Below are 267,884 nucleotides of genomic sequence, written 5' to 3'. Positions count from 1 at the left end.
GCTTCCCCACCCTCCACTCTCTGCAGCCCCATCTGCCAACATCTGAGACCCATCATGGGGGCCACAAGGGGAGGGAGGGCTGTCAGGGGGCCTGTTGGTGGTAGAAGGACACCCTGGGAGCATCCCCCACAGCCCTTGGGGACACATGCAGGGATGGGATGCAGGTGACCTTGGCCTTAGCCCCTGGGCAGGAGAATCCCTTCCTGACCCCCAGTCCCTTGGGCCTTCCACCCCCAACGCCCCACAGGCCACCCAGGCTCCCCAGGCCCCCATGCCCCCCCAGCCCTCCTGACCCCCCATGTTCCCCAGTTCCCCTGACCTCCCTGACCCCTGACTCCCTGACACTCTGTGTTCCCCTATGTCCCCCTGACCCCCTATAGCCCCCTGTCCACCCAAGACCTCCAAGCCTCCCTGACCCCCAGGTCCCCGGGGCACCCCATCCCCAGCTCCTGGCCCGCTGCCCGCCCCCCGCCACCCCCCACCTCTGCCTGCCGCCTTTGTTCTGAGCCAGCCTCCCCCGCGCACCAGAGCGTTTGATGCTCTGCTTTTTCCACCGTGGCTTCTATGTGCCTCCAGCGCGCAGCTGTGACAGTTTCTGTCTCCTGTCTCGGCTCCCCGAGGCCCCACACGCCCAGCGCTAATATATCAGTAACCTCATCTTTCCTGTTTGCAGTTTTCAGCAAAATGCCAAAACCGCCTCATTCTCCAGTCAGGGCTGAGCCCGGGGCCAGCACGAAGGGGAAGCCCCCAGAATCAGGAGGCTGTGGTGGAATTGGAACCCCCGTGCCCCCGCCCCAGCTGGCTGGACCTCTCAACACCTGGTCTGCCAAGCCCAGGGAAGGCCAGGCTCCAGGTCCAGGGGTGAGCCCCAAGTCCAGCTGGCACCTGACCCCTGCTGCCCACCTCCTCTGCCCAGTGCTGTTGAGTGATTCCTGATGCCTAGTGTCCACTGCCCACACCTGATGCCCATAGCCCTCAGCCCGTGCCTGCTGTCCATGTCTGTGTGTCCTGTGCCCACTGCCCACACCTGATGCCCATAGCCCTCAGCCCATGCTTGCTGTCCATGTCTGTGTATCCTGTGCCCACTGCCCACACCTGATGCCCATAGCCCTCAGCCCGTGCCTGCTGTCCATGTCTGTGTGTCCTGTGCCCACTGCCCACACCTGATGCCCATAGCCCTCAGCCCATGCCTGCTTTCCATGTCTGTGTATCCTGTGCCCACTGCCCACACCTGATGCCCATAGCCCTCAGCCCGTGCCTGCTGTCCATGTCTGTGTGTCCTGTGCCCACTGCCCACACCTGATGCCCATAGCCCTCAGCCCGTGCCTGCTGTCCATGTCTGTGTGTCCTGTGCCCACTGCCCACACCTGATGCCCATAGCCCTCAGCCCATGCCTGCTGTCCATGTCTGTGTGTCCTGTGCCCACTGCCCACACCTGATGCCCATAGCCATCAGCCCGTGCCTGCTGTCCATGTCTGTGTGTCCTGTGCCCACTGCCCACACCTGATGCCCATAGCCCTCAGCCCATGCCTGCTGTCCATGTCTGTGTGTCCTGTGCCCACTGCCCACACCTGATGCCCATAGCCCTCAGCCCATGCCTGCTGTCCATGTCTGTGTGTCCTGTGCCCACTGCCCACACCTGATGCCCATAGCCCTCAGACCATGCCTGCCATCTACCTAATGCCCACTGACTGGCCCCTGATGCCCAGTGTCCACTGCCCGCTGTTCACAGGGTGACCAGAGACTCTGCCTGCTGCAGTGAAGGTGGAAGGGCTCAGAGGCTATGCCCATGGGAGCTGGGGTAGGCAAGGTGGTCAGGGACTGAGCCCCCAGAGGATGAGTCCCCACTGACGGGGTGGCTGGGAGAGGGTAAGGGAGCAGACCCTGTACCCCACCCTGTCAGGAGAGGCAGCAGCCCATCCCCTCTATTTGCTGGTCTGTTCCTATCTCTCCCACTTTCCCTTCTCCAGCTGTGTCTATCTCTGTGTCTCTCTGTATATTTCTCTCTCCCTCCCTATCCCCCTCTTCTGTCTATATCTCTCTTCTCCTTCTGTGTCTGTCTGTCCTTGTCCATGTCCATCTCTCCCTTCTCCCCATCTCCATCACTCTGTCTTTCTCCCCATCTCTCTCCTAGTCCCTCTGCCTTTGTCTCTCTCCATCTCTGTCTCTATTTTCTTCTCTCTTTCTCTCTCTCTCTCTTTTTTTTTTTTTTTTTTTTTGCCTCCAGGATTATCGATGGAGCTTGGTGCCTTCACTACAAATCCACTGCTCCTCGAGGCCAGTTTTTTTCCATGCTGCTGTTGTTGCTGTTGTTGGATAGGACAGAGAGAGGAGGGGGGAGAGAGAGGAGGAAAGACAGACACCTGCAGACCTGCTTCACCACTTGCGAAGCAACCCCCTGCAGGTGGGAAGCTGGGGGCTCGAACCGGGATCCTTGCTTAGGTCCTTGCACTTTGTACTATTTGCATTTAAGCCAGTGAGCTGCCACCTGGCCACTCTCTGTCTCTTTTTCTGTCTTCTCTCTGTCTCTCTCTGTTTTTGTCTCTGTTTCCACCTCTGCCCTCTCCCTGCCATCTTTTCTCTCCCCTCTCTCCATCCATCACTCCAAGTCTCTCTCCCCACCCCTTCTCTCCCCAGCTCTGTCTCCCCACGTCTAGCTACCCGGCTGTCTCTAGCTGTCAGGCACCCTCTCCTGGCTTTCCACCCCTCCTCTCCAGGAGGAGGAAGAGAAGGCGGGGCGGGGCGGGCCCCCACCTGACCCTGTCAGTTTCCTTTCCTCTTCTCACTTCTCTTGCTTCTGCCTGGGGAGGCTGCCAGGCAGGCGTGGGCCTCGGGGAATGGGGGCCCCATGGGCACCCCGGCCACTGCTCTGGGCCGTGCTGCTGCTGGGCTGGTGGCCAGAAGGGCTCCTAGGTACGTGGGGTGGGTGGACGGATGATGTGGGAGAGGGATGAACAGGTGGGGTCAGGGTGGGTGGCGTGGAGTGGAGGTGGACATGGGGGTCGGGGGTGGATGATGTGGGGTCGGGGTGGACATGTGGTCGGGACAGGCCTTGAGTAGGGAGGGGACCCACAGTGAGGTCAGGTAGGGTGCTTCATTGCTCAGCGGCTGACACCCCCGACAGACGTGTCTCTCCACTGCACTCTGTGACCACTCTTCTTGGGCCTCTGGGAAGAGGGGCCTAGGGGGACCAGATGGCCAGAGCCCCAGAGTCTGCCACTGCAGGGAGGGAGACAGAAGCTCAGGTGTGAAGAGACAGATAGACAGGCAGATGCCACTCTTCGTGTGAGGGGACAGTCCTTTCTCTCTGGGTAGACATGGATGGACAGGCCGCTCTCAGGATGTGGGGATGGACAGACAGGTGCTGTTGTCTGTGTGAGGGGACAGACAGACAGACAGACGCTGCTCTCAGGGTAGACATGGATGGACAGACTGCTCTCAGGATGTGGGGATGGACAGACAGGTGCTGTTGTCTTTGTGAGGGGACAGACAGACAGACAGACGCTGCTCTCGGGGTAGAGATGGATGGACAGACTGCTCTCAGGATGTGGAGGTGGACAGACAAATGCTGTTGTCTGTGTGAGGGGACAGACAGACAGACGCTGCTCTCATGGCAGAGACAGATGGACAGACTGCTCTCAGGATGTGAAGGTGGACAGACAAATGCTGTTGTCTGTGTGATGGGACAGACAGACAGACAGACACTGCTCTCAGGGTAGACATGGATGGACAGACTGCTCTCAGGATGTGGGGATGGACAGACAGGTGCTGTTGTCTTTGTGAGGCGACAGACAGACAGACAGACAGACACTGCTCTCGGGGTAGAGATGGATGGACAGACTGCTCTCAGGATGTGGAGGTGGACAGACAAATGCTGTTGTCTGTGTGAGGGGACAGACAGACAGACGCTGCTCTCAGGGTAGAGACAGATAGACAGACTGCTCTCAGGATGTGGAGGTGGACAGACAAATGCTGTTGTCCGTGTGAGGGGGCAGACAGACAGACAGACAGACACTGCTCTCAGGGTAGAGACGGATGGACAGACTACTCTCAGGATGTGGGGGTAGACAGACAAATGCTGTTGTCTGTGTGAGGGGACAGACAGACAGACGCTGCTCTCAGGGTAGAGACGGATGGACAGAGTGCTCTCAGGATGTGGAGGTGGACAGACAAATGCTGTTGTCTGTGTGAGGGGACAGACAGACAGACGCTGCTCTCATGGCAGAGACAGATGGACAGACTGCTCTCAGGATGTGAAGGTGGACAGACAAATGCTGTTGTCTGTGTGAGGGGACAGACAGACAGACGCTGCTCTCAGGGTAGAGATGGATGGACAGACTGCTCTCAGGATGTGGAGGTGGACAGACAAATGCTGTTGTCTGTGTGAGGGGACAGACAGACAGACAGACAGACACTGCTCTCAGGGTAGACATGGATGGACAGAGTGCTCTCAGGATGTGGAGGTGGACAGACAAATGCTGTTGTCTGTGTGAGGGGACAGACAGACAGACAGACAGACACTGCTCTCAGGGTAGACATGGATGGACAGACTGCTCTCAGGATGTGGAGGTGGACAGACAAATGCTGTTGTCTGTGTGAGGGGACAGACAGACAGACGCTGCTCTCAGGGTAGAGACGGATGGACAGACTACTCTCAGGATGTGGGGGTAGACAGACAAATGCTGTTGTCTGTGTGAGGGGACAGACAGACAGATGCTGCTCTCATGGCAGAGACAGATGGACAGACTGCTCTCAGGATGTGGAGGTGGACAGACAAATGCTGTTGTCTGTGTGATGGGACAGACAGACAGACAGACAGACACTGCTCTCAGGGTAGAGACGGATGGACAGACTGCTCTCAGGATGTGGGGGTAGACAGACAAATGCTGTTGTCTGTGTGAGGGGACAGACAGACAGACGCTGCTCTCAGGGTAGAGACAGATGGACAGACTGCTCTCAGGATGTGAAGGTGGACAAATGCTGTTGTCTGTGTGAGGGGACAGACAGACAGACACTGCTCTCGGGGTAGAGATGGATGGACAGACTGCTCTCAGGATGTGGAGGTGGACAGACAAATGCTGTTGTCTGTGTGAGGGGACAGACAGACAGACGCTGCTCTCATGGCAGAGACAGATGGACAGACTGCTCTCAGGATGTGAAGGTGGACAGACAAATGCTGTTGTCTGTGTGAGGGGACAGACAGACATACAGACACTGCTCTCAGGGTAGACATGGATGGACAGACTGCTCTCAGGATGTGGAGGCGGACAGACAAATGCTGTTGTCTGTGTGAGGGGACAGACAGACAGACACTGCTCTCAGGGTAGAGACAGATGGACAGACTACTCTCAGGATGTGGGGGTAGACAGACAAATGCTGTTGTCTGTGTGAGGGGACAGACAGACAGATGCTGCTCTCAGGGTAGAGACAGATGGACAGACTGCTCTCAGGATGTGGAGGCGGACAGACAAATGCTGTTGTCTGTGTGATGGGACAGACAGACAGACAGACAGACACTGCTCTCAGGGTAGAGACGGATGGACAGACTGCTCTCAGGATGTGGGGGTAGACAGACAAATGCTGTTGTCTGTGTGAGGGGACAGACAGTCAGACAGACGCTGCTCTCAGGGTAGAGACGGATGGACAGAGTGCTCTCAGGATGTGGAGGTGGACAGACAAATGCTGTTGTCTGTGTGAGGGGACAGACAGACAGACGCTGCTCTCAGGGTAGAGATGGATGGACAGACTGCTCTCAGGATGTGGAGGTGGACAGACAAATGCTGTTGTCTGTGTGAGGGGACAGACAGACAGACAGACAGACACTGCTCTCAGGGTAGACATGGATGGACAGAGTGCTCTCAGGATGTGGAGGTGGACAGACAAATGCTGTTGTCTGTGTGAGGGGACAGACAGACAGACAGACAGACACAGCTCTCAGGGTAGACATGGATGGACAGACTGCTCTCAGGATGTGGAGGTGGACAGACAAATGCTGTTGTCTGTGTGAGGGGACAGACAGACAGACGCTGCTCTCAGGGTAGAGACGGATGGACAGACTACTCTCAGGATGTGGGGGTAGACAGACAAATGCTGTTGTCTGTGTGAGGGGACAGACAGACAGATGCTGCTCTCATGGCAGAGACAGATGGACAGACTGCTCTCAGGATGTGGAGGTGGACAGACAAATGCTGTTGTCTGTGTGATGGGACAGACAGACAGACAGACAGACACTGCTCTCAGGGTAGAGACGGATGGACAGACTGCTCTCAGGATGTGGGGGTAGACAGACAAATGCTGTTGTCTGTGTGAGGGGACAGACAGACAGACGCTGCTCTCAGGGTAGAGACGGATGGACAGACTGCTCTCAGGATGTGAAGGTGGACAAATGCTGTTGTCTGTGTGAGGGGACAGACAGACAGACACTGCTCTCGGGGTAGAGATGGATGGACAGACTGCTCTCAGGATGTGGAGGTGGACAGACAAATGCTGTTGTCTGTGTGAGGGGACAGACAGACAGACGCTGCTCTCATGGCAGAGACAGATGGACAGACTGCTCTCAGGATGTGAAGGTGGACAGACAAATGCTGTTGTCTGTGTGAGGGGACAGACAGACATACAGACACTGCTCTCAGGGTAGACATGGATGGACAGACTGCTCTCAGGATGTGGAGGCGGACAGACAAATGCTGTTGTCTGTGTGAGGGGACAGACAGACAGACACTGCTCTCAGGGTAGAGACAGATGGACAGACTACTCTCAGGATGTGGGGGTAGACAGACAAATGCTGTTGTCTGTGTGAGGGGACAGACAGACAGATGCTGCTCTCAGGGTAGAGACAGATGGACAGACTGCTCTCAGGATGTGGAGGCGGACAGACAAATGCTGTTGTCTGTGTGATGGGACAGACAGACAGACAGACAGACACTGCTCTCAGGGTAGAGACGGATGGACAGACTGCTCTCAGGATGTGGGGGTAGACAGACAAATGCTGTTGTCTGTGTGAGGGGACAGACAGTCAGACAGACGCTGCTCTCAGGGTAGAGACGGATGGACAGAGTGCTCTCAGGATGTGAGGGTGGACAGACAAATGCTGTTGTCTGTGTGAGGGGACAGACAGACAGACGCTGCTCTCAGGGTAGAGACAGATAGACAGACTGCTCTCAGGATGTGGAGGTAGACAGACAAATGCTGTTGTCTGTGTGAGGGGACAGACAGACAGACAGACAGACACTGCTCTCATGGCAGAGACAGATGGACAGACTGCTCTCAGGATGTGAAGGTGGACAGACAAATGCTGTTGTCTGTGTGAGGGGACAGACAGACAGACAGACACTGCTCTCAGGGTAGAGACAGATGGACAGACTGCTCTCAGGATGTGGAGGTGGACAGACAAATGCTGTTGTCTGTGTGAGGGGACAGACAGACAGACAGACCGACACTGCTCTCAGGGCAGAGACGGATGGACAGACTGCTCTCAGGATGTGGGGGCAGACAGACAGGTGCTGTTGTCTCTCAGAAGCACCCCATCCCCTACTCCCCACATTCTGTCCTCTGTGGGGGCCCTTGGTCAGAGCCATTGGGGAGGACGACTCTGCTGTCCTCACCCCCATGTGTCTAGTGGACACCTGCATGCAGTCAGGCAAGGCCGGGGAAGGTAGACATTCCTGTGGGGCAGGGACGAGGCTGACACCTCCCTGGGCTCATCCCTCTGTCCACACACCCCAAGTGCTCTCAGCCTCCACTCAGGGGCCTGCCTGGGATGGGTTTCCCTCACAGAAATCAGCTGCCCCTCAGCAAATCCACTCCGATAAGCTAGGGCACTCAGGATGGAGGGGAGGTCTCAGGAAGGAGGCAGAGACAGGAATGTTGTGAGGGAGACTGGCCAGGGTCCGAGAAAAGCCCCAGAACTCTCAGTCTCTTCCTTGAAGGGTCCAGTCATGGCATCCTCTTGAAAAGAATTCCAAGAGATTCCCGTGAAGATTTCCCATGTGCAAAGTTCTTATTTTTACTATCAGGATGTAAAGTACAGAAGTGATTTTTTTATTGGGGGGATTAATGGTTTAGTGTAAATACAGTTGTTGGCACATGTGTAAAATTTCTCAAGTTTCCTACAAAACACCTCCTCTCCCCCCCAGTCTAGGTCCTCCTCCACCATCAGCACCAGGATCTGAAAGCCCCCCCCCCCCCGCACCAGTCCTTTCCTCTGGTGCAATACACCAAACCCAGTCCACGTTCTGCTTAGTGTCTCCCTTTCTGTTCTTATTTCTCTCCTTCTGTCCATGAGTGAAATCATCTCATCTTCATCCTTCTCTTCCTGGCTGATCTCACTTCACATGATTCCTTCAAGCTCCATCCAAGATGAGGTGAAGGTGACTTCATCATTTTTAATAGCTGAGTAGTATTCCATTGTGTATCTAGACCACAGCTTGCTCAGCCACTCATCTGTTGTTGGACACCTGGGTTGCTTCCAGGTTTTGGCTATTACAAATTGTGCTGCTGTGAACACAGGTGCACACAGATCTTTTTAGGTGGATGTGTTTGGTTCCTTAGGATCTATTCCCCAGGAGAGGGGTAGCTGGGTCACAGAACAGATCCATTTCTAGCCTGTAGAAGTGATATTTAATGTGCAGAAATACAAAGACAGATCATGGGAACAGGAGCCTCCTCCCCAGAAAAAGTGGTCATCCTAGCCCTGCCCAGGCACCCTCTTCACACCCTTATCCTCATCCCACATGGGCCTGTTCTCATGGGTCCTCCTCAAGCACCTGCCTGTCCACAGCCTCCTAGGAGTAAGCAATACCTTCTCATTAGGGGGTTCAGGGGAGATTGGTCTGAGGGCCTGCAAACAACAGGGTTCCCCGGGGGCTTTGTGGGGATCTGAGGAAGTGTATGTGTCACCCAGGAGGGGAGGCTTTCCCAGGTGAGGGGATGGGACGCATTCACTGGGGTCTTGAACTGTCAGACCTGGCAGAGTGTGTTGGGACCACAGCTGCCCTCATCGACATCCTCAGGAAGGTGGGTCTCTGCGCCTCTGGGCTCTGGAGAGGGTGTGTTTGGGGTCCTGGTGAGAGAATTTGGAGGTTCTGATGAGGATCTCTGAGGACAGCCCTAGAGTGGCAGCCTGAGCCCCTGGGCCCAGAGGTCACATCACGCAGTCTGCACCCCCGCTACCCACTCCCCTCCTGAGCCTGGCATAGGCTCTCGTGGGCAGCACAGGGACCTGGCCTACTCCTCAGGGGGCACACACACTCAGGCCACTCTCTCCCCCACCCCAGCAGTGTCACCCCACAGGCCCTGCGGCACCCCCAACATCTCACAGTCGCGGCTCTCCGTGCCTGAGGGGGGCACCGTCCGCCTGAACTGTAGCTTCCCCTGCGAACCCGGGAACCTGCATCTCAACTGGTACCGCCTGGAGCCCGGTAACCAGACCAAGCTGGCCTCCTTCCCCAGGGACGCCAGCCCGCTGGACCCCCACTTCAATATCTCCCAGCTGCCTAACAGACCCACCTTCCTCATCAGCCTGGAGGGCGCCCGGCGCAACCACAGCGGTGTCTACCTCTGTGGGTTCATCCACCTATCCCCCAGGGTAATGGGGGTCACTGAGAGCCCCCGCATAGAGCTCACGGTAACAGGTGCGGCCTGGTGATGGGGAAGCCCCAGGAGGGGGCCTCAGGTGGGGTGGGTGGGGCAGGCGACTGACCCCCGAGGCCCATCCCCTGTCTTCCAGAGAGAGTGGAGGCAACACCCGCAGAGCACCCTTCACCCTCACCCACGCCCAGGCCAGCCGGCCACTCCCAGGCCCTTGTGGCTGGTGTGTCAAGTGTCCTGGGTGCCGTGTTGGTGCTGGTGCTGGCCTGGGTGCTGGTTGCCGTGCTCCCTGCTGCCCCTCGAGGTAAGGCCTCTCAGCCCGCTGCCCCTTCCTCCCTCTGCACCCTGCAAGGAGGACCCCAGGGAGCGGCTAAGAGGGTGTTTCAGGTCTGGTGTTCTGATCCCTTTTTCTGTGCCCTCAGTATCTAGGGAATTGAGTTCTGATCCCTATTACCATGAGGGAGTGAGTTCTGGGGCTGTTTTCTTTTCTTTCTTTCTTCTTTTCTTTATTTATTGGGGGGGAGGGGTTAATGGTTTACAGTCAACAGTAAATACAGTTGTTGGTCCATGTGTCACATTTCTCAGTTTCCTGCAAAACACTCTCAACCCCAGCCTAGGACCTCCTGCATCAGGCACCAGGCCTGGACCTCTCACCCCCCACCCAGATGAGTTCTTTACCAAACCCAGTCCCAGCTCTGCTTTGTATTTCTCCTTCCTATTTTTATTTCTCAGCTTCTCTGCTCTGTGTTTCCCCTTCTGTTCTTATTTCTCAACTTCAGTCCATGAGTGAGATCACCTCATCTTCATCCTTCTCTTTCTGCCTCATCTCACTTGATTTTTTTCTTCTTCTTCTTCTTCTTATTTATTTTTATTGTCACTAGGGTTATCTCTGGGGCTCAGTGCTGACACTACAAATCCACCATGCCCAGCAGACATTTTTCCTTTTTTTTTTCCCCTATTTTATTGAACAGGACAAAACTGAGAGTGGAGGGAGAGACAGAGAGACAACTGCAGACCTGCTTCACTGCTCATGAAGCTTCTCCCCTGCAGGTGGGGGTTGGGGGCTCAAACCCCATCCACTCAACCAGGTGTACCACTGATGCTGCTTTATGTCCTCAGCATCTGGGGGAGTGAGTTCTGACCCCATTCTCCTGGCGCCCCTGAGTATGACCACACTGAGACACACATGGCTGTTCAGGAGAGCTGCTCCCAGCGTCACCAGCTCTGTCTGCTGTGAGGGTGCCCCCATGGCACTGGGTTGTCACACAGGAGTACACATACACACAGCTGGCAGCCCAGGGGACCTGGGCAAAGCGGGACAGACACTATAGAGTGGGGGAGGGGTGGCCTGGGGTCCAGGACAGGGGACACTGGACCTGGGGACCCCTGACCACAAGTGTCCTTCTCCATAGGAATCTGTGTCACCAGGAGGCAGGACAGTGCCCAGGTGAGTCCACCCTCCATGACCATTGGCTGGGGGCCAGCCCCGGGGCAAGGATCTTGGGCAGCCATGCCTGTCTCCATGTGGGTGGTGGGGACACGGGAGGGGGGGGGAGTGGCACAGGGGGGAGGGGCCTGGGGCAGGTAGGAACAGAGGATACTGACCGTCTGGTCCCCCAGAAGGAAGCGCCCCCGAGCCCTGGCATGAACACTGTGGACTATGGGCAGCTGGACTTTGAGTGGAGAGAGAAGACGCCAGAACCCCCCACCCCCTGCGCCCCGGAGCCCACTGAGTATGCCACCATCGTCTTCCCAGGCCCCAGCTCCCTCAGCAGAGGGAGTGCAGGAGCCCCAGGCCCGAGCCCCGAGGATGGACAGTGTTCCCTGGATGGACGGCGCTCCTGGCCCCTTTGACCCCTCAGCTCATCCAGAAGGAGGGCACACAGGAGGGAGCTCTGCGGGGCTGCCCTGAGCAGGTGCTGTGCCCATAGGGCCTCCTCAGACTGGGTGCCAGGCTCAGGTCCTGCTGCAGATTCAAGTACACCTACAGACACCTCACGTACACCGGCAGGGCCCAGGCTCATGGGGTACACAGGAGGTGCCGGGCTGTGCTCCCCAGATACAGACACAGGAGAAACCGAGGCAGCCCAGGGCTGGGACTCAGCCACCCCTGCATGGAGGCCCCCCCCACGCCCAGGTGCCAGCCGTGGGGTCTCCTGCTGCTAGTGCCCCCTCTCAGTGCAATTAAGACCTGGCTGGCTGGGTCCTCACCGGATTCCTGCTGGGCTGGGTGTCTGCCCTGTGGGGCTTCTCAAGGCCCTGGTCCCGCGCATGGTGACTGAATTAAACAGTGACATGGTTCGGAAATGTCTCCTGCAGGGGCTCCCCCGCCCTGTGTCACCTCTCCTGGGACAGCAGGGAGAGTGGTGTCCACAGTGGCAGCCTGGTCCCCCTGGTCGCTGCCGGGTGAGCAGGTGGAGGACAGGCCCAAGTGGAGCTCAGCCCAGCTCTGCCCCCATGCCAGCCCCAGCTAGGTGGGCGGATGACACCCCACTCCCGAGTCAGCACTCTGGGCCCTTCCCGGCAGCCCGTCCTCCCGCCCGCTCACTGTTTCCGTCCCACTCCGGCTTGCCCCACCCGCCCACACCACAGCGCTGGCAGCCCCTGCAGGGGGGACGGGGGCATGGGACGAGGGTGTCCCCAGTTCCTCCTGGCCCTGAGCCAAACCAGACCCCCAAAGCCTGCCCTGACTCCCCCTCCTTCTCATCCTCCTCCCACGTCCACTCATTTCTCCCCACCCCCCTCCTCGACTCTGCCCACCTCTGCCCACCTCTCCCTCGCCCCTGCCCATCTCTCCCTCACCTCTGCCCACCTCTCCCTCACCTTTGCCCACCAGGTCCCAGCCTGCAGAGCTGGGCTGGGCAGGCACCACACCCTGGGCACGGGAAGGGCCGTCATGCCAGCTCTACCTAGAAACCCAAGGTCAGCTTGGTATCAGAGGGGATAGCCAGAGGAGCCCCTCTCTCACCACACAAGGTTGCTGTGGGGCCTTGAGGTACTGATGTGGGGGCCTCTGGGGAGGCTGCAGAGCTGCCTTAAGAGGTTGGTGTGGGGTCTGGGGTACTGATATGGGGACTTCAGGGACCTGCAGTGGGAACTCATGGAGCTGCTATGGGGGTTATTGGGGGGGGGGGAGGTCCATCTGGCTTCATAGGCACCTTGGGGTCTGGAAGGCCAGGGTAGGAATGTTGGGGGTTCAGTGGGCTCTTGTTTCCAGCCCTGAGGCATAGGGTTCAGTGTGACCTTCTGCGTGGAGGCCAGACCCCGACATGTCCTGGGAGTTGGGGTGCAGCCATCCCCTGCCCTCCTCCCCCAGGGCTGTGTCTGTGCCTCCGAGGGGCAGTGTGACCCCCTACCCGCCATGCACACTCTGGGGGGGCAATGCCAGCCACCCTCCCCCCCAGGACGGCCTCCAAGCCACCCTCCTCTGCTTCTAAGGCGTCTCCTGCTTCCCTCAGGAACAGATCGCTGAGCCCCAGGCCCTGAGACTGTGTGCACCCAGCAGAGTGCCCTGCACCATGGGCAGGGAAAGCGGCCCAGGAGCCTGCTAAGAGGGCAATGGTCCTCACCATGTGTGCCACTCAGCTTCAAGCCTGGTCCTTGACAACTAGAGGAAGCTCAGCACTGTGGCTCCTTACCCCCTCCCTCTTTATTTTTTTTTCCTAATTTTATTATTTATTTTGAAAAGCTGATTTTTTTTTTCGCCCGAGCATTGCTCGGCTCAGGCTTATGGTAGTGCAGGAGACTGAATGTTGGACCTTGGAACCTCAGGCATGAAAGTCTCTTTGCATAACCGTTATGCTGCCTTCCCCCTTATTTATTTATTTTGATAGCACAGACAGAAGCACAGGGAAGAGGAGATAGAGAGGGAGAGAAAAAAGGAGACACCTGCAGACCTGTTTCCACTGCTCATGAAGTTTCTCCCTTACAAGTGGGAGCCAGGGGTTTGAACCCAAGGCCCTTGTGTACGGTGATGTGTGCACTCAGCAGGAGGCACCACTGCTTGGTCCCTCCCGTCTCCCTCTCTCTGCCTGGCTATAGGTAGAAAAACTAAAAATAAATAAAAATAAAAATTTTCAGATATTTATTTATTCCCTTTTGTTGCCCTTGTTGTTTTATTGTAGTTATTATTGATGCCATTGTTGTTGTATAGGACAGAGAAAAATGGAGAGAGGAGAGGAAAACGGAGAGTGGGAGAGAAAGACAGACACCTGCAGACCTGCTTCACTGCCTGTGAAGTGACTCCCCTGCAGGTTGGAGCTGGGGGCTCGAACCAGGATCCTTACGGTTTAAGTCCTTGTGCTTCACGCCATGTGCACTTAACCCACTGTGCTACTGCCCGACTCCTTAAATAAATTTTTTAAAAGGCACCAAAGGTCTCCCAGAGATGCAGCACCAGGGGCTCAGTGGGTGACTCAAGGACCTGGGTTTGAGTCTTGGCGCCCACCACATGGGAGCACCTACAATGGAGAATATTCACTATCAGTGAGCTCTGCTGTAGTGTCTCCCCTCCTCTCTGTCTGTCTGTCTGTCTGTCTCTCAGCTTCTCACTCCCTTACATAAAGGAAAGAAGAGAAAAAATGACCACCAGGAGCTGTGGAGTCTACAAGCTCTGGGCCCCAGCAGCCATGACCCTAGGGGCAAAAAAAAAAAAAAAATCAAAGGCAGAGGGGCCAAGTGGTGGAGCACCTGGTTAAGTGCACAGATTACCACACACAAGGACCCAGGTTCAAGCCCCCAGTTCCCACCTGCAGGGGGAAGCTTCAAGCAGTGAAGCAGGGCTGCAGGTGTCTCTCTGCTTCTCTCTACCTCCCCCTCCCTCTCAATTTCTCTCTGTTCTATCAAAACTTTAAAAAAATAAATGAAAGGCAGCATCACCCTGCCTCCCCCTACATTTCATACCCCTCCCCTGGAAGGCTCAGGCCTGCCCACCCCACCCCAGCAGCATGGCTTGTGTGTGTTACTGCATGTGTGTGTGTGTGTGTGTGTGTGTGTGTGTGTGTGTGTGTGTGTGTGTGTGTGTGTGTGTGTGTGAGAGAGAGAGAGGGGGGGGGGAAGGAGAGACACCATAGCACTGCTTCACCATGCAGGGTGCATAAGGTGGTGCCAAGGCTCAAAGCCAGGCCCCAGAGCACAGCGGGCACAGGCTCCACTCGGTGCCCTATCTCCTAGCCCTCTCAGATTTGTCTTCATGGGTTTATTCGTTTGCTTGCAGACGAGATCTCGTGCCTGCAAGTTCTGTGTTCCAGCTGCTGCGTAAGGCAGCCCCTCTTGCCAGATTCTGCTTTTCCTGGCGTGTGATGCAGAGGTTCTGACCACAGCTTCACAAGCCCTGAACCCCTGCAGGAAAGTCAATGGCCCCGTGTACAGGACAGGAGGGAGCTGAGCCACTGGCACAGGATCTACCACCTCCCACAGGCCCTGCCACCCTCCTCAGCCCTAGGGGCTGCCACCCTCCTCTGCCCTAGGGGCTCCCACCCTCCTCTGCCCTAGGGGCTGCCACCCTCCTCTGCCCTAGGGGCTCCCACCCTCCTCTGCCCTAGGGGCTGCCACCCTCCTCTGCCCTAGGGGCTCCCACCCTCCTCTGCCCTAGGGGCTCCCACCCTCCTCAGCCCTAGGGGCTCCCACCCTCCTCAGCCCTAGGGGCTCCCACCCTCCTCAGCCCTAGGGGCTCCCACCCTCCTCAGCCCTAGGGGCTCCCACCCTCCTCTGCCTTCCCACACTTTCTTTCAGGGTGAGCCTTTGGCTGCACTTTCTGCTCTAACCTTGAAGGGAGGAGGCCCTAGGAGCTGCTACTGTGGACAGGGGGGCAAGTGGGGGTGGGGGGGCTCGGGCAGACTTCAAATCGAGGAATCTCTTCCTGAACAGGACTCCACACGCTTCTTTCATCTTCATCCATTTTAATCAGTTATTTCTTTTTTTGTTGGTTTGTTTTTATAAGAATCAGCCATCTTTTCTGTCTTCAGGTCTGTAGGCAGAATCACTCCTGAGCTCCCTGCCCTCTCCTCGGCCACCTTCTGTTCTAATGCGTGTAGCTGCCACCAAACACAGCAGGCACCAGGGAGGACAGGGCCTTCCATAAGGCGGGAGGGGGGGAAACCACAGGACCAAGATGGGGGGCAGTGTTTCCGGGAGGGCAAGGTGGGGCTCTGCTGACAGGGAAACCTGCTCGGTATACCACACCCTTTCTGTTCTGCAGGAACTGGACACCCCCAGAGCCACACATCCCAGGGCTCCTTCTGGCTGCCCCCACCCACCCCTGATGATCCCAGAGCTGTGGGTACTTGGGGGTGGGGTGTCAGGTCTGCAATGAGATGGAGGTTGGACAAGTGCCCTGGGGTTCTCATCCAGGGTTGAGACAGGAGCACCCCACTAAGCTGAGGATAGCCCCCCCGGAGCCTCCCAGGGTCATGCAGGGCATGGCCGTCAGGAGGGCTGGCAGTGGCCCCCAGGCTTGTCCCCACGGAGGGGCCCCACACCCTGCAGGACCTGGTGCAGAGAGAACAGGCAGAAGGAGATCTCCTCATAGGAGACCCTTGCCCCACTCTCAAACAGACAGGCAAAGGTCAGGGTGCCCTGGGGCCCGGGGTCCAGGCACGCCAGGTCGGAGTAGCCACTGGGGCCCTCGTAAATAACCCAGGGCTCCGTCCAGCTGTGGGGGTCCAGCGGGGAGCGACTCAGACAGACTCCCATGCGGAGCCGAGCCCTGCGGCCAGCAGGGTGAGAATACAGCAGCCACGTGGAGCCCCTCTCTGGCCCGAAAGCATCCCTGTCCCCCTCCTCATCCTCTTCCTCTGGGGCTCCCTGGACTGTAAGAAGCTGGCCTGGGACCTGGGGGGCAGGGATGCCCAGGATGCTGCCCTGGCAGCCACGGGCTGTCTCGGGCAGCGAGGCCACCAGCTGGCCAGGCAGGAAGGAGGCACCGCCATCGAGACTGAGTGCCTGCACACGGTAGCCCAGGGGGCTACGGGCACTGCAATACAGGATGCCGCCCACCGCCGCCAGCTGGCACTCGCCCGAGCGCAGGTTGGGCACCGGTGCCCCGCAGTGCCAAGAGCGGCCGTGGTCATCGCTGTAGAAGGCGAAGGCATGCGGGCTGGTCCTGCAGACGCGGCCGAAGCACTCGCGAGCGTCCACGCGGTAGGTGTAGGCGGGCACCAGCAGGCGGCCCGATGCCAGCTGCACCCCATGGCCCGGGCCCACCGCGAAGGTGGCCCAGCCTGCAGGGCACGGGGGACGCCTGGCAGGGGTGCTGTGGGCAGGGCTGGGGGCCCCAACAGCTCCCCTGCCCACACCACTGCACCCCACTTGGTCACCCCAATCCAAGTCTTCCCACGCTAGGGGCACGGCAGCTGGGGTCAGACTCCCAGCACCCACACAGGGGACCCCCGAGAGGCAGCCCAGTGGGGGAATGTGCCCACCTCCAGTGGAACCAACACACCCTCAGTCTACACCTGCAGGAGCCCCAACTCCAGAGGCCCCCCACCACCTCAGGGACCCCAACTCCTGAATCCCACCACCTCAGGGACCCCAACTCCAGAACCTCCTACCTCAGGGCCCCCAACTCCAAGGCCCCTGGGCCCCCTTACCCTGCTCAGCGCTGCCCACCGCCTCCTCCGTGAGGTCCCGGGCGTCCCCCCAGCTGCGGCCGCCATCCCGGCTGCTCACGCAGCAGAGGCGCGCGGCGTTGCGGCCCGCAGAGATCTGCGCCGCCTCGGGCGTGGTGCCCCGCACCGCGATGAAGAAAAGGAAGATGGTGGCGGTGTGAGCGTCCAGCACCGGGCAGGGGTTCATGGAGCGGTGCTCTGCCAGCGCCGCTGAGCCCAGCACCTGCAGGGCGCCCCACTGCGCCAGGGAGCCTCAGTTTACCGGGGGCTCCCCTGCACTGCACGTCACCCCACCCCACCCTGAGTCCTCCCTGCACTGAGCTCCTGCACCTGCACAGAGACCCCTCCCCTGCACAGAGCCTCTCCCCAGCACGGAGCCCCCACCCTGCACAGTCTCCCCCTGCACAGAGACCCCTCCCCTGCACAGAGCCCCCTCCCCAGCACGGAACCCCCACCCTACAAGTCTCCCCCTGCACAGAGACCCCTCCCCTGCACAGAGCCCCTCCCCTGCATGGAGCCCCCACCCTGCACAGTCTCCCCCTGCACAGAGACCCCTCCCCTGCACAGAGCCTCTCCCCAGCACGGAGCCCCCACCCTGCACAGTCTCCCCCTGCACAGAGACCCCTCCCCTGCACAGAGCCCCTCCCCTTCACGGAGCCCCACCCTGCACAGTCTGCCCCTGCACAGAGACCCCTCCCCTGCACAGAGCCTCTCCCCAGCACGGAGCCCCCACCCTGCACAGTCTCCCCCTGCACAGAGACCCCTCCCCTGCACAGAGCCCCTCCCCTTCACGGAGCCCCACCCTGCACAGTCTGCCCCTGCACAGAGACCCCTCCCCTGCACAGAGCCCCTCCCCTGCACAGAGCCCCTCCCCTGCACGGAGCCCCCACCCTGCACAGTCTGCCCCTGCACAGAGACCCCTCCCCTGCACAGAGCCCCTCCCCTGCATGGAGCCCCCACCCTGCACAGTCTCCCCCTGCACAGAGACCCCTCCCCTGCACAGAGCCTCTCCCCAGCACGGAGCCCCCACCCTGCACAGTCTCCCCCTGCACAGAGACCCCTCCCCTGCACAGAGCCCCTCCCCTTCACGGAGCCCCACCCTGCACAGTCTGCCCCTGCACAGAGACCCCTCCCCTGCACAGAGCCTCTCCCCAGCACGGAGCCCCCACCCTGCACAGTCTCCCCCTGCACAGAGACCCCTCCCCTGCACAGAGCCCCTCCCCTTCACGGAGCCCCACCCTGCACAGTCTGCCCCTGCACAGAGACCCCTCCCCTGCACAGAGCCCCTCCCCTGCACAGAGCCCCTCCCCTGCACGGAGCCCCCACCCTGCACAGTCTGCCCCTGCACAGAGACCCCTCCCCTGCACAGAGCCCCTCCCCTGCACGGAGCCCCCACCCTGCACAGTCTGCCCCTGCACAGAGACCCCTCCTCCGCACGGAGCCCCTCCCTGCTCCCCAGAGCCTCACCTGCACAGAGCCCCGGGCCAGCGTGCCCCTGCGCTGTACCAGGCGGTGGGCATGCGCGTCGTCGGGGCTGACCCGCTGCTCAGCGAAAGCCAGCAGGGTGGTCCCGGGGGGCAGCGCCAGCAGCGCGGGCACGCGGTAGGTCAGCCCGGTCCTCTCCCGCTGGAACAGCGCAGTCCGCGGGGGCACAGGCGGCGTCCCCATGCTCTGCGGGCGTCAGAGCTTCTCCCCTTCCTGTGTCCAGAGGGGCCTTTCTGAGGCTGCAGACCCAGCGCCGAAGCCTAGAACCAGTCACCACAGACCACCCCACACTCAGCCAAGAGGATGGCGGCAGTCCCAAGCTCTGGGGGAATGGTACCCCCAGACGGGCAATCTGCTACCAAAGCCCACGTGGACTCTCCTCACAGGAGAGAAGCACAGCCAGATGCACACAGGCACACACTGCACACACGTGCCGGTTCGACACACATGAGGGAACATGTCCTTTCAGGCTCTACATACATGCGCACACGTGTGTTCTCTACGTGTACTCTGTGTGCTCGACCAGCCATACCTGCACACATGAGCAGGCTCTACACATATGCGGGCACATGCATTCTCTACACACAGGCCCACATGCTCTGCACGCTCAACAGACATGTGTGCACACATGTACGTGCTCTGCACACGCGGGTGTGTGTTGTACACACAGGCACATGCGTGTATGTGCAGGAATTCCCTGCACATCACAGGCATACATGTGCCTACACATGCCTCACCCCACACACACAAGCTTCCTGGCCCCAGTTGCTGCCGGCACCCACCCCAGCCTGGAGGTCACTGGGGCCAAGGAGCAGGGGCCATGGCCAGGAGAGGTGGGGGTTCACCTGCCAATGCCGAGGAGTCTCCTGAGAGACAGTGTCTGAACCCTGCTTCCGAGGGGGGCGCTTTCTGGGGACAGAGAACGTGTGTTTTTTTTGTTTGTTTGTTTGTTTTACTGTTGTTGGATAGGACAGAGAGAAATGGAGAGAGGAGGGGAAGACAGAGAAGGGGAGAGAAAGACAGACACCTGCAGACCTGCTTCACCGCCTGTGAAGCGACGCCCCTGCAGGTGGGGAGCCGGGGGCTCGAACCGGGAAGAACGTGTGTTTTGTGGCTCAGCTTCCTGAATTCCTGGAGGATGGGGAGATCCAACACTGAGGCCTCCACCACAAGGTGACCCCGGGAAGCCAGCACCACCCCCACCTCAAAAGACCTGGGTGGTGTGGACAGAGGAGCAGAGGGGACCTCAGAGAGGGCCAGAAGACATCACCAGCCTCCCCTGAGTCCAGCCAGCCATCCAGGCAGAAAGGAGCCAGAGCAAGAGGCTGCCAGACGCCCATGGGGATGGATGTGGAGGGAAGGCTGATTGGGAGCACAGGGCAGCTCCGTGAGGCACTCGGAGGAGAGGTTGGGGTAGAGGGTAACAGGAGGCGGCAAGGGGCTTCCCTCAGACAGAGTTATAGAGGGGCTGAGGACCCCTCCAGGGTCTAGGAGCAGGAGAACCCCACAATTCAGTGATGATAGAAGAAGCACATCCTGGAGCACCCCAAACCCAGGTTACCCACCCACCCACATCCCATATTGTCCAGGGGTGAGGATGGTGCCCTCAACTACCTGCAGCCACTACACCCTCAGGTCTAGTGCTCCCACAGAGGTTGGCTGGGGTAGGGTGCCATGGGGAGCACACGGGGGCACAGGAAGGGCTATCTCAGATGTGCACAGTGACATGGAGCTGGCCTAGTCACCAGCCCTCAGTCCCCCTTGGACCCCAGATGCTGGAGCCCGTCTGACCCCTAGCCCTAAGCTCCTGAGCCCCCAGACACTGGAGCCCCTATCTCCAGACCCCAGAAAAGCTAACACCCAGTCCTCAAACCACTGAGCCATAGACAACCCCAGAGTCCCCCACACTTCAGGCACCCAGACCCTAGAACCCTAGCCCCCAGCCCTCAGATGATCTGGGCCCCCAGGCCCCTGAAGCCCCTCTCCCATGCCTCACCCCCAGCCCTCAGACTCTCAGAATCCCTGCCCCTTATCCCTCAAACCTCCTGGGCCCCAGGACCCCAGAGCTCCTAATACCCAGCCCTCAGATTCCCTGGGCCCCCAGACCCCAGAACCTTGCCCCCCAGATAGCAGATGCCCACCTACCAGTGCCTCCAGACCTCCTAAGCACAGCTGCTGTGTCTGGGACCCCTGGCCCCACACTCAGCCTTACTCAAAGGGGGACTGTGTAGAGTGGGGAGCAGGTGCCACGTCACACGTCCCCAAGCCATGGGCACAAGCAGGACATTCTCTCACACTGGGCTAGTGCCCAGGCCCAGGGGCACAAAGCTGGCAGCCAGAAGTGGGGGCAGGGGCTGCAGTCCAGCTGGCCTTCCTCTCCAAGTGCCAGAGGGGGGCAGGGGCACAAGAGGACAGGACTGCCAGGACCAGCACAGGGTACAGATGCTGTCCCAGGAGGCCTGTCACTAGGAGGGTCCACCCACACCCCACACAGGGAGCTGCCCTGGGGGCGTCACTTTACAGAGGGAAGCAGCCTGAGGGGGGTGAGGGCCTCCAGGAAGCCTGCCCTTGTAGCCTGAGAAGTGGGGGGGGTCTCATCCCCTCCTTCCTGGCTGCAGTTGGCCATGTGCCACCCCCAACTCAGCTCTAGGCCTCAGCAAAGCAGTGGGGGCCCTGCCAGCTCCCGGGGGCTGGAGGTGCCCCATCCAGAGCCAAGACTTTAGAACTGTCCCCCGCGGGCACTGCTAGCAAGCATGCAAGTACAGGTGAAGGTGACCCCAACATTTGGTGAGCATCCACCCCACCCTCCAACACCACCCCATCACTCCAGGACTCCACCAACCCCAACCCAGGGAGGGAGCAGGACTCCAGGCCACTGCTGACCCAGGGGACACAGGCCTCCCCCAGAAACTGCCCTGAGGTCATAGGGAGGGGATGCAAGTCCCCCTTCCCAGGACAGTCCTCACCCACAGGCCTGTCCCTGCACGGGCCCCAGTTCAGACCCGTGGGCCAGCACTCCAGAGAAGCCCCCCAGGTCCTGACAGTCAGCAGAAGCCACCCCCTCCACCACTGCCTGTGACCACAGCTGGTGACCGCACCCCGGGCCAGGCTCCAGGGGAGGTGGGTCCCCTGTGTGTCCAGTGGGGTCTCCCTGCCCCTGTGGCAGGGCTCCACACAGAGAAGTGCGGTGAATGTAGGATTTATACCCTGTCCCTGCTGGGTGTCCACACCCCAGGTCTACGGAGGTCCCCAGTGGAGGGGGGGATCCCCATTGTGAGAGGTCTCCTCCAGGGCTGCCAGCCACTGAGCAGCCACCAATCCCCTGGGGACAGGTTGGTCACTGTCCCAAGGCCAGGTGGACACAGCACTGTCACCTCAGTGGCCCGGCCCAGTGACCAAGGGTGGCATGGGGCCCATAATAAGACTGCATGTATGGGTACCCCACCACCACCCCAGTTCTGGGCAGTGAGATACCAGCTTATGCAAACATGAAGATGTCACAAGAGAACTCTATTTCCAGTTCCCCTTGAGAAGCCAGATTCCCAGGCTCCACTCCACGGCATCCTGGGAACAAGCACACTGGGCCCTGCTGCCCTGGGCCCAGAGGCCACTCCCAGTGGCTGTTCAATCAGGTGTGTGCAGTGCGGGTTCTGCTAGGGGTTTTCCATCAGTCTGAACAGCTGCCAGCTCAGTCTCCTGAGTCTCTTCCAGTCTCCAGTTTCTGCTGTGACTCAGCGTCGGTGGTGCCAGGGGGATTTTCTCTGCCCCTCCCTGCCCCTCCCTGCCAGCCTAGCATCCCCTCGTCCTAGGCACACGGAGCTGCAGTGGGGGGTGGGGGAGTTAGGCCCAGCTATGCACCATGCCCACAGAGTCAACTGGTCCCACCCTTATGCTGGAGCCTCTGGACAGGCTCCCTGACTCCAGTGATCTATGCCTGGACTCCACCAGGACTGACCTCCCCAACCCTAGCCACACCCTCTAGGGCCACTCACATGTCCACCTTCCTAGTGAGGAAAGTGGAAGCCCACCTCATCCAGAACACTGGAGCGTCCCTACTCAGGGGGTGCCAGACACTGACCCCTGTAGTCTTGCTCTGGCTAAACCACCCGATGAGGGTCTCCAGCCACTTGGACACCTGAGCTTCTCTGAACTAGACAGGGTCTGCCACATTGGTTCTGGGGTGGGAGAGACAAGGCAGGGATGGCACAGCACCTAGGCTTCACCCAGTGCCCATGCACCTCCCCTGTGGTGCCAGGGTTTGCACCTGAGCAGTTAGAGGGGAGGCAGGCACCCTGATCCCGGCTTCTTTCTTTCTTTCTTTCTTTCTTTCTTTCTTTCTTGCCTCCAGGGTTATTGCTGGGGCCCAGTGCCTGCACCATGAATCCATTGCTCCTGGAGGCCATCCCCCCCTTTTTGTTGTCCTTTTTGTTGTAGCCTTATTGTGGTTATTATTGTTGTTGTTGTTGTCTTTCGTTGTTGGACAGGACAAAGAGAAATTGAGAGAGGAGGGGAAAACAGAGAGGGGGAGAGAAAGACAGACACCTGCAGACCTGCTCCACCGCCTGTGAAGCGACTCCCTGCAGGTGGGGAGCCGGGGGCTCAACCGGGATCCTTACCCCGGACCTTGCGCTTTGCACCATATGCGCTTAACTCACTGCACTACCGCCCGACCCCCTGTTTTTTTTTTCCTTCAAGTTGAAACCTATTAACAATCTTGCAAGAACCAGCTTTCTTTTTTTAATATTTATTTATTCCCTTTTGTTGCCCTTGTTGTCTTATTGTTGTTATTATTGTTGTTGTCGTTGTTGGATAGGACATAAAGAAATGGAGAGAGGAGGGGAAGACAGAGAGGGGGAGAGAAAGACAGACACCTGCAGACCTGCTTCACCGCCTGTGAAGCGACTCCCCTGCAGGTGGGGAGCCGGGGGCTTGAACCAGGATCCTTATGCCGGTTCTTGCGCTTTGCACCGCGAGTGTTTAACCTGCTGCGCTACCGCCTGACACCCTGATCCCGGTTTCTAACTCACGTGAGCTGTTCTTGGGGTGATAGCAAGCCTCTCAAGCAGGAGCTGCCCTCCACACCCTCCCCTCCTTCAGCCCCAGCCCCCAGAAGTGCCACGGATGCTGCTCCCGTGTGTCCGTGGCCAGTACTAAAGCCCATGATCAGCACTGAAGCCTGTGACCAGCACTGAGGCCCACATCCTCCACTGAGACCCACAGCCAGTGCTGAGCCCCGTTGCCAGACCCAGCATTGAGTCCCCACATCCATCACTGAGTCCCGTGGCCATCAAATTCAGAGGCGCATAGCCCTGCTGCCAGGCCGCAGGCCTCTCGGTGGGCAGGGCCTCCCCTAGATGGCAAGGAGAGGGGAGCAAGGCCCCTTTTCTTGGGCCTGCAGGGGTGGGGGGGGCTCCCTACTCGTCTAGGAAGTTGATGTCCTTGGGGGGCTTGTGGGGGAACTGACGCGCATACAGGCGGGCAGTGTACTGCAGCTCCGGCATGGCCAGGCGCTCGCACAGGCGCAGGGTGGTGGGGTCCAGGTCGCGCCGCAGGCTGTAGCCCAGGATGTGCGCCCCGCCAGACTGGTAGGGGCGCAGCAAGGGGTCGGGCGCGCGCGTGGGCCCGGGGGGCTCCCCCTCCTGCAGGCAGCGCGCCCCCAGCTCGCGCCTCCGTGCGCGCAGCCGCTCCACGTCCGCTCGCAGCCGCCCGGGCCCCAGCTCGGCTCGCGCGCGCGCCCAGAAGCTGCGGTTGAAGTGCTGGTACAGGCGCCAGTCGAGCGCGCTCCAGCCCCGCGCGCGCTCCCGGGCGGCGGGCGACAGGCGGGCCACGGTGTGGGGGCTGCGCGCGTTCAGCCGGAAGGCCACCACGTCGTCCAGCTGCCAGCGCAGCAGGCGCCGCAGCAGCACCATGGACTCGTCGAAGTGCTCTGCGATGAGCACCAGCTGGAAGCGGCGCGCCACCTCGGCCAGGCGCGCGCGCACGTACCCCTCGTCGTCGGCCGGCGCGTCCGGGTCGAAGCCCAGGTCGAACCACATGTTGTTGCGCGCGTGCACGTTCTGCAGCGTCAGGCCCGGCTGGTAGAAGGTACGAGGCGCCTCCAAGAAGGCCTCCAGGCTGCCCGCCGCCCAGAAGGCCGGCACGGCGGCGCGGTAGTAGGCGAAGGATGACTCCAGCTGGGCCACCGGGTCCCTGACGATGGAGAAGTAGAAGGTGTCATTGGGCATGACCTTCTGCACCTGTTGAGAGACAGTGTGGCAGAGCGGTGAGTCTCCACAGAGCTCCGGAGCCCCGGGAGCAGCCCTGCGTGCCGCAACGTGTGCCTTGCATCTTACAACCCGCTGTGCCCCGGAACCGCCCTCTGTCCTGCAGCCTGCAGCCTGCAGCCTGCACCCTGCGCCCCAGAACCAGCAGCGTACCCCACAGATCTGGGCCCTGCACCCTGGAACCTGCGCTCTGCCAGCCAGCGCCTTCCCACCTTGTCCCTGATGAGCCTCCACCGCCAGGGTGACCTGGACACCTAGACTGACATCCACTTATACCCAAGAGCACCCCCCAAGCTCAGCATGAGGCAAGGCTGATGGGGAGAACCCCGGCGGCCATGGATTCCAGGAGCACCTTCAAGCCACCTGCCGCCCTGGGGTGAAGGGGGGTGGCCAGCAGGGTGTGAACACCCCGCCTGTGGGCCGGGTCTCTGCGCGGCTGCACAGACACGCACATGCGCAGCTTAGTCCGCTTTTCCCCAAGGCTCCCCCCACCACGTGACACCTGAAAACCCAAAGCCGCCCCCCCAGGGCTCCCCACTCCAGAGCGCCCTCTCTACTGTCCGCCCCCAACAGCTGGAAGAACGGGTGAGGGGGCAGAGCCCCTACCTCACCCCCGCCCTGGAGCCCCACAGACCCCACACACCTCAGGCAGGTGGAAGCGCAGGTGGTTGCACATGACGTTGAAGCGCGCCCCGCGCCCCGCGCCCCCCGCGCCCTCCACGTAGCGCGCCAGGAAGAGCCAGGGGTAGCCCAGGTGGAAGCTCGCGCCCGCGGGCAGCGCGACAGACAGGTTGTGCGTCTCGGCGAAGCGGAAGAGGACATTGAGCACGGTGCTGCTGGCCGTCTTGTGCGTCTTGAGGAACATGACGTTGGTGACCGGTGGGCCCTCCTCCCGGACCCCCAGCAGGCTGCGGAGATGGCAGGGGGCCCCAGGTCAGTGGGCACCCAGGCCAGAGGCCTCAGCCAGTGACCCCCCAACTCACCACTCCCAGCCCAGAGACCCCGACCTGTCCCCCAACCTAGAGATTCCTGACTGGACCCCCCAAACAGCTGTCCCCAACCAGAGACCCCAAATGCAGTCCCCCAAAATGACTGTCCCCCACTGGGAATCCCTGACCAGACCCCTCAAAACAATTGTCCCCAGCCCAGAGGCCCCCTACCAGTCCCCCAAACAGCTGTCCCCCACACAGAGACCCCTAGCCCAGTCATAAGCCCCCCTAGTGGCTGTACCAGCTGCCCCCCCCAACTTGGCTGACCCTCCGAGCCACAGCCTGTCTTACAAGAGGGCTGTGTGGACACAGCCCATGACAGGGGCCACCTAGTGTAGACTCAGCCCCACAGGCTGGTCAGAGACCAGGACAGGGGACTGTGGACACCAGGGAAATCCAGCATCCTATGGAAATCCAATGAGGGGAGAGCAGAGAGGGTCTGAGCTGCCAGACACCCCCAGGCTGTAGCTCTGGGCTGGCGGTGCAGCTGGAACCCACCCAGATGGCCCCACTCCCACTGCCAGTCTGTGTCCAGCACCCAGCACCCACACCCCACACACTGCAGCTCCACAGGGCCCAGTCCCCCCAAGACCCCCAGACTGGGGCAGGAGCCTGTGGTCCCGGAGAAGGGGCCCACTCCCTCTTCTGGAAGGGAGACAGGGTCCTGGGTGGCAGGGGGGGCATGTGAGGACTCACGGTGTGGGCAGCCAGCCATCCAAGCTCAGGAGGATGGCCAGTAGCATGGTCACGGCTACAGCCAGCAGGACCAGGACGGCTTGGAAGCACCTGCAGGCAGGCATCTGTCAGGCCAGTGCAGCAGGGGACACTGAGGCCCACCCCACTCCTGCTTCTGCCACAGCCCCTCCCCCTTCATGCTGCAGTGGGCATCCCGTGGCTGCAGTGGGCCATGTCTGGGGTGCAGGACACCCAGTCACGCACATGGAATCACCACAGCACCAAGGAAGTTCTGGAGTGTGGTGCATCTCACTCTCTGTCTCTCTTTGCATCTGAAAAGGCTAGCCTAGAGGAGTGACACCCAGCAACAACAGGAAAAATTCAGGGGGCGGGTACTAGTGTACCCAGTAGAGTGCACACGTTACTGTGCAAGTACCCCAGGTTCAAGCCCCCAGTCCCCAACTGCAGGAGGGACACTTCATGAGCAGATCAGTGTAGCAGATGTCTCTCTCTCCTCTCTTCTCTCCTCTTCTCTCTCTCTCTCTGCTTTGTCCTCTATCCAGGAAAATAAAATAAATAGCCACCAGGAATAGTGGAGTCACCATGCAGGCACTGAGCCCCAGCAAATACCCTGGCAGCAAAACCAGTCAGTCAGTCAGTGAGTTGTAAGCTGGCACTGCAGTGCTTGTCTGGAATGGAGGCAGCCTGATGCCCAGTGCACGGCTCCTCACAGCCCCAGCCTCAGACCAGCAGTGGCCTCTGGCTGCACAGGGACAGTAGGGGGTGGGGGCCTTGCTCCCGGACCCCAGCATCATTGTTCCTGCTGGTTGCACTGAGAGCAGAGGTGGGGACATGGGAGCCAGCTCTGGGTGGGGACATCTCTGTGGGGTGGCAGACACAGAACTTCATGTCCCTTCTCAGTAGTCATTCAGCGTACTGGATGCTGGGTTGACTCTGGGTTTTGGGTCCTGGGCTCTGAGTGATAGGCTCTGGGTAGTGGGTACTAGGTACAATGCTGTATATATGTGGAGGAGTGGGAGTCAGGTGGTAGCACAGTGGGTTAAGTGCAGGTGGCACAAAGTGCAATGACCGGTGTAAGGATCCTGATTGAAGCCCCCGGCTCCCCACCTGCAGGGGAGTCGCTTCACAGGCAGTGAAGCAAGTCTGCAAGGTGTCTGTCTTTCTCTCCCCCATCTCTGTCTTCCCTTCCTCTCTCCATTTCTCTCTGTCCTATCCAACAATGACAACATCAGTAACAACAACAATAGAACAACAAGGGCAACAAAAGGGAATAAATAAAAATATATATTTTTTAAAAATATGGAGGAGTCCCCATCCACAGCACTGCCTTACTAGCAGCCAGCTGCTGTGGGTTCCTCGGTGCTGGGGGGAGGGTTCTCACAGAGGGGAGTGGGCTTGATCCCCGTCAGCACACACCCTGCCCTACTCACCTCTGCATGCCCCCCAGTTGGGCCACCATGCTGTCCTGGGGTCCAGGCTACCCCAGACTCCTGCTGTCCTTCCTGCTGCTGTGGCCCAAGCTTCCAGCCTCTGAGAACCAGACCTGCCCACACCCTGCAGCTCAGATGTGAGACCCCGCCCAGCCCAGGTGCTAGCCCAGCTGCGGAGGGGGGGCCGTACAGAAAGTGACAGACAGCATCCCGATGGCAGATCACTCCTCTTAACACGTGTGCTGGCACCCAGTGTAGGGGCACCCAGCACAATGGGGCAGCCCATGGAGAAAGACACCCAGTGGAGCGGTTGGCAGACAGTAAACACTGCAGCACAGCCCAGGGTGGGTAACCCTCTGCTCCTGTAGGCAGACAGCCCTGTGAACACACCACTCCCCAGCTCAGGGCTCCCCATCCTTCCCTCCTTGAGGATGTGCACACCGCCTAGAGGTGCAGCCTGGAGCCTTAGGGTCAGGGTTGGGGACCATGGCTGACACCCCAGGTCCCCAACTTCAGATGGCCCAGTGGAAGGGACAGGCCTCAGGCTGAGCCTAGCCAGCAGGGTCTGGGGGCCAGGCAGGAGTCAGGGAAGGTGGGTCCTTGGAGGCTTGCCAACCTGGGTGTCCCTGTGAGGTAGCCGGCTCGATGAGAAGACAAGGGTGGGATGGACGTTGCCCAGAGCAACGTGTCCTCACCTCTGCGGCCCCTGAGCCTGAGGCACGGTGGACTCAGCCAACTGGGGGGGAGGAGTGGCCACCAGGCAAAGGGGTGGCCCAGGGAGACTCTGGGCTGAACCTCCCCCATGGTCCCCAGTGGACACCCCACAACTCCGAGCCCTCCGGCCAAGCCCACAGACATGGGTGGTGAGATGCAGGAAGCCTCTCTGAGGCAGCCTAGGACAGCCCTATAGCCCAGTTCCAGGGCCCTTTGCTCCCCAGTGCTGGCTGGCTGGCCTGGCTTCCCATCCCCCACCCCCTCCTACTAGAGCCCCCAGGTGGTCTCCTGGTCCTTACACAACCTGATCTCACATAGCAGGCTTAGAGGTGAGCTTAGCTTCCCCTAATCCCCACACAATGGCCCCCACCTGCAGCACTCAGAGCTTCCCACGCCTGTGCCCTCCCTCAGCCCCATGTGCCAGGGGGTGGGTTACAGGCCACCCGGCTTCAGGGTTGGCACCCCTGATCCCAAAAGGCACTTCTGGGCGTGCCCACCTGGTATATCCTATCACATGTTCCTGCCTGGGCTCCTGTCTCAGGACAGGTAGGTCCCAGGAACACAGTTGACCCCAAGGGTCAGGGCAACCCCCACCCAGATGACTCCATAGCTTCGGCCTGCAGGGTCTAAGCACCCAAATGACGTGTGTTCGACAGGACACCCACCAGAAGTCAGCTCCACGCCAGGCCCCCCGGTGCCAGCCAGAGCCCTGGCACTTCCTGTGCCAGGACATTCTGAGCCGAGAGCTTCCTGGAGCCCCTTTCCCAGCAGACAGGGGCTGCCCCCTCCTGCCCCTTTCCCTCCTACAAAGTATAAAAGCTCTCCACCCACCTGCCACAATCCCCTCTTCCCAGCCCCTCTCCAGACCTGCCACCCTCGACCCTCCCGTGTCCAGGGCTCAGAGGGCACACACCTGGGTGTGCATGCGTGTATACATGAAAGCTTGTGTCCACAAGTGTGCACCTGCGTGCAAGTCGGCATGTGCATGTGTGTGGATGTGCGTATGCACCAGTATGTTGTGTGCATGCACGTGTCTGTGTGTCTATCTACATGCTGCGGGGAGGGCGCGCCATGTGGCAGGCAGGTGGATAGGGCCACCCCAGGGAGGCTGCACAGTTGTCCCTGGCGACTCCACATTCTGCTGTCTGGATGTTTCAGCCCACCCTGCAGGAGACAGGGGCCCCTTCAACCCTGCTCCCCTCAATCTCCATCTGGTCACCCCCCACCCCTGCAGAGACCCCAGAGCTATGTCTCCAAGACCATCCACTTTGAGTCCAGTTAGCTAACAGTCACCAAATGGTGACAGCAGGCACATGGGAACCCACCCGCTGACACCAGGGCCTCCCAGCCCAGACCCATAGCAATGACACAGGTTCCAATACAGCAGGGGACAGCAGGGGACAAGGAGTGGAGTGGGGGTGGGGGTGAGTGAGATGCAGGGAGGGATGGAAAGGGTATATGTTGAGGGATGAGGGTGCATGTGATGGACAGAGAAGAGCGGGGCTGGAATGGGACAGGAGGCGACAGAGAATTAGGGGCAGGAGGGATGTGATGAGCATAAGCAGGGAGTGGGTTGGCCAGCCCAAGTCCTAGACAAGGCCATGTGGCACACAGGGGAGCTCAGAGTAGAGGTGAGCCCTGGGGGAGGTCAGGCTGGAGGTGAGCCCTGGGGGAGGGCAGGCTGGAGGTGAGCCCTGGGGGAGGGCAGGCTGGAGGTGAGCCCTGGGGGAGGGCAGGTGGTGAGCCCTGGGGGAGGTCAGGCTGGAGGTGAGCCCTGGGGGAGGGCAGGCTGGAGGTGAGCTCTGGGGGAGGGCAGGCTGGAGGTGAGCCCTGGGGGAGGGAAGGCTGGAGGTGAGCCCTGGGGGAGGGCAGGTGGAGGTGAGCCCTGGGGGAGGTCAGGCTGGAGGTGAGCCCTGGGGGAGGTCAGACTGGAGGTGAGCCCTGGGGGAGGGCAGGCTGGAGGTGAGCCCCATGGGTATCAGATGGAGGTGAGCCCCATGGATAATCAGGTGGAGGTGAGCCCCATGGGTAATCAGGTGGAGGTGAGCCCTGGGGGAGGGCAGGCTGGAGGTGAGCCCCATGGGTATCAGGTGGAGGTGAGCCCCATGGGTATCAGAGTGGAGGTGAGCCCCATGGGTAATCAGGTAGAGGTGAGCCCATGGGTAATCAGATGGGGGTGAGCCCCATGGGTAATCAGGTAGAGGTGAGCCCCATGGGTATCAGAGTGGAGGTGAGCCCATGGGTATCAGAGTGGAGGTGAGCCCCATGGGTATCAGAGTGGAGGTGAACCCCATGGGTATCAGAGTGGAGGTGAGCCCCATGGGTATCAGAGTGGAGGTGAGCCCCATGGGTAATCAGGTGGAGGTGAACCCCATGGGTATCAGAGTGGAGGTGAGCCCCATGGGTATCAGAGTGGAGGTGAGCCCCATGGGTATCAGAGTGGAGGTGAGCCCCATGGGTATCAGAGTGGAGGTGAGCCCCATGGGTAATCAGGTGGAGGTGAGCCCCATGGGTGTCAGAGTGGAGGTGAGCCCCATGGGTAATCAGGTGGAGGTGAGCCCCATGGGCATCAGGTGGAGGTGAGCCCCATGGGTAATCAGGTGGAGGTGAGCCCCATGGGTGTCAGAGTGGAGGTGAGCCCCATGGGTATCAGGTGGAGGTGAGCCCCATGGGTAATCAGAGTGGAGGTGAGCCCCATGGGTATCAGAGTGGAGGTGAGCCCCATGGGTAATCAGGTGGAGGTGAGCCCCAAGGGTAATCAGGTGGAGGCGAACCCCATGGGTAATCAGGTGGAGGTGAGCCCCAAGGGTAATCAGGTGGAGGTGAGCCCCATGGGTAATCAGGTGGAGGTGAGCCCCATGGGTATCAGAGTGGAGGTGAGCCCCATGGGTAATCAGGTGGAGGTGAGCCCCATGGGTATCAGAGTGGAGGTGAGCCCCATGGGTATCAGGTGGAGGTGCATCCCGTGAGTCCCCATTCATTGGGGAAACTGACGATCCTTCCTAGCCGACTGAATCCACATGGATCCCAGTCACTTTCAAAGCCAGCAACAAGCAGCTCCTGACAGCTTTCAACCTGACGCTATTGACTGGCTACGGAAGAAGGGCAAACGCTAGAAGAAGGTGGAGGTGAGCCCCATGGGTAATCAGGTGGAGGTGAGCCCCATGGTAATCAGGTGGAGGTGAGCCCCATGGGTAATCAGGTGGAGGTGAGCCCCATGGGTTATCAGGTGGAGGTGAGCCCCATGGGTATCAGGTGGAGGTGAGCCCCATGGGTATCAGAGTGGAGGTGAGCCCCATGGGTAATCAGGTGGAGGTGAGCCCCATGGGTATCAGGTGGAGGTGAGCCCCATGGGTGTCAGAGTGGAGGTGAGCCCCATGGGTATCAGGTGGAGGTGAGCCCCATGGGTGCAAGCGATGGTCCCTACCCACGCTAGCTCACAGAAGCAAATGTGGGTCATCCGTTTTTACTGATGTTGGAGGAAGAGCAGCACTGGGCACGGGTACTTCCCCCACCCACCCCCAGGGCTCCCTAGGGGCCCCCAGCGCCATATGTTAGGTGCTCTGGTTACAGAGCCTGAAAAGCACACCCAGGGGAATGCCCCTTCCCAGCCAACAGCACCAGCTGGACATGGAAACACTGTGTTGTCTCTACCTTGGGGTGAGGAAGGAACCAGGGTTTGCGTCTGAGGGCCCTGCCTCCCTGCTGTCCCGTGGGGACCCCAGTGCCATCAGCCCTCTTCCCCTCCTCAGTGTGGAACCCAGCAAAGGGCACTCCCCGCTGGCCAGGGCTCAGGCCCGGGTGGGCAGTGTCTTGTAGGGATTCAGGATACCCTTGGGGTCCAGCAGCCCCTTGAGCTGTCGCATGAGCTCCAGGGCGGCGGGTGGCTTGCTATAGCCAATCACATCCTTCTTCCGGAAGCCCAGGCCATGCTCAGCACTCACACTGCCCCTCCGGGCCGCCGTCCACTCATAGACGTAGGGCTCCAGGGCAGCACACAGTTCAGCGCTATAGGCCTCGGCCGTCACGTTCAGGTGCAGGTTGCCGTCCCCTGTGGGGACCGGGAGGGGATACAGCAGTTGGGCTATGCAGAGTCCAGACCTTGGACGGAAAAAGCCAGACCACGCTGAGGGCTGAGCACCACAGGGGCCAGCAGGAGGGGCTCCTTGGCAGACCTGAGGCAGCTTGGGGGGCACAAGAGCAGGATGGGCATCACCTACAGCTGCCCATGCCCTGCGGTGACGGTGCCCTGGGTCCAGGTCCCCACACAAGCAGAACTCAGACCCTCCTCAGACAGGTGCCAGGCTCTGCCCACTCCCAAAGCCCTGGTCCTATCCAGGTAGCAGGACCCCTGGCCACACCTGCTCCAGGGAGGGGACTCACTGCTGTGTCACCAGGAAGAGCAAGTCACAGAGGAGCCGGGCCCCAAGGAGGGACTGACACAGCCTGAGAGCAGGGCTGCAGGTGGAGGAGTAGCTGAGGGGCTGAGACCCCAACCCATGTGGAGGTCAGACAGGCCTGACCCTGACACCTGTGGGGTGGCCCTGAGGACCGCTCTGGCCTGATCTGGATGCCCAAGATGTTGGGAGACAGAGATAGAGCAAAGCAGAGGTGGGCAGGAAATGGGCACCGCTAGGGGGAGACACAGGAGATCGGGGCTCCCAGAGAGGGAACCTGCTGTGACATAAAATTATTCGTAAGTCGCAAGGACCGGTGTAGGGATCCTGGCTCAAGCCCCCGGCTCCCCACCTGCAGGGGAGTCACTTCAGAGGCGGTGAAGCAGGTCTGCAGGTGTCTGTCTTTCTCTCCCCCTCTCTGTCTTCCCCTCTTCTCTCCATTTCTCTCGGTCCTAGCCAACAACAACATCAATCATATAACTACAAGAATAAAAAAAAAAAAGGGCAACAAAAGAGAATAAAAAATAAATATTTAAAATAAAAAGAAATGGTCAAAAAAACTATTCATAAGTAAGGCTCTTGCCAGGCTGGCAAGATGGCAGCAGCCAGTGAACCCCCCAGGCTTAAGGCATTTACAGGCAAAAAAAAAAAAAAAGAAAGAAAGAAAGAAAAAACCAGCTTCCCACCATTCTGCAGGTCAACAGACAAGGCTCTACAGCTGGCTGTTGCGTAGAGGCCCTCTGACACCATGGGGCTCCTGATACCCCCTTCACCCTGCTTTCCACAGAGCCAGTGTTCACTGGGATCTCTGGAACCCAGTGCTTCCTGCCCAGCAGAGAGCAGGGCTCTCTCCTGGCTGACAGACCTCCCTCGGTCTCACCTGGGAGCCAGACAGCTCTTCACTGTCCACCCTTCTCCTAGGGATAACTTCTTTTTTTTAAATATTTATTTATTTATTTATTTATTTATTCCCTTTTGTTGCCCTTGTTTTTTTATTGTTGTAGTTATTATTGTTGTTGTCATTGTTGGATAGGACAGAAAGAAATGGAGAGAAGAAGGGAAGACAGAGAGGGGGAGAGAAAGACAGACATCTGCAGACCTGCCTCACTGCCTGGGAAGCGACTCCCCTGCAGGTGGGGAGCCGGGGGCTCGAAGCAGGATCCTTACGCCGGTCCTTGTGCTTTGCACCATGTGCGCTTAACCTGCTGCACTACCACCCGACTCCCAGGGATAATTTCTTAACTTGCTTGTTCCAATAAATGTTATAAGCCCTCTCTCCAGAACCCCCTGTGCATCGCCAGCTAGAAGAAGGCAGACTAGGTCTTCACCAATGTGACATTCCCCAGCAGGAAGCGTGGAACCCCAAAACCCTCACAGCATAGCACTGCTCACCCTGGAGACATCTGCACCCCTGTGCCTGCAATCAGTCACCCACCGCGGAGCCAGTGGGAGAGGGGCAGTGCACTCTTGGCCCCCACTGGCGAGAACAGAGACAAGTCTGCAAGACCCATGTTGCAGACAGAAGGCAGGACAGAGAGCAGGGGTGTCTGGGAGGCAGCTGGGGTGGGGGCAGGAGCCTGTGTGGTGGACACACACAGTGTGGCAGGTGGCCAGGCCTCCGCGGATGGACAGGAAACTTGAGCGGCACTCAGCTCTGGGTCCCTGTGGGAGATAGAAGCTGGGCCTTTGAGGCCCCAGCTCGCACTCCAAGTCCACTCAGACCTCAGCAGCGGTGGTAGGGACAAGAGAGAAAGACTAGCCTAGGTTGCAGATGCCAGCGGAGATGGGGTGTCGCTGTGCAGAGGGTGGCCCCCCCACCTCCACCAGGGCCGAGGAGGTGTGCCCGCCCTGCCCGGGACCAGCTCACCCAGGTGTCCATAGCCCACCACGTGGCGGGCACGGGGACCGAGGCGGGCGCGGAGGTCAGGCACCAGGTGGTAGAGCTGCTCCAGGGGCAGCGAGAGGTCGTATTTGTACACGTAGCCGTCCCGGCTCAGCGCTTCCGTGATGCGTTCCCGCAGGGCCCACAGCGCCTGGGGACACAGCACTGTGACGGGGTGACAGTGGGGACCCTCCACACACACCACAAGTGGCCAAGGCAGTGCCCCTGGGGCCCGGCCGCCATGAACCCTGCTCAGGCACCCTGCCTTCTGCCCCACTATCTACCCACTACCAGGCTGCCCTTTCCTTTAGGATCCACTCACTACTGGGCCCCCTGCCCCCAGAAGCCACCCACCACTTGTGCGCTCTGCCCCCAGCCTCCAGGATCCACTCTCCACCTGGATGCCCTGAATGGGCGGGGTGGGTGGTCTGCCCCTTCAGCCATGTAACCTCAGGACAGAGAACAGGACCCCCAAACCCCAGCAGGCAGACACAGGGGCCGCCGCAGTGAGAAGGGCAAAGCTGCCCAGACCACAAGCAGCTCTGGGAGACCCAGAGCTCAGCTGCACAGCCTGTCACTACTGACCCCCCCCCAGAAGGAGGTCCATGGGACCCTGACATGGTGACCCGCCCCCTGCTGGCCACTCTCCACTAGGCCCCTGCCCCCTAGGCCTGGATGGTGACAAAGACCCACCACCAGCCTCCCCATGGTGGAAGTGAGCGGGAACCCCAGGCTCCTCAACAGTGGGTCACTTCCTTTGCCAGCGAGATGCCCCTCAGAGCAAGATGCAGCACCCTACCCCCACCCCGGGTGCTGGGAGGAGGGTGGCCCGCACCTGGACCCGCCTCTGCTCTGTGGCCACCGTGCCGTCGGTCAGCAGCCCCGAGCTAAGCGCCTGCTCCAGGAAGGCCGTCAGCTTCTCGGAGTCATGGGCCACACTGGAGCCCGCCGTCTCCACCAGCACATAGAACGGGCTCCCTGCAGGGACACGGGGGCACCTGGGGACCACAGGGGAACGGCAAGCACCTGCAGGATGGGGCTTAAGCCCGGGGGGGCTGAGTGGTGTCCCTGGCAGGGAGCAGAGGCCACATGTGGGGACACTAGGACCCAGGTGTACTGGAGGGGGCATGGGGGGAATGGAAGCAGAGTCTGGAGGTCTCCACAGGCCTGGTCGCTGGACTGTGAGTAAGGCGTGTGGCAGGGCCTGGGGTCAGTACCTCGCACGGGGCAGCTGAGGCCCAGGTGCCGGCCCACTAGCTGCATGCACTCAGCGTCCAGGAACTCAAAGGCCGACAGGATCTCGCCCAGCTGGGCCTTGCAGAAGCGGAAGGTTTGCAGAACCTCCTGGAAGCCAGGGCAGCCTGCATGGCCTGGCATCAGACCTGCGGCCCCGTCCACCTGGCCACCCGAATCACCCTCATCACCCAGGCACCCCGGTCACCCAGCCACCATACCAGGCTACCCATCCCCGCGCATGGGGGGGTGTCTGCAGGCAGGACCAGAGCACCCAGGGGCAACTCTGCTCACTTGGCCTGGGGCTCCTGGTGGGCCCCCATAGCACCTGCCTGAGCCCTGGGCTGGAGCCAGGCACACACCCCATACCTATACCCACCCCACACTTAGACCCGACATACCCCACACTCACACTTAACCACCTGACTTCCCACACCTCACACCCACACCACACATCCACCTACACTCCGCCCCTACACCCCACACCCACACCCTATGCCCCCACTCTCCACACCTACACTCCGCCCCTACACCCCACCAGGCCAGCCTGGGCCCCAGCCGAGGACTCACCAAGGAAGGCCACATTCACAGCCTGGGGCCGGGGCACACAGGCGATGGACACGGCGGTGACCACGCCCAGGGTGCCCTCGGAGCCGATGAAGAGCTGCTTCAGGTCATAGCCTGTGTTGTCCTTTCGCAGCGAGCTCAAGCCGCTCAGCACCGAGCCATCAGCCAGCACCTGCCAGGCAGGTGGGAGGGTGGGGGGCTCAAGAGGGCAGCGTGGGAACAGTGCCTGCCACCTCACAGCATCAGGCCCTGAGTGTCTGGGAGTCCCTGAGCTCCTGCAGGGAAGAGTGACCCTGAGCTCCGGGAGATGGTGAGATCCTGGGGGATGGATGCCCCTGAGGCCCTGGGGGTGAAGGGCAGCCCACCAGAGTCCCCTGGAAGCAGCAGTGCTGGCTGGGGATGACTTGCTCCTCCAGGGGCAATGAGAAAGGGTCTTCCCCCTAACAGTGCCTGGGTCCTGCAGGGAGGGGCAGGGAGGGGCAGGCAGGGCAAGCCTTACCACTTCCAGGCCCAGGACTGTCCCCCGCAGGGACCCATAGCGCAGGAAGCGCAGGCCACCAGCATTGGTGGCCACGTTGCCCCCAATGTGGCAGCTGCCCTTGGCGCCCAGGTCCAGTGGCATGATGAATCCGCGTTCCTCCACGTGGCGGCCCAGCTGCTCCAACACACAGCCCGCCTGGCACACAAGGGTCCCTGCGGGAGCCACAGGACTAAGCCAGGATCAGCTGAGAAAAGGGCCTGGCCACAGACAGCTCAGTGGACAGGACTCTCAAGCTAGAGGTCTGAGTTCCATCCCTGGCATCTCACATACCAGAGGAATGGAGCTCCCTCCTCCCCTCCCCAATAAATAAATAAATAAATAAATAAATAAATATCAAGGGGGATGGGGAGACGGCATCATGGTTCTGCAAAAGACTCTCCTGCCTGAGGCTCTAAGGCCCAGGTTCAATCCCCAGCGCCACCATCAGCCAGAGCTGAGCAGGACTCTGGTCTCTCTCTCTGTCTCCCTCTCCATATCTCTCTCCCTCTGTCTCTCTCATAAAATTATTTTCTTTTTTTTATTCTTTATAAATATTATTAATTTACTTGTTATTGGATGGAGACAGAGAGAAATTGAGAGGGATGGGGAGATGAAGGGGAAGTGAGACAGAGAAACACCTGCAGCCCTGCTTCACCAGTCATGAAGCTTCCTCCTGCAGGTGGGGACCAGAGACTTGAACCTGGGACCTTGCACATTATAATGTGAGCACTTACCCAGGTGCACCACTGCCTGGCCCCCATAAAAAAAATTTAAGAGTTTAGAGGTGAGGTATGGAGTCAGCCTGGGTTTCACCCTCAGCACCCCCAAAACTAGAAAGGACCCCATACAAGGCACAGTGGGGAGCAAAGGGAATACAGAGCCTTGGGGGGGGGGTCTCTTAGGCAGGGGCCAGGCTTGGGAGCAGATGGGGGCAGAAACCGCTGCCCAGCCACCCACAGCATGGCAGAGGAGAAGCCTTCAAGTGGGTGGTGACCAGACCAGGACCTGGCCTCTGGGAGCCCGCACTGTGCAGAGGGGCGGGGGGGGGGGGGCAGGCCAGGCCAGGGAGCAGGACCCAGTCCCCCCCCCCCCCCGGCCCTGGCCCCGGCCGCGGGAGCAGCAAGCTTACCTGACACATCATGGAAGCTGAGAATGCGGTTCATGAGGGCGGTGGACAGGATGATCTCATCAAAGACGGGCACGCTGCCCCCCACCATGCCCGTGTTGCCCCCCTGCGGGCTCACAGCCAGGTTCCTCTGGTGGCAGTGCCTGCAGACAGCACAGGGCTGCATGAGGCCGGTCCCCTACCCATGCCCAGCCAGCCCCACTGTCACTGCTGTGAGCCTGAGCACGTACCAAGTAGGCATCTGATGACTTCAACTTGATGTGCACTTAACCCTGCACCCAACACCTTGAGGACTTGGAGTCCAGCAGCTATCCGTAAGTGCCTCTTTACAGGCAGGCAGGGATGGGTAGCAAAGGCCCCCAGGAAGCTGCCTCCTAACAGGCCCTGGAGAATCCATGACTCACTGAGACTGTGGTCCTTCAGATGCTGAGCTTACAGTCAGGATATCTGGAGATTCCGTCCCCACCTCCTGGATCCAAAAGTTGATTACCCAAATAGCCTACTGTCTGTCCTGCTTCCCACCCAGAATTCCTGATGTAGTGTAAAACTTGCTATAAGAAGGTGCTGGCCCTTCGAAAAAACCCTCCTCACTGCTGGTGGGAATGTCAGTGGTCCAGGCCCTGTGCAGAGCAGTCTGGAGACTCTCAGAAGGCCAGAAGTGGACCTGCCCTGTGCCCCTGCAATTCCTCTCCTGGGGATAGAGCCTAAGGCACCAACCACACCCATCCAGAGAGATCTGTGTCACCTGTGTTCATAGCAACACACTCTGTAACAGCCACAACCTGGGAGCAACCCCGGAGTCCAACAGCAGATGAGTGGCTGAGACAGCTGTGGTCTAGATACACAATGGAATACTACTCAACTGTGAAAAATAATGAGGTAACTTTCCTCATCTCATCTTAGAGTTTGAAGGAATCATGTTAAGTGAGATCAGTCAGAAAGAAAAGGATGGCAAGGACCTGCATAAAGATCCCGGTTCGAGCCCCCGGCTCCCCACCTGCAGGGGAGTCGCTTCACAGGTGGTGAAGCAGATCTGCAGGTGTCTTTCTCTCCCCCTCTCTGTCTTCACCACTCTCTCCATTTCTCTCTGTCCTATCCAACTACAATGACATTAATAACTACAACAATAAAACAACAAGAGCAACAAAAGGGAAAATAAATACTAAAAATTTTTTTTAAAGGTAAAAAAAAAGAGAGAGAAAGGAAGAAAAAAAAGGATGAATATGGATGACCTCACTCATGGACAGAAGTGGAGAAATAACAACAGAAGGGGAAACACAGAGCAGAACTTGGACTGCGTTTGGCATCCTGCACCAAAGTAAAGGACTCTCCTAAGGAAGAGTGTTCAGGTCCTGGTGCCTGGTGGTGGAGAAGGACCTAGGCTGGGGGCAAGAGTCTTTGCAGAAAAATGAAATTTTACACATGGACCGACAACTGTATTAACTGTAAGCCACTACCCTCCCCCAGTGGTTTTTTTTTTTTAAGTGCTGGCCCTTAATGGGGCCCTCCATCCGTTGTTCAAACCCCTTCACATTCACATTCAGGCCCGCTCAGAGCTCAGAGCTTCTGTCTTCCTGGGTCAGTCTCGGGGATCCTGCGCCATCTGCCATGACAATAAGACATGTCCCCCGTCCTGCACACTCCCTGCCCCCAGGAGCATGACAGTGTGGTCAAATGTCACTTGTGGTCCTGCAGGGTCATTGGGAACGCCTGCTGTCACTGAGGGTCACTGAGGGTCATCCTGGCTTCTCAGGGGAAAGGAGTTAAGTGTCAACCCAGGCAAAGCCAAGCCAGCGCCGAGAGAGGAAGCCGCTGCCTGGTGGGGTGGCACTCAGGGTTGGGCAGCCTGCAGAGTGCTCCCCAGACCTCAAGGCTCACTGTTCTTGGGGCGCACCCCTGCACAGGCCTGCCTCTGCATGCCCCTTGCCGAGCCCCAGCACCCAGACCCCATCTCAGGGGGCCAGGACCCCAGCCGGCCTCGTTCCTGTCCCCTGGGAGTCTGCGCCCAGACCGTGGAGGCCCTACCTGAGAATGCGGGAGACTTCCTCTGTGGTGCGGGGCCGGAGCAGCACCCGGCTACAGCCTGGGGCGGAGGGAAAGGAGAGTTGGGGGCTGGAGAGGGTGGGAATGCAGGACAATGGGAGACACAGGACTGTGGGGTATAGGCACCTGTGAGATGTGGCACCTGTGTCTGCATCCCCCCAAGAGCTCACCACTGAGCAGCCCACAGAGCCCCAATCCTGACGCCCTCAGCAGGCTGGACTTGGCACACCGCGGCCAGCCTTCCGCTCGCCGAGACCCCCCTGCAAGTCCTGCTCACCACGCACGGAGCGCAGCCAGTCCACGTTGACGGCTGCCAGCACCTCGGGGTCCGTGATCACCCTGCCGGGCAGCATGTGCTCAAAGGCAGCCAGGTCTTCCTCTGTCACCTCGGAGAAAGGCAGCCGCTGCACGGGGTAGCGCTCTGCGGTCAGCGCCACCTCGGGGGCCCCGGTGGGCAGGGAGGAGCTGCCCCTGAGGCTCGGGGGCCAAGGGACCAGCATCGAGGGGCTTCGTGCGCCTGCCCCTGACTTGCCGGCCACCAGGGCCCCTGGGGGACAAGCCACCTGCAGGGACAGCTGCATTGCCCACCTGGACACCCGCCACGGCAGCATGGCGTCACCTGGAGCGAAGAGGGGGCTCTGCAGCTCCACAGCACAGGGAGACACCCTGACATGGGACCCTGGGCATGGTGGGGCCTCTGGGGGAGAGGTGGGGACTAGGAGAGGTAGGAGTCCCAAGGGAGGGGTACCAGGAGAGGTGCCCAGGGACAGGAGAGGCCCCAGGGCAGTCCTGGGGGGGAGGTAAAGGTCCTGGGGAGAGGTGGGTCCCATGGGGAGAGGTAGGGGTCTCTGGGAGAGAAATGAGGTCCTGGAGGTAGGGTGCCCAGGGGAGAAGTGGGGGGGTCCCTGGAAGAAAGCTGGGGTCCCCAGGGGGAGATAAGGGTCCCTGGGAAAAGGAAGGGTCCCCGGGATAGAGGAGGGGACCCTGCAGAGAGGCGGGGCCCCCAGGGGTGAGGTGGGGGTCCCCGGGTTGGGTGGGGTCCTGGGGGCAGAGGAGGAGTCCCAGGCACCCTGGGATGTGAGTGGATGATTATTACTGAAAGAAGCTCCGAGACAGGAGCTCCAAGGAGGTTTTCCCTAGTTACTGTCTTCCTAGCACCAGCAGGAGTGGGGTTCAGGGTCACCACCCCTCCCGAGGGCATCTCCCTGCCGCCCACACCCCCAGGCGGCCACCCCTACCCTGCCCTTCCCTGAGACCCCTCCCTCACCGCCGTGTCCAGACAGCCCCACCTGGCCCACAGCTGCTGTGTGGACTTTCTGCCAAGGTCACAGGCAGGAGTCACAGGCGAGTGAGGGTCGCAAGTGGCAGTCACAGACACAGGGAGGAGCTGGGCCAGGCCCTACCCACCAGTACAGGGATGGGGGCAGGACACCTGGGGCAGGTGACAGGTACAAGGGGCGGGGACACGAGACAAGGGGCGGGGTGGGGGGGGAAAATAGGATGGAGGCACGTGACAGGTACAAGGGGCGGGGACACGGGACGGGGACACGTGACAAGGGGTGGGGGAGGGACAGGATGGAGCACGTGACAGGTACCCGGGCGGGGCGGGGACACGTGACAAGGGGTGGGGGAGGGACAGGATGGAGCACGTGACAGGTACCAGGGGCGGGGGACACACGGGGACACGTGACAAATGGTGGGGGAGGGACAGGATGGAGCACGTGACAGGTACCCGGGGCGGGGGCACCGGACGAAAGGGGGCCCCATTATATGTCCCCGGCGAACCCGACCAGGGCCTGGCTGTACCCGAGACCCACCCTCACCCGACGGGGACCCTCTCGGGGTCACTCCTTCGCTCCACCCCACACACGCGCCCGGTTCCCCCTGCCCCTGGGACCCCGACGGCCGCGCGCACGCACTCACGTCCGCGCCCCCGACCGGCCAGCACTCCGCCCTGGGGTGGGAACACGAACTGCGCCTGCGCCGTTTCTTCGGTGGCCCCGCCCACACCCAGGCCCCGCCCCCAGGCCCCAGCTCCTCCCTCTGCCCGGGCGGGACGGGGTCCCCAGCTGGGGTCGCTGTCCATTGCTCCTGCCGCCCTGTCTCTGCCTCCCCTCCCCGTCTGCAGCCTTCCCCAGGTTTGCTGACCCTCCCCCATCTATGGTGGGGACTCTTGGGCAGCAAGTGATGAGGATTCTACGGATGAGAAAGGATAGGGGTGGGTGCGGACCTGGGGTTAGGGTAGGCCAGGGGTCTGGAGGGGAGGCTGCGGGGGTTCCTGGGTGCGGGGAAGGCCAGGATCTGTGGACAGGAAGGTGAGAGATGGGCTGCCACAGGGGAGTGGGTGGGGTGCCCGCCTCCTGACCTGAAGTGGCAGCAGGTCGGAACCAGAGAGGATCCCACACGACGGGGCCTGGGGCCTCCTGAACCCCAGTGCCTGCATTCAAGACCACAGGCTGTGAGCCACTGTGCTTCCTTGGGGGGCAACTGACTCTTCAGGGCCTTTCTAAAGATGGGCTCAGTACTAAAGGAGTTCTTGACCCCTGGGTGCTTGTCTGCTGGGAGCCACCCGGTGACAAGAGGCCCTCCCTGAGAGCTCCAAGCAGTCGAGCTGAGCAGGTGCCAGGCCCCTCCAGGTGACCAGAAACCCCCTCCTCCGCCTCCCCTGCACACGCCTCTGCAGACAACACCCTCCATTTGTTCAAAAAAATATTTTATTTATTAAACAATATATCCATAATCTATAGCATGATCCAAAAATACAGATGTACATCTTTTACGTTATTCGATAAAAAGATTTACAAGACTCCGCTTTACAAAGGGGACACAGGACAGCTCCGTGGAAGAAGTCACTCAAGTTCAAGCTGCGCCGTCTTCCGGGTGAGACTTGCTCAGTCCCTCTCCACACAAGAAGTGACCATGGGCCGGAGGCCAGTGACTACGGGACGGCACGGCTCTGCGGGCTGAGGAGAGCTGCCCTTTGGTCAGTGTTATTGCTGGAAGTCGGCCCGAGCGGGTCCGCTCAGGAGGCCTCAAGCCCCCCGTGGGAGGGAGGGGTGGCAAGGACGGTCACATGGGACATTGGGGAGTCACAGGCTTCTGCTCGGTCTGCACCCACAGCTGTGGGGCTCAGATTCACAGTCAGCACGTCTGACAGCGGTCCAGCCGAGAGCTCACAGGACACAGGACGCACCACTGCCCCTCCTGGTCACCTCCTCCCTCCGGCTCAGCGGCTGGACCCTTAGCTCAGACTCAGCGGCAGGAAGGAGCCAGGAGGCCAGGCCAGCCCAGCCCCTCAGCCCCCAAGGACAGGTGTGCTCTACCACCACCTGCAGGCTCAGATCTGGGGAGGGCAGGGCAGGGGCTGGACAAGTGTCCCCCTGGGGCCCTTATGGGGCGTCACCCTTCTCTAACCACGGCCCAGTGAGTGTCCCTTCACCCCACCCCCACCCCCACTCCCCCAGCACCAGCCTGGGAGAGGCCACAGCCCAGGCACCCGCTGGCACCACCGTGTTGTCCTGGAGAAATTGTGACAAGGGGCCAAGAGGGACAGAAGCACAGAACATGCAGACACCATGTGTGACGGCAGAGCGGCACCACATCCAGACCACAGGAGGAGCACAGCAGTTCAGACTCGTGGGTACAGGGCAGAGGGGTCACCACATGGTGTCAGGTCCCCGAGTGTCCCTTGAGCCCCACAACCTTCCTCCACCACCATCACTGAGCCAGCCTGGACTGAGGAGCCGGGATCAGAATGCAGCCTTCAAAGCCCTAGCTCTCGCCCCACCTTCAGTGGCTGGTGAAGGGTGAAGCCCCTTCACTTTCTGGGGGAGTCTTGGCCTGCAGTGCAGGGAGGGAGTCCCCAGAGGGAAGCCAGGGATGCCTGCATACACCATCTCACCAGGCTGCCCAAGTGCCCCTCCCCCCCCCCAGGCTGCTGAGGTCACCGGAGGCTGGCCTGACCTCTGGGCCACTTCCAGGGACCCCCTGGGGCATGCTGTCCTCTATCCCCGTGGACACCGCAGCGTGAGGCCTCGTGCAGGCCGGTGACTCCTCTTCACAGTAATGGGGAGATGGGGGCACAGCGGGCTGACACTGTCTCTGCTGGTGCTGTGCCAGCCACGGAGTCCCCATGAGTGAGGCAGTCTGGGGGAGGCCCCTCAGAGGCCGTCCCTGGGGACACTGGGCAGGGCGCCATGCACAGGCCTGCGGGCGGCATGTCCAGCTACCAGGGTGGTGGCAGTGTCTAGGCTGGCGGTGTCCCGGCCGCCCCAGGGCCCCAGGGTGCAGGGCAGGCTGGGATAGATAGTCAGGGGCCGCTGCAGGCCCTGGATGGAGTCCGTCCGCTGTGCAGACAGGCCAAGGAGACCGTCACAACTGGCCATGGAGTCCTCAAATACCATTCCAGACAAGGTAGTTATAGAAACGAAGAGAAAGCATTGCGGCAACAGGAAGGAAGGCGTATGGTCACCTCCAGAGCTGGACGGCAGCCACCCCTTACTTCTTCTTCCTCCTCTCCTGAACGCAGCGGGGACAGAACCTGATGCAAGACATAGGGTCAGCCTCAGGGCTAGGGACATGGTGGCAGGCCCAGGCCCCTAGCTGTCTCCCGCCCTGTTGCCCCTGGGGAGGCGTTCACACCCCCTCACAGGAACCAGCAGGACCCCCACGGGCCAGAGGTAGCAAAGAGACCTGGCCCAGGGAAAACACCCTCTGCAGTCTGGGACCTTTAGTCGCTAGGTCCTTGTCGACCAGCAGCCTGAGTGACACAGGGACGTGCTCACTGGCCCCAAAGTGCCCCGTGAGCCTGTCCCACCCCGGCCCCACCCACCCAGTCTCAGGGATGCTGTGTCCATGTCCACACAGGCAGCAGCGTGCTCCTGTGGGATTCCCCAGCTTCGCTAGGGAGCAGACTGCCATCCCCACAGCCACTGAGTTCAATGAGGGCTTGGGGACCAGGACAGAGAAGTGGCCTGTCCTCCTGGACAGATAGCTTGAGGCAGAGCACAGCTGGCTCTGAGTCCTGGTCCCATGTCTGAAACCTGGTTCCTGAGTCCTGAAAATTAGCAGCCTAATTCTCCTGTGTCTGCCCTCCAAGCTCCCAGGGGACAGGGCCAGATGCCTGTCGACAAGTCCATCCCACCCCATTCCAGCACCCCAGGGTACCAACCATTTCCCCTTAGGCTTGGTGGTCAGGTCCACACAGGCGAAGTGAAACCACTCGATGGGGCACTGCAAGCAAAAAGGGGGGCTGTGGTCAGGGGCACCCAGGAGGCCGTGGGGCACCCACATGCCCACCCAGGGTGGCACTCACGTCAGGATTGTCACAGCCAATCATCTCCCCGTAGGACACCTGGTGGCACAGGCAGTAGGTGGGTTCATTGGGGTCCACGGGCATGTCCAGCACATCAGATGGGTGCACAGACAGGATGGTGTCGGTGAACTCAGACCTGGAGACACGGGAGTGAGCAGGGGAGGAGCACAGCCACAGGCAGAAGAGGGGGCAGGGCAGGACAGTGGGCAGCATGGGGACCACATGGACAGGACAGCGGGCAGGGGCAGGATCAGTGAAGCAGAGCTGCAGGTGTGTCTGTCTTTCCCATCTCCCCCTTCCCTCTCAATGTCTGTCTCTATTCAAAATAAAATAAAATAAAACAACTTTAGGTTCAAGATGAAGAACTTACATACTTAATAAGTGGAGTCACACAAGGAGGAAAAAAGTAAAGGAAAAGAAACCAACACACTAACACACAAACCAGGCCACAAGGTGACTCAGCAGCCAGAGTGAGCGCCACGGTTCCCTCAAGAGGCAGGACATACGGCGTCCCAGCCCCCACCGCCACCCCCAGGTCACCCCGTACCCACTGACCTGGGCTGCACCTGGCCTCAGGAACCCCTAAAGCTCTGGGAACAGGAGAAAGCAGGAGCCGCTCACCCGCCTTTGTGCTTCTTCTTCTTCGGGGTGTCCTCCTCGGAAGTCCTCCGGCCACGGCCCCGAGAGGCTCTCTTCTCTTTCTGACCACGGCCTTCTGAAAGGAAAGAGACCCCGCTAGCCGCCCAGGCCTGCAGGAACAGGGCAGCCCCTGTGCAGGGACGGTCACGGGACCCCCGGCCCCACATGCCAACCGCCAGCAGGAGAGAGAACAGGGAGGAGGAGGCAGACTTGCTTTTCAGCCCACGGCCCCCAGGACTCTCGAAGTCGCTGCCTTCCATCTTGTCCTTCAGGTCCGCCTCGAAGCGCGCCAGGTCAGCGTCCAGTCGGCGGATGTGCTTGTCCACCTGTGGGGAGGACACACCGGGTCACCTCAAGGGCAGTAGAGCCCCCACTCGAACCAAGTCTGCAGGACCAGGTGCTCCTCTGTGGCCCAAGTCTCAGTGTCTGTAGTAGCTGCTGACGCTGCCACGTTGGGCAGGGGGCACGTGAGATGGGCCCTGATGACATCATCTGAGGCAGGGGCAGGCAGAGGGTCTTCAGCAAAACAAACACACCCCGCCTGCCTCACCCGAGAACGGGGGTTCTGTAAACCTCCTAATCGCAGGCTAAGGTCCTGCAGGGCACACCACCATTCAGGACTTGAGGCAATGACTCTCGTGACCGGTGGGGGCCAGGGACCACCTATAGCTGCCAACCGTCCCCTCACTCATCACAGGACAATGGCCGGGCCACCAGGAGAGCCAGTGAGGCTGTGCCAGAGGAGACGGGGTGCAGTGCGCTCTGCAGCTCACCTAAGAGACAGAAGCGGCCTCGGCAAAAAAGGACCAAAGGGTGGGGCTGGGAGGCAGCGAAGTGGCCAGAGCTCCAGCCCCGCAACAGTGAGCGCCAGAGCAATGCTCTGCTTCTTGTTTTCTCTCTCCTATTAATCATTAAACCCTTTGGGAAAAGACACCAAAAGCCAGGAGACAGCTGGGGGGCTGGGGGAAGCACACACCTCACCAAGCCGGGGGCTCTGGGTTCAAACCCCAGAAACCACGTGGGAGCACTTGGATGGCAGAGGGCTGCCGTGGTGTTTCTCCTCTAAGTACCCAGGATAAAAACTGTGGCCTGGGGGTGGCTCAGTGGTTATCGCACACGAGAAGAGCCTTTGGTTCGTTCCCAGTGACACACAAAAATAAAATCAAAACGCAGGTGGGGAGACAGCGTAACGCTGCTGCACAAAGACGTTCGTGCCTGAGCCTCCTGTGTCCCAGGTTCAATCCCCAGCCAGAGCTGATGAAAGCTCTGGTCTATCTTTCTCTTTATATCTGTCCCTCATTAAAATATATAAAACATAAAAAACAAAAAAGAAAGAAAGAATGGAGGGAATGAAAGGGAATGGAAGGGGAAAAAATAAATAAATAAAAACAAGTGGACCCAGGAGGAGACATTAATGGTTAAAGTCTTGGACCTTCATCTGTGAAGCCCAGAGTTTGTTCCCGACATTGCGGTGCCAGAGTGATGCTGTGGTCTCTTTCTGTCTCTCTCTGTTTCACTCACACATAAACATAAGTAAATATATATATATACATACATACGTGTGTATATTTTCAAAGAAAAGTGGTTCCCCCAACCAAATACAGGAGTCAGCACAGCAAACGGGACGTGACGGGTGTCCGTGCAGGGGAGACCTTCCCACCGAGCATGGGGGGGGGGGGGGGGCACGCCTGCACCGGCCAGGCCCCGTAGGCCTCACCATCTCGTAGGTCTGCATGGCCAGCTGCACCTTGTCGTCGCTGTACTCCTTGCACTTGCTGTAGGCGCTCTGGATCTTCTGCAGGTGCTCCACGCGCTGGCTGGCCGATAGCGTCTTCACCGTGGAGATGTACTCGGCCGCCAGCAGGTCGATCTCCGCTTTCTTATCTAGGGGAAAGGCCTGAGAGTCGGTCTCTGCTCCCGAAACAGCACAGAGCCTGCTGGAGTGAATTCTGGGGCAGACCCCCGCTGAACCACCTGGAGGTCGTGCGGACAGCGAGCAGCCAGCACGCCTGATGTGCAACACACAAGCAGGACTGCAGGCAGGACACGGCACACCTCGGGGACCTGTGACACAGAGAGGGAGCAGGACCAAACAGGAAAGGACTGGGAGCCCTTCTGGCCAGATTTACCAGCTGGGACTGGGAGGGTAGGACCAGCAAGATGAGTGAGAGTGGGAGAGCACTCTGGCCGGCAGACAACCTGAAGAGTGTTTCGAAAGTCAAAAATTAGGCAATCACAACGCCCTAGAAAAAGAGTCCTCGTGGTCCGGGAGGTGGCATGGTGGATAAAGCACTGGGCTCTCAAGCATGAGGCCCTGAGATCAATCCCCGGCAGCACATGTACCAGAGTGATGTCTGGTTCTTTCTCTCTCTTCTCCTATCTTTCTCATGAATAAATAAATAAAATCTTAAAAAAAAAAAAAAGAAAAACAGAGTCCTCCACTAAGGGTCAGGTCAGCACAGTGCAGGGGCCATAGGAACACCACCGCCACCACCAGGGCCCAGGCGTGAGCAGTAAGGACAGAGGAGGAGTCTCCACTTCCCTCAGTCACAGAGCAAGCCTGAAACTAGACGGGGTGGGCAAAGAGACAGCAGAAGCTTCAAGACAGGACAGAAGGTGAGACGTGAGGACATATACCCACGGCCTGACATTCAGACTCTGCCCAAAGAAAAGAAAGTAACGCTTCAACTACAAGGAGGAATGAAGGCTGTAAGATTGTGATGTGAAAAAAAAAAAAAAAAAAAAAGATTGTGATGTGAAAAGATTCTAAGAATTCCAGAAGAGGGACAGGGAACTGGCCCCAACAGACTCTCATGCCTCAGCTTCCAAGTCCCCGGGCTCAATTCCCAGTATCAGCATAAGCCAGGGCTGAGCAAAATACCAGCAAAAAATAAAAAGAGGCTCAGATTGCTGTACTTAAGAACACAAAGTGTGGGGCCGGGTGGTGGCGCACCTGGTTGAACGCACATGTTACAATGCACAAGGACCCAGGTTCGAGTCCCCGGTCCCCACCTGTAGGGGGAAAGCTTTGCAAGTGGTGAATCAGGTCTGCAGGTGTCTCTCTGTCTCTCTCCCTCCCTATCACACACTTCCCTCTCGATTTCTGGCTGTCTCCAATAAATAAATAAAGATAATACAAAAATGTTAAATAAAAAAAAGAAAGAACACAAAGTGTGAAGTTTGGCTCCTGTAATATTATTAATTTTAAGACTGGGAAGTAGCTAACCCTATAGACTTGAGAACCCGGTTCAAGCCCCCAAGTACCCCATGGCAGCACTAAGCAGAGGAGAAGCCCCCCAAGCAGTGGCACTGCTGAGGTTTCTCACCTATCTAACCCTCACCCTCCATCTGAAAAACAAACACACAGCCAGCCAGCCAGCCAGCCAGCCAGCCAGCCAGGAGTGGTGGAACCACTCAGGGGAGCAGAAACAAAAGCTGGACCTGGAAGGGGCTGGCAGCAGAGCCCACACCCTGGCCCGGGGCTAGTCCTGGCACATTAGAAAAAGGCAGAATGGGGGTGGGGATAGACAGCATCATGGTTATGCAAAAAGACTCTCATGCCTGAGGCTCCAAAGTCCCAGGTTCAACCCCCACCCCCCACAGAGCAGTGCTCTGGCGAAAGGAAGGAAGGGAGGGAGGGGAAGAAAAAGAAGAGACCATAACCTGAGTTCCATATATTTAAAAAAGGAAGGAAGAAAAAGGCAGAATGAACAAGAGACAGTTCACCCAACTGACCCCCCTGGACCCGTGCATAAGGCTCTGGCTGGAGCTCCCAGCACCACATGGGGCACCAGGCACGGGACCCTTCATGAGCAGTGCTGCTGTTCGGTTTCTCTGCCTCTTCTCGCACTCATTTCCTTTGTCTCTTACCCTCTACACTGAAAGGGGGGGAGGGCAGAGAGTAGGAAGAAAGCACAGAGGCTCTGCAAGATTTTTTTTTTTTCCCTCCAGGGTTATTGCTGGGCTCGGTGCCTGCACCATGAATCCACCGCCCCTGGAGGCCACTTTTCCCCCTTTTTGCTGCCCTTGTTGTAGCCTCGTTGTGGTTACTATTATTGCCATTGTTGATGTTGTTGGTTGTTGGATAGGACAGAGAGAAATGGAGAGAGGAGGGGAAGACAGAGAGGGGGTTGAGAAAGATAGACACCTGCAGACCTGCTTCACAGCCTGTGAAGCGACTCCCCTGCAGGTGGGGAGCCGGGGGCTCGAACCAGGATCCTTACACTGGTCCCTGTGCTTTGCGCCGCCTGCGCTTAACCCACTGCGCCACCGCCCAAGTCCCAGCTCTGCAAGATTTTTATACCTGAGACTCCAAAGTCCCAGACTCGATCCCCAGCACCACCATCAGCTATAGCCAAGCTGTGCTTTGGTAAAAAAGTAAATAAATAAATAAATAAATGAGTCTGCCATGAGCAATGGAATCCTGTGGGCTCAGAGTTTCAGCAATTACCCTACTGGGGAAAAAAAAAAACAGAATAAAATAATCCTTAGTGGCCAGGAGGTGGCGCAGAAGACAAAACACTGAACTCCCAAGTGTGAAGAGGTCCTGAGTCCCATCCCTGGGGTGGCATGTGAACCACTGATTCTCTGGTGCCGCAGCCCCCGCCGCTTAAAAAAATTTTTTTTTTTAAAAACGGAAATAAGTTTTAGAAAAAGGAGTCCTGACAATGCACCACATCTGAGCATCTCAGCACGCCCTCTGCACCCGCCTGCTCCCCAAAGCTCCCTGGCCACGCCCACCGAGGCGCCCACCTTCCGTCCTCTGGTCCAGCTCTCGCATCAGCTGGAAGTTCCTCTGAAGCTCACAGGGAAGGTTCTCGATGCCTAAAACACAAAGGACAACCCTGTCAGCAGCAGGCAAGCTGTCTGCAAGCCCGACAGGCCTGCGCCAATGCCCCGCTGTCCTCAACGCAGCCAGGGTCTGGGAAGGAGGCAGGGGTCTGTTTGGGGCAACAGTCCACAGCTGTCGTGCAGATGGACTTTGAGTGATTCCAGCAGAGGCAGAGGGGGCCTGAGGGAGTTCCCACCCTTCATCCCCCAGGCAGCTCGCAGGAGCAGATATACCCCCCTCCCCCACCTCTCTTGGACCCCAAGGCTTGGCTGCCCACCACGACTCCATGCCAGGCTGGGGATTAGCTGAGAGCTGCCATGGCAGGGGCACCAGACAGGCCAGGGCAGGGACAACCAGGGAGAGGGAAAAGTTCCAGATGGCTCCAACTCAGCCTGAAGCAGAACAGACCCCAGGTGCTACAGTCTCCCAGCCTGCACTGCCATACCGTGCCCTCGCCCCATCACTGCCGCTGACTATCTAGAGGTGATATTCAGGGTCTGGAAGGTTGCACGGTGGCTAGAGCACTGGACCTGCAGCCACAGAGTTGCAAACTCAGTCCCCAGTGTGACCTATGCCAGACTGATGCCCTGCTTCTTATTCTCCTCCCCCCCAGCCACTAATGAATAAGCAGATCTTTAATTAAGATAACAGCAGGGAGTCGGGTGGTAGTGCAGCGGTTAAGCGAAAGGACCTGCATTAGGGTCCCGATTCGAGCCCCAGTCTCCCCACGTGCCGGGAAGTCGCTTCACAGGTGGTGAAGCAGGTCTGCAGGTGTCTGTCTTTCTCTCCCCCTCTGTCTTCCCTCCTCTCTCCATCTCTCTCTGTCCTATCTAACAACGACAACATCAACAACGACAATAACTACAACAACAGTGAGAAACAACAAAGGCAACAAAAAGGGAAAAAAATTTAAAAACTCACTAAACTAAAAAAAAAGAAAAAAGGAAAGGCAGGGCAGGAGTAGACAGCACAATGGCTATGCAAAAAGACTCCCAGGCCTGAGGCTCCAAAGTCTCAGATTCAATCCCCTGCAACACCATAAACCAGAGCTGAGTAGTGCTCTGGTAAAAAATAAAAATAAATTTAAAAAAAGGAAAGGAATAAAAATGGTCGCTGGGAGTGGTGGATTCATAGCGAAGGAAGCAAGCTCCAGTAAGAATCCCAGTGGCAAAATAATAATTTTTAAAAAAAAGTGGGACTGGGGAGTGAGCTTAATATTTCTACAAAAATATTTTCATGTTTGAGGCACCAGTGTTCTGGTTAAAAAAGAAGGGGGAGTCGGGTGGTAGTGCAGTGGGTTAAGCGCACGTGGTGCAAAGTGCAAAGACCCTCATAAGGATCCCAGTTCGAGCCCCCGGCTCCCCTCCAGCAGGGGTCGCTTCACAGCCGATGAAGGTCTGCAGGTGCCTGTCTTTCTCTCCCCCTCTGTTTTCCCCTCCTCTCTCCATTTCTCTCTGTCCTATCTAACAACAACGACATCAGTAACAACAATAATAACTACAACAACAATAAAAAGACAACAAGGGCAACAAAAGAAAAAATAAATGAATAAAAAAGGAAGAAAGAACATCAAAGATAAGCGAGAAAAAAAGTGACATCTGCCCTTACAAGCTGCTGCTGCTCACAGCTCCATGCATCCAGCTCCCCATAGCACCTGGGCCCCCACCTCAAAGTTCTGCGCCCACCTATTCCCAGGCCTTCTGGCTTACCCCACCCCACAGCTCCTGAGCTAGAAAGGTAACACACATACACACACACACACACACACCAGGACCCTGCTGGACAGAGCTACTCCTGCTTCCAGTTAGTCTCCTGGGAAGCTTGCAAGCCTCCCTGTGACAGAGTTCCGGGAAGTCTGAGTCAGGCAGCCTTCTGGGTCCAGCAGGTGCACACACCTGGCAGCTCAGGGTCAAGCCATCCTGGGGCCTAGCTCCATCTCCAGGAAGCAGCGAGTGAGGACCCTGTCACTGCAGGCTCCCCCTGGCCAGAACAGGATTGGGGGAACGAGCCCCTAGCAAGAGCTAAGCCCCGCCATCTCCCCTAGTGCCTGACCTCAGGCTGCTCGGGGGGCCCTGGATTCTCTCCCACCGACCCAGAGGTGGGGCTCACGACGTCCCCATGCGCGGCTTTCGGGAGCCAGTGCTCTAGGCTGGTGGAGGCACCCAGACCCTTATCCAGCGACACCCTAGCACTCCCCCACCCTTCCCCGTGGACAACCAGACTCCATTCAGTCCAGAGGCTCCCCCACCCTGCAGCTGAAAAAGCTGGGTGCCCAGGACCTGGACCGAAGCCAGAGGCCGCCAACCCTGAAGCCCCAGACCAGGGATCGAGACCAGAAGGCCCAGGTCCAGAAACCCTTGAATAGGAACCCCCAGATGCAGTTCGGGGTATGGGGACGCCACACCTGGGACGTGGGCGGGGCAGAACCCGGAGGAGAGGGGCCAGAGGAGGCGTGGCCGGCCGGCAGGAGGGCGTGGCCCGGCCTCTCCGGGGGCGTGGTCCCTCCTCTGGGCGTGGCCCCACACGGCCCCGCCCAGCCGTGACGCACCTGGAATTGGCGCGGCAATGACTCTGGGCCCCTGCCGCACTGCCCCCGCGCCCCACGCCCCTCCCCCGGCCCTGCGCCCCCGCGCCCCCGGTCCCTGGGCCCGGACGCAGATGCAGCGGGCGGCGGCGCGGCCTTACTGTCTAGGTAGTGCTCCAAGTACATGGCGGTCGCCATCTTCGCCGCCGCACTCAGTCTGCGCGCGCAGGGCGGGGCCGCACGTCCGGAGCTGCGAGCGCCCATTGGTCATCGCCGAGGGCGGGCGCTCGGTGGACACGCCCCTACTTCCTGTCTGAGGGCGGGGCTTTCGGTAGACCCGCCCCCTGGCTTCCGGGCGGCGCCTTGGACACGTGGGTGTGGGCCTCGGGTCCCGTGGTCAAGGTGTCTGAGCGTTCCTGGGCTTCGCGTAGGTGCTTGGGAGTGCGGGGGCGCCCCAGCACCTTGCACTCTCCCCGCCGTCAGGGCCCGGGCCCAATATGCCCGCCTTGAGTAATGTCAGTGCATTGCACCTGCTTTGCGTGACCTCTGCACCCCCCCCCTCCTCCACCCCAGCCGTGATCCCCAGAGCCCAACATCCCTTCCCTACACACGTGTCCGCCCCCGCCGACACCCGACCCCAGTATGCGTATATTGATGTTTGTTGCCATCAGGGTTAACACTAGATTCTTTTAAATTGTATTTATTTTTAATATTTATCTATTACATATTCCCTTTTGTTGCCCTTGTTTTATTGTTGTAGTTATTATTGTTATTGATGTTGTTGTTGTTGTTGGATAGGACAGAGAGAAATAGAGAGAGGAGGGGAAGACAGAGAGGGGGAGAGAAAGACACCTGCAGACCTGTTTTCACCGCCTGTGAAGCGACTCCCCTGCAGGTGGGGAGCCGGGGGTTGAACCGGGATCCTTATACTGGTCCTTGTGTTTCGCGCCATGTGCGCTTAACCCGCTAAGCTACCGCCCGACTCCCTGTTTTTAGTTTTTTAAAGATTTTATTTATTTTTTAAGATGTATTTCTTAAAGCCAGAAATCAAGAGAGACGAGGGCTATAGAGAGGGAGAGAGACATACAGACATCTGCATCCCTGCTTCACCCCTTGCAAAGCTTTCCCTCTGTAGGTGGGGACTGGGGTTTCGAACCCGGGTCCTTGCGCACTGTAATGTGTGTGCTTAACCAGGTGTGCCACCACCCAGCCCCCAAGATTTTATTTATTAATTAATGAAAAGATAGACAGAACCGTACATCACTCTGGTACATGTGCTGCTGGGTACTGGACTCAGGACCTCATGCTTGAGAGCCCAGTGTTTTATCCACTGTGCCACCTCCTAGACCACTGTTTGTATTTATTTCTTAATAACTGAGAGAGATAGAGACACCAGAGCCCTGCTCAGCTGTGTTTGATGGTGCTGGGGATTGAACCTGGGACCTCAGAACTCAGGCAGGAAAGTGGTTTGCAGAACCATTTTATTGTCTCTTTTCAGTCCCATCACTAAATCTTCATGACTACAACTCGATCACTCCTGGTGGCCATTTATTTTTTAATTTTTTGATCTTTATTTATTGGATAGAGACAGCCAGAAATTGAGAGGGAAGGGGGTGATAGGAAGACAGAGAGAGGCACCTGCAGCCCTGCTTCACCACTAGCAAAGCTTTCCCCTTGCAGGTGGGAACCGGGGGGGGGGGGGGTTCGAACCCGGGTCCTTGAGCACTGCACCATGTACCACCCAGCCCCTGTGGCCATTTTCTTCGCTTTATGGGGCTGAGGAATGGAGAGCCAGAAGATGTCACACGTAGCACCAGTCCGGGGCTCATGAAGCTCCCTTCAGCTCGTGTTTCCGTGTGCTGGTTCAGGGACTTGGACTTGAACCCAGGACCTTGTGCCTGCTGATGTGCATACTCTACTGAGTGAGCCACCACTTAGCCACCAACAAGTATTTTTTAAAAGAGCTCCTCCTATTGCTCCAATGCCTTGCCAGCATTTGGGGCTTCCATGCTCCAGGCTGGGGCCCCTCCAGTCGGGCAGCTCGCCGCCTCATCTGCAGGTGCTCACGTGTATGCTGGCCACCTGTGTTTCCTTCCGTGCGGTCCCAGATTCTTCTCCAACTCTGTGGTTGGGTTGTCGCTTTTGTTACTGCTGAGTCATTGTATCCACACTTCTACTGTTCCCATCTCTCACTTACTGCTTCCCGCGAGCCTCTAGCTGTGTTCTGCTCAGTCTTCCTCCTCCCTGTGCATGGTAATGTGTGTGCTCAACCAGATGTACCTCTGCCCCCCAACCCCTGAAAATAAATCTTAAAAGAAAAAAAAAAAGGCGGGGGTAGATAGCATAATGGTTATGCAAAGAGATTATCATTCCTGAGGTTCCTAAGTTGTCAACCACCAAAACCAGAGCTGATCTGTGTTCTGGTAAAAATAATAATAATCATAATATAAATCATAGTAATAATAGACACAATGAAGAGACAGGTATGTAACCAGCAAGCACCAGCAATCCTGCAAGTCTGGACTCCAGACAAAGAGCCTGGGACTTAACCTGGGACCTTGAAAGTCTTTTGCAGAACCATGATGCTGTCTCCCCAGCCCTATTTTAAAGATGTGTTTATGAATGAGAGGAAACCAGAGCATCAGTCTGGTGCATATGATGCCAAGCATCAAACAGGACCTCATGTGTGAGAGTCCAAATGTTCATACACTGTTCTACCTCCCCGGATGCAGGGATTTTTCCTTTAAAAGAAGTGACTGGAGGGAGTCGGGCAGTAGCGCAGTGGGTTAAGGGCATGCGGTGCAAAGCGCAAGGACTGGCTAAGGATCCTGGTTCCAGCCCCCAACTCCCCACCTGCAGGAGAGTCGCTTCACAAGTTGTGAAGCAGGTCTGCAGGTGTCTGTCTTTCTCTCCGCCCCCCCCCCGTCTACCCCTCCTCTTTCTATTTCTCTCTGTCCTATCCAACAATGACAACATCAAATAACAACAATAATAACTACAATTAAAAAAAAACAAGGGTAACAAAAGGGAATAAGTAAATGAATATTTTTTTTAAAGTGACTGGAGGGGCCAGGTGATGTTGCACCTGGTTGAGCGCACGTTACAATGCGCAAGGACCGCGTTTGAGTCCCCAGTCCCCACCTGCAGGAGGAAAGCTTCACGAGTGGTGCAGGGTTGCAGGTGTGTCATTGTCCCTTCCCTCTCAATTTCTCTCTGACTCAGTAGACTTGAAATGCAGGAAGTGAGGCAGTTTATTTGATTCTGCAGAACCACCATGTTGGGTACTGGCCAGAGATCACAGCGTGTTTATTCCCTAATGCTGGTTTAAAACTGTTCTGCTCTCCATGGGCTGGATACACAGATTCAGTGTTACCGCGGTTGACTAAAAGAGAGGGGGAAGGCGACACATGGGGGAGGAACAGGTTAAGGGCCTAGTTTGGGTCATGTTCTGTTCTGAAGACAGGACCCTCCTCTCTGTGTGAGATTTCTGAGCAGATGGGGGTCGAAGGTAAGCAGCAGCTCAGTTGTTTCTTTTTCTTTTTTTATTTCTTTAAACTTTTAAAAAATATTTATTTCCTTTTGTTGCCCTTGTTTTTTTAAATATTTACTTATTCCCTTTTGTTGCCCTTGTTTTATTGTTGTAGTTATTATTGCTATTATTGTTGTCGTCGTTGTTGGATAGGACAGAGAGAAATGGAGAGAGGAGGGGAAGACAGAGAGGGGGAGAGAAAGACAGACACCTGCAGACCTGCTTCACCGCCTGTGCAGCGACTCCCCTGCAGGTGGGGAGCCGGGGGCTCAAACCGGGATCCTTATGCCAGTGCTTGTGCTTTGTGCCACCTGCGCTTAACCCGCAGCGCTACCGCCCGACCCCCAGCTCAGTTGTTTCTACGGTGACTGTCAGTAGATCCTCAGGCTGGAATTTTTTCCTGTGTGTGTAACATTAAGGTAACCAACTTCTGATTTTATATGAAACAATCTTCACTTCTTTTATATATATATTTTTTATTTAGTTTATTATTTTAATGAGAAAGTGTAAATACAGAGGGAAAGAGAAAGAGATACCAGGACACTGCTCAGTTCTGACTTATGGTGGGGCTGGGGATTGAACCTGGGACCCCAGAGCCCCAGGCTTGAAAGGCTGTTGCATAACCGCTATGCTGTCTCCCCAGCCCAATCTTCACTTCTCCTAAGTTGCCACTGGCCTCCATCTGCCTGAAAGTTGCTGTCTTTAGGCGAAACGTGGTGCCTGGGCGGCAGGCCTGTCCGCGGTCACCTTCCAGCCACCAGCCGCAGGCGCGCTGACGCCGGCGCAGAGGCCACACCGCCGGGCCGGGCCGCAGCGACGACAGGCCCCGTGTGGCTCCAGGCTCCCGGCCGGCCGGCGGTGGAGGGCGCTGCCCCGGGCCCCGTGCGCACAGCCCGTGGCGGGGACACGGCTCCACTCTCCCCGCCGGGGACAGAGATGGGGACGCGGGAGGCAGGGCTCCACCCGGGGCGGGGAGAGACGGGGACCCGGCTCCCGGAAGGCGGCGAGAGAGCGGACGCAGACAAGGACCGGACCCCGACCCTGGGACGCAGCACGGTCCCGCCGGGTTCCCGGGGCTTCCTAGGTGTCGCCGACACCCTCAACCGGGCCGCCGCTGGCACACAGGCGCCACTCCCCGCGGCCACAGCGCAACTTGGTCGCCTCAGAGCGACGCCAAACCGATTCAGCCAATCCCAGCGCACGTCTTGACGTCATCTTAGAGCGCCGCCAGGGAGTTCCAGCCAATCGCATCGTGATCCGAGGACGCGGGCCCGTCACTCCAGCCAATCGCATCGCGTCCTCAGGACGCGGGCCCGTCGCTCCAGCCAATCGCAGGGCGGCGGCGGCGGCGGCGGCGGTCATGGCGGCGCGCGGAGCGCTGATCGTGCTGGAAGGTGTGGATCGCGCCGGCAAGACCACGCAGAGCCGCCGCCTGGTGAGCGCGCTCTGCTCCGCCGGCCACCGCGCAGAGCTGCTGCGCTTCCCGGGTGAGTGGGTGCAGGGCGCTTGGCGGCAGAGGATTGGGGAGCTTTGGAGGCGGGCAGCGGAGGGGAGGATTGGGCGCCAAAAGATGGGGCAGAGGCCTGCAGCAGGCCTGGGAGGTCCGCGAGAGGCAGAAGAGCTGGACGGACAGAGGCGGGAGTGCTGGGGCCAGGATGGAGGCCAGAGGGACGGGTGGATTGGGAACCCGTCCAGCAGTGCACGCGTGGTGGGTGAGAGCTGCTGTCAGGGCCCCTGCGCGCCCGCGGGGCATTCACCCCTAACAGAAGTTGGGGTTCAGCCGAGATGGGGGGGCTCGGGACGTTGCTAGCAGGGAAGCCCTCTGCCCCCCTCCATATTAACTGCTCCTGGGTGGCCACGCCTCCCGTGCTCACTTGTTTCTAATTTCTTTATTTATTGTTGGATAGAGACGGACAAATTGAGGAGGAGAGGTCGAGACAGAGAGACCCCTGCAGCCCTGCTTCACCAGGCGTGAAGCTTTTCCCCCCGCAGGTGGGGACCGGGGTCTTGAACCTGAGTCCCTTGCACGCTGTAATGTGAGCAGTTAAGCAGGTCCCCCACAGTTGTTTTTCTCCATTTCGGTCTGTGCTGCTTGGCGCAGATGCTGTGATGCGTCTGCCACATGTGCACCCGAAACGTCCCCACAACCAAGGAGCTGAGTGGTGCCACCTCGCACGAATCCCCAGCTGTTTTGGGGGTGGGGGTTGAACAGCAGTCTGGTCTCTGAGAGCTCTTATCAAGAGCCTTGTGCGTGCAGGATTTCACTGCTTCCGGGCTGCTTTTTTCATTCCAGTACAGTAGGGGACACCACAACACCCAGAGGAGCTTTCCAGAGCGGTGCCAGGGGTCACACTTGGCACACATGCACAGCATGAGAGGCACCCTGCCCTGCGAGCTGTCTCTGACTCTCTTAAGAAAGAGCGTGATTTGACGTGGGTGTGATGGGGGTGGGGCAGCTCACTGCTGGAGCAGGTGCTTTGCTGTGCGTAAGGACCTGGGGTCAAGTCCTGGCCACCAGGCCACCACCTGGGAGCAGCATGCAGTGGGGGTGCTTCATGAAGACTGGGGTGGGGCTGTGCGGTCTCTCCTCTCGATGGAAAAAGAAAAAGAAAAACATACTTCTGAAAGCAACTCCACCACTAGATAAAACCAGCGGGGGAACTGAATCAAAGCTCCCTTGATTCTGCTTATTCTAACCTTGAGCTGCTCACACCTCATAAATACTTTTTGAGACAAAACTAGAGTCTGACCTGAGTAGGGGCAGGAGTTTGGCCTCAACTGGACTCTGGTTCGTGGAAGCAAGCCTGACCTTACTCTTACTTGTTTCTTTTTTTCCACATTCTCTTTTCAGAACGATCAACTGAAATTGGCAAACTTCTGGGTTCTTACTTGGAGAAGAAGAAAGAGGTGGAGGACCACTCCGTGCACTTGCTTTTCTCTGCAAACCGCTGGGAGCACGTGTAATGCACCCTCCTCAGCCTCCTCTGGGCTCTGAGCGGCGGGGTGGGTGCTAGGGGCCAGACCTCGCTCATGCCCAGCACCTGAGGTCCCACAGGGTGCTGTTAGTGCTTCTCCTCCCTGCCCTCTCCTTTGACAAGTAGACTTGACTTGGCGTAGTTTCATTGTTTGTTTCTTTTCTTTTCTTTTTATCAGAGCACTGCTCAGCTCTGGCTTATGGTAGTGTTAGGGAATGACTTCTTTTATTTAGACCCGTGCACGAGGGTGAGAAGCGAGAGCACCGTTCAGTACATATGATGCCAAGAATCATATCTCAGCTGTGAGGGGCCAGCACTCTGCCTTCCAGATGAGCCTTTTCCCCAGCTGCAAGATTTAGAACTCTCTCCTGGAAGCCAGGGGATCTTCTTCTGCCACAGCTCAGCTGTCCTCTTACTTCCTGACTTGAAAATCATTTCAGAAAAAATGAGAAATGTGTCACTCTGGCCACAGCAATCCCGAGTCTAGGAACAGTCAGGGAAGAGCCTCCGTGTCCTTTGGGGGCCGTCTGGGTGTGCCCTGTATGGCCGTCCCAGTTGTCTGCTGCGTCAGTCACTTGTTGGTGTCCTGGTAAATGTCTGAAGGCGCCATGGTCTCAGAGCTTCCTCTGGCCACTGGGACAGCTGCCTTTGTTCGGAAGCCAGGAAACTCCTCTGGAAGCCGGCTTTTCCATGCGTGTGTGGCGCAGTCTCAGCAGCCTCGCCCTGGTTTTTAGGATCCCCCCAAGCCCCTGGGCACCACTGCCAGGCCCAGGCTGGTCTCATCTGCCCCTGGCCCAGTCCCCGACCCACCCTCTCCTTCCAGGCCGCTGATGAAGGAGAAGCTGCAGCAGGGCATCACGCTCGTGGTAGACAGATATGCCTTCTCAGGGGTCGCCTTCACCAGCGCCAAAGAGGTGAGTGCTGCCCACCTGCACCTCACCGGGCAGTGTCCCAGCCGAGTTTCCCATAGAACCAGTGTTCCACTGGGGCGTGAGTCGCCTCCCTCTTCCTGCACCCCACACCCCGCCCGCCGGGGGCCAGCCCCAGCAGGTCTCAGGGGTCCTGAAGGAGGAGGAGCATCAGTGTGCATGAGGAAGAACGAGAGACAAGTGAGCTGGTGCTGAATCAGGCTCAAGCAGGCGTCTCCGCCGTGCTCAGGTAGAACTTTATAGTCTCATAAGGCTTAGATCATCAAAACAAAAATCACCCAGTAAGAACAGTATGGGTAGGGAATATTTCCTGCTTCGTGGAACATTTACATTCCAGGGGTGTTTTTCCTCCCTAGAGATCACATCAGTTTTGTTTTGTTTTTAGTATTTATTTATTCCCTTTTATTTTTGTTGCCCTTGTTTTATTTCTGTAGTTATCATTGTTGTTGTTATTGATGTCGTTGTGTTGGATAGGACAGAGAGAAATGGAAAGAAGAGGGGAAGACAGGGAGGGGGTGAGAAAGACAGACATCTGCGTCACCGCCTGTGAAGCAATTCCTCTGCAGGTGGGGAGCCGGGGGCTAGAACTGGGATCCTTATGCTGGTCCTTGCGCTTTGCACCACGTGCACGTAATCCACTGCGCTACCACCCGACTCCCGATCACAGTTTCTGTGTCTTTTGTTATTCCTGTACCTGTGTGCTAGGCAGGTGTCCTATTGGTTAGGATTAAGATTCTACCTGTATGTTTATGCCATCCTCCTGCCTCTATGCAGCAGAAGCCGGGGTTCATAGACAGTTCAAGCTTGTTAGGTTTCTAGGGGCCTTAAACAAACTGAGCAGCCCATTTTCCATAAAATCTGTTCCATTGTTTGATCAAGGGGTTTTGTTTTGTTCCGTACCGGGAAGGCACCAAGGTGGTGCTGACCTGCCCAGCCGCTCCATAAAGTTATTCTTTATGGATTCTCTTTAAAGGATTCTCTAACTGGAATCCATCTTTCTTTGTGCTCACTCTTGTGACCTAGGCTCTTGTGCACTATTCCTGCATAAGGAAGTGGAAGCATAGCGGTGGGTGGTAGGTTAAAAGGCCCATTGTGTCTAGCCGGGTACCAGAACTTTCTATTTACTAATTATGCCATGTAAGGGGGCCCCTCCACTGTGGGAAGCACCAATCTTTCTCTATTTTAGGGGGACTACTAAAGGAAGTGGTGTGACAAGGGGAAAAACAAGTCTTTCTCTTGGAGCCTCCTGAAAAGTTCTGCATTACTGATATCACTTGTCCCTTTATGATCAACCTTACAGAGTGCAGTGCAGGTTTTGTCATTACTTTTATTATTGGTCAGGCTCTGAGCCTGGCCACAGGTAAATATTATTAAGACCACACAGAGCTTAATCCCAAGCCCTGTACATGGCAAAAGGCAAGATGGTTTCAGTTTGGCCTGGAGAGTCCAGCTGTGCTGAATTTCCTGCGAAGCTGGTACTGTGTCAAGCAGCTCACATGGCGGCGCCTGGAAACTGGCATTTCACAAGCATTTTATTAAAAATAAAATGAACTTGTCATCTCCAGAGCCGTGTGCTAACTCCCCAGAGACGGAGCGAGGGAAGGAGACTGTCCCCTGAAGCCTCCCCTCTGCTGTGCTGCCCTGCTGGGGCTCACGCCTAGGTCCTGCGCATGGAAAGCACTGCCCCACCTTGTGCCAGTTAACACTGATGTATCTGGAGGCCTGGCGGTGGCGCACCTGGTTGAGTGCGTATGTTGCTGTGTGCAGGGACCCGGTTTCGAGCCCCGCTCCTCACCAGCGGGAGGGGGTGCTTCACAAGGCCTGAAGCAGGTCTGCAGATGTTTCCCCTCCCCTCTCAACTGCCGTCCCGTCAAATAAATTGAAAGGGGAAAAAGAAGAAAAATGGCCACCGGGAGCAATGACTTCATAGTGCTGGCACCAAGCCCCAGGGTGGCAATAAAGTCAAGTAACAAACTGATTTGTGTTGGGATGGGAGTATCACTTTCACACATGCAATATTGGGGCTGGGACTCAGGATCTCATGCTGGAGGGTCCAGTGCTTCCCCCAGAACAACTTCATAGAAACAGTCGCATCCAGACAGAAGTTAGTCCCCCTGGAACGCCGCCCGCCTTCCAGGGTCCCGGGCTCTCCATAGCCGAGGTCGTCCCCAGAGGCTCAGATCTCTCGGCCATTGACTTTCCCTGCAGGCAGGGATTCCAGCAGACCCCCTCCACAGTGGCTCCTGCAGGCCCGGCCTGTTTGTTCCTCCAGCCCCCGTGGGTGTGGTCACTCACAGCTCATCAGAGCTGGACCACGGGAATGGCTGTGGGCTGAGCTCTGAGGGCCTCAGACCCTGGATTCTGCTCTCCCTCCAGGAGTGGGATGGTGTTTGCAGAGTGGACAGGGTGACGGCCGGGGGAGTGGTGACCTGGGTATCCGCCGGAGAACCTCCCCTGCCGGCCGAGGGCAAGGGCAGACGGGGGCGGTGCGTGGACCCCTGAGACCCCGGGAATCCGACCAGCGGGCCTCTCCCTCACGCCATCCACGAGCTGGAGGAGCTGACATGGCGTGCGTCCCCTCACGTAGCACGTGGCTTACCGTTGCAGAACTTCTCCCTGGACTGGTGCAAGCAGCCAGACGTGGGGCTCCCCAAACCGGACCTGGTGGTGTTCCTGCACCTGCATCTGGCGGAGGCTGCCGCGCGGGGCGAGTTTGGCCACGAGCGCTATGAGAACAGGCCCTTCCAGGAACGGGCACTGCAGCGCTTCCAGCAGCTCATGGGGGACCCCTCCCTCAACTGGCAGGTGAGGGCATGCACTCCATAACCCAGAGCTTCAGGTTCTCGTGCGGCAGGCCTGGTCACGCGGCTGCAGCCGTCTCAGGTGTCTCCCCAACGTCCCCGGCATGGACCGAGCGGCCTCAGCGCCTTGCCAGGCTCGGCTCAGTTCTCCGTCAGCTCCCTTTTCCCGGGAGCCATTTGCTGCTTCCCTCCAGACCAGCTCTGTTGGCTGACCACCTCTAGTCCAGCTTCCAGTGGTGCCTCTGCAGGAAAGATGGTTTACAGAACCACTATTCCCCCAGCTCCCACCTGAAAATCCCTTTAGCATCCTGTCCAGCACCTGGGAAGCACAACCAGGCTGGCTGTGAGTTGGGGGGGTGCTGCTCTTAGCCATGGGTGCAGGCGGAGGACTGCCCAGTGCTGTGATGCCACCTGCACTCGGGTGGCAGTGGCGGCCTTCCCAGAGCTCTGGAGACCGGTGGGAGCCGACCTGGCACTCCTGGGCACACCTGCACCCCGGGGGCTGCGGGAAGAGCACTCAGCCTGCTGGGAGTGTCAGGGTGATAACCGCCGTCCACAGGGATGCCTCGAACCCAAGCTCGGCTTCCCCACACAGCTTGCCACTTCTGGTGGGCATCTGGGCCGAGGCCCAGGGTGTGGCTGTGCAGACGCTGCCCCATGCCTGTGAGGAGCAGGGCTGGGTGCTGGTGCTGCGCCATGGTCGGGTCCCCCACCTGCCCGCCCAGAGCCCAGCTCCATCTCAGCCACACCGGGGACAGACCCAGCTACTGCCACTCCCTGTACCCCACACAGATGGTGGACGCCTCCCGGAGCATCGAAGATGTCCACAAGGAGATCTGCAAGCTGTCAGAGGAAACCATCCGGGCCACGGCGCAGACACCACTGGGGACACTGTGGCAGTGATGAGTACTGAAGGTACTGCTGGGGATGCAGGGCTGCAGGCCAGCCTCTGTCCCCTGGAGGACGTCCAAGACCCCTGACCCGAGAAAGTCACATGCTAATAAAGGTGTGATCTGGGCTGTGCTGGTGCCCTACATGCCGTCGGGCCCCACCATATCTGGTTGGCTGGGCATCCTGCCCACACCCGACCTCGGGATCCTAAAGGCCAGGGGAACACCCACCGTGCCCCACCCGGGCTCAGGAGGTGCAGTGGCGTGCGGACAGAGTGGGGTATTCCTTGTGAGGCAGTGGGGACAGGCTGGTGACAGGAGTGGCTGCTGCTGGGTGCTCAAGCAGGGAGCAGTCCCGGCTGCAGCTTGTTGAGTGGGTAAGGCCACTTGACAAGGGATAGCTACCACTCTGCATGTGGAGGGACTTTCCTGGCCCAGAGGGCCTATCTACTTGGTGACCACAGTGGCCAGCAGGCTGAAATGAAATGGGTGGGTTTGTCGGGGAGACGGCAGCCTGCAGTGGCCTGGGCTGATGCAGGACCTGCTGATGATCGGTGAGCCAGGGCTGCAGCCTGGCGCCGAAGACTCTACTGAGCACCTCGGCTGCAGCTGGGGAGGCTGGACGAGAACTCTGTGGCCTGGGCAAGATGGGGTTGTGTAGTTGGGGTGGGGGGCAAGAGGCAGAAATGGTCCAGCAGGGGCACATGAGCCACCCGCAGTCAGCGCTGGGGGCTGAGGCAGCTCTGCAAGGCATGTGCCTGGCCCAGGGTTTGAACTCCCGCACTGGATGGCGGGCCCTGGCTCACTGCTTACACCGAACTCCAGTCCAGACAGGAGCAGAAATGGTTCGGCTCATGGTGTGTTCTAGAACTTGGTGGCTGGATGGCACATGGCATATACCCAGAACATCTGCCGTCTGCCAGCAGGAACCTGCCGGGTCTCTGCTGAGCAGATAACTGGGCCCCAGAGAGCCACAAGCCCCAACAGAACCAGCAGTGAACAGAGGGTCCCTGCCCCCAGGTTCCTGAGGGCAGCTGTCGGCTCAGGCTCAGACTGGGTGCTTGAGGTGTGTGTTATGTTTCCACATACCTTAGCAGGGACTGGGAGGTGGGTCAGGTCACCCCACAGTCCCTCCTAGACTTTTGGGAGCAGCTAGCCAGGGGCCATGCATGGCTGAGTAGCAGGGCACACCTCCTTTCTGGGAACAGTGGCCTGGTGGTCTGTGGAGCCCCTACCCCCAGCTCCCCTGTGTGGGGTCAAACCAGAACCTTCCCTCTGCCCAGCCAGAACCATCCTGCCTCATTCCCACCCCCACCCCCACCCCCATCATGGGAGACGGAAGAAGGGACACACACCAGGCCTGTTTTCTACTGAAACTTATTATTTGCAGTTAAGAATTGCAAACTACGCTACTAAGAATGAACCTTCTTCCATAAGCCTTTTCCAGCACGTGAAAGTCCCAGCCATGTCCCACCTCCAGCCTGCTGGGAAGGGTGCAGAAGGGGAGAAATAACTTAGTGGGAGGTGGCCCTGGAGGGTGGGGGGGCAGCAAAAGGCCCCTCTGCGCCTGCTCAGGCTTCCTGCCCCCAGGACGCGTGCTGGCCGCGGGCAGTCACTGCTGAAAAGGTTCTGGAACCCCAGCTGACACAGTGGCTGGTGGACTCTTGCCGTACCACAAGGCCAGGGCCCTGCCCGACCCCGCTGCCCATCCAGGGGCGGCTGGGACCAGCAAGCCAGCAGCAGGCATGTCTGGGGACAGGGATCCCGTGAAGTGCGGCCTTCACCTGAAGCTGGCCATCTGTCCTCACTCAAGCGCCATCTTTGGGTTTCTGCCGCACCGTGGCAGCTTCCTCCCCAAGCCAGAGAACCCCGGGGTCCTGCTTCCTCCCGCCATCCTGAGGTAGCCCTTGGGCTGCGGACATGTCTTCTGAGTGTCTCTTCCACCTCTGACCTGAGGCTCGCCCAACAGAAACACGTGTCTGTGTGGAGGACGCGGAGCAGGACTTTAATCCCAAAGCAGACCCAGAGCACAGGGCTCAGAAGCGGACAGCGGCGGTGCGGGGCTGGCAGTGTGGGGCGCCCCTGGGACCAGCAGGCCCGCTCCCGGTAAGGCCCCGGTCCCGGCAGAGGGGCACTGGCGGGGGCAGCTGGATGGGTGCGATGGGATGGCCCGCCCGAGCACCCCGTGGCCAGGCTGGGTGCCCCCAGTGAGAGCCGTGGAGACCGTCCCAGGCCTGGGCCTTTCAAAGGGACAAGATCTCAAAGTCTTCATCTTCCGAATCAAAGAATCTTTCCAGCCGCTCTACGTCAGAAGAATCTGGAGAAATGAGGTCATGCCTCGTCAGACATAGGGTGGGGAGAAGGGGCAGCACCTGTGCGCCCGGCCACCCTGCCTGCTCTCCCACCCCGCCAGTACCCACTTGGGAGCTGGGACAGTGCTCCCTCCCCCTCAGTGACCACCACAGACATCCAGGCAGAAGGCTCCATCCTCTGGTCGCCATGGAGACCACAGCAGAGGGCTCCATCCCCCTCCTCTGACGCCGTCCTCAGGTCTCCCATTAGAGTGGGAGTGTGAACCGGGCATGCTGCGGTGGCAGAGGTCTGGTGACATTATGCTGCCACTTCAGTGGAAGTGAGGCCCTGAGCAAAGCAAGAATGGGCAAGGCTCTCGTGTCACCACAGAAAGCTGAGCACCCTGGCTCCCCAGAGCCTTGGGGACGGGAAGCGGTCCAGTGGTGGCACGGGGTGCCAGGAGGTGGCGCCACGTGCCTGGGAAGCAGCCTGACTCGTCCCCACTCGCAGACCTGCCTGCCCCTCCAAAGGGGCTCCCTGAGCAGTGGGAGGCCCCCAGCAGCTTCTGGAGGTGTGTCTAGCCTCGGCACCTGTGTGGCTCTGGTCCTCTCTGGAGAAACCTATTTTGTTGGCAAACAACTGCTTGTTTGTGGTCAGCATCACAAACTGGTGACACGGTCATGGGGAACCCAGAGATCAGGTGCCCCCCCCACACCCACACCCAGGGCAGGGCTGAGGCAGGGCTCCCAACAAGCCACAGCTTTCTCAGCTGGAGCCCAGCCTCCTGCCCGTGTGGGGCTCTCTGGAGAGCGCGCTGTGGGTGGAGCTTTCTTGTGGCATCCGTCCCTAACTGCCAGTCCTGCCACCAGGGGCTGCCCCTGGCACGGTGCTGCCCTGCACCGGAACCCTGCTGAGCCACCCTGGGAATGGACATCCGAGAAGAACTTAGCTCCTGCTTCTGATAACAGGAAAAGATCCCAGCACCCAGAAGTTTTGGGGTGTCTTCTCTGTGCCTTTCTCTCTCACTCAATGGACCAAACCCACCAAAGGCACCAGAATGCCTTTGAACCCCACAGCCCACTTTGAGCCTCTCAAATACACTGGGTTTCCAGAAAGGCCGTTACTTTCCAGACAATAACACCACACTGGGCACCGTGGCCCTGGGAGCACTAACACTCAGGAGGAAGCCTATTCTCACTGGCTCTGAGGCCACCAAGCCTCACTAGGAATCTAAAATGGCCTCTGCAAAATTAAAACAAAAAAATCAATTGTGCAAGGAGGCGTCGTGGTGGATGAAGAGCATGAGGTCCCGCATTTGGTTCTGGGGCATCATGTGAGCCAGAGCTCTGCTCTAGTGACGTGCTCCACCTTCCCACACACACGTCCCGTGAATAAATAAATCTTTAGCAGAGGGACACCAAGATCAAATGGGTTGTAACCCTCCCCCCATCTGTTCCGGCTCGGGGCCTCACCCATCCCCACTACCCCAGTCTCGCTCTGGTCCTGCTCCTCTGGCCTTGGGAGCTGAAGCTGTTGACTCCATGACTCAGACTCACCAGCCTGGTTTTCCTGACCTACAGCAAACAATGTGCAGGCTTGTGGCTAAGTCACATCAAACCGGGTGACGTTCTGGAAAGGATTCAGGCCAGCCAGCAAACAGTTCTTGGCAGGAGCCAGGGACTTTCTGAGAATTTAGTGGCCACTCCCAGCAGCCTGTCCCAGGCCTGCTGATGGGAGTACGGCTAGGCTGGATGCAGGCTGGTGGGCCCATTCCAGTCGCTATGGGCACAGTCTCCCAGGGCCCACTCACACATGCACACACATGTGAGTTGTGTCTCTCCCTGGTACACAGGCCACATCCAAGTGGAGGCAGTGCCCCCTTGCCGGGGACCCTCCTGAATGTCACTGCGGTGAGGGAGCCCTCAGCATCTCAGACTCCGTGTGGCCTCACTGTACCCGCCACACTCCAGGCCCTGGCTCAGCCGGCTGAGGGGGAGACCCTCGGAGCTCCTCACATCTCACAAGCCTCAGCCTCACCCTCTGAGACTCAGCTCCCCAGCCCCACTGCAATCACAGGACGCCCGGCACACCTCGCCCACACCTCACCCTGCTGCCTTTGATCCACACTGGATTACAGGGCCCCATGCCACGCTGCAAAAGCCCAATTGCTGCGTAGGCTGGCTCTGGCTGAGGGGACACCGAGGCCCACACCCTGGAGGCTGAAGGCACTTCAGAGGGACTCGGCCTTGCAGAGAGGCCTCCCCAGCGCCAGCGTCCAGACTACTCAGAAACACACAGCATCTGGTCACACGAATGCAAAGATGTTCCGTGAGCAAAGCAGACAGCTAACAAGCCGGTTCCGAGGCACAGGCAGAGGCTGTCAGGAGAACAGAGCAACAAAAGATGCCCAATATGCTTCTGCCACTCTCGCTTACTTTGACATGGCCCCAGCGTGGCTTCCGTCTGTGCCTGTTCCCTGCGCCCCAGGCTAGGACACCAGAGCAGGACCTGCCTGGCCACTGGATGCTCCGTGACCTTGGTTCTGATCAGTGATGCTCTGAAAGGTCTTGATCAAATTGGAGAAATGTGCAAATGGGCAGAGACGCTCAGGAACACGATTGGCAGAGCCCCACGCGCTTGCAGCCAGCAGACCCCAGCCCGGCACACAACCAGCCTGCCTCTGTGCCTGGCAGCAGCCTCTGAAAGCTAATAGAGGGGTGGGCTTTGGTGCTAGAGACTGTCTCCCACCAGATGACCACACTTCTCAGAGAGCTTCTGAAGCAGCCTGTTCGATTAGTAAAACAACTGGCTTCTGCCAGCTGTCAGTACCCAACAGACTGTGTGAGGAAAGGGGGAGGACAAGGACATCACACAGGTAGCCGTGAACTCACCGAGGGACAGGTTCAGGACATCGGGGCAGGCCAGGTGGGAAGGCTGCTGGTCCACTAGCTCAAACATGGGCAGGGCGCCCCCAAGCTGCGACAGCTGTCGGCAACAATGGCTGTTAGACAGGGCCCGACACCCCACCCCAATCCCAGAGCACACTGGGAGAGTACTGATGAGGTGAGCTCTCAGCCCACTGCTCAGGGGACCCCGACAGGCCCCAGAGCACAAAGTGGGGAGGGAGACAGGAGGGGAGGAGCAGCCTCTTCTGAGGTCACCTGCACTGCCTCCCTGTGTCCAGAAGTGGCCACGAGAGAGCAAGGGCAAGCGATGGGGGTCTGGACCCCATGCCTGAGACTTGGCCTTCCTTGAGCCCCTGTGGCGTGTGGGCCACGAGCTGTCACCAACCTTTCTGACCTGCTGGCACCAGTCATTAAAGTCATCCTCGGTCTGACAGAAGAAGCCCTGGAAGAGAAAGTGTCGGTGAGCAGGGGCGCGGCCACACCCAGCGACCACACTTGCACATGGTGGGTTCGCTTGCCAGGTCCTACCGGTGCCCAGACCACCATCACCACCCGTGCTCACTGCTCCAGTCACGAAGGGACACACGTGGCTCGTGGGCCTCCGTCCTCCGCACAGGCTCACCCACGGCTCGACCCTTCGCGCCCCCATCTGGGCTTATCCAGTTCATGGTGGCCGCAGGCATTTTTAAAGTCTGGGAGGGGAGCACTGGAGCGGGGCAGAGAGCTCTCTTCTGGATGGAACCCCAGGGAAGAGCTAGTAGGGCCAAGACCGGGCCTGGACCCCACGTCACTCAGCAGCTCAGTGAGCAGCACTGCTCTCCAGACCCAAGGCTCGTGTCTGAGAAGAGAGACTCCCAGTGAGGAAAGAACTAAATGTGGGACAGCACTGGGAGCTACCCAGAGCGGGCTGTGCCAATCCTGGGGACCATGAGGCTGAGAGAAGAGGAAGCCGCAGATGGGGAAGCAGCTCATGGGCCCTCTCCTCTAAGCTGTGCTTGGGGGCTTCTGCTGGTAAAGGTGAGGCTGGGCCCCAGCACAACGGCCTCTCCCGCCTCCAGCCCTCCGTGTGGCCTGTCCTGTGGGACTCCCCCGGCTCTGCCTCTGCCAGGCTGTCCGCTTTCTCGACCACCCTGTGAGCTGCTCGAGTGAGCGTGAGCCCGAAACACGCACGGCCCACTCGCCTTCTGCGCTGACTCTGCGCGAGCCTGCCTCAGCGCTGCTCCACTTGCTTGTGGGGGCTGGGGACAGACACCCAAGTGTGCAATCCACCAGGCGCACCCTCTCCCGGCCCCCAGGCGCACCCTCTCCCACACCCCTGCTCACTCGGGAAGGCCACCACTAAGGGGGGCGTGAGCAGTGATGCTAACTCTTCTCTGTCCTCCAAGTGCAAAGCCAGGTGAGCACAGAACCTAATCCCAAGTGTGGACAAAAATCACAGAAGGGAGCAGGAGGACAGCAAACTGTCAGGCATGAAGTCCTTCATGGTTCATTCGCCAGCACCGCCACAGGCAGAGCTGAGCAGGGCTCCGGGACGAGTCACCAAGGTCGGGAAGCATAAGGGGCAGCAGCCGCGAGCTCACGGCGTCCGCGGAGCCAGGGGCAGGAGACGCACCACAGCGATGGAAGGGTCCAGCTCCCTGATGCTCATCCGGCTTGGGGGGTGCTGGCAGTGGAAGCTCTCGTCAGGAACGAAGCAGCTGTCGGAGGGCTCCACCGCTGGCTGCGTGGTGTGCGGGTCCAGGTAGATGAGCTCCTCGCCTGGGAAGACATGGGCAGGGAAGACTCACGGCCCCGGGCCCTTCACCGGGGCAGCAGGGCGGGTGGGGCCACACCGACAGGACGCAGGGCCCTCCCCACTCACACTCACCCATGTAGCCTATGAAGTAGTGGGCGCTGTTGGGCTTCCCTCCAATCACGCCCAGGGACTGGGGCATCATGAAGCAGTGCTGTGGGAGAGGCGCAAGAGGCGCTGAACCCCTGCAGGGAACCCCACCCCGACACGGCAGAGGGAAGGGACACCCCCACCTCCACAGGGGCATCAGAGCAAAAAGGGGTTCTGGAGAGCTTAGTCGGCAGGGACCAGGAGCCTGGGCCGTGTGGGGAGCACAGCTCTGCAGGGCACTGGGGAGGCCGGCCTGAGGTGAGTGAGGGGCACTAGGCGAGGACCCCGGAGGCGGAGAGGTGACAGGAGGTGGGGAGCCCCTCCAGCTCCAGCCCCTGCTGAGAGCACTCCGGGCAGCCCACCTTGAGTGTCTCCACGTAGGCCTCATTGATGTCCGTCAGCCCCAGGCGCAGGGGGATGAGCAGCACCAAGGGCCTCCAGGGGGCCGGCCTCTTGGAGGGCTCAGCCGTGGCTCCAGCCTCCGCGCCAGCCGGGAAGCCGTTGCAGTGCTGGTCCGGGGCGTCAGGGAAGGCGGCGGCACCCACACACAGAGAGCTGCCCCTGCACAGCCTTCCTGAGGGAGGCGGGACGGGGCTTTGTGGCAGAGGCTCCCAGGGAAGACGTGGGAAGGGTGAGGAGTGCGCCCAAACACAGCGGTGGAGGATGCAGACAGGACCCTGCTGCGGCCTGTGCCTCAGCTGCCACCCCGAACACTGGTGCCCATGGTCCAGGGCGAGAGGCGGGTGCCACCAGGGAGTGATGTCTGCCCTCCCTCACCAAGTGCAGGGAGCCTCTCCCTGGTGTGGAGAGTGTGTTCCCAGCCCCCAAGCCCTGGTGTCTCCACTCCCTAAGAGAGGAGGCAGCGATGCTGGCAGAGGGCGGATTCTGGGCAGGACGGGAGGGTACAGGGGAGCCCAGGTCTAGTCACTGGGAGACGACAATGGCAGAACCGGGCAGAGACGAGCCTGCATGAAGTAAGGATGCCCTCACTGCACAAATCGCTCTTACTCTCACTACCTATGCCTGTGTCTGCATGGTTTTAATCGCCACTAGGGTTATCACTGAGGCTTGGTGCTGGCAGCCATTTTTTTTCCTTCGTCTGTAGGACAGGACAGAGAGAAACTGAGAGGAGTGGGAGGGAGAGAGACAGAGAGACCCCTGAAGACCTGCTGCACTGCTCGTGAGGCATTCCCCCCAGAGGTGGGGGGTGGGGGGGCTTGAACCCAGGTCCTTATGCGTGGTAATGTGTGCGCTCAGCTGGGTGGGCCACTTTCTGGCCTCCTCACTCTCACTCGTTTCAGGTGAGACGGGAAAGGCAGAGAGCTCTTCAGAAGAGCACAATGGTAAACACGACAGAGAGACTGCTCTGGTGGTAGGCGTGGCATGGTGACAGGTCAGCAAGAGGTGGGAAACAGTGCCCTAGGACTCACCACACCACACGTCAACTGCCACACCTCAGCAAAGACGCCACCACGCCAGATACCTGTGCAACACATGGGAACCAGCCTCCAGGTGCAAAGGAAACGAGGTGGCCCAAGGAAGCAGCGTGTCAGGGACAAGCTGGCTGCAGACAGAGCAACTCAGCAGACAAAGCAATCCAGGGTGGGCACAGACATTCTGCTGTATGGCCCAGCTCAAACACGTCAGGGGGCCAGCAGAGAGCTCACCCTGCAGGGTGCTTGTGTTACAAAGCATTTGAGCCCCAGGTGACCACCTGGGAGAGCCTTTGGACTAAGTTTCACAGTCCTAGAATAGTGCTACAGTGTCCTCCAATCTGTCAGTCTTCCTCCTCACCTTCTATCTAAAAGGGCTGCCAAGAGAACAGTCATGCAGCAGTAAGCCTGGTGGCAAAGAAAGAAAGAAAGAAAGAAAGAACGAACAGTGGCCCAAGAACAAAGAGAAGTCTATAGCTGGAAGGAAAGGGGACCTCTCACCAGAGGACAGCTCTGCAGCTCTGGCTGGGCCTCACGGCATCAACACACTGAGGTTCTCAACCTCAGTCCGGGACTGAGGCTCTGACTCAGCAGTGCTGGACTCCTTAAAGTGGTTGTTGTTGGGGGGGGGGGGTCCTGCAGAGCTGGCTAATAGTAGGAGAGGAGTTTAGTCTCCACTCCCTCTCCTCTGGGCAGGAGACGCCCAGAGACCTCGGAATTTCCTGAGTGACATCACTGACAGTATGATGAGCAGTGACCCTCTGGAAAGCCCCAGGTACCCCAAGATGGTGACGGGAGAGGGGCTGCAGACTGGTCAGTCACCAATGGCCAGTGAACTCATCAGTCATGTTCCTGAAGGAGCCCTGAGAGCCTCCAGCTGGGGAGCACTGGAGAAAGGAGCGTGTGGGCTCCAGGAGTGCCGTGTCCTCCTGTAGGCCTCGCCCTCTGCCCCCAGCTGGCCCTGGGTCAGTTCACAACAGCCTTTCTGGGACCTACTCTAGCATCAGCCCCAGAGACCATGCTGACGGGGTGGGGGCCGGAGCCTGTGGGTCTGAGGCTCCTTAGAGTCAGAGAGAGCACAGCTGGAGGACATGCAGCTGGTGTCAGAGCTGAGCCAATAAACCCGACTCCAGGGACCCAGAGCTCAGGCACACGCCTGAACTTCCAGGTAGCGGGACTCTGTCCCTCCTGCCTCTCTGCACTAGGTCACGTGGTTATAAGTCACATGCTAGGCCCCACTGCTCTTTCTTTTTCCCACCAGGGTTATCACTGGGGTTTGAGCGTTTGCACGACAACTCCACCCTCTAATGTTTTTGTTTGTTTTACTTTTTCTTTCTTAAAGTCAGAGAGAAATAGGGAGAGAGAGAAGAGGAAAAAGAGAGAGACACTACCAGACAGACACCTGGAACACTGCTCCACTACTCATAAGCTCCCCTTGCAAGTGGGGACTGGGGGCTGGAACCCAGGAACCCAGGTCCCCGAGCATGGTAACATGGGTACACCACTGCCCAGCCCCTCCAATGCCACGGGAAGCAGAGGTGTGACAGAGAGGTGTCCCTTCAGCTCTCCTGTGTCTCTGCGAGTTTCTGTGACTCTGGCCCCCCAACACACACACACTGTGCCTGCTCTGTTCACTGTGGGCCTGTGTCCTGGTTTGGAAGCCATCTTGGTGAGAAGCTGTGACCTCCTCACCACCTGGACCCTCCGTGCTGGAGGGAGGCCAGATAGGCTCAGGAAGGGAAGGAAGCCTAGGGCCGGCAAAGCCTCCCCAGGTGTGTGCGGTCGTGCTGAGGAACCAGGGCCCCGGTGGAGAGCGCAGAATGGCAGAAGGGCCTCTAGGCGGGTACTGCTGCTCTGGCACTCGGATGCCAGTGCTCCCCGCGGCCCAGGCGGGGAGGCCCGCCCCCACCCCCACCCCTGCTAGGACCCGCCTGAGCCACTCACGGATGTCCTCCATCACCACAGTGTTGTCCATGGCGATGTGCACAGCCAGTGCACTCCAGGTGTCGAAGACGGCAAGCTTCCTGTGGAGGACCATGCGTGAGCCTTTGCCTGCCAGGAGCTCCAGCCTCTGAGCAGCTGTGGCAACTTCCTCCCCGAGTCCAGGGCCTTTTGAGAGGCCCGCAGCCACCCTCCGCCTGAGCCACACAGAGAGGGAGCTAAGGAGAGCCTGTTCCTGCCGAGTGGGGCAGTCACCCCTCGGGCGCACGCCCCTGCCCAGTGCTCATGCTGACCGAGGACCGCACGGCAGGGCACAGTGATGCTCGGCACTGACAGTCCAGGGGGGCAGGGAGGCAGCAATGCCCAGGGTGGTGGTGGGGGTGAGGGAGTGCACGGGCACAGAGCCGGGTCCCGGGGGCTGAAGGCAGCACATACGTACTTGAGGACCTGGGCGACTGTGTTGGGCCCATACCACTGCCCGATGGACTTGCCCTCGCCGACACCCATTTGAGCTGCAGCAAACAGAGCAGATGAGGACATTCCTGTGGCCTGCGGCCTGCCCCACCCCCAGAGTCCAGTGGCATGTGCTTCTGGGGATACCACACTGGAGACCGGCGTGAGCACGCCCACTCCCGCCTCAGCATGAGCCCAGAGACACAGGGACACTTCCTCCAAAAGGCCCCTTCCCTGAGGACCAGGCTGGGTCCCTGAGCAGGGACAGGACTCTGGCCGGTGGCCTGAGGTGTGGTCCCACATCACAGATGAGAACAAGATGAGAGACGAGATGAGAACAAGATGCTCAGAACTAGGAGTCCCAGACCTTGAGGTGGGGGGAGGGACGGGCCTCGAGACTAGGGGCGCTGAGCAGCACATACTCAGGGGTGGACTGAGACCCTGCCCGCCCCGGCGCCAGGCACCCACCTATCTGGTGGATGGAGTAGTAGCTGTCCTTCCTGTCCACAAAAGCGTTGAGGACGCTGAAGTAGCTGTCTGGCTGCCTCTTCTGCTGCACCCACCTCCAGTCTGGGGAGCCAGAGGGGGCAATTTCCCACAGTGAGAGACAGACCTCACTGTGTGAAGCCAGATGGGGGAGCCAGGCCTTTCCTGAAGCCCAGTTCTCAGGGCTGCAAACCCAGTCCTGCCTACCGCCCAAGAGATCCACACCAAGAGTGGCCTTCACGGCCCCCAGATAAAGCCTAAAGGGAGCGCTTGGCAGCCTCTGAAGCATTTCTGCTTCTAGGTGGTGGAAACCAGAGGCTCTTCCTGGGGCCCCCACCCACACACCCCACTGGGCCCTGACTCACCTCGGCCCAGGTGCCGGCACACCAGAGCCTGGGCAAAGATCATCTGTCCACAGCGCAGCATGCAGCCCCAGCCAGTATCGGAGGTGGGGCCAGTGCCCCCTGTCACAGCAGACACACAGGCGTCACCATCAGGGGCGCCACCACACCCCTGGGGAGCGCCAGCACAGCACACTGAGGCTGCACTCTGACAAGGGGCCCCTCAGAATGGACAAGACACGCATGAGGTAGGCACCGAGAAATGGACCATCTGGGGACAGGAAACAGTGGCAGCCTCGGCAGTGACCCAGGAAGACACAGAGACACCCTGCCAACTGACAGAAGGCAGGGAGTCGGGCGGTAGCGTGGCAGGTTAAGCGCACGTGGCGCACATCACAAGGACCGGCGGAAGGATTCCGGTTCGAGCCCCTGGCTCCCCACCTGCAGGGGAGTCGCTTCACAGGTGGTGAAGCAGGTCTGTAGGTGTCTGTCTTTCTCTCCCCCTCTCTGTCTTCCCCTCCTCTCTCCATTTCTCTCTGTCCTATCTAACGATGACATCAATAACAACAACAACAGCTACAAGAACAATAAACAACAAGGGCAACAAAAGGGAAAATAAGTAAGTATTAAAAAAAAAAAAGGGAGTCGGGCAGTAGCACAGCAGGTTAAGCGCAGGTGGCGCTAAGCACAAGGACCAGTGTAAGGATCCCAGTTCGAGCCCCCGGCTCCCCACCTGCAGGGGAGTCGCTTCACAAGTGGTGAAGCAGGTCTGCAGGTGTCTGTCTTTCTCTCCCCCTCTCTGTCTTCCCCTCCTCTCTCCATTTCTCTCTGTCCTATCCAACAACAACGAGATCAACAACAACTACAATAAAACAACAAGGGCAACAAAAGGGAATAAATAAATAAATATTTTTAAAAAATAAAAAAATTAAAAAAAAAGAAGGCATGGAACTCAGTACCACAGCCAGCTGGCAGCACACAAAGCCATGGGTCCACAGGGTAGAATGGAACAGGGTAGGTAACGTGGTACATGGGTCCTGGCACCTGGCAGACAGACGCCCCTGCCCACCTGCAAGGCCAAAGCCTTGGGGGGCTTGGGGGCTGGTCAGGGCCAAGCTCGGCCAGCTTCTCCCTTCAGCTGGCTTCAGTGGGGCGGGTATGGGGGCAAGACCCAGGCATCTGAGGTACAGAAGCACCCCAGTGCCGCCCCCACCCCCACAAACAAGTCAGCACCGCTGTCTGGGGAAGGAAACGGACTGTAGGCAGCCTACCTCCTCCTGACGGCTCTGCCCACCAGGCCGCCCAGCCACCATCTATTCTTAGCCACCAGATGCCTGTCCTGCAGGACAGCGCCATCCCCACGGCACCAGGGCAAGGGGGCTCCTCAGCCCCAGGTTCCCTGACGGGCAGAGGTGACGCCCAAACCAGCCCCACCCTCGACCCAGCTCCAAGGGCAGCGCGGGGGAACCCCTTGTCGGGAACTGAACTATGGTGCGCTGCGACACCCGTCACACGTGCCTGTCTCTGCGTCCCAACAGCCAGGGCCAGAACTTCTGCTCGAGATGGGCCAGAGCAAGGGCCACCGGAAGCCCCTCCCCGGCCCAGGCCGGCACTCAAACCCAGCACCCCAGCAGCAGCAGCCTCACTGAGCGAGCACACCACCCCTTCTCCCACTCCGTCTGAGCCCAGAAACACCCCCGGCCTGGCTCAACCCCAGGGGAGCAGGGCTGTAGGGGACAGAGCCAGGTGACAAAGGCCTGCAGTCAGATGGGGGCGGTGAGCGTCCCTGCTCTGCCAAGATGGGCACCGCACACCTGGGGTACTCACCAATGGCGGGGAAGTTCTTCCTGTACGTGAACCACAGTCTGGAAGCCACATCAGACAAGATGGCGTCCTTTTCTAGAGAAGGTTCGAGAGAAGGAAGCGGGACATGAGCCCGGAGGCCCCGCCAGCGGGGGCAGACCGGCACTGTGGCAGGGCTCACCTGTGAAGATGCTGTATCTCCTCCCCAGGATCCAGACGGGCTCTGAGGTCTCTGGGAAATCTTCAAACTCAGCAAATCGGAGAGTGTCGTAGGTCAGAGTAGCTGTGGAACCAAAGACTCACTGACCCAGAGCTCACACACACACGCCACCACCCCCCACCCCGTTTATTTGTCGGTGCTGCCAGGAAGGACCTCACACGGAGGCACTGGCACCACTGGGCCCTGCCCCAGGTGGGCGTCTGCATCCTCTGAGGGAGAGGCAGGAGGATGACACCAGCACAGCCATCTCCCGCAGGGTGCAGACCCAGGGCCTCGTACCCGGACAGGTGCCAGCCCTGTTTCACACACAGAGCCCGAGGGGCTGAGCAGTGGCTCTGCTGGGAGGGACGGGCCTGCCACCGCACTTCCTGGGCCACCTGAACTCTAAGCTGAGACTAACAACCCAGGAAAGAAAACAACGTAATAAGCAAATAACCAGAACGGGCTGGTTAACCACCAGAGCACCGCTCAGCTCTGGCATATGCTGGGGATTGAACCTGCGACTTCAGAGCCTCAGGCAGGAGAGTCTTTTGCAGAACCGTCATGCTGTCTCCACAGCCCGATTAAGCACTTGTTTTGTGTGCCAAGCATGCCGGGGCCCTGGATTTGTCCCCTAGCACAATGACAGCAGCCGTCTGGTCTCTGCCATAAAATAAATGCCAAATGTTTACAGAAGCCCGAATGAAGCCACGTCCTTCCTCTATCTCGGTCTGCACGGGGGCTGCAGAGCAGGAGAGGGAGGCTGAGGGAGGCAGAGGGAGGTCTGAGGGCAGCGTCCCAAGGTGTGCAACTGTCATCTCAAGTATGTCCCCAGGACTCCCACCGCCCAGGACCAGCCACTGGCCATGGGGGGGTGCAGGACAACCTGAAGCTGCTGCTCCCCAAGACCCCGCCCAGCTCCGAATCACCTCCACCAGGAAGACCACAGTCTCCAAAGCCAAGGGCTCACAGGGCTTCTCAACACCTGAATGTGGTTTCTCCCAGTGGGGCGGCCCGCTAGAACCATTCACCGTTCAGCAAGAAACCCAGCATGGTGAAGGCCACACGGGCGTTGTGCCCGCTTCCTGAGGAGCTAGCCGGTGCCCTCACAAAGCTGCTGCTGGGGCGCCCCGGCACGCCCTGGGCAGAGCCATCTGGAGCTGGGGTCACACCTCCCTCGGCAGGGACGGTGTAGACTGGAGGCCCGCGCACGCATCTGGCTGTGGGCCCGCGCGAGGAGCGGTGAGATACCGGGCAGTGTGCACCAGGTCTGGGCTCCATCCCTGGCACCCCAGCGCCACACGGACGCTCTACTTCTGTCAGTAAGTAAGTCATTCTGCTAAAAAAAAAAGTGGAGAGGAAGCCCCTTTGGGTGTGGGGTGACCGAAGCCCTCCCCTAAGGCACACACACAAGGGCACACGGGGCACTCGGGCCGTGCCTGCCACACGGCCTGGGACCAGGACGGATAAAGGCTGAGCTGGCCGACGGCTTCAGGCCTGCCTGTTAGTTACTGCAGGAGCCGGCCAGCCTGGCCTGAGCTGCCGGGGCGGGGGGCCGCAGGGCAGCCCCTGGGGCTGTGTCTGCATGGCGAGTTCGCGGTCCCAGTGACTTTGATGATTTTCAAAAAAATATTTATTTATAGGGCAGGGGTAGATAGCATAATGGTTATGCAAACAGACTCCCATGCCTGAGGCTCCAAAGTCCCAGGTTCAATCCCCTGCCCCACCATAAACCAGAGCTGAGCACTGCTCTGGTAAAAAATAAATAAATAACTGAAATATTTACTCCCTTCTGTTGCCCTTGTTTATGTATTGTTGTTGTTATTGATGTTGTTGTTGGATAGGACAGAGAGAAATGGAGAGAAGAGGAGAAGACAGAGAGGAAAGACAGACACCTGCAGACCTGCTTCACTGCTTGTGAAGCGACCCCCCTGCAGGTGGGGAGCCGGGGCTCGAACCTCGCGCTTTGAATCACCTGCGTTAACCCGAGGCGCCACTGCCCGACTCCCTACTTTATTTTTGAGACAGAAAAACTGAGAATGAAGGGACAGATAGGGAAATAGACAAGTGCAGCACTGCTTCCTGCTCGTGAAGCGCACGCGCGCGCGCACGCGCGCGCACACACACACACACACACACACACACACACACACACGCACGCGCACACGCGCACACACGCAGCTAAGGACTGAGGTTTTGAACCTGGATGCTCGCGCATGGTGACATGAGCCCAACCCTTGCGCCAGCACCCAGCCCAACTGCGGCCCGCCAGGTCTACACAGATCAGCCCTTCTCTGACTCTGGGCTGTCACCGATGCAGCGGAGGCTGCAGCACTTACTCCCGGGACAAGCACTCGCTGTGGGTACACCCAGCCCTATGACGGCCACCCAACACCCGCTCAGGATGGAGGCAGGCAGGAGGAGAGGAAAGTCGGCTCTGTGTGGGCAGTGCCCGGGGCGGTGCGGCAGGCGGCTCACTGGCAAGCATGCTTTATTTATTCTATTTTTATTTATTTATTTATTTATTTTATTTTTTGCCTCCAGGGTTATTGCTGGAGCTCAGTGCCTGCACTACGAATCCACTGCTCCTGGAGGCTATTTTTTCTCTTTTGTTGCCCTTGTTTATTGCTGTTGTTGCTGGATAGGACAGAGAAAAATCGAGAGAAGAGGGGAAGACAGAGAGGAAGAGAGAAAGACACCTGCAGACCTGCTTCACCTCTTGTGAAGGGACCCCCCTGCAGGTGGAGAGCCGGGGGCTCGAACTGGGATCCTTACGCCAGTCCTTGCGCCATGTGCAATTAACCTGCTGCGTTGCTGCCCGGCCCCAGGCATGCTTTATAGGTGGCAGGCCAACTCCAGAGGCGCCAGGGAGTGAGGACTCATCACCACAGGGCCTGGACAAGCAGGACACCGAGGGGAGTGGTCAAACTCTTTACTGCAAGCCCCAGCGGGCAGACGCTTGCTTCCCGGGACCAAGCCAGCAGGATTCTGTGGCGGCAGCCCTGGGCCCTGGGAAGGCCCCCATCCAGATGCTGCCCTGCACCACTGCAACCTTCCAAGACGCTGGCAGCACCACTGCCATTTCCCGCCACTGAACAGACTTGCTGCACAGCTTAGGAGGCATCCCGGTGGTTAAAGCTGTGTTCCTCACACATAAGGTCCTGAGTCCACACTCCAGGGATGCCCCCCCATTGTGTGTTAATGAAAAAAATTTTTTTTTCATATCAGACAGAGAAGGGAGATGCAGGGCACCAGCCCAGATGTGTGAGGCACTGACGCCAGCAGCCTCTGACTCCAGGAATCCCTGTCCTGGTCAGACGTGGGCACTGCTAGGGGGGCAGAGCTGAGCCCCAGCTGCTACGAGGAAGACACGGCACACACACACACACAGACACACACACACACACACAACCTAGGACAGACCAGCACAGCCCAGCACAGCCCAGGACAGCACAGCACAGCCCAGGACAGCCCAGGACAGCACCAAGACAGCCCAGGACAGCACCAGGACAGCTCAGGACAGCACCAGGACAACCAAGGACAGCCCAGGACAGCCCAGGACAGCACCAGGACAGCCCAGCACAGCCCAGGACAGCACCAGGACAGCCCAGCACAGCACCAGGACAGCCCAGCACAGCCCAGGACAGCACCAGGACAGCCCAGCACAGCACCAGGACAGCCCAGGACAGCACAAGGACAGTCCAAGACAGCTCAGGACAGCACCAGGACAACCCAGGACAGCATCAGGACAGCCCAGCACAGCCCAGGACAGCACCAGGACATCCCAGGAGAGCACCAGCACAGCCCAGGACAGCTCAGGACAGCCCAGGACAGCCCAGGACAGCACCAGGACAGCACCAGGACAGCCCAGGACAGCACCAGGACAGCCCAGGACAGCCCAGGACAGCACCAGGACAACCCAGGACAGCACCAGGACAGCCCAAGACAGCTCAGGACAGCACCAGGACAGCACAGGACAGCACCAGGACAGCCCAGGACAGCACCAGGACAGCCCAGCACAGTCCAGGACAGCACCAGGACAGCCCAGGACAGCCCAGGACAGCACAGGACAGCACTAGGACAGCCCAGGACAGCACCAGGATAGCCCAGGACAGCCCATGAGAGCACCAGCACAGCCCAGGACAGCCCAGGACAGCACCAGGACAGCCCAGGACAGCACCAGGACAGCCCACGACAGCTCAGGACAGCTTAGGACGGCCCCAGAACAGCCCAGGACAGCCCAGGACAGCACCAGGACAGCCCAGGACAGCACCAGGACAGCCCAGGACAGCACCAGGATAGCCAAGGACAGCCCATGAGAGCACCAGCACAGCCCAGGACAGCCCAGGACAGCCCAGGACAGCCCAGGACAGCACCAGGACAGCCCACGACAGCTCAGGACAGCGCCAGGACAGCCCAGGACAGCACCAGGACAGCCCAGCACAGCCCAGGACAGCACCAGGACAGCCCACGACAGCTCAGGACAGCTTAGGACGGCCCCAGAACAGCCCAGGACAGCCCAGGACAGCACCAGGACAGCCCAGGACAGCACCAGGACAGCACCAGCACAGCCCAGGACAGCCCAGGACAGCTCCGGACAGCTCAGGACAGCCCAGCACAGCACCAGCACAGCCCAGGACAGCACCAGGACAGCCCAGGACAGCCCAGCACAGCCCAGCACAGCCCAGGACAGCACAGCACAGCCCAGGACAGCCCAGCACAGCACTAGGACAGCCCAGGACAGCCCAGGACAGCCCAGGACAGCACCAGGACAGCCCAGCACAGCCCAGGACAGCTCAGGCCAGACCAGGACAGCCCAGGACAGCCCAGGACAGCCCAGGACAGCACCAGGACAGCCCAGGACAGCCCAGGATAGCACCAGGACAGCCCAGGACAGCCCAGGACAGCTCAGGACAGCCCAGCACAGCATCAGGACAGCCCAGGACAGCACTAGGACAGCCCAGCACAGCCCAGGACAGCCCAGGACAGCCCAGGACAGCACCAGGACAGCTCAGCACAGCCCAGGACAGCTCAGGCCAGACCAGGACAGCCCAGGACAGCACGGGACAGCACCAGGACAGCACCAGGACAGCACCAGGACAGCCCAGCACAGCACCAGGACAGCCCAGGACAGCACCAGGACAGCCCAGGACAGCCCAGCACAGCCCAGGACAGCCCAGGACAACACCAGGACAGCCCAGGGCAGCACCAGGACAGCTCAGCACAGCCCAGGACAGCACCAGGACAGCTCAGGACAGCCCAGGGCAGCCCAGCATAGCCCAGCCCAGCACCAGGACAGCCCAGGGCAGCACTAGGACAGCCCAGCACAGCCCAGCACCAGGACAGCCCAGGACAGCTCAGGACAGCCCAGGGCAGCCCAGCACAGCCCAGGACAGCATCAGGACAGCCCAGGGCAGCACCAGGGCAGCACCAGGACAGCACCAGGACAGCCCAGGACAACACCAGGACAGCTCAGCACAGCCCAGGACAGCCCAGGACAGCTCAGGACAGCTCAGCACAGCCCAGGGTAGCACCAGGGCAGCCCAGGACAGCACCAGGACAGCCCAGGACAGCTCAGCACAGCCCAGCACAGCCCAGCACAGCCCAGGACAGCACCAGCACAGCACCAGGACAGCCCAGGACAGCTCAGCACAGCCCAGGACAGCCCAGGACAGCTCAGCACAGCCCAGGACAGCACCAGGACAGCACCAGCACAGCACCAGCACAGCCCAGGACAGCCCAGGACAACACCAGGACAGCTCAGCACAGCCCAGGACAGCCCAGGACAGCTCAGGACAGCTCAGCACAGCCCAGGGTAGCACCAGGACAGCACCAGCACAGCACCAGCACAGCACCAGGACAGCCCAGGACAGCTCAGCACAGCCCAGGACAGCACCAGGACAGCCCAGGACAGCCCAGGGCAGCACCAGGACAGCTCAGCACAGCCCAGGACAGCACCAGGACAGCCCAGGACAGCTCAGCACAGCCCAGCACAGCCCAGCACAGCCCAGGACAGCCCAGGACAGCACCAGGACAGCCCAGGACAGCCCAGCACAGCCCAGGACAGCACCAGCACAGCACCAGGACAGCCCAGGACAGCCCAGCACAGCCCAGGACAGCACCAGCACAGCTCAGCACAGCCCAGGACAGCACCAGGACAGCACCAGGACAGCACCAGCACAGCCCAGGACAGCCCAGGACAACACCAGGACAGCCCAGGACAGCACCAGGACAGCACCAGCACAGCCCAGGACAGCCCAGGACAGCTCCGGACAGCTCAGGACAGCCCAGCACAGCACCAGCACAGCCCAGGACAGCCCAGCACAGCCCAGCACAGCCCAGGACAGCACAGCACAGCCCAGGACAGCCCAGCACAGCACTAGGAAAGCCCAGGACAGCCCAGGACAGCCCAGGACAGCACCAGGACAGCCCAGCACAGCCCAGGACAGCTCAGGCCAGACCAGGACAGCCCAGGACAGCCCAGGACAGCACCAGGACAGCCCAGGACAGCCCAGGATAGCACCAGGACAGCCCAGGACAGCCCAGGACAGCTCAGGACAGCCCAGCACAGCATCAGGACAGCCCAGGACAGCACTAGGACAGCCCAGCACAGCCCAGGACAGCCCAGGACAGCACCAGGACAGCTCAGCACAGCCCAGGACAGCTCAGGCCAGACCAGGACAGCCCAGGACAGCACGGGACAGCACCAGGACAGCACCAGGACAGCCCAGGACAGCCCAGGACAGCACCAGGACAGCACCAGGACAGCCCAGGACAGCTCAGGACAGCCCAGCACAGCACCAGGACAGCCCAGGACAGCACCAGGACAGCCCAGGACAGCCCAGCACAGCCCAGGACAGCCCAGGACAACACCAGGGCAGCACCAGGACAGCTCAGCACAGCCCAGGACAGCACCAGGACAGCTCAGGACAGCCCAGGGCAGCCCAGCATAGCCCAGCCCAGCACCAGGACAGCCCAGGGCAGCACTAGGACAGCCCAGCACAGCCCAGCACAGCACAGCCCAGCACCAGGACAGCCCAGGACAGCTCAGGACAGCCCAGGGCAGCCCAGCACAGCCCAGGACAGCACCAGGACAGCCCAGGGCAGCACCAGGGCAGCACCAGGACAGCACCAGGACAGCCCAGGACAGCCCAGGACAACACCAGGACAGCTCAGCACAGCCCAGGACAGCCCAGGACAGCTCAGGACAGCTCAGCACAGCCCAGGGTAGCACCAGGGCAGCCCAGGACAGCACCAGGACAGCCCAGGACAGCTCAGCACAGCCCAGCACAGCCCAGCACAGCCCAGGACAGCACCAGCACAGCACCAGGACAGCCCAGGACAGCTCAGCACAGCCCAGGACAGCCCAGGACAGCTCAGCACAGCCCAGGACAGCACCAGGACAGCACCAGCACAGCACCAGCACAGCCCAGGACAGCCCAGGACAACACCAGGACAGCTCAGCACAGCCCAGGACAGCCCAGGACAGCTCAGGACAGCTCAGCACAGCCCAGGGTAGCACCAGGACAGCACCAGCACAGCACCAGCACAGCACCAGGACAGCCCAGGACAGCTCAGCACAGCCCAGGACAGCACCAGGACAGCCCAGGACAGCCCAGGGCAGCACCAGGACAGCTCAGCACAGCCCAGGACAGCACCAGGACAGCCCAGGACAGCTCAGCACAGCCCAGCACAGCCCAGCACAGCCCAGGACAGCCCAGGACAGCACCAGGACAGCCCAGGACAGCCCAGCACAGCCCAGGACAGCACCAGCACAGCACCAGGACAGCCCAGGACAGCCCAGCACAGCCCAGGACAGCACCAGCACAGCTCAGCACAGCCCAGGACAGCACCAGGACAGCACCAGCACAGCACCAGCACAGCCCAGGACAGCCCAGGACAACACCAGGACAGCCCAGGACAGCACCAGGACAGCACCAGCACAGCCCAGGACAGCCCAGGACAGCTCCGGACAGCTCAGGACAGCCCAGCACAGCACCAGCACAGCCCAGGACAGCACCAGGACAGCACCAGGACAGCCCAGGACAGCCCAGCACAGCCCAGCACAGCCCAGGACAGCACAGCACAGCCCAGGACAGCCCAGCACAGCACTAGGACAGCCCAGGACAGCCCAGGACAGCCCAGGACAGCACCAGGACAGCCCAGCACAGCCCAGGACAGCTCAGGCCAGACCAGGACAGCCCAGGACAGCCCAGGACAGCCCAGGACAGCACCAGGACAGCCCAGGACAGCCCAGGATAGCACCAGGACAGCACCAGGACAGCCCAGGACAGCTCAGGACAGCTCAGGACAGCCCAGCACAGCACCAGGACAGCCCAGGACAGCACCAGGACAGCCCAGGACAGCCCAGCACAGCCCAGGACAGCCCAGGACAACACCAGGACAGCCCAGGGCAGCACAGGACAGCTCAGCACAGCCCAGGACAGCACCAGGACAGCTCAGGACAGCCCAGCATAGCCCAGCCCAGCACCAGGACAGCCCAGGGCAGCACTAGGACAGCCCAGCACAGCCCAGCACAGCACAGCCCAGCACCAGGACAGCCCAGGACAGCTCAGGACAGCCCAGGGCAGCCCAGCACAGCCCAGGACAGCACCAGGACAGCCCAGGGCAGCACCAGGGCAGCACCAGGACAGCACCAGGACAGCCCAGGACAACACCAGGACAGCTCAGCACAGCCCAGGACAGCCCAGGACAGCTCAGGACAGCTCAGCACAGCCCAGGGTAGCACCAGGGCAGCCCAGGACAGCACCAGGACAGCCCAGGACAGCTCAGCACAGCCCAGCACAGCCCAGCACAGCCCAGGACAGCACCAGCACAGCACCAGGACAGCCCAGGACAGCTCAGCACAGCCCAGGACAGCCCAGGACAGCTCAGCACAGCCCAGGACAGCACCAGGACAGCACCAGCACAGCACCAGCACAGCCCAGGACAGCCCAGGACAACACCAGGACAGCTCAGCACAGCCCAGGACAGCCCAGGACAGCTCAGGACAGCTCAGCACAGCCCAGGGTAGCACCAGGACAGCACCAGCACAGCACCAGTACAGCACCAGGACAGCCCAGGACAGCTCAGCACAGCCCAGGACAGCACCAGGACAGCCCAGGACAGCCCAGGGCAGCACCAGGACAGCTCAGCACAGCCCAGGACAGCCCAGGACAGCTCAGCACAGCCCAGCACAGCCCAGCACAGCCCAGGACAGCCCAGGACAGCACCAGGACAGCCCAGGACAGCCCAGCACAGCCCAGGACAGCACCAGCACAGCACCAGGACAGCCCAGGACAGCCCAGCACAGCCCAGGACAGCACCAGCACAGCTCAGCACAGCCCAGGACAGCACCAGGACAGCACCAGCACAGCACCAGCACAGCCCAGGACAGCCCAGGACAGCCCAGGACAGCACCAGGACAGCACCAGCACAGCCCAGGACAGCCCAGGACAGCTCCGGACAGCTCAGGACAGCCCAGCACAGCACCAGCACAGCCCAGGACAGCACCAGGACAGCCCAGGACAGCCCAGCACAGCCCAGCACAGCCCAGGACAGCACAGCACAGCCCAGGACAGCCCAGCACAGCACTAGGACAGCCCAGGACAGCCCAGGACAGCCCAGGACAGCACCAGGACAGCCCAGCACAGCCCAGGACAGCTCAGGCCAGACCAGGACAGCCCAGGACAGCCCAGGACAGCACCAGGACAGCCCAGGACAGCCCAGGATAGCACCAGGACAGCCCAGGACAGCCCAGGACAGCTCAGGACAGCCCAGCACAGCATCAGGACAGCCCAGGACAGCACTAGGACAGCCCAGCACAGCCCAGGACAGCCCAGGACAGCCCAGGACAGCACCAGGACAGCTCAGCACAGCCCAGGACAGCTCAGGCCAGACCAGGACAGCCCAGGACAGCACGGGACAGCACCAGGACAGCACCAGGACAGCCCAGGACAGCCCAGGACAGCACCAGGACAGCACCAGGACAGCCCAGGACAGCCCAGGACAGCACCAGGACAGCACCAGGACAGCCCAGGACAGCACCAGGACAGCCCAGGACAGCCCAGCACAGCCCAGGACAGCCCAGGACAACACCAGGACAGCCCAGGGCAGCACCAGGACAGCTCAGCACAGCCCAGGACAGCACCAGGACAGCTCAGGACAGCCCAGGGCAGCCCAGCATAGCCCAGCCCAGCACCAGGACAGCCCAGGGCAGCACTAGGACAGCCCAGCACAGCCCAGCACAGCACAGCCCAGCACCAGGACAGCCCAGGACAGCTCAGGACAGCCCAGGGCAGCCCAGCACAGCCCAGGACAGCACCAGGACAGCCCAGGGCAGCACCAGGGCAGCACCAGGACAGCACCAGGACAGCCCAGGACAGCCCAGGACAACACCAGGACAGCTCAGCACAGCCCAGGACAGCCCAGGACAGCTCAGGACAGCTCAGCACAGCCCAGGGTAGCACCAGGGCAGCCCAGGACAGCACCAGGACAGCCCAGGACAGCTCAGCACAGCCCAGCACAGCCCAGCACAGCCCAGGACAGCACCAGCACAGCACCAGGACAGCCCAGGACAGCTCAGCACAGCCCAGGACAGCCCAGGACAGCACCAGCACAGCACCAGGACAGCCCAGGACAGCTCAGCACAGCCCAGGACAGCCCAGGACAGCTCAGCACAGCCCAGGACAGCACCAGGACAGCACCAGCACAGCACCAGCACAGCCCAGGACAGCCCAGGACAACACCAGGACAGCTCAGCACAGCCCAGGACAGCCCAGGACAGCTCAGGACAGCTCAGCACAGCCCAGGGTAGCACCAGGACAGCACCAGCACAGCACCAGCACAGCACCAGGACAGCCCAGGACAGCTCAGCACAGCCCAGGACAGCACCAGGACAGCCCAGGACAGCCCAGGGCAGCACCAGGACAGCTCAGCACAGCCCAGGACAGCACCAGGACAGCCCAGGACAGCTCAGCACAGCCCAGCACAGCCCAGCCCAGCCCAGGACAGCCCAGGACAGCACCAGGACAGCCCAGGACAGCCCAGCACAGCCCAGGGCAGCACCAGGACAGCTCAGCACAGCCCAGGACAGCGCCACACACAAGAATAAACAAGCTCGCACGCACCCACTGGCGGAGTCCCTGCAGAGCGGACTACATGCAGTGCGGCTCAAAGACGAGGTCTCTGGGTTTCTAAAAGACTAACGAGTAAAACCGTAACCATTCTGTCCTCACTCAGTAAACTCAGCATCTGAAAGCAAGCCGTTGGACGCACCGTTTTAAATCTCTAGCGTCTCACATGAAGCCACTGATGGGGAGGGAGTCTGGGCCTTGGCTGCATCAGAAGCTGGTGACAGTTCCCAGAAGACACTGGGCAGACGGCCTCGCCAAGCCGCCACTCGCAATGCGCCTCTCACCACCGCACACACCCACACCGCACCCACACCACACCCTGTGGGCTCCCCGCACACCAGGGGCCTTTATTTACTAATCTCTCTCACACACACCCGGGGCATCGTTCCAGCACACACAGCCCCAGGGAGCGAGATCCGGGCCCCCATCATGCAAGGCCTGCACTCTACCCGCCACACAGCCCACAGCCCCTTCACACAGCAAAGCCAACGGCCGCTCTGAGGACCGGGAATCCTGTGTCTGGTTCATCACCACTGAGTCAGACCCAGCATGGCCACCCCACCCCCGCCCCCCGCAGCTTCCACGCTCAGAGCCCCACGGACCCGTCCAAAGTGGCCCTGTGTCCAGGCCAAGAGACCCAAAGGCTCCCAGGACCCCACACCGGCCCCACGTGCCCTCCCCCAGGTGTCCTCCCCAGGTCCCCGGCTGCCCCAAACACACCCAGACCCGAGCTGCCCGCCCGCCCGAGGATTCCATGGCCCCTGGCCCGGCCCCGCCACCAGCCCCCCCCCGCTTCCTGTGCCCCGTTCTGCCCGGCCCGGAGGCGGTGGCAGCAGAAGCATGTGGGGAAGGCTGCGGGCACACGGGGTCCACCCTGGGGGTGGAGGGTCACCAGGAGAAAGCAGGTCGTCCAGGCCGGCAGCGCTCGGCGGGTGGGGCGCCCGCCCGGGGGCCTTGGGAGCGCCTCTGTCTCTGCCGGCCTGCAGGGAAAGTTGTCCTGGGACACGCCAGGCCCCAGAGTCACACAAACGGGGGAGCAAGTGAAAAATAGGGCAACGGGGTGGGGGGGACGGCGTGATGCTTCCGCAAAGGCCTCTCGTCCCAGGTTCAGTGCCCGCACAGAGAGAGCTGAGCAGGCTGCAGGAAACGACAAAGGCATACGGAGCCTGTGGCCCGGGAGCTGGCGCCCTGAGGAAAGCGCTGGACTCTCAAGCCTGAGGCCCTGAGTTCAGTCCCCGGCAGCATGTGCACCAGAGTGATATCTGGTTCTTTCTCTCTCTCCTCCTTTCTCGTTAATAAATAAGATCTTTAAAAAAAAAAGAAAAAGAAAAAGAAAAAGAAAAAAAAAAGAAAAAAATGTGGCATGCAGCTCCGAGCCTAGACACCGGCACTGGGGCGGCACTTTCATTGGAAGGAATTTGGGGACGCGCGGCAGCACCGTGGACAGCGCTCAGGAGCCTCGGCGGGGGTGGGGACAGGGACGGACAGGGGGACATGGGTCAGAGGGACGGGGGGACACGGGACAGGGGTCAGTGGGACGGGGGACAGGAGACAAAAGGACGGGGGACAGGGGACAGAGAGATGAGGGACAGGGGACGGGGGACAGGGCCCGGGAGACACAGGATGGGGGGACAGGGGTCAGAGGGACGGAGGGGACACGGGATGGAGGACTGGGGACAGAGAGACGGGGGACATGGACGGGGGGGGGAACAGGGAGCGGGGACACGGAACTGGTCGGACAGGGGACATGGTGGACAGGGGACACAGGGGACAGGGCCCGGGAGACGGGACAGGGGTCAGAGGGACAGGGGGACACCGGAGGGACAGGGGGCGGGGACACAGAACGGGACAGACAGGGGACAGGGGAACATGGGGGACAGGGGTCAGAGAGACGGGGGGACAGGGGACGGGGGCGGGGACACGGAACTGGTCGGACAGGGGACACGGGACAGGGCTCAGAGGGACAGGGGGACACGGGACAGGGCTCAGAGGGACAGGGGGACACCGGACGGAGGGACGGGGGCGGGGACACAGAACGGGACGGACAGGGGACAGGGGGACATGGGGGACAGGGGTCATGGGAGACAGGGCCCGGAGTCGCGGACGGGGCGCGGAAACAGCAGGGAAACAGGCCCGGGCGGGCGGGGCGAGACCCGGCGACACTCGGGGACGTCACCGCGGGACCCGGAGCGCGTCCCCGCCGCGCCGAGCCGTCCCCGGGGAGCCGGGCCGCGCACTCGACCCCGGGGCAGCGGCCAGGCTGCGGCCCGCACGGCGGAGCGTCCGTCTCACCCACCCCGCGGGGGCGAAGGCCGCGAGCGAACCCCGATCCCGGCCCCCCGACTCCCAGACCCCCTTCGGTCGGGCCTGCGGGGCCGCGGCGGCCTTCACGCAACACGCAGGCGGCGGGGATCAGCCCCGGGCCCGCCCCGCGGTAGGCGGCCGGCCGACGCCCCGGCCCAGAACCCCCGCGCCCCCCGCGCCGCCCCGCGTCCTCACCCGCGTCCATCTTCCCCGGCGCCGGCTGAGGCGGCGGCGTCGCTCCGACGGGCCGCAGGGCGACGCGGACGGGAAGCCGCGGGGGCCAATCAGCGCGGGCGGGGCCGGCCGGAAGCCGCGGGGGCCAATCAGCGCGGGCGGAGCCGGCCGGAAGCCGCGGGGGCCAATCAGCGCGGGCGGGGCCGGAAGCGCGCCCGGAAGTGCCCCGGCGCCATCTTGGCGTACGGCAGGGCCTTCGCCCACGCCACCCGGCCGCCTGCGGCCGGCCCGGTGCCCGGACGCTGGCGGCACGCGCGGCTGTGGGGCGTGAGGAGGAACCTCCGGGCTCCGGGGGATGGGCACATCCGCCATGGAGCCCCGAGGGGTCGCGTGAGCGTGCTCCCGACTTGGTGCCCGGCGCCGCCATCTTGCTGTACGGACGCACTCCGCCGCCCCGGCCCGCCGCCGGGGGCGCCGCCGCCTCTCTCCGCCCGCCGCGGGCCGGGGTGGGCCGGGGCGAGCCGGGCCGGGCGCGCCGAGGGCCGGGCCGGGCGTCCGTGCGGGCCGCCGTGCGCCGCCATCTTGTACGGGGGCCGGGCCGGGCCAGTCCCCGCGGCGCGCGCTCTCCGGGGCGGCCGCTTGGTCGGCGCGACCGGCGGCGCCCGCGATGGTGATCTGCTGCGCGGCCGCCAACTGCTCCAACCGGCAGGGCAAAGGGGACAAGCGCGCCGTGTCCTTCCACAGGTGAGCGGCCACGCCCCCCGCCCCCCCCCCCCCGGCCCGGGGAAACTGAGGCCGCGCGGGCCGGGCCGGACGCCGTGAGTCAGCGCGGGCGGTGACCTTGGCCTCCCGGGCCGCCCCGCGCCCCCCGGAACCCGGAACCCCCGAGCCCCCTGCTCCCCAGCCTCCGGCCTTGGTCACCCGGGCTGGGCCACGGGCCTCCGGGGTGCGGGCCCCCCGCGGCCCGGCCCACGGCCACCGGGACACCTGGCCTCTGGACGCCCAGTCCCCGGCCACCCCGGCCTCCCCGGTGCCCGGAACCGTGAGATCGGGAAGCACCCACCCTTCCCGCGCCCCGGGCCTGGGGGCAGCCTGCCTCCCTCCCCTCCCCGCCAGCAGCCAGGTGGAGGCCGCGACAGGTGAGACCTCACAGGGGCCTGGCCGCAACCTGCGAGCACCTGGCCGGTGGAGGGGCGCCCCGGCGACGGTGGCTTCTGCGTTCAGTCTTCTCGGGGGCGCTGAGGACGGGCCTCTGCTTTGGGACTCCTCCAGCTCCAGACCTGAGCTCTGTCTCCATCTCTCTCTCTCTCTCTCTCTCTCTCTCTCTCTCTCTCGCAAGTTCCCCGCCGCGGGCTGGCGTGTTCTCGGGTTCGAGCGCTGCCTGCCGGCCGGTTCAGAACCAACCTGGGCTTCATTCCGAGGCCTGCCACAGCCTGGGACCCCCCAAACCTAATTAAAAGGTTTCCCCCTGGGTTCGAGCCCCCTGGTCCCCACCTGCAGGAGGAAAGCTTCACAAGTGGTGAGGCAGGGCTGCAGGTGTCTCTCTGTCTCTCTCCCTCTCTATCACCCCCTTCCCTCTCAATTTCTGACTGTCTCTATCCGGCAAATAAAGCTTAAAAAAAATTTTTTTTTTTTTTTTAAAAAGTTTCCCAAGAGAGGCCCTGCTCCTGCCCCTGGCCTTATGTGCTGGGGGTTGAGGACGTGGGAAGTGGGGGTCCCAGAGCTGAGACCTTCCTGTGGAGTCCCGGCCCACGGAAGCAGCCTCTGATGCCAGAGAGGGGCAGGTGGCCTCACCGTGGCACCGTGGCCGTCTGGCTCTTGCCCCCAGACCCACCTGCATTTAGAGGGCGCACAGGGAGCAGGCAGGCCACACACATCGCCATCAGCAAGGACCCCTGGGGGGAGAGGGGACTTCACAAGCGGCGTGAAGGCACATCCCTCTCTCTCTCTCTCTCTCTCTCTCTCTACTTCTCTGTCTCTGTAAGAAAGAAAAGAGGTCACAGTGGAAGCCTGGCCTCAGCTGCCTGAGCCCAGCCTGCCGCTGAGCGGTGGTCTGGTCGTTCCGCCCTGGTCCCCACACGGTGAGGGGGTCCTGTACTTCCTCTCCTGGGGCCGCCCTGAGAGTTTCCCGGGCACTCTGCCACCAGCAGATAGCGGTCTTTCCTCCCCGGTGAGACTTGCCCATAGGAGCTCTCCCCGGGGCTTTACTTGCTTTAGGCTGGCACGGCCCGCACAGGTCTGAGAATTCCCAGGGTGCCAGTCTCACTGTTGGTTTCACGGGGGGCACCCTGCCGGCCGCCCCAGCTCTGCCCTTTGCCCCGCAGGTTTCCCCTGAAGGACTCCAAGCGTCTGCTCCAGTGGCTCAAGGCCGTCCAGAGAGAAAACTGGACCCCGACCAAGTACTCTTTCCTCTGCAGCGAGCACTTCACCAAAGACAGCTTCTCCAAGAGGCTGGAGGACCAGCACCGGCTGCTCAAGCCCACGGCCGTGCCCTCCATCTTCCACCTGGCAGAGAAGGGGGAGCCCGGGGCCCATGGGCGAGCGAGACGGAGGGACCCCAGGAAGGCCGCGGGGGGCCTGAGGGGCGAGGCAGCCGGGGCTGCAGGGGCCCCCAGCGGGAGCCCCATGGCCAAGGCCGAGCCCCACAGGGGCAAGCGCACATCCAGGCAGGGTGAGACCACAGGCCAGGAGCAGCCGGCCCCGATGGAAGCCCCGGGACCCGGCAGCAAGGACAACCCGGAGGCCGGCACGGAGGCGGCTCCCGGCAGCCAGGAGGAGGCCGGCGTGTCTCCCCAAGACTCGGCCGCCGCCACCGCCGCCGCCGGGGAGCTGGAAGACCGCGGCGGTGTGTCCGTGGATGACTTTACCCCGCCGGGCTCCGGGGCCTGCAAGTTCATCGGCTCCCTGCACTCCTACAGCTTCTCTTCCCGGCACGCCCGTGAGCGGCCGGCCCTGCCCCGGGAGCCCGTGGACCGCAAGAGGCCCAGGAGGGACGTGGCCGACAGGGTCCCGGCCCCGAGCCCCCCCGGCTCGTCCCTCCCCGCCACGCCGCAGAAGCCCCCCCAGAGCCCCTCAGCGCCGCCGGCCGACGTCCCCCCGAAGCCCGCGGCCGAGGCGGTGCAGAGCGAGCGCAGCGACGCCAGCCCCATGTCCATCAACGAGGTGATCCTGTCGGCGTCGGGCGCCTGCCGCCTCATCGACTCGCTGCACTCCTACTGCTTCTCCTCGCGCCAGAGCAAGAGCCAGGTGTGCTGCCTGCGCGAGCAGGTGGAGAAGAAGAGCGGTGAGCTGCGGAGCCTGCGCCAGCGCGTCAGCCGCTCCGACGGCCGGGTGCGCAAGCTGCAGGCCAAGCTGGACGCGCTGCGGAGAGCCAGCCTCCCGTTCCTCGGCGGCCTGCTGCCCCCCAGCCGCGGTCAGTAGCCACAGGCGGGCGGGGGGGGCGGGTTCGACGCCAAGGGGGCGCCCGGTACCTCCCCACACGCCCTTCCCCACCAGGCCCAGGACCCGAGTGATGGCGGAGGGCGCCTGGCAGTGGCCGTTGGTCTCACGCCCTGCTTCTGTCCAGCCCCCAGCGGCTCTCCTCACTGCCGTGGGAAGGCTGCTTGTTGCCTGTCGGTCCGTCTCCTGTCCTTCCATGTGCCCATCTGAGAACTGGGAGGAAGGGGGGCTGTGTGTTTGCGGCTGTTGCTGCTTCCTGCCCCCCGTTTCATGCTTCAGTTCTTGTGAAGCCGGGCTTCTGGGCCGTCTTTACGTCTCAGAGGTGTGGGTCAAGCACCCTCTGTCACTGACACCTAGGAAGCATCGCCCTGGTCTCATCCCGCTAGCTGCTGTCAGCCTTCCACGCGTACACAGACGGTGCCCAGGTGGTGCCAGGGGGCCGCTCCCCACATCCCTCCTCCTGGCACAGCTACTACCCCCAGGGCTGAGCCCACCCCAGTGCCGTTTCAGAGCCCCCCTCCTTCCCTTCCTGACTCTGTGTGACCAATGTGACTCTTGGTCTGTTCCCTCTGCGAGCACCCCGGCTCTGCCTCCACCGGCCTTGCTACCCTTCTGTCCTGAGCCTCCAGGAGCCCAGAACGGAAAAGGTGGCACTGGGCAAAGCAGTGGGATGTGGGCATTTTTAGAGTGTCATTGTTTCTTTTCTTTTAAAACAAACTTTTAAAATTTTAACTTACTTATTAGATACAGACAGACAAAAATCAAGAAGGAAGGAGGCGGGAGAGAGGGAGAGAGACAGGCCGGGCGGTGGCGCACCTAGTTGAGTGCACATGTTACAGTGCACACGGACCTGGGTTCAAGCCCCCACTCCCCACCTGCAGGGGGGAAAGCTTCACAATTGGTGAAGCAGGTCTGCAGGTGTCTGTCTCTCTCCCTCTCACCCCTTTTCCTCTTGATGTCTGGCTGTCTTTAGCCAATAAATAAAGATTTAAATAAAACTGCATGGCAAGAAAAAACTACTTTTCTTAAAAAAGCGGGGGTAGAGACAGACAATACTGCTTCACCACTCCTGAAGCTTTCCCCCTGCAGATGGAGGCCAGCAGCCTGAACGCAAGTCCTTGTGCGCTGTGACGTGTGTGCTCAAGCAGGTGCCCCACCACCCGGCCCCTTGTTTTCTTCAAGGGCTTTGGTGCAGCCGTGTAAGATGCCCGAGTGGAATCTCACAGCCCTCTGCAGCACAGCTGTTCTCGCCTTGTGACTCAGTGGCCGCAGGAGGCAGGATAAGTCTGGCCACTGGCTACACTGTTCTGCAGGGGAGTCTGGGCTCTGCCCCCATTCCCTGTAGCCAGAGCTGGTCTTGGTGTGCCCAGGAACACAGTGCCAGATGGTTCTTTCAAAGTCTTATCTTTTATTTTATTTTTTTGCACTATCCCCCCCCCCCCCCCCGTTCTCACTGGGGCTCACTGCTACAGATGACCTATTCTTCTTGGTGGCTGTGGCTTTTTCTTTTCTTTGATGGATGGTGATGAGTGACAGAGAAAGGAGAAATATCTGCAGCCCTATTCCACCACTGTGAAGCTTCCCCCCTACAGGTGGGGGGCCGGGGCTTGAACCTGGGTCTTCACGCCTGTATAGTCCCTAAAGTCTTATTTTCAACCTTTTTTTATTTTTTTAATTTTTTATATTTATTTTCCCTTTTGTTGCCCTTGTTTTATTATTATTGTTGTTGTTGTTGTAGTTGTTATTGATGGCGTCGTTGTTAGGACAGAGAGAAATGGAGAGAGGAGGGGAAGACAGAGGGGGAGAGAAAGACAGACACCTGCAGACCTGCTTCACTGCCTTACGCCGGTCCTTGCGCTTTGCGCCACGTGCACTTAGCCCACTGCGCTACCACCCAACTCCCTTCAACCTTTTTTTTTAAGATTTATTTTTGTATTTATCACCTAGAGACAGAGAAATTGAGAGGGAGGGGAACACAGAGAGGGGGAGACACCTGCAGCACTGCTTCACCACTTGTCCTTGAGCACATGACGTGCACTCTACTGAGTGTGCTGCCACCCAGCCCCTTAGGTAGGTAGATTTTTTTTTTTCCCCCTCCTGGATTATCACTGGGGCTCAGTGCCTGCACTGGAAGCCACATCTCCTGGCGGCCATCTTTTTTCCATTGTTGTTCCTGTTATTATTATTGTTGCTGCTGCTTCTGTCGTTGTTAGATAGGACAGAGAGAAATGGAGAGAGGAGGGGAAGACAGAGAGGAGGAGAGAAAGACAGACACCTGCAGACCTGCTTCACTGCCTGTGAAGCGACTCCCCTGCGGGTGGGGAGCCGGGGGCTCGAACCGGGATCCTTGCGCTTTGCACTCCGAGCACTTAAACTGGTGTCCCACCACGCAGCTGCCAGATTGTTGCTTCTTTCCCCGGCACGCTCCTCAGCACTGGCTAGTGGTGCCAGAGACAGAAGCTGGGACCTCGGAGTCTTTGCAGAACCTGGGTGCTGACTCCCGCCAGAGCTCACTTATTAGTGAGAGAGAAGCAGGGCTTCCCTAGCACATGTGCTGCCGTGACGGCATCGGGGCCTTGCCCACTGGACTGCTCTACGCTTTATCTCCTTTCCCCTTCTGTGGGCCCAGCTCGGTCGGTAGCCATTTGCAGCTGTGATTGCTACCGAGTTCAGATTTGCTCCTGCTGCTGTTTTCTTTTCTTTCTTTCTTTTTTTTTTTTTTTTAAGATTTTATTTATTTATTCATGAGAAAGACAGGAGGAGAGAGAGAAAGAACCAGACATCACTCTGGCACATGTGCTGCTGGGGATTGAACTCAGGACCTCATGCTTGAGAGTCCGATGCTTTATCCACTGCGCCACCTCCCGGACCACTGTTTTCTATTTTCATTTGGTTAGCTGAGGCTTTCTTGTTTCTCTTCCTGTTCTCCTGGGTGCCTTTCCCCTCTGAATAGTAAGCTTGTGGATTTATCTTGCCGGCCATGTTGCCTGCCATCCCCCTGCATCCCGCCTCCGCCCCAGGTCAGATCTTCCCAGGGAAGCGGCTTGGGACTCTGGACCAAGTGGTTACTTTGTTCCGGGGTTTACCGTAACTAGTCTGGTGTGTTCCACCCAAACCTCCCAGGCTGCTTTTAGGCTGCCGAGGGGGTGAGGACAGGCACCCATTCTGATAGCCCCGTACTTGTCTGCAGAGCCTGGCTGGAGAAGGAAAGGCAGGCGGGACTCGGCCCATCCAGAAGTGGAGCCCAGGGCCCCAAAGGAGGTGGGGGGAGAGCTGAGTAGAGAGTCTCTGCAGGGAGGAGGATGCTTGGCAGGGTGGGGCCTGCTAGGAGGGATGCTGGCTGGACGGCCACACGGGGTCACTGGAGACCGCTGTGCTGTGCTGATGGCTCTCTCTGCAGAGAGGGGCGGGGTACTCCTGAGCTGGAGGCTGGGCCGTGCGCAGAGCAGAGTGTGGGAGAGGCCCCGGGGGTGGCCTCCAGCGCGCCTCTGCTGAGGGCCCTGGGCACTGAATGTGCGCCGTTGGAGTCCTGGGTCCTTGTGTTTCCCCCTTGCCGACTGGGCGCCCTGCCCCTGCCCTGCCTGCTGGGCGCCCGGCCCGAGGCTCTGGTTTCAGGAGGCTGGGGGGGGGGGGTTCGGCCCTAGTGCTCAGCCCGAGCCCTGTGCCCCGGAGTCCCACCTGTGTTAGCTGCACCATGGCCTCTGGGCAGGAGGCTGTGTGTGTCCCCCACCTCAGCTCTCCGTGCCCACCCTTCCTGAGAGTGACCCAGGCTGCTCAGCCCCCACCCACAGCCTGCTTCTCCTCACACCCACCCTCATTCCTGGTGTGTGTGTGTGTGTGTGTGTGTGTGTGTGTGTGTGTGTGTGTCTTTGTGTGTATCCGTCCATCCGTCCATCCACACAGAAGGATCTGTGCCCTATTCTCCAGGCAGTGCCGTGCTGGGCCTTGTGCTTGGTCAGCTGTGTGCTCTCCCAGGTGAACTGCCTCCAAGCCTCTTAGCCTGTTTTCTTTTAAACTTCTTGCCGTTGAAGGTCTTATGTTTTAGGTCCGAGGCTCCTTTTTTATTTTTTTTTATTTTTTAGTTAATATTTCTGTGTGGTCTGAGGTAAGGGTCCAGCTTCATTCTCTGGCACCTGGACTCTAGGTTTCTCAACACTGGTGAAAAGACTCTCCTCACCCACCAGACGGCCTTGCACCCTTGTCTGAAATCACCAGGGTTTCTGGGCTGTGTCCTGTCCTGTTGCTCTGAACTCTGGACACTGCTTCCACGTAGCTTAGTTAGGTTTTTTTTTTTAAATATTTATTTATTCCCTTTTGTTACTCTTGTTGTTTTATTGTTATAGTTTTTTATTATTGTTGTTGTTGTTATTATTGCTGTCGTTGTTGGATAGGACAGAGAGAAATGGAGAGAGGAGAGGAAGACAGGGGGAGAGAAAGATAGACACCTGCAGACCTGCTTCACCGCTTGTGAAGCGACTCCCCTGTAGGTGGGGAGCCGGGGGCTCGAACCGGGATCCTTCCGCCGGTCCTTATGCTTTGTGCCACCTGCGCTTAACCTGCTGCACTACTGCCCAACTCCCAGCTTAGTTAAGTTTTGAAGTTGGGAAGCCTGGATCCTTCAATTCCGTCCTTTCCCAGAATTCTTGTGGTTATTCTGCCCCCCCCCCCCCAATTCATCTGGAATCCTGTGAGGTTGTTTGGTTTTTCCCAGAGCCCTGCTCAGCTATTCCCCATGTAAGTGTCAGGAGTGAGCCTTCTGCGTAGCCGTTTCACTGTCTCCCCAGCCCTTCTGTGGTGTGTTTCTGTGTTTTTTCCCCAGCACAGGGTGTCTCCCTTTATTGACTTATTATTCTTCCTTTCTTACATGTTTTGTAGCTCTAGTTGTACAAAGATCTCACTTCCTTGCTAACTTAACCCTTAAGTCTTTTATTCTCTTGGATACTCTTGCAGAAAGAGCTGTTCCTGTAATTTCCTTTTTCCTTTGTTTGTTTACCAGAGCACTGATCAGCTCAGGTTTATTGTGGTGTAGGGGATTGAACCTGGGACTTTGGAGCCTAACCATTATGCTGTCTACCCCTGCCCTGTAATTTCCTTCCTCATACTGCTCATTGTGTCAGAGAAACACACCTGGTTTTCCTGTGGACATTGTATCCTGCTAATCTGAGTTCAGGTTGTCTTGTTTCATCTTGTTTTGTTTTTTCCTAGCAGCATTTCTGTGGGGTCCTGAGGGTTGTCTTTACGTAAGAGCATATCATCTGCAAGCAGAGGGTCTCTCTTCTTTCCCACTGGGGTGTCTTTTCATCTTCCTGTCTGGCTGCTCTGGCTGGCCCTGGCCCTGCGTTGTCCGCCCGTGGTGGGTGGCGGGCTGGGCATCCTTGTGTTGCTCCCCGTTTGCGGGGGCTGCTGCATCTCCACCGTCGAGAACGTCTTGTTGTGGGTGTCCTCACCTGCCTGACGCTGCGCTGGTCCCTCCTGTTGCCGTCCCATTGGGTCTTTCTGTCACAAGGCGCTACCGCCTTTAGTCTGTGCTGTTCATTCAGCTGGTATGTCTGTCACACTGATGAATGATTGACAGCTCTTTGGGGTCGCCTGTCCTCGAATCCCAGGCATAGATCCCTCCTGCTGGTGAGGTTGCAGAGCTCTGCTTGCGCTCTCGGTGCCTGCTCGCAGTAGTTCCCTCTCCCCTCGCCCAGTGTGGTACTTACTGCGTGCTGTAGTCACACCGGGCGCTATTGTTACTGGCATAAGGGAAAGGAAATGCTTTGCCATCGACCTCATCTAATCCCCCCTGCTCTCCTTGTCCCGTGTACGCTGTCACCCTCTCCCCCTCCCCTCCCTCCCCTCTCGGGGCACCTGTGCAGCACTGAGCCCGTTTGTGTAGGGTTCTGCTCCTCTTCGTCTTGGCTCCCTAGTGAGGCCGCTCCTCCCCTCCCCTCCCCTCCCCAGCTTCTTTCAAGCTTCTCTGGCACTTTGGCGAGGCATCTGCTAGAGAGAGAGAGCGCGAGCCAGAGCACCACTGCTTCCTGTGCGGCGCTGGGGGTCGGCTTGGTAGCTCCCGTTGAGGGCCCTATGCCTTATCCACGGCACTGCTTCCCAGGCCACAGTCTTTACTAATTTTTTCTCTCTGTTTTATTATTTGCTTGCTAGGACAGAGAAAAACTGAGAGGGGAAGGGGAGACAGAGAGACACCTGCAGATCTGCTTCACCGCTCGAGAAGCTCCCTCCCTGAAAGGAGGGCCGGTGTCTTCAACCTGTATCCACGTGCGTTGCACTGTGTGCGCTCAACCAGGTGTGCCACGGCCCCAGCCACTTTTTTTTAAAGGACATTTTCATTTTACATTTAAAATATACTTTATGGGGGTCGGGCAGTAGCGCAGCGGGTTAAGCACACATGGCGTGAAGCGCAAAGACCCACTTAAGGATCCCAGCTCGAGCCCCCGGCTCCCCACCTGCACAGGGGTTGCCTCACAAGCAGTGAAGCAGGTCTGCAGGTGTCTGTCTTTCTCTCCCCCTCTCTGTCTTCCCCTCCTCTCTCCATTTCTCTCTGTCCTGTCCAACAACAACAGCAATGGCAACAACAATAATGACCACAACAAGGGCAACAAAATGGGAAAATAGTGGCCTCCAGGAGCAGGGGATTCGTGGTGCAGGCACAGAGCCTCAGCGATAAATATATATATATAAATAAATATATATACTTTATTTCTCTTTTTTAAATTTATTTCTTTATTGGGGAATTAATGTTTTACATTCAACAGTAAATACAATAGTTTGTACATGCATAACATTCCCCAGTTTCCCATTTAACAGTACAACCCCCACTATGTCATTTATCATCCTTCATGGACCTGTATTCTCCCCACCCACCCACCCCAGGTTTATTTATCTTTAAATGAAAGACACAGAGAAAGATGCAGACAGACCAGAGGCCTGCTCAGCTCTGGCCGATGGTGGTGCTGGGGACTGGACCTGGGAGCTCAGAGCCTCAGGCAGGAGGGCCGCTAGCATAGCTGTCATGCAGTCTACCCCTCCCACGCCATGTTCATGAGGGAGAGGGCAGCACCCTGGCACGGGGCGCGCGTAGGGTCAGGCCGGGACCCTGCTGCTTGCGCCTCACGCTTCACCCACTGCGCCTGCCTCCAGGGCCAGGTGTTCGCCCGAGTTGTTTTCTGAGCCTCTGCACCTGTGGCCTCTCTGTGACTGGCAGGCAGGCGCTCAGTTCCACGCCTTCGCCTGTTCGTCCCATCTCTCCTCTCTCATCTTCTACCCCCCCACCCTCTCTGCCCTTGCTCTGGGGAGACTCCTGGACGGCCTTGCCCCTTCCTGTCCCGCAGAGGCGTTCGCTGTTCCTCTGTCTCACACATTCCCGCTTGTCCTGATCCTGACTGGGCCCTCGGCAGGTGACTCACACCGACCCCTGAGTTTGATCTTCCCAGAACCCCTGCCACGTCCGAGGCGGGCACTGGTGCTGGCTCTGTCTCCCCGGTCGTGTTTTTCTTGACAAGAGGGGAGCTTTGTCATCTTTTTGAAAGGGGCTTGAAACGGGGGACCAGGCCTCACCCAGGGGTGTCCCAGGCCCTGGACTGTGTGTACCCCCTCTCCAGTGCTGAAGGTGAGCCCGGGTTCAGTCCCTTTGCTGTGTCTCTCCTCCCCCCAGCCTCTGGGTCCTCTGGAAGCTCCTTCCCTGGAGTTGCACCTTGGGGCGTCTCCGGCCTAATCCCTGTTATTGTTCTGGGGCCCTGGCATGGCGAGGCCCTCCCTGTATGGATTAAGTTTCAGCCTTCCCAGAGCCTGTGCGACTTCACAGATGTCTCTTTCCTTTCTTCCCCAGCTTGGGTGAGACGGAGCCTTGGTAAAGTGCCCACTATGCACCCCAGCCGTTTGGGAGAATGTGCAGCTGGCTTCAAAACCAACTGCCAGCCTGAGATTCTCTCCTTCCCCCACCTTCCTCCTCATTTGTTTTTTTTTAACCAGAGCACTCTACAGCTCTGGGTCATAGGATTGAACCTGGGACTTCAGAGCCTCAGGTATGAAAGTCTTGTGCAGAACCACGGTGTTGTCTCCCCTCCTGAGAATCTCATGGGCGAGCCGTGGGGTTCCTGGAGGTAAAGCCCATGAAGGGGCCTCCTCTGCAACCACAGCCTCCAGCGTGCCCACCTCCATGCTTCTTGCTCTCACCGAGCCTTCCCAGCAGCTCTCGAGAGCTCCTGTGTCCCGTGACCCTGTCCCCACTGACATGGCTGAGGACCCCCGTGTCAGAACCGAGGGCCCCCCTCGGTTTGGTGACACCAGTCTTAGTAATTGACCACGCTACCAAATGCTGCCACTACTCCCGCTTGTTTTCTCCTCTGTTTAAAAAATATTAGTTATGGTGGTCTGGGAGGGGGCGCAGTGGATAAAGCATCGGACTCTCAAGTATGAGGTCCTGACTGAGTTCAGTCCCCGGCAGCACATGTACCAGGGTGATGTCTGGCTCTTTCTCTCTCCTCCTATGTTTCTCATTAACAAATTTAAAAAGTTTAAATATATATATATATTAGTTATGTATTGCATAGAGCAGACAGAAATCCATAGGGAAAATGGACGATAGACACCTGCAGCCCTGCTTTACCACTTGCAAAGTTTCTCCCCTGCAGGTGGGGACCAGGAGCTTGAACCCTGGTGTGCTCAGCGGGGCACACCACTGCCCGGCCCCAGTCCTGCCTGCTTTTCAGTCGGCTTTGGGTTGACACGGTCACATCTGCCACAGCATCTGCAGAGAGTCACTGTCTGGTTTCCTTCGGTGTCTTGCGGGAGCACTGGCTGCTTCCCGTCCGTCTGCCCCGCCTGCTCTGCGCGGGTGACAGAGTGTGACGGGCTGTCATCCACAAAATGTTTCCTGTGGCGAGATCTGGCTCGGTAGTTGAGGGTTTCTAAACTTCTGGGTTCAGCTGGAGCTCATGTGGGAACTCTGCCTCTTGTCTGTGTCTTGGGTAGGGACAGAAGTCAAGAGGGAAGGGGAAGTAGAGACAGACAGACGCCTGCAGTGCTGCTTCGCCAGTCATGAAACTTGCCCTCGGCAGCTGAGACGGGCTTGAGCCCGAGCCCCTGTACGTCATGAGGAGACTGCCGCCTGCCCCTCCCTTTTCCTTCTCCTTCTCCTCTTTGTATTTTATTTGATAGGATAGAGAGAAAGAGAGGCTCCTTCGGTCCGGCCTCGCTGCAGGGCTGGGTCTTTGCGAGTGGCATCCTGCGCCCACGCTGGGTGCCCCACCATCTGCCCCCCACCTGCCAGGTGCCACGGCGCCACTTTGCTTGTGCACAGTGGGGAAACCTGCTTTCAGAGCCGTGCCAGAGGGCTGTGCCCACCTGCCCCCCCCCCCGCCCTTCCAGACAGCGGCCTTTCCCCAGGTCACGCCCTTGGTGCGGAACTACAGTTCCCAGAAGGCTCCGGGAGTGGGCACACCCTGAGCTGGGCTGGCAGGTGCAGACATTTCCTCGCGGCTCCCCGTCAGATGGGTAAGCCTGCTCTCCCCTGCGTGGCCAAACAGCGGGTAAGCGTGGATTGCGATTGTCACAGAAGGCAGACGAAATCAGAAAAAGCCTGGCAGAGCCAGGTGAGCCAGGCCGGGGTGATAGGCGGGTCCCTCCCGCAGTCCTCCACCTGACTCCCCGCCCGGCTCCCTAGCAAGCGTCCCTGCGGCATCTGTCGCTGAGGACGGAGCCGGGCGGCTTCTGGCACACAGGTGCCCCTGCCCGCCTGCAGCAACAGGCCAGGCACCCCTCGTCTGTGCCCGGGACAGAGTTCCGAGTAAAGGGTGGCGCTAAGTGCTCCCACAGCGGGCAGTGAGACAGAGTCCCCACTTCACCCCCTCCCCTCCCGTCTGCACCCCTGCCCCCTCGTCCCAGGCACTCGGGCTGCTGCCCAGGCCCCACCCCACTCTCAAGCCCAGCAGAGTCTCAGGAATGCACATTTCTGGGCTCCATCTCCAGGAGCTTCTGCCCCTGTGCTAGACCCAGACATGGGGCTGTGCTTTCTGGAAGCAGTGTTCCTCTCTGACCACGTACGAGGTTCATTTCCCTGAACCTTCCAGAAGAGCTCGACAGCCTAGCACAGGTCAGACCGTTTCTCTCCTTTGTCTCTCCCCAGAGCTCTAGAGCCTCACACGTGTGAGTTTGCCTTTTCAGTCAGAGGAACGGAGGAAGGGTGAGCCAGACACACAGCACAGCACCAGGGCCGCCCCTGTGCCGTATCCGCTCCCTCCCCTGCAGTGCTGGTGCTCGGTCCTGAGCCGTATGCCTCCCGCCAGCAGCACCCGGCCTCGCTACTTGCCTTGCCCTCAGTGGAGCAGAGGCTTGGCACACATCCCCCTCGCCGCCAGCCCCCCTGACTCAGCCGTCCTCTGCCTGTGGCCGAGGCCTGCTCCCTCTGCCTTCCCGGTGTGCCCCAGGGCCAGCGGACACGCTGTTCCACTCCACAGGCCCAGGTCCTGAGATGCCTGTGTGCCTGGTCTATTTTAGGAAGCTTCTCCCCCCACAGCCTCAGGTCTTGCTGTGTGATCCAGTCAGGACGTTTCCCTGTCAACACCAGAGCTCGGGTGTGTTCTTCTTGGCTCCTCTGTTGAGCTCTGCCTGCTATGGCTTCAGATCTCTCAGCCCGGCTTCCCCCAGGGGCGTCTGCGTGGCTCCTGACCTCGGGGACAAGACCGAGTAGTGGCCGCGGCCTGCTCCCTGCTCCTCCGCGGCTGCTGGCTGCTGGCATCTGCACACCAGGCTTGGCACCACAGCCGGGCCCAGCGCTCGCTGCTGTTCCTCTCTGCTTCCCCTTCAACCCCCATCTCTCCTGAAGTCTGTCTTGTGCTCACGCCCTGGGACAGTGCTGTCCCCAGTGCTGAGAAGCCCTCAGAGCGCTGCCCAGGAGGCAGAGCCCACCCACGGGGGTCGCTGGGAGGGCACAAGAAGCAGGCAGAACTGACTTCCACGTGTGAACCAACCTGGCGTCCCCTAGAGCAGTGGCACTTAGATGTGGAGATGGCCGAGGACCTGTTTGGGGCCGGGGTGTGGAGCAGCCTCAGGTGGGACAGCGGGATGAAGGCAGCCTCGCATGCCATGGGGCAGGGCTGTCCCCCGGGGGCCCCACCGGAGCTCCTTGCAGCCCACCTCCAGTCTCGCCCACAGGGACACTCCAGACCACCCACCTGAGGCCTTCTGCTGCCCCTCTCACTTCTCTGGCCTCTGCCCACAGAGCCCCCCAGGATGAGCCCGGTGGTGGAGCCGCTGTCCTGGATGCTGGGGACCTGGCTGTCGGACCCGCCGGGCGCCGGCGCCTTCCCCACGCTGCAGCCCTTCCGGTACCTGGAGGAGGCCCACATCTCCCACGTGGGCCAGCCCATGCTCAACTTCTCGTGAGTCGGGGTCCTGCAGCTGGGGCCAGAGGCTTGTTGGCCCGGGTGTGGAGATGGAGAAATGTGTGCGCCCCTGGCTCCCTCCCGGTCCCCCGGTGTCACCAGGCGGGGGGGGGGGGGGAGCTGTACCCCACGACTCTGAGGATGAGGCCTGTCCTCCCCAGTATCACCGAGGATATCACTCCGGTTTTGGTGACCGCTGAGCCATCTGGGGGGGCTCAGATTCTCACTGACCCACAGATCTCAGGTTCCCCCACCTTCTCTGTCCTCTGAGGGGCTGCAAGGGCTGGGGAGACACATTTTCAGTGAGGAGAGCCGGGCCTGTCCTCAAGGCCGTGACCGTCACTGCAGCCATCAGGTGGGGGCCGGGGAGCCTGGAGGGGGTGCTCACTCAGCTGGCTGCCCACCCCCACCGGCCGCAGGTTCAATGCCTTCCACCCCGACACGCACAAGCCCCTGCACCGGGAGTGCGGCTTCATCCGCCTCAAGCCCGACACCAACAAGGTGGCCTTCATCAGCGCCCAGAACACAGGTACTGCCCTGGGGGGGCTGGGCACTTGGGGGTCACAGTCCTGCTGGGGCTCCCTGATGTGGGGGGGAGGGCGGCAGGCGTTCAGGGCTGGCACTTCCCCCCTGCCCCCAGGCATCGTGGAAGTGGAAGAAGGCGAGGTGAACGGGCAGGAGCTGAGCATCGCCTCTCGGTCCATCGCCAGGATCTCATTCTCCAAGGAGCCCCACGTGGAGCAGGTGAGCCCCTGCTGGGCCATCTGTCCCTCCCACTCAGCTCAGGAGCCCGGCCCCAGGTCCCCGGGTTCCAGCCCCCTTGGCTTGAGCTGCCCCCGCTGCAACTCCCCTCTAGCTGAAGGCGGGTCTCCCCATCTCCAAGCTCTGCTTGTTCCTTTCCCGTGTTACCTCTGCTCTGACTGTCTGGGCTTTGCTGCCTGCCTCCCTCCCTCCTGCTGGCTTTGGGTCCAGGCAGCGCTCCAGGCTTCCCTGGGAAGCCAGACAGCCCTTTGCATCTTCTGTTTAAGTGGAAGCAGTCGCTTCTAGGGACAGATTTTCCCTAGAGCCAGTTTTGATCTGCTGTCTTTTTGTTTTCAGTCATCTCTGAATATTTCCTAATCCTTCCCCCCCACGCACACACACACACACACAATTTCTTCTTTGATCTCTTTTTTTTATACCAGAGCACTGTTCAGCTCTGACTTATGGTGGTGTGGGGGATTGAACCTGGGACCTGAGAGCCTCAGGCATGAAAGTCTCTTTGCATAACCATTCTGCTATACCCCTACCCCTCTGATCCGTTTATTAAGGACTGTGTCACTCAGGCCGGGCAGTGGGGCGCCTGGTAGAGCATACACGTTACCTCACTCAAGGACCCAGCCTTGGTCTCTGAGGCCTTTAAACAGACCCCCACCCCCACCCCCGCCTGCCCAAGTCTGGCTTTCCTGGCTGCTTCTCTGCTCAGGCGGTCGATAGCATCTCTGTCTGGATGCTAGAATGCTGGGGACCCTGGGGACCTCCCCCTACTGCCCGCACAGTCCAGGCTCAGGAGGGGCACAGACGCCATCCAGCCGGGTGCCGTGAGAGGGATCCCTTGCTGACAGGAGAAGCGCCAGCAGGGGCAGGAGGGAGGCCACCCGTCGGGATGCTCACATCACCTGCATCAGGGCCTGGGGGTCCTGGCCAGCACGTGGGAGCATACAGAGGGGAAGCTTCATGACGGGTGGGGCTGTGCCATGTGTCTCTACCACTCTGGAAAAAGGGGAAGGGTCTGATGGGAGAGGTGGAGTCTTGTGGGCTCTGTGCCCCAGCAAGAAGAACGAAAGGGAGAGAGAAGGCAGGCTAGGGAGACAGCATAACGATTTTGCAAAGACTCATGCCTGACATGAGTCAACAAGGGCAACAAAAGGGAATAAATAAATATTTTAAAAAATACAGCTGAGCTCCCTCAGTAGCGCTCACACTTTAGCTGGGTTCAGGCTTGTCTCTGTCTCTTACCCTCAAACCGGAAGAGAGAGGAGAGCACCGTGCGGGCACAGAGCCCTGGGTGGCAACAACAAGGCCCAGGCTGAGATGAGACCACCCATGTCCCCTGGCCATGCAGGGGCAGGCCAGTCCCCTTGGTGCCCACAGGCTGCATGGGGGGAACACTGCTGTCCAGGCTGTGATGGGGGGGGCAGGAGGGCAGGTCCCCGTGGCTCCAGTGGCTCCAGGAAACCCCGCGGCTGCTGTCCTGCAGATCACTCGCAAGTTCCGGCTGAATTCCGAAGGCAGACTGGAGCAGACGGTCTCCATGGCAACCACCACCCAGCCGCTGACGCAGCACCTTCACATCACCTACCGGAAGGTGACCCCGTGACCCGCCGCCACGGGCACTGCTGTGTGGGGTGGGTGTGCCCTCGGCTGCCGGCCACCCAGGCTCCTGTGACGGCAGAGAAAAACCAAATAAAAGGCCTTTATTTTTACGGCTGGGCGTTGATCTGGGGAGCACCGTGTGGTCCTGGGTGGTGAGGGTATGGGGGCTGGCTCTTCTAGAGCGACCCTGGCCTGGCCTGGCCTCGGGGCGGGGGGCTATCGGCCTCAGTGGGGCGTAGGACCCGAGCTGCTCCCTCTGGTCACGTGTGACGTGTGAGGCCTCCAGGTTCTGGGGGAGGCAGCCAGCCTGAGAATGTCTGCCCTCATCACTGACCCCCCCCACCATGTGACCCAGAGGGCCTCCCTAGGTGTCCTGCTGGTGTCCCTGCCCGGAGAAAGCAGTCCCCACTTGGAGAGACTCACAGCCCTGCCAGCAGGTTCAAGTCAGGCTCAGAGCCCAGGACCCCTCACTGCCCCTTCCCTACAGCCCGAGCTTGCCCACAGCATCAGCTTACCCTGGCCAGCTTTTTCGGTTTAAGATATAATTATTCACTGCCCGGTGGTGGCACCTCTGGCTGAGCGCATATTACAGAACAAAGGAAGCCAGGTTCAAGCCCCCGGTCCCCACCTGCAGGGAGAGGGAAGCTTGATGAGCAGTGAAGCAGGGCTGCGGTGTCCGTCTCTCTCCCTGTCTGTGTGTCTTTTTCCCCCTCCAAATTTCTCTCTATTCACTAAGAAAATAAAAATACAAAAATTTAAAAGTATATAGTGGTCCAGGAGGTGGTGCAGTAATAAAGCTTTGAACTCTCAAGCATGAGGTCCTGAGTTCAATCCCTGGCAGCACATGTGCCAGAGTGACGTCTGGTTCTTTCTCTCTCTCCTGTTTTCCTCTTTAATAAATAAAATCTTTAAAAAAAAAAATGCACATGGCAGGGAGCTCAGCAGGTTAAGCGCACGTGGCACAAAGTACAAGGACCGGCGTAAGGATCCCAGTTCGAGCCCCCGGCTCCCCACCTGCAGGGGAGTCACTTCACAGGCGGTGAAGCAGGTCTGCAGGTGTCTTTCTCTCCCCCTCTCTGTCTCCCCCTCCTCTCTCCATGTCTCTCTGTCCTAACAGTGCTGACATCAATAACAATAATAACTACAACAACAATGAAAAACAACAAAGGCAACAAAAGGGAAAATATATATATATATATTTTTTTTTTTTTTTTTAATGCACAAAGACAGGTTCGAGTCCCTGGTCCCTGCTTGCAAGGGTGAAGTTTCTTGAGCAGTAAAGCAGGGCTGCAGCTGTCTCTTTTCCTAACTCCCCTCCTCTCAATTTCTATGTATCTATCCCCCAAAAAAAGAGGGGGAAAATAAATGATCTCCAAGAGTAGTGGGTTTGTCATTGCAGACAGCAAGCTCCAGCGATAACCCTGATAGCAATTAAAAAAAAAAAAAAAAAGATTGCCCTTTTGAGGGGGACCCTGTCAATTCTAGCTTGTGTCCCCTAGTGGGGGGGAACAGTCAGGGCTGGGGGCCCCCGGTGGTGCCTTTTTCTTCTTGACTCGTGACCTCTTTCTGTCAGAAATGACGGCTGTAACGGAAGGAGGTGGTGCAGTGGGCAGAGCATTGAGCCCTTGAACTGGAGGTGCTGAGTTCCAGCTGAAGAGATGCTGTCTTCTCTGCACCTCCACCCCCATTAACTTGGCAATCTTAGAAACAGCAACCGCAGCTCCTGGCTTAGATTACACGTGAGTGTGCCATGTAGTTTGGGGGGCTCCTACATGTATGATCCCACCACTACTGGGCCAACTGCTGCTGAATTTGTACTTCAAGTAGGGACAGAAATGAGGAGGCAGAGAGAGACAGCGTGGCACCGATCCACGATCCATGGAGTGCAGTGCTGGGGCTCAAACCACGGTCTCGCGCACTCAGTCAGGTAGCACACTCCCAGGTGAGCCGCCTCCCTGACGCCCACATCACAATCCTTACTGGGCAGGACGCTCAGCCGTAACAGGAAGGTCCACTGTGGGCCACCTGAGTGTGTGGGCATCGAGTGGCAGGCAGCCAGCACCCGTCTACTCTGCGTCACTGTCACCCTCCGTCAGTCACCCCCTGCCCCAGCTCTGCTCTATGCTGGGGGAGGGGGGGGAGGCTTGAAGCCAGGAGCTTGGAATCTCAGACAGGAACGCCATTTTGCATAACCTTTATGCTATTCCCTGGCCAAGCTGCCAACTTTTTATTTCCTTAAGAGATTTATTTATCAATCAGAGAGACGAGAGAGAACAGAACACCACAGGGGCCAGGCAGTGGCGCACCTGGTTAAGCACACATAGTACTAAGCACAAAGACTGCTCAAGGATCCGGGTTCAAGCTCCTGGCTCCCCCCTGCAGGGGTATCACTTCACAAGTGATGAAGCAGGTCTACAGGTGCCTGTCTTCCTCCCCTCCTCTTTCTCCCCTCCTCTCAGTTTCTCTCTGTCCTATACAATAAAATGGGGAAAGGGCAGGGGGCATCAGGAGCCATGATTTGTAGTGTCAGCACTGAGGGAAAAAAATAAATAAATAAATAAAACACAGACCAGAACACCACTCTGGCAGTGCTTGGGATGGAGCTTAGGGGCTTGAGTGCCCACTGTGCCACTGCCCGGTCAGCTGGTCAGTTGCTAAGCTGGGTGTCACCACCATGCCTCCCAGGGCAAACTGGTCACTCTGACTCAGACTGAGGAGTCGCTCAGTCTTTGCTGCACCCTCAGACCGTCTTCCCGTCTTCCCCCACTGGGATCTGTCTCTGAGTCCTCCGATGACCGAGTGTTCCGAATGTCTCTCTCCCCAGAAGTGTCATGTCCCCTTCCATCCCGTTTCCCTGCAGGTCCCATATCCCTTCTGTCCTTCTGCCGTCTTTGCCCACTCCTACACCGTGTGCCCTGCACCCGCCGCCCCTTGTCCCCACGTCGCTGGGCTGCACCTGGCCCAGGCTGAGGCTCTTGCCTCCTGTTGAGGGACACGCCGGGATGCCACTATGGGGACTCCCAGGATTCTGCGGCTTCCTCCGCAAATCTGCCCACCCCACCCCAGGCTGCACAGCAGGGCTCCCCCTCCAAGTTCTCCTCTTGGAGGCTGTGGTGGTGTTGAGAGCCACCCTGCAAGGCACAGTGCGGGGGGGGGGGGGGAGGCTGTACCCCAGCTCCTAAGCCTTTTCCTCAGGATTCTTGTTCAGGAAGTCAGCAACCAGCAGTCCCGGGGTGCGCCCCAAAACACACCGGGGGAAACTGAGGCAGAGAAACTGTGTCCCTGGCCCTGATGGGACCACAAGCATGGCCAGGGGTCTGGAGAGCCTCAGAGGGAAGGGCAGTGGCCAGGGCCAGCACGTAAGGTTGGGGAGAAGGGCGCCCCATGGGCAAGGTGACTGCACCCGGGAGTAGGGGTGCGGGGTGGAGAAGGCACACAGGTGTGAGTTTCTCATGACCCGTGGGAGCAAGAGCCTTGATTCAGATGGTGCTGGACACAGAGTCCTGTCCACTGCCAGGGCAGCTGCATGCAGCACGATGCCACAGAGGACAGATGGCACCAGGACAGGCACGAGACCATGAGACAGTCACAGGGACACAAGATCACGGGACAGACGGTCCCAGGGACGTGGGCACTGAGCACAGACGGTCGTCCTGTCACCTGGGCTGAGGTGACACTTTATTGAGTAGTACAAAGTCCTTTTGGGTTCCCCGCACTCGTAGCCGCACCCCTGCTCCCTCCGGGACTGGAGCCCACACCGGGCATGCTGCAGCAACCCCCACCTCCTCCCAGGAGGGCAGGTCCGGCTGGACGAGGGCAGTACCCTGACCCCAGAGGCCAGCCCCAAGGGTCCCTGCCATCCAGCCCTCCGGCACTCATCTCTCGGGCAGCAGCAGGAAGAAGGCAGCCTTGAGGAAGCGCCCGAAGCGGCAGAGCGCGGCCACCAGCCAGTGGGAGCGGAAGCCGGGGTCTGAGCTGACCACGCACTGGAGCACGTCAGTCTGAGGGAGAGGGACGGCCAGTGATCACACCCCCAGAGCCGCACCCCAGCCCCTCGCCCACCGCCGCTCCCGCACCCCCAGCCCCTCACCCATCCTCCTCGCCGCCTCAGCCAGGAGGCCAGGGTCTTGCGCACAAACTCGCCCAGGCAGTCGACGAGGGCGTGCACCATGGCGGGCTGGGCCTGCCGCACGCAGTCCACGGCCAGCCCGGCGGCCACCGCGTACAGGGACACCACCTTGCCCCATGTGATGCCTGCAGGGAGACGGCAGTCAGCACAGGCCCTGGAAGGGACCAAGCCCACCCCCCCACCAAGCCTTCCGCCAGCCCCTGCCCCACCCCACCCCCTCCCATCCTGGGTCAGGCTCCAGTGCACACCTGCTTGTGCACACCTGTGTACCCCGGACAGCTGCACACATCTGCTCTGGGCACACCCCTCCACACCTGTGCCTGCACATGGCTGCCCTTGACAACCGCTCACCTATGCACCCGTGCGCCTGCACTCACATCTACACACCTGTAACTTGTACATGTGTATCTGCGCCCCGCACCTGTATACCTGTCTGCCTGTACACCTGCACCCCTCTGCCCTGTGTACCCCTATGCACCCCCATGCCTGCACACCTGCGTATCAGTGCACAGCCCCCAACACACACACACACACACACACACACACACACACACACACACCACACACACCACACACACACCTGCCCAAGCCCAGAGGGCCGCCCCCTGCCAGAGGAGCCAGTGACAGCAGGCGGGCTGAGGAACAGGGAGGGGCCGGCCAGTGGGGCAGGGGGAGCGGGAGGCAGCCCCAAGGGGCAGCAGGTGGTCCCCATGGAGGGACAGGAGCTGGGGGACCCCACCCCAGACGACCTTGCAGCCAGATGGGGAGAGGAGGGGCCAGAGGAGTGCAGGCAGGGCTGTGATCTGTGTCCATCAACGCAGCGACTAAGCCTGAGCAGAGTCCCCCCCCACACACACACACAAGGGCAGGTGGAGGTCACCAGGCCGGCTGAGGTTCCCCGCAGGGCGAGACTTCAGACCACAGTCTGCCACATCCTCCTCCCCACAGGAAACCAGGCCTGAGGTCACAGGCTGAACAGAGTCCCCTCACCCCAGAGTGTCCAACTTGCAGGAAGCTGTTCAGGGGACCCCCACCTCACAGCCAGCTGAGAGTGACCTCAGGACAACCATTCTCATGCTACCCCGGGGGCTGGGGCCTGCTGGGACGCGGGCCCACAGGACATGGTGGGACACGAGACGAGAGGTCAGTCACAGGGTGTCCCAGGTGGGGAGGCAACCTCTTTGGACAGTGACCTCACAGGAAAGAGGGGGCTGAGGAGCTGGACAGCAAGGCCGGACAGCAAAGAGGGGACAGAGCAAGGGACAAGGGACCTGGGGAGGTGTCCCACTGGCCTGTGTGCAGACCGCAGCTTGGAGGGAGGGGTGGTCAGTATGGGACGTCACAGGAAGCCAGGGTTTGGGGTCCCGTACCCCCTTGGTGCCTGAGCAGACCAAGTACGGGGGGAGGGCAGTTGCCCAGCAGGCCTCAGCCCCCTGAATCAAGGGAGACGCCCACCTCACTGTATGGTCACCGGGTGCAGGCCCGACTCCACACCTGGGACCCTGCCTGCCACCCACGGTGGGCACGCACCCGCAGAGAAGATCTGGGCGGCCACAGCCAGGAAGGCGTCTGTCACCACCGGCTCAGACTGCAGGGGCAGGTTCAGCTGCCGCGCCACGTTGCGGTAAACGCCAGGCCGCATCAGCTCCAGCTCGTCCCCTGCAGGGGACACGGGCAGGATATGGTGGGTGATGAAGGGGTGCACCTCCGACTCCACCCCTGCTGGTCTCCACCCAGTGGGTACCTACCTACCACTAGAGCCTCCACTACCTCAGGGGTCCTGACACCCCCCACACACACACACTCCTCCCTGGGCCCTGGGGACAGGGAGCTGCCTCAGTGCCCACCCCCCTGACAAGCCGCACCCTCAGCTGCACTCCAAGCCGGCCGGGCCGGCCGGTGAGGCGGGCTCCCAGCAGGCGCGTGGGCAGACCTGCTCCCATGAGTGACTCATGGCCCAGCGGGCAGACCGGGTGGGCAGCCAGAACCCAGTCAGGGATGGCAGCTCAAGACCCCACGAGGGGACCCTCACTCAGGCCTGGCACCCTCAGTGAGGACGCGGGGTGCTACCAGGTCCCCAGCAAAAGGCCAGCTCCCACCCAGGGTAAGACAGTGGCCGGCCTGGCAAAGGAAATGCCCTCCAGCCGGCCATGTGCCCAGGCCAGCCGGTGTCCCCGTCCCCGGCAGCACAGCCAAAGCAAATGGAGAGCAGCGGGGAGTGTGGTTCAGGGGCCAACAGGCCAGCTGCAGAGCTGGGGCGGGTGGGGCTGGAAGTCCCCAGGCCTGAGGTTCCCGCGACAGGGGGTGGGGGGGCTATGCAGACTGGCCATGGATGTGACCCTGACCCGGCTCTTCCTGTCTGCCAGGGCCGGATGCAGACGTGGGGGGACAGTGCTAGAAATGGAGCTTCAAGGGGACCCAGGGAGCAGCCATGGCCACAGGAGGGATTCTTCCAGATTGAGGCAGCCCCAGTCCTGGGGTAGGGGAAACAGAGGGACAAGGAAGGGGTGCCAGCAGAGACCCCAGTGAACCCTGGAAGGGGCAGCTCCCTCCAGGCTGAGAGGAGGACCGTGCCCACCCATCCACGCAGGCTGGGTCTGCACGCCCCCCCCCCCAGGCCCACACAACACTCTTCTCTTCTGGGGGGAAACAGGGCTGCGGCCTCTTTGCTGCCTCCCCCCCACCTTCGCAGAGAGGTTTACCTGCTGTATGTGACCTCAAAATCTGGGTCCGTGTACACCCAGACCTGGGGACCTGGGACCGTGCCTGCCAGGGGTGCAAAGACCCACCACACACGGTGCCAGCAGAGCCCCAGGGTGGCTCTGGAGGCGGAATCACCTGCACCGCCGGCCTTGGAGCCTTGGGTGCCTGCCCGTGGGCGGGAGGTCTGGAACCGGGCCAGGGCGGGGCCGGCAGGCCTGGGGGTCCGGGGACAGGGGCAGGCGGGGGGGGGGGGGGGGGGGGCGGGACTCACCCAGGAGCAGCAGCACCGCGCTCACCTCCGCCAGGCGGCCCCCCGGGGCGGGCGCGGGCGCGCTCCAGACCAGGCCGGCGCGCAGCAGGCGCGCGTGCACGAACTCGCGGCCGAGCGCCTTGGCCTGGGCCACCAGCTCCTTGTCGCTGGGCGAGCGCTCAAACGCGTCCATGATCTCTGCGGCCAGGACCGACGAGCGCCGCAGCACCTCCATGGCGGACAGGCGGGCGGGGGGCGCGGCGCCTGCGGGGGGCGGGGGGCGCGCTCAGCTCGCGGCCGGGGCGGGCGGGGCGCGGCCAGGTGGGCGCGGGGCCTCGGGGGACGGCGCCCCGGCTCCACCCCGCCAGTCGGGAGGCGAGGACCCCGGGGTGGCGGCGCCAGGGAGGGCGCTCGTGGGGACCCTCCCCGAGCCCTTCGCCCAGCACCCCGGCACCCCGCGACCCCGGCACCCCGCGACCCCAGCACCCCGAGCACCCCGAACACCCAGCATCCCGAGCACCCAGCACCCGCGCCCCCCAGCACCCCGAGCACCCCGAGCGCCCAGCACCCCGAACACCCAGCATCTCGAGCACCCAGCATCCCGAGCACCCAGCACCCGCGGCTCCCAGCACCCCGAGCACCCAGCATCTCGAGCGCCCAGCACCCGCGGCCCCCAGCACCCCGAGCGCCCAGCACCCGCGGCCCCCAGCACCCGGAGCACCTAGCACCCGCGGCCCCCCAAGTCGAGCACCCAGCACCCCGAGCACCCAGCATCCCAAGCACCCAGCACCCGCGGCGCCCAGCACCCCGAGCACCCAGCACCCCGAGCGCCCAGCACCCGCGGCCCCCAGCACCCCGAGCGCCCAGCACCCCGAGCGCCCAGCACCCGCGGCCCCCAGCACCCCGAGCGCCCAGCACCCGCGGCTCCCAGCACCCCGAGCGCCCAGCACCCGCGGCCCCCAGCACCCGCGGCCCCCAGCACCCGCGGCCCCCAGCACCCCGAGCACCCAGCACCCGCGGCTCCCAGCACCCGCGGCTCCCAGCACCCCGAGCGCCCAGCACCCGCGGCCCCCAGCACCCGCGGCCCCCAGCACCCCGAGCGCCCAGCACCCCGAGCACCCAGCACCCGCGGCCCCCGCAGTCCGAGCACCCCGCGCCCCGGCGCCACCCGCGCACCCCACGCCCTCACCACCCAGCTCCCCGCCGCCGTCCGGGCGCCGCTCACCTCTCCCGCCGCATGTCGCGGGGCCGGGCGGGGTCCTGGCTCAGGCTGCGCCGCCCCGTCCCGGTCCCGGTCCCGGTCCCCTGGGCTGACCGCGCTCGGGGGGCGCGCGGCGTGTCCCGGGGAGGCCAGGCGGTTCGCCTTCTAAGGCCAAGGCTGCGGGGGGCGGAGCCGCGGAGGCTTAAGGAGGCCCCGCGAGTTGCCTCGTCCGCCCCGCCCGGCGCCCGGCCTGCAGGCGGTGGGGTGCAGCCCGGACACGTCGGGCGGGGCTCCCCGAGTCGGCACCGGCTCCGCATGGCCACGCTCCGCGGTGTTTATTTCTATCCTTTTTTTCTCTTTAATCTGCTCAGCTCGGGCTGATGGTGGTGCAGGGGTTGAACCTAGGAGCTCAGAGCCTCAGGCGTGGGATTCATTTGCAGAAGCATTATGCGGTCTCCCCTGACCCTTATTTCTGCGTTTTTATTAGTGATTTAGTATTGATTTACAAAAATATGAGATAATAAGGCTATAATTCCGCACTGTTCCCACCACCAGAGTTCTCTGTCCCCACTCCCGTCACTGGAAACTGCAGTGGTTCTTCCAAGGTCACAGATATGGGCTATTATTTCTATAACTATCTAGATTTATATATATTTCCCTCCCCCTTTCTTCTTCCCTATGGCTTTGCCTTCTCTTCCTTTTTTTTTTTTTAGCTTTTTAAAAATATTTATTTTCCCTTTTGTTGCCCTTGTTGTTTTTATTGTTGCTGTGGTTATTGATGTCATCGTTGTTGTTGGATAGGACAGAGAGAAATGGAGAACAGAGGGGAAGACAGAGAGGGGGAGAGAAAGACAGACACCTGCAGACCTGCTTCACCGCCTGTGAAGCGACTCCCCTGCAGGTGGGGAGCCGGGGGCTCGAACCGGGTTCCTTATACTGGTCCTTGTGCTTTGCACCACCTGCGCTTAACCCGTTGCACTACCTCCCGACTCCTGTGATTTTTACTTTTTTTTTTAATATCTTTATTGGGGAATTCATATTTTACATTCAACAGTAAATACAATAGTTTGTACATGCATAGCATTCCCCAGTTTCCCATTTAACTATACAACCCCCACTATGTCCTCTGTCATCCTTCATGGGCCTGTATTCTCCCCACTCACCCACCCACCCCAGAGTCTTTTACTTTGGTGTGATACGCCATTTCATGTTCTACGTGTGTTTTCTTTTCTGCTCTTGTTTTTCAACTTCTGCCTGAGAGTGAGATCATCCCATATTCATCCTTCTGTTTCTGACTGATTTCACTCAACATGATTTTTTCAAGGTCCATCCGTGATTTTCACTTTTAATTTTCATTTAAAAACTGTGGGCAAGTAGGCCGTGTGTGTGTGTCAGTCCCAGCATAAAAGAAAGAAATAAAAATAAAAAGAGGAGCAGTGCTCTGATCGCTCACACACAGACTTGAGATCTTTGTTGATAGTTTATGAGTGAGAGACCAGAGACTTCTCTGTCATATGCCATGCCCAGAATGATCCAAGGGCAACTGAGTCACCTCCTGCCCCGTCCGGCTCAGTGTCCTTAAGAATGCTTCAGGGGCTCGGGGCGGGGAGGTAGCACAGCGGGTTAAGCGCACATAGTACAATGTGGATTCATAGTGTAGGCATGGAGCCCCACTTATAATAACCCTGCAGGCAAGAAAGAAAGAATGAAAGGAAAGGAGGAAGGAAGGAAGGAAGGAAGAAAGAAAGAAAGAGAGGAAGGAAGGAAGGAAGGAAGGTGCTTAAGTAGGGAAACTGGGGGATGCCTGAAGTTCCAGAATCTCAGGTTCAATCCCCCACACCACCATAAGCCAGTACTCTGGTACTCTGGTAAATAAATAAATAAAAGTAAATAATCAAATACTTTTTAGAATGCTTTGGTATTGACATTTAGATCTGTGATGAGTTACGGAACAATGCTTTTATTTCGTTAGTGATTTAACAGTGATTTACAAGAGTCAGAGTAATCCTTTTATTATGTATGTATCTATTTGTTTTGGATAGAGACAGAAATTGAGAGGGAAGGGAGAGAGAGGTGGAGAGAAAGAAACACCTGCAGTGATATGCAAACACTAAGTTAGAAGAAATTGAAATCCAGAAATCAGTTCCTTTTTCTATAGCAACAAAAACAATAAAATATCTAGGAGTAAACCTAACCAAAGAAGTGAAAGACTTGTATACTGAAAATTATGAGTCACTACTCAAAGAAATTGAAAAAGACACAAAGAAGTGGAAAGATATTCCATGTTCATGGGTTGGAAGAATTAACATCATCAAAATGAATATATTACCCAGAGCCATCTACAAATTTAATGCTATCCCCATCAAGATCCCAAGCACATTTTTTAGGAGAATAGAAAAAATGCTACAAATGTTTATCTGGAACCAGAAAAGACCTAGAATTGCCAAAACAATCTTGAGAAAAAAGAACAGAACAGGAGGCATTACACTGCCAGATCTCAAACTGTATTATAGGGCCATTGTCATCAAAACTGCTTGGTACTGGAACATGAATAGACACACTGACCAGTGGAATAGAATTGAGAGCCCAGAAATGAGGCCCCACACCTATGGACATCTAATCTTTACAAAGGGGCCCAGACTATTACATGGAGAAAGCAGAGTCTCTTCAACAAATGGTGTTGGAAACAATGGGTTGAAACATGCAGAAGAATGAAACTGAATCACTGTATTTCACCAAATACAAAAGTAAATTCCAAGTGGATCAAGGACTTGGATGTTAGACCAGAAACTATCAGATACTTAGAGGAAAATATTGGCAGAACTTTTTTCCGCATAAATTTTAAAGACATTTTCAATGAAACGAATCCAATTACAAGGAAGACTAAGGCAAGTATAAACCTATGGGACTACATCAAATTAAAAAGCTTCTTCACAGCAAAAGAAACCACTACCCAAACCAAGAGACCCCTCACAGAATGGGAGAAGATCTTTACATGCCATACATCAGATAAGAGTTTAATAACCAACATATATAAAGAGCTTGCCAGACTCAACAACAAGACAACAAATAACCCCATCCAAAAATGGGGGGAGGACTTGAACAGAATAGTCACCACAGAAGAGATCCAAAAGGCTGAGAAACACATGAAAAAATGCTCCAAGTCTCTGATTGTCAGAGAAATGCAAATCAAGACAACAATGAGATATCACTTCACTCCTGTGAGAATGTCATACATCAGAAAAGGTAACAGCAGCAAATGCTGGAGAGGGTGTGGGGTCCAAGGAACCCTCCTACACTACTGGTGGGAATGTCAATTGGTCCAACCTCTGTGGAGAACAGTCTGGAGAACTCTCAGAAGGCTAGAAATGGACCTACCCTATGACCCTGCAATTCCTCTCCTGGGGATAGATCCTAAGGAACCCAACACATCCATCCAAAAAGATCTGTGTACACATATGTTCTTGGCGGCACAATTTGTAATAGCCAAAACCCGGAAGCAGCCCAGGTGTCCAACAACAGATGAGTGGCTGAGCAAGTTGTGGTCTATATACACAATGGAATATGACTCAGCTGTAAAAAATGGTGACTTCACCGTTTTCAGCCGATCTTGGATGGACCTTGAAAAAATCATGTTGAGTGAAATAAGTCAGAAACAGGAGGATGAATATGGGATGATCTCACTCTCAGGCCGAAGTTGAAAAACAAGATCAGAAAAGAAAACACAAGTCGAACCTGAAATGGAATTGGCGTATCACACCAAAGTAAAAGACTCTGGGGTGGGTGGGTGGGTGGGGAGAATATAGGTCCATGAAAGATGATGAAGGACATAGTGGGGGTTGTATTGTTACATGGGAATCTGGGGAATGTTATGCATGTACAAACTGTTGTATTTACTGTTGAATGTAAAACATTAATTCCCCAATAAAGAAATAAATTATTAAAAAGAAAAAGAAAAACACCTGCAGTGAATCACTGCAGGTAGGGACCAGGGGTTTGAACCTCAGTCCTTCAGCACTGCAGTGTGGGCACTATCAGGTGCACCCCTGACCCCCGCAGGGTACTCTGTTTAAAAGGATTTATTGTGCAAGGACCGGCATAAGGGTCCGGGTTCAAGGCCCCAACTCCCAACCTGCAAGGGGGTTGCTTCACAGGCGGTGAAGCAGGTCTGCATGTGTCTACCTTTCTCTTCCCCTCCTCTCTCCATTTCTCTCTGTCCTATCCAACAACAATATCAATAAAAAGACAATAATAACTACAACAAAAATAATAAAAAAGGCAACAAGCAGGTCTGCAGGTGTCTGTCTTTCTCTCCCCCTCTCTGTCTTCTCCTCCTCTCTCCATTTCTCTCTGTGCTATCTAACAACGACAACATCAATAACAACAACAACAATAACTACAACAATAAAAATAAGGGCAACAAAAGGGAATAAATAAATATAAAAAATAAAATATATTGCACCAAAGTAAAAGACTCTGGGGTGGGTGGGTAGAGAGAATACAGATCCAAGAAGAAGGACAGAGGAGCTGGTGGGGGTTGTATTGTTATATGGGAAACTGGGGAATGTTATGCATGTACAAACTATTGCATTTACTGTTAAATGTAAAACATTAATTCCCCAATAAAGAAATTTTTAAAAAATAAAATAAAAAAGGCAACAAAAGGGAATAAATACATATTTTTTTATTTATAAAAAGGAAACATTAGGGCGGAGGGTAGATAGCATAATGGTTCTGCAAACAGACACTCATGCCTGAGGCTCCGAAGTCCCAGGTTCAATCCCCCATACCACCATAAGCCAGATCTGAACAGTGCTCTGGTGCTTCTCTCTGTGTGTCTCTCTCTCAAAAATAAAATAAATAAAAATATATATATTTTAAATAGAATTCAAAAAATCTGGGAAATGTTGGAGAAGAAAAAGTGCACAGATTCAAATTCCAGGAATGGAAGAGGGGACAGGGACACCGCTGCCAAGGCTGCAGAGGGCGGCAGGGAAACAAGCGGGTGGTCTTGCTGACAGGGCACTTGAAACCAACTGAAGTGCGATCACCAGAGCGGACAGTGGACGAGCCAAACACCTGGCACTCACCCCAGCAGTGCACACCCTGGAGTCAGGGCTGCCGAGGAGCCAGGCACGGCGCTCCCCTCTCTCCAGAATAGAGAGTGGAGACAGGCAGCTGTGAGAGGCCACTCAGCCAGCCCGGCACGGCACTAAATAGACTTGCCTGTCCTGTGTCCATGTGTCCACGTGGGAGAGTGGGGGGAGGACCATGGACTCTAGCATTTCCTCTCTCTCTCTCTCCCTCTCCCTCTCCCCTCCCTCCCCCCTCCCTTTCCCTCTCCCTCTCTCTCTCTCCCTCTCTCTCCCCTCCCTCCCGCCTCCTCTCCCTTTCCCTCTCCCTCTCTCTCTCCCTCTCTCTCTCTCTCTCTCCCTCTCTCCCTCTCTCTCTCTCCCCCCCCTCTCTCTCTCTCTCTCTCTCTCTCTCTCCCTCTCTCTCAGCATGGCACAAAGTAAGGAACTGAGCCTCAGGCATAAGTGATATTACTCTCAGGCCCAAGATTTTTTTTCCCTCTTTCTTCCTTTCTATTGTATATTCATTTGTTTATTTTGGATAGAGACAGTGAGGAACTGAGAGACTGGGAGGAGGAGAGCCAAAGACCCCCGCAGCCTTGTTTCTCCACTCTTGAAGCTTCGCCCCTGCAGATGGGGACTTGGGGGCTTGAACCCTCAGCCCTACACACCTGCGTGCACTCAGCTGAGTGTGCCACTGCCCAGCCCCTCAGGCCCAACTTTTGTTTTTCTGTTTTTCTTCCATGTTTTCTTTGTGGTTATTAGTGGGTTCCAAAGCTGTAAGATGACAGTGTGTAATTCCATACCACACTCATGAAGTTCTCAGCTGTACATCCTCACACCGGTCCTTGTGCTTTGCGCCACGTGGGCTTAACCCGCTGAGCAACCGCCCGACTCCCTTCAACTGTACATCCTTAGAGAGAGAGAAAGAGAGCAGAGACACGCTGCAGAGCTGCCCTGGTTGGAACCACTGCTGCTCCCATGTAATACTGGGGCTTGAACCCAGAGCCTCCTTCAGAGATGTGCTTTACCCTCTGAGCTGACTCCTGGACCAAAGTTCCAAGATTTCTGCAGGGCCCAGGTGTGGAATCTCCTGCATATATATATAAAAATTTATTTATATTTATTTCTCCCTTTTTGTTGCCCTTGTTGTTTTCTATTGTTGTCGTAGTTATTATTGTTGTTGATGTCGTTGTTGTTGGATAGGACAGACAGAAATGGAGAGAGGAGGGGAAGACAGAGAGGGGGAGAGAAAGACAGACACCTGCAGACCTGCTTTACCGCCTGTGAAGCGACTCCCCTGCAGGTGGGGAGCCGGGGATCCTTTTGCTGGTCCTTGCACTTTGCGCCACGTGCACTTAACCTGCTGTGCTACTGCCGACTCCCCCCTGCATTTATATTGATAAATGGAAATCCAGATGCTGGAAGCGGGGAAGACGCTCACCCAGAGCCACTCAAGACAGAAATTAGGAGGTGAGTTAGACTTCCACCCTGGGCCCTAGAGTGTGCCCTGGTAGGGGGCCCCAGCCCACAGGCGGATACCACCTCGGATGCCCGCCTTGATACCACCCCACCAAGGCCACCTTCCAGCATGCTTCCCATCTCCAGGTGCAGCACATGGCCGACTGTGCAGGACTTCGGAGCCCTGCCATGGGCTGAAGCTCAGTGGGCAGCACTGACAGCTGCGCCTGGAGCCAGCCTCACCTGAAATCCCTCCCTGCACCAGGGTCAGCTCCCAAGCCCTGCAGGAAAGCTGAGAGCACTGAGGTAGGAAGTGATCCATGTTTAGGGAGGGGCATTTAAGGCAGCCTGACGCCCCCGGCCCACAAACCCTCATGGAGACCTTAACGGGCAACTTCCTGTCCCCAGAGGTCCAGCCCCAATTCCTCAGCAGTGCTGGACATTCCTCCCCTCACCCTTGGCCCTGATTTTCTGCCTGTGGAATTCCTGCTCCTCTCTCATCCTGCATCCCAGCCGCTGGCTGACCCGGAGCTGACCTGAGTGGACACCAGCCCCCAGCCACGATCTGCTTCCTGGCAGGGCCATGGGGGCTGGGGCTGTATGTAGGGCTGACCGTCCAGGGTGGGGGCCTCCAGGAGGAGGAAGGCTGGAAAACGTCCACTCCATGACTCAACCCCACCCCCACGAGCCGGGATACCCCATCCAGAGCTCTGCCAGGGCTCCGTGCCAGCAGGGCAGGGTTCAAGTGGGTGAGGCTGGGAGAAGGTTCTTGGATGTCCACGAAGCCTGCTCAGGGCCGCCGTGCAGGGCACACACTTGGGGAAGGGCTGGCCATGCTGGTGAGGGTGTGGGGGGCCATACTAGGGCCCCCCTAGCCAGGGCCACATCCTCTCCCCTAGGACACAGCCTGCCCCCTGGAGTGCCCTGGACACGGTGCCAGCAACCTCTGAGCCAGTCTGGGGTGTTGGCAGGTGTGGCCGGGCAGGGCCGGGCAGGGCCGGGCAGGGCTGGGTAGGGCTGGTAGGGCTCAGGGTGCAGGGTTCCAGCTGGGAGGAATGGAGTGCCAGGCGGCTGCCCGGGCAAAGCTCAGCGGGAGTCTGCCCCCACACCCTGCCCAGCCTGAGCCCTGAAGGAGCTGGCTTAGCCAGGGCTGCCACATGGGGCATTGTGGGTTGCCAGGGGCCTCCTGGAGACAGGGGGCCAGCATGCCAGTCGCTGTCAAGGCTCCATGCCACATCATCCCAAACACTGCCTGGGGCCAGCAGGGCTCAGCACAGAGCCCACCTGCATGTGAGGCCCTGGGGAGACACGGAGAGTCGGCAGCGGGGTGGGGGGGGGTTCTGCAGAAACCTGGGGAGCACTCAGGAACCTTGGGGAGTCCTGGGGAGCACTGAGGAGCACTAAAGAGTCCTGGGGAGTCCCAGGGGGACCTGGGGAGCACTGAGGGAGTCCCGGGGAGCACTAGGGAGCACTAAGGGCCCTGGAGAATCCTGGGGATCACTGGGGGAGCACTGGGGAGTCCTTAGCGGTCCTGGAAAACCTTGGGGAGCACCGAGGTAGCCCGGGGAGCACTAGGGAGTCCTGGGGAGCCCTTAGCGGTCCTGGAAAACCCTGGGGAGCACTGCGGAATCCCTGGGAGCACTGGGGGAGTCCTGGGGAGCCTTTAGGGGTCCTGGAAAACCCTGGGGAGCACTGAGGAAGCCCGGGGAGCACTGGGGAGCCCTTAGCGGTTCTGGAAAACCCTGGGGAGCACTGAGGAAGCCCTGGAGAGCACTAGGGAGCACTGGGGGAGTCCTGGGGAGCTGTGGAGATCCCTGGAGAGTCCTGAGGAGCATTGGGGGAACCTTGGGGGAGCCCCAGGGAGCCCTGAGGAATGCTGGGAGCTATGGAGAGTCCTGCAGAGTTCTGGGGAGCCCTGAGGAGCTGTGTGGACGTGGAGCCCTTCTGGCATGTCTCCCCTTCTCTTTCTGTCTCCCACTGTTTCTCTCCCTAAAATAAACACATAAAAAGCAGGCTATGGGGTGCTGTTCAGCGTTTAGTACATCTGCGTGGGCACCTGGGTCACAGCCCCCAGAACCCTGGGGGAAGCACCTACCTAGCACTGGGGGAGCCCCCAAACAGAGGCACAGTGCTGTGGTGTCTCTCCTATCCCCATCTCTCTCTCTCTCTCTCTCTCTCCATCTCTTCTGAAATTGAAGGGAAAGACGTCTGCTAGGAGTGAAATGGTGCTGGCACAAGGCCCACCAGTGAAAAGGAAGAAGGAGGAGCTGGAGGAGGAGAAGGAGGAGAAGAAGAATGAGAAGGGAAAAGAAAAAGAAGGGCTAGGTAGAAAGCACAACAGTTCTGCAAAACAATCTCCTGGCGGAGGCTCTGAAGTCCCAAGTTCAGTCCCGGACACCACCATCAGTCAGAGCTAAGCAGGGCTCTGGTGTCTGTCTTTCTCTCTCTGTATCTGTATTTCTAAGACTAAAATAAATAAATCAATAAAGTAAAAATCAATCTTAAGGAAAAAGAAAAACGGAAGGCCATTCAGCAGTTCACACAGACACATTCTGGGCTCATTCCCAGAGCTACGTTAAAAAAAAAAAAATCAAAATAAATGCAACAGTGAAGAAGAGCTCCCAGCTCCAAGCCAGCAGCCCCATCCCCGGGAGCTCCCCTGCTCACCCGCCAGGCCACCTTGTGCAGGGGACAGTGTCCCCCTGAGAGCCAGCACCTGGCTCCCCCCCCCCCCCCCGCAGGCCACACCACCACGGCCACACAACTGTGTCCAGGCCTGGCCGCTGCCTCCTGCAGCAACGATCCCTCCCTTTCAGTGGCCCCAGAGTGTCTGCTTTCAGGGGGACGGCTTGTGCTGAACCCCAAGTCCCTTCTTGCTCTCGGAAAAGGCATCACAGAGCTTGGCAGAAAAGCAGCCGCAGGGCTCGTGGGGGCAGAGTTATGAGCTCAGCCTCCTGGAACGGCTCCGAAACTTCCAGAAACGACGGGGAAGGAAGCCAGCCAGGCCAGGGCTCTCTGTGGAAGGCTCAGGCTCAGCTAAATCAGGGGACAGATCCTGACTGATGTTTATAGCACCCTCGAACCCAGGGGCATCTCAAGAGGCCGGGAGCAGAAGCCAGTAAAGTGTCAAGTGGCTGTGGCTCACCTCAGTGCCAGGCTAGCGAGGGGTCACCCTACCCTTCCCTGAGCTGCTGGGGGACTCTCCTGAGACCAAGGATTTGACCCCTAGCCGCCCACTTCCTGGCTGGGGGCCCATGTGCATGACAACCCAGGGTGCTGGGTACACCTGTGTGTGGTTGCTCTGGGTGCTGGATCCTCTGACTTCCATGACACCTTCAGAGAAGAGTAGGCAGCTTCTCCCAGGGTTACAGCTCCTTGTGTGTGGGAGGGAGGAGGAGGGACAAAGAGATAAAAAATGGAACTTGGGGAGTCGGGCGGTAGCGCAGCGGGTTAAGCGCAGGTGGTGCAAAGCGCAAGGAATAGCGTGAGGATCCCGGTTCGAGCCACCGGCTCCCCAACTGCAGGGAATCGCTTCCCAGGCGGTGAAGCAGGTCTGCAGGTGTCTGTCTTTCTCTCCCCCTCTCTGTCTTCCCCTCCTCTCTCCAGTTCTCTCTGTCCTATCCAACAATAACGGCATTAACAACAACAACAGCAAGAGCAACAAGGGCAACAAAAATGGGGGGGGGGAATAGCCTCCAGGAGCAGTGGAGTCGCAGTGCCAGCACTGAGTCCTAGCAATAACCCTGGAGGAAAAGAAAAGAAAGGATCTCGCAGAGGGGACCAGTGGGTCCTGAGCTCCACCCGGCATCACCTGTGCCCAGCTGGTACTCTGGTTCTCATCGGCCTCTCATGGATAAACAAACCAATCAATCAATCTCTTAGAGTAAACCTGACTCAGGTGGTGCCCCTCTGCCCAGGGCTGAACAGGTGCAAGGGTGAACCAGGTCCGGGCAGAGCTGGAGAGGGGCGGTGCAGAGGGAGGGGCGGTGTCTATGCTCCCAGGCAGAACTAAGCTTGTGTTTCCAGGTGTGTGTGGGGGGATGGAAAGAAGGAGTAGGGGGGAAGAGGAGGAGGGGGAGAAAAAGGGAGAGGGGAAGGAGATGGGGAGGGGTGAGGGAGGGGGACCACACAGCTGCAGGACTGGGGTGGACTTTGCCGCAGCCCTGCTGTAAAGCAGAGGAGGGGCTGGGAGCTGGCTCACCCCAGGAGCCCACACTTTGCCAGGCCTGGGCACAGCAGTGTCGTCTCTGTCTCTTCATCTGCATGAGTTCCGAGACAATGGGTCAGGCAGCCTGAAGCCTCAGGAAGCTTGGCAGGGTGGGGGGTGTGGGGGGGTGGCTGGAGGCACCTGGCTGGCCTGGGCAGGGTTGGAGAGGGGACTCAGCCACCACCGAGCCGTCCCTGTGCCTCTGCCGACTGCTCTCTCGGCTCCCTCCCTGAGAGGGTAGTCGGGCATGTGGGGCTCAGGCCTCTTTGCAAACGGCTCTGATTCTACTTTGGGTCCCAGAGCTGAGTTCAAAGTCCTCCCTTCCTCCCTTCCTTTCCCCCCAGATGTTATTATTGTTACTGTTGCTACTGTTGTTATTGGATAGGACAGAGAGAAATGGAGAGAGGAGGGGAAGACAGAGAGGGGGAGAGAAAGACAGACACCTGCAGACCTGCTTCACCGCCTGTGAAGCGACTCCCCTGCAGGTGGGGAGCCGGGGGCTCGAACCGGGATCCTTACCCTGGCCCTGTGCATTGTGCCACGTGCGCTTAACTCACTATGCTACCACCTGGCCCCCCGAAAAAAAATTTTTTTTAAAGAATTTATTCATTCATGGGAAAGATAGGAGGAGAGAAATAACTAGATATCACTCTGGTACATGTGCTGCCGGGAATTGAACTTGGGACCTTATGGTTGAGAATCCAATGCTTTATCCACTGCGCCACCTCTCGGACCACGAAAAAAAATTTTTTTAAAAATTTTTTTTGTATTTATTTATTTATTCCCTTTTGTTGTCCTTGTTGTTTTATTGTTATAGTTATTATTGATGCTGTCGTTGTTGGATAGGACAGAGAGAAATGGAGAGAGGAGGGGAAGACAGAGAAGGGGAGAGAAAGACAGACACCTGCAGACCTGCTTCACCGCCTGTGAAGCGACTCCCCTGCAGGTGGGGAGCCGGGGGGCTCAAACCAGGATCCTTACGCTGGTCCTTGTGCTTTGTGCCACGTGCACTTAACTTGCTGTGCTACCACCTGACTCCCTAAAAATATTTTTTTAAGATATGAAATAAACAGAGAGAAGAGATCACCACCATGGAGCACTCCCGGCGGCTGTAGGGTGTTCCCATGTGCTGCCTTCTGGCCCCAAACCCTCTCCCTCCTCTGCTCCTGAACGTGATGGGGCTCCCAGGATGACACACAGGACACAGAAATGGAACCTACAGACACTCCGACGGGGATCCTTACGCCGGTCCTTGGGTCCTTGCGTTTCACACCCCCCTCCCAGTTATTTAGAAAGTTTACTTTTATAAAAGTTAGCATAGCTACTTAGCTTCACAGACATCGGGACATTATCTGTGATCCTTTCCTCTGACCCCCAGGTGTGTTGCAGACTGTCCATCTTAATAGTGACGCGACATTTTATTTTCTGCTTTTCCTAGGTGGCTTGGTATGGGAGAAATTTGCTATCTCTAAATTGTTAAAACACGGCTGCCAGCTATCTTTTCTAATAGGGGACAAAAGTAAACAAAATCTCTGAATCTTATAAAATACCCCTTTTCTAGTCTCCAAGTTCAATGCCAGTTAGGCTGGGTATAGGGTTTTAGGCCTAAAGCTTTTTTCCTGCCGAACTTTCATGATTACCAGACCTTCTGCTTCTGCTTCATGGACACCTGAGCATCCACTCAGGCCTGCTGTGAATTTTTTTTTAATTTTTATTTTATTTATTTATTCCCTTTTGTTGCCTTTTGTTGTTTTATTGTTGTAGTTATTATTGTTGTTGTTGTCGTTGTTGGATAGGACAGAGAGAAATGGAGAGAGGAGGGGAAGACAGAGAGGGGGAGAGAAAGACAGACACCTGCAGACCTGCTTCACCACCTGTGAAGCGACTCCTCTGCAGGTGGGGAGCCGGGGGCTCGAACCGGGATCCTTATGCCGGTCCTTGCGCTTTGCGCCACCTGCGCTTAGCCCGCTGCGCTACAGCCCAACTGCCGCCTGCTGTGAATTTAAGTCTTATTCCTCTGTAAGTTATCCCTTCTCTTTCCCTGGAGACCTTTAATATTTTCTCTTTATCTTTAGAATTCCAAAAATTTTAATAAAAGTTATTATTAATTTATTTATTTTTGCCTCCAGGGTTATTGCTGGGGCTCGGTGCCTGCACCATGAATCCACTGCTCCTGGAGGCCATTTTTTCCCTTTTGTTACCCTGGTTGTTTTACCATTGTTGTGGTTATTATTATCATTGTTACTGATGTTGTTGTTGTTGGATAGGACAGAGAGAAATGGAGAGAGGAGGGGAAGACAGAGAAGGGAAGAGAAAGACAGACACCTGCAGACCTGCTTCACCGCCTGTGAAGCGACTCCCCTGCAGGTGGGGAGCCGGGGTTCGAACCGGGATCCTTCCGCAGATCCTTGCGCTTTGCGTCACGTGCTATTACCCACTGCGCTACCGCCCGACCCCCAAGTTATTAGTTATCTATTACTTATTGCGTAGAGAGAGAAATCGAGAGGGAATGGGGGAAGAGAGAGGGGTAGAGAGAGACCTGTAGCCTTACTTCATGGCTCTTGGGGCTCCCCCTGAAGGTGGGGAGCAGGAGCTTGGACCTAGGCCCTCGCACATGGAGACGAGTGCTCCACAAGGTGCACCAGGGTCTGGCCCTTCCCATCTCTCTCTCTCTCTCTCTCTCTCTTTTAACCAAAGCACTTATCAGCCCTGAGTTATGGTGGTGCAGGGGATTGAACCTAGGACTTCAGAGGCTCAGGCATGAGAGTCTCTTTGCATAACCATTATGCTCTCTACCCCACCCTCCTCTCTCTCTTTTGCTTCCCGGGTTACCACTGGGGCTCAGTGTTTACTAATCTACTACTCCTGGCTCCCACCTCCCTTTTATTATTATTTATTTATTTATTTATTTATTTATTGGGGAATTAATGTTTTACATTCAACAGTAAATACAATAGTTTGTACATGCATAACATTCCCCAGTTTCCCATTTAACAATACAACCCCCACTATGTCATTCATCATCCTTCATGGACCTGTAGATCAGAAAAGAAAACACAAGTCGAACCTGAAATGGAATTGGCGTATTGCACCAAAGTAAAAGACTCTGGGGTGGGTGGGTGGGGAGAATACAGGTCCACCTCCCTTTATTTTTCCCCTTCTACTTTATCAGATAGGACAGAGAGAAGGGGTAGATAGCAGAGGGGTGGGGGTAGATAGCACAATGGTTATGCAAAGAGACTCTCTTGCCTGAGGCTCCGAAGTCTCAGGTTCAATCCCCTGCACCACCATAAACCAGAGCTGAGCAGTGCTCTGGTGTTTCTGTTTCTCTCTACATCTCACTCAAAAATAAAATAAATGGGAGTCCGGCAGTAGCGCAGCGGGTTAAGTGCATGGGGCACAAAGCGCAGGGACCGGCGTAAGGATCCCGGTTCAAGCCCCCGGCTCCCCACCTGCAGGGGGGTCACCTCACAAGTGGTGAAGCAGGTCTGCAGGTGTCTGTCTTTCTCTCCTCTCTCCATTTCTCTCTGTCCTATCCAACAATGACGACATCAATAACAATAGTAACTACAACAACGAAACAAGGGCAACAAAAGGGAATAAATACATATTTTAAAATAAATAAAATACTAGAGAGAGAGGAGAGAGGCCGGGTGGTAGCACACCTGGTTAAGTGCACACAGCGGGAAATGTTAAGCATGTGAAACGCAGGGACCGGCATAAGGATCCGGGTTCGAGCCCCCGGCTCCCCACCTGCAGGGGAGTCGCTTCACAGGCGGTGAAGCAGGTCTGCAGGTGTCTGTCTTTCTCTCCCCCTCTGTCTTTCCCTCCTCTCTCCATTTCTCTCTGTCCTCTCTGACAACGACAACAGTAGTAATAACAACAAGAATGATAAAGAGCAAGGGCAACAAAAGGGGAAAAACAGCCTCCAGGAGCAGTGGATTTTTTTAGCCCCACCCTGAGGCAAAAGACAAATTAAATAAATTAAAAAAATATTTGGGGCAGGGGTAGATAGCATAATGGTTATGCAAATAGACAGTCATGCCTGAGGCTTCGAAGTCCCAGGTTCAGTCCCCTGCACCACCGTAAACCAGAGCTGATCAGTGCTCTGGTAAAAAATAATAATAAATAATAAAAAGAGAGAGAGAGAAAGAGACACCTGCGGGTCTGCTTCACCGCTCATGAAGTGTCTGTCCCTGGTGCAGGTGGGGAGCCAGGGACTCGAACCCGGGTCCTTGCGCAGGTCCTTTCGCTGCCGCCCAGCTGCGTCCCTCCCGTCTGCAGTCCGCAAGGCGCGGGTGCAGCCAGGGCCCTGGGTTCACAGCAAGGAGGCCGTGTGGCCCACTGCGCAGCTCCCCTCCTGGCTCTGAAGCCAGTTTGCTGCCGGGGGTCTGCATTGGGGGCTGGGCTCAGTGCTGTCAGCGTCACGGGGGTGACCCCCAGTGCCCCTGCTGTGTGGGGTGCCCCCTTCCAGGGGGCTGCCGGGAAATGGGGGGGCGAGCAGCAGCTGGGGCAGCCCGCCAGGACGCAGGAGGTGAGCGGCAGTGTCCTGAGCGGCCCCGCTCCGCCCCGCCCCTCCAGGCCCCGCCTCCTGGAGGCCCCGCCCCGCCCCTCCAGACCCCGCCCCGCCCCATCCAGGCCCCGCCTCCTGGAGGCCCCGCCTCCTGGAGGCCCCGCCTCCTGGAGGCCCCGCCTCCTGGAGGCCCCGCCTCCTGGAGGCCCCGCCTCCTGGAGGCCCCGCCTCCTGGAGGCCCCGCCTCCTGGAGGCCCCGCCTCCTGGAGGCCCCGCCTCCTGGAGGCCCCGCCTCCTGGAGGCCCCGCCTCCTGGAGGCCCCGCCTCCTGGAGGCCCCGCCTCCTGGAGGCCCCGCCTCCTGGAGGCCCCGCCTCCTGGAGGCCCCGCCTCCTGGAGGCCCCGCCTCCTGGAGGCCCCGCCTCCTGGAGGCCCCGCCTCCTGGAGGCCCCGCCTCCTGGAGGCCCCGCCTCCTGGAGGCCCCGCCTCCTGGAGGCCCCGCCTCCTGGAGGCCCCGCCTCCTGGAGGCCCCGCCTCCTGGAGGCCCCGCCTCCTGGAGGCCCCGCCTCCTGGAGGCCCCGCCTCCTGGAGGCCCCGCCTCCTGGAGGCCCCGCCTCCTGGAGGCCCCGCCTCCTGGAGGCCCCGCCTCCTGGAGGCCCCGCCTCCTGGAGGCCCCGCCTCCTGGAGGCCCCGCCTCCTGGAGGCCCCGCCTCCTGGAGGCCCCGCCTCCTGGAGGCCCCGCCTCCTGGAGGCCCCGCCTCCTGGAGGCCCCGCCTCCTGGAGGCCCCGCCTCCTGGAGGCCCCGCCTCCTGGAGGCCCCGCCTCCTGGAGGCCCCGCCTCCTGGAGGCCCCGCCTCCTGGAGGCCCCGCCTCCTGGAGGCCCCGCCTCCTGGAGGCCCCGCCTCCTGGAGGCCCCGCCTCCTGGAGGCCCCGCCTCCTGGAGGCCCCGCCTCCTGGAGGCCCCGCCTCCTGGAGGCCCCGCCTCCTGGAGGCCCCGCCTCCTGGAGGCCCCGCCTCCTGGAGGCCCCGCCTCCTGGAGGCCCCGCCTCCTGGAGGCCCCGCCTCCTGGAGGCCCCGCCTCCTGGAGGCCCCGCCTCCTGGAGGCCCCGCCTCCTGGAGGCCCCGCCTCCTGGAGGCCCCGCCTCCTGGAGGCCCCGCCTCCTGGAGGCCCCGCCTCCTGGAGGCCCCGCCTCCTGGAGGCCCCGCCTCCTGGAGGCCCCGCCTCCTGGAGGCCCCGCCTCCTGGAGGCCCCGCCTCCTGGAGGCCCCGCCTCCTGGAGGCCCCGCCTCCTGGAGGCCCCGCCTCCTGGAGGCCCCGCCTCCTGGAGGCCCCGCCTCCTGGAGGCCCCGCCTCCTGGAGGCCCCGCCTCCTGGAGGCCCCGCCTCCTGGAGGCCCCGCCTCCTGGAGGCCCCGCCTCCTGGAGGCCCCGCCTCCTGGAGGCCCCGCCTCCTGGAGGCCCCGCCTCCTGGAGGCCCCGCCTCCTGGAGGCCCCGCCTCCTGGAGGCCCCGCCTCCTGGAGGCCCCGCCTCCTGGAGGCCCCGCCTCCTGGAGGCCCCGCCTCCTGGAGGCCCCGCCTCCTGGAGGCCCCGCCTCCTGGAGGCCCCGCCTCCTGGAGGCCCCGCCTCCTGGAGGCCCCGCCTCCTGGAGGCCCCGCCTCCTGGAGGCCCCGCCTCCTGGAGGCCCCGCCTCCTGGAGGCCCCGCCTCCTGGAGGCCCCGCCTCCTGGAGGCCCCGCCTCCTGGAGGCCCCGCCTCCTGGAGGCCCCGCCTCCTGGAGGCCCCGCCTCCTGGAGGCCCCGCCTCCTGGAGGCCCCGCCTCCTGGAGGCCCCGCCTCCTGGAGGCCCCGCCTCCTGGAGGCCCCGCCTCCTGGAGGCCCCGCCTCCTGGAGGCCCCGCCCCCGCCAGGCCCGGCTCCCGCACTGCTCGCCGGGAGTTGTAGTCCTGAACCTCTGGGGACATGGACTCGGAATCCCGACGTGCCCCGCAGCACGCCTGGGCCCACGCCGCGCGTCCCGCGGCAGGTCTGCCGGAAATTGTAGTCCGGCGCGAGCGCTGCTCAGGCTCAGGAAGAAGCAACAGGACTCGGAGTCCCAGCGTGCTCCGGGGCGCGCCTGCGGGCCACCGCACACGCCCCGTGGCTTCCCGGGAATTGTAGTCCACTGCGGGCGGAGCTCTGTGGCGGGGACGGGCGGCGGGACTCCAATTCCCAGGCAGCCCCGCAGCCTCCCGCCGCCGCCGCCGCCGCCGCCGCCGCCGCCGCCTCCGCCGCCGCCCCGGGCGTTCTGGGCGCCGCCACTGCGCTGCTTCGCGGGCGGAGGCCCGGCGTCCCCGGCGGGCGAGGCTGCGGGTGGGCGCTGCGGGACCTGGAGCGGGGCGGCCGGGAGGCCGGGATGGAGCCCCCCGGAGGTGGGCGCGGCGGGCGGGGCCGGGCTCCCGGGGTGGGGGTCGGCGGCGGGGCCCCCGGTGGGGTGAGTCCCGGGCTCGGGTGGGTGGGGGGGGGAGGGCTTCTCCGCGCCCGCCGCGCCCCTGGCTCCGAGCCCCCCGCCTCCCGCCTCCCGCCCGCAGCGGACTGACGCCGGCTCCGGAGTCTGCAGGCCGGACCGCGGCCCAGGGCGCCGCCATGGCCCACCTGCGGGGCTTCGCCAGCCAGGTGAGCGCGGGAGCGGGTGTGCGCGCGGCCGGTGTGAGCGCGCCGTGTGCACGGACAGGTGTGGGGCCGACAGGTGTGGGCGGGGGCGCGTGCAGGCGCGGGGGCGTGTCCGGGTGAGGGAGCGCGCGCCCGTGTGCGTGCAGGTATGCGTGCAGGTGTGTGTGCATGTGTGTGTGCGCCCGTGTGCGTGCAGGTGTGCGTGCAGGTGTGCGTGCAGGTGTGTGTGCATGTGTGTGTGCATGTGTGCGCCCGTGTGCGTGCAGGTGTGCGTGCAGGTGTGCGCCCGTGTGCGTGCAGGTGTGCGCCTGTGTGCGTGCAGGTGTGTGCGCCTGTGTGCATGCAGGTGTGTGTGCATGTGTGCGCCCGTGTGTGTGCAGGTGTGTGTGCAGGTGTGCGCCTGTGTGCGTGCAGGTGTGCGTGCAGGTGTGCGCCTGTGTGCGTGCAGGTGTGTGTGCATGTGTGCGCCCGTGTGCGTGCAGGTGTGTGTGCATGTGTGCGCCCGTGTGCGTGCAGGTGTGTGTGCAGGTGTGCGCCTGTGTGCGTGCAGGTGTGTGTGCAGGTGTGCGCCTGTGTGCGTGCAGGTGTGTGTGCATGTGTGCGCCCGTGTGTGTGCAGGTGTGCGTGCAGGTGTGTGCCCGTGTGCGTGCAGGTGTGTGTGCAGGTGTGCGCCCGTGTGCGTGCAGGTGTGCGTGCAGGTGTGCGCCTGTGTGCGTGCAGGTGTGTGTGCGCCCGTGTGCGCCTGTGTGCGTGCAGGTGTGTGCCTGTGTGTGTGCAGGTGTGCGTGCAGGTGTGCGCGCCTGTGTGCGTGCAGGTGTGCGCCTGTGTGCGTGCAGGTGTGCGTGCAGGTGTGCGCGCCTGTGTGCGTGCAGGTGTGCGTGGATGTGTGCTGCGCGAGTGCTGGACCGTGCGGGGCTCCAGCCTGTGCTCGGGGGCATGGGCGGGGGCGGCGGGCACTGGCTGGAGCAGGCGGGTGGGGGCATGGGGTCTGGAGCCTGTTCGCTGCCCACACAGCACCCACGGGTGGACCCCGAAGAGCTCTTCACCAAGCTGGACCGCATCGGCAAGGGCTCTTTCGGGGAGGTGTACAAAGGCATCGACAACCGCAGCAAGGAGGTGGTGGCCATCAAGATCATCGACCTGGAGGAGGCGGAGGACGAGATCGAGGACATCCAGCAGGAGATCACCGTGCTCAGCCAGTGCGACAGCCCCTACATCACCCGCTACTTCGGCTCCTACCTGAAGGTGCCTGCCCCCCGCAAACAGCCCCGGTGCAGGGTTGGCGTGGGAGGGGGGAGTCCTGCCAGGCGGGGGGCTGGCTTGTCCCCCTCCCAGGAGGGGCGGCATGACTGTGCTGACTACCGTGGCTCCCGGCAGAGCACCAAGCTGTGGATCATCATGGAGTACCTGGGTGGCGGCTCGGCGCTGGACCTGGTGAGCGTGGTGGGGAGCCACCTTGGGAACTGGGGGGGGCGGTGATGGGCCCATCTTCCCCCTCCCCAGCCCCACTGCTGGCTGTTGGGGGTAAGGACCAGATCTCCCTCTATTTCTTTTTAATTTTTTAAAATATTTATCTTCCCTTTTGTTGCCCATGTTGTTTTACTGTTGTAGTTCTTGATGTCGTCATTGTTGGATAGGACAGAGAGAAATGGAGAGAGGAGGGGAAGACAGAGGGGGAGAGAAAGACAGACACCTGCAGACCTGCTTCACCGCCTGTGAAGCGACTCCCCTGCAGATGGGGAGCCGGGGGCTCAAACCGGGATCCTTATGCCGGTCCTTGAGCTTTGCGCCACATGCGTTTGACCTGCTGCGCTACCATCCTACTCCCATAATTCTTTTTTTTTTTTTTTTTTGCCTCCAGGGTTATCACTGGGGCTGGGTGTCTGCACTTTGAATCCACTGCTTCTGGAGGCCAAGTTTTCCATTTTGCTGCCCTTGTTGTTTATCGTTATTATTATTGTTGTCATTGCTGTTGTTATTGTTGGATAGGACAGAGAGACATGGAGAGAGGAGGGGAAGACAGAGAGGGGGAGAGAAAGACAGACACCTGCAGACCTGCTTCACCGCCTGTGAAGCGACTCCCCTGCAGGTGGGGAGCCGGGGGCTCGAACCGGGATCCTAGCCTCTGTTCTCGTGCTTTGTGCCACCTGCGCTTAACCCGCTGCGCTACCGCCCAACTTCCTATTTCTTTTTCTTTTTTGTGGCCACCAGGATCATCACTGGGGCTCAGTGTCTGCGGGATGCGTCCGCTACTCCTAGCAGCCTTTTATTCTTTTCTTGAATTGTGAGAGACAGAAGTAGGGCAGCCTCCCCGCCCAGCCACCAGGCCGCGACACTTTAAGCTGAAGGAAGGGTCAGGAGTCCCCTCGCTGGGCCTTGTTGACGGGAGCCTAAGGCCGTGTGTCTGTGTCCCTGTGTCTCTGCTGCAGCTGAAGCCAGGCCCGCTGGAGGAGACGTACATCGCCACCATCCTGCGAGAGATCCTCAAGGGTTTGGACTACCTGCACTCGGAGCGCAAGATCCACCGCGACATCAAGGGTGGGTCCAGCCCCCGCCCCCACCCCCGCCCTACCCTGCCTAGCCCTGCCGGGCCTGCTTCCACCCTGCCCGGCCCCACTCCCAGTTCCTTTTTTTTATTATTATTATTTTATATTTTTTTAATATTTATTTCCTTTTGTTGCCCTTGTTGTGGTTATTATTGTTGTTGTTATTGATGTCGTCGTTGTTGGATAGGACAGAGAGAAATGGAGAGAGGAAGGGAAGACAGAGAGGGGCAGAGAAAGACAGACACCTGCAGACCTGCTTCACCGCCTGTGAAGCGACTCCCCTGCAGGTGGGGAGCTGGGGGCTCGAACCGGGATCCTTACGCCGGTCCTTGCGTTTGCGTCACGTGCTCTTAACCCGCTGCACCACCGCCTGACTTCCTCCCAGTCCCTTTTAACCCTGCCTGGCCCCGCTCCTGTTCCCGTTTCTGTCTACACCCTCATTCCTACTCCCTCTCTGCTTCGTCCCCACTCCTGGCCTGGCCCGTCCTCCCTGCGTCCCCTCTCCCGCTCAGCCTTGCCCGAGCCCGCGCTCTAGACTAGCCAGGCCTGTTCCCATGAGGGTCACGTGACTGACTCAGGGTCTGGGACAAGGGGGCTGCTGGGAACCAAGTGTTTTTGCCTAGCTGGACCCCTGGCACTAACTGCCCCCCACCACCGGTTGAAGACACGCCTGGCCCGGTGGGGCCCCACTGATGGGGGCGAGTTTGTGGGGACAGCACCTGAGGTGTGGACAGTGGGCTCCCTGAAGCCGGATGGGGGGGGACACTGGGCGTGACACCGCCTCATGCACCCCCAGCGGCCAATGTCCTGCTGTCGGAGCAGGGTGACGTGAAGCTGGCGGATTTCGGAGTAGCGGGCCAGCTGACCGACACGCAGATCAAGCGGAACACGTTCGTGGGCACCCCCTTCTGGATGGCGCCCGAGGTCATCAAGCAGTCGGCTTACGACTTCAAGGTGTGTGGGGTGGCGGTGGGGGGGCTGTGGGGCACGCCGGCTGCCAGGCCCATGGCAACACCCCCTCCCCGCAGGCCGACATCTGGTCCCTGGGCATCACCGCCATCGAGCTGGCCAAGGGCGAGCCCCCCAACTCAGACCTACACCCCATGCGTGTGCTGTTCCTGATCCCCAAGAACAGCCCGCCCACGCTGGAGGGCCCCCACAGCAAGCCCTTCAAGGAGTTTGTGGAGGCCTGCCTCAACAAGGACCCCCGCTTCGTGAGCCTGGGGGCCGCTAGGGGGCCTCGGGGAAGGGGGTGGTCAGGAGTCTCGCTGGGGCCCCGCCCCTGGGCCTGACCTGCTTGTCTCCGCAGCGGCCCACAGCCAAGGAGCTTCTGAAGCACAAGTTCATCACACGCTACACCAAGAAGACGTCCTTCCTCACTGAGCTCATCGACCGCTACAAGCGCTGGAAGGCCGAGGGCCATGGCGAGGAGTCCAGCTCCGAGGACTCCGACATGTAGGCCGGTGGCTGCGGGTCCCTGCCCTGCAGCCAGGCAGCAGCCTCTGGCACCCCCCCATCGCCCAGCATCTGGGGTGCAGCCTCCCCGACACCCCTATAGCGTCCCCCCATCGCCCAGCATCTGGGGTGCAGCCCTCCCCGACACCCCTGTAATGTCCCCCCATCGCCCAGCCTCTGGGGTGCAGCCCTCCCCGACACCCCTGTAACATCCCCCCATCATCCTGTATTTGGAGTCCAGCCTCCCCGACACCCCTGTAACGTCCCCCCATCATCCTGTATTTGCAGTCCAGCCTCCCCTACACCCGTAATGTCCCCCCGCCCATGGTGCCACCTGCTCCCCCACATAATGTCACCTTTGCACCGCAGTGACGGGGACGCTGAGGACGGGGAGCAGGGCCCCATCTGGACCTTCCCTCCCACCATCCGGCCCAGCCCCCACAAGCTGCACAAAGGCTCAGCTTTGCACGGCCCCCAGAAGGTTCGGTGCTCCCCATGGCTGGTGCCTTTGCCATGCTGGGGTGGGGGTCCTACCGCAGGGTGGTGGTGGGCGCTGGCCTGGGGGGTCCTACCGCAGGGTGGTGGTGGGCGCTGTCCTGGGGATCCCCTGCTGAGCCCGTTTCTCCCCCCCCCCCCAGTCGACAGAGCCTGTCAAGCGGCAGCCTCGATCACAGTGCTTGTCCACACTGGTGCGGCCTGTCTTTGGAGAGGTGAGGCAGGGGGGCACATGGGCGGGGGGGCCCCAGGAGCCCCCCGTGTCCAGGGCTGAGTGACAGGTGGCGGGGCCCTGGGGGAGGGGACCGGCAGCCCCCTGGGCGTGACACTCAGCCAGACTTGAGCTGGGTCCATACAGAGTGGCCGAAGTCCCCCACGGGGCTGCTCTTGCCCTCCTGGTGGGGAGTGTGTAGGGCCTGTGATCAGCTGGGGGTCTGCCTACCTCCCCCCACAGCTCAAGGAGAAGCACCGGCAGAGTGGCGGGGGCGTGGGGGCTCTGGAGGAGCTGGAGAACGCCTTCAGCCTGGCCGAGGAGTCCTGTCCCGGCATCTCAGATAAGCTGATGGTGCACCTCGTTGAGCGTGTGCAGAGGTGAGGGCAGGGGCGAGGCTGGGGCATGGTGGGGAGAGGTGAGAGCAGGGGCAAGGCTGGGACAGGTGAGGAGAGGTTGTGTCCCTTCCTGGGGTTGGGGTGACCTCTCTGTCCACTTCCCCCAGGTTCTCCCACAACAGAAACCACCTGACGTCCACCCGCTGAGCCTCTGCCTGCACCCCTGTCCCCCCAAAGCCCTGCCAAGTCTCATGGCCGTCCAGCCCCATGTGTGTGTCCGTGTGTGTGTGTCTGTGTGTCTCTGTGTCCCTGCGCTCTCCGCCCTGCCCCTAGCCGTCCCCCTGGGCCCCTTGTCCACCATCATGTCTGCAAATTGTTTTTAAGCCCCTCCCCCACCCCCACAGCCCAGGATACAGCCTGTCAGAGAACTGGGGCTCGGCCCCACCCAATAAAGACCCGAGCGGCCAGTCTGGTGGTGGCGTCCCTTCAGTCTCCTGAGCCCCGGTCACCACTGGAGTGACCAGCACAGAGGAGACAGCAGAGGTGCCACAAGGCGGCCGGGAAGGGCTTTTATTTTTGCCTTCGATACAGAGCGCCACGTCCCTGTGGGACACAGAAGGCAGGGCTGTGACCAGGCCTGGGTACAGCGCGTCCCTCAGTCCACGGAGGAAGGCTGTGCTGGCTCAGAGGGTCCCTCGGTCACTGTCCCACCAGCCTTGGGGGGACTCGAGCCAGGGCTCCTGCCAGGCCCCCTCCACCATCTCATGGAAGGGGGGCTTCATTCCACCAAGCTGCTGGCCACCCGGATCGCCTCCATCCACCTGGACAGAGGCCTCGGTCAGACGGGGTGGGTGTGCGGGAGGGCGAGGCCTCGAGCAGGGCAGGGCGACCAGCCCGCGTACCTGGACAGCGTGTACTCGCTCTCGGCCCGGAAGAAGTAGATGTGGGACTTGAACTGCAGCTTGAAGACGTGCTCCCGGCCCCCGCCGGCCCCCGGCCCGGCCTCACTCACGCGGTAGCCCAGCAGTGGGAGGCTGGCCAGCGGGTGGTCATCCTGGGGGAGACTGTGGTTCGCACCGCGCCCCCCCCCGCCCCGCTGAGGCCTCCTCCCCATGCACGCGTGGGTGCCCCTACCTGGTGGGTCTTGTAGAAGAAGAGGCAGAAGTTGGTGAAGACCACCCAGAGCTTCTGCCAGCCGCCGCTGTTCTTGAATTTGCGCAGCAGGTACCCCGACAGCTGGTTCTGGGAGCCAGGCCTCAGCGCCCACCCCACCTACCCGCCCGCTGCCCAGGGGAGAGGCCGGCTCCCTCGTGGGCTTTGTGCCCTCAGCTCTCCCACCCACCCCCTCAGGCTGCTGGGTGGGCTTCCGCCTGCGTGGAGGTGGAGTCTGGGACGTTCTCCCAAGGGGTGGTAGGCAGACCCTTAGCTGGGGAGGGTTCCTGGGTGCCTCCTGCGCCCTCAGGCCACACGGACCCCTGGCTCCTCATACCTCTCTGGGAGGCAGCGGTGCACGGGGTGGGGTGTGCTCAGGCCACTGTCTGCTTGGAGGGAGGTGGGCTCCCTGCGGGGACGGGTGGGCACGGCGAGGCTCTTGGCCATACCTGTCCCACAGCACTGTGGTCGGCCCTGGACACGCTGGTGCTGCGGTACCAGCACACGTGCGGAGTGCTGTGGGCCCGGGGCTGGGCCTGACCTTCCGGGGAGCCTTGGGGGCCCGGTGCGTCATCCTCCCAGTCTTCCATGGGGGTCGTGTCAGGGGAGTCTGGGGACCAGTCAGTCCTGCCTTCAGCCAGGGGCAGGGAAGGGAGCCACAGGGTTGGGGGGCTGGTAAGGGCTCCCACCTCCTGCCCAGGTCAGCAGCTTAGCAGGCGCTCCAAGCCCATCTTGCCTGGCCTAGGAATTCCTCGTGGGGGAGGGGAGGACTCGGAGGGCACTGGGGTGGATGGGGGGGGCAGGGGCTCCCACAGACTCACTGCAGAGATCAGGAGATGAGGGCTTGTGCAGCGGTGTGGGGGACACTGTCCTGTACTTGGTGGCTTCAATGGCCTCCTTCAGGTCCTGCATCCACTTCTCCTTCTCCAAGCGGGAGCTGTGGGCGTGAGGGCCAGGGTTCAGGATGGGGCGGAGTGTGTGAGTGTGTGTGTGTGTGTGTGTGTGTGTGTGTGTGTGTGTGTGTGAGAGAGAGAGAGAGAGAGAGAGTGTGATCATGAGGGTGAGAGCCCAGGCAGGGCAGGGGGGTGCTTCTGAGGGGGTGGTGGGGGACAGTGGCCGCCCACTGCAGGGACTGCCTGTCCCCAGCTCAGACCACCTTTCTGGCGGCAGGCAGGTGCAGCCTGGATGTCCAAGGGAAATGGGATGGGGCTACTCCAGGACCGACGGCTCCTCAGAACGAGAGGCTCAAGGCTGGTCCTGCTCACAGCCCCTCCAGCCGAGCAGGGGCGAGAGGGTCTCCAGAAAGCCCCAACCCCACCAGCCAGGTTTCCCGCCGATCAGTGTCCGTGGCCCTGGGGAGCAGAGGGAGCTACCTGGCCACCACCACCATGGTCCTGCGGGCCGCGTAGATGCTGAAGCAGTGCCGGCCGGCCCAGTCCGCCTCGTGCTCGTCCACCTGCGGGCAGGAGGGAGGGAATGGGCACCGGGCCACAGGGCAGGCTCTCCCCCCAGCTCTGTGGGGTGAGGTGCCCCGTGGGCCGCCCCTCTGCTACTCACCGGTGGGTCCAGCACTATGAGCTGCGAGTCAAACACAGGAGGGGCGTGAGTGAGGAGTCGTGGGCAGACACATGGACCCCAAGCCGGGAGGTCCCCAGGCACAGGCCAGTGCTGAGCCCATGAAAGCCCCACCCCGCTGGTCCCACCACAAAGCGCGGGGCAACATCCCCCCACTGGACCACTGGCCTGTGAGGACACCCTCATGGTTGGACAGAGTGAGGTGGACATGGGCCCACTCAGCTCTGGCTCCTGCTGGTGATGGGCATTGAACTGGGGGCCTTGGAGCCTTGGGCACGAAAGGCTGCTGTGGAGATGCACAATGCTAGCCCCCTGGCTGAGCAACTCTGAAACATGAGTGCTGCGAGGCCAGGGAGCTGGTGCAGTGGAGACGGCGACAGACTCAAGTCTGAGGTCCTGAGTTTGATCCCTGGCAGCACGTGTGCCACAGTGATGGCCTTGGGTGTGCTCACCGCCTCCCCCCCAGCTTAATAAATAAATAGAATATTTAAAACAAAAGTGGGAGCTTGATGGAATCCGTGAAGTGAGATCAGCCAGAAAGGAAGGATATGGGATGGCGTCACTCAGAAAAACTGAGAAGTAAAAGCAGGAGGGGAAAACAGCAGAACTCGGACAGGCTTTGGTGAAGGACTTTTGGTGTGTGGGGGCTTTTCAGCTTCACCGTGTGGGGTCGGGGTGGGGAACGGTCCTTGGGCAGTGGGAGCGGTGTGAACCTACTCTTTAACTTACAACCTTATAAATCACTATTAATTCAATATGCTGGGGGAGTGGTATTTCAAGTCCTCTAACTGCCTACATTTTAATCTGAGTGTTTATTTCTTTAGTCTAAGCGTATAATGTGTCCAATTTGTAAACTGATTGAATTCAGACCTTGGGTTTAAATTGTTTAAGCATTTCGAAATATAAGGGTTTATTTTTTGTTGTTGTAAAGAAAAAAAGGGTGTCTTCTGAGGAGGTTTTGGGGTGGGAGGAATTCAGGCCTCCTGGGCCCCTGGGCCGTGCAGTGTGGGCACTGCTGAGACGCTGCCCTCAACACTCCCAAGGACGAGGCTGAGGAAGCCCACCGGCACAAGGGCCTCACCCTGCCGGGACCGCTGAAGGAAGCCCACACAGCACCCTGCACAGCACTGTGATGTGGTGGGTGGGGCTCCAAGGGGCAGGATGCCCAAGGCGGCTGCTGCCCCAGGAGGGTCTGGCAGGGCAGGCCGTGACCTCATGTGGGGCCTCAGGAGCCCACTGTTGGGGCAGAGAGGCCCCAGCACGGGATCAAGGGCAGTGCACGTTCCCCTGAAGCAGCACCGGAAAGAACCCGGCCCTGAGCAGGTTACCATGGCGACCACCCGTTGTCCACAGGCCGGCAGGGAGCAGGGCATCCAGCAGGTGGGAGCTCTGGAAGGGACTGACCAAGACCAGCCGCCAGGAGGGTCATGGAAGAGGATGCCCCCTCCTCACTGGTGGGACACCAGGGGCTGTGCCCTCTCTCCACTTACCAGCATGCCACGCAGTGGGAGGAGGCCACGGATCCTGAAGTGGCCAGTGCCTGTGGCAGCCTTGGCCGTGTAGAGCAACACATCTGAGAACTGAGACAAGAGTCAGCATGCCTGCTGCCCACACCATCCACACCCCCAGCCCTCTGCAGGCAGAGCTGCCCAGCAGGTGGGAGTGGCCCATGGCCGCAGCAGGGTGTCCTGTCCGGGGACCCAAGGGGGCAGGACCCCCTAGTGAGTGTCTGGGCCCCACTCACAGCCAGAACTCGGGGCCATGCAGAATCCCCACTGGCTGCTGACCCCAGCTGACTGCCCACGGCCACAGGACGTTCCCTCAGCCTCTGGCCACCCTGTGAATGTTGCCCAGATGGTCTGGAGACCCTCCCAGACTTGCCCTTCTCTGCCCCCTCCCCCTCACCAGGAAGAACATCCTCTGCTGCAGCCCCTTCCTGGTGAACGTGTGCAGACAGCCCTCTCGGATGAACTCCTGGGGGTGGGGTGGGGTGGGAGGGTGTCAGCCTGCACCCCAGGGCACTCCTACCCAACACCCCAGATGGCCTGCCCTCCCTACCCAGCCCCATCCATGTGCCAGCCTACAGGAAGGGCCAGAGATGGCCGTGAGACCTACAGAGAGGGACACAGCTGTGGGGCCCTGCCCCTTGCTGCCCAATGGCCACAGGTCCTGGAGGGCGGAGCCACAGCCGAGCCTCGGGAGACAGGGTGGGCCGCACCTCAAGAAAGGTGGCTTCAGTGGTCTACATAGAGAGGGGCGAGCTAGACAGTGCTGGACACGGACTCAGAGTGGACACAGCCCCAGAATGGATATGCTCACAGACCAGACATGGCCCCTGAAAGCATAGCTTCATAGTGGACACAGCCCTCTACTGGATACACTCACAGACCGGACATGGCCCCTGACTGGGCACAGCCTCACTGGACACAGCTCTAGACTGGATGCACTCACAGACCGCACATGGCCCCTGACTGGGCACGGCCTCAGACTGGACACAGCCCTAGACTGGATGCACTCACAGACCGGACATGGCCCCTGACTGGGCACGGCCTCAGACTGGACACAGCCCTAGATTGGATACACTCACAGACCGGACATGGCCCCTGACTGGGCACGGCCTCAGACTGGACACAGCCCTAGATTGGATGCACTCACAGACCGGACATGGCCCCTGACTGGGCACGGCCTCACTGGACACAGCCCTAGACTGGATGCACTCACAGACCGCACATGGCCCCTGACTGGGCACGGCCTCACTGGACACAGCTCTAGACTGGATACACTCACAGACCGGACATGGCCCCTGACTGGGCACAGCCTCACTGGACACAGCCCTAGACTGGATGCACTCACAGACCGCACATGGCCCCTGACTGGGCACAGCCTCAGACTGGACACAGCCCTAGACTGGATACACTCACAGACCGGACATGGCCCCTGACTGGACATGGCCCCAGACTGGATACACCCTCTGAGTGGACACGGCTCAGACATCCTTGGGGTAACCTGTGACTTGGAGTGACCTTGCCCAGAGCTTGTGGATCGCACCCGGGGCCTCCCGCCACTCACCCTGCCTGGAGTGGCCAGGTCCCCCACACCGGTCAGCTCCCGCTGCAGCTCGGTCAACCGCTGCCAGTTCTCCAGGTGTGAGAGGCTGGGCTGCAGGGCTGTGGTCACCTCTGTGACGGCCTGGAGGGCGTCTGTGGGGACAGCCTGCTGAGCCGCCTGGGGCCCCCTGGGATAGTGAGGGTACCACCCCCAGGGGCTCGGGTGGGGTTTGCAGATCTGCAGTGGGGAGGCCCTGGGGTGGGGAGGGAACTCATGGACCCGACAGGCCACACAGCCGCTGGTCAGGCCGAGTGATCTGCTTACTACCCTGGGGCCCCTCCTCCTGGGCACAGATGCCCTCACACCTGCTGATTACAAGGCAGAGATCCCCGGCCCTTGCTCTACCCCCATCTCCGCACACCCCTTGAGCCCCCCAGCAGGCCCTCGGCTCCCATTGGGTGGGACTCACCGTGGCAGTCTGTGTGGCCGTGCAGGCGGCACAGGCGGCTGAGCAGCCGGCGGTAGTGGCCGGGCCGCTGGAGGGGCTTCAGCAGGAAGGCGCTGAGGGGCAGGTGGCACACCCTCTGCAGCTCGAAGTCTCGGCGCACCACCTCGAGCTTCCCACAGTGCCGGGTGGCCTCCTCGAGCTGCGCCAGCACCTCACCGTGCCTCTGCAGGTGCTCTGTCAGGGCCTGCGGCATGGGGTGGCCGGGGTGGGGCGCAGCCACGAGGGAGCCCCCACCCGAGCTGGCCTTGGAGGGGAAGCTCGGACACTGCCCTGCCTCTCACGGGTGCCGTGGATGCTCTAAGTCCCTGCTGGACGGGCGGGTGGATCCCCTGCCATGGACTGCTGAGTCAGACATACTGAAGTGCAGCTGGGCTTGCCTTCTAGAAGGTTCTGCCATCCTGGCCGGCCGTCCTAGCATCGAGGGGGACCTAGGAGGCTTTCAGCCACACTAGGGTTCAAGCCTGAGCAGGTGTTAGGACAGGAGGCACTGCCCACACCCCTGGGACTCAGTGGATGGACCAGGAGCACCCAGAGGCGGCCAGGTGGAGTGTGCAGTGTGGAGCCTGAGTCCTGGACAGGTGTCTGGGTCCACCAGGATGACCGCCCACCCCACAGACCCCAGGCCAGCCCGCTGTTCTCACACCTCCCTGAGGGGGATAAGGATGTTGGCAGGGGGAGTCGGGCGGTAGCGCAATGGGTTAAGCGCACGTGGCGCAAAGTGCAAGGACCAACATAAGGATCCTGGTTCGAGCCCCCGGCTCCCCACCTGCAGGGGAGTCGATTCACAGGCGGTGAAGCAGGTCTGCAGGTGTCTGTCTTTCTCTTCCCCTCTCTGTCTTCCCCTCCTCTCTCCATTTCTCTCTGTCCTATCTAACAACGAAAACATCAATAACAACAACAATAAAACAACAAGGCCAAAAAAAGGGAAAAATATATATAAAAAAAGATGTCGGCAGCACCCCTGACTCAAAGCTGGGCAGCCCCACACGTGATGGGGGGATGCCCCTCAGCACAGAGCTCCAAGGGATAGAGGACATGGCCAGAGTGGACTGTCCTGGGGGAAAGTTGATCCACATAGGGAAGGCCCCTCCTGTGGGGAGGCTGTCTGAGGACATTCTCCATGGAGACTCTGGAGAGATACTGTCTCTGAAGACACTGTCTGGAGATATTGAGGCGTCTGTCTGTGGAGACTCTCTGTGGACTCTGTAGGGATGCGGTATGGGGACTGTGGGGTCCCGCTCACCATCCTCACCTGCAGCTGCAGCATGTTCCTGAGCAGCATGTCCCCAACACGCTGGTGACCGAGGGCCCCGCCTTCCCTGTGGGGAGGGGCTGCTGAGCTGGGGTGAGGGCACAGCCGGGTGCTGTGTGTGTGTACAGGGGGGAAGGGGTGTGTGTGGGTGCAGGGCTGAGACTAAATCCCCAGGGGCAATGGTGTGCATAACCCTGGCTAGAGAGAACATTCTGGAAGCTGGGGTCCTCTACTCGGGTCACTTGTCCACTCAGGTCCAAACTAGTCCTGGGAGCTGGGGGGGAACAGGTGGCTGTCATGGAAACGATATGATGGCCACAGTGATGTGGGGGTGCAGGGGTCACCCTTGTCTGGGGTTCAGGGGTCATGTGGGGACCATGTGGAGTACAGGGACCATTTTGGTGAGCAGAGGTTGTGCGGTGTGGGGGCCATGTGGGGTTCAACAGCCATTTTGGGGTACAGGTGCCACATGGGGGTTCAGGGTCTGTGTGGGGTGTGGCGCCCAGGCAGGGTTGGCTTTGGGGGGGCTCACCAGAGCGTCAGTCTCTGCTCCAGCTGGCGCAGGAAGTTGCGGTGAAACTCATACATGGGGTCTATGCTGGAGAAGAGGGGGGCGGCCAGCTGGGTGGGCCTGGCACCCTCCTTGAGCACTGCACTGCGGAACCACTGTGGAGACATCGCTGTGAGAGGCCTCTGCCCTCTGTGAGCTCGGCCCAGGCAGGGGGAGTGGCACATGGACAGGCTGGTGGCCACCTACCACAGCGATCACCTCCAGGTCCTTGACGTGGGTACGCTCTGTGGCCAGGATCTCTTTGGCGATGAAGTAAGCCTCGTCCACCACGAGGCCCTGAGAAGGGGAACCATGAGCTCACACTGTCCCCGTGTCACTCCCTGCCACGTGCCCTTAGTTCTGAGGTCTGCTCTGCCTGTTCCCTCTGTCCACATGTCCCCCAAACTCCACCCTCCATCCATGTGTCCCCCAATTCCAGGGGGACTACTCTGCCTGTCCACCCTGTCCACATGTCCCCCAAACTCCAGGGGTCTATTCTGCCCACCCACTCTCCATCCACATGTTCCCCCAATTCTGACGGTCCTCTCTGCCCGTCCACCTCCCATGCAAGTGTGCCCCCAATTGTGGGGTGTCGTCTCACACCTGACGACTTGTCCTGAGTCTGGGAGAAGCCACCTGCCAGGACCACTGTCTGTGCCCACTGTCCCTGTCTGAGACTGACACCAGATGTGGTCTAGACATGGCCCTGCCCCCATCCGGCACCCTGGGGGACAGTAAGGGCGGGTTGTGACCTGACCCTAAGTGCCAGAAGGTGGTCTGGGCAGAATGGACCGGCTGCCTGTGAGGCGGGCACAGCTTGCAGGCTGAGGACAAGAGGGAAGCCCTTGGTCCCTCTGCGCACATGGTGGCAGCTGCGGTGGCATGTGACCAGGTGGGTATGGCCACTGTAAGAAAGCCAGGCTGACTGGAGGCCCTTGGCACCCCCTCCCCGAGATCTCCCCCCAGCCATGCCCACCTGACAGCTGGACTCCTCCTCCAGCCCCTCTCCACCAGCCTGGCTGAGGATGGGGCTTGGGAGGGGGCTGGCATCCTGCAGGGTGTGGTCCAGGCTGAGCCGGCTGCCCCTGCTGCAGGGGGGGTGCTGAGTGTCCTCTGAGGAAGTGCCTGGAAGGGAAGGGGCCAGGTGAGCCTCACCCCAGGAGCCACTGGACACAGCACAGTCCCTCTAGAAAGCGCTGCCCCTCTGTGACTCAGTGCTTTCACAGCCCCTCAGCCGGACAGACACAGCCTGCACCCACCTATGCTTTGCTCTTGTGAAGACAGAGCCGAGGGTTGGGAGGTGGTGCACCTGGTTGAGTGCATGTGTTACCATGCACAAGGACCTGGGCACAAGCCCTGGGTTCAAGCCCTGGTCCTCACCTTCAGGGGGAAAAGCTTTGCAAGTGGTGAAACTGGGCTGTAGGTATCTCTCTGTCTCCCTCCATCTCCCCCTTCCCTCTTGATTTCGCTCTGTCTCCATCCAGTAATAAATAAATAAGATGGAGCTGATGGGGCAGGAGTGTGAGTGGAGGGCTGGGGCCTCCGAGCAGGGGGCAAAGTCATGGGGGACTGGGGTCTCGGGAGTGGGGATGGTGGGACCGGACAGGCCCACTGCGTCTGCAGCCACTTGCTGTGCCCACTCTGATGTCTCTGCACTGCACCAAACAGCAGCCTTGGACCTGCCCCGCTTCCTGCACTGGGCTGCTGTGGAGGCTGGGTGCCCTCCCGCCTTGTCTAAGCTCCCTTTCTGACGGCACTGGAGCCAATCAGTAGCTAGAAAATGCCTGTTTGTCCTGCCAGTGACTCCACCATTCTTAGCGACTCTTCTATCTTTCAGTTTATAAACAGAGAGCCGAGAGGAGGAGAGAAACTACAGCGCCTCCCTTGCACGGTGCTCCTGTGTGGTGCTTGAGCTGGGTCCTGACACTCGGTCAAGTGAGTCAGATCCTGACACTTCAATGCCACATTTTAAGACATTTTAGGGGCCGGGTGGTGGAACACCTGGTTGAGCACACGTTACCATGTATAAGGACCCAGGTTCAAGCCCCTAGTCCCTACCAGCAGGGGGAAAGCTTCACAAGCAGTGAAGTAGGGCTGCAGGTGTCTGTCTCTTTCACTCTCTATCTCCCCCTCCCCTCTCAATTTCTGTCTCTATCCAATAATAAATAAAAACATTTTTAATAAAAGAATATTAAAAAAAAAGTTTTAAAGCAGAACTTCACAGGAGAGGGTGGGAGCATAATGGTTATGCAAACAGCCTCTCGTGTCTGAGGCTCCCAGGTTCAATCCCTTGTACCACTATTAACCAGAGCTGAGTAATACTCTGGTAAAAAATAAATAACAGAGAGTCGGGCGGTAGCGCAGCGGGTTAAGCACACGTGGCACAAAGCGCAAGGACCTGCGTAAGGATCCCGGTTGGAGCCCCCAGCTCCCCACCTGCAGGGGAGTCGCTTCACAGGCGGTGAAGCAGGTCTGCAGGTGTCTGTCTTTCTCTCCCCCTCTCTGTCTTCCCCTCCTCTCTCCATTTCTCTCTGTCCTATCCAACAATGACATCAATAACAACAATAACTACAACAATAAAACAACAAGGATAGCAAAAGGGAAAATAAATATTTAAAATAAATAAACAAATAACAATAATAATAAAGTATATAAAAAAAGAACTTCACACAAGAAATTCAACTGCTGTTGAAAAGCCAAATAAAAGCAATGTACCTGGGCTGAGGAGAAAGCATAATGATTCAGCAAAAGGCTTTCATGCCTGAGATTCAATTCCCAGCACCGCCATCAGCCAGAGCTGTGCAGTGCTCTTATCTGTTTCATCTCTCTCTCATAAAAATAAAATGTTAGGTGGTCCGGGAGGTGGCGAAGTGGCTAAGGCATTGGCCTCTCAGGCATGAGGTCCTGAGTTCAATCCCTGGCAGCACATGTACCAGAGTGATGTCTGGTTCTTTCTCTCTCTCCTATCATTTCTCATGAATCAATAAATAAAAATCTTTAAAAAAAATAATAAAATGTTGGGGGGTCAGTGGGTTAAATGCACATGGCACAAAGCACAAGGACCGGGACAAGGATCCCAGTTTGAGCCCCAGCTCCCCGCCTGCAGAGGGGGGTCATCTCACAAGCAGTGAAGCAGGTCTGTAGGTCTCTGTCCTTCTCTCCCCCCCGTCTTCCCTTCCTCTCTCGATTTCTCTCTGTCCTATCCAACAACAACAATAACAATGATAAACAACAAAGGCAACAAAAGGAAAAAAATGGCCTACAGGATCAGTGGATCGTAATGCAGGCACCGGGCCCCAGCAATAACCCTGGAGGCACAAGAAAAAAAAATTAAAACAAAAAAGAGCACTGCACCTAATTTTCCAAAGTAGGGGCCTGCAGACCGGGTGGTCTGGCCCAGAGCAAGTAGGCTGAGTGCACCAGGGGTCCCCCTGCACCCTGACACTGGGTAGGATGCAAAGCAGAGGTGGGTAAGGCCTACACACCACAGGTGCTGTGTTCCACCCACCGAGTGTAATAGAGATAGGACCAAAAATAGATAAGCAAATGAAAGGTAGATTAGAAAAGTAGATAAGGGGAGTTGGGCGGTAGCGCAGCAGGTTAAGCGCACGTGGCGCAAAGTGCAAGGACCAGTGTAAGGATCCCGGTTCAAGACCCCGGCTCCCCATCTGCAGGGGGGGTCACTTCACAGGCAGTGAAGCAGGTCTGCAGGTGTCTGTCTTTCTCTCTCCCTCTCTATCTTCCCTTCCTCTCTCCATTTCTCTCTGTCCTATCCAACAACAACATCTACAACAATAAAACAACAAGGGTAACAAAAAGGAATAAATATTTTTTTAAAAGAGAAGATGAGTAGAAGACAAAGAGAATTGGAGTGTCTAAAAACAATCGAGGTCAAAACCAGGACAGACTACTGTGCCTTATGTGGAGCGAAATACTTCATCCCTGAACAATGTAGCAGCGAACTGACAATGTCCTTGTTATTGATGGGGCGGGGGTGCAAAATGCCCTGTAACTAACTGTAACCGCAAGAGCTAACTGCTTGGAAGTTTGCCTCTGTACTTCCTGGCCTGCTCCCTTGTGCTTATAGACTTGGAATAGACTACAAGACAGTTTAACCCAAGCTTTGGGTGGAGTACTTTCTCTGGCTCTGGCCCACCAGTGTAACAAACTTCTCTTTCTGCCCATTTTGGTCTGCCCATTTTGGCTGTAACACAAGCAAGCGGAGATGGGGAATTCGGGCAGTTCCTGAGCAGGTGAGTGGGTGGTGGTGGGGGGGGCACAGTGGGAAGATGAAATGGGGAGAGACACGGGAGATGGGGGAAGAGGGAGACTGGGTCTTGGGCTGGCCAAGACTGGGAGGACCCCATTTTCACACTGACAAACTGGCAGCTCTGGAAGGCAGGTGGCCTGTTGGCTGGAACCACAAGGACGCTGGAGGCTCAGCCGACTGAAAGAATGATGTGACAGCCGTGGCTGCTTTGATCCCTGCTGCGGCCAGTGGAGATGTGCACTCTGTGGCTGCCGGCAGGAGCTCTGGGGCCAGGCTGGGTTCCCTGTCGGCCAGAAGTTGAGGTTCTGTTTCAGAATGAAGCTGATGTTTGGAAGAATTCTTTTTTTTTTTTTTTTTTTTGCCTCCAGGGTTATTGCTGGGGCTCAGTGCCTGCACCATGAATCCAGTGCTCCTGGAGGCCTTTCTTCCCCCTTTTGTTGCCCTTGTTGTTGTAGCTTTGCTGTGGTTATTATTGTTGTTGTTATTGATGTCATTCATTGTTGGATATTACAGAGAGAAATGGAGAGAGGAAGGGAAGACAGAGAGGGAGAGAAAGACAGACACCTGCAGACCTGCTTCACCGCCTGTGAAGCGACTCCCCTGCAGGTGGGGAGCCGGGGGCTTGAACTGGGATCCTTGTGCTGGTTCTTGCGCTTTGCGCCACGCGTGCTCAACCCGCTGCGCTACTGCCTGACCCCTGTTTGGAAGAATTCTTTCAAGCACACTGTGGGCACGGAGATCTCCAGTTGATGTTCCCTCCTCCACCTGTAGGTGCAGAGAGCACGTACTGAGCCCTGCTCACCATCCCTTCATCGTCCACAGCTGGCAGAACAGCCCCTCAGAACAGTCACCAAACTGGAGGAGATGCGGGTGTCTCCTCAAAGAGTGGCCCTGGGACAGTGCTCAGAGCAGGGACTTGGCTCCTGGCTGGAGGTGCATCTGCAGCCCAAAAGGTCCTGAGAGCTGGTGCAGGTCCTGGACAGGGCCGCCACCTTGTCCCCTGCAGCCTCACTGGCCGGAGAATGCCAGAACGTGGGCTTGGGGACCACGTTAAAACTCAAATCGCTTTAATACAACTTCTCTTCCAAACATGGTGGGAGCGGCCTGTCTAGGAGGGCCCCTGGGGCTCTGCACACCACGCCCTCCTTGAGGACCCCCGGGACACTATGAATATGGCTGGTTCCCTCATGCCAATTAGGAGGACAGTGACAGCAGTGTCACTCCCCAGTGGTATTTCCCAGAGCGGCTTCTAGGTTTCGTTCTAAGTCAGCAGACACCTTAAAAAGTAGAATCCTGCCTGGGAGGCCCAGCCGGTAGAATGCGCACCCTGACACGCATGTGAGGAGTCCTGGGTTTGAGCCCTGGCACCAGCAGGGGGAGCTCAACAGAAGGTGGAGTTGGGCTGTCATCTCTCTCAAGAAATGACGAATGCAGAGTGAGGGGCTGGGCCCAGGAGGCTGCTCAGGGGTGAGCCCTGGTTTGCTCCCTATTGCTGTGTTACTGAAAAGGATGGGAGGCCTAGGAGGTGGCGCAGAGGCTAGATCATAGGACTCTCAAGGATGGCTAAGCGTGGTTTGAGATTTGTCCCCACACACAGGCCCGTGGGCTGGCGACCACAGCAATGGCCTTCAGCTTTCATGGCTGTGCCAGGGTCCCAGTGCCCCTACCTCAGTTCTGAGAAGACATGTCCCACTGTGTGTAGTCTCTGAGGACTGTGGCTTTGGGCATGGTCAGCAGGGGAAGGGGAGGGACTGGGCTTCTCATTGGGGACAGAGCCAGCAGCTCCAGAGACTGTCTTGCAGGTGGGCTGCTGACGTCCATTGACGACGCTAGGGTCCTGTGCCATGGGCACGGTGGGCAGACCATGACGATGCCAGGTGGCACAAGGCCCCTGTGTGTGTGGCTCCCCAGGGGAGAGTGGACTCCCAGGACTTGAGGGCAGTGTCCATGTGGGCCCAGGACACATGTGGCTATGGGGTGGAGTGGGGGCATGTGACAGCCAGGGGTCACCTGGGGACGCCCATCAGGGTGGTTGTGGGTCTCAGACCCTAAGGGTTGAATTGGGAAGAACCACCTGGACAGAAAGTCCATCCAGAGTGGTGCCTGAGACCAGAGGATGGGGGAAAGGGGGCCCCCAGCTGGAGCTGCTGGGTGGGGGACAGAGCTGAGGGGGGGCCCACAGGGGACACAGTGCCAGCAAGAAGGCGGAAGGCCACGGGGGCCATGTGGGGAACATTCCCTTCCTTTATTGAGACTCAGCAGGAGCTGTGGTTAGTACAGGGCTTTGGGGTCACAGTGGCGGCTTCCAGGGAAGCAAGTCTCGCAGATGCCGAGGACAGAGACGGGGTGCTGGGCGGGGGGAAGTTCAGGTCAGAGGAGAAGTCCCATGCCCTCCATGGTGACAGGCCCATGACCCGTGGGAAACAGGACAGCCCCACCTCACTGCCTGGGGACCAGGGGTCCTTGCTCCCTGGAGAGGGCCTTCCAGAAATTCTCTTGCCTCACTCCTGTGAGCCTGGGGTGTGGGCAACACAGATGCCTCAGAGCACGTGACACTTGGGGACCCACTTGGGGGCATCGTATATGGCCAGGAGACCAGAAGCACAGACCCGCAGGACAGGAGGCAGCAGGCAGGGCCTGATGGCCAGAGGTGCCCCCGGACTGGGCAGGCAGGAGACCCCGCAGAACTGTGGATATGGAGGGACCATTCACAATTAGGAGGGGCTGGCCAGCAGACATGATTATGGAGGAACTGGCCAGAAGGCACATTGTGGGGGACTGACCAGCAGACTACCGGTCTTCACACTGAACTTGGCACTGTCTGGCCACGAAGGCACTGCCCTGCCCAGCACTCAGAGGCCCTGCTGTCGCTTGGGGTACAGAATGCGCCTAGTGTCCAGCAGTGAGGAGCAAACACTGGCCTCCGTGCACGTCCCCCGATGTCCCCCCTGGGCCAGACGGCTGGGACACACTCTGCATGGTTCTGGGACACCACACACATGGGCTGACGTGCCTGCAGGGGTCAGGGACTGTTGTGGTGACAGGCTGGTACAGAGGCTGTCAGGGGGCGGGGTCCTGGACCCACAGAATGACCAGTAGGTGACAGACCGTCATACAGTGAAGCAGAGCCAATGGTCGTGCTTCCCTGGTGGAGGGAGCAGTGACATCTTCCTTCATTCAGCTCTGTTAGCAGTGTGTCTGGGGACACACTGCAGGGCAGGCCTGTGGGCTAGGGACCGCCCCCAGCAAACAAGGCCAGGCAGGCGTCTAGGCAAACCACCCTCACCAGGGCCAAGGTCAGCAGAGCCACAGGCAGCTGGGGGCCACTGGGGGCCACTGGGAGCTTCTGGGGTAGGGAAGGCACTCCGCTGGTTTCTGGAGAATTCTCGGGATGGGTCACAGCTCGCTCGGGAGCAAAGGGGGGGGGGTCCTGCCAGGCTCAGGATTTGTAGGGTACACCTGCCTGGCACAGGCTGAGGTACAGCCCTGGCCACGGGACACCTGCCCAGCTGTTGCACACCCCACTGAGGGCCAGAACACAGGCTGGGCTGCACTGAGCGGATCCCTAGGCCTGCTGAGGGCGGCCTTATACAGGACACAGGGGACATGGGGACACAGCCATGCTGCCACCACCACCACTGGCACAGAAGGTGGCTACAGGGGGACAGAGAAGAAGCCCAGCAGGCAGGATGGTATGTCTTGGCTGGTGACATTGTGGGGGCTGATGACTGGCTGGAGTCATGGTCACCTTGGGGGAGGGTGTCCTGTCTCAGAGACAATGCACCCAGACTGTCCACAGGCCAGCACACGGAACACCTCTCAGGCTAGTGGTGTGTGTGTGTGGGGGGAAGGGGTCTTTTCCCATTGCCCTCCAAAATCAGGGCCCCCAGAGGTTCAGGAGCAGGGCTGCTAGGGGCAGACTCAACTACCGCCCAGATCTGTACCGCAACACCAGGGCACCTCCAAACAAGGCACACAGAGACTCCTAATAAGGAGGTCCAGGTGGGTCACACCCCACCCCACCTCACCCCAGGCCTTCCTCTCAGTCCCAAGTGACAGAGCTGTGTGCCATGGGGGCCTGTGAACAAGGTGAGGAGCTCTGTGGGGGGGGGGGGGGGCGGCTGGCCACCAGCCCAGGGGAGGAGGAGCCCCACGGCAGCTTGGCCAAGTGAGCAGGGCCCCCGCCTCTGTGTCCAGCCTACTGGGGCCCAGTTAAGAGACTGCCCCTGCACCCACAGAGGACCAAGCCATCTTGTACAGTGGACCCAGGGGGGCATGGCTGTCTGACAGTCAGCATCCAGTCCTGGGACCCTCCCACCTCCCCCCCACCCCCTTCCCAGGAATCCACAATGCTCACAGAGCCCCAAGTGAAGAAAGACCATCCTATGGCAAGCCAGGGCTCCAGCTGGTGAGCTGGGGTGCTCATGAGAGGGGGTCCTGGGGTCACTGGCCCCCCAAGGGCAATGCAGGTTGTTGCTAAAAGCAGGGGTGGGGGCTGGGGGCACCCTGCAAGGTATGTGCAAGGCCAACCAGCACTCAAGCAGCCCAGGCAGGAGAGGAAGGTGGGTCAGAACCAGGAACGCCGGTTTTGGGGGGGGGGGCTCTACACATCCCCTCCAACAGGTGGAACTGTCTGACCTTGGCAGATGGGGAATCTCTGCCCCGAGTCCAGGGCCCGTGACGGGCGGGCAGAGGGCAGGTCCTGGTCAGCAGTGGTCTCCATCCAGCCAGTCCCCAGGCGCCGGGTTCCTGGGGTGGCTCTGCACATCAAGAGTGAGGCTGTCGGCCCCCAGGGCCATGAGGGGACGGCTGAAGAACAGGCTGATGTCCAGGGGCGCCTGGGCGCCGGAGCCCCAGGACTCAATGTCGCTGCTGCTGCTGCTGCTGCTGCTGCTGCTGGCACTGCTGCCTGAGGCCGGGGCCGGGGCCGGGCCAGGGGCGCCACTCAGCTGCCCCAGCTGCTCCAGCAGGTCGCAGAACTGCAGGCCTGAGCTAGACTCCGAGCGCACGGAGCAGGCTGGGAAGTTGGCCATGGAGCTGGCCTCGGACTGCGTGGCCGAGCTGGGCGTGCGGGCGGCAGGGCCAGTCAGCGGCAGGCAGCCGAGGGAGCCGCCGTGGGCGTGGGGGTGCGGGCGGCCCGAGGAGGTGGCCAGCAGGCTGTGCATCAGGCTGGCCTGCGCCTTCATGGCCAGCAGCTCACACGTGTCCGCAGGGTGCCCAACGGCCCCAAAGCCGCCCTCCTCCTCTCCCTCTTCCTCCTCCTCCTCCTCCTCGGACCCAAAGCCATCCTCCATGTGCATGGCCTCAGTGGAGAACCTGTCAGGGCTGGACTGGCCTGAGCATGGTGTGGGGGGTTCCCGGGATGCGCCGTAGGGTAAGAAAGCCTCTCGGCCGCCAGCATAAAAGCAGATGTCCGCAGGGTCATCATCAATGAACTCCTCCAGCACCTGCAGCTGCCGGCTTGCCACTGTGAAAATGGGGCCCACCCCTGCCTCGGGGCCATGGCCCAGGGGACTACCGGGGCTGCGGTTCTGCACCCCAAGACCCGACCCAGCACCTGGACTGGGGGGGCCCGCAGGGGCGCCGGGGGTCTGGGCCTGACACGGCGGCCTGTGGCTCCCTTCAGCGGCTGGCCTCATGGTGTCGAGGGCTGGGGGCTCCAGCTGGGGGCCACTGTTGTCCTGGAGAGAGAGATGGCCTCGGGGGGCCAGCGGGGAGGTGGGGAGCGAGCCAGGGGTGGTGTCTGCTGGTGGGGGGGACGCGGAGGTCCTCAGGCCCTCGGTGAATGAGACGCTCTGGGGTTGGAAAGAAAAAGGGGGACAGGAATGACCAGGAGTGTTGAATGCCGCCCAGCTGTCTGACCCCACGGGCCTTGGAGGGGCCCTGAAGAAGTCCCTACGTGTCCTGAGTCCAGGGTTGTGTCTGCATAGGGTGTCTGTGTCACATGCCTGGGCACAAGCCCAGCGTCCTCATGCCCCGTCTCTGGTGGGAACACTTGTGAGGATGAGCTGGGCCAGGGTCCTGCCCTGTCTCCCCAGGCCACATGGGGCACAAACCACACTGCTGTCCACATCCTGCACACGGGCATGGGGTCAGGACCTGGGCTGTGACCACGAGGACCTGCCACGCAGGCCACCTGCCCCAGCCGGACTCACCTGCCGCGTCTCCTGGATACACGCCCGCATCCTGCTGTGTCTTCTGCAAACAAAGAACGGGTGTGAACCGCACCTCCCATCTAACGCCCCCCCATTCCTGTCCGCCCTCAACTCAGGGAGCGTAGCAATGACCCTAAGCACAGGTGTTCCGGAAGCGGCCTGGAGAGGGAGCTGCGGGCTGAGCCCCTTGTGCAGGGACCCCCTGCACAGACTGGACACGCGCATGACGCCACACATCAAGACACCCGGTGGGCACATGCGACGTCATGCAGGAGACACCGGGCGTGTCTGAAGCAGAGGTCACAGGTACGTGGGCCCGTCTCCAGCACCCACCTCTCATAGGGTGCCCTCCGCATGGGCCCCTCCTTGATGCAACCCACCAGCTGCTTCTGAGTCCGGCCGCTGTGGAAGAAGGAAGGACAGCCGTGAGAGCCGCCCACCGCACCCAGCTGCCTCAGGCACACTCTAGGCTGGGGTGCTGAGCCTGGCAGGGAGATGCTCGGCAAGATGCTGGGAAGACCCAGCTGGGCGTATCATGTGTGCTGCAGAGACCCCCAAGCCCCCTTGTGAATTCTTTCTGCTTATTTATTTACTGCCACCCGTGTCATCACTGAGTTTTGGTGCTGGTACTATGAGTCTACCGCTCCCAGTGGCCATTTTTTTCTCTTTTCATTATACTTGTCAGAATACTGAGAAATTGAGAGGGGAAGGGAGATGGGGAAAGAGATAGACACCTGCAAACCTGCTTCACCATTCATGTAGGTGGGGAGCAGGGGCTCAAACCTGGGTCCTTGTGCATGACGGTATGTGCACTTAACCGGGTACACTATCACCTGACCTCCCTTTGTCTTTTTTTGCCTCCAGGGTTATCACTGGGGCTTGGCGCCTGCACCACAAACTCACTGGTCCTGGAGACCATTTTTTTCCATTTTGTTGCCTTCATTGTTGCCCTTGTTGTCATTATTGTTACTGTTGCCACTGATATTGTTGTTGTTGCTGGATAGGACAGAGAGAAGTTGAGAGAGGAGGGGAGACAGAAAGAGGGAGAGAAGGATTGACACCTGCAGACCTGCTTCACCTGCTTCACTTGTGAAGTGACCCCCCTGCAGGTGGGGAGCCAGAGGCTCAAACTGGGATCCTTGTGCCCGTCCTTACGCTTTGCACTGTGTGAGCTTAACCCACCGTGCTACTGCCAACACCCTCTCTCTCTCTTTTTTTAACCGAGCACTGCTCAGCTCCAGCATACGGTGGTGTAGGGGATTGACCCTGGGACTTCGGAGTCTCAAGTATGTGAGCCTTTTTGCATAACCATTATGCTATCTCCCCAGGCCCCCCCATTCCCTGTGAAATTCTTTAGAGAGAGAAAGGGCAGTGGGCTGCAGACACCACAGCACTGCTCCGCTGTTGGCCTGGCCAGGTGTCATGTCCCCTGTGCTGGGGATCTAGGCCTAGGCTTGCACATAGTTGGGTAGGGTGCACAGGGTGTCCCACCTCCCTGGGGCTTTCGGGCTGTGCACCCACCCTGTGTTCAAAGTCCAGGGTCATAGATCCACCTTCACTGGGGATCACACACACCCCTGTACTGAGGGACCCAGGTCACACACCCACCTGCATTCAGGGACTCTGGTTCACACACCTACCTGCACTAGGAAGCCCCAACCACACAGCCACCTGCACTCAGGGCTCCCTGGCCACATGCCCGCCTCCCCTGGGGGGCCCAGCCGCATGCCCACCTGTATCTGAAGGAGGAGCCCCGGCTGAACAGCACAGCCTTGGCCTTGGGCTTGGGCTGGTCACAAAGCCGGAAGAAGGTATGATGTTCCACGCAGACCTTCCAGAAGTTCTTGCATGCGTCTCGGCTGCCCAGCAAGAACTCCAGCGTATCCTGGTAGGGACCCTGAATACGGCACGGGACGCGGCCCTCAGAACAAGCAGGCCAAGAAGCCGGACTGAGCGTGGCGTGTCCTCAGCACCTCTGCCTCACCTGCCTCTGCAGATGCCCAGAGACTCGGCCCCCGCAGCTCTGGCATGACCCTTGCCACGTTCCACTAATAGCCATGATGTCTCCACACTAAAGGCCAGGGGCCAGGTTTCAGGGGCCCTTGGGAGGCCCACGGTGCTCCCTGTCCTCACTTGGACTGACACCTGAAGCCGGACTCCTCACTGAGGGCAGCTGCTACCAGACTGCTTTCCAGGGACCCAGATGCTGTGCGCCTGTCTTCAGCTGTCAAGTCTACACGCTTGGGGACAGGCTGTGACTGGCTAGCACAGAGCCGTGTCCTGGCTGTCTGCTGTTCAGAACAGCTGCCAGAAACATTTCTTTAAAGAGAAAAAAGTCGCCTCCTTTGCTGTTGTTGTTGTTGCTGTGGCTTCGCACATGCATGGTTCCACCAACAGTCTTCATCTCTTTTTTTGTTTGTTTTCTTGTCTCCAGGGTTATTGCTGGGGCTTGGTGCCTGCACTATGAATCCACTGCTCCTAGTAGTCATTTTTATTTTCATTTTTTAAAAATATTTATTTATTTTCCCTTTTGTTGTCCTTGATGTTTTTTATTGTTGCTATAGTAATTGTTGTTATTGATATTGTCATTGTTGGATAGGACAGAGAGAAATGAAGAGAGAAGGGGAAGACAGAGAGGGGGAGAGAAAGAAAGACACCTGCAGACCTGCTTCACCGCCTGTGAAGCGACTCCCCTGCAGGTGGGGAGCCGGGGGCTCGAACTGGGATCCTTATGCTGGTCTTTGCGCTTTGTGCCACATGCGCTTAACCCACTGCGCCACCGCCCGACTCCCAGAAGACTTCATTTCTTCCCGTTTAATCACAGACGGAATCAGAGAAGGAGGGAGCAGAGAAGGAGAGACCCCAGGGCACTGCACCACTGTTGACAAAGTCTCCCGGTTGCTGTGTGTGGTGCTGGGGGCTGGAACCAGGTGTGCCTGCACGCTGTCTCCTGGCCCTACTTATGCTTTGGGCATGTTTCTCTGCTACCCCTCTGCCTCCTTTTCACACCTCCCCAGGGACAAACACACAAAGGGCACATGGGGAGGGACACCAGCCCTGCTTCAAAAGTACCCTGAGGTCAGAAGCTTCTAGACCATTAGGGCTCTAATCCCACAGCATCTGAGCCGCCGCCTCTTTGCTGGCTAATCCGCTTTTCTCTCCCAGCCCTGCAGCACTGAGTGGCATCCCCTCCCACCCACCTCAGCAGATGGGTAACTGTCACTGAGCCCCAGCCATCGCCCTGGAAGGAATCTGATTCCCAGCACCCACAGCCACCGGTCCCAACCCTGCCCACAGCACCGAGGTGTAAGGGACTCACGTGCGCCTCTGGGTGGAGCTTGACCAGGAAACGTTTCCTCCTGAAACTGAGTTTGCGGACCTTGGACCAGTTGAAAGTGTTGATCTTGGTCGTGCCCTGCAATTCCAGAGCAGGCCCTCAGCGAGGCCCTTGAGGTTCCACACACCTCCCCACCTGGGGACATGAGCGGGTGACACCCTGCCGTTTACAGCCCTGTCTGAGTGGCAGGCAGCACCCAGCACACTCGCAGCCTCTGGGAAGCTCTGGCCAGGAGCCCCCTGCATGCGCAGCCCTGCCAGGAAGGCCATGTTCACGAGGGGACAGGCAGAGGCAGGGAAGACAGGCAGGGCTGCTGCTGCTGCTGCTTCACTTTTTTTAATTTTAATTTTTTTATTGCTATCAGGGTTATCACTGGGGCTCGCTTCCTGCACAATAAAATCCATGGCTCCTGGTGGTCAATTTTCTTTTTCTTTTTCTTTCTTTCTTTTTTTTTTTTTGTTATCTTTATTTGATAGAGACAGTCAGACATCGAGAGGGAAGGGGGAGCTAAAGAGAGAGGGAAAGGGAGAAAGAGTGAGAAAGAGAGAGAAAGATAGACACCTGCCGCCCTGCTTCACCACTCGCAAAGCTTTCCCCCAGCAGGTGGGAATGGGGCTTGAACCCGTGTCCTTGTGCACTGTGATGTGTGTGCTCAACCAGGTGTGCCACCGCCTGGCCTCAAGCTTTTTTGTTGTTGCCAATTTTCCTTTATAAATTTTTTTAAAAATATTTATTTTATTTATTTATTCCCTTTTGTTGCCCTTGTTGTTTTATTGTTGTAGTTATTATTGTTGTTGTCGTTGTTGGATAGGACAGAGAGAAATGGAGAGAGGAGGGGAAGACAGAGGGGAAAGATAGACACCTGCAGACCTGCTTCACCACCTGTGAAGCGACTCCCCTGCAGGTGGGGAGCTGGGGCTCGAACCGGGATCCTTATGCCGGTCCTTGTGCTTTACGCCACCTGCGCTTAACCCGCTGCGCTACAGCCCGACTCCCTCCTTTATAAATTTTTTAAAAACTATTTGATGATTATTATCATTATATTTCTTTTTTTTTTTCTTCCTCCTCCAGGGTTATTGCTGGGCTCGGTGCCTGTACCATGAATCCACCGCTCCTGGAGGCCATTTTTTCCCCCTTTTGTTGCCCTTGTTGTAGCTTCGTTGTGGTTATTATTATTGCCCTTGTTGACGCAATTCTTTGTTGGATAGGACAGAGAGAAATGGAGAGAGGAGGGGAAGACAGAGAGGGGGAGAGAAAGACAGACACCTGCAGACCTGCTTCACCGCCTGTGAAGCGACTCCCCTGCAGGTGGGGAGCCAGGGGCTCGAACTGGGATCCTTACGCCGGTCCCTGCGCTTTGCGCTACATGCGCTTAACCCGCTGCACTACCGCCCGACCCCCATCATTATATTTCTTATTTGTGCCGCCAGGGTTATCACAGGCTTGGGGCCTACACTTGGCACTAATGCATCCCTGCTCCCAGTGGCCATCTTTTCCTTTTTTCCTGTTTTTTGTAGGACAAAGAAAAATTGAGAGGGGACAAGGAGGACAGCAAAGGGCCTAGACAGAGAGACAGCTGCAGCTCTGCTTTCTGACTGTGAAGCTTCCCCCCTGCAGGTGGGGAGCAGAGACTCAAACCCAGGTCCTTGCGCATGGTCATGTGACTCAACTAGGTGTGCCACTGTTGGGCCCAGGCAGGGCTTCTTCTGTTCCACGTCACATGCAGGGCTCCAGGTTTGAGCCCCATCACCACATGGTAGTGCCTCAGCACCTGGGGAAGCTCTAATGCTGTGCTCTCTCTCCCTCTGTTCCTCTCTGTGTGAAGCAAAAAGAACGAAAAAGTCAGCCAGGCAGAGGTGAGACTGGGTGTGCATGAGACCCCAGCACCGGCAACACAAACACGTAACTCGAAGCCGTGGCTTTACCGCGAAGCCCAGTGGCCAGCAGCCTTCGGGTACCCTGGGACGGAGCAGGGCAGTCCCCTGCAGCCCTGGGACCCACCTGGAAGACCAGCACGCCGGTGTGGAAGGCGGCCAGGTGGATACGTGCCCCCTCTCGGTCCGAGGCCGCATGCAGGCGGACACCGTACATCTCCAGCTTGCGTGCCACCTCCAGCACCTGGAAGTCGGACTCTGCGGGCGTCTGGCCCCTGCAACACAGGACAGCAGATGACGGGGTGGGGAGGCAGAGTGCCCGGGTGACACTGCCAGGCGTCACACTCCACGGGGCCGAGTGCAGGCTGCTGAGGCTTGCTGTCCGTGTGTCTATCTGTGCACTGGTCCGTGGTCATTGGTTAGGGAGGTGCTGGGGGTGGGCTGGACCACCCTCACCCCCTGTCAGTGTTCCCAATGTCCCTGGGGAGAGAGGTGGATGAGAGGAGAGACAGAGATACTGAGGTGTCTGGGGCTGGGACTCAACCCCATGCGCTCTCTCTGCTGAGCCGTGTCCTGGGCCTGGGCACTGTTCTGGGTGCCAGCCGACACAGGCCAGTGGAGCCCGCCTTCCCGGGTGGGTGACGTTGTCCTCTCTGCTTAGGGTCATGTGCACACAGGGTACATGAAGGCAGGGTTGGGGACAGAGTGAGGGTGCTGACAGTGCTGCTTCCCACACAACTGATCTCTGATTCTTCATGGAATGGCCTCGCCAGGCTTCCAGGGAAAGGCTGGGCCCAGGCTCTTTCGAGGCCACTGAAAACCCAAATGCAGGGCTGGAGCACACCCGTCACCACGTGCAAGGGCCTGGGTTTGAGCCATGAAAAACACTAGGGGTGCCTGTGGGAGTGAGGGGTGTCATGAGTGGTGGGGCGGCACTGTGGAGTCTCTCCATCTCTCTCTCATCCTCTGAATGGTGGAGTCATGCAGGCACTGAGCCCCACTGACAACCCCTTCCCAAAAAACAAAACAAAAACACCCAAACTCCACAGCTTGTATTCTGTCTTCCCTGTAGTCACAGTTCATGGACTCAAATCTCTGCTCTTTTTAAAATTTTATTAGTAATTTAATATTTACAAAATCATAAGGTAACAGGTATAATTCTACACCGTTCCCACCAGCCGAGCTCTGTGTCTCCATTTCCTCCACTGGAAACTGCAGTGGTTCTCCTAAGGTCAGAGCTATGGGCTGTTATTTCTCTATCTGTATTTATATACATTTCTCCTTTTTTTCCCCTTATGGTCCTGCCTTCTCTTCCTTTCCAAGACACACCTACACTTGTTACTACTTCTGAGTGTTCTCCCTTTTTTTCCTCTTCTCTCTCTGGGTCCTGATGGACCTGGAGTTCAGAGCCCTCTGGTCATCTTCCCCTGACATCTTTTTATGAAAGAGAGCAGAGCCGTGGTGGTGGTGCAGGGGATTGAACCTGGGACTTTGGAGCCTTAGGGATGAGTCTCTTTGTAGAACCATTCTGCTCTCTACCCTCACCCTGTCCCAGGCCTTTGCAAAGAGAGGGAGCTCTGCTCAGCTCTGGCATGTGTGGTGCCAGGGGCCAGGGGGGTTGGGGAGGCTGTCCTGAACAGGATTAGTAAGACGTCACAGGCTGCTGGCGGTCATGGCCAGGCTGGGGGCCAGAGGGGGCAGGCCGGCTATGGGTGTGTGAGGATGGACATCATGAGGGGCAGGGTTGGGGAGGGGGCTGTGGATGGAGTCCCAGCAGTGTCACGAGGGGTCAGCTGGGAACCTTGAGAGGCTCACACGTCAGGTGACCCCTTCTTCAGGAGGGTTGAACACTGGGCCAGTCCTGTGTCCCTCCTCTGGGCCGAGGGCAGGATGGCCTGAGGGCCGGCCTTATCCAGTACTGCACCACACAGTGTGTCCCTGGAACCCTGACCCAGCCATCAGTTCCAAGGCAGCCGTTGGACGGTGTCTTGAGGGACCCTCTCAAGGAAGTCCAGTCACACTACCCCGGAAGCCTAGACCCCTGAACCCCAGCCACAGCTCCTCAGTCCAGAACATTCCTTGGGTCCCCCACATAGCCCCTATGCTCCCCAGGACGGAGATTTATGTCTTGAGAAACCAAACATGATTCTGACAAGGGGCTGGGTGACTGCAGGAAGGTCACTCCCTAACTGTTTGCAGAGCCTGGGGGCGAGTGTTCCCTCTGCAGAGGGACAGTGGAGGCTGGTGTTGGGGCCCCCAGAAGCCTGGCTCCCAAACACACACGGCCAGCCCCAGGTAACCGTCACCGACTCACTCACATGTGCTTCTGGTGAAATTCTAGAATCTTCTCTAGGCAGTGCTCCTGGCTGGGCAGGTACTGGTGGGCTTTGAGGTGCTCTCGGTCCAGAGTCTCCTCGTAGTCCCCGAGTTCAGCTGTTTTTAACAGAAAAGACAAGCATGGGGTTGTGTGAGGACAGCCAGCGCCAGCAGACGCTGACCCTTCACGAGTCACACTTCCTGTGGCCCAGGAAGTGGTGCAGAAGACAAATGGTGGATCCTCAACCATGGGCCAATCCTGAGCTCAATCTAGAACATCAGTGTGCCAGAGGGGTGCTCTGTTTATTTCTCTCCTCGCTCATGAAAAAATAAATGAATCATCAAATAAATTAGCACAGCATTTTAAAAAGCCACCACGGTCCCGTCTGGCCTCTTCTGTCACTGCTGGGTCTGTTTTCTTGACTACAGGTCACTCATCTGAGTCCTTATCTCCTCTAGTTCTTGTCTACACAAGCTCACAAAGACATTGTAAGCAGCCCAGAAGCTTGCAGGCTTGGGGTCGGTCCTGGGTTCGAGCCCGGCACTGTGTGGGGGAGAGTGACACTGTGTTCCTGCTCTCTTAGGTGAGTGTAAATCTTCACAACCAGAGCAGCCTGATTCAGTGCCTCCGACGGTCTGTTTCCTGTGTGCAGATGAGCTCACGGTCCAGGGAGGCTGGGTGCACGGGTCCTCAGCGTGTGTGTCACACGGGAACACTCAACAGGGCCAAGGAACACACAACAGGGTGGGAGCAGCCTGCCACGGCCTTGGCCCTAATCACAAGCTCCCACAGCCATCTGGCCCCCCGTAGATGGTCCATTTACTCAGGGGTCCTGGCCAGAGGCTCCAGAGTAGAGGGTCCAGCCCAGACGGTCTATCTAAAGGGTCCACCTAGACATACTACCCAGGTGTCCCACCCATGGTCTGGTCCCCATGCTACATTTGGCCTTGCTCTGAGGGTGGGGGGTCTGTCTTCCACATCCTCCAGGTGAAAGGTCACACCAGAGATTGGACCCCCAAGGGGCAGGACTGGCAGGCCGTGGGGCCAAGCTGGACGGAGCTGTGTATGGGAAGAGTCCTGTGCCCAGCACCTTCAGTCCCTGATCTAGCTGCTGCCCACTGTGGGCCCCTGCCAGGGTGCCTCCAGCTCCCTGCCCTGGTGTCGCCCGTGTCCCGGCTGACTCTGCAGCCAAATCTACAGACCCCGTGGAGCCGGCTCACGTTGGAACATGCCGAGGGCACGCTCCTCCTGGGCCCTCACCAACTGCACTGAGGATGGTGTGGGCACATGCTCCTGGGCGCACGTGACAACCCATTTCGAGGAGCGGATGCCACGGCCGTGTCCGGGAGGAGCCTCCAGCCAGGACAGCTGCTCTTCCTTTGGTTAATCCTCAGCTTAGGGAGAATCGTGCCTGCCTGGCGGCCTGCCTTCTGGCTGGTCCCCCCGGGCCGTGAGCACAGGCAGGAAGAAGGGCCTCCCGGGTGCAGGTGTGCCTGGCCACCTCAACACCCATAAGCCCTTCGCTACCTGCACCACCTGCTGGCCCTTCGGCTGCCTGTCTGATCCCCGTCCACTGGCCTCTTCACCCACAGAGCCACTTACTGCCCGCCCACCTCTGCCCACGTGCCCCCTGCCCCCCACCTGCCCACTCACCCCCTGCTCACTCCACCCTGCCCGCCCTCCCACTCCCCGCTGGTACTGACCCTGCAGGAGGTGTGAGGCCAGCAGGGCGGCTGTGGTGTCTGTGCAGCTCAGACGCCCCTCCCGCAGGTCCCTCCGCAGTTGCAGGGCAAACAGGTAGCTAGAGGGGGGGCTCACGTCAGCATCTCCCCGAGAAGCCAGAGGTGCCCGTCACCTGCAGCCCTGGGAGAGGGGCTGGGATGGCGGCTGCAGCAGGCATGTGACCCCCTGCCCAAGGTCTGCTCTACTCTCCCCAAGCCTCCACACACGGCCAGAGTCCTGCAAAAGGCTCTCGTGCCTGAGGCACCAAGGCTCCAGGTTCAATGTTGGCACCTCCATGAGCCAGAGCCAAGCAGTGTCCTGGTTAACAAAATACTAAGGCAAAAAGGCAGAAAGGCCCGGGTTCAAGCCCCAGCACCACAGGAGGGGTGCTATGGTGCTGGGAGGGCCTCCGCTGCACATACTTGCAAGTCCAGTGATGCGGCCACTGCACTGACTCCTGGGCCACTCAGCTATTTATTATATATTGTTATTAGTGATTTAATATTGATTTACAAAATGATAACGGGTATAAGTCCACACTGTCTCCACCCCCAGAGTTCTGTGTCCCCCTCCCCTGCACTGGAGACTGCAGTGGTTCTCCCAGGTCACAGACGCGGCTGTTATTTCTCTGTCTGTCTGTCTATGCATATTGATATATTTTTTCTATGCTCTTCCTTCTCTTCTTTTCCAAGTCACACCTACACCTCTCACTACTTCTGCGTGTTCTTCCTTTTCCTCTCTTCTCTCTCAGAGACCTAATGGAATCAGGGGTTCAGAGCCCTCTAGTAGTGTGTGTGTAGAGTTTTTTTTTCTTTTTAACTAGCACACTGCTCAGCTCTGGCTCATGGTGGTGGTGGGGGGTGGTGGGGGAGTTGAACTTGGGACTTTACATCCTCAGGCATGAGAGTCTTTTTGCACAACCATTATGCTATCTACCCCCCCCCCCCCCACACACACACACACACACCCGACTGTGTATTTTCTGACCAGAGTACTGCTCAGCTTGGCTTACAGTGGCCTGGGACCGAAGCCAGGACCTCTGGGTCCTCAGGTGTGTGAGTTTGCCTCCCAACCCTGACAGTCTCCAGAGCCCCAGCCATCCGTGACTGGGTGCATGCTGCCTCTTCTGCTCTCTGCACGGCCGCTCAGTGTCATGCTCTCCACATGCCCGCCAGGCCACCTGTTCCCTGGGGAAGTGCACCCCCAGCTCTGCTTCACTCACCGCGTGAACTCTTCCTGCAGCTGCCCTGGGTCTGGGGGGAAGAACTTCACGGCCAGGCGCAGCACTGTGTTCTTGGGCCCTAGAGGAAGAGGGATCTGACATCACAGGCAGGGCAGCCTCTGCACTCCCTCACTGTGGGAGGGGCGGGGGTGTCCCTGCCTCAAGGCACTGCAGAGAAGCTGGTCTGGAGACTGACAGTCAAGCAGAGACACCAGCCTCAACTGCTGGGAGAACGTGACCGCGCCTGCCTGCAGGTGGCGGGGACCGCTCACACGGCTCGGCACAGGTACTTTTTAAAGGGTCGACATACTCTCTCCTGCTAACGTTTAGGACTGGAGAGCACCATGTGCGAGCACGTGAGTGGTGAGTGGAGGAGCAGTGCTGTGGTGTCTCTGTCTCTGTCCTTCTCTCCTTCCCTGTCTCCACCTGAAATTGAGAACTGAAAGTGTCTACTGGCTGGAAGTGCTGGAACCAGGCAGGCGTGAAGTCCCGGCAGCAAGATACATGAGTCACTAACTAACTAACTAAATAACTAACTAAATGCTAGCAAAAGTCATAGTACAGTCATAGTACGGGTGGGGGGTGGCCCACAAGGTTGAGCTCACACATTACCAGGCTCAAGGACCCAGGTTTGAGCCTCAGTACCCACATTCAGGGGGAGCTTCACGAGCAGTGAGGCAGGTCTGCAAGTATCTAGCTCCCCCTCTCCTCTTGATTTCTATCTGATCAAATAAAATTTAAAAAATAGGGAAAAGCAGGGGGGTCGGGCAGTAGCGCAGCGGGTTAAGTGTACATAGTGCAAAGTGCAACGGCCAGCATGGGAATCCCGGTTCGAGTCCCGGCTCCCCACTGCAGGAGGGTCGCTTCATAGGCGGTGAAGCAGGTCTTTCTCTCCCCTTCTCTGTCTTCCCTTCCTCTCTCCATTTCTCTCTGTCCTATCCAGCATCGACGGCAGCAATAACAATAATAATAACAACGATAAACAACAAGGACAACAAAAGGGGAAAAATAGCCTCCAGGAGCAGTGGATGTGTAGTGCAGGTACTGAGCCCCAGCAATAACCAAAAAAAAGGAAAAAAAAAAAAAAGGAAAATTAGCTGCCAGGAGCTGTGAATTTGTAGTGCTGGCACTGCGCCCCAGAGATAACCCTGGTGGCAATAAAAAAATTAAAAAATAACTCATAGGTACAGCTATTCATTTATTTTCAAAGATGTAGTCATTCCTTCATGACAGAGAGAGAGAGAGAGAGAGAGACTGAGAGGGCATCACACCTGAAGCTCTGTCCTTCTTTCTTCTTCTTCTTCTTTTTTGCCTCCAGGGTTATCACTGGGGCTTGGCACCTGCACTACACATCCACTGCTCCTGGAGGCTTTTTTTTTTCTTTCCACATTTGTTGTTGGATAGGGCAGAGAGAAATCAAGAGAGGAGGGGAAGATAAGAGAGGGGAGAGAAAGACAGACACCCGAAGACCTGCTTCACCGCTTGTGAGGTAGTAAACTCCCCTGCAGTGGGGAGCCGGGGGCCCAAACCCAGATCCTAGGGCTGGCGCTGTGCTTCTTACTATGTGCGCTTTACCTGGTGTGCCTGCCACCTGGCCCACAAGACCCTGTCCTTCTAAGGCTGTCGCTCACGCTTTGATGTCAAAATGCTGCTTGGGGAAGAGCCTCAGCATCCTCTTCCAGCCCAGAGAGATGCCGTCATGCGCGCTGGCTGAGAAGCAGCCCTGTGTGGAGGCTGGGCCTTGTTGAGAAGCACCCACCCCCACCCCCTGCTCCCAGGCCAGGCAGTGACCACCTCCCTAAGGCGACTTACTCCGCACTTGCCGGGCCAGAGGCTTCGCAGGGTCCAGCCACACCTGGAGGGGTTGGAGGAGGAGGTCAGGCCTGCAGAGGGCTCTTCGTCCCCCCATAGTGCTGTCGGGCCCTCCCATACCTCTTCTGAAGGCTGTTATCACTGAGCTGGGTTCAGTGTGAGTGTGAGGAGGGACGGGGGGGGGGGGGGGGCCTGGGGGCTCTGACCCCAGAGGGAAGAGGCAGCAGCAGGGGCCCGATGGGAGGCAGTGACTGGGCTTAGGGGAGGGGCAGCTCTAGCACTTCAGGTAAGGCTTCCACAGGAGCCCCTCTCCACCCCCAGCTACCTGGGAGTCCCCCAGGACTCTGTGTGCCCTGCTCATACCCTGCTCAGGCACGTACCCAGCAGGACGGTGCATTCTGGAACTCTAGCCCGAAGTAGTCACACTCCATGAGGTTCAGGCGTCCCCACAGCTGTGCCAGCAACACCTGGCCGTCACACTTGGGCTGTGGGGACAGGTGGGGTGCTGCTCAGACACAGAGCAGAGGCGGGACAGACTCAGAGCAGAGGCGGGGACAGACTCAGAGCAGAGGCGGGACAGACTCAGAGCAGAGGTGGGGACAGGTGGGGACAGACTCAGAGCAGAGATTGGGGACAGGCGGGGACAGACTCAGAGCAGAGTTGGGGACAGGTGGGGACAGACTCAGAGGAGAGGTGGGGACAGGCTCAGAGCAGAGGCGGGGACAGACACAGAGCAGAGATTGGGGACAGGTGGGGACAGACTCAGAGCAGAGTTGGGACAGACTCAGAGCAGAGGCGGGACAGACTCAGAGCAGAGATTGGGGACAGGTGGGGACAGACTCAGAGCAGAGGTGGGGACAGGCTCAGAGCAGAGGCAGGGACAGACACAGAGCAGAGATTGGGGACAGGTGGGGAGAGACTCAGAGCAGAGTTGGGGACAGACTCAGAGCAGAGTTGGGGACAGACTCAGAGCACAGGTGGGGACAGACTCAGAGCAGAGGTGGGGACAGACTCAGAGCAGAGATTGGGACAGGTGGGGACAGACTCAGAGCAGAGATTGGGACAGGTGGGGACAGACTCAGAGCAGAGATTGGGGACAGGTGGGGACAGACTCAGAGCAGAGTTGGGGACAGACTCAGAGCAGAGATTGGGGACAGGTGGGGACAGACTCAGAGCAGAGATTGGGGACAGATGGGGACAGACTCAGAGCAGAGTTGGGGACAGGTGGGGACAGACTCAAAGCAGAGATTGGGACAGGTGGGGACAGACTCAGAGCAGAGTTGGGGACAGGTGGGGACAGACTCAGAGCAGAGAGTGGGGACAGGTGGGGACAGACTCAGAGCAGAGGTGGGGACAGGTGGGGACAGAGTCAGAGCAGAGATTGGGACAGGTGGGGACAGACTCAGAGCAGAGTTGGGGACAGGTGGGGACAGAGTCAGAGCAGAGATTGGGGACAGGTGGGGACAGACTCAGAGCAGAGATTGGGACAGGTGGGGACAGACTCAGAACAGAGTTGGGGACAGGTGGGGATAGACTCAGAGCAGAGTTGGGGACAAACTCAGAGCAGAGATTGGGGACAGGTGGGGACAGACTCAGATCAGAGTTGGGGAGAGGTGGGGACAGACTCAGAGCAGAGTTGGAGACAAGTGGGGACAGAGTCAGAGCAGAGATTGGGGACAAGTGGGGACAGACTCAGAGCAGAGTTGGGGACAGGTGGGGACAGACTCAGAGCAGAGATGGGGACAGGTGGGGACAGACTCAGAGCAGAGATTGGGGACAGGTGGGGACAGACTCAGAGCAGAGTTGGGGACAGGTAGGGACAGACTCAGAGCAGAGTTGGGGACAGGTGGGGACAGACTCAGAGCAGAGATTGGGACAGGTGGGGACAGACTCAGAGCAGAGTTGGGGACAGGTGGGGACAAAGTCAGAGCAGAGTTGGGGACAGGTGGGGACAGACTCAGAGCAGAGTTGGGGACAAGTGGGGACAGACTCAGAGCAGAGGTGGGGACAGGTGGGGACAGACTCAGAGCAGAGATGTGGACAGGTGGGGACAGACTCAGAGCAGAGTTGGGGACAGGTGGGGACAGACTCAGAGCAGAGGTGGGGACAGACTCAGAGCAGAGATGTGGACAGGTGGGGACAGACTCAGAGCAGAGTTGGGGACAGGTGGGGACAGACTCAGAGCAGAGGTGGGGACAGACTCAGAGGTCTGGGAGCAGCACAGAGCTGGGGCCCATCCATTCCCTGGGAAGCAGACGCAGATGCAGGGGCCCTCTGTCCATAGGGCCTGCAGGAACTGGGCCCCAGCCCATTCCCAGATGACACTAACACGGCCCTTGTGCCCACTCCCAGCAACCTGACACTGACCCCGGACCCAGTCGTCTTCCGGGCAGCTGCCCTGCGAGTCTGCTATCTGGGAGGGAAGGGCCCCCGGGAAGGAGGGGTTGGCAGTGTTTCCTGGGGGCCAGGAGCACGTGCAGTGTGACTGACTGCCAGAGTTGGCTTCCAGGGCTGGGGATGGAGGCCCCGGCAGCAGTGGTGCGGGGTCTCCTAACCCAGCATGGCAGTGACTCAGACCTTACTGAACAGCGACGGAGAGCTTGAGTTAGATGACAGGTTTTCATCTAAAACTATTCAGGGACAGGCAACGGGGGAAGAAACATCCAGGGCTTCTGGGCAGTGGGAGGACCCCAGGAGAGCAGAAGGGCCACCAGGCAGCAGGTTGGCAGAGCAGTGGTCACCCCCCACTCTGAGATGCTGAGAACATCATAAAGAATGTGACTCTTTCTCTTAAGGGTGGCCTTTGGCTGGTGTGGTGCTGGGACCTATACACACCTGACAGACCACAGGGTTGAGTGCCCATGGGCCCCGAGAGGGAATACCCAGCCTCCACCACCATGAAGCTCCCCGGGCGTCCATTCACACCAGGACTTGAACCCAGCGCCTCACACTCAGCAGGAAGTCGCTCTAGCCACAAAGCAAGCCACTCCCGGCCTCGAGAAATGTGATTCTGTAACACCTAACAAGACGGGAGGAGGGTGGGTCGTGCGGAGGCGCAGCGGGTTAAGCGCTTGTGGCGCAAAGCTCAAGGACCTCAAGGATGCCGGTTCAAGCTCCCAGCTCCCCACCTGCAGGGGAGTCGCTTCACAAGCGGTGAAGCAGGTCTGCAGGTGTCTGTCTTTCTCTCCCCCTCTCTGTCTTCCCCTCCTCTCTCCATTTCTCTCTGTCCTATCCAACAATGATGACATCAATAACAACAATAATGACCACAACAAGGCTACAACAACAAGGGCAACAAAGGGGGGGGGGGATGGCCTCCAGGAGCAGTGGATTCATGGTGCAGGCACTGAGCCCCAGCAATAACCCTGGAGGCAAAAAAAAAAAAAAACCAACAAGATGGGAGGAGGGATGCCCCCACCACCAGTACAGGAGTCACTGCTGTGACCATGACATCAGGACAGCGAGGACTTGAGGACACAAGTGGGCAGGTGCTGGTGTCTCCACAGAGGTGGCATCCAGGGCACCATGGGCACGGGGAGAGCAGGCCATGCTCTTCCGGGCCTCCCTCACTTCCGGCGAGCCAGCTGCAAGGCACAAAGGGCTCCTTGTCAGAGGGCCAGCACGCCCCAGAGGAGGGCCTGGACTTCTGTGTCCGCAGGGACAGGGAATGACTCACAGGCTGGGCGTGCACGGCCCACACGGGCTGCTTCTCACGGACCCTCTCGGCAACAGAACAGGCTGGCGGGAAGGACGGGGCTGGGATGGCGGTGCAGACGCTGGGCGGGCACCAGGACCAGCTCCCTATGTGGGGAGGTGCCTGTCCTTGCGTTTAAGGCTCCAGCAGCTTGTTCACTGCCCCACACACCTCCCAACCTGGGTGCCGTCCACCTCCCCACATAGGGAGCTGGTGTGGGCAGTGGACAGGCTGCTGGAGCTTTAAACACAGGGTCCAGGGTTTGAGCCGCTGTACGGCATGAGGACAGAGTGGACGGCAGGAGCAGGCTGCTGGCCTTCAACTCTACACAGGGCCCGTTGTAGACTGTGGGGGTGTGTGGTGGGGACAAAGTCTCTTTATTCTCTTCTCTGTCCTCGGCCCCCTGGGAACGGGCAGTGGCATCCTTCAAGTCCTCTGCCAGTGGCCACTCCCCGGCTCCAGCTTCCCCTTCGGCTGGCAAAGTCCCCCCAGGCCAGCAGCGTCTCCTCCACTCTGCTGAGACACCTACCCCCCACTCAGGCAAGCTGTGTGGTGATGCCACCCGGAGCCCATGGAAGCTGAGCTGGAGGCCCTGAGGGTGCTGGCACCTCCAGAGACGTGCCCCCTTCCCAAGTGCCTGTGGGGTGTGGGGGTGGGTGTCTGTGAGGGCATTGGGGCCAGCCTCCACCAGCCAGCAACTCTGCTTAGGATTCTGTGGGTCAGAGCCTCACTTACATGTCAATCCTGTTAACTCTTTATACTTTAGCTGGAGACGAACAGGGAGGGAGGGACAGAGAGATGAGAGAGATACCACGGTATGGCTCCACCCTCTGTGGAGTTTCTTCAGTGCTGTGATGCCACCATGTGGCACTGGGACTTGAACCCGGGGCCTTGGAGAAGTAAGGTGTGTGCCCCTCACAGAGCATGTCCATGTGAGAACTGCCAGGCACTGGCCCCCTCCATGTGCCAGAACCAACCCCCCCAGCCGGCCCTGCCCCCACCCTCCCCAGGCTGCAGGGGCCCTGTCACCTTTTGGGGCCCTCCCTGGAGGAACGGCCTCTCCTGACCTGTGGTGTCTGGCCCAGGCAGCCTGCTGGCCACTCTGTCCACCTACGAGGGCTTCCTGTCTGCTACCCCCTTCCCCTGAGCCTCAGCTGTGGAGGAGGTATGGGGCGCTTCCTACCTACAGGCCCTCCTTGCCACCCGGCTGTTCTCCGACCTGCAGTCATGGCCAGACCAGCCTCTGGGGGTGCAGTGGGAAGGCCCCAGAAAGGCCCACGGCCTGAGCCTGCAAAGCAGCATAGGAACACGGGACATGTCCCTCTGTCCCAGCCCAGCCTGTGGGGCGTGGGGAGGTGGAGGACAGCTTGGGGGGGAGGGGAGGAGGAGCCGAGGAGCCGGGACTCTGGCCACTCAGAGGAAGCAATGAATGGACACGCACTGTTTGCACCTGCCATCCCCTCACACGGCCTACCCCCCACGAGACACCACAGCCAAAGGGAGGCCTCCGCATTCTGGTAGGTTCTTCATCTCCAGCTCAGCGACAGGAAAGATGCCTCCGGAGTCAGCCATCATGTGTGGCCCTGGAAGTCCCCGTTCCCTGCTATCAGCTGAGGGCTGGTGGCCTCTCACTTGCAGGAGCCTGCAGGTACCCACGTGGGAACCCATCTGTTGACCCACAGGGGCTACCAGAGAGGGTCACCCCTCAGGAAGGGTCAACTGGGCAAGACTGGTCCCCCAGGAGCCTCACAAAAAAGCCCAGGGACAAGGCCTGGAGCCAGCATGGTGGTGACACAGGAGCACGCGGGTCCCAGCAGAGAGGCCCGGGTTCACGATGCTGCTGTGTGCCCTCCGCCAAGATAAATCAATTAGGAAAGACAATAAAGGTGGTGGACGGTGGCGCTCCCAGTTGAGTGTATGTTACCGCGCACAAGGACCAGGTTCAAGCCCCTGATCCCCACCTTCAGGGGAGAAGCTTCATAAGTGGTGAAGTAGGGCTGCAGGTGTCTCTCTGTTTCTCTCCTTCTCTCTCCCTCCCCCTGCCTTCTCAATTTCTCTGTCCTAATAACAAAGGAAAAAGAAAAGAAAGTGTTGTCGAGTCTGAAGCAGGGGCATGAGCTTCTTGGAGTGCTTCGTGGTCCTCGCGGGCCCGTCAGCCGTGGTGGGTGTGGTGTGAGGTTGGCATCTGCTCCCCACTCTGTGGAGTCTGGGAGGCCGCTTCCTCTCCCTGGACAGCAGGATCCTCTTGCTGTGGCATTTTTATGAGTTGACCACGAGTGTTTGGGGCTATTTTGGGACTCTCCTTTTTTATTTTATGGGCAGGGAGGGGAGGTCAGGAATGGGCACGGCTTCACTCTGGCTGGCTGGGCGGTATTTCTGAGCAGCCTCTGGGGCTCAAGTCTGCACTTATTTACTCATTTATTTACTTAATTTTGAATGACTTTATCTTATTATTGGAGAGAGAGAGAGAGAGAGAAAATGAGAGGTGAGGAGAGACAGAGAGACACCTGCAGCCCTGCTTCACTGCTTGTGAAACAACCCGGGGGGCTGGAACCGGGATCCTTACGCCGGTCCTTGTGCTTAGCGCCACCTGAGCTTAACCCGCTGCGCTACCGCCCGACTCCCAGCACTTACTTCTAACCGGTCACATAGGTTCACAATATAACCCACATGACTCCCTCTAGGGTATACAAGGCGTGAGGTGGGTCTAAGCAGAAGTCAGACACAAACCCCCCGAGGCTGGCCGCCCCTGGTTTACCCTGAGCTGACACAGCTCAACCCGTCCCTTGTACGTGTCTCAGAGAGTTTACAAGATGGCAGGTGCTCCAAAGCCTGAGCGTCACTGAGTTGCCACAACTGAAAACACATCTAGAGGCGAGAAAGTTACTCTCCTGCCGCTGCAGAGCTCGGGCGTCCCGCCATCCAATACCAGCACGTCCAGAGAAGTGAGCGGCCATCAGCCAGGCACAGACCATCCCTATGGGCAACGGGAGGGTAAATGCCAGTGCCGTCAAGCCTACTTGCTTCTTGTCCTCATGGCTACTGGGGTGTCATCACCCCAAGCTGACTTTCAGATAGACAGACAGAGACAGTGACAGAGAGACACCACTGCACTCAAGCTTCTTCCCTCTGAAAGACGGGGGCCGGGCTTGAACTTGGGCTGTGCCCAGGACGGAGCACACACGCTATCCAAGTGCTCGCTCTCGGTGGTCCCCAGCCTTGTTTGAAAATGGCACCGTGGGGGTCGGGTGGTGGCGCACCTGGTTGAGCGCACACATGACAGGGCGCAAGGACCCGGGTTCGAGCCCCCTGGTCCCCACCTGCAGGGGGAAAGCTTCACGAGTGGTGAAGCAGGGCTGCGGGGGTCTCTCTGTCTCTCTCCCTCGCTATCTCCCCCTTCCTTCTCAATTTCTGGCTGTCTCTATCCAATAAATAAAGATTTAAAAGACTTTAAAAAATAATAATTAGGGAGTCGGGGCGGTAGCGCAGCGGGTTAAGCGCAGGTGGCGCAAAGCACAAGGACCTGCATAAGGATCCCGGTTCGAGCCCCCGGCTCTCCACCTGCAGGGGAGTCGCTTCACAGGCGGTGAAGCAGGTCTGCAGGTGTCTGTCTTTCTCTCCCCCGTCTGTCTTCCCCTCCTCTCTCCATTTCTCTCTGTCCTATCCAACAATGACAGCAATAACTACAACAATAAAATAATAAGGGCAACAAAAGGGAATAAATAATAATAGTAATAATAATAATAATAATAATAATTACAGGGTGGGGGTATAGCATAATGATTATGCAAAGAGACTTTCATGCCTGAGGCTTTCAAGTCCCAGGTTCAGTCCCCTACACCGCCGTAAGCCAGAGCTGAGCAGTGCTCTGGTAAAAATAAATAATAATAATAACAGATCATGCCAACTCTGTCCAATTAATAAATTATTTATTTAAAAAAAAAAGAAAATGGCTCCTCAGGCTGGCCAGGGAACTCACGGCGGTGCTTCCCTCAGGCACTTGTCAAAAAGCAGGCAGAGCCTGTCTCCAGCATGGGTGCAGGCCACCCACGGCTTCACTCCACAGACGGAGTGGGTGGTGTTTGGATGTGGCCCCATGCTGCAGAGGAGCAGGGTGTCCAGGTGTCTTTGAGAACATTCCACAGGTCGGCCACATGAAGTGACCAGCGGGCGGGGGAGAGCCCGCCACGGCCCCACCACGCCACCGCCCCCATCATGCTGCATGGCGAGGCTGGGTGCTGTGGGCTCTCCCCAGCTCCCCTCTTCTGAAAAGGGTCTGGAGCCGTGAAGTTCCAGTGATGACGGAAACCATGAACTGGCAGGGACTGGATGCTGGTATGCTCAGTTGAGAGCACATGTTACGGTGCTCAAGGACACGGGTTCAAGCCCCTACTCCCCACCTTCAGGGGGAAAGCTTTGTAAGTGGTGATGCAGGGCTGCAGGTGCCTCTTTCTATCTCTCCTTCTCGATCTCCCCCATTTCTCTCTTTTTTTTTTTTATAGAATTTATTTTTAAATATTTATTTTATTTATTTTTTCCCTTTTGTTGCCCTTGTTGTTTTATTGTTGTAGTTATTATTGTTGTTGTCATTGTTGGATAAGACAGAGAGAAATGGAGAGAGGAGGGGAAGACAGACAGGGAGAGAGACAGACAGACACCTGCAGACCTGCTTCACCGCCTGGGAAGCGACTCCCCTGCAGGTGGGGAGCCGGGGTTCGAACCGGGATCCTTATGCCAGTCCTTGTGCTTTGCGCCACAAACCCGCTGCGCTACAGCCCGACTCCCCATTTCTCTCTTTTCTATCCAATAAATTAGTTAAATATTTTCAAGAAATGGCCAGAAAGAGCTGCCACACCTCTCTTGTCAGGAATATGAAGGACAGGGCCACCACCAGACATGCTCACACCATGAGGACACCACCGGCAAAATGAAGCCCACAACAAGGGTGCTGGAGGGGGAGGGAGTGGGGACACAGACCACTCGCCTGAGGGAACGAGGAGGCTCCCTGCTTAGACCCAGCATGTGGTCAGGAGTCTGAGCACAGGGCAGAGGGGGGGGGGGGCAGAGGGCGGGTGTGAGGAGACGGCTGCAAACTGACCGCAGCAGCCTGGCCCTCCCCTGCTGAACCGCTTCACGCGTGCAGCCCAGAGTCCACCCTCTGCATGCCGGTGGGCACAGTGTCCTGAGTAAGCCAGCCCCAGACAGCCCTGTGAGTGTGCATGGCATGGGGCGCTTCCCCTGTGCACATAAGCATGTATCTGTGTGCACACGCATGTGCGACTCACATGGCCGTGCATGTGTGTGTTGGTGGGCGCACACGTGTGAGCATGCGCTGACGTGCATGTGTGTGCAGGCATGAGCATGGGGCATGTGTATGTGGGGGGTGCTTATGAGGGCACACGAGTGTGTACATGCATGTGGCTGTGCTGTTAGTGTGCGTGCATGTGTGAGTGCACATGTGAGTGCACGTCTGTGTGTGCGCGCACCGAGGGTGGGTGAGTGGGGCCCAGGAGCTCGCTGTCCCCTCTGCCTGGAGTCACCCACCACCTTCCTGGTCACTGTGGTCAGAGCAGCAGAGCTGCTGCCCAAGACAAGTGACTGTTTGCTGCAGCAGGCGGGCTCACGGTCCCGTGGTCCCGTGGTCCCGTGGCCGGGACAGAGCCCGCGCCTCCCCAAGCAGCTGGTGGCAGTGGAGGCTGCTCTTCCTGCCACAGAGTCAGGGCGGCGCCCGATCCAACGGCCGGCATCTGGCTGTCAGGCGTGTGGAATCCTGACTGTGCCTCCCAGCCAGAAAGGAAGTGGGGCGTCTTTGCGGAGAAGGCCTCCTAACGCCATCCAGCCTGGATTCCAGCACGTGTCATGTCTGGGAGCTAGAGCCTCCACAATCCTTCGCAGAAAAGGACAAAGCTGGGCTGGAGGCCTGCGTCAGCTGGAGGGGAGGCCGCGCAGGGCAGCACAGGCGCCAGCCAGAGAGCACAGCCGCCTCCCCTCCAGCAGGTCCCACCGTTCATTCACCGCGTACCACCGACCACCCACGGCCTGGGCTTTCATGGGCTTCGGAGATGATGGCCATGCATACACCCCCCCCCCCCCGCCCTGCCCCAGGAGCCTTTCTGTCCCTCAGGAAGCCCCCACTGCAGCCAGGGAGAGACACCCCTGCAACCCAAGGCAAGCCTGCTCTCAGATACACCCCTGCAGTCCAAGATACACCTTCAGCTCAAGAAACCCTTGCACCCTGTAGCACCCCTGCACCCCAAGGAACTCCCGTGCCCCGAGACACTCCTATACCTCAAGGCATCCTGCTCCCAGAGACACCACTGCACCCCAACACACCTCCAGCCCAAGATACCACTGTGCCCTGAGACATTCCTCCATCCCAAGGTACCCCAAGGCACTGCTGCACCTCGAGACACACCTGCTCCCCAAGGCACCTTCATACCCCAAAACAGCCATGCACGCTAAGGTACTACTGCCCTCCTAGACATCCCTGCACCCCAGGGCACCCCTGTACCCTGAGACAGCCCTGTACTCCAAGACTCAGCCTCACACACACCTGCACCCCGTCCCACTGTGGCCAGGCCTGCTGGCTCCAGGCAGTTCTCTCTGGAGACCTGAAGCTCTTTTATCAGCAAACAAGCATCAAACATCCCACTCAGATCAAAGGTCCGGGCCAAGCCAGGCCAGGGCAGCAGGCTGGGAAGGGCCTTTGCCTTGCTACGTGTGCAGCTCAGGCTTGAGCCACAGCACTGGGGAGAATGTCAGCACTGGGTGTCTCATCCTCTCTGTTTCTGTCTGTCCGTCTGTCTCTCTGAATGAGAAAGTGACCTGGGAGCCGTGGAACTGTGCCCGTGTGAGGACCAGGCTCTGAAAACTCTAGCAACAAGATGCAGCCCTCCCAGGACCAGGAAACAGATCATCTGGCGGAATGACCCTCCGCCACACTCGAGGACCCAGGTTTGAGCCCCCAGCCACCATATGGTGAAGCAGTGCTGTGGTGTCTCTCCTCTCTGTCTCTCTCTCCCACCCTCTATCTAAGCCCAGAGCAGTGGAGCCATACAGGCTTGAACCCCAGCAAGAACCCAGGCCGCTAAAAAGTCAGTCCGTTTATTCCAACACACAGCGACAAGCTTGCCCTCCACACACTCTCTGGAACGCGCTGGCTCCTGAGACACACAGTGAGGGTCACTCAGCTGGGTCCCTTGGAAGCGTGGCTCTTCCCTTCTGGCCCCTGCGTCGGCTGGCTGGCACCCACAGGACGCTGTCAGTGCTCTCTGGAGCACCCTCCGTTCTCCCTCCCTGCCCACAGCAAGTGGCTGATCCAGGAGGGTACCACAACAATGGGATCTCTTGCCTCAGCCTGGTGCCCACAGGAGAGGCCTCTAGGGCAGAAGGGGAGTGCCCACACCCTGCTCTCTGGGGCAAAGGTGGGTCTGCTTCCTGCCTGGCTGCCCACCCACGCCAGTGACAAGGCAGCTAAACTGGTCCTGCCAGTCTAGGTGACCGCCCAGGGCTTTCTTCATGGGCTCAGCCCCACACCAGCACTGGCACTGCCCTGGCAAGGCTTCCCACACCTCAGCATGACCACTGTCTCCGCCAAGGCCACTGGGCCTCCTTCCCTGTGTCCACCTGGACCTCCCTCGTGTCCACCTGGGCCTCCTTAACCATGTCCACCTGGACCTCCTTAACCATGTCCACCTGGACCTCCCTCGTGTCCACCTGGGCCTCCTTAACCATGTCCATCTGGACCTCCCTTGTGTCCACCTGGACCTCCCTCATGTCCACCTGGGCCTCCTTAACCATGTCCACCTGGACCTCCCTCCTTGTGTCCACCTGGACCTCCCTCGTGTCCACCTGGGCCTCCTTAACCATGTCCACCTGGACCTCCTTAACCATGTCCACCTGGACCTCCCTCGTGTCCACCTGGGCCTCCTTAACCATGTCCACCTGGACCTCCCTCCTTGTGTCCACCTGGACCTCCCTCATGTCCACCTGGGCCTCCCTCCTCGTGTCCACCTGGACCTCCCTCGTGTCCACCTGGATCTCCTTAACCATGTTCACCAGGACCTCCTTAACCATGTCCTCTTGGATCACATGTGCTGTGTGGACAGTGGGAGGGCCTGTCCCAACACTCAGAAGCTGGGCGTGCTTTACATGAACCCACAGGGCTGGCGGCCCCTGGGGGACCTTGCCCACACCCAGGGAAGACTGAGGACATCGAGGGAGAACGGTGGACATGAGCACACCGGAACCCTGCCCTTGGCCTGACCTCCACGTCCAGCATCTCCATGGAGTCGTCCAGTAGCCTCACGTGCACCGTCAAGCACTTGTCCCTTGGGGGCGCCACTGGCCGTGTCCCCAGCGTCTGCCCCGGCTCCAGGCTGCTCACTCCAGCCGGGGTCCGAGTCCCCAGGCGTGAGGCGGGCGTGGGCAGGGCACGGTAGGTGCCATCCATCTTCCTGGCTGTCCTGCCTGAAGGGAGAAAGAGTGTTACCAGGAGGGGCTGAGCCGAGCAGGGACAGGGGACCTGGGGACACAGGGCCTGCACAGTGTAGGTGACAGAGACCCAGTCAGGGCCCAGGCACAGTGGGCAGGGCATTCTCTTCCACACCCTAGGTCCTGGGTTCAAGCCTTAGTCCCATGAAAGCACTAAGGGTGGGGGCTCGATGGAGGGTGGCCAGCTATCATCCTCCGCTCTGCTGAGCACGATGGGCCCTGTGGGCCAGGCGCCAGACACTGTGGCCTTCTGGTGTCTGGATGACCTGACACAGCAGGCTCAGCGGGTGTCTTGGGCGACAGATGGAAGCCACGGGGACATGGCCACAGAGGCACTTTTGTCACCAAGTCTGTCTGTCACTCTGGCCTGGGGAAGCCCAACCTCTGCCGCTCAGTTTTCTATAGCAGCTTCATACAAGACACAAAAGAAGATCTATGGGTGGTCCGGGAGGTGGCGCAGTGGCTAAGGCACTGGACTCTCAAGCATGAGGTCCTGAGTTTGATCCCCGGCAGCACATGTACCAGAGTGATGTCTGGTTCTTTCTCTTATCATTTCTCATGAATCAGTAAATAAAATCTTAAAAAAAAAAAAAAAAAGATCTATGGGTCTGGCTGATAGCTCACCAGGTAGGGCAGCTGCCTTGCTGGGAGTGCAGCCTGGGCTCAAACCCTGGCACTACACTGGAGGTGCAATAGCACCAGGGGAAGCTCCAGAGCGAGGGGTTTTCCAGCCTCGCCTCTGCCCCTCCCATCCCTGCCCTAAGTTAAAAAAAAAAAAAAGACAAAGTCACCTCTGGAGGAGGAGAACAGTGCAGCACAGCGGTGACAAGCAGGAGGACCTGGTGGTCACCGATGAGTGAAGGCCCTGCGGACCTGCGTAGCTCACTGTGCGGAGGGAGCTGGCTGGCCCGGCCCCTCCCTTCCGTGGGAGAGAGCACTGTGCTCAGAGCATCCTGCTGGCCTCCCGGCTCTGCACAAGCTGCTGCCGCTGGAGCTGGTGTCCTGCCGCGTCTCACAGCCTCCCTTCACCATGTGTCCCCGGTGTCCTGCCCTCTACCCCCTCCCAGCACTGTCACTCTGTCCCCTTTCCTGCAGACCATCCCCTCTGCTTGCTCCCACTCCAGGCTCTCTGGTCCCTCTCTCCTGTGTCCCCCTGGGCAGCGGGGCCACTGGAACCGCTCTGCCTGCTGGGTGGAGGGCCATGTGTGGTCAGGTGGAGGAGGGGTGTGGGCTCAGGGCAGGGAGTGGAGGGAGGGCACTAGGAGAGACAGTACAGGCCCACTCCGCCATCCACGGAGCTCTCCCGTGCTGTCTGTGGCATCCCCATGTGGTGTTGGGGCTGGCTTGAACCCGGGGCCTCAGGGCCCGAGTCTGTTTCCCCTCCTGCTAAGGTCACACAGCCTTCCTCACAGGCTTGCAGCTGAGCTTAGACTCAGGGTCTGGTGCCTCACAGCCTCGAACCTCAGTTGCACATAGCTTCTCTGTGAGAGAAAGAACATTGGGAGCAGAGAGCTCGCTGGGTCAGGCCTGTGCCCAGATTTGAGCCCTGACAGTGCCTGGGAGCAGCACTGGCGGGATACCTTGGTACCGCAGTGTCTCTGTGTCTCTGTCAGCATAAGGAAGAGCCCTGGGTGATGACAGCACACGTGGGAGGGCTGGGCCCCTGCAGAGATATGGCGGCTGTGCCTTACAAATCCCTGGCAGCAGTGGCCTGGGAGATAGCATGGTGGGAGGAGTGCCAGACTTGCATCCAGGCGACCCCAGTTCACTCCGCAACGCTGTGCATGCCGACTCTCATTCCCTCTCTCTCCTGGAGGGATCAGAACCTCTTGGTGTTCTTGCTAGCAGCCTGCCTGACCCCACTGTTCCTGGAGGCCATATTTTTTCCTTTCAGCTAAGGCGTAGAGAGACAGAGAGAAAGGCACCGGCAGCACTACTTTGCCCCTCGTGAAGCTTCCCCTTTCAGCTGGGCACCAGGGTTTGAACCCAGGTCCCCCGTTCATGGTGACAAGTGTACCTGGTCCCAGTCACTGCACACCCAGCCCCGGGTCCACAGCCAGAAGCCGGGAGGCTGACGCCACCCATGTGGACTTGGCCTCCCTTCCTGTCTGGATGGACATGAGCAAACACGATCTGCCTTACAGACAAGCAAATGGCGTCTGTGCCCGCAGCAGGAGGGGGCCCAGGGCCTGGAGTCCACTGCCCCCCAGACTCCCCACAGCACATCTGTCCACCCACCTCAGTGCCAAGACCATTGGGAGCAGGTGGCGTGGCCAGACAGTGACCCCACATCAGCCTCCCCAGGCCCGCCACCATAAGTGGGGTGCACAACCAGATCGCACCTCTGCTCAGATTTTGAGGGACCCCATTGGAGTGTGGGCTTGAGGCGTTTGCCAGGGCACAGCCAGGCTGCAGGTGCAGGACCCCCTGACTCAGTGACAGTCACCCAGCCCTGCTCAGCCAGGCGCAGGCCTCGCACCCCAAGGCTGCCCCCACACCCTGCCACAGAACCCACAGGTGGCTCCCAGGTGAGGTGGCGGGAAGTGCACACCTGCAGGCTTCCCACAGATCTGCGCCAGCGTGAGGGCGTGGTCCTGGGCCAGGAGATTCCCACTGGGCTCCGCACGGCCTCCGGAGGGACACTGCCGCCCAGCCTGGGGTTCCAGCGGGTGGGGGGACATCAGCACCCAGCTTAGGGGGGCACTGCCACCCACTTTGGGATGGGGGGCATTGGCACCCGGCCCAAGGCCTGGAGGGACACTGCTGCCCAGTCCAGGATTCTGGGGGACACTTGCATCCTGCCTGGGGCTCGGAGGGAGGGGGACACGTCGGCCAGTCCTGCGTCTCCACACTGAGTGCTGGCGGCCCACCCACAGGCTCCAGGCTGACATTCCTCCGCGCCCCAGGAGACAGGCCCAGTCAATCCGGTTCTCCCCGAGGAAAGGCCCCAGCGGCCCACGGTTCCAGCCCAGGCTCCACAAGGACACGGCTGCCGCCCGGCCAGACCCCACGCTGTTCTGTGTCCAGGAGGGACAGTTCCCGCCCAGAGGGGCTTCTGCCACGGACGCTGCCCGGCCCAGCCGGGGCTGCAGAGAGACAGTCCTCGGCTTCCCGGACTCACCCGCGGCCTGTCCACACTGCTGCCCCGTGTCCGGCCCTCCTGTCCGCGTCCACACAGCCGCCCGTAGCCTCCGCGCCCCTCCCGCTCCCGACTGCCCGCGGGCCGGCCCGCCCCCGCCCGACCACGCCCCTCGAGACCACGCCCACAATACACGTCACGCCCCGCCCACATACAGACCACGCCCGGGCCTGCCCCGCCCCTGAAGCAATCACCAAGCCCACCCCGCACATACCCCGCCCCTCACACCACGCCTCCCTCGCGGACGCGCCGCCGATTGGCCTGCCCACAGGTGGGGCGGGGCTTGAGTAGTTGGGAGGGCGGGATGGGAAAGATTCGAGTTCTGATTGGGCGACAGGCGGGGAGAGGGCGGGGCAGGAGGGCTCGAGGATTCAGATACTCAGGCTTAGGGGCGGGGCATGACTGGGGGCGGGGCCTCTGTCCAGGCTGTCGAGAGGACTGGCCATTCATTTTTTAAATCTTATTATTGGATAGAGACAGAAATTGAGAGGAGAGAAACCTGCACAGCCCTGCTTCACCACTTATGAAGCTTCCCTCCTGCAGGTGGGGACCAGGGGCTTGAACCCAGGTTCTTGTGCACTGTAGTGTGTGCACTTAAGCAGGTGCGCCACCGCCTGGCCCCCTAGTACTGGCCATTCAAATCCAGCATTTCTTCTTCTAGCGTTTGCCCTTCTTCCGTAGCCAGTCAACAGCGTCAGGTTGAGCCTGATGTAAAGTTTCGAGACCTCCTTTGAATCTGGAGAGGTGGCAGTCGTTGACTATGTGGGTCATAGTCTGTCTGGAGCCGCAGGGGCAGTTCGGGTCGTCTCTGGCTCCCCAGCGATGGAACATAGCGGCGCACCGGCCATGGACTGTTCCATAGCGATTGAGGAGGGCCCAATCATAACGTGCTAGGTCAAAGCCGGGTTGATGCTCGCAGGGGTCTGTGATGAGGTGTTTGTTCTTTACCTCAGCTGACTGCCAACTCTGTTTCCAAGAGTCTGGAACAGAGAAGTTCAGTGTAGGCGTAGGGGACCAGATTGGGTGACGAGACGTCAAGCGTTGGACAGGGTGGGCGAAGATATCCGCGTATATTGGCAGGTCCGGTCGAGCGTAGACGTGGGAAATGAACTTAGATGATGCCGCATCCCGACGAATATCTGGCGGGGCGATGTTGCTAAGAACTGGCAGCCATGGAACTGGGGTGGAACGGATGGTTCCAGAAATGATCCTCATGGAGGAATATAATTTGGAATCGACCAAGTGGACATGGGGGCTACAGAACCATACTGGGGCACAGTATTCTGCAGTGGAATAGCATAAATCCAGCATTGGAAGCCAGATTCAAAGCTCCAAGGCCCAGCCACTCCAGGGCCCCCTCCAGCCTCAGCAGGATGCCCCATCCAGGGGACCCAGGCCTCCAGTTCCTGGAGGCTTCCTCGTTGCAAGTCCTCAGGAACCCCTTCCTCTGGGCTTCAGGGGTACCCATCCCCACATTCTAGGGTTCACCCAGAGCAGACTAGCTAGCTCATTCACCAGCCCACCTACAGAGCTGGGCCTCCAGACAGAAACCTGACCCTCCCGGTCGCCAAAGCTGAGATGGGAGAAACTGCTCTTCCCTCCCTGAAGCCTTGGCCAGCAACTCAGCAGGGCCCCAGGCACAGTGGTGTTGGTAAGGGGATCCCAGCAAGCCCCTGGGAGGTCAGCGTCTAGTAGGCCCCAGGACAGCTCTGCAGGAGGAGGGCAGCTGGGCCAGTGGGTGGTGAAGTCTGCAGTGCCACCAGCGAGGGCTGGAGAAAGAACTGGAGACAGTCTGCCAGGGGGCACAGGGCCTGGGCGGGGCCAGGCTGCTGGGTGGAGCGGCCACTGCTTTAAACAAAGTCCAGTCTCTGCTTTCCCTCCAAGCAGCTTCAGAGCTTGTCTACCTGCAGGGGTGGAAGTGAGTCCACAGCAGCTACTGTCCCCGCAGTCTCCCTCAACAGTCCTCCTCTGGAACGGGCACTGCCCACAGAGACTGACCAAACATCCATCCTGCTAGGTCACTGAGGTCACCTGTGAGGACTCCTGTCTCTGCAGCTGCCAACTGTCACTGAACTGAGGTACAGAGCTCCCCGACCCCCTTTCTGGAGTTTTCCAAGATCTCAGGTCATTCTCAGGCTTCACACCTTCCCCAGAGAAAAACTGTAATGACAACCGCTGAGGTAATATCTAAACAAGAGTGCTTTATTGATAAAAAGGTTAGTATTTCAAATGGATACAAAATCGCTGTATAAATGGTTTTCAAAATACACTTGTCTAGGTGGAGATTAATAAAAGTACTTGGATGTGGGCATGGAGCAGGGGGACTCGGGAGTGCACAGCTCGGCCCCGGGGGCAGCACTCCTCCTGCAGGGCTGGGCAGGCTTTCCCACGAGTGCTTTCAGTGACTCAGCTAACTTGCCAGGACCATCAAGCCGAGCCCAGGGAGCGCCTGGCCCATGACACCACCCACTAGCGAGGACACAGCAGAGAAGGGGCGTTTTCTGTGAGGACCCGAAACGGGGTCTGGCCATGGAAAGGCCCCTTGTTCTGGGGGGATGCACTTCATCTCACCCGGTCACTTCCAGGTCTCCCTGGGGACACCCTCACTCACTGTGCACTACAGGGACATGGGGGGTGGCCAGAGCACGGATCGGGCGTAGCACCCCAACCCCGACTGCTGGCAGGGAGACATCTGTCCCCGATAAAGAAGGCTGGGGAGGTGAGAGGACGGACGGGCAGACTGGGCACAGTCCCGGCTCAGAGGCCGCCCAGGAAGGACCTGGGTTTCTTCCCTCCAGGCAGGTGGCCACACCAGTGGGGTGTAGTGTGAAAGTCTCGAACTGCAAACCTCCCTTAAAAGCGTGCTTGGCTGAGGGAGCTCCCTGGCTCGCCGTGTGGGGAGAGAGCGAGGCAGCGTGGGCGCTGAAGTCCTCAGCAGTGAACCGTGTCAGAACACCACCCTGCAAGTCACTGGTTAGCTCTGCCACCCCCCAAAGGAAGTGCCACATGAAAGGCAGACTTACTTGCATGTGAGCGCAGGCGTTACACCCTGACAATCTGGGCAGGGTGGCTGGCTGCACCAAGCCCCGAGTGTGTGTCTGCGTGTGTGTGTGTGTGCGGGGGACAGCTGTGGAGAGAGGAGAGGAGAGACTCCACCCTCAGGAACTTTCTGGGTGGCTCTGAGTACCCCTCAAGCCAGTTCCTCAGTGACTGGCACGGCGGGTGAAGCCAGAGGAGCTGCCCACGAGTCTGCCTGGACGCCACGGTTGGGCTGGGCAAGGAGGGGAGGGGAAAGGAGGGCATGGAACAGTCTGGCACACGGTGAGATACAAATGTTAAGGATGCTTCGTACAAAGTAACATCAAAAGATTAAGAAAAATCAAATTCTCAGGCACTGAAGTTGAAATGTGGCAGGGCCCTCTGGCGAGGGGGAGACATGCAGGGGCTCCCAGCCAGAGGCTTCTTCGTCTCGGAAAGTACTTTCTGGAAACAGAGAGGAGGAGCTCGTCAGCAGGAGGGATGTTCGGGGGCTCCGACCACCAGTTCCTGAGAGCAGAGAGCCCACTGTGAGGGTGTGTGTACAGGAAGCAGGTGGACAGCGGACACTGAGGGGACAGTGGCTCTATTCCACGCTGCCCCCTCCCAGGGGAGCACTGAGGGGACAGTGACTCTAATCCACGCTGCCCCCCCCAGGGGACACTGAGGGAACAGTGACTCTATTCCATGCTGATCCCCCCAGGGGACACTGAGGGAACAGTGACTCTATTCCACGCTCACCCCCCCCAGGGGACACTGAGGGGACAGTGATTCTATTCCACGCTGCTCCCCAGGGGAGCACTGAGGGGACAGTGACTCTATTCCACGCTGCTCCCCCAGGGGAGCACTGAGGGGACAGTGACTCTATTCCACGCTGCCCCCCCAGGGGAACACCGAGGGGACAGTGACTATTCCACGCTGACCCCCCAGGGGACACTGAGGGGACAGTGACTCTATTCCACGCTCACCCCCCCAAGGGACACTGAGGGGACAGTGACTCTATTCCACGCTCACCCCCCCAGGGGAACACTGAGGGGACAGTGACTCTATTCCACGCTCACCCCCCCAAGGGACACTGAGGGGACAGTGACTCTATTCCACGCTGACCCCCCCCCAGGGGAGCACTGAGGGGACAGTGACTCTATTCCACGCTCACCCCCCCCCAGGGGAACACTGAGGGGACAGTGACTCTATTCCACGCTCACCCCCCCAAGGGACACTGAGGGGACAGTGACTCTATTCCATGCTGACCCCCCCAGGGGAGCACTGAGTGGACAGTGACTCTATTCCACGCTGACCCACCCAGGGGAACACTGAGGGGACAGTGACTCTATTCCACGCTGACCCCCCCAGGGGACACTGAGGGGACAGTGACTCTATTCCACGCTCACCCCCCCAGGGGAACACTGAGGGGACAGTGACTCTATTCCACGCTGATCCCCCCAGGGGACACTGAGGGAACAGTGACTCTATTCCACGCTGACCCACCCAGGGGAACACTGAGGGGACAGTGACTCTATTCCACGCTGATCCCCCCAGGGGAACACTGAGGGGACAGTGACTCTTCCACGCTGACCCACCCAGGGGAGCACTGAGGGGACAGTGACTCTATTCCACGCTGACCCCCCCAGGGGAACACTGAGGGGACAGTGACTCTACTCCACGCTGACCCCCCCCAGGGGAGCACTGAGGGGACAGTGACTCTATTCCACTCTGACCCCCCCAGGGGAACACTGAGGGGACGGTGACTCTACTCTACGCTGACCCCCGTCCCCCCGCTTCTAGAGCTACAGGACGGCTTTCTCAGATAAGCGAGGAGGATGCATCAGCACACAGAACGTCTCCTCAGTGCAGGGCCGCAGGTGGAGTCTGGCCAGCCACCTCCCAGCCCCACAGGTGACGTGACAGCTGCAGGAAGACCTGCTTCAGGGCAGGGCCTCGCCTCGCCTCACCTCACCTCACCTCACCTCACACGTGGTGGCCATGCACGCCACCGTCGCCCTCGCCGCCCTGCATCTGCAGCTGCATCTGGGCCTGCATCCTGGCGATCATCTCCTGCATGCGGCGGAGCTGCGGAGAGACACGGACAGACGTGAGGACACAGTGGAGGATGCTCTACGCCACAAAGGCTGACACAACACGGCAGAGAGGAGCGTCCAGCGGGCGGCTCTCGACACCAGCGCCCCGCTCACCTCAGCCTCCTTCTCAAGCAGGATCTGGTCTTTGTTCATGTCCTCACTCTCCACTTTCCTGAGGGGAGAGAAACCGCTGTTAGAACAGACCATCTACAAGCACCGCCGTCCGCCAGGCAGTCGGGGAGGAAGGGAGCAGCTCCCGGAACGACTCTGGAGCCCTGCCCCAGGGGCCTTGGTGGAGCCCACCCATGACTTCTGGGGCAGCAATCGGCCGGACGCTCCCGGAGGGGCGGAGGCGGCGCGGCCCACACCACACTGCGGGAGGGTCGGGGGCCGGGGCAGACCTGCCGCCTCTCTTGAGCCTCTCGGAGCGGAAGTTCTCGTAGTGCAGGTCCTGGGTCACCTCCTGCAGGTCCTGCATGTGCGTGCTGCAACGAGAGCGAGCGCTGTGAGGACCCAGCTCTGCGCGGCGGCGGCGGCCCGGGCAGACGCGCCCACCTACATGAGCATGGTGCGCAGCTTCAGGAAGTCGTTGTGCTCCGGGTTCTCCACCTCCACGACGCCCCACGGGTACAGGCGGCCCCGCACCTTCTTGCCCTTGGCCTCGATCAGCTGGTTGGAGCCGACCACGGAGAAGGGGATGCTCGCCTGGAAGAAGGCTCACGGCGCTCAGGGGAGGGCCGCTGGCAGCCGGGCAGGGCCCCAGGAAGCGGCCTGGGGCAGCGGAGGCCACTGTGCACTGAGAGCAAAGCCCGCCCGGGAAAGCGTCCCTCCCGGCCGCTCTGCGGGGCCGTGGTGGAGCTGGGCGGCTACCTTGAGCAGCCTGGTCTGCTCTTTGAAATCCTCGTCTTCGTCCGACTCGGCGTCCGGCAGGTGATAGATTTTGATGCTGTGTTCCTCGATCTCATCCAAGATCTAGAGGGAGCCAGGGAGGGCCGTGTGGCGTTGAAGCCTCGCTTACCTCCTGTGGTCAGCGCTGCCCCATGCCACCCCCTCTGGGGACAGCTAGAGCTGCTTCCCGCCACGTCAGACAACGCCTAGAAGGGGCAGAGCCACCCGGAGGCTCCTCTGAGTGGGACTGATAGCGGGCTGACTACTCCTGGGAGCGGGGAGACAGGACTAGACAGACACAGTGTGGGGCACATGCAGAGCGAGGGAAGAGAGAGAACCCCAGGGTGGCGGGATGCCCACACTCCCTGGCTCTCTGCACCCACCCAGCCCACGTGACGTCAGGTCATTTCAGTGGTCCGGGAGGTGGCGCCATGGGTAAAAGTACTGGATTCTCAAGCATGAGGTCCCTGAGTTCAATCCCTGGCAGCACATGTATCACAGTGACATTTGGTGTTCTCTCTCTCTCTCTCTCATATCTTCCTCATTAATAAATAGAATTGTAAAAAAAAAAAAAAAAAAGGACAGTTCACACAAACCTCACTCTACTGTGACCTCTGACTCTAGCCTTACAAGTCACGCACCTCTGCTCCTCACACAGCTGTCTCCGCCCTGAGCCAAGGAAACCTCCTGACTGACAAAGGAGGTGCCCTCTGCCCAACTCTGACTGGGAGATGTCAGCAGAAAACCATGACGTAGCGGAGACTCTGGACACAGGAAGGCCAGGGCAGAACTCGCCAGAGGGCACAAGGACCTGTGTTATCCACATGAAAGTGGTTCTTGCCAGGCCAGGCGGTAGCACACCTGGTTAGATGCAGGTCACAGTGCACGAGGACCCAGGCTCAAGCCCCTGGTCCCCACTTGCAAGCGGGAAGCTTCATGAGCAGTGAAGCAGGCTGCTGGTGTCTCTCCTTCTCTATCCCACTTATCTCTCTGCCTAATCTAATAAAATAAGTAAAAAAGAAAAGTGTTTCTTGTTAGGAGGTGGGGTGCATGATCACAGTGGCAGATGGCTGCACCCCCACGGCACCATGACCGAGGGTTAAGCAGAGCCAGAGCCCATGGGGCAGAGGACACGGGGTGGTGGGCGAGAGCACACAGGAGCCACGGGGAGACACCCTGAGGGACCCCAAAGGCCGCTGGACGAGGGGGCTACCGGAGGACTGCCGCCGCTCAGAGCTGCAGTGGAGCCTGAAGAACTGGCAGAGGATGGGCCTGGGACGCTCTAACCACCCCAGCTGCCCCTGCCTCCCCGGAACAGAGGCCACTGGGCGCCGCTCACACTCACTCGAGCCGGCAGGACGCCCCCCGCCCCCGCCCCACACACACCCGCTTCTTGAGGCGCTCTCGCTCCTTCAGGGTGAGCGTGTCGGCCTTGGCGATGACGGGCACGATGTTCACCTTGTTGTGGATGGCCTTCATGAACGCCACGTCCAGGGGCTTCAGCCTGTGTGAACGGGGGAGGACGCCCTCACTCGCCCTATCCCGTGTGCAGAGGGTAGAGACGGGAGCCCAGCCCCCCCACACCCCTGCGGTGCACCCACACCCACGCCCACGCCCACACCCACCCGTGGCCGAAGGGCGAGATGAAGTAGAAGCAGCAGTGCACGCGGTTGTCCACGATGTGCCGCCGGTTCAGCCCGCTCTCGTCGTGCAGGTAGCGCTCAAACTGCTCGTCGATGTAGGAGATGATGGTCTTGAAGCTGCGGACAGACACCGTCAACGTCAAGGAGACAGGCCCCCACACATACACACACAGAGTCAGCGGGGTCACAGTGTGAAGGGGCTGCAGGGCACAGAGCTCGGGAGACTCCCCAGAGAAGCAAGGCCCAGCCCTGCCCTGGCACACGCCCTCCGTCTGAGCCTGGAACTTCTGTGCAGTCGGGGGAGCCGCTCTCACTCCCCGCTTCCCGACTTCCTCGAGTGTGCAGAGGTGCTAACGGGGGCCCGGGGCCGCCATCCTGCCCGCCCAGAGTGCTGTGCAACCCCATCATCTGTGCATCCCGGCTGCGGCCTCCAGGAAGCTTCGTGGGGAGCGGCGGACACGCAGGCCCGAGGCTGCCAGTCTGACCTCCTTCACATGCCACATCTGCCTCATGTGAAACGAGTCCTTACAAAAAGGAACGCTTTGGAGGTGGCAGGAGCACACCCAGGTGAGCACACTTGTCACCATGCCCAAGGACCCAGGTTCAAGCTCCTGGTCCCCACCCACAGGAGAGAAGCTTCCCAAGTGGTAAGGCATGCCTGCAGGTGTCTCTCTCTGCCTCTCGCCTTCCCCTCTCAACTTCTCTGTCCTATCAAATATTAGACAAATTAAAAAGTCATAATAAAACAACAAAAATGTTCTTTTTAAAACAAGGAGCGCTTGAAAAAGTCGTGACCGACAAGAACTCTGGTGGGGGGTGGGGGGGTGGGACGATACCGCCACCTCACAGTCGGGGGGGGGGGGGAGCTGTGATGGAGGGGCTTTGGCAGTGGTGCCCTGCAGGGAGGCAAGCTCCACAGGTAATGAAGCAGGTCTGCCAGTCTCTTTCCTCCCCGTTTTTGTCCAGGCAAATAAAAGAGGAAAAAAAGGTGTGTGTGGGGGGGCCTGCTGGGAGTGGTGGATTCATAGTACCCGCATCGAGCCCCAGCGATAACCCTGGTGGCAAATAAAAAATTGTGACTGACTTGCCTTAGCTGTCTTATTACACACGTACCCCTCAAGCCCAGGCAAATCTTAAGACGCACAGCCCCGGCCCCTCAGAGTCCCCGCAGAGCCCACCAGTCCCTGCAGTTAATGGCGTCCCCGTAGCCAGGCGTGTCCACCACTGTCAGACGCAGCTTCACCCCTCTCTCCTCAATCTCAACGGTCGAGGCCTCGATCTGCACAGTTCTTTCGATTTTCTCTAGAAAAGAAGCAAGTTCGTAAGAGACTGCATCTTTTTTTAAAAAATTATTATTATCTTTATTGACTGATTGGACAGTCAGAAATCGAGAGGGAAGGGAGGGCTAGAGAGGGCGAGAGACAGAGACCCCTGCAGCCCTGCTCCACTTGTGAAGCTTCTCCCCCTGCAGGTGGGGACTGGGGGCTCGAACCTGGGTCCCTGCGCACTGTGACATGTGCGCTCAACCTGGTGCGCCACCACCCGGCCCCCTCAACTGCATCTTAATTCAGCTACTTTGCGGGGTGGAGAAACCACCTGCTACTTCCTTCCAATGAGTGACTGTGAAGGTCATTCTGTCAGCTGGGGAGGTTCCCAGAAGGTGACACGGGGGCTGTGCAAACCCTCCCAGTCCCAGCCAGCGGCAGGTTGAGGCCAGGGGGCAGGGGACCCATGTCTCAGACCACACGTGGACAAGCAGCTTCAGCCAAGGGGCCGCTACCAGCTGCTGGGGGCCAGAGCCAGTGCCTATCGCCTGGCTCCTGAGTTTGGAGTCTCACTGCCTTTTCTTGAATCACCGACTATGAGAAACAAGACGTGTTGCCCTTAACTTGGGCTGGGGAGATAGCATAGTGGTAATGTCAAGTGACTTTCATGCCTGAGGCACCAAAGGTCCCAAGTTCAATCCCCAGCATCACCATAAGGCAGAGTTGAGCAGTGCTCTGGTAAAACAAACAAAAAGCAATAACCTTAATTCTTCATATGTACGTTAAAAAAAAAAAAAAAAAGACTAAAGGGATGCTTGGGAAGGAGACCGGAAACAAGCATTTCTGTTCAGCGGGTGAGCCAATTCAACACGGGGGCTCCTGGCGCCAGGTGGCCCGGCCCTGTGGGCGCAGGCCGGCTTCTGAGCCACTGCCTGCACGAGACCCGTGCTGGGCCACACAGGAGTGTTCCCGCAGGACAGGGACCTGGGGCTACCCAGGCCGCGGCCACCCGCTCTCCCAAGAATCGATATTTTCACTTGAGCCTCCCGTGAAGCATGAGATGTGGGCAGAGGGGGCTGCCCACTGCAGACAGACAGACAGACAGACAGACAGACAGACAGGCTCAGGACAGTGTGCGGTGGGACAGTGTCTGTCCAGCAGATCACCTCACTACTCTTTTATGCTCGTGGGGCTTCCCCTCTCCAGGCTGACTTCCAAATACAGAAGAGCGGGAGAAGACACCCCCCACCCCCAGCGCGGTGGGGCCGGGCTCAGAGCCGGGTCACACACACAGCCAGCACACCGTGAGGGCGCACCTGCAGCTCCGGGAACGACCCTCTCGGGGTACAGGTCGGTCAGGAACAGGCTGTTGATGAGAGTCGACTTCCCCAGCCCCGATTCACCTGGAATGAGAATGGACGTCTTGGGGTCACGCGTGTGACGGTCAAGCGTCCGGGGCTGTGTAGACTACTGGTCTCCCCACGGGACTGCGGGTTGGAGACCCTCCTGTCTCAGTGGAGGGAGATGGGGGCTTGCGGTCAGCGTGAGCAGGTCAGCGACTACGAGAAACAAGACGTGTCCCACACACACGACCCCACTGCTTTACAAGCTCGGGGTGGGCTGAGGAGGCGGCTTTCATTCTGATACACAGGACACACAGGAGGCCTGTCTGCAGCCGTCACAGCACGAGCCAACAGCAGGCTCTGGGGGCCAGAGACTCGGGCAGCCCCCCCCCCCCGCCATTCCCAGGGACAGGGGGCAGGAGGGGTCACCCGGGCCGTGAACCATCAGGGACAGGGCCGCAGGAGGCCCAGACCTTCACCCACAAGCAGCTTTCCCACACTTACTTTTTCCTACTTTCTAGGACAGGACAGAGAAATAAGCTGAGAGGGGAGGGATACAGACACCTGCAGACCTGCTTCTCCACTTATGAAGCTTAACCCCTGAAGGTGGGGAGTGAGGGCTTGAACCCAAGTCCCTGAGCACGTGTGGTATTATGTGCACTTAACCGGAGGCACCACTCCAGCTCCGGGAAGCTTTACTTTTTAGCAGCCAGGCTAAAAAACTCAAACGTCGAACCCGCCATGCAGGAGCGCACTCTGCCGGGGCGAGGCGGGCCCTGCGGACTAAGCAGCTGTGCAGAGCTGCCTGGCAGGCCAGCGCTGTGTGGGGGACCGGCTGCAGAGGGGACAGGTCCTCAAGCTCCAGGCTGGCTCTCCGGGTTCGCTAGCAACCCGGGACCTGGGACCCACACTGCTGGCAGTTCACGCGCCCCGCAAGGCTCTCCTCACCCCGTGCTGCCCGCTGGGCCCATCTGTGAGCTGTAAACTGCTGCGGGCTGGTGCCGGGGTGCCTGACCCCCACCTTTCATGGCATCTCTAAGTGACTCCCATGTCTTGAAATCTCCTGTGGGCTGGCGGTTCCTCACTTCCCAAGAAGACTACATTCCAGGGAGTCGGGCGGTAGCGCAGCGGGTTAAGTGCAGGTGGCACAAAGCGCAGGGACCGGCATAAGGATCCCGGTTCGAGCCTGCCAGCTCCCCACGTGCAGGGGAGTCGCTTCACAGGCGGTGAAGCAGGTCTGCGGGTGTCTGTCTTTCTCCCCCCCTCTCCATTTCTCTCTGTCCCCGACACTCAGGCCCTTCTCAAGCTCCCCCCACCCCAGCCCCGCCACCGTCCACAGGTGCTTCTAAGAGAAAGCAAGGTGCGAGTCACGACGCCCCAGCCCTGACGTCAGGCTGCCCAGTGTCCAGTGTGGGAGAGAGGGGAGGGGCCGGCAGCGCAGGGGCAGCTGTGGAGTCAGTGACGGCAAAGCCCGCCACTACCTTCTGCTGAAACTCCTCAAGAATTTTGCTTTCAAACCCCCAACTTAGGGGCTAGGTGGTGGTGCGCCCGGCAGAGGACATCTGCCACCATGCACGAGGACGCGGGCTCAAGTTCTCTGTCCCCACACACACGGGGAAACGTCACAAGAGGCAGAGCAGTGCTGCCAGTGTCTCTGCCCCTCCAACCCCTCCCCGTCTCTCAGTGTCAAAGAAGAAGAAAAGAATCAACTGCCTGGAGAGGTGGGCGCCACCGTGCCCTCCAGGAACCAGGGCCCCGGGACAACCAACCCGTGGCAAAAACAACGGACAGACACCCGCGTGATTCGGTCCTGCCGTTTCCGCGATGCCACGGCTGCTGCCGACCAGGGAGGAGACAGTGTTCCATCAACAGGCCGACTCCTTACCGACCACCATGAGCGTGAACTCAAAACCTTTCTTCACGGACTTCCGGTGAACTTGATTGGGGAGGTTTGCAAACCCGACATAGCCAGGAGTTTCTGGGTTGACGAACTGCGTTGGCTGTTGCTGAAATGAGACCACACACACACACACACACACACGCACACACGCACACACGCACACACGCACACACACGCACCCCCGCGTCATCAGCTGCCTTGCAGAGACTGCCGAGCCCGTCCCCGCGCCACCACAGGTCAGAGCAGAGCAGTGCTCAGCTGTCTCATTAAAATACAGGTTTAAAAAGGTCGGGGCGGGCGGGAGCGCATGGCGCCAAGAGCAAGGACCGGAGTAAGGATGCTGGTTGGAGCCCCCGAATCCCCACCCGCAGGGGGGTCGCTCCACAGGCGGGGAAGCAGGTCTGCAGGGGTCTGTCTTTCTCTCGCCCTCTCTGTCTTCCCCCTTCATTTCTCTGTCCTAGCCAACAACATCAGTAACAACAATAACAATGGTAAACAACAGTAACAACGCTAACATAACAACGCTAAAACGATAAGGCAACTAAAGGGAAGATAAGTAAACGGCTGGAAAGTGATCCGGGAGGTGGCGCGGTGGGTACAGAGCTGGACTCTCAGGCGTGCGGTCCCCAGCTCAATGGCCGGCAGCACGTGTACCAGAGGGACGTCTGCTTCTCTCTCTCTCTCCTTTTCTTTCTCATGAGTAAACAAACAAAATCTTAAAAGAAAAAAGGGGGGGTGGGGCGGAAAAAATAAACAGACCTGACGTGAGGCTCACCCACCAGCTGCTAGTGGGCGCCCAGGACCCCGCAAACCCGGGAGCAGAAGAAAGGTCTGGCAAGGCTAAGCACACGTGCCGCTTCCCCCAGCGGCTCGCGGCGTAACGTGCTTCGGAGCCCGGGACGCATCTGCGAGAGCTGAGGGGAATCGCTCTGGCGAGCCCAAGAGGCCCAGCACCTCACAGCAGCAGGTCGCTAGCCTGCACGGAGACCGGTCTGCCGGGAGCGATCTGAGGGGGCAGACGGAGCGCCTGTGAAGGGGTCTAGGGACGAGACGCCGGCACTGAGGAAGGGGACGGCTCGGCCCGCCACAGGGCCTCTCACCTTCGACATCTCTGCAGGGTCTGTCTCCCTCACCTGTGAAGGGAAACAAAGAAGCCGGGGTGAGGTGGCGGCCGTGTCCTCCCGCGGTCTCGTCCTCCCGCGGTCTCGGCCCCGACTCGAGGACAGCGATGCCGGCACGCGGGACCGAGGCCGCAGACTCACGCACGGCCCTCGATGGGACGGGCTGGCGGCCCGGCAGCGGGTCCAGGCGGGACACAGGCGAGGCCAGCGACGCTGCGGAGCCCAGGGCGTGTGGGTGGGGTCCCGCCCGAGTGTGCCCCCGTCTCCCCGCCTCCGAGGGGGCGGGAGGGGCATCACCGGGGCCTGGACGACAGCACCACCAGGGTGGCAGGGCAGCCGTTCCAACAGGACCTGCTCAGCCCAGAAGTCACTGGTTTCCCGCCGAGTCGAATGCGGGTTCCGCCTGAGGCAGCAAGCGGCTTGGAAGACGCACCCCAGGGAGAAGGACCAAGGCGGCAGACGCCACAGCCACAGGAGGAACCGGGAGGAAGACAGCCTTGGGGAGAGAGCGCAGGGAGCGAGCGGTTGAGTAGGAGGGGGATGCCGAGACGAGCAGAGGGTCGCCACACGCGGGGCCTCCTGGCCGCTGGACAGTCCGGACTGCGATCCAGACGGGCGTGCGGGGGGGGGGGGGGGGGGGGGGCGGGCGGCCAGCGGAGCGCACCTGTCACGCGCGCCTGTCACGGGGCGCTCGGTCTGCGGCCCCTGCACGGCGGCCCCTGCACTGGGCGGGCGCTCAGGCTGGGCAAGGCTCCGGCGGAGTGGGCTGTGCTGTCTGTGTCTCCCCGCTCTGAGACTACTAGGACAGAGGGCTCTGTTCAGGGGCGGTAGGGACTGAGTGCTGTCACGTCCTGGCACGAGAGACAACACACAAAACAAAGCTAGAGAGAAAGATCAAAAGCAGAGCGTGAAGCCCCGGCGCTCAGGAAGGTGGCGCAGTGACTAGCACACCGGCCCTCTCCCTGTCTCTCCCTCTCTCTCCCTGTCTCTCCCTGTCTCTCCCTCTCTCCCAGGCGCGAGGCCAAATTCGCTCCGTGGCACCATGTGTGCAGGGGAGGCTCTGCCTCTCCCCTCCCGTCAATCAGTCAGCATTAAAACAACCTTAAAACAACCTTTTTTTTTTTTTGGGGGGGGGCATTCCTGAATAACCCTTGGATCAAGGAGGGCAGCAAAAGGGAATGCCACACGTTATCTAGACAGCCCTAAATAAAGTCTGCGGCCAAAACTTCACAGCCTTCAGTTCAGTGACTGAAGAATCCTGAGGACAGAAGTCTGGCCGTCATGATGGTGAGAAATGAACAAACTGGCTCAGAAGGAAACAGGAAAAAAATCAGGAAGAGAATAACTGAAGACACAAGAAAGAGGGGTAAACAAGACCCCAAGACTGGCTTTTTGAAACAAATCCCTCACAAGTCTGTCATGTCCCCCGTTTGAGAATCTGGATGAAGCGGGTGAATCCCTGCACCCGGCCAATCTGGGACCACAGGCAGGAAGAGAAGAGAAAGCAAGAACAGAAGGGGCCTCGGAGCCGCCCATGGGAGCCCCGAGCGACAGCCTCAGCGGCCGACTCCGTCCGGCCCGGGCAGACAAGGCGCCGGAGCAAGTGAGGTCGCCCGCCGGAGCCGTTGGCACCAGCCCGGATGCAGACCGAGATGTGGCAGGGTGGCTGGGACGCGGGACTCCCGCGCACGTGACACTGAGTCCCAATACCAGCACGCGTTTGCCAGCATGGTGCTCCGGCTCTCTCCCTCAACCTATTAATTACAAAATCAATCTTTACAATGAACGGAAGACAGACTGGACAGCATTCGGAGTCCAGCGACGCATGGAGCAGCTCTCCACTAATATTCTCGGACAGGTGACGCCTGGCAGCCGAGCTCCACAGACACGAAGCAGGGCTCAGGCCATTCTGGGGACCAAAGACAGAGGTGCCCACCCAGATGGGCATGCCGGATGAAGAAAGCAACAAAGCCTTGTCACGGGAGAAAGTAACAGCTCCCTAATAGTTCTTTTTTGTTCCTGCTTCTCATTCATTCTTTTTAATTCAGTGTCCAAACTTTTCTGACTGTCTCTCTCTCTCTCTCTTCACCAGAGCACTGCTCAGCTCTGGCTTATGGAGGTACCAGGGACTGAACCTGGGACCTCTGCTGCCCGACACCAGCCCGTTGCTACCTCTGTGGCCTTGACAGTCTCAATTCTTCCATGCTTCTCACTGACTCAGGGTCCAAACAGAACCATGTACTGCAGTCTCATCAGTTAGTCAGTCTCTGGCAAGAGGAACATAATGCAGTGGGGCAAGAAAATGAAAAACGAAACGCAAAGGTGTTTTGCCGACAGGACTGAATATGTAGGAAACACAAATACTTTGGCTCCCAAAGAATCCTGTGGCGGGAGAGGCGCCATAAGAGACAGAGCCTCACAGAGGGTCCTGAGTTCTGTCCCCTGCACCGAGTAGCCAGACTCATGGTGGCCTGGTTTTCTCACTGGGTGATAAATAAACTCTTTGAAAAAATTCTAGAGTAAGGTAACTTAGTCAAGTGGCAGGACATAAGATACAAGCGATTTTCTCCAAGGACAAAAGTTCTTTTCTGCAATAGCAATGTCTATCATGGACTAGAAACAAAGAAGAAAAAAAAAAGTCTTCTTAACAAAGTGAGACCAAAACAGGTGTCCGGGGGCACAGGAGCAGAATGCCCTCGTGCAAATGGTCCTTCTCCCCAAGGGGGACGCACGCAGAGAGGTGCTCTGAGCTCTGTGGCCTGGGCCTCACTCACATCCTGCCCGGACGCTGAGGGGTCCTCGAGAGACGGGGCCTCTCACCCCTCCCACTGAGACCTACTTTCTATTTTGAGCCGCAGGTGTGACCCAGGGATGGCTGCCACTGGAAAAGACGGAGTGCCTCCTACACGCCTGGCCCCTGGCTCAGTAACCCCTAGGCCTAGTTGTGCTCCTTCTTTCTCGTGTCAAACAAAACGTCCAGACACTATTTCCAATCCCAGATAATTTTACTAAGTTTCTGTCACCTCACCCCAAGTCCTTCATACTTTTTGTTCTGAAACAGAAATTTAGATTTGTCACTAATTTTTCTTTTTCTTTTTCTTTTCACTAGAGCACTGCTCAGCTCTGGACTATGATGATGTGGGGGATTGAACCTGGGACTTGGGAACCTCAGGCATGACAGTCTCTCTGCATAACCATTATGCTATCTACCCCTCGTTAATTTTTCTGATGACTACTTACAGCTAACACACCCTTCCCGAGACCTGGCAGGCGGCAAGGTTGACGTGCTGGACTCTCAAACTTGAGGTTCTGAGCTCACTGCCTGGCAGCCAACGTGCCAAAGCGACGTCCTAATTCTTGCTGTCCTCTTTGGAAATAAGCTATAAAGAACACACCACTGCGGCTCTCCTCTTTGGAAATAAGCTTTAAACAGCACACCACTGGGGCCAAGTGCTGGTGCACCTGGTTAAGCACTCATGCTACCAAGGGCACACACCTGGGTTCAAGCCCCGGGTCCCCCGCCCGCAGGGGGCGGCTTCACTGGCGGTGGAGCGGTGCTGTGCATCTTTCTTCCTGCTCAGTTTCTGCTAGATGCTCACGTACAGCCGGAGCTGAGGGGCCCGGCCTCGGGAGCACCTGGTGTCGGGGAAGGGCGGCTCGCTGTGAGCACAGAAGCCCAGGTGCAGACTGTTGGCAGCCCCAACCCCAGCTGCGCCGGCAGAGGCAGAAGGCTCTCCTCCAGCCCGTGCTCTCGCTCAACGCCAGGGGTCTTGTCGACGCCTCCCTTCTTCCTCACAACAGCACTCCCCCCCCCAATCCCGACTCACAGAGGAGAAAACAACTTTCTCAACACCACAGGAGAGGAACAGGGGGTTGCGCCGGGGCTCTGGGCCTCCTCCCCCCAGGGTCCCTGCAGGACCCCCCAGTACAGCGAGGATGGGTGGGCAGGAGGCAAAGTGCTTCTGTGTCTGCTGCCAAAGGAGCGTCCGATGTGCCGGGGCAGCACTTCTCGGCCACCAGCTTCTGCCCGGGAGTGACCAGAGGAGCCTTTCCCGGACAGAGCTGGCTTCCCCCAAGAGGAGGACAGGCAGAGGGGACGGCACGAGCTCCACAGAGCTCAGCAGGTGCCAGGGTGCCCCGAGATGCAAAGACGGCAAGTGGGAGCCGGCCCTCACCGAGATGCCCCGGGGGGCCACCACCTGGCAAACACCAGAGGGCCTACTAGGCGCAGGCAGTGGCCGCGGTGACCACACAGCTAAGTACGGAGCCAGGAAGAACAAAGGCAGCCGAGAAGCGGAACTCAACCCGGCTGGGGCCAGAGCAGCAGAAGAGGGCGACCAAGGCAAGGGGACAGACGGAAGGCAGGCCGGAGGCGACAGGAACCACAGCCCACGACCTCAGTTCTGGAGACCGCGGTGGTTGAGTCTGCATGTGTGTGTGTGGGGGGGGGGGGGGGGCGAGCAGGCCAAGCCCTCCCCCTGGGCCGGAGACTAGGAATCCGCGGCTCAGGCCTTCACTTTGGGCCCCGTCGCAGCTGTCGCTCCGGATGTGGCCCGGGGACGTCCTCCTCTTCCCAGCCTTATCCGCCGCCAGGGAGGCTGGAGGTGGACAGCAAGGTGGCTGTGCCGCCAGCACTTCCCTCCTCGGCCTGGCCCATGGCGGAGGCTGCTCCACTCACTCGCACCCGGAGAGCCAGCGGTCACTCGGTCCTGCCCGAGCCGGAGCTCCAGGGACACGGGCCCAGGAAGCCGCGGCGGGCGGGGGTGGGCCGGGGGATGGTCAGAGACCCAGGGCCGCGGGACTGCCGGATGTGGGCGCGGAAATCCCGGATGGGGGACCGGAGGAGGAGGAGGAGGAGGAAGAGGGAAGGACCGAGAAGTCCCAGGACCAGGCGGATGGGAACGAGAGAGGCTTGGGACCCCCGGATTTGAGTTGGGGGAGGACAGGAGACCACCGAGAAGCGACGGAACAGGTCGGCGACCAGAGAGGAGTGGGGGGAGGGCGAGGGAGAGAGTGGCGGGCCCGGGATGGCGGGGGACAGTGGGGACCCTGGGCCGGCGCCCCACCCATCGCGGGACCCCGAGGCCCCGGTCCTGCGAGAAAGTTGCCCGCCCGCCCGCGAGGACGCGGGGACACTCACCGCCCAGCACCGCACACCAGCAGCCAGCGAGGACACCGCGGACCCGCCCAGCTCCGCCCCGCCCGCGCCGGCGGATGACGCCACCACGCTGCCCCGCCCGCGCCGGCGGATGACGCCACCACGCTGCCCCGCCCCTGCCAGCTCCTTCCTGATCCCCCGTGCGGCTCCCCCCCCCCACCCCGCGCAGCGCGCAGGCGCGGGCGGCCCAGGGTGCCGTGCGCAGGCGCGGAGCCCCTCCCGCGGCGGTTGGCCATATAGAGGCCGGGGGCGGGGGGAGGTCAGGCGTCACCTCGGCTCCTTTACCAAGATGGCGGCTCGCCCGCGTCCCGCCACGGCGCCCACCTTATGAGCTCGGTTTCCTCCCGCTGATAAGAGTGGAGCGGGTAAGGCGGAGGCGCGACCGGCGGGGGCGAGGGCGGAGGGGCCCGCTTTCCTCGGGGACCCGAGTCACGGGGGCCGGGTGGCGGCGCGGGACGCCGGCGCGGGGCCCGGTCCTCCGCGGGAAGATGGCGGCGGGGCGGGCGGGCGGCCGAGCGGGGGGCGCCTCTAGCTCGCGCCGTCGTCTCGGTGGTGCGGATGCCTGTCCGCGATTGGCTGCGGTGGGTCACGCGGGCCGGCGGGCGCACCATCGAGTCGGGCGGGGGGCCGGCGGGGAGGGGGCGCTCGCCCGGGCGGTGGGGACGCTGGGGCTCGCCCACCGGGCCGTTCCTGCCGGCTTGGGGCCCGTGCGGACCCAGTGGCCCGGCCTGGGGCCCGCGAGGCCGCCGGCTCACCTGTCAGTCACGGGGGGAACCGCCGGCCTTTGCTCGCCGGGTGACCCTGGAAAGCCGGCATGGGGCTGTCGCCGTAGCCGGCCTGGGCCCGGCGATTGAGCTCGGTGTCCGGGTGGCCGTTTGGGTCGTGCTGAGCTCGAACCAGGGGCCGACCTCGTGGAGGAGGTGGTGGGGAGGCCACGGTGAGCGCTGCTGCCCGGGGTCAGCGTCTGGTAGAGGAGGCTGCCTCCCAGCCCCCAGCCCCCAGCCCGCGGGGCAGCCAGCCGCACGGGGCCCCGTCTGCCGGGCCCCAGCCGAGCCAAGGTCACCCGGGTGTCAGGAGGGCGCAGGGGCCCCCATTCCTGTTGCGTTGGGTGCCGCTGTGGAGGGTGCTGGAGGTGCCAGGGAGAAGAGGGTCTCGCCGTGACTCCTCACCCCCCCCCCCCAGCAGCCCCCGTTGTGGCACAGGGTCACCGGCCCAATAGGTGTGGAGGCTGGGCCCCGGGGTGGGCTGACCCTCCGGCCGGCCCCGGGGGAAGGGGGCTTTTCCCGGGTGGACCAGCAGGGGCTTCCAGGCCGGGAGGCTAGGAGTTTGAGACGCCACCGACCTCGCAGGTGGCGGCCTGCCCTGCAGCCCCCCCCCCCCCCAAGACGCCCCGGGCCACCATTTCCAGTGGCCGTGCCGCCCGTCCCCTGCGTGGTTTGGGGTCTTTAGTCCCACTGGGTCGGGTCGTCCAGGAAGCTTTCCTGCTGGGACTTGCCTCTGGCTCCTGCCGCCCGTAGAGGACTTGGCCGGCTTCTGGGAGCAGGGGTCCTGGCTCAGTCCCTGCCTCACAGGCGCCGGGGTGATGCCCGGGCTCCGTCTCGCCCCCCTTTTCGTCAGTGCGTCCTAAAGGGGTGTGTGCGTGTGCGTGCGTGTGTGCGTGAGTGTCTGTGCGTGCGTGAGTGTGAGCGCGAGTGTGTGCGTGCGTGTGTGCATGAGTGTGTGCGTGCATGAGTGTGAGCGCGAGTGTGTGTATGCGTGTGTGCATGAGTGTGTGCGTGCGTGAGTGTGAGCGCGAGTGTGTGCGTGCGTGTGTGCATGAGTGTGTGCGTGCGTGAGTGTGCGTGCGTGTGTGCATGAGTGTGTGAGTGAGCGTGCGTGAGTGTGAGCGCGAGTGTGTGCGTGCGTGTGTGCATGAGTGTGTGAGTGTGCGTGCGTGAGTGTGAGCGCGAGTGTGTGCGTGAGTGTGAGCGCGAGTGTGTGCATGAGTGTGTGTGCGTGCGTGAGTGTGAGCGCGAGTGTGTGAGTGCGAGTGTGTGCGTGCGTGAGTGTGAGCACGAGTGTGTGTGCGTGTGTGCATGAGTGTGTGAGTGTGTGCGTGCGAGTGTGTGCGTGCGTGCGTGTGTGTGTGAGTGTGTGCGTGCGTGAGTGTGAGCGCGAGTGTGTGAGTGTGCGTGAGTGTGAGCGCGAGTGTGTGAGTGCGAGTGCGTGTGTGTGTGAGTGCGTGCGTGAGTGCGTGTGCTTGTGTGTGTGTGGAGACTAGCCAACCTGAGTCCTCAGCAGCTGGAGGAGGTGGCGCAAAGTCCAGGACACGTGCTGTCAGGTGTGGGCTGACTGGAGAGGCAGCAGGGCCTCAGCCGGTGGGTGCAGCACACCGGCGCCTGGGGAAGCACCCAGTTCTTCCCGTTGGAAAAGGTGATTGCAGAAGTTATTTCCGGCTGACGCGAGACTCTTCCCCCTGTATCTCAAGAGCCAGCCGTTTGGGACGCAGTACTCCTAGCAGACTGCTGTCGGCCGAGCCCGCCCGGGCCCTTGGATGCTTCTCAGCCAGAGGACTGTACCCCCACCGTCACCTCGCCGTGCTCGCCGTGAGTCAGGCCTTGCTACCTTTTGTTGGCATCTCAAGTTTTATTTTTGTTGAAGACGGTCATATTGACACAGGAGGGTCAGAAGCAGAGCGTTGCTCCGGCCTGGCCCGTGTGCAGTTGGTGACTGAACTTGGGGCCTGACGAATGCCAGCCCCGTGCTCTGCCCACCGCATGGCTTTTGAAGTGAAAATTTTTATTTTAAACTTGGGGCAAGGGAAGACAACGTAATGATCATGAAAGATGCTTTGCATGCCTGAGGCTCCGAAGCCTGGGTTCAGGCCCCTGCACCACCATAAGCTAGGGCTGTGCAGTGTTTTTGGTAATAAAAGGAAAAGAAGAAATCTAATCTAGAAAAGCCAGTGCCCCGCCCCCCCCAACATGCACCTGCCTTTGCATCTCAGCTGAGTTCTGTGTGGCTCCTCCTCCGAAGTTTCTGAATCGTCGGTTCAACTTTTTTTTTTTTCCCTAATGAATTTTCTCCCCTGAAATTCACCTGTTGTCTGAATCTCCTCTTGAGAAATTCAGGTCTCCTCTGAGAAAGCTGGAAATCCTATTGGTTTCCTTCACTGTGAAGAGGTGAGGTGGGAGCTGCGTGCTGCCCGGGGCCTGCTCTCCACAGTGAGGCTTAGAGGCCGTCTCTCTCAGAGAAGCTGAAAACCCCGTCTTTCCTGCTCGCTCCAGAAGCCAGCTGTTGGGCTTCCTGGACTGCACGTGTAAGAGTGGCCGCGGGTCGGGGAGAGAGCATGATGGTTATGCAAGCAGACTCTCGTGCCTGAGGCTCCAAAGCCCCAGGTTCAATCCCCCATACCACCATAAGGCAGAGCTGAGCAGTGCTGTGGTGTCTCTCTCTGTCTGCATCTCTCTCAAAAATAAAATAAATTTAAAAAAGAAAAGAGTGGCCACAAGTCTCGGCACCTCTCACGTAACGTGCTCGTCTCTTGTGTCTGCTTCACAGATGTAGCGTTAGCTATCTTGGTTTGGAAGGACACCTGTGAGTCCAGAGGCCACTGTTGGCTCTGTGTTTGGTGGGTGTCTCTCAGAGACCCCACAGCCATCTCCCAGGTAGAGATGATTTCCCGCTCCTGCCTGGGGCCGAGTGGGGATGGAGGGGCTTCAGTTTGGGGTGTGGCTGAGCAAGAAGGCGTCGCCCACCTCCAGAGCTTGCAGCCAGGGCTAGAAGGTCTGTCCAGAGAAGCCATGTCCTTGGCCGAGGAGGAGTACAGCCGGGCCACCCAGTGGCGGCAGGGTGGGTCAAGTGCTGGGTCTGAACATGAGGCCTCACATGGGCGCCTCGCAGGAGCCGTGCCAAAGGCGCTCTTGCTCTTAATCCTCCTTGGTGCCAGGGATCCAGCTTGGGACCTGATGCTGGAGAGTCCAGTACTTTATCCACTGTGCCACCTTCCAGGCCACAGTCTGAATGTAGAAGCGAAGAGAGCCCAGCCTCTCCTGCGACCCGGCAGGAAGCAGTGTCCCCAGGCGAGCGTGTGTCACGCGGCCCAGGTGTCCGACTGAGAACGGTGCTGTCTGTGGCCTCCGGCTTTGAGTTTCACTGGGGTCCCCGCCTCCGCTCTGCCCTTTGCCCTCCGGTGGCCCAGCTGCAGGTGTTGCTGCAGACGCGGGCTCAGCCGCAGAGCGGTTTCAGTCTCTCTGGTGATGGTTTAGTAGCAGGATGGGCCGTGCCCCGGGGTATTGAGTCTAGTGGGAGGGGGCTTTGCCTGCTCACCGCCTGTTCCCGCGCCCCTGAACTCAGCCAGCACCCGTGGGGGTCTCCCAGCGCCTAAACACACGGGGCGGCTGTCCTGCAATTGGGACAGACGGTGCTATCTGGGTTGCCGCATCCGCCTGGCCCGGGGCAGGAGGGCGCACTGGCTAGCGTTTCTCCGGGGCCTGGGAACTTGCCTGGTGTTCCGCCCGCCCTGTGTGCTGGCATCAAGGGTCACCCCGCGGTCCTGCCCCCCAAAGACACTTCCACAGCTGGGGGTCCTTCCTGGGCCTCTCCGTGAAGTCACGTGCGGACACTTTGCCACCCTGTGGTGGTGTCCCTGTTGCATCGCCCAGTGTCCACCCTCCAGGTTCCAGGAGGAGCCCGGCAGGCCAGAGCCCCAGTTCTGCAGCCCTTGGCTCTCACTCGGCCTGCCTCACCCTTGACCACGATTCACCGGCAACAGCTCTGGGTCAGCTGTCTGCCCCCCGGCCCCCCATGGCTGACTACCCACAGGGGACATCACTGCAGACCGGCTGCTGGGGCAGGCGGACAGTGCTGAGGTGAAGGGAGGAAGCTCTTGTCCTGGCTGACCGCACTGGGTGACCGTGCTAGAGCGAGCCACTCAGGAAGCCCCGGGCCCGTGCCTCAGCCGCTACTGATGGCCTTCACCCGGCTGCAGGACCGGCCCGGCTTGGTCCGGAGAGGCCCAGAGCTGGGAGCCGAGCACTGGCTGCGTGTGCCTGTCTCCGTAGCGGCCCGGCTCCCTGGCCTCATCTTCTAGCATCTGGCCTTGGGGGTGTGGGTGGTGTAGGGGCACACCTTGACGAAGCAGAACATAGTTCAGGGCCCTGCTGTGCTGGGCAGGAGCCTCCTCTTGGCCCTGACCTGCACCCCACTGACTGCTGCTTTTCCTGCCTGGACCCCACCAGACAACCTTGTTCTGGGAGGAGCATGCGGGCAGCCTGGTGTCCTGGGTGAGCTCTGTGGCAGAGCCAGGGCCCTTCCAGGGAAATCCTGTGGGGAGGGACTGGGGTGAGGGGCTTGCGGCAGCCAGCGGCGTTCAGACACTGGGCTAGGGGGCAGGGAAGGTGTGATTCAGGGGCTGGGGGCAGGGAAGCTGAGAGTTCAGAGCCCAGGACTAGGCCACATGGGGCTGTGAATCGGGGACCCGGCAGAGCTGGCTGAGCTCCCGGCTCTGGTTTCTGGTTCCAGGTCGCCTGCAGACCTCTGGGCGTGTGCGCCTCCTGGGGGACAGAGGGCACCTCCCTGCCTGGGTGGCACTTGGGTGGCAACTGCCCCTTCCCAGCACATCTGGAGGCTGTGCAGAGCTGGCTCCTGAGGAGGTTGCCACAACAGGCGGCCCTGAGGGAGATGGCGAGGTGCCAGTGGCCTTGCCCAGAGAGGCCTGGCCGCTGGAGCCGGCAGGAGTGGCCCTGGCACAGAAGGCCGGGCCGGCCCTTGGCTTTGGCTGGCGGCCGGGGTGAGGTGAAACACAGGGCTCCTGCAGCCTCTCAGCTGCTGGGGCTTCTCTCTCAGTCTCGATCCCGAAGTGAACGTCTGGGAGGAGCTTAGTGCTGGCCAGAGGCCCCGAAGGTCCACGACTGTCCCTTGCTGGTCCTCACACACAGGTGACCGCTGACTCGCAGAGCGGCTGGAAATGGTGCTGTGGGCCCCACAACTGGAGACCTTTCTGGCCCTTGGGTCCTGCATGTACCTCCCACCCTGCCGGTCCCTCCTGGAGGTCCCCGTGCCTGTACAGAGAGAGAGGTCCCTGTCCAGCGAAGGCCTGTGCTCCTCTGCGCCAGGTAGTGGGCTCAGCTCAGACTGCAGGCTGCCCACTTGCCCACTTGTCCCCTCTCCCCTGTGCCCCACAATGCCCTTATGGGGAGGGGGCTCTTCTTGGGTAAAAAGCCCCAGAGTGCTTTTCGCATGTCCATTCTGAAGGGTTGGGGCCACCCTCGGGGGCATGGTCACTCATGGGCTGTGCCCTTGCTTTGATGCCCTCCCTGCACGTCCTGTGCTCAGGACTGTGGGCTAGGGGAGCTTGGGAGATCAGTGCAGCTTCCGGGCCTCTCCGTCGATCGCAGTCTGCAGCTGGTGAGTTGGAGGCGGCCGGGAAGAGACGCGGTCGCAGCCGCGCCCGCAGTGCAGTGCTAGGTCAGACTTGTCAGTCTCACACTCGGAGGAGTCTCCGGTGTGGCGCAGAGCACCGGGCCACCTGTGAGCCGGGATGTGGCCAGAGAACAGAATGGACCTTCTCACCAGGACCCAGCGCCGGGCACTCGACCCTCCTTGGACCTGAGCCGGTTCTTGTGGGGCGGGGGGGGGGGGGGGACTGCCTCTGCACTGGGCCTACTCGTTCTCATCAGCTTCCTGTTGTGAGAGGCCATCGTGCTTCGTCGTCTGTTTAGAGCCAGACCACCACTCTGGCTTCTGCAGGGTCGGGGATCTGACTTGCTGCGCCCTGCCTGCCAGTCCTATGCTCTGCCCACTGCACCACCTCCCTGTCCTGGGGCGGTGCGTTGTTGTAGGTCTGGTGTCCTTGTCGGGGCCTGGCTGGCCGGAGACCCCGAGAGCCGCCTCTTACTTCCTTCCAGCCCGTCCTGCCATCACCCACTCGCCTTTCTCTCTGGGGCTCTCTGCCTCGCAGCCCACCCCTAGCCAGTGGGTTCCCCGGGGTGGGCACAGCTGTACGTGTTTGCCTGTCGGCTCCCTCCTCCGCCCAGGGACTGCCCTCCTGCTGCTCCCACTCCTGTCTCTGCAGGAAAGGGACGGTCCTCTGAGGTGTTTTCCAGTGAGAAGCTACCTGTGCCATCCTGCTGTCAGTCAGAAGCTCTGGGGGTGTGAGTAAGTCTCCTGAGTGGTCTCCTGGGTGACCCGCAGCCTCCTCCCCTCCTTCCCGGCAGGCTGACCAAAGCTGCCTGTTTGTGGCTCACATGGCCAAGATCTCCTGTGAGGAGGGACAGGGATCGAGACCCCCAGCCAACAGCCAAATGGTCCTGGTCTTCCTCTTTCCTCAGGGCTTTCCCTTGGCACACAGCCACACCGGGGCCTCCATTCGGCTGACCTGTGTGTGCCCACAACATCCCAGCTCTTGACAGATGCCCGTGGGCCGTGGGGGCTCTTGGCTTTGTGGTCCCCCCCCCCCCCCCCCCCCCCCGCGTCTGGTCCCTCTGGGAAGGATTAGTGTTTCGCTCAAGCTCTGCATTTCACTCGCCTATTCACACCACAGCAGGGGGACACCCAGGCCTTCCCCTAGGGCGTGAGGAAGCCCTGTGTGTGAGTCCGTGCCCTCCAGCGTCACGGCGTGCACACGGGGGCCACGGGGCCTGCTTCCTCTGCCGAGCCGGCCCCCCGCCCGCCGTGCACACCCCGCCTTTCCGCCACCGCGCCCCGCTGTGTGGGGACAACGCGCAGCCGATCCCTCGGCTCAGCTCTGGGTCCCCTAGCGGGCACAGGACCCAATTAATGCCGTGGAGGCGCAGAAATAATTTGCAGGCTTCTCGTGGGCAAAGAAGTTCTGCTTCCTTCAGAAAATGTGATCGCTGCCTCTTGCCCCACTGTTGCCGCCTCAGAGCGACTGAGGGGCCTGTCCCCGCTGCTGCCGTGTCTGGCTGGTGATGTCTGCTCGTCCCTGGTTCTTGCCTTTTTACACAGCTCTGATTTCCTCCTGCATCGGGCAGGACTTGTCGCTCTTGTCCTCGAGACGTCCTGTGAGTCCCGTCAGTGATGCTCTCGGGCCGCTGTCACCGCGCCTTCTCTAGCCCGGCCCCCGTTTCTGGTTTCTCTGTTCTGCTTCCTCACCCCCAAATTCTCCTTGTGGGTTTGCTTTAAAGCAGAGCTCAGAAAGTGGTGACGGTGTTCACTCATGTGGAGCCTAAAGAGTTGAAACATATAAGAAGTGGCCAAACTGTCTCTAGGACGTGGTATGGGGCACGATGGCAGTTATCGATGGTGTGGGGCTGTGCCCTGCAATCTTAACTGTCTGTCACCCACTGTTCACCACACGCTTAAAAGTAGCTTTGAAGAAACGTGAATGCAGCAAAGTCGAGATGTCACGCCATGTGGCGGGCGACACTGAGCATGTGTGTTGATGTGTGCGGGTCTTCCAGGGGCCCCTCCACGCGTCTGGGGAGTTTTCTCACTCTCTGTGGACTCTGAGCCACAGCGAGACGCCGTGAACTTGCAGGCCAGTGTCTTTCGTCACTTGTTAGGTCTGGAGCGGCTCCTCTTCCTCTGTCCCCTCGTGCTGTGTGCTGTGAGGTGTCCCACCCTCTGCCCCTGCTCGCCACTCAGGTGAGGTGTGTTGGGAGGTGGCTGAGACACTGGCCCGGCTGGCCTTCCAGTCACCAGGGGCGCAGAGGTCTGTGCTGAAGAAAGGTCAGGATGGGCTTTTTAGGGTTCAGGGTGGGCTGGTGCAAAGTGGCAGAGTGATGTTGTGTTTCTGTGACTTTTCCGCTCCCGGAGCGACAAATCGCTGAGCCTCAAACTGCCGGGTTAACGTGTATACCTGTGCCCCTCCCCCCTGAAAATCAGTGCTGCACCCCAACTCTGCTGGCCCGTGTCCTTGGTCGACAGGCCCCGTGGCAGGCAGTCACCTGTGTGGGTGGGCTGAGCTGGCCGTGGTCGTGTTCCCACCTGTGCCAGCTGGTTTCTTTAATCTCACATCCATCATTCCCTGGAGGTAGCACACGCACTCCCTTTGCCCCAAGGAACCCTGGCTCTTTCCAGTGGTGGGGGGAGGGCTCTAGCCGAGACGCCCGTAGCTCTTCAGTGTCTGGCTTCACTGACGTCTCCGTAGCGCATAACTTCTGATTTTTTTTAAAAAATATTTTATTTATTCCCTTTTGTTGCCCTTGTTGTTTTATTGTTGTAGTTATTATTGTTGTTGTCCTCGTTGTTGGATAGGACAGAGAGAAACAGAGAGGAGGGGAAGACAGAGAGGGGGAGAGAAAGACAGACACCTGCAGACCTGCTTCACCGCCTGTGAAGCGACTCCCCTGCAGGTGGGGAGCCGGGGTTCGAACCGGGATCCTTATGCCGGTCCTTGTGCTTTGTGCCACCTGCGCTTAGCCCGCTGCGCTACAGCCCGACTCCCAACTTCTGATTTCTGTGCAACACCAGGAAACGAATGGTGTGCCAGCCGGGGACCTCCCCGCCGGAGCTGCTGGTTTTGTACCGTGAAAGGGGCACAGAGCGAGAACCACAGTGCCATGCTGCGCCTTGAGCCCAGGGCCTCGGGCATGTGGCGTGTGTGCTTCTGCTGAGCTGGCCTCTGGGCTCCGCCGAGAACCTGGATTCCTGACGTTGGCTTGTCTGCCCATGACCCTGTCTTACAACACTGCTCCGGGCACACGCCAGATGGGTTAGGGCTGTTCATCTGGCCTTTATTCTAGGTGCTGCATTCCCTCACCTGGGAAAAGCCAGGCGCCATTTCCATCTTGGTGGCTCCAGGCAGAGTGGCCGTGACTCCCCAGGCCTGGCAGAGCCGCTGTGAGGGGCCACTGCAGGGAGAGCCCCTACACTGAGGCCCTTTGCAGAGTCACAGGGTCAGTCAGGCTTGCCGGCTGCCAAGTGGCGTGCTCACACAGCACGGAGGGGTGGCGGCCGTGCCCTCCCACCATCATGGTTACACCAGCAGCATCTTAGTCAAGCAGGGGGCTTAGGGGTCCTCAGCCCCTGACCGGTGCGCACTGGGAGACACTTGGGGCAGAGGTGGCCTCCCGGGGCCCGAGGCCAGGCCCAGGCCAAACTCCATGCTGGCACCCGTGCTCTGCCCTCCCGTCCCCGCTCCGCTCACAGCACAGCAGCCTGCTCATGGGAGGCGTCCAGCTGCGCGCGGGGCCTGGGCTGGACTCGGTCGCGTGAGGTCCTGGGTCCCACTCCCGGCCTTGCGCGCTGTCCTCTCTCCTAAGTTTTGCCTTTTTTAAACGCAAGTGGTCAGCTTCTAGAACCCGAGACTTGCATGCCCAGGAGTGCGGGTGGCCCAGTGTGGTACGCCTCTCTCTACACATCATCTGCCACCCTCCGTGTTTCCCCAAAATAAAGCATTGGTCCAGAGAGGCGACTGAGTGCTGGTGTGTGCCTGACACCGTGAGTTCACATCTCCAGTACCACATGAAGACAGAACATCTTCGAGATGATGGGGACCCAGCACCCATCGGGGTGTGTAGTGTGCGCGGTGATGGCTGCTGCCAGCCAGGGCTGCCCGTGGGCACGGGAGGTGCGGACCACTGAGCCTGTGGCCTTTTTAGCACGGACCCCGAAGCTTTGCAGATGGAGACGCTCAGTTTACATGGCAGCATTGAAGTTGTTGTACGAGCCTCTCCCGCTGCGGCTGGGGTGGGACAGGCTGACCTAGGACACGGGCTCCTCCCTCCAGTGCATGAAGCAGGAATGCGGTGCGGGAGTGAACTTGTGAGTCGGCCGTCCTTGGGGAGCACCCGGGCTCCCTCCCCGCACCTGACATCTCCCTCCATGCCCCTTTAGAGCTGGGGCAGGTGGCGGGGCTCGTGCCCGGCTCGACGGGACAGACGCTCAGCCCGGCCCTGTTGGACCCACGCAGGTCTCGGCTGACGCCAGGAGGGCTGGGGGTGAGAGCACACCCACCCACGCGGGCTCTGTGCAGGCGCTCAGGACACCGAGGCCTGTGGGGCCTTGAGGTGCCAGCACCTCCTGCCTGAGTTCTGCCCCCCCCCCCCCCCCCGTGTGCTGTTAAAAGGTAAAGCTGTGGTGTGACTGCAACTGTGGACATATACTGGAGAGAGGTTGTGCCTTGGAGGAGGCTGAGCCGAGCCGGGAGAGCACAGAGCTTGTTGAGCAAGGCCTTGTTGCTTCTGTAGCAAGTCTGCGGGAGAGCTGTGCGTGTGCACGTCTCGGCAGTGGTGCTCGCACATGGAGGACTTACTGGAGTCCTGCACAGCACTGACTTGTGGCAGCGTCTGGAATTGACCCTGGGACCTCAGAGCCGCCAGCGTGAAAGTCCTTTGCAGAACCAGTGCACTGTGTCGCCCGCCCTGCCAGATTGTTTCTGAGTTTGTTGTTACTGGTGTTCTGGAAGGAACTGATCTGTGTGGCATTCTAGACCTGGGAGTTCTCTGGTGGGTCCGCAGCCCTTCTAATGCTGGTTCTGTTCGAGCTCGTTTCTGGAGGAGCCTCGGCCCACCTGGTGTTCCTGCTGGGGACTTTGGGCCTGCCCCCCTGTGAGTTGGGTTTCATGGGGCAAAGCCTCCTGCCTGGCTCTGGCTCCTGGACATGGCGGCTGGGTTGCTTCGAGAAGGCCGGCTGCCTGCCCAGCCCAGGCCACAGCCTTGACGTCCTGGGCCCTGGGGCTGGGGCTGGGGCTGGGGCTGGGGCTGGGCCTGGGGCGGGCTGCCTGCACAGGGGCCCCAGCCTTGCTCACTCTGGGCTTCCCACTCAGGAGATCACTAGCTCTTCCTGGACTTGGCTTTTAAGAACCAAGGTGCTCGGTACACATTTCCACCTGATGGCTTTGTCCTCAAGTGAGCAGAGGCTCCCAGCCGCGTCGGCCCTGCCTCTTGTTGGGGGTGGGGGTACTCACCAGAGCTCTGCCCAGCTCTGCGTCTGGTGCTGCCGGGCACTGAACCTGGCACTTGGAGGCTCAGGTGTGAACAACTTTCTGCACAGCCACTTTGCTCTCCTCACAGCCCGAGTGGGTTGTTTAGGTGTTCTGTTCCTTGTGACCAGACACCCAGTAGAGCAGGTGATTGACCTTGCAAAAGGGCCCAGATCTGAGCCCTCCATGCGGGGCTCACTCCTGGAGGAACAGCTTCATTAACCTGAAGCAGAGCTATGGGGCCTCCCTCCACTCCCTCCCTCTCACCTGCTATCTGGGGAGAAAATTCCATCTGGGTGGGGGAGGGAGCCTAGTGGTTATGCAAAGAGACTCGCATGCCTGAAGCTGCAAAGTCCCAGGTTCAATTCCCCCACCCCACCACCGCCATAAGCCAGAGCTGAATGTCAGGCTTGGGGGGGGGGGAGGGGAGGGTTCCACCAGGAGCAGTGCAGTCATACTGGTATAAAGCCCCAGCAAAGCCTTGGCAGTAAAGACAATAAAAAGAAGTCAAACTTGTGGTTTGGGAGATGGTATTGAACTCTCAGGCACATGTACCAGAGTGGTATCTGGTTCCCCCCCCTCTCTCCTTCTATCTTTCTCATTGATAAATAAAATAAAATTTTGACAAAGAAAGAAAAATAAAATTTTGCACTGCTTGTCTTATGGTTCCAAGGACTGAGATTGGGACAGGGCCTTGGTGCCCTCTCCCGGGAGACCTGGCAGCCTCGCCATGAGTCCAGGGCTGTAGCCAGTGGCCTCCCCAGCTGCACAGGATTTGGATCTCCTGCCTTTGTGAAACTCAAAAGTGAACCCGGGATCTTGTGGCTGCATGGTAGTCTTGAGCAACCTCCCCTGGCTTTTTTTTCCCCCCTGCGTTTATTTTAGAGAGGGAAGGAGGAGAGATGCCGCTCCACTCCACCTTGAGACTCCTTTAGTGCTGTCCATAGTGCTCCCATATGATGCTGGGGGTTTGAACCCTGGTCCTCACACGCAGCAGGGTGTGAGCTTCACCAGAAGTCTTTCCCAGACCCCATCTCGTTTCTCTAGACTTAGATGCCCATCCCTGGCCTGAAAGGCTCCTTCTGGGGGGGGGGGGCTTGCTTTCTGCCTCACCCATTTCCAGTTGGCACTGGGTGTCTTGATGGGCCTGGCATGTGGGTCAGGGTGCTCCTCTGCTGGGGGCTTCATTCCCACCTAGCCTGCTTCTCGCCCCGCTGAAGGTGGAAACCCCAGGGGTCACAGGTGTCCAGATTGTGGGGCTGGGGTGGGATCTGGGCCTGGGGAGCCAAGCAGGAAGGTCCCGCCATCCCCAGGGCTCTGCTGGGCCTCCCTGGAGCTGCTCCCCAGGGTGGCAGACCTCCGCCGGGCTGCTCCCGCCCTCACCGACTCCGCAGCTGTGTCCTGGTCCCCATGGGACACCCTGGGCCTGTCCCCCGAGTCCTCTCGGGCGGGGTGCACCTGGAGCCGGTAGCCAGGGTGAGGAGTGGGGTGTCTTTGCAGGCGGCGCCCGGGGGCTGGGCTGTGCAGGGTGCACCCAGGGAGCTGCGGGTGTAGCCAGGTGGTGTAGTCACCCGCCGCCCTCAGCCCCGGAGCCCGCGGGGCGCACTCGCAGAGTTGGGGTGAGTTGCAGGGCCCCGGGGCAGGGGACCCCGACCTGGGCCGGGCGGGCAGGGCCGGCGGGACTCCGTGGGCGCGGCGCGGGGCGGGCCCCTGACGTGTCTCTGCGGGATTGGAGCCGCCGCCCTACTTAGCCGCCGGGGCCCGGGCGCCGGCCTCCAGCTCCGGCCTCTCGGCGCCGCCAGGACGCACGGACACTCGGGCACGGGACGGGACGGGGGCGACTCAGAGTGAGCGCGGGGGGCGGGGGGCGGGGGTGCGGGCGGTCCTCGTCTGCCGGGACTCCGGGACTCCCCCTGCGCTCCGCTCCGCTGCGCCCACGTCTCCACTGCGCATGGCCGCGCGTCCCGGTCCCGGCAGCCGGGGCGCAGAAACTTTGCGACCGCGGACGGGACGGGACGGGACGGGACGGGACGGGACGGGACGGAGGAGACGGGACGGGGCCGGCCCGGGACCGGGGGAGACGAGGGGGGCGGGAGGGCCGCGCTGACGTGGGCCGCCCCTCCCCCACCGGCGGCGCCCTCCCCCCGGCTGGGGGTGGGGCGGCCGCGACCCCGGGACCCCGCCTTCGGCTGCTGCGCCCGCCGAGCCCCCCAGTGCCCCGCACCGCCCGCGGGCGGAGAGGCCCGGTGCGGACCGCGCGCTCGGGCCCTTTAAGCCTGTCCCCGCCCGCCCCGTGGCGGTGGGAGGACCTGCTGAGGTGGCAACTGCAAGTTCCTCCCCAGCGCCCTGGGCTCCGGCCAACTTCCCCTCCGGCCGGCCGGCCACGCTGCACCGCACCGCCGGCCCTGAGCCCCGTCCTGCAGGGCCCCTTCCCGCCCAGCCCCGCTCGCCTAACCCGCCTCCTCCCGGGGGTCCCTGGCGGGAGGGGAGGGGTGCGGGCCGCTGCTCTCTGGGAGCTGGCGAGGCCCAGGCCCAGGCTGGAGCGGGGCGGGTGGGGGCTCAGGTGTGCGAACAGCCCTCGTGCCAGACCCGAGGGCCGGGTCTGATGCCCGGGGCGGCGTGACTCTTCCTGAAGGGCTTCACGGAGGAGGAGGTGAGGGGCCGCCGTGGTGTCCGACTTGGGGGAGACGCTCAGTCGGTACCATCCTGCCCAGCACTGTCCCGGGGCCTGGGACTGACGTCTGGGCGAGGTGGGGCCGAGTGGGGCTCAGCTGGCGGGGGCACACCGCCGGGCTCACCGGGAGCGTGGGGGAGAGAGGCCTCGGCACCTTGGAGTGACGTGGCACCCGGCCCGCCGTGGGTGGTCGCAGGTGGAAGGTCGGCGGGTCTGGCCGAGCCCAGGTCGCGCGTCCCTGCGGCTGCACCGGCCACCGGCTGGCTTAGTGTGGGCTCCGGGGAGCGAGGGGGTGCTGCGTCTGGGAAGCCTGTTTGGTTCACGTCGCTGCCTCTGAAACCCCCCCCCCCCAGCCTGTGACTTGGCCAGCTCTGGAGGCCTCCTGCAGGCCGTGCCCCGGCACACGCCTGCACCGAGATTGATGGGCAAGAACTTGGGGGTTGTGGACCCCCGTTTCAGCCCAGGCCTCCCCGTCAGTCTTCCACCCTGCTCGGGACCCCAGGCCTCGGCGGCCCAGCAGTCAGTCCTGGGTCCCCCACCGTGCGCCGCCTTTGAAGGTCTCTCCGGCCATGCCACTTTCTGGCCTGGTTTCTAAATCCTCGGTGGCTTAGGAGAGACCAGAGGGTTTACAGGGCCACGGCAAGAGCAAAGTGACTGCACGGCCACATCTGGCCCAGGCAGAATGGCGGCCTTTCTAGAAGTGGCCGAGCCGGGCTCTGGGGCCACCAGGGCCTGGGGAGGGCGGCTGCAGCAGGCGGTGGGGGTCCGGGTGTGGAGCTCAGACCAGTAACTCTTCCTGCTCTGCTGTCCCCTCAGCCGAAGCTGGCAGGCTAGCGGGCGGCCTCAGGACGGACTCCCTGGCTACTGACCATTTTGCCGGTGAGCCTCTGCAGGGGCGCGGACCACAGCACCTTCTCTCCAGGCGTGGCCGTGAGCTGTGTTCAGGCGGGTCTGATCTTCCCATCACCCCTGGGCTCCCCAAGGCCGGAGCAGTGGTGTCTGTTGGCCTTTGGGGCGCCCCTGCCCCGAGTGGCCCACTCTGCAGCCCAGATCCTCCCCCAATGGGAGCCTCAGGGCCAGTCACCCAGCATCCCTTCCCGTCCCCCACAGTGGCTCCCCGGATTGTGTGCACACGCGAGATCAACCATGAGCTCCGTCGCAGTTTTGACCCAAGAGAGCTTTGCTGAACACCGAAGTGGGCTGGTGCCGCAACAGATCAAAGGTAACGGTCAGGGTGGCGGTGGGTGGGTGGCTCTCACCGCTGTGAGGAGCAGGACTGTCCCCAAGCCTGCTGCTGCAGCACTGAAGGAAAGTCTGGACTGTGGGGTGTGGGGAGGAGTCCCGGGTGTCAGGGCCCAGACGGGGACCGGGTGTGAGTGGCCCAGCTAGGTCTCAGGCACCTCCAGACTTCCACGCAGAGATAACAGCCGGGTCCCCCTCCCTGTGCACGCCAGCAAGAGGGCAGGGGCCGTGACCAGTCCAGCCGGGTCGGTGCCTGCCAGGCATCTGTCAGGTCACGTGGAAGCGGAGCCCGGGCCCGGCACCACAAGGCTCCAGCTGGACCCTACGCTGAAGCCGTGGCTTCCTCTCTGGCTTCCAGTTGCCACTTTAAATTCCGAAGAGGAGAGCGACCCCCCCACCTACAAGGATGCCTTCCCCCCGCTCCCCGAGAAAGCTGCTTGTCTGGAGAGTGTCCAGGAGCCTGCGGGCGCCTGGGGCAACAAGATCAGGCCCATCAAGGCCTCCATCATCACTCAGGTAGCCCCCTCCACCACCACTCCCCGTTCCCCACCTCCCCTCACTCAGGTAGCCCCCCTCCACCACCACTCCCCGTTCCCCACCTCCCCTCACTCAGGTAGCCCCCCTCCACCACCACTCCCCGTTCCCCACCTCCCCTCACTCAGGTAGCCCCCTACCTTTCCCAGGGAGTATCTGGTAGAGGGACTTTGAACCTGCAAAAGGGGGTGTAGAGCTTCCCCAGAGGGACCCACCCGCTCCACAGCTGACAGTGGCCTCGGCACAGGACCAGCCCCATGTCCAGGCCACGGGGACCCGTCCCCGGCAGCTGATGACCTGTGCCACCTACCCAGCCCATCGCCATGCTCCCTCCTCTCCTTGACCTCGCCCTTGCTCGGGCAGGTGTTCCACGTGCCCCTGGAGGAGAGGAAGTACAAGGACATGAACCAGTTTGGAGAGGGTGAGCAGGCCAAGGTCTGCCTGGAGATCATGCAGCGGACGGGCGCCCACCTGGAGCTGTCCCTCGCCAAGGACCAGGGCCTGTCCATCATGGTCTCGGGCAAGCTGGATGCTGTCATGAAAGCCCGCAAGGACATTGTTGCCCGGCTGCAGACTCAGGTGGGTGCTCTGCTTCCTGCCCTGGTAGGCACCTGCCTACACGGAGAGCGGGGCACCACATCAGTCTGGCACCTTCAGCATCAGCTCAGCAGGGGCAAGGCTGTCGGGCGGGCTGCAGACCTCTGTCTGGCCCAGGCTCCCTGCTGGCTCCATAGAAGCGAGCGCCCTGAGACTTCCCAGAGGCCTGGGTGAGGGTCCTGCTGCCCATAGAAGCGAGCACCCTGACACTTCCCAGAGGCCTGGGCGAGGGTCCTGCTGACTCCCACAGCTTCTTGGGCTCATAGGTGTCAGTCCAGTGGGCGTCGTGCACACTCCCCCTGGGGCCAGGGACCAAATTGGAGAGCAGCTCCTGACCTTGGGGGCCCAGAGGCCTTCACTGTCGGTTAGGGGGCATGTGTGTGCCCGCTGTCTTCCTCTCAGTACCCACCTGCCATGGGCATGTCCTCCATCAGCCCAGGTGACACAGGCCTCACCGAGGGCGTCTCTGGCCAGTAGGCACCTTGGGGTGTGCCCATCCACACTGCAGCCCCCTGGACCTCCCTATGGCCGGCGTCTGACGCTAGGAGCCAGGGTCTGGGGTTCTTGGGGCAAGTGTACAACCGAGGCGTGGCCCCTGGATGCTCGATGCCAGGCTGCTGGTGCCCGTGGGCTGATTGGCTGTTGGCCATGGCCTCTTGCTCTGCCGTCGCTCACAGGCCTCGTGCTCGGCTCTGTTTTGGTTTTTGTCGTTGCTGGAGCTCCAGTGCTCTGGGTTGTCTCAGAGACGGGGGGGGGGGGGGGGCACCCTGTGAGCTGCTCCGCCAGCCCTACCCATGTCCCTCTTTCTAGATCATCGCCTGGCTTCTAACGCTTCTCCCACCGGCTCTGGTTAGCCCTGCCTGGCATTTCCCTGCTTATCTGCCAGCCTGGGGGTGACTGCTGCTCCCCGGTGTTCTCCTGTGGCTACATAAGCCAAGACCACTCGATCTGGAGTCTGCCTTCTCTTTTTCTCTCTCTTTTATCTTATTTACACACCTTGTGGAAGTAGAAAACTAGAGGGAAGCAGGACAGGCCTCTGCAGCCCTGCCCCACCGCTGCCAAGCTCCCACCTGCAGGTGGGGGCAAGGACTTGAACTTGTAACCTGAGCTCTCTACCGGGCCACCACCACCCAACTCCTAGACTTTTTAAATCACACGTGCAAGAAAGAATCACGTGAACAAGACAGAGACACCAGAGCAGCACTGTGGTGCCGGTTGAACCTGGAGCCTCAGGCTGATGCTCTCCAGGCCGTGTCCCTGGGGCCAGGGGGTTCTGGCTCTTCCTGTGAGAGACGGCGAGGGGAAGTAAAGCAGAGACCTCCTCGGGCTAGTGGACTGGCCGTGCCCCTTGGCTCCAGGCTCTGCTTGTGTCTGCCTGCGTGTCTTCCCCTGGGGTGGCAGTCCTCCCTCTGGGGAAGGGGGCATGGGGGTGTGGGCAGTGTCCGGTCCCATCAAGCACGGCCTGGGCTGAGGCGTGTTGACACTGTCACGGTGCTCAGTATGGCTGCAGTGGCCCACGGGGAGTGGGTGAGAGTGCTCCCTCACCCCCCAGAGTCACAGGCTCTGACAGGGTAACAGGTTGGGCTGCTGGGACTCCTCATGTTGGTCCGCCTCTGAGGCCCGTGTTTGCTGAGGGCCCCTCCCGTGCTGCTGTGATGCTCTCCGTGCAGCTGCAAAGCTGTAACCCGGAAGAGAACTTGGTTCACCTGTGGCTTCCTGCTGGTAGCAGAGACGGTCTGCATGTGGCTTTGCAGAGTCCTCTTGGCCGGGGCCTGCACAGAAGCTGCAGCCTTCTCTGGACCAGCTTCTCCCTGATACTACTCCCTGTTTCTGGCTGTTTGGTTCACAGGAAGTAGGGCGTGGGTCACCTCGATCCTCTCAAACAAGGGCTTTATGTGACAGCTTGTGAGAGGTGGCTGCAGGGAGTGTGAGGTTTGGGACGTCGAACTTAGCATTGCTGCCTGGTGATTGGCAGTTGTGGGCCCCCAGGACCTGGCGTGGTTCCCCGGGAGGGCCGTGGGAGGGTGGGGCATGAGGACCCATGCTGGTGCTGCTTGCGCTGCAGGCCTCAGCGACTGTGACCATCCCCAAAGAGCACCACCGCTTCGTCATCGGCAAGAACGGCGAGAAACTGCAGGACCTGGAGCTGAAGACGGCCACCAAGATCCAGATCCCCCGGCCCGACGATGCCAGCAGCCAGATCCGAATCACGGGCACCAAAGAGGGTATCGACAAGGCCCGGCACGAGGTCCTGCTCATCTCGGCTGAGCAGGTAAGCGCCTGGCTGCCCGGGGCCCGGCGCGGCCGGGGCTGCGCTCACCGCTCGCTCGCCTCCCCCCCAGGACAAGCGCGCCGTGGAGAGGCTGGACGTGGAGAAGGCCTTCCACCCCTTCATCTCGGGGCCCTACAACCGCCTGGTGGGCGAGATCATGCAGGACACGGGCACACGCATCAACATCCCCCCTCCCAGTGTCAACCGCACCGAGATCGTCCTCACGGGCGAGAAGGAGCAGCTGGCGCAGGCCGTGGCCCGCATCAGGAAGATCTACGAGGAGAAGGTGGGCTGCTGCCCCTGCTGGGCTCCGCTCCGGGGGTGCCGGTGGGGAGGGGGCCGCCCGCGCTGGCCGGCCCTCGCCGCCGCCGCCTCCTAACAGTCCTCTGGGGTTCTGAGTAGAAGAAGAAGACCACAACCATCGCCGTGGAGGTGAAGAAGTCCCAGCACAAGTACGTCATCGGGCCCAAGGGCAACTCACTGCAGGAGATCCTGGAGAGGACGGGCGTGTCCGTGGAGATCCCACCCTCCGACAGCGCCTCCGAGACCGTGATCCTGCGCGGGGAGCCTGAGAAGCTCGGGCAGGCGCTGACGGAGGTCTACGCCAAGGTACTGCCGGGCCCCCGGGCGGGAGATGGAGCCAGCGCACGCCACGGTGTCCCAGCCGGGGTTGGCCTTGGCGGGTGCCTGCCCTGTGAGCCCACGGCTGTCTCCTGTCCCCAGGCCAACAGCTTCACGGTCTCCTCCATCACCGCCCCTTCCTGGCTCCACCGCTTCATCATCGGCAAGAAAGGGCAGAACCTGGCCAAGATCACCCAGCAGATGCCCAAGGTACAGGGCTGCGGTCCTGAACTGCCAGCCGGCCAGTGGGCTGGGTCCTTCTGGAGACCCCGTGGTCGCCCGTGTGCCGGTGTGGGTGGGCTTCTCTCGCTCCAGCAGCTGCCCTGGAGCCCCTGTGTGTCAGGCAGCTTTGTAGAGGCCTGGACAAGCATCTCAGTCACAGCGCCCCGTGTCACCTGTCCCAAAGCCAAAGCCAAAGCTGGCCCCCCGCAGCGCACAGGCTCTACTCCTGAGCTGGTCCCAGCTCTGCTCCTGAGAGCTGGTCCTGAGCTGGTCCCAGGGCTGCCCACCCCCTGCCCTCTGCTCTGCTCTGGCTAGTCCCAGCTCGGCTTGGAGCTTCCTGCACACGTGAGCAGAATGAGAGGGCACGCCTGCGCTGTCCCCTGTCAGGCTGGGCCTGGTCTCCATTCCTACTAAGCACTGGTCTGGGGCCATGGTCTGTGTGCCCAGATCGCTATGCCAGGGTCAGCCACTGGCCGCCTTGAGCATTCAGGCCCGAGCTCCAGGATGCCCATCTGGAGTGGCCAGGAGAGCACCGATACGAGGAGCCTCTGGGCTCATGGAACGTCCCTCCTGTGCGCAGGTGCACATAGAGTTCACGGAGGGCGAGGACAAGATCACCCTGGAGGGCCCCACGGAGGACGTCAGCGTGGCCCAGGAGCAGATCGAGGCCATGGTGCAGGACCTGGTGAGGCCTTCGGCATGCATAGCTTTCTGCCTGGCAGCCCCGGCAGCCCCGGTGGCTGGCAGTGAGCTGGGAAGCCAGGTTGGGCTCGTGCTGGAAGGCTCCCAGAGGCCCTGCAGGCTCCTCTGGCCGGGCAGGGCCTGAGAGGGGCAGGGCTCACCTCGTCCTGTCCTGCAGGTTAACCGAATGGACTACGTGGAGATCAACATCGACCACAAGTTCCACAGACACCTCATCGGGAAGAGCGGTGCCAACAGTGAGTGTCCCCAGGCTCCTGGCGGGGCCTCTAGTCATTGTCATTGTGTGTGTGTGTCCGTCCCCTGGGGACAGAGGCAGTGGGGAGTCCACCTCCTCAGCCATGCTCGGTGCAGACTGCCCCGGCTCGTAGAGTCCTGGTGAATTCAGTGCTCCCCTCCCTAGTCAAGTAGGCTCGGAGGTGCCCGTGGACACTGGGGGTGATCTGGGCAGCGGACAGCAACGCAGCTGGCAGTGAGCTCTGAACACAGCATCCCACCCCACGCGGCGTGGGGATGGACGGGGCAGCTGGGTCTGCCGGGTGTGGACACATTGTGAGCTGGGGGCTAGGTGAGGCCTGGTGGCATATGAGGGAGCAGTCCCTGTAGTCAGGGGCCTTCGCAGGGGCCGCCAGTGCTCTCCACGCCTGCCATCCTCGTTGGGCTTGCTCTAGAGTGATTTAGACAGTTACTCAGGCTGGTTCTGGCGTGGGGCTGCTCAGTGAAGCCAGGGCTTCTCCCAGCTCCTCCCTGACCCTCCATCATCTGGGACCTGGGCTTGGGGGCCTGGGCCCCTCAGGCCAGTGCCCCTGCTCGGAACTCCAGAGGACCCCGAGGAGCCTGGTTCCGAGTGGCTTGGCGTGACTGTGTGCCTGCAGTCAACAGAATCAAGGACCAGTACAAGGTGTCCGTGCGCATCCCCCCGGACAGCGAGAAGAGCAGCCTGATCCGCATCGAGGGCGACCCACAGGGCGTGCAGCAGGCCAAGCGGGAACTGCTGGAGCTGGCCGCGCGCATGGTGAGCCTCGGCCACGGCACCGCCCTGGGGGCAGAGGCTGCGGGCGTGCCCTGCAGTGCCCGCTTCTGGGACCCAGAACGCCAGGGGGAGCCCATTTCACCTGGCTTCTGGTGCTCAGCCCCAGGTAGCGGCCTGTCCGCCACGCCACTTCCCTGTGCCGCATTCGGAAACGTGGCCCCTGCGGTGTCGTGGGCGAGGGGAAGGTCGGGGCGGGCCCTGGGCAGAGGCCACCCACCCCCAGGACAGGGGCTGCCGGTGCCCGGCCCAGACGCGCCTGTGTGCCGTGTCTCCAGGAGAACGAGCGCACCAAGGACCTGCTCATTGAGCAGAGGTTCCACCGCACCATCATCGGGCAGAAGGGTGAGCGCGTCCGTGAGATCCGTGACAAGTTCCCGGAGGTGAGGCGCCGCCGACGGTCATGGTCGGCCAGTTGGTCGGGCCGGCTGGTCCTTGCAGGGCTAAGGTGGCCTCCTGCCGCTCCCTCCTAGGTTATCATCAACTTCCCAGACCCGGCGCAGAAGAGTGACGTCGTCCAGCTCAGGGGCCCCAAGAACGAAGTGGAGAAGTGTGCCAAGTACATGCAGAAGATGGTGGCCGACCTGGTAGGGCCCCACGTCTGCGGGGCGGTGCCGGGGCACCGTGGGGTTGGTGAGGACGCACCCTTGCCCTGTGAGCTTCTGAGGGGAGAGGGCTGGCCGTGGCTTCGGCTTATGCCTCAGAGCTGATGTGAGCTGGCTGCGGCTGCCCCTGGCTCATCCCTCGACCCAGGGGGCTGGCCCAGCAGCCCACCTGCAGCTCCTTGTTGGGAGTCTCTCGCCCATCCTCCCGAGGGAGGAGCCAGGGAGACCCCAGCTCTGCGGTGCGGGGCGTGCTTCTGGCGTCCCACTGAGGGGCCTCTCCCATTTCCCAGGTGGAGAATAGCTATTCCATCTCAGTCCCGATCTTCAAGCAGTTCCACAAGAACATCATCGGGAAAGGAGGTGCAAACATCAAGAAGGTGACGGTCGCCTTCTGCCCCAGCTCCATTCCCAGGACCTGGCGGCCTGGGCTGCGGGGCTCTGGGTGCTGGCCGCTCACAGCCACTCTTTGCACAGATCCGAGAGGAGAGCAACACCAAGATTGACCTTCCGGCAGAGAACAGCAACTCCGAGACCATCGTCATCACCGGCAAGAGAGCCAACTGTGAGGCTGCCCGCAGCCGCATCCTGTCCATCCAGAAGGACCTGGTGAGGCCCCCGCTGCGGTGCCAGCACGGAGGGCTTCCTGGGGGTGGGGGTGGGGGTCCAGGCTGCGGAATCCTCAGGCAAATGTGCCACCGTCTCCCAGCGTGTCACACTTCTGCCCTCAAACTGCCCACGGCCACCGGAGCTCAAGGTCCCCAGTGCCACGGGAAGGGTGCTGCTCCGGGCTGTGTGGCTCACTCCAGGGGCCCACGGTTTGTCTTGAGCTTTCTTAGAGGGCAAGCCAGAGGGTCAGTGGTGGGTGCTGCCGTCTGCCCGCTGTGCCACCTCTGGGCCACAGCACGGTGTCCACGGGCAGCTTTCTTCACATCCCCCGCCCTTCACTCTGCGGCTGAGCCCTCACTCTGAAACGGCCTCCTGCCCTGCCTCCTCGCTCTTCCCAAAAGTGTCTCCAGGCCACACCCTGGCCCGCTTCGCTGCTGACCCGCCTGCTTGGCGGCTCCGTGGCGCCTGGCAACCGCTTGTCCCTCTCCTGGTTTTGGCGGGGGGAAGAGGCGTTTGCGCGTCCCCGACACCTGTGAAGCCGCCACCCCAGGCTAGACCCCTGGCCCCTCGCGTGCTGGTGTGTGCTCTCTACCCAGTGTGTTCCTTTAGCCCCCGCCCCCCAGCTAGTCCTGTGCTGGTCACCACACACGGGACCGCGTTGTCACACTCAGAGTGTCAGCGACGGGGAGTCCCGGTGCGCTGCTCTGCCTTCCTGCTGGATGTTGTTCTGTCCTGTCCCCCTCGTGGTCGCCAGGGTGGAGGTCTCTGCCGTCTCCCTTTGTCCCCCTGAAGTTGTGCGGGAGACCCAGGCCACACACTCAGCCTTTTTGTTCCGGCTCCCTGCTCATCTGGGGAGATCTGGACTGAAACAGTTTGCCGGCCCGCCCCGCACCATGGCGCCCTTCTGTGCATGTCCCCAGGCCAACATCGCCGAGCTGGAGGTCTCCATCCCCGCCAAGCTGCACAACGCTCTCATCGGCACCAAGGGCCGCCTCATCCGCTCCATCATGGAGGAGTGTGGCGGCGTCCACATCCACTTCCCCGTGGAAGGTTCGGGAAGTGACACGGTTGTCATCAGGGGTCCACTGTCGGACGTAGAGAAGGCCAAGAAGCAGCTCCTCCACCTGGCAGAGGAGAAGGTGAGCATCACCCGGGCTCCTGCCCACTGTCTGGTCATGTCTGGCTGGCCTGGGTGTTCTCCGGTGGGGCCCCTCATCCCAGAATCCCTGTGGGGCACAGCCTGTGGGCTTGGCGTCCGCAGCAAACCAAGAGCTTCACTGTGGACATCCGAGCCAAGCCCGAGTACCACAAGTTCCTCATTGGCAAAGGCGGTGGCAAGATCCGGAAGGTGCGGGACAGCACAGGTGCCCGCATCATCTTCCCCACGGCCGAGGACAAGGACCAGGACCTCATCACTATCGTGGGCAGAGAGGATGCCGTCCGGGAGGCCCAGAAGGAGCTGGAGGCTCTGATCCAGAGCCTGGTAGGCCCCACTGCTCCTGCCCCGCCCTGCCCCGCCCCTCCCACCCCGCCTGCCCCCTGCTCATGGGCTGTGGTGTGCACGCATCAGGACAACGTGGTGGAGGACTGCATGCTGGTGGACCCCAGGCACCACCGGCACTTCGTCATCCGGAGGGGTCAAGTGCTGCGGGAGATCGCGGAGGAGTATGGCGGCGTGATGGTGAGCTTCCCGCGCTCCGGCACGCAGAGCGACAAGGTCACCCTCAAGGGCGCCAAGGACTGCGTGGAGGCCGCCAAGAAGCGCATCCAGGAAATCATCGAGGACCTGGTGGGTGGTGGCGTGGCCCCTGGGCGGCCGTCTCCACCGGTGACAAGTCCCATCCCCGCACACACACTGAAGCGGGTGGGGGGGGGGTATTGAACCTGGAAGCCGCCACCACCTGAGACCTTCCCGACGGCCTCCCGGTGGCCACCAGTCAGGGTGTCGGCCAGCGTGGGGAGGGTACAGGCTCTCCGTCTCGTGAGCCAGAGCCCAGCCGAGGCCCCGCGGTCACCTCCGTGCTCTTGTGCCGTCTCTGCCTCCAGGAAGCCCAGGTGACCATCGAGTGTGCCATTCCCCAGAAGTTCCACCGATCCGTCATGGGCCCCAAGGGCTCCCGGATCCAGCAGATCACTCGGGACCACAACGTGCAGATCAAGTTCCCTGACAGAGAGGAGAATCCAGGTGGGTGGCGCAGCGCCGCTGGGCCTGTGCGCCAGAGGTGTGCCGGCAGGTGTGCCGTGACTGGGCGTGCAGGGCGCTGTCCTGCAGGTGGGTCCTGCGGATCCCGGGAGGGGACCCGAGTGGCTCTTCCGCTCCGAGTGTCCTGCATGAGGGTGGCGGGCCTGACCGGCAGAGCCCACCCTCCTTGGCAGCACTCTTCCCGATGGAAGCTCTGGCCTTCAGAGTCCACGCGTCCCATCCTCTCTGGGCCGGCTCCAGGAGCAGCCCCTGCGCTCGCCCTACACACGTGCGCACACGCCACGCGGCATCTACATGGCAGGCACAGGCGCCTGGCACAGCGCACGTGTGTATGTCACAGGGCTACCACGCTCACGCAGTGTGTGCAGACTGGGCGCCTGCCTGGCACAGCGCACGTGTGTATGTCACAGGGCCACCACTCACCTGACACAGCGCACGTGTGTATGTCACAGGGTCACCACGCTCACGCAGTGTGTGCAGACTGGGCGCCTGCCTGCCTGCCCGCCTGCCTGTACTTGGCCGCTCAGCACGCACACGTGGCGCACATAGGCGTGCTGCCTCCCACAGGTGCACCCACACAAGTGCGGGCGTGCCGGGGGTCTGGTGATGCCACGCCAGCCCTTCGCTAGTTCTGCAGGAAGAGGTTCCTCCCGGAAACGGAGCTGACCTGCCTGCTTGTGACGGCCAGGGTGTGGTGCCACGGTGGCAGCACTGAGTGACCAATGTCCATCCTCACTGAGACGCCTGCATCCAGTGCCCTGCCCCCCGCTCCATCCCTTCCTTTTAATACTTATTCTCTTTTTTTTTTTTTTTTTTTACTGTTGTGGTTGTTACTGTTGTTCTTGATGTCGTCATTGTTGGATAGGACAGAGAGAAATGGAGAGAGGAGGGGAAGACAGAGAGGGGGAGAGAAAGACACCTGCAGACCTGCTTCACCGCCTGTGAAGCGACTCCCCTGCAGGTGGGAAGCCAGGGGCTCAAACCGGGATCCTTACACCGGTCTTTGCACTTTGCGCCACATGTGCACTTAACCCGCTGCACTACCGCCCGACCCCCTGCTCCATCCCTTCTGCTGCTGCGGCCCCGGGGCCACCCTGCCTCTGAGACCCCTCGCTCTCAGTTCGGCCCCGGATCCAGGGTGCCAGCTCCTTGTGGAGAGGGTGCCTGTGGAGTGGCCCTGAGTGCCCGTGCCCTGTTGTCCCTGCCCGGCCTGCTGCCCCAGCCCATCAGGGCTTGGCGGCCTTTGTTCTGAGTGCAGCCACGGCCTGCGTGTTCATGGTCCCCCGCTGCCCCGTGCAGTGCCAAGTGCAGAGCCGGCCGTGCAGGAGAACGGGGAGGACGGCGGGGAGGGCCGAGACACCAAAGAGGCTGAGCCGGGCTCTCCCAGGAGGTGCGACATCATCATCATCTCCGGCCGGAAGGAGAAGTGTGAGGCCGCCAAGGAGGCCCTGGAGGTTCGTGTCAGTCAGTCAGTCCTGTTGTGTGACGTCCCAGTCTGGTGCCCGTCTGTGTGGGGCTGGCCACAGAGCAGCTGGGGAACCCCCCACACCCCCATCCCATCCTTGCGCCAGTACTCCTACCCTGGGAGTGTGGAGGGGAGGGGGCCAAGCCTGCCAGCTAACACCCTCCTACCTTTTATATTCTGTGACCGCGGGGTGCAGCAGCCTGTGGGGTCCCCAGGCTCCCCCGGCAGACCTGGGGGGCACCTGCCCCTCACCCTGACCCCACATCCCCTCAGGCGCTGGTCCCCGTCACCATCGAGGTGGAGGTGCCTTTCGACCTGCATCGATACATCATCGGACAGAAGGGCAGCGGCATCCGGAAGATGATGGACGCCTTCGAGGTGGGCAGGCAGTGCCTCACCCCTGCCTCGGGCCCGCTGCCCTCCTCACCCCTTCCTGGGGCTGAGCCCTCTGTCCCCACGCCTCAGGTGAACATCCACGTCCCGGCCCCTGAGCTGCAGTCTGAGGTGATCGCCATCACAGGCCTGGCCGCCAACCTGGACCGAGCCAAGGCTGGGCTGCTGGAGCGCGTGAAGGAGCTGCAGGCGGAGCAGGAGGACCGGGTATGAATGGGGGCTGGAGGCAGGCGTGGGGCAGGCCTGTGGGGACTCCCGCCACGTTAGGGTCTGTCAGCCCCCACTCCTTCTCGTTTGCCCTCAGTGTTCCTGACACGTGTCTGTCACATAGATTGGGAGAGCTGAGCTGAGCCAAGGGCCCCTCTGCTTGGGACCCCCCCCCCCCAAACCTGGCTCCGCGGGTGTCGCCCAGGTGCAGCCCCTGAGAGGGGCCCCCACACACAGGCTGAGCTTGGCCGAGGCAGGGCAGGCGGCTCCTGGACCTGTGTGTCCGCACAGGACGGGCGAGACTGAGCTGCTTCTGTCGTATCCCGCAGGCTCTGAGGAGCTTCAAGCTGAGTGTCACCGTGGACCCCAAGTACCACCCCAAGATCATCGGCAGGAAGGGCACTGTGATCACCCAGATCCGACTGGAGCACGACGTCAACATCCAGTTCCCGGACAAGGAGGACGGCGGCCAGGTGGGGCCTGGGCGGGCGCAGGGACTCTGCTGGACCTGCACCCCTCGGTGGGCCGCCTCACACACTCCCCGTGTGCCCACTCCCGAGCCGCCCACAGCGCCCGTGCCCTTACCCTACTGCCCATCCTCTCCCTGGGGTCGTTCCTGCTCACCCGCCGCCTGTCCCTTCAGGCCCAGGACCAGATCACCATCACGGGCTACGAGAAGAACACAGAGGCTGCCCGGGACGCCATCCTGAAGATCGTGGGGGAGCTGGAGCAGATGATCTCGGAGGACGTGCCGCTGGACCACCGCGTGCACGCCCGCATCATCGGCGCCCGGGGCAAGGCCATCCGCAAGATCATGGACGAGTTCAAAGTGAGCGAGGGGGCTCGAGGTCAAGCCCGAGCCTCTCCCTCGTTAGTGAATGAGCACGTCTTCCGGGGGACTGGAGGGGCGCAGGCCGCTCCCCGTGTGTGTGTGTGTGTGTGTGTGTGTGTGTGTGTGTGTGTGTGTGTGTGTGTGTCCCAAGCCTCTCCTCATTAGTGAATGAGCGCGTCTTCTGGGGGACTGGAGGGGCGCAGACCGTTCCCCGTGTGTGTTTGTGGGGGGGCTCTGGGAACAGGGTGAGCAGCTTACAGTGCTCCTGCCCCTGGTGACCTGAGGCCCAGGTCCCCTCAGCAGTGCCCCTGCTCCTCACAGGTGGACATCCGCTTCCCCCAGAGTGGGGCTCCAGACCCCAACTGCGTCACCGTGACGGGGCTCCCTGAGAATGTGGAGGAGGCCATCGACCACATCCTCAACCTGGAGGAGGAATATGTGAGTGCGGGAGGGCTGGTGTGTGCATGGCGGGGGTGGGGGTGCCCTGCAGGGCCTGCGCTCCCGTGTGCTGACCACCCCCGCCCCCAGCTGACCGACGTGGTGGACAGTGAGGCGCTGCAGGTGTACATGAAGCCCCCGGCCCACGAGGAGGCCAAGGCCCCATCCAAGGGCTTCGTGGTGCGTGATGCCCCCTGGACCGCCAGCGGCAGCGAGAAGGTGGGCACCCCGGCAGGCACGTGGGGGGGGGAGGGGCTGCCGGGTGAACCCCCACTCAGCTCCACCCCCTTCTTACAGGCTCCTGATATGAGCAGCTCAGAGGAATTCCCCAGCTTTGGGGCGCAGGTGGCCCCCAAGACCCTCCCCTGGGGCCCCAAACGATAATGACAGAAGACAGACACCTCACCAGCCTACTGGCCGAGCCCCACACACAGTTTGTCTCAGTGACCAGCGGCTGGACCCTCGCAAATCGCCGACGCCCCCCTCCCGAGGTCTCGCAGTGAAGCTGGCCCAGCGTGGGGCCAGTCTCTGGCCTGCTCCTGCCCGTCTCGGGCCCGGCCGGCGTCCAGTCTGCCCTGTGACTGGTCTGCTCCCGGCCAGTGGGGCACCGGCGGCTCTGGGACGGCCCCGGGACAGCCCCGGGACAGCCCCCAGCTGCACTCTCTCACCAGGTAATTGGACATTTCACGACATGACGCTCAGACTCTGCTTCCTGGTCCACCCAGCATGTCCGAAAGGCCTCCACGCTGACAGTCCACAGCTGTGGCTGAGTCTACTTCCTGTGTCATGACCTCAGGAAATAAATTTCCTTGACTTTATAAAAGCCACGCAATGCCTTCTTCCTCTCCTGCCTTCACTCTGTGGAACGTAGCCGCCTGCCCAGCCCTGTGGGAGCAGCCCCGAGAGAGAGCTCTGGGGGACATGAGTCTCCAGGTTCTCGGATGACACCAGCACCCCTGAGTCTGCAGGCCGGCCCTGCTGCCCACCTGCCCGCAGGTCCGGCTGCCTGCCCTCGAGTGTGCTGGTTGTCTGGTGTGGGCTACCTGCTCGCAGCCTCTGGACCTGGTGGCAGTCGGCCATTGAAAGACTGAGGCCAATGCCCGGGGGCTGGCATCCTCCCTCGCCGGCAAGCAGCCCAGAGCCAGCCTGCACCCTGCTGTCCTGTGGCCATCTGCCTGACCTCAGCCCAGCCCCATGTCACCCAGTGTCACCCTATGTCACCACTGGCCTGAGGGTGACAATCACAGGGACCGGGTGTGGGGGTATTGTCCACGGTTGGGTTCTGGCCCCTCCTGTGGCCATCAGTCCCTAATCCCACCTCTGTCCCTTCATCAGCCGACTGTGACCACTTGACTGTTGGGGCGGGCTGGGCTGGGCTGGGCTGGCTGCTGTGCTGTGCTGTGCTGTGCTGTGCTGTGCTGTGGTGACCGGCCACCAGGTGGGCTGGCTCATTCTCCACTTCCTGTGTGACCGCGGCTGGAGGCTGCTGCAGGCGAGCCCTGGGCCCTGTGCTGTGGCTGTCTCCAGGCTGGCCGGGCCCTGAACCTGAGAGGCCCCCAGTGCTCTGGGCCTCAGCCCGGGTCCATAAAGCAAGGGGTGTCGCTGGCCCAGGATGAGATTCCTTCCTCCAGACTCAAAACCAGTGTCACCTACTCGGGAAATTGCGCACCAGACACACAGCCCGGCCTGCCTTGTGGGGACATGCCACATGTGGCACCTCCTCAGCCCCCGCGAAGGCTGACAGCAGCCAGATGGAAGGCCTGCTGCACCCTGCCCTTCTGAGGAGCTGCGGCACACAGGGTGAGGGTGCCTGTTATTCCCAGAGGTCCGAGTCCCAAACTCACGCAGAAGAAGACCAGAATCGCATGCAATAGCAAGAGCCTTTATTAGCAAACTTAAGCTTGCGCCGCCGACACCCTTCCACGCAAGGGGAGAGTCTGCGACCTCCATCATTGCTCGTCCCACCTTTTTATAGTTATGACAGGGTGGCAACAGGTGGAAATATTTACGCAGAACAAGAAGCAGTTGGTTTCGGGTTAACGGCTATTCTTATTGATCTCTTCAGTGCCCTCTGGGGTGGGGGTGGGGGGCTGCTCCCACAGAGCCCCCCCAGTCTGAGTGGAGCTGGACAGACGCTGAGGCCTCTTGAGAGCTTTTATTGTCAGGGACAGGACAGCGGGAGAGACACCCCATGCCCCCCCCCCCCCCCCCCCCGTTGGACACCAACAGGGCTGAGGGACAGACCGCTGAGCTCTGTGCCATGATGTCCCCAGCCCCGAAGCCAGTAATGTGTGAGCACAGAATGTTCTGGAAGGACAGGTTCCAGTGTCAGTCAGCATGAGGGTCAAGATGTCCTGGGTGCTGGCCCTGCCTGAGGCCTGCCCAGGGCTGAGGGTGGCCCCCCCTGTGGCAGGAGTTTCAGGAGCCCACACGTCTAAGGACGACACGCTCCTGCAGGCTCTGTGACCCTGTGAGCTCTGGGCCATGGCCCTCGGTCACCAGCTTCTGTCCTGGTCTCTGAGCCGGGGGGCCTCACACCCTCAGTTGCGTTGGGTCCAGAGAGAGCCTGTGCGGGGCAGGGGCCGTGGGTGCATGTCTCCTGTCCCCGCAGCCCAGCCCGGCACGGGTGGGGGTGCTCACCTCGTTCTCAGCCAGCGCCTGCTTGGCCAGGTAGTACTCGCGCTTCACCTTGATCCCCACTGCCTCGGGGACGTCAGGCACAAGGAGGTCGAGGGCCCAGCCCACAGAGAACACCACGTGCTGGAGGGGAGGGCGAGAGCGGGCGGTGGAGCCGGAGGCCTGCTCCCTGGGAGACCTGGGCGGACAGGGACCCAGCCCGCACCGCGAGGGAACAGAGGTACCTCAAACACGATGACAAAGGCCAGGCGGATGGCCAGAAGGTTCCAGAAGGTCCGGGAGAACTGCCCATCATCTTCCCTGAAAGCCTCGTACCTACGGCGGAGGCGGGAAGGAAGATTCCAGATGCTCTGTGGCGCACACGCGCACACAGGCACGCACACACTCGGCTGGACCTTGCGCTGTCTCCTGCCCTGTGAGACCGGCTTTCAAGTCTGTGACAGCCTCACCTGAACTTGCAGGAAAAAAAAGGACAAGGTCCCGGAGTCCGGTGGTAGCACAGCGGGTTAAGCGCATGCAGCGCAAAAGGACCGGCGTAAGGAACCCGGTTCGAGCCCCCGGCTGCCCACCTGCAGGGGAAGTCGCTGCACAGGCGGTGAAGCAGGTCTGCAGGTGTCTGTCTTTCTCTCCCCCTCTCTGTCTTCCCCTCCTCTCTCCATTTCTCTCTGTCCTATCCAACAACAATTACAACAATAAAACAAGAGCAACAAAAGAGAAATAATATTAAAAAAAAGAAAAAACTTAAGAACATGGTCCAAGTGGAAGTGTGCACACGCATTACCATGCACAAGGACCCAGGTTCAAGCCTCGGCTCTCCACCTGGCGTGGGGGGGGGGGGGGAAGCTTCACGAGTGGTGGGCCAAGGCTACAGGATCCTCTGTCTCTCCCTCTCTATCTCCCCCTCCACGCTCAGTTTCTCTCTGTCTTGTCCAATTAAATTTTTTTTAAAGGAAGAAATGGGGGGGGGGGATGAGCAGTGGCTCACTCCATTAAACACACAAGGATTCATGTAAGGACCCATGTTCGAGCCCCTGCTCCCCACCTGGAAAGGGGTGACACTTGGCAGGTCTGCAAGTGTCTCTCTCTCTCTGTCTCCCCTCTCAGTTTCTCTCTGTCCTATCCAATAAAGTGGGGAAAAGAGCTGCTGGGAGGAGTGGATTTGTAGTGCCGGCACCAAGCCCCAGAGATACTATCCCTGGTGGCAGGAAAGAAGACAAGGGCAGAGGGTAGATAGCATAGTGGTGATGCAAACAGACTCTCATGACTGAGGCTCCAAAGTCCCAGGTTCAATCCCCCACACCACCATAAGCCAGATCTGAACAGTGCTCTGGTGAAAAAAGAAGAAAAACAAAACAAAACACCCAGAAAACAGTTCCTGGGGAGTAAGGATGGAGCCTGAGTAGGAGCTTGAGAGCAGGTGGGTGCCCAGGCTTGGAGGGTGAGGGCACGGCTAGCACTGGCATGAGGTCCTGGGTTTGACCCACACGTGTGCCAGGGTGCCGCTCTGGCTGTCCTGACCAGTGTGGAGGTATGGGCACTGCCTGGGGGAGGGGCAGTGGGCGCAGTGCTAGGCCATCAAACCAAGGGTCCCTGGCTGTCATGTGCCAAGAGTGACGCTCTCAGGGCGGTGGCGCACCGGGTTAGCACACACGTTACAGTGCACAAGGACCCAGGTTCAAGGCCCAGTCCCCACCTGCGGGGGGGAAGCCTCACAAGTGTTGAAGCAGGGCTGCAGATGTCTCTCACTCAATATCTGTCTCTATAAAAAATAAAATAGGGCGGTAGCACAGCGGGTTAAGCGCAGGTGGTGCAAAGCGCGGGGACCGGCATAAGGATCCCAGTTCGAGCCCCCGGCTCCCCACCTGCAGGGGAGTTGCTTCACAAGCAGTGAAACAGGTCTGCAGGTGTCTGTCTTTCTCTCCCCCTCTCTGTCTTCCCCTCCTCTCTCCATTTCTCTCTATCCTATCCAACAACGACGTCAGCAATAATAACTACAACAATAAAACAACGGCAACAAAAGGGAATAAGTAAATATTTTTTAAGTAATAAAAAATTAAAAGAAGGGGGGTGGTACAGCTAGTTGAGCACATGTTTACAGTGCACAAGGACCCGGGTTCAAGCCCGCTGTCCACCTGCAGGGGGGGAAGGCTCACTAGGTCTCTAAATTTTTTTTTAATTTATATTCCCTTTTGTTGCCCTTGTTTCTTATTGTTGTTATAGTTATTGTTGTTGTTATAGTTATTGTTGTTGTTATTGCTGTCGTTGTTGGATAGGACAGAGAGAAATGGAGAGAAGAGGGGAAGACAGAGAGAGAAAGACAGACACCTGCAGACCTGCTTCACCGCCTGTGAAGAGACTCCCCTGCAGGTGGGGAGCCGGGGGGGTGGGGTGGGGGCTCGAACCGGGATCCTTCTGCCCATCCTTGCGCTTTGCACCATGTGCGCTTAACCCGCTGCACCACCACCCGACTCCCAGGTCTCTCTAAATTAAAAAAAAAAAAGTTTTATTCACTTAATGAGAGTGATCCAAAGAGAAAGAGAGGGAAAGTCCTGCTCAGCGCTGGCTGATGGTGCTGGGGATGGAACCTGGGCTCAGAGCCTCAGGAAGGAGTCTCTGCAGAACCATTATGCTGCCTCCCCAGCCTTCTCTCTCTGCCTCTCTATATCCCTCCTCCCTCTCAATTTCTCTCTGTCTCTGTAAAACAGAGAAAGGAAGGGAGGGAGGGAGGGAGGGAGAGAGAGAGAGAGAGAGAGAATCATGAGCAGATGAGGACCTGGCTTTGGTCTCCAACATCTTGGCCAGAAGGGCTGCTGGGCAGACAGACGGGCAACCACCCTTCACCGCCCTCCAGCCTGAGAGGGGCAGATGGCCCGGCCCCGGGGAAGGTTGCAGCCCCAGGGCCCTTCCCGCACGCCGCCTTTGGGGGCCCTCTCGCGGGCTACCCGCACCCCTCCCCGCCGCACCTGCAGGTGTGGTTGTGCGCGGCTGCGAAGGTGGGTGGCGCGTGGGCCAGCGTGAAGTTGAGGAAGCCACGCAGTTGGCTGTCCCGTGTCCAGCGGTAGAAGGCGCGTGGCAGGAAGTCGGATGAGAAGGCCAGCAGGTAGGCCTGGGCCCAGGGAGCCAGCGGGTCAGGCCCCCAACCCCTGCCCCCTCCCTCGCCCGCACCCACCCCGCGTCCAGCCCCCGAGGCTCCCAGGCGCACGTTGCTGAGGACGGCCAGGTGCGTGATGGCCGCCAGGATGTGGAACCAGACGCCGATGTCCTGGGCGCGCTCGGCCACCGGGCGTCTGCACTGGCACACGAACTTGCGGGCGTCCACACGCAGCTCCACCCAGTTGTTGAGCAGCGCGAAGAGCGGGGCCAGCGGGCAGGCGGCCACAAAGATGGTGACAAAGCCGAACTGCAGCACTGGGGCCGGCAAGGGACCTCTAGCAGCAGCCGCCCGCTCCCCACCTCCGTCCTGCCGGCCCAGAACCGCCTCCGGGTACTGCGCCACCCGCCTCTCTCTGGGTACTGCGCCACCCGTCTCCGGGTACTCCCTCACCCGTCTCCGGGTACTCCCCCACCGTCTCCGGGTACTCCCTCACCCGTCTCTGGGTACTCCCCCACCCTCCTCCTGGTACTCCCCCACCCTCCTCCGGGTACTCCCCCACCCATCTCCGGGTACTCCCCCACCCGTCTCCGGGTACTCCCCCACCGTCTCCGGGTACTCCCTCACCCGTCTCTGGGTACTCCCCCACCCATCTCTGGGTACTCCCTCACCCATCTCCAGGTACTCCTCAAACAGCCCCTCGCAGGGCAGCAGTTCATAGTCGGCCTCCCAGGGCTCCTGTGCCCCCGTCAGGGCCGCCCCCTTGGCCCGCAGCCGGCACTTCTGCCACCAGCCCCTCAACTTCCTGCAGGGTCGGTGTGAGGCCACCGTCATCGCCCCGCGGGGAGCAGCACTGAGGCCCCACTCTCCGTCCCGTCCCGTCCTGTCCCGTCCTGGGGCTTCCTGAGCAGCGCAGGGCTGGACCCCTGCCACCCCGACCGGCATGCGCCGTGCCCCCCACCTTTGGCTCGCCCAGCCGGGATGCACCCCGGCAAGGACACCGTGGGACACGGAGACACCATGCTGAGCTCTCTCCGTCGCCCTGGGGCGCTGGGCCCCTTCACACGGCCCTGCCTCTCCCCGCATGGCCCTCGCTGCCCCAGCTGTCCCTCCGTGGCTGTGTCCCCCGTCCCCCTTGGCCCCACCACCCCTCGGTCCCCCCGCACCACCAGGCCCCCACCGTCCCCAGCGGCCCCCACACTCACGGGCAGAGCAGCTCCTGGGCGTTGTTGACCAGCTGTTTGCCCACCATGATCACCAGCAGCTCCTGCGCCAGCTCCATGAGGCAGCCGCCCGCCGCACACTGTGGGGAGGGCTGGCTGAGGGGACCCATGCTGCCCGCGCAGCCACGCGGGCCAGGCAGGGCGCGGACCTGGCTCCGGCCATGAGCCCACCAAGTGGGCAGGGGAGGGGAGGCTGGGGACCTGTCCCGGCAGACACCCAATTCCTGCACCCAGTTCTTTTTTGTAAATATTTATTTATTTATTTATTCCCTTTTGTTGCCCTTGTTTTTATTTATTTTTTTAAATTTTCCCTTGTGTTGCCCCTGTTGTTCTATTGTTGTAGTTATTATTATTGTTATCGTTGTTGGATAGGACAGAGAGAAATGGAGAGAGGAGGGGAAGACAGAGAGGGGGAGAGAAAGACAGACACCTGCAGACCTGCTTCACTGCCTGTGAAGCGACTCCCCTGCAGGTGGGGAGCCGGGGGCTGGAACCCGGGATCCTTAGGCCGGTCCTTGTGCTTGGCGCCACGTGTGCTTAACCCGCTGCGCTACGGCCCGACCCCCTCCCTTGTTTTATTGTTGTAGTAATTACTGTTGTTGTTACTGATGTCGTTGTTGGATAGGTCAGAGAGAAATGGAGCGAGGAGGGGAAGACAGAGGGGGAGAGACAGACAGATGTCAGGCCTTAGAGCCAGCCCCCTGCTCTGCTTACATAATCATTGTTTTGTCCGAAACATCCCCACCACCACGTTATCCTCTCAGACACCTGCAGACCTGCTTCACCGCCGACTCCCCAGCTCCTGTCCCTTGTCCCGGCCGCCTGCGCTCAGAGCAACTGCTGGTGCTGCTGCCCCCGGCAGAGCTCACAGCCGGGCCTGCAGGGGAGGGGGTACCCCGGGGTTCCAGGGCAGGGGAGGGACCCCCGCACTCACCTCCTCGTTGCGGATGCCAAACAAGGTGTGGTAGTTGCCGGGGTACCCCACAAACCTACAGGGAAGGCAAGGCCCTGTGGCTGCTGGCTGCGTAGAGCCCGGCCCCCTGTGCCCCCCGGGACGGTGAGGACCCCCCCACCCCGGGATGCACCTGCCCTTGAAGAAGGCGATGTAGATGGGGGAAGAATAGAAGTTGACGGACTGGAAGATGAAGACCTTGAGTGTGAAGGCGTCCTCAAACTTGGTCTGGGTCCGGTGCATCTCTGCGGGACAGACGGCAGGACTCAGCCCAGGCCACACCCCAGGGGTGAGGGGGAGACGCTGCAGCAGGGAGGATGCCTGCCTGGCCAGGCCCATGGCCCAGGTTTGAGCCCCAGCACCGTATGGAAGTGCCATGGCACCAGGGGAAGCTCTTGCTGTGCTGTCCTTCCCTGTCTCTGTCTGAAGGAAAAAGCAGCCTAGGAGAGGTGCACTCACGTGCGGGGTCCCTGCCCCCCTCAAAAAAGCCTCCACGCCCGCCTAGACCTCTGTCCCCTGTCCTGAGTGCCCCCATCCAGCTCTGTGCCCTTACGGGAGGGGGGACATCTGGAGGGGCCTGTGCTGTGAAGGGGTGTGAGCAGGAGGGGTAGGGGAGGGGACAGTCCCCCAGGCTCAGCAAGAGGCTGCAGGGGTGAGTTGGTGGGGTGCTGTGAGCAGGGAGGTGGGTGGCCTCTCACTGAGGCCAGGAGGTTAAGTGGGCTCTGGGATGGGGAGGCCCGACACTCACCCCAGCTGGTGAGCAGACGCGCCAGGGCCACGTACACCTTGGAGAGCAGGAGGATGAACACAAGGTTGATCACAGAGCACGTAAGGCTGGCGATGCGGGAGGACTGTGGGGCAGGGGCAGGGGGCGCGGTCAGGGGTGGGCAAGAGCCAGAGGCAGGGAAGCAGGCGGGGCCAGGAACTAGGAGGCGGGGCCAAGGACTAGGGGCGGGGCCAGGGATAAGGGACAGGGCCAAGGACTAGGAGGCAGGGCCAGGAACTAGGGGCGGAGCCAAGGACTAGGAGGCGGGACCAGAAACTAGGAGGCGGGGCCAAGTACTAGGAGGCGGGGCCAGGGATTAGGGACGGGACGGGGCCAAGGACTAGGAGGCGGGGCCAAGGACTAGGGGCGGGGCCAGAACACGGGAGGCTCCAGGGAGGACTGGACCGGGGGCGGGGCCAACTAATGGGAGCGTGTCCTTGGGTGGAATCAGGGTGGGGCGGGGCCGGGAATCAGGCGAGGGCCAAGGACTGGGGCGGGGCTAGGGCAGAGGGCCGGACTAGGACCAGGCGGGGTGGGATAGGGAGAAAGCTGGGGGGCATTGGGCGGGGCCAAGGAGCAGGGGCACAGGGAGGAGTCAGAGTCAGGGGCGGGGTTAGAGAAGAGGGCGGGGCCAGGAGTCGAGGCTGGTATAGGGCGGGGAGGCTCGGTCCCTGGACTCACCCAGGCCGCCAGCACAGTGTTTGGGGACCGAGACACCAGCACAGCCATGATGGCGCGGTACAGGATGATGGCCACCAGGAACACGACCACCACAGCCACCTGCGGGCACGGCGGCCTTGGGCGTCAGTCAGCCTGGCCTGCAGTCCCCAGCCTTGGCTGTGCCCCCTCTCGCTGGAGGTGGCCAGGGGGAGGCCACCTGGAACTGTGCTGGGTGGCATCTGAGGTCACAGGGCCACCATGCACTGTCCCCGTTTCTGAAAGAGCGCCTCCCCGCGGCCAGCACCCATCTGAGAGGAGTAAAAGACTCCCTGGGGTGGGGAACCAAGGAGGACAGGAGAGCATGGGGTCCATTCAGGGAACCTTCTAGTGTCTCCCAGACCCTCGCAGCTCCTTCCCCCAGCCCTGCTGGCCCCTCCCGGAGTCCAAGCACATGGGCCTCTGGGGAAGGGAGGAGTGGGTAGAGGGACTGCAAGGGTGTGGGGAGTCAGGTGGGAAGGGGGTGAACACCACATGGTGGGGGCCTCACCATCATCAGGACCAGCACGGAGCCTGGGGGTGACCCTGGGGGTTGGGGGCCTGCTGGCGGGGGCCTCGGGGCTGGGCCTCACCATCATCAGGACCAGCACAGAGCCTGGGGGTGACCCTGGGGGTTGGGGGCCTGCTGGCGGGGGCCTCGGGGCTGGGCCTCACCATCATCAGGACCAGCACAGAGCCTGGGGGTGACCCTGAGGGTTGAGGGCCTGCTGGCAGGGGCCTTGGGGCTGGGCCTCACCATCATCAGGACCAGCACGGAGCCGGCCAGCATGCGGCGGAAGCGGCTCGTGGGTGGGAAGTAGGGCTCATCCTGGCCGGTGATGGGATTCAGGGATGTCGTGGGGGCAGCCGCGGCAAACTGGGGCCTGGGCCTCTCCTGGAAGGGGTGCAGCTCAGCAGGGTGGGGCGTTGTGTGGGGCGGCGGGTGGGGCAGTGGGCAGGGGTGGGCCCTGGCCGCCCACCTCCATGTCCTCATAGTCGGAGCAGCCCCAGCGGTAGGCCAGCGTGGCGCTCTGGCCCTTCCAGTGCTCGAGGAACAGCACCGCCCACAGCGCCATGAAAGTGCTGAAGAGCACGGTGCCCCCATGGTTGAACAGCCGGCCGACCTGCGGGGCAGCGACAGGCAGGCAGTATGGTGCGGGGCAGTGCAGCGGGCAGTGCAGCAGGGGCATCGTGAGGCAGGGCAGTACGGTGCAGTGAACAGTGTGGTGGGGTTGCGCCTCTGCCCTGGCACCCCTGGTGGATGCCCCCCCACCATATGGGGGTCCACAGGGGACACACACACCCTGCCCCTGAGGCCCTTGCTTCCAGATACACAGTCCTCCCTCCACCCCCAAAGCACCCTGTCTCCCTAGCCCTTTGGCTGTAAGAGACTAGACGGGATGAGAGGCTGAGGGAATGGGTTCCATCTTTTAGTTTTTACTGAACCTGGGCCTCACACATTACACTGCTCCAGGCTGCTTTTACAGAGAGAGAGAGACAGAGAGAGAGAGAGAGAGAGAGAGTGTCCAGAGCTCTATAGCTGTTCCCTGTGCCGTGGCTCACCTGTGTGGTGCTAGGACTCAAGCCTGGGCTGCACACACGGCAGGGAACATTCCAACCCAGCAAGCCAGGTCTCTGACCCCCATACCTGGACCAGGGTGCAGGTGCTGGACAGTTTCCAAAAGGGGCAGTTGGCACAGAGTGGACACATCCAAAAGCCGTCGCCACTGTGACACAGCTCCTGTCTGCAGGGCCACCTGTCACTGTCAGCCTGGGACACTGTCACTGTCAGTCTGAGGACACTGTCACTGTCAGCCTGGGGACACTGTCACTGTCAGCCTGGGGACACCGTCACTGTCAGCCTGGGGACACTGTCACTGTCAGCCTGGGACACCTGTCACTGTCAGCCTGGGACACTGTCACTGTCAGCCTGGGACACTGTCAGCCTGGGACACTGTCACTGTCAGTCTGAGGACACTGTCACTGTCAGCCTGGGACACCTGTCACTGTCAGCCGGGGGATACTGTCACTGTCAGCCTGGGGGCACTGGCACTGTCAGCCTGGGGGCACTGTCACTGTCAGCCTGGGACACTGTCACTGTCATCCTGGGGACACTGTCACTGTCAGCCTGGGACACTGTCACTGTCAGCCTGGGGGCACTGTCACTGTCAGCCTGGGGCCACAGCTGTCACTGGGGTCACCTGTCAGCCTGGGGCCACCTGTCACTATCAGCTCAGGACACAGCTGTCACCCACCTTCCACAGGTCCTGAGAAGCCTCCCAACTACCATGAAGACAGGACTGTGCTCAGAGTTCACCTGTCTCCACACAGGGTGGCTCCTAGGGTCCCTCCCAGCACCCCCAAGAAGCCTAGGGAGGCCCGGGGCCAGGAGGCTCACTCACGTGGGTGTGTCTGAGAACACCAGGAAGCAGCCTGCCAGGAACACCAGGGTGCCCACCACCGCAGCCGGTAGGAGCCAGGCTGTGTAGAAGCCTGGGGGGGGGGGCACAGGCCTGGCCTCAGGGACCCCGACTGGGACACTTAAGGGCCTGGCTGAGCTCTGGGAGACGGGGCAGCCCATGTACTCAGCAGGGACCTGGGTGCTTGGCCATAGCCTGGGAGGAGGCGCCCAGGATACAGATGACCTCAAGCCCGTGTGACAGGCAGGAGCCGGGGACAGGAACAGGCCGGGAGGGGACAGAGGGCCGCAGTGTGACAGGACGGCCAGGAGGTGGCGGTCACTCACCCAGCCAGGCGAAGTACAAGGCCACTTTCTCCCCGAAGTAGCCACGCACGTGGTCCAGGGGTTGGTACTTGTGCCACTGGCGCCATTGGGCCCAGTGCCGGAACAGCACCTGCCGTGGGTTGAGCCGAGGAGCCTGGGGGCCCTCAGGGGGCAGCTTGAAGGGGCCCTGAGGACAGGGACATTGGGGACTGCAGGTATTTCAGGGGGCAAGGACTGGGGTCCCTCTTGCAGGACTTCCCCGTGGGCACCGCTTCTATGGGAATCTTCCTGTGAAGACTCCCCCTCTATGGCCCCCCCGTGGGGCCTCCCTTCTGTGGGAATCCCCTCTTATGAGGACATTTCCCTGTGAGGACCCTCTCCTGTGTGGCCCCCTCTCCTGTGGGAACCCCCTTCTTAGGGACCCCCTCCTGTGAGGTCTCCCTCTTGTGAGCTCCCTTGTAATGTTCCCCCCTCCTGTGGGGCCCCTCGTCTGTGGGGACCCCCTTCTGTGAGGACCTTGCTCCTGTGGGGTTCCCTCTATGGCATCCCAGAACTCACGTCATGCAGCGGGAAGGCAGCTCTGAAGACCCCCTGCGCCAGCAGCTGCTCTATCCCAAGCAGCCCCTTCCTCTCGTGGCCATAAGGGGTCTTGGCCAGGATCTCAAAGATCTGGGGGACCGGGGACGCTGTCTTGTCATCTGTCAGCAGGGCCAGCTGACCCTCTGGTGGCCAAGGACCCCATGCGCCCACCCCAGCCTCGCTTGACAGTCACTCCACAAACCCGGGCTCTGGACGCAGCCTGCACTGCCCGCCCTGCCTGTGCCAGCTGGATCCGCAGGGCTCAGCCTGGTCTAATGTGAGCACTGGCCAGGCCCGCAGGTGCTGCCCTCCTGCACAGGAGTCACCGCAGTTGCCATGGGGGCCCCGGCTCAGGGTACCACTCACAATTTGATGCCTCTGGGTGCTGGAGAAGAAGGTGTCCTGGTTGTCACTGCCCAGGAACCTGCAGGGGGCACGCGGAGCTGGGATACAAACAGGGGCACTCTCACTGGGGCTCTCGGTGCACACGGAGGCCACAGGCACACACACAACAGGGACGGGGACACGGCGCGTCATGTCAGCTTTGCCCGTCCACATGGGGACACCAGGGGAAGGGGACACAGGCATGGAGGACGGGGCAGGTGCCAGGGTGGTCTCCCTGAGCCCTGAGACCTGGTGGCCATGATTGGCGGGGACCTGGGACCTGGGGAAGGTGGAGAATGAGGGGGAGGGAGCAGCCACACTCCCCAGCTCCCACTCAGGGGCTTCTCGACCTGGCCACCCCAGTCCCCCTGCCCTGAGCAGAGGCAGGTCTTAGGCTGGTGGGTGGAGCACCCTGGCTCCTGTGCCAGCCGCCCTGGGCACATGGCCGGGCAGAACAAGCCCGTATCAGCTTGAAGGCTGATGACACAGGCCTGCCTATCTGGGCTCCCGGTCCCTGGGACTCCCGTCCACTCCCCCCTCAGTGCGGGGCTCTGGCACCTCACCTGGCCAACTTGCTCACTTTGAACTGGCAGGAGTAGACCTCGGGGGGCATGTCGGGCACCTCATCCAGCAGGGGGTTGGGCAGTCCCAGCCGCGCCAGCAGACGGGAGGACCAGTTGGAGGCCTGGCTGGGCAGCTCCTGGAGGAGACAGGTGGCTGGGGACTCCCCACTGGGTCTGCCGCACCCCCGACCCAGGCCTGGAGGCTGCCTGCCACCTCTAGGAGGCTGAGCACCCCCCCTCACCCCCCGATGATCCCAGGAGCTGCAGCCTAGGTCTGGCTACCTGGCCTGAGTCCCTAGGTATGGGGAGGGTGGTGGAGGGCATTAATGAGGGGGCCCATGGTTCCTGGGTGCAGCCATGAGGCCCCGCCCTCCCCGTCCCCTGTCCCCTGTACCTGCAGTGGCAGCTTCAGACACAGGTCCTCAGCATAGTAGCAGAGGACAGTCCAGGGCACGCTGAGCAGCTGGTAGTGCACGGCGCCTGCCTCCGTCCGCATGGTCCACTGTGGGGACAGGGCTGGGCTGTGCGTGCGTGTGTGTGTGTGTGTGTGTGTGTGTGTGCTTGAGCGTGTGTGTGAGTGTGTGTGTGTGTGTGTGTGCCTCAGTGTGTGTGTGTGTGCCTGAGTGTGTGTGTGTACCTGAGCATGTGTGAGTGTGTGTGTGTGTGCCTGAGCATGAGTGTGTGTGTGCCTGAGTGTGTGAGTGTGTGTGTGTCTGAGCGTGTGTGTGTCTAAGCGTGTGTGTGTGTGCCTGAGTGTGTGTGTGCCTGAGCGTGCGAGTGTGTGTGTGAGTGTGTGTGTGCCTGAGCGTGTGTGTGTCTAAGCGTGTGTGTGTGTGCCTGAGTGTGAGTGTGTGTGTGAGTGTGTGCGTGCCTGAGCGTATGTGTGTGCCTGAGCGTGTGTGTGAGTGTATGTCCCTGAGCATGCGTGTGTGAGTGTGTGTGTGCCTGAGCGTGCATGTGTGTGTGCCTGAGCGTGTGTGAGTGTGCGTGTGTCTAAGCGTGTGTGTGTGCCTGAGCGTGCATGTGTGTGTGTGTGTGCCTGATCGTGCATGTGTGTGTGTGCCTGAGCATGTGTGTGTGTGTGCCTGAGCGTGTGTGTCTGTGCCTCAGCGTGTGTGTGCCTGAGCGTGCGTGTGAGTGTGTGTGCCTGAGCATGTGTGTGTGTGTGTGTGCCTGAGTGTGTGTGTCTGTGTGTGTGTGTGTGCCTGAGCATGTCAGTGTGTGTGTGTGTGTGTGTGTGTGTGTGTGTGTGTGCATGCGCATGTGCAGGGGGCATGTGTAAACCTGTGGGTGCATGCGGGTGTGTGACCTCATGTGGCTGCCCCGGGGCCTGCCCACGCCTCCCCCACAGAAGGGGGCCTGTCCAGCAGGCTTCGGGCCGCCCAGACTAGGGAAGGGAGGGTGCAGCCTGACCGCCTCCAGCATGTGTTTGCACCCAGAGGAAGTGAGCTGATGTGCAGATGTGGGAGGACACAGGACACGGGGAGGGGCACAGGGGCAAGGGCCATGGGTATGGGGGAGGGGAGAGGGAGAGGGGGTAGAGGGCACAGGGGGAGGGAGGAGCTCACCGCAGGGTGGCAACCCAGGAGAGACAGGCCAGGCCTAGCGGCCCCAAGGTCACAGGTCACTTTACCTGGTCCACCCACAGCCCAGCCACACACAGGTTTTCCAGAAAGTTCTGCCTCCAGGCCACGTGTGTGCCGTTCCTGTCCCGGGCATCTGGCCCTGGGCCTTCCTCCCACACAAGGACAAAGTCTGTGGACCACAGATGGGGGGCAGGGAGGCAGCTGGACTATGGGCTGCTGAGGGCCAGGGACACCTGCCTTCCCCTGCTGCCCCCATATGCCCTGGACCTGGGCTGGGGCCTCAGGAAGTCCCCCAGACAGCGATGTGTGCCCACAGCTTAGCTGGTGGGGAAACTGAGGCAGGGTTACACCACTGCAGGCCACGGTCCCAGCGCTGTGCTTCGGCACATGTGATGGGGAAGGACAGGACAGGAACCTTACGCCTGCAGGTCCTGTGCTTCTCCTGGCCCACCAGAGCCCTCGGATCCCCTCCAGACTTGCCTTCCCATAGGACCCCCTCTCCTGCCATCCTCTCTTTGCTCAGAGGGCTCAGTGCAGGGCTGGGTACAGGAGGGACCCTTATCCTGTGTGTCCCCCACCCCTAGGACCAAAAGGGACAGCTGGCAGCCAGCGGGTGGGTGGGGCTCACCGATCCGAGGCCTGGTGGGGCTCCCCAGGCTGCCGTCCGCCGTCTGCACAGGAAAGAGCAAAGGCCGTGTGTCTGCACAGCCCGTCCGCTGGGGACAGGGGACATGGAGAGGATGCTATGGCCCTGGGCTGGGGGTGCACAGATGTGGCCACAAGGACCAGCGGAGAGGAGTCCCCAATCTAGAGACTATATCCCCAACCACCGTCTTTGTGGGGGCAGTGCAGGACCCCAGGGGTGGGGTCTCCCAACAGGCATGGTCCCCCTGGGACTGGTCCTCCTGCTCGGGTCAGAGCTCTGGGCAGGAGCTGGGCCTGGGCCCCACCTCCTAGAGGTGAGGGGACCCCAAGAGAGTAAGCCAGAGCACATGGCATGCTCCACCTGAAAGGGCTCTGGGTAGCGCTAGCTGGGAACCCCCCTAACTACCTCTTCCTGACAGACAACGCTGACCTAACCCCTCACCACCCTGACCTGAACCTGACCCCTCACTTATCAGACTCGTACCCTTCACTGACCTGACCTTAACCTCACCCCTCATTGACCCAACCCTGATTTGACCCCTCAGTGACCTGACCCTGATTTGACCCCAGTGACCTGACCCTGATTTGACCCCTCAGTGACCTGACCCTGATTTGACCCCTCAGGGACCCTGATTTGACCCCTCATTGACCGGACCCTGATTTGACCCCTCAGTGACCTGACCCTGATTTGACCCCTCATTGGCCTGACCCTGATTTGACCCCTCAGGGACCTGACCCTGATTTGACCCCTCAGTGATTTGATCCTCACTCACCTGATCTTGACCTGACCCCTTAGTAATCTGATCCTGAGCTGATCTGATTAATGACCTGACCCCTCGGTGACTTGTTCTGAGCTGACCCGACCCTTCATTGACCCGACTCCTCTCCCAGTGGCCCGACCCTGACCTGATCCCTCACTGACCCCCACCTGCCCCCATGCAGGGCATGTCTGCTAGCGGCAGGTGTGGTGACTCTGTGCCGCTGAGCTCCGCGGACAGCTGCAGGCCAGGGTGCACAGAGCTGACCTGTGGTCTTCTTCCATGTTTGCCGGAGCCCCCGTCCTGCTCCTGGGGGCTGCCCCCCACCCAGACATGTGACATGCTCAGCCTGCCATGACCCTCAGGGGTCTCTGCATGGAGCATGGAGGGGAGAGGCTGACCTGGGGATGGGTGGGGACAGACAGTGGCCTGTCACGAGGTCACCTGGGGTGAACGGAAGGTCACAGGGAGGTGGGGCTTGGGGCTGAACCCAGACAGACCCTCCCGATCCCGGGATGACCCCAGAGCCCGCCCCCACCTTCGCAGTGTTTGACGTGCTCCCGTACGAGCCCCCCTTCTCTGCATCGGGGGCCACATCGATGAGGACCATGCTGTCCTCCTCCCGAGGACGCCGCCTCAGCATCCCCACCCTGCGGGTACAGGACAAGGTCTCAGAGGAGTGGGGGTGGGGGGCCCTGAGGGGCACAGGACAGGGTCCTAGAAGGCCTCCAGGAGCCTCCCTACTGAGGACTTGTGGGGGAGCACTGGAGGACTCGGCCCATGTTCCCCTGGGAGCACTGGTCACCCCATCTGGTCTCAGCTCCACAAGCACAAGGGACCCTCCAGGGAGGGGACATCCCAGAGGCCTGGCCGTCCACCCAGTGAGTGGTGGCTCCCCTAGTCCTGGTGCCCATGGGGCCCTAGACAGCCCCTACCTCAGGGAGCCACCAGGCAACACCCTGCTGGGGGCCCTTGTGGGGGACAGACAAGGGTCTGGAAATGTGGGGCAGGGGTCCAGGGGACTCAGGCAGAAGCTAGAGCCAGCCCAGACCTTCAAGAGTCCCGGGCAGATGCCCCAAGGCAGCGGCCAGCGATAGCCCGTGCAGGGGTGCACAACTTCCCGTCCACTTGGTGGCCTGTGGGCCGGGCTCCCCCAGCCCGACCCCGGGCTCTCTGCAGCCCTGCTCCTGGCCTACCCCACCTGGCACTGCAGCTTCCGGAAGATGCCTCCGAGGTCATGGCCAGTCTCCAGCCAGGTCTGGTCCGCCAGGTCGGGCTGCTTCCCCGGGGAGAGACGGAGGGAGCCTGGCCCACGCCCAGCCAGCACACTCAGGTAGCCCCTCCTGGAACAGGACCTGCCCTTGTTTGGACAGGGGGTGGGGGCACATCTGCAAACACGGCCCATTTCCCTACACCCTCCTGCCACAGGCAAATGCCCAGGGTGCCCTGGTTTGCGTATGGACCTGGATGTGAGGGTGGGGGCCAGTGGCAGGTGTGGGGTGCGTGCTCCCCGCAGGGCCCGTCACGGGCCACTTCCCGCCATGATGTGGAAGGCGGCCCAGCCTCCCCACCCACTCTGGAAGCCATGGACAGCGCCTTTGTCTCCAGAACTTTAGAGATCAACCATTTCTTGGAGTTGTTTTTTCAATTTCTTCCTTGGTTGTTCCTGTTTGGATTTTAAAAAAAAATTTTTTTTTTGATACTTATTTCCTTTTGTTGCCCTTGTTTTATTGTTATTGATGTCATCATTGTTGGATAGGACAGAGAGAAATGGAGAGAGGAGAGGAAGACAGAGAGGGGGAGAGAAAGACAGACACCTGCAGACCTGCTTCACCGCCTGTGAAGCGACTCCCCTGCAGGTGGGGAGCCGGGGGCTCGAAACAGGATCCTTACGCTGGTCCTTGTGCTGTGCGCCACCTGCGCTTAACCCGCTGTGCTACCGCCCGGATCCCTCCTGTTTGGATTTTAACTCATTGGGAGATGATTTTTCTTTTCTTTTCTTTTCTTTTCTTTTCTTTTCTTTTCTTTCTTTTCTTTTCTTTCTTTTTCTCTTTCTTTTTTTTAACATTTTACTTATTTACTGTTTGGATAGAGACAGAAATTGAGAGGGAAGGGGAAGGTAGAGAGGGAGTAAGAGGGGCCGGGTGGTGGCACACCTGGTTGAGCACACATTGCAGTGCTCAAGGACCCAGGTTTGAGCCCCTGCTCCCCACTTGCAGGGGGGAAGCTTCATGGGTGGTGAAGCAGGGCTGTAGCTGTCTCTGTGTCTCTCTCCGTCTTCCCCTCCTCTCTCCATTTCTCTCTGTCCTAATATATAAACAAAGCAAACAAACAAACAAACAAACAGAAGAGAGAAGCAGTAAGAGACAGTGTGCAAGGACCAAGGTCCCCACCTCAGAGGGAAAGTTTCACAACTGGTGAAGTAGGGTTGCAGGTGTCTGTCTCTCTCCCTCTCTGTCTCCCACTCCCCTCTCAATTTATGTCTCTACCAATAATCAGTAAAACTACTTTTTAAAAAGAGTCAGAGAAAGAAAAAATAAATAAAAAGAGGCTCAGAGACACACCTGGAGCTTGAACTTAGGTCACTGAATATTATTTACTTATTATTTTTACCAGAGTGCTGCTCAGTTCCCCACCTGCAAGGGCGTCGCTTCACAGGTGGTGAAGCAGGTCTGCAGGTGTCTGTCTTTCTCTCCCCGTCTTCCCCTCCCTCTCTCCATTTCTCTCTGTCCTATCCAACAATGACATCAATAACAACAATAATAACAACTACAACAATAAAACAACAAGGGCAACAAAAGGGAATAAGTATTAAAAAAAAGAACAAGCTAGAAGAAATTTTATTACATGAAAGTGAGATCTTTGTAGGTTCAAGCAGAATACTCATGCTTTCGCTTTTTAAAAATATTTAACCCCTTTTGTTGCCCTTGTTGTTTTACTGTTGTAGTTATTATTGTTGGTGTTATTGATGTGGTTGTAGTTGGCTAGGACAGAGAGAAATGGAGAGGAGGGGAAGACAGAGAGGGGGAGAGAAAGACAGACACCTGCAGACCTGCTTCACCGCCTGTGAAGCGACTCCCCTGCAGGTGGGGAGCCGGGGGCTCGAACCGGGATCCTTATGCCCGTCCTTGTGCTTGGCGCCACCTGCGCTTAACCTGCTGCGCTACCCCGCCTGACTCCCCATTTTTCTTTTTTCTAAACATTTTATTTACTTATTGGACCGAGACAAAGAAACTGAGAGGGAAGGAGAAGGGAGAGAGAGGCCTGGAGCTTGACCTCAGTCCTTGAGCAGTCTGCCGGAGGTGTGCCTGAAGGTGGCCCCTTGCCTGCCCCGCCCCGGCTCCGCAGCACAGTGCCCTGACCGCCTTGAGCCACGCGCCCAGCTCTTCCTGGGGTCACTCCGCACACTCCTCCGACAGCTGTGGGCAGCCTGCCTTATTTTCTTCTTCATGACGGTGACGGAGCCAGACACCTCCAGCGCTTCTCGTGAAGCTTCCCCCAAGCAGGTGGGGACTGGGGGCTTGAACCCAGGTCCTCGTGCATAGTGGTGTGTCCTACTGGCTGTGCACCACCCGGACCTGCCCTTGCCATCCTGAGCTCGCCTCACTCTTTTTCTGATGTCTTTATTTCGTGAGGAAGCCAGGCAGCCGCCCGCACCAGGTGAAGTCCGCTGTCTCAGTCGCGTCTGTGCGTCTCCACCCCGTCCTGGTCCTGTCCTGGGGGGCTGCCTGGCACTGCTGGGCCCTCCCCCACCCGCCACCCGCCACCCGCGAGGCCCTTAGAACTCCTGTTTTACCTCAGGTAAGTTGGGGTCTTCTCAGCCTGTCCCCCGCACCCACCCTCTGGGCCTGTGACATGAACAAGCTGTCCCGCCTACCTCGCCTGCCTCGTGGGAGTCACTAGGCATCTGGACCGTGCACTCCCCTCACAGCAGAGGCTGCTCTCTGGGGCCACAGAGCCCCTGGGTCCCTGCCCTGTCCTGCCCTGCGCTCCCTCCCACCCTCAGCGACCCCGGCCCCCACCACCAGCCCTCCGCCTTTCCGTGCAACTGCGGCCCGGCCCCTCCAGAGCCACTGCACAGGGGCTCCAGGTGACGCCAGGTCTGGCAGGGTCCCGAGCGTGGAGTGCGTGCCCCACTGGCTGAGCAGACAGACCCTGGGGCCTCGGAGCTCTGGGGACACCTCCCCTCACCCATTTTGCCGGATCTGTCTGCCTGCTGGGAAACCCCAGTGCTCCCAGCAAGGACCCCGGGTCCTGAGCCCCCCCAGCGCCCCCCTGCGGACTGAGCAGAGCGCCAGGCACCGTGGCCCGGCTCCCTCCCACAGGAGCCTCTGCCTGTCACAACCTTGCGGGGCACTCAAGACGCTTGGAGCCCAGCTAGGGGCACCTGAGTGGCGGGATCCAGGGGAGCCAGGGCCAGCCTGCCAGCCTGCCTGCGAGCTGCCCAGGGCCCCTGAGAGTGAGGGACCGCGGGGCCCACGGGCAGTGCAGATGCAACTCCCAAGTGGACTCTGGACAGGAGCAGTGAGGGCGAGGGCGCGGGAGTGGCGGTCTCCAGGTCTCCAGGTCTCCAGGTCTCCAGTGCAGGGTGGCGCTGCTCCTGGGAGCTGGGGGTGGGCCCGGCCTCTGGACGCTCCACCACCAGCCGGCTCCTCACACAGCTTTATTCTGCGCGCTCGCCACACACACACACACACACACACAAATGCACACACATGCACAAATACACACACATGCACGCACACACACAAACACGCGCACGCACACGCACGCACGCACACACGTTTCCCTTTTTGTCGGGCGAGGCTGCATCAGACTGCTGCTTCACCATCTGTGCTGCTCCCTGTGGCCATGCCGGGCTCGTACCCAAGGCCCCACTGAGCACGGTAAAACAGCACGCTACCTACTGAGCCACGTCCCGGCCTGTTGGTTCTTTTAATGGGTGTGATTTTTACAGCCTGGTGTGAAGGGGCCAAGGGAGCAGGGGCCCGGCTGCGAGGCCTGGGTGCCCGGGTCCCCTCCTGAGGGCCGTCTCCCCGCAGGACGCGGCTGGGTGGGCAGTGAGGGGCGGCGGCTGGTGACCACCCCCGAAGGGGCCCCGCACGCACCCCCGCTGCGGCCGCTGGGTCCGAGGTCCCCAGGGGGCTCAGAAGCGCACAAAGGTGGCGTCGATCTGCCGCACGGAGGGCAGCGCCAGCACGATCTTGCGCCGGTACTGCGGGTCCTTCTGCAGCGGGTTCCGCTCCAGGTAGACCGTCTCCAGGCGTGCCGCGCCCTTCAGCTCGTCCAGGTCACCCCAGCTGTCCAGGAGGTTGTCATTCATCTGGGGACGTGTGGGGGCACCTGCGTGAGCACGCGGAGCCGCGCGTGTGACGCGGGAAACCCCGTGATCCCCGTGCTCCACACCGGGCGCCCCACGGGCCGCCTGAGCCGGAAGCCCCACCTGTGGGCGCGGGTGGCTGGGGAGCCGGTGATGCTGGGCGCACTTACCCAGAACTCCTGCAGCTCCGTGAGGTGGCTGATGTTCTCGATCTTCCTGATCCTGTTGGCTGCGATGTCCAGCATGGTGAGCTTGTTCTGGAAGAGGAGGGAGGGGCCTGAGGTGGGGTCTGCACAGCTCTGGCGTCTAGGAGAGCGGTGCCGGCACGGGGGCGCCTGGGTGCGGGGAGCTGGGCGGTGGGGCCGGGCAGGGGTAGGGCCCTGGGCAGTTGGGTGGTGGCCTGGAGAGGGGACAGCTGCTCAAGTCCCTCAGGAGAGCCGGTTCTGCCTCCACGCGGTCACCCGCTACCCCCTCCCACCCCGCCCCGCGCCTCACGTTGTTCTCCAGGCCCTCGATGACCTCGATGCCGTTGTGGCTGAGGTACAGCTCCCGCAGGTTCACCAGGCTCTGCAGACCCTCCATCTTGGTCAGCCGGTTGCTCTGTGAGGACAGAGATGGTCAGTGCTGAGCCGAGGAGGGACACCACGTCTTCAGAGTCCCGCAGGGCCCCGAGACACGCCTGAGGCTCTGAGGCCACCGTTGCCCGCGTGAGGAGGGATGACGACCGAGGGCCAGTCACAGCCGTGACTGGAAGCTGCCTACATGGCTCACCAGCTCTGCCCGCCACCCAGGACCTGCCAGGGCCCCCCCCCCACATGTTCCCGGGCGTAGGGGGAGCTTGTGGGCGGGGGCTGGGGTCCGGGGTGACTCCAAGCAGGGCACCTGCATGCTGAGGACGGTCAGGTTGGTGAGCGCGTCCATGTTCTGCAGCTTTGTGATCTTGTTCTTCCCCAGAAACAAGCTCTCCAGGCTGCCCAGTGCGTCCAGGTTCTCGATGGCCTGGAGTGGGGGGAGGGCTGGATGGGCGGGCACTGAGCCCGGGACCCCCGCCCCTCACAGGAACCTTCCAAAGGAGCCCTGGTCTGGACTCCAACCGCCCCCTGCATGGCTGGGCCGCCAGCCACCCACAGGCCCCGGGGCGCTGAGCCCCCTACCCGGATGCGGTTGGAGCCCAGCTCCAGCATCTGCAGTTCCTGTAAGCTGCTCAAGTTCTCGATTTTGCTGATTTTGTTGTTGACCAAGAAGAGTTTTTTCAGCCGCGTCAGCTTGTCGATCCCCTCGATGGTTCGCAGCAGGTTAAAAGAAATATCTAGGATCCTGGGGACAAGCCATTTCCTCGGTGAGGAGCGCTAGTGCCAGGCCGGCAGGGGCTCGCGGGAGGCGGGTGCGGGCTGCCACTCACTCCAGCTCAGCCAGCGCCTCCAGGTTCTCGATCTTGCGGATCTGGTTGTCGTAGAGGTCCAGCTCGCGCAGGCCTTGCAGCGCCTCCAGGTTCTCGATGCACTTGATGAGGTTCTGCCGCAGGCACAGCGTCTGGGGACATGGGCCGGGCAGGGGCGGTGATGGGTGGGCCGGGCCAGGGGCCCCGCGGTGGCCGTGTGGAGGGCGCCTGCTCCCACGAGGGGCTGAGGGCCGAGCTGGGCCCCCCTGCCTGCTCACCTTGACCTTCCTCAGCACCTCGAAGCCCTCGATCTTCCTGATACGGTAGTGGTTCAGGTCCACGTCCTGAAACGGGGGCAGGGCTGAGGGCCAGGCCACGGGAAGGAGAGGCCTGGCAGGCGCATGAGCCCAGGGCTGGCTGTGAGCCTCCCTGAGGTCACACAGAGGACGGGCTCTCAAAGTGGGGCGTGCTGCCCTCCACCAGCTCCCCTGCTGCCGGGGCCCCTCAGCCCAGGTGTGGGGATGGCCAGTGCTGGCCCCTGGCTGGGAACCCTGCTCACTGCAGAGCCCGTTCATGCTCTCCGTGTTTCTCTGCCATGGGGGTGAGGGTAAGCGGAGGGGGGGACACAAGGACCGGTCCGCACAGAGGAAGGTTGCGGCTTGTCTGGGGAGGTCACTCGGGTCCCTGCACCTTTGGTTGGTGGCATTACCTCGGCATCTCTGTCCAGGCTGATGGTGTCCATGTCCACGGGTGGCTCCTGCCCTGCAAGAGGGGGCAGCTCAGTGACCCCGAGAGGCGGTCAGCACGGGACGGGGGGAGAGAAGACCGCCAATGCCGCGGCTCAGTGACCCCAGAGGCGGTCAGCACGGGAGGGGGAGAGAAGGCCGCCAATGCCGCGGCTCAGTGACCCCAGAGGCGGTCAGCACGGGAGGGGGAGAGAAGGCCGCCAATGCCGCGGCTCAGTGACCCGAGAGGTGGTCAGCACGGGAGGGGGAGAGAAGGCCGCCAATGCCGCGGCTCAGTGACCCGAGAGGCGGTCAGCACGGGAGGGGGAGAGAAGGCCACCAATGCCGCGGCTCAGTGACCCGAGAGGCGGTCAGCACGGGAGGGGAGAGAAGGCCGCCAATGCCGCGGCTCAGTGACCCCGAGAGGCGGTCAGCACGGGACGGGGGGAGAGAAGGCTGCCAATGCCGCGGCTCAGTGACCCGAGAGGCGGTCAGCACGGGACGGGGGGAGAGAAGGCCGCCAATGCCGCGGCTCAGTGACCCCGAGAGGCGGTCAGCACGGGAGGGGGAGAGAAGGCCGCCAATGCCGCGGCTCAGTGACCCGAGAGGTGGTCAGCACGGGAGGGGGAGAGAAGGCCGCCAATGCCGCGGCTCAGTGACCCGAGAGGCGGTCAGCACGGGAGGGGGAGAGAAGGCCGCCAATGCCGTGGCTCAGTGACCCAAGAGGCGGTCAGCACGGGAGGGGGAGAGAAGGCCGCCAATGCCGCGGCTCAGTGACCCGAGAGGCGGTCAGCACGGGAGGGGGAGAGAAGGCCGCCAATGCCGCGGCTCAGTGACCCGAGAGGCGGTCAGCACGGGAGGGGGAGAGAAGGCCGCCAATGCCGTGGCTCAGTGACCCGAGAGGCGGTCAGCACGGGAGGGGGAGAGAAGGCCGCCAATGCCGCGGCTCAGTGACCCGAGAGGCGGTCAGCACGGGACGGGGGGAGAGAAGGCCGCCAATGCCGCGGCTCAGTGACCCGAGAGGCGGTCAGCACGGGACGGGGGGAGAGAAGGCTGCCAATGCCGCGGCTCAGTGACCCGAGAGGCGGTCAGCACGGGACGGGGGGAGAGAAGGCCGCCAATGCCGCGGCTCAGTGACCCGAGAGGCGGTCAGCACGGGACGGGGGGAGAGAAGGCCGCCAATGCCGCGGCTCAGTGACCCGAGAGGCGGTCAGCACGGGACGGGGGGAGAGAAGGCTGCCAATGCTGCGGCTCAGTGACCCGAGAGGCAGTCAGCACGGGAGGGGGAGAGAAGGCCGCCAATGCCGCGGCTCAGTGACCCCGAGAGGCGGTCAGCACGGGACGGGGGGAGAGAAGGCCGCCAATGCCGCGGCTCAGTGACCCGAGAGGCGGTCAGCACGGGATGGGGGGAGAGAAGGCCGCCAATGCCGCGGCTCAGTGACCCCGAGAGGCGGTCAGCACGGGAGGGGGAGAGAAGGCCGCCAATGCCGCGGCTCAGTGACCCTGAGAGGCGGTCAGCACGGGAGGGGAGAGAAGGCCGCCAATGCCGTGGCTCAGCTCAGATCTGACCCCTGCAGGCAGCCTGGCCACGCAGACCTTGGGCTCACTGTCAGGTCACTCGGGGATGTCAGGACTTGCCCTTCAGGAAAGCCCTGGAGAGAGGCTGGGGGTCTCCCTGCCAAGAGCACAGCGTGGAGGGTGGGAGTGCACTGGCCTCCCACGGGGGACGCATGGACGGCACCCTGCTGGCCTCCTCACTCCTGGCAGGTCCGGCAGCAGTGTCTCTAGGACTGGATGTGGGGGCTGCTTTCTTCCTGGGGGGCCGTGTCTTCCCTGCCGCTGGCCTACCTGGCCGGGGTGCCCAAGGGTGCCCCTCCTGTGGCCGCCGGTCAGGACTCCAGAGGAGCTGCAGAGCTGGGCGCCGGAGAAGCACCACCCTACCCCCCAGCTGTGGGCCTTTGCTCCCTGAGACAGTGCGTCTGGGAGTCCCGCTGCACCACAGCTGGGCCCGCTCAGTCACCGGGCCTCACACTCAAGGGCTCCATCTGTAAGAGACCCCGCCTGGGTGGCCCACGTGTCGCTCTGTCAGAGGCCAGGGCGCCGGACAGCTCCGGGGGGAGACGCAGGTTGCGGAGAGTGCCGGCGTCTCCAGGGACGGAGATGTTTCTCCGGTGACAAAGCCCAGAGCTCTCTGTCGGCCAGCAGTCCGGGAGAGGCCAGGTTCAGTCCAGCTGATCTGCCGGCTTGGGCCCAGGTCCCACTCGGGCACTGGCTCAGGAGTGAGGGTCATGCCCGCCTCTGGCGGCTCTGAGACAGGTGGGGCAGCACTGAACACGCCACACCACCCACAGGGCCTCCGCAGACTCGCTCTGAAGTTCCTCAGCACATGGGGAGGCGTCCTGTGCTGTCCTCCTCCTGCTTGAAGTGGGGTTGCTATGGTTACCAGGCATCTTCACCGAGAGCACCGTGACATTTGGCGGATCATTTGGCGGATCAGTCTTCTTAGTGACTTCTGGTTTGGTGATGAGGGTTCCACAATGCCTCAAGCCCACACGCCACAGAAGCCCCACAACCCAGAGGACAGTGTGGTGAGTGAAACGCCGGGCTCTCCGGTACGAGGTCCTGGTTTTGATTCCCGGTGTCTCTTGTGCCAGGGTGGCGTTCTAGTCCTCTCTCCCTCTTTAAACATGTTTGAGGGAGACAGCGTAACAGTTACACACACAAAAGAAACTTCCGACCTGAGGCTATGAGGTCCCAGGGTCAATCCCTTGCACCACCACAGACCGTAGCTCAGCAGGGCTCTGGTAAAAACCCAACAAATAAGCCTTTAAAAAAACAACAACAACAAAACAGGAAAAAGGAAAGGAGAGAACTCGAGAGACCCACTGTGCCGAGACTCCCGGCCAGCAGGACCCCGCGGTGTGCTGTCTCTCCTAAGTGAGCCAGCCATGAATTCTCACCAGAGCTTTAACAGCAGAGGGGCAGGGAGCCCCCAGCACTGGAGAGGGCTTGGATCATGGCTGGGGCTGGTGCAAAAGCCACACTCTGGCCTGATCTCAACTAGTTTTGCTTCTGGCTGTTACTCACAGACAACAGAAGGCCGTGAGGAGAAGTGACAGGCCCACTGTCCAAAGCCCGCACACCAGAGCACCAAGGACGGAGGCAGCCCGGACATGACGAGTGTTAGCGAGAGCGTCTGTGAGCACTCAGGCTGCCGAGGCAGGAAATAACCGCTGAGCTGGCAGCCTCAGGCTTTCCTCTGGCAGGGCTTTCTTTTTAAGACAGTTTATTTATTTATGAGGGAGGCGAGAAGGCAGAGGAAGAGAGAGAAGCAGAGCATTGCTCTGGCATGTGACACTGGGAATTGGATTTGGGACTTCAAGATTGAGAGTCCAGTGTTTTACCCACTGCGGCCAGCCCCAGGTCCCAAGCTGTGCTTTCCGGACACACAGCTGATGAGGAAGCACCTCACTCTGCCCAGCACGGTAGGACCAACCATCGTCTGAGCGCTGGTCAGCTCTGGCTGTTGAGGGAGGGACCGAGACTGGAGGGCCCTGTGTAATGCGCCGAGCCGACCCTAGTTTCTTTCGTTTTAAAAACTGTTGGAGTTATTCTTATTGCTGTTGTTGTTGATGTCGTCGTTGTTGGATGGGACAGAGAGAAACGGAGAGAGGAGGGGAAGACAGAGAGGGGGAGAGAAAGACAGACACCTGCAGACCTGCTTCACCGCCTGGGAAGCGACTCCCCTGTGTTGTTGCGGCGGTCTGGTGTCGGGCTGCACCGCGGAGAAGAGAGCGGACGTCCAGAGCAAAGGGGTACACAGATCTTTATTATAGGATGGGGGGGGAGGTTTGGTTCAGACCACGTGGAGCCAGCCAGCAATGGCCGACCACGGGGGGAGAGCAGGGAGCGAGACCTCAGAGAGGGAGAGCCGAGAGCCCAGAGAGAGAGAAGGGAGGGGTGAGGGGGCTTTTTATTGGGCGACAACCAGGGGTGACGTGTAGGGCCAGGATTGGTTGAAAGGGGGCACTCTAGGATTTAGCGGGGCATAGGAAAACCTGGGGGCGGAGCCAGGATTGGTTGAAAGGGGGCACTCTAGGATTTAGCGGAGCATAGAAAAACCTGGGGGCGGAGACTGCATCAGAATAAGTCCTCAGCAACACCCCTGCAGGTGGGGAGCCGGGGGCTCGAACCGGGATCCTTACACCGGTCCTTGCGCTTTGCGCCGCCTGCGCTTAACCCACCGCGCCACCGCCCGACTCCCAGCCCCTAGTTTCTAAGTGTGTGTCCTTGAGAGAGAGAAAGAAGGGAGAGAAACTACAGCACTGCTCCCACAGTGCTGTCCCCAGTGTGCACACGTGGTGCTGGGGCTTGAACCCAGGGTGGTCTCCTGTATGGGAGGGCGCGCACTCCACCCACGAGCTCTGGCTTCTTACGGTGGCAGGACAGCTACGGGTGGGGCTGGGAAAACCTCAGCCTGGCTACAGCGCAGCTCCCAGCAAGGCGGCCTCAGCCCACCCAGGGCCTCCCAGGCATCAGCCAAAGAAGCCACCCAAAGCGGGCCAGGGGCCTGCTGTCACAGCCCTGGTGCCTCCTACCTTCGGGGTTCTCCTCCCTCGGCTCCTCGCCGTCCTTCAGGCTCTGCTGGCTCAGCTCGGCCACCAGGGTGCAGCCCTGCCGCTTCCCCTCCTCGTCGCCTGATTCTTCGGATTCCACCCGCCTGTCAACTGAACCCACACGTCCGTCGGTGAGAAGTCACATTCCCTTCTGGGGACCCACCAGGGTGCAAGACAGACTGGCCTCCAGCCGTAAGCCAGGGACTCCTGCGGCCTGGGAGAGGGGCCGAGTGCTAGGCTCTCAAGCGTGAGGTCCCAAGTTTGACCCCTGGCATCACAGGTGTCAGGATGAACGGTGCTCTGGCTCTCTCGGTCTTCCTCCCGTAAAGAGTCTTCAGTGTAAATAAGTAAATAACAACAACAACAGACCGAAGGAGACCCCCCCCCATCAGAACCAGTTGCTGAGTCCGGTTCAATGAACACGTCTGTGTTCTGGGCAGCTGAGTGGAAGGCGGGCTGGGGTGGAATGGAGGCCCGTGTGCACCAAGGTGGGATGCACTGTCCTACCCTCGAGGAACGTGTGTGTGTGTGGGGGTTCTGAGCACCCCACGTGTCCACTCGGGCCTGCAGTCCCCAGGAAGGGAACACTGTAACCCCGTACCCCCCATACCTCCGTCCTCGTCCCACCAAGTAAACCAGCCAGGTCCACAGGCCCATGCCCTGAAAAAAAACCCGAAACTAACTCAAGGCAGATGCTGTGCAGGGAGGCTTTGCTAAGGGGGTGGAGGGGGGCACGGTACCCCACAGACACACTGCCCAGGTCAGCACACGGGGCCGCCAGCTTCACGCTGAAAGGCCGGCCGGGCGTCCTGCTTCCACCCCACTCTCCACGCCACCTGGGAGTCTGCCTGCGGGTGAACTGATGCTGGTGGGACTCCCCGGCTACGGCTCAGCTCACGGGGAGTGCCAGGAAGGGCGGCGAGCTGGGCGCACTGACTGTGGGTCACCTCCCCGTCCCCCCCAGAGGCACACGGTGCCTGGAGGCCAGTGTGGTCGAGCCCGGGGTCAGGAGGGCTGAGCCTCCCCGCCACGACCACCGTGGGACCTGGGACTCCATCCTGCAAGACGGGGTGTCTGAGACAGCTGTGCTGTGCTCACCGAGCGCGACACCCGGCCCCGAGAGGATGATGTGGTCCAGGGTCGGCCCCGGAGACCTGGCGGTTCTGGAGGACGCTGGAGGGCTGGGTGGCTGCATGGATGGCAGCGGGGAGAGGGGGCTGCCACCGCCCGGGCCGCAGGAGGTGGGCGAGGTGACAGGGGGAGGAGGAGCACAACGGGCCCGGCCTGGCCTCGCCCACCGGGGCCTCGGGTCTCCATCCTGAGCAGGGCTGTCAAAGGCTCCCCCCGCAGCCCCCGGAGCGCCGGCCGGCTGCACATGTACACACCCGCCATCGCAGCCCGTCCTGCCCCCCCCGGCCCCGGCCCCGGCCCCGGCCCCGGCCCCGGCCCCGGCCCCGGCGAGTGTGGGGAGCAGGCTCCCTGCACGTGCAGGCGAGGGAGCTGGGCCCCAGGCCCCCGGCCGGTGCTCGGCCGCAAGTTCGCTCCCCAGACCCTCCGCCTTCCGGGGGCCGCCTCGCAGACCGCCTCGGCGTTTCCGGGAGCCGCCAGAAGTTGGGGACTAGATCCACTGGACCCCCTCTGCAGTGCTGTCCCCGCTCCCTCGGCCCTGCCGCCGCCCCCGCTCACCCTCCATCATCTCCTGCGTCGGCTGCGGGCTCTGCTCCGCCGCCATGTTGGTTGCTTTTCCCTTTCCGCAATCTGTTGCTCCCCGGCCGCGCAGCCAATCAGGGCCGCCGGTTCGGGGCGCTCCTGGCCAATGGCATCTCGGGGCAGGGGCGGAACTTCCGGTGAGTCAGTGCGCCTCCGGTGCTCCATGGGAGTTGTAGTTTGCCGAGGAGGGCGCTCCGGCGCTCCGACAGCCTCGCCTCCCAGGGAGGTAATAGGGGGTGCAGCCCGGGCCAGCGGGGCGGGGGGCTAGGCCTGCCGCGTCTAGCCTGCGCCCGGTGTGAGCTCTCACGCTCGGACCGGGGAGCGCCGGGGGTCCGGGCCGGAGAAACCGGCTTCCACCTCGCCGCCGCCGCCGCTCTTTTGTCTGCTCCCGTGTGCCGTAGAGGGAGGCGGGCGCGTCCCTAGCAACCGTTAGGCGGGCGGGCGGAGAGTCCCGCCTCCGGAAACCAGGCATTGGTCCGTGCCGCCTGTCCATCGGCGAGTGGCGCGTAGCGATTGGCTGGAGTGGAAGCCTGCCGGCTCGCTCCCGGCGGCGGGAAAGCGCGGTGGGACCCTCGGCCGGCCAGCCTGTGCCGGACAGCGGCTGCCAGCCCCAGGGACCCTCCGGCCTGACCTGGATTTCCGCGTCCTGCCTGGAGCCCGCAGGTGACCCCGATGGTCCTCCTGGTCCCTCAACCGATCCTGACTGTCCTCATGTTCCCCCACCTGACCCTGCTCACCTGCCCCCTACCTGACCCTGATGACCCGCTCCCACCTGACCCCGCTGACCCGCCACCCCACCTGACCCCGCTGACCTGCCCCCACCTGACCCCGCTGACCTGCCCCCACCTGACCCCACTGACCTGCCCCCACCTGACCCCTCTGACCTGCCCCCCCACCTGACCCCGCTGACCTGCCCCCACCTGACCCCGCTGACCTGCCCCCACCTGACCCCGCTGACCTGCCCCCACCTGACCCCACTGACCTGCCCCCACCTGACCCCGCTGACCTGCCCCCCCACCTGACCCCGCTGACCTGCCCCCACCTGACCTCGCTGACCTGCCCCCACCTGACCCTGCTGACCTGCCCCCACCTGACCCCGCTGACCTGCCCCCTACCTGACCCTGATGACCCGCTCCCACCTGACCCCGCTGACCCGCCCCCCCACCTGACCCCGCTGACCTGCCCCCACCTGACCCCGCTGACCTGCCCCCACCTGACCCCGCTGACCTGCCCCCCCACCTGATCCCGCTGACCTGCCCCCACCTGACCCCGCTGACCTGCCCCCCCACCTGACCCCGCTGACCTGACCCCCCACCTGACCCCGCTGACCTGCCCCCACCTGACCCCACTGACCTGCCCCCACCTGACCCCGCTGACCTGCCCCCACCTGACCCCGCTGACCTGCCCCCACCTGACCCCGCTGACCTGCCCCCCCACCTGACCCCGCTGACCTGCCCCCACCTGACCCCGCTGACCTGCCCCCCCACCTGACCCCGCTGACCTGCCCCCACCTGACCTCGCTGACCTGCCCCCACCTGACCCTGCTGACCTGCCCCCACCTGACCCCGCTGACCTGCCCCCTACCTGACCCTGATGACCCGCTCCCACCTGACCCCGCTGACCCGCCCCCCCACCTGACCCCGCTGACCTGCCCCCACCTGACCCCGCTGACCTGCCCCCACCTGACCCCGCTGACCTGCCCCCCCACCTGATCCCGCTGACCTGCCCCCACCTGACCCCGCTGACCTGCCCCCCCACCTGACCCCGCTGACCTGACCCCCCACCTGACCCCGCTGACCTGCCCCCACCTGACCCCACTGACCTGCCCCCACCTGACCCCGCTGACCTGCCCCCACCTGACCCCGCTGACCTGCCCCCACCTGACCCCGCTGACCTGCCCCCCCACCTGACCCCGCTGACCTGCCCCCACCTGACCCCGCTGACCTGCCCCCCCACCTGACCCCGCTGACCTGCCCCCACCTGACCTCGCTGACCTGCCCCCACCTGACCCTGCTGACCTGCCCCCACCTGACCCCGCTGACCTGCCCCCTACCTGACCCTGATGACCCGCTCCCACCTGACCCCGCTGACCCGCCCCCCCACCTGACCCCGCTGACCTGCCCCCACCTGACCCCGCTGACCTGCCCCCACCTGACCCCGCTGACCTGCCCCCCCACCTGATCCCGCTGACCTGCCCCCACCTGACCCCGCTGACCTGCCCCCCCACCTGACCCCGCTGACCTGACCCCCCACCTGACCCCGCTGACCTGCCCCCACCTGACCCCACTGACCTGCCCCCACCTGACCCCGCTGACCTGCCCCCACCTGACCCCGCTGACCTGCCCCCACCTGACCCCGCTGACCTGCCCCCCCACCTGACCCCGCTGACCTGCCCCCACCTGACCTCGCTGACCTGCCCCCACCTGACCCCGCTGACCTGCCCCCCCACCTGACCCCGCTGACCTGCCCCCACCTGACCCCACTGACCTGCCCCCACCTGACCTCGCTGACCTGCCCCCACCTGACCCCACTGACCTGCCCCCCCAGCCTGAGCTCACATCTCACCATGGTCCTGCCTGAAGGTTTGGGGGACTGACCCTGAGCTGGGGGGGTTGCAGCCTATAGTGTGTGGTGCCCTGCTCGGGCAGGTCATGAGGGCCACCAGAGAGGACACTGGGGGTGTGTGGACTTGCCCTCTCCCTACCTGCCTTCAAGGCTGTCTTGGCCTCACCCACTGCCGACTTGGGGTGACGCAGTGGCCTCTGGGGACCTGGGTGCGGGAAGGACCAGGCGGGTCCTGGCACCTCGTCCCTCTCTGTTCCGCCCTCTCACCTCTGCCACAGCCTGGGACCTGCCTGTGTGTGTGCCTGGGGCCGCAGGTGGGTGGGCAGGGCTGTGGGGCCTGATGTGGCCACCTGTCCCCCAGGTGCCCGGCACCATGGAGGCCCAGACCATGCCAGTCTGGGATGAAGAGCCATCAAGCCTGCACCCCTGCTCCCCGCCCCTCGGTCTGCAGATGCCCGCCATGTCGGAGCCCAGCACGTCCCTGCCCTCGGCCCACAGACACCTGAGCAGGAGGAAGGGGCTCTCCAAACTCTGCCAGAGCAGGATGACGCTCTCCGGTACCCCCGCCCGCCCCACCGTGACTCCCCCTGCCTGGGCACTTGAAAGTCCCTGGGTGGGAGTCGGGCAGTAGCGCAGCAGGTTAAGCGCACGTGGCGCACAGCACAAGGACCGGCGTAAGGATCCCGGTTCGAGCCCCCGGCTCCCCACCTGCAGGGGAGTCGCTTCACGGGCGGTGAAGCAGGTCTGCAGGTGTCTGTCTTTCTCTCCCCCTCTCTGTCTTCCTCTCCTCTCTCCGTTTCTCTCTGTCCTATCCAACAATGATGACAACAGCGATAACAACTACAACAATATAAAACAACAAGGGCAACAAAAGGGAAAATAAATAAATATAAAAAGTAAATTAAAAGGTATTAAAAAAGAAAGTCCCCGGGCAAAGCTGCTGAGAATGTGGAGGAGTGCACCCATGAGCACACCACGCAGAAGGACCGAGGTTCAAGCCCCCCTTCCCCCTGCAGGAGGAGGGAAGCTCCCTGCCGGTGAAGCAGGGCTGTAGGTGTCTCTGTCTCTCACTAACTCCCCTCCCATCGCCTTCTCTACCCGATAAAAAGAGCTGGGGACTGTTTGGGTCTGTGGGTGCGCTGTGCCCAGGTGCCCTTGTGCCCCCCCCACACACACACG

At 60.5% G+C, this 267,884-nt stretch overlaps 17 protein-coding genes across 40 annotated transcripts in view; 7 read left to right on the top strand and 10 right to left on the bottom strand.

Annotated features, from left to right (window-relative positions):
• Positions 1–2,793: 2,793 nt before the first annotated feature.
• Positions 2,794–11,889, top strand: PDCD1 (programmed cell death 1). Of its 3 annotated transcripts, none has more exons than XM_060193625.1 (5): positions 2,794–2,913; positions 9,279–9,632; positions 9,728–9,892; positions 11,001–11,035; positions 11,209–11,889. In XM_060193625.1, the coding sequence occupies exons 1-5, from the start codon at positions 2,838–2,840 to the stop codon at positions 11,440–11,442; spliced, it is 864 nt and encodes a 287-aa protein (XP_060049608.1). In that variant the 5' UTR covers positions 2,794–2,837; the 3' UTR covers positions 11,443–11,889. The 3 variants fall into 3 exon arrangements, with proteins under 3 accessions (XP_060049608.1, XP_060049609.1, XP_060049607.1); XM_060193626.1 differs by having other exon boundaries at positions 2,795–2,913; positions 9,276–9,632; positions 11,212–11,889; XM_060193624.1 differs by having other exon boundaries at positions 2,795–2,913; positions 9,276–9,632.
• Positions 11,890–15,424: 3,535 nt separating this feature from the next.
• On the bottom strand, positions 15,425–20,917 carry NEU4 (neuraminidase 4). Of its 2 annotated transcripts, none has more exons than XM_060193623.1 (4): positions 20,826–20,917; positions 18,663–18,940; positions 17,178–17,433; positions 15,425–16,808 (listed from the first exon to the last, which is right to left on the bottom strand). In XM_060193623.1, exons 2-4 carry the CDS (start codon positions 18,861–18,863, stop codon positions 16,015–16,017), a joined length of 1,251 nt encoding a protein of 416 aa, XP_060049606.1. In that variant the 5' UTR covers positions 18,864–18,940; positions 20,826–20,917; the 3' UTR covers positions 15,425–16,014. The 2 variants fall into 2 exon arrangements, with proteins under 2 accessions (XP_060049606.1, XP_007532085.1); XM_007532023.3 differs by lacking the exon at positions 20,826–20,917 and adding an exon at positions 19,526–20,161.
• Positions 20,918–23,460: 2,543 nt separating this feature from the next.
• Positions 23,461–27,671, bottom strand: GAL3ST2 (galactose-3-O-sulfotransferase 2). Its single transcript, XM_007532022.2, has 3 exons — positions 26,629–27,671; positions 25,587–25,851; positions 23,461–24,916 (listed from the first exon to the last, which is right to left on the bottom strand). Exons 1-3 carry the CDS (start codon positions 26,730–26,732, stop codon positions 24,095–24,097), a joined length of 1,191 nt encoding a protein of 396 aa, XP_007532084.2. The 5' UTR covers positions 26,733–27,671; the 3' UTR covers positions 23,461–24,094.
• Positions 27,672–32,222: 4,551 nt separating this feature from the next.
• D2HGDH (D-2-hydroxyglutarate dehydrogenase) lies at positions 32,223–42,528 on the bottom strand. 6 transcript variants are annotated; one of them, XM_060193630.1, is made up of 10 exons: positions 42,464–42,528; positions 40,818–41,159; positions 40,523–40,580; positions 38,501–38,640; positions 37,351–37,544; positions 36,855–37,023; positions 36,269–36,433; positions 35,887–36,029; positions 35,037–35,202; positions 32,223–32,823 (listed from the first exon to the last, which is right to left on the bottom strand). In XM_060193630.1, exons 2-10 carry the CDS (start codon positions 41,149–41,151, stop codon positions 32,564–32,566), a joined length of 1,629 nt encoding a protein of 542 aa, XP_060049613.1. In that variant the 5' UTR covers positions 41,152–41,159; positions 42,464–42,528; the 3' UTR covers positions 32,223–32,563. The 6 variants fall into 6 exon arrangements, with proteins under 6 accessions (XP_060049613.1, XP_060049614.1, XP_060049612.1 ...); XM_060193631.1 differs by having other exon boundaries at positions 42,460–42,510; XM_060193629.1 differs by lacking the exon at positions 42,464–42,528 and adding an exon at positions 41,808–41,820.
• Positions 42,529–43,236: 708 nt separating this feature from the next.
• Positions 43,237–54,091, bottom strand: ING5 (inhibitor of growth family member 5). The gene is made up of 8 exons (XM_007531987.3): positions 54,010–54,091; positions 51,246–51,317; positions 48,211–48,377; positions 46,708–46,819; positions 46,476–46,569; positions 45,855–45,990; positions 45,711–45,772; positions 43,237–45,080 (listed from the first exon to the last, which is right to left on the bottom strand). The coding sequence occupies exons 1-8, from the start codon at positions 54,044–54,046 to the stop codon at positions 45,038–45,040; spliced, it is 723 nt and encodes a 240-aa protein (XP_007532049.1). The 5' UTR covers positions 54,047–54,091; the 3' UTR covers positions 43,237–45,037.
• A 4,485-nt stretch (positions 54,092–58,576) lies between these two features.
• DTYMK (deoxythymidylate kinase) lies at positions 58,577–65,099 on the top strand. 2 transcript variants are annotated; one of them, XM_007532021.3, is made up of 5 exons: positions 58,577–58,864; positions 60,229–60,337; positions 61,176–61,266; positions 63,889–64,086; positions 64,875–65,099. In XM_007532021.3, the coding sequence occupies exons 1-5, from the start codon at positions 58,738–58,740 to the stop codon at positions 64,983–64,985; spliced, it is 636 nt and encodes a 211-aa protein (XP_007532083.2). In that variant the 5' UTR covers positions 58,577–58,737; the 3' UTR covers positions 64,986–65,099. The 2 variants fall into 2 exon arrangements, with proteins under 2 accessions (XP_007532083.2, XP_060049622.1); XM_060193639.1 differs by lacking the exon at positions 64,875–65,099 and adding an exon at positions 64,678–64,859.
• Positions 65,100–66,332: 1,233 nt separating this feature from the next.
• ATG4B (autophagy related 4B cysteine peptidase) lies at positions 66,333–92,748 on the bottom strand. Of its 2 annotated transcripts, none has more exons than XM_060193616.1 (13): positions 92,343–92,748; positions 78,691–78,792; positions 78,534–78,605; positions 76,731–76,829; positions 76,348–76,449; positions 75,866–75,938; positions 75,430–75,509; positions 72,415–72,626; positions 72,038–72,116; positions 71,783–71,928; positions 70,556–70,612; positions 70,156–70,249; positions 66,333–67,289 (listed from the first exon to the last, which is right to left on the bottom strand). In XM_060193616.1, the coding sequence occupies exons 1-13, from the start codon at positions 92,746–92,748 to the stop codon at positions 67,216–67,218; spliced, it is 1,596 nt and encodes a 531-aa protein (XP_060049599.1). In that variant the 3' UTR covers positions 66,333–67,215. The 2 variants fall into 2 exon arrangements, with proteins under 2 accessions (XP_060049599.1, XP_060049600.1); XM_060193617.1 differs by lacking the exon at positions 92,343–92,748 and adding an exon at positions 79,401–79,467.
• Positions 92,749–92,933: 185 nt separating this feature from the next.
• THAP4 (THAP domain containing 4) lies at positions 92,934–109,672 on the top strand. 3 transcript variants are annotated; one of them, XM_060193613.1, is made up of 7 exons: positions 92,934–93,065; positions 94,646–95,733; positions 103,591–103,786; positions 106,984–107,143; positions 107,566–107,675; positions 107,787–107,890; positions 109,386–109,672. In XM_060193613.1, the coding sequence occupies exons 1-7, from the start codon at positions 92,989–92,991 to the stop codon at positions 109,655–109,657; spliced, it is 2,007 nt and encodes a 668-aa protein (XP_060049596.1). In that variant the 5' UTR covers positions 92,934–92,988; the 3' UTR covers positions 109,658–109,672. The 3 variants fall into 3 exon arrangements, with proteins under 3 accessions (XP_060049596.1, XP_060049597.1, XP_016047578.1); XM_060193614.1 differs by lacking the exon at positions 103,591–103,786 and having other exon boundaries at positions 109,386–109,611; XM_016192092.2 differs by lacking the exons at positions 92,934–93,065; positions 94,646–95,733; positions 103,591–103,786 and adding an exon at positions 105,131–105,257 and having other exon boundaries at positions 109,386–109,611.
• A 3,475-nt stretch (positions 109,673–113,147) lies between these two features.
• On the bottom strand, positions 113,148–117,965 carry BOK (BCL2 family apoptosis regulator BOK). 2 transcript variants are annotated; one of them, XM_007531984.3, is made up of 5 exons: positions 117,809–117,965; positions 116,605–116,847; positions 115,161–115,289; positions 113,592–113,755; positions 113,148–113,502 (listed from the first exon to the last, which is right to left on the bottom strand). In XM_007531984.3, the coding sequence occupies exons 2-5, from the start codon at positions 116,816–116,818 to the stop codon at positions 113,377–113,379; spliced, it is 633 nt and encodes a 210-aa protein (XP_007532046.3). In that variant the 5' UTR covers positions 116,819–116,847; positions 117,809–117,965; the 3' UTR covers positions 113,148–113,376. The 2 variants fall into 2 exon arrangements, with proteins under 2 accessions (XP_007532046.3, XP_060049605.1); XM_060193622.1 differs by having other exon boundaries at positions 113,365–113,502; positions 115,148–115,289.
• Positions 116,817–135,505, top strand: LOC132539237 (basic proline-rich protein-like). The gene is made up of 4 exons (XM_060193388.1): positions 116,817–116,904; positions 116,952–118,115; positions 132,999–133,058; positions 135,021–135,505. The coding sequence occupies exons 1-4, from the start codon at positions 116,817–116,819 to the stop codon at positions 135,503–135,505; spliced, it is 1,797 nt and encodes a 598-aa protein (XP_060049371.1).
• Positions 135,239–141,192, top strand: STK25 (serine/threonine kinase 25). 2 transcript variants are annotated; one of them, XM_060193619.1, is made up of 12 exons: positions 135,239–135,380; positions 135,599–135,683; positions 136,695–136,925; positions 137,058–137,114; positions 138,110–138,218; positions 139,023–139,180; positions 139,255–139,440; positions 139,536–139,681; positions 140,051–140,162; positions 140,320–140,391; positions 140,631–140,767; positions 140,893–141,192. In XM_060193619.1, exons 2-12 carry the CDS (start codon positions 135,654–135,656, stop codon positions 140,930–140,932), a joined length of 1,278 nt encoding a protein of 425 aa, XP_060049602.1. In that variant the 5' UTR covers positions 135,239–135,380; positions 135,599–135,653; the 3' UTR covers positions 140,933–141,192. The 2 variants fall into 2 exon arrangements, with proteins under 2 accessions (XP_060049602.1, XP_060049601.1); XM_060193618.1 differs by having other exon boundaries at positions 135,305–135,439.
• An 88-nt stretch (positions 141,193–141,280) lies between these two features.
• Positions 141,281–186,861, bottom strand: FARP2 (FERM, ARH/RhoGEF and pleckstrin domain protein 2). Of its 6 annotated transcripts, XM_060193609.1 has the most exons (28): positions 186,828–186,861; positions 183,480–183,682; positions 171,900–172,004; positions 171,520–171,562; positions 169,708–169,786; positions 168,467–168,564; positions 166,765–166,879; positions 164,574–164,721; positions 162,555–162,650; positions 160,969–161,132; positions 159,569–159,637; positions 159,236–159,278; positions 158,638–158,875; positions 149,787–149,935; positions 149,018–149,107; positions 148,793–148,926; positions 148,261–148,327; positions 146,970–147,192; positions 146,522–146,652; positions 145,358–145,426; positions 144,943–145,032; positions 143,435–143,455; positions 143,251–143,333; positions 142,699–142,814; positions 142,327–142,508; positions 141,860–141,967; positions 141,628–141,779; positions 141,281–141,546 (listed from the first exon to the last, which is right to left on the bottom strand). In XM_060193609.1, the coding sequence occupies exons 2-28, from the start codon at positions 183,663–183,665 to the stop codon at positions 141,504–141,506; spliced, it is 3,042 nt and encodes a 1,013-aa protein (XP_060049592.1). In that variant the 5' UTR covers positions 183,666–183,682; positions 186,828–186,861; the 3' UTR covers positions 141,281–141,503. The 6 variants fall into 6 exon arrangements, with proteins under 6 accessions (XP_060049592.1, XP_060049591.1, XP_060049593.1 ...); XM_060193608.1 differs by having other exon boundaries at positions 141,281–141,779; XM_060193610.1 differs by having other exon boundaries at positions 141,281–141,779; positions 142,327–142,487.
• A 3,303-nt stretch (positions 186,862–190,164) lies between these two features.
• Positions 190,165–199,203, bottom strand: SEPTIN2 (septin 2). Its single transcript, XM_060193615.1, has 11 exons — positions 198,984–199,203; positions 197,072–197,158; positions 195,669–195,792; positions 194,473–194,607; positions 194,234–194,351; positions 192,830–192,931; positions 192,519–192,664; positions 192,361–192,444; positions 192,074–192,131; positions 191,849–191,951; positions 190,165–190,328 (listed from the first exon to the last, which is right to left on the bottom strand). Exons 1-10 carry the CDS (start codon positions 199,186–199,188, stop codon positions 191,850–191,852), a joined length of 1,161 nt encoding a protein of 386 aa, XP_060049598.1. The 5' UTR covers positions 199,189–199,203; the 3' UTR covers positions 190,165–190,328; position 191,849.
• A 6,299-nt stretch (positions 199,204–205,502) lies between these two features.
• HDLBP (high density lipoprotein binding protein) lies at positions 205,503–234,610 on the top strand. Of its 3 annotated transcripts, none has more exons than XM_060193606.1 (28): positions 205,503–205,642; positions 220,634–220,696; positions 220,928–221,039; positions 221,418–221,575; positions 221,957–222,172; positions 224,256–224,462; positions 224,533–224,748; positions 224,865–225,071; positions 225,186–225,293; positions 225,886–225,990; positions 226,165–226,243; positions 226,880–227,019; positions 227,313–227,417; positions 227,508–227,621; positions 227,930–228,016; positions 228,114–228,245; positions 229,166–229,384; positions 229,507–229,728; positions 229,816–230,034; positions 230,292–230,430; positions 231,748–231,902; positions 232,187–232,291; positions 232,379–232,513; positions 232,843–232,986; positions 233,157–233,342; positions 233,667–233,783; positions 233,874–234,002; positions 234,081–234,610. In XM_060193606.1, exons 3-28 carry the CDS (start codon positions 220,964–220,966, stop codon positions 234,165–234,167), a joined length of 3,807 nt encoding a protein of 1,268 aa, XP_060049589.1. In that variant the 5' UTR covers positions 205,503–205,642; positions 220,634–220,696; positions 220,928–220,963; the 3' UTR covers positions 234,168–234,610. The 3 variants fall into 3 exon arrangements, with proteins under 3 accessions (XP_060049589.1, XP_007532042.1, XP_060049588.1); XM_007531980.3 differs by lacking the exon at positions 205,503–205,642 and adding an exon at positions 218,909–218,990; XM_060193605.1 differs by lacking the exon at positions 205,503–205,642 and adding an exon at positions 219,708–219,793.
• Positions 234,611–235,520: 910 nt separating this feature from the next.
• ANO7 (anoctamin 7) lies at positions 235,521–247,984 on the bottom strand. The gene is made up of 20 exons (XM_016192078.2): positions 247,794–247,984; positions 247,400–247,536; positions 246,819–246,876; positions 246,432–246,542; positions 245,895–246,060; positions 245,551–245,641; positions 244,797–244,893; positions 244,129–244,272; positions 243,906–244,043; positions 243,134–243,232; positions 242,435–242,537; positions 241,820–241,931; positions 241,669–241,723; positions 240,717–240,814; positions 240,183–240,316; positions 239,623–239,828; positions 239,384–239,526; positions 236,645–236,735; positions 236,424–236,543; positions 235,521–236,349 (listed from the first exon to the last, which is right to left on the bottom strand). Exons 1-20 carry the CDS (start codon positions 247,893–247,895, stop codon positions 236,218–236,220), a joined length of 2,337 nt encoding a protein of 778 aa, XP_016047564.2. The 5' UTR covers positions 247,896–247,984; the 3' UTR covers positions 235,521–236,217.
• Positions 247,985–255,304: 7,320 nt separating this feature from the next.
• On the bottom strand, positions 255,305–264,211 carry PPP1R7 (protein phosphatase 1 regulatory subunit 7). Of its 2 annotated transcripts, XM_060193620.1 has the most exons (10): positions 264,117–264,211; positions 262,413–262,541; positions 257,799–257,851; positions 257,368–257,433; positions 257,111–257,241; positions 256,863–257,025; positions 256,591–256,707; positions 256,204–256,308; positions 255,879–255,965; positions 255,305–255,711 (listed from the first exon to the last, which is right to left on the bottom strand). In XM_060193620.1, the coding sequence occupies exons 1-10, from the start codon at positions 264,160–264,162 to the stop codon at positions 255,535–255,537; spliced, it is 1,074 nt and encodes a 357-aa protein (XP_060049603.1). In that variant the 5' UTR covers positions 264,163–264,211; the 3' UTR covers positions 255,305–255,534. The 2 variants fall into 2 exon arrangements, with proteins under 2 accessions (XP_060049603.1, XP_060049604.1); XM_060193621.1 differs by lacking the exon at positions 256,591–256,707.
• Positions 264,212–264,425: 214 nt separating this feature from the next.
• The window catches only part of PASK (PAS domain containing serine/threonine kinase), a 15,113-nt gene continuing 11,654 nt past the window's right edge, over positions 264,426–267,884 (top strand). For both annotated transcript variants that reach the window (XM_060193607.1, XM_007532015.2), the window contains exons 1-2: positions 264,426–264,803; positions 267,067–267,262. In XM_060193607.1, the coding sequence (XP_060049590.1) occupies positions 267,079–267,262 (184 nt within the window). In that variant the 5' untranslated portion in view covers positions 264,426–264,803; positions 267,067–267,078. The remainder of the gene's footprint in view (positions 264,804–267,066; positions 267,263–267,884) is intronic.

The sequence above is a fragment of the Erinaceus europaeus genome, chromosome 7 (genome assembly GCF_950295315.1).
Source record: "Erinaceus europaeus chromosome 7, mEriEur2.1, whole genome shotgun sequence".
Lineage (NCBI taxonomy): Eukaryota > Metazoa > Chordata > Mammalia > Eulipotyphla > Erinaceidae > Erinaceus > Erinaceus europaeus.
The sequence above is the reverse complement of the archived record's forward strand: the minus strand, read 5'-3'. Positions and strand labels throughout refer to the sequence as shown.

What these genes read in the sequence shown, in the direction of transcription:
- SEPTIN2 (XM_060193615.1), bottom strand. Translation starts at nt 199,188, where the DNA reads ATGACGCGGGGGTGCGTGTGTGTGCGTGTGTGCGTGTGTGCGTGTGTG. An exon ending in GTTCACGCTCATGGTGGTCG is followed by an intron (nt 197,159 to 198,983) that starts GTAAGGAGTCGG and finishes TTCTCATTCCAG; the next exon opens with GTGAATCGGGGCTGGGGAAG. An exon ending in AAGCTGCGCACCATGCTCAT is followed by an intron (nt 192,445 to 192,518) that starts GTAGGTGGGCGC and finishes CTCTCGTTGCAG; the next exon opens with CACGCACATGCAGGACCTGC.
- HDLBP (XM_060193606.1), top strand. Translation starts at nt 220,964, where the DNA reads ATGAGCTCCGTCGCAGTTTTGACCCAAGAGAGCTTTGCTGAACACCGA. An exon ending in TTGCCCGGCTGCAGACTCAG is followed by an intron (nt 222,173 to 224,255) that starts GTGGGTGCTCTG and finishes CTTGCGCTGCAG; the next exon opens with GCCTCAGCGACTGTGACCAT. An exon ending in AGGCCATGGTGCAGGACCTG is followed by an intron (nt 225,991 to 226,164) that starts GTGAGGCCTTCG and finishes CCTGTCCTGCAG; the next exon opens with GTTAACCGAATGGACTACGT.
- PPP1R7 (XM_060193620.1), bottom strand. Translation starts at nt 264,162, where the DNA reads ATGGCGGCGGAGCAGAGCCCGCAGCCGACGCAGGAGATGATGGAGG. An exon ending in GACGCAGGAGATGATGGAGG is followed by an intron (nt 262,542 to 264,116) that starts GTGAGCGGGGGC and finishes GTGTGGGTTCAG; the next exon opens with TTGACAGGCGGGTGGAATCC. An exon ending in GAGGGAGGAGAACCCCGAAG is followed by an intron (nt 257,852 to 262,412) that starts GTAGGAGGCACC and finishes CCCCTCTTGCAG; the next exon opens with GGCAGGAGCCACCCGTGGAC.
- THAP4 (XM_060193613.1), top strand. Translation starts at nt 92,989, where the DNA reads ATGGTGATCTGCTGCGCGGCCGCCAACTGCTCCAACCGGCAGGGCAAA. An exon ending in CGCGCCGTGTCCTTCCACAG is followed by an intron (nt 93,066 to 94,645) that starts GTGAGCGGCCAC and finishes TTTGCCCCGCAG; the next exon opens with GTTTCCCCTGAAGGACTCCA. An exon ending in CTGGGACTTCAGAGCCTCAG is followed by an intron (nt 103,787 to 106,983) that starts GTATGAAAGTCT and finishes CTCTGCCCACAG; the next exon opens with AGCCCCCCAGGATGAGCCCG.
- D2HGDH (XM_060193627.1), bottom strand. Translation starts at nt 41,370, where the DNA reads ATGGGACCCACCTCTCCCCAGGACCTTTACCTCCCCCCCAGGACTGCC. An exon ending in TGTGAATGTGGCCTTCCTTG is followed by an intron (nt 36,434 to 36,854) that starts GTGAGTCCTCGG and finishes ACGGGGCCGCAG; the next exon opens with GTCTGATGCCAGGCCATGCA. An exon ending in GGTGGGCTATGGACACCTGG is followed by an intron (nt 32,824 to 35,036) that starts GTGAGCTGGTCC and finishes CGGTCCCCACAG; the next exon opens with GGGACGGCAACCTGCACCTG.
- GAL3ST2 (XM_007532022.2), bottom strand. Translation starts at nt 26,732, where the DNA reads ATGCCTGCCTGCAGGTGCTTCCAAGCCGTCCTGGTCCTGCTGGCTGTA. An exon ending in GATGGCTGGCTGCCCACACC is followed by an intron (nt 25,852 to 26,628) that starts GTGAGTCCTCAC and finishes CCATCTCCGCAG; the next exon opens with CCTGCTGGGGGTCCGGGAGG. An exon ending in TGCGCTTCCACCTGCCTGAG is followed by an intron (nt 24,917 to 25,586) that starts GTGTGTGGGGTC and finishes GTCTCTCAACAG; the next exon opens with GTGCAGAAGGTCATGCCCAA.
- DTYMK (XM_007532021.3), top strand. Translation starts at nt 58,738, where the DNA reads ATGGCGGCGCGCGGAGCGCTGATCGTGCTGGAAGGTGTGGATCGCGCC. An exon ending in GCAAACCGCTGGGAGCACGT is followed by an intron (nt 60,338 to 61,175) that starts GTAATGCACCCT and finishes CTCTCCTTCCAG; the next exon opens with GCCGCTGATGAAGGAGAAGC. An exon ending in ACCCCTCCCTCAACTGGCAG is followed by an intron (nt 64,087 to 64,874) that starts GTGAGGGCATGC and finishes TACCCCACACAG; the next exon opens with ATGGTGGACGCCTCCCGGAG.
- ANO7 (XM_016192078.2), bottom strand. Translation starts at nt 247,895, where the DNA reads ATGCGGACGGAGGCAGGCGCCGTGCACTACCAGCTGCTCAGCGTGCCC. An exon ending in CTGCCTTCCCGCTGCATGAC is followed by an intron (nt 246,061 to 246,431) that starts GTGAGTTCTGGG and finishes CCCTGTCCTCAG; the next exon opens with GGCCCCTTCAAGCTGCCCCC. An exon ending in ATCGCCTTCTTCAAGGGCAG is followed by an intron (nt 241,724 to 241,819) that starts GTGCATCCCGGG and finishes CCTTCCCTGTAG; the next exon opens with GTTTGTGGGGTACCCCGGCA.
- BOK (XM_007531984.3), bottom strand. Translation starts at nt 116,818, where the DNA reads ATGGAGGTGCTGCGGCGCTCGTCGGTCCTGGCCGCAGAGATCATGGAC. An exon ending in CGCCCAGATCTTCTCTGCGG is followed by an intron (nt 113,756 to 115,160) that starts GTGCGTGCCCAC and finishes GTCTCCCTGCAG; the next exon opens with GCATCACATGGGGCAAGGTG. An exon ending in TGAGGCGGCGAGGAGGATGG is followed by an intron (nt 113,503 to 113,591) that starts GTGAGGGGCTGG and finishes CCTCTCCCTCAG; the next exon opens with ACTGACGTGCTCCAGTGCGT.
- FARP2 (XM_060193608.1), bottom strand. Translation starts at nt 183,665, where the DNA reads ATGGATGGCACCTACCGTGCCCTGCCCACGCCCGCCTCACGCCTGGGG. An exon ending in TCCCACTGCGTGGCATGCTG is followed by an intron (nt 143,456 to 144,942) that starts GTAAGTGGAGAG and finishes TTTGACTCGCAG; the next exon opens with CTCATAGTGCTGGACCCACC. An exon ending in ACCACAGTGCTGTGGGACAG is followed by an intron (nt 141,968 to 142,326) that starts GTATGGCCAAGA and finishes CCTGGCTCCCAG; the next exon opens with AACCAGCTGTCGGGGTACCT.
- ATG4B (XM_060193616.1), bottom strand. Translation starts at nt 92,748, where the DNA reads ATGGCGGCGCCGGGCACCAAGTCGGGAGCACGCTCACGCGACCCCTCG. An exon ending in GCCGGGGAAGATGGACGCGG is followed by an intron (nt 78,793 to 92,342) that starts GTGAGGACGCGG and finishes TTGGTTCCACAG; the next exon opens with CTACTCTGACCTACGACACT. An exon ending in CTACTTCATAGGCTACATGG is followed by an intron (nt 71,929 to 72,037) that starts GTGAGTGTGAGT and finishes ATGTCTTCCCAG; the next exon opens with GCGAGGAGCTCATCTACCTG.
- ING5 (XM_007531987.3), bottom strand. Translation starts at nt 54,046, where the DNA reads ATGGCGACCGCCATGTACTTGGAGCACTACCTAGACA. An exon ending in TTGGCTGTGACAATCCTGAC is followed by an intron (nt 45,773 to 45,854) that starts GTGAGTGCCACC and finishes TTTTGCTTGCAG; the next exon opens with TGCCCCATCGAGTGGTTTCA. An exon ending in ACCAAGCCTAAGGGGAAATG is followed by an intron (nt 45,081 to 45,710) that starts GTTGGTACCCTG and finishes GTCTTGCATCAG; the next exon opens with GTTCTGTCCCCGCTGCGTTC.
- LOC132539237 (XM_060193388.1), top strand. Translation starts at nt 116,817, where the DNA reads ATGGCGGACAGGCGGGCGGGGGGCGCGGCGCCTGCGGGGGGCGGGGGG. An exon ending in GGCGGGCGGGGCGCGGCCAG is followed by an intron (nt 116,905 to 116,951) that starts GTGGGCGCGGGG and finishes CCACCCCGCCAG; the next exon opens with TCGGGAGGCGAGGACCCCGG. An exon ending in AGCCCGCCAGGACGCAGGAG is followed by an intron (nt 133,059 to 135,020) that starts GTGAGCGGCAGT and finishes CGTGCCCCGCAG; the next exon opens with CACGCCTGGGCCCACGCCGC.
- STK25 (XM_060193619.1), top strand. Translation starts at nt 135,654, where the DNA reads ATGGCCCACCTGCGGGGCTTCGCCAGCCAG. An exon ending in CTTTGCACGGCCCCCAGAAG is followed by an intron (nt 140,163 to 140,319) that starts GTTCGGTGCTCC and finishes CCCCCCCCCCAG; the next exon opens with TCGACAGAGCCTGTCAAGCG. An exon ending in CTCGTTGAGCGTGTGCAGAG is followed by an intron (nt 140,768 to 140,892) that starts GTGAGGGCAGGG and finishes CACTTCCCCCAG; the next exon opens with GTTCTCCCACAACAGAAACC.
- PDCD1 (XM_060193624.1), top strand. Translation starts at nt 2,838, where the DNA reads ATGGGGGCCCCATGGGCACCCCGGCCACTGCTCTGGGCCGTGCTGCTG. An exon ending in CATAGAGCTCACGGTAACAG is followed by an intron (nt 9,633 to 9,727) that starts GTGCGGCCTGGT and finishes CCTGTCTTCCAG; the next exon opens with AGAGAGTGGAGGCAACACCC. An exon ending in GCTCCCTGCTGCCCCTCGAG is followed by an intron (nt 9,893 to 11,000) that starts GTAAGGCCTCTC and finishes CCTTCTCCATAG; the next exon opens with GAATCTGTGTCACCAGGAGG.
- NEU4 (XM_060193623.1), bottom strand. Translation starts at nt 18,863, where the DNA reads ATGGGGACGCCGCCTGTGCCCCCGCGGACTGCGCTGTTCCAGCGGGAG. An exon ending in TGGCCCGGGGCTCTGTGCAG is followed by an intron (nt 17,434 to 18,662) that starts GTGAGGCTCTGG and finishes TCCCTGGCGCAG; the next exon opens with TGGGGCGCCCTGCAGGTGCT. An exon ending in GGTGGGCAGCGCTGAGCAGG is followed by an intron (nt 16,809 to 17,177) that starts GTAAGGGGGCCC and finishes CGTGCCCTGCAG; the next exon opens with GCTGGGCCACCTTCGCGGTG.